Source organism: Metopolophium dirhodum, chromosome 7 (genome assembly GCF_019925205.1).
Source record: "Metopolophium dirhodum isolate CAU chromosome 7, ASM1992520v1, whole genome shotgun sequence".
NCBI classification, from domain to species: Eukaryota; Metazoa; Arthropoda; class Insecta; order Hemiptera; family Aphididae; genus Metopolophium; species Metopolophium dirhodum.
Window position 1 is genome coordinate 11,473,643 of NC_083566.1, and position 264,750 is coordinate 11,738,392.

General features: G+C 27.7%; 25 protein-coding genes, 1 long non-coding RNA gene and 1 pseudogene across 44 annotated transcripts; 14 read left to right on the forward strand and 13 right to left on the reverse strand.

The window, feature by feature from the left end:
- The first annotated feature begins 677 nt into the window (after positions 1–677).
- On the forward strand, positions 678–5,851 carry LOC132948755 (UDP-glucosyltransferase 2-like). The gene is made up of 4 exons (XM_061019394.1): positions 678–1,769; positions 2,866–3,085; positions 3,209–3,428; positions 4,972–5,851. The coding sequence occupies exons 1-4, from the start codon at positions 897–899 to the stop codon at positions 5,261–5,263; spliced, it is 1,605 nt and encodes a 534-aa protein (XP_060875377.1). The 5' UTR covers positions 678–896; the 3' UTR covers positions 5,264–5,851.
- An 8,534-nt stretch (positions 5,852–14,385) lies between these two features.
- LOC132949284 (uncharacterized) lies at positions 14,386–20,946 on the forward strand. The gene is given in 11 exon segments (XM_061020094.1): positions 14,386–14,616; positions 15,966–16,806; positions 16,809–16,966; positions 17,074–17,268; positions 17,521–17,685; positions 17,741–17,883; positions 17,885–17,915; positions 17,917–18,093; positions 19,644–19,745; positions 19,747–20,011; positions 20,131–20,946. Coding segments are annotated over 10 exon segments (2,517 nt in total). The 5' UTR covers positions 14,386–14,616; positions 15,966–16,007; the 3' UTR covers positions 20,613–20,946.
- Positions 20,947–26,704: 5,758 nt separating this feature from the next.
- On the forward strand, positions 26,705–58,905 carry LOC132948973 (uncharacterized protein ZK1073.1). The gene is made up of 9 exons (XM_061019704.1): positions 26,705–27,040; positions 53,555–53,605; positions 55,228–55,291; positions 55,374–55,491; positions 55,601–55,811; positions 55,908–55,982; positions 56,049–56,164; positions 56,250–56,412; positions 56,975–58,905. Exons 1-9 carry the CDS (start codon positions 26,972–26,974, stop codon positions 57,200–57,202), a joined length of 1,095 nt encoding a protein of 364 aa, XP_060875687.1. The 5' UTR covers positions 26,705–26,971; the 3' UTR covers positions 57,203–58,905.
- Positions 58,906–63,432: 4,527 nt separating this feature from the next.
- On the reverse strand, positions 63,433–66,510 carry LOC132948040 (26S proteasome non-ATPase regulatory subunit 6). Its single transcript, XM_061018297.1, has 2 exons — positions 66,371–66,510; positions 63,433–64,853 (listed from the first exon to the last, which is right to left on the reverse strand). The coding sequence occupies exon 2, from the start codon at positions 64,844–64,846 to the stop codon at positions 63,641–63,643; it is 1,206 nt and encodes a 401-aa protein (XP_060874280.1). The 5' UTR covers positions 64,847–64,853; positions 66,371–66,510; the 3' UTR covers positions 63,433–63,640.
- On the reverse strand, positions 65,015–66,510 carry LOC132948042 (EKC/KEOPS complex subunit bud32). The gene is made up of 2 exons (XM_061018302.1): positions 66,371–66,510; positions 65,015–65,748 (listed from the first exon to the last, which is right to left on the reverse strand). The coding sequence occupies exon 2, from the start codon at positions 65,714–65,716 to the stop codon at positions 65,069–65,071; it is 648 nt and encodes a 215-aa protein (XP_060874285.1). The 5' UTR covers positions 65,717–65,748; positions 66,371–66,510; the 3' UTR covers positions 65,015–65,068.
- Positions 66,511–66,903: 393 nt separating this feature from the next.
- Positions 66,904–74,805, forward strand: LOC132948039 (U3 small nucleolar RNA-associated protein 14 homolog A). The gene is made up of 8 exons (XM_061018296.1): positions 66,904–67,060; positions 67,134–67,251; positions 67,328–67,526; positions 69,166–69,405; positions 69,479–69,829; positions 71,192–72,321; positions 72,385–72,604; positions 74,548–74,805. The coding sequence occupies exons 2-8, from the start codon at positions 67,142–67,144 to the stop codon at positions 74,737–74,739; spliced, it is 2,442 nt and encodes an 813-aa protein (XP_060874279.1). The 5' UTR covers positions 66,904–67,060; positions 67,134–67,141; the 3' UTR covers positions 74,740–74,805.
- Positions 74,736–79,631, reverse strand: LOC132948041 (protein phosphatase 1 regulatory subunit 7-like). Of its 3 annotated transcripts, none has more exons than XM_061018301.1 (7): positions 79,397–79,631; positions 78,712–78,842; positions 78,509–78,633; positions 76,515–76,711; positions 76,285–76,447; positions 75,205–75,513; positions 74,736–75,136 (listed from the first exon to the last, which is right to left on the reverse strand). In XM_061018301.1, the coding sequence occupies exons 2-7, from the start codon at positions 78,731–78,733 to the stop codon at positions 74,963–74,965; spliced, it is 990 nt and encodes a 329-aa protein (XP_060874284.1). In that variant the 5' UTR covers positions 78,734–78,842; positions 79,397–79,631; the 3' UTR covers positions 74,736–74,962. The 3 variants fall into 3 exon arrangements, with proteins under 3 accessions (XP_060874284.1, XP_060874281.1, XP_060874283.1); XM_061018298.1 differs by having other exon boundaries at positions 79,241–79,630; XM_061018300.1 differs by lacking the exon at positions 79,397–79,631 and adding an exon at positions 79,029–79,209.
- Positions 79,632–80,543: 912 nt separating this feature from the next.
- On the forward strand, positions 80,544–120,677 carry LOC132948296 (serine-protein kinase ATM). 2 transcript variants are annotated; one of them, XM_061018714.1, is made up of 52 exons: positions 80,544–80,834; positions 83,343–83,498; positions 83,577–83,688; positions 88,652–88,813; positions 88,866–88,998; positions 89,763–89,868; positions 90,535–90,627; positions 90,688–90,915; positions 90,975–91,111; positions 91,184–91,321; positions 91,412–91,501; positions 91,575–91,779; positions 91,850–92,111; positions 92,170–92,350; positions 92,436–92,650; positions 92,731–92,833; positions 93,408–93,504; positions 97,005–97,149; positions 97,223–97,377; positions 97,444–97,551; positions 97,624–97,758; positions 97,830–97,986; positions 98,043–98,167; positions 98,230–98,370; positions 98,896–99,147; positions 99,218–99,342; positions 99,405–99,858; positions 99,933–100,073; positions 100,912–101,155; positions 101,235–101,473; positions 101,536–101,689; positions 102,924–103,026; positions 103,155–103,262; positions 103,686–103,788; positions 105,379–105,538; positions 105,641–105,945; positions 106,023–106,351; positions 106,419–106,563; positions 108,488–108,819; positions 113,985–114,211; positions 114,288–114,394; positions 114,454–114,595; positions 114,985–115,098; positions 115,819–115,925; positions 116,000–116,116; positions 116,172–116,327; positions 117,907–118,058; positions 118,297–118,403; positions 118,499–118,613; positions 118,698–118,855; positions 118,917–119,107; positions 120,443–120,677. In XM_061018714.1, the coding sequence occupies exons 1-51, from the start codon at positions 80,748–80,750 to the stop codon at positions 119,096–119,098; spliced, it is 8,349 nt and encodes a 2,782-aa protein (XP_060874697.1). In that variant the 5' UTR covers positions 80,544–80,747; the 3' UTR covers positions 119,099–119,107; positions 120,443–120,677. The 2 variants fall into 2 exon arrangements, with proteins under 2 accessions (XP_060874697.1, XP_060874698.1); XM_061018715.1 differs by lacking the exons at positions 115,819–115,925; positions 116,172–116,327; positions 117,907–118,058; ... (3 more) ...; positions 118,917–119,107; positions 120,443–120,677 and having other exon boundaries at positions 116,000–116,118.
- Positions 83,635–84,786, reverse strand: LOC132948297 (large ribosomal subunit protein mL46). The gene has a single exon (XM_061018716.1). It carries the CDS (start codon positions 84,508–84,510, stop codon positions 83,707–83,709), a length of 804 nt encoding a protein of 267 aa, XP_060874699.1. The 5' UTR covers positions 84,511–84,786; the 3' UTR covers positions 83,635–83,706.
- On the reverse strand, positions 120,527–122,891 carry LOC132948298 (uncharacterized). Its single transcript, XM_061018717.1, has 6 exons — positions 122,666–122,891; positions 122,337–122,431; positions 122,157–122,268; positions 121,198–121,270; positions 120,978–121,121; positions 120,527–120,908 (listed from the first exon to the last, which is right to left on the reverse strand). Exons 2-6 carry the CDS (start codon positions 122,411–122,413, stop codon positions 120,808–120,810), a joined length of 507 nt encoding a protein of 168 aa, XP_060874700.1. The 5' UTR covers positions 122,414–122,431; positions 122,666–122,891; the 3' UTR covers positions 120,527–120,807.
- Positions 122,778–123,299, forward strand: LOC132948299 (uncharacterized). The gene is made up of 2 exons (XR_009665017.1): positions 122,778–122,877; positions 123,007–123,299. It is a non-coding gene; the product is annotated as an uncharacterized LOC132948299 (long non-coding RNA).
- An 8,527-nt stretch (positions 123,300–131,826) lies between these two features.
- LOC132949052 (protein smoothened) lies at positions 131,827–138,442 on the reverse strand. Of its 2 annotated transcripts, none has more exons than XM_061019809.1 (11): positions 137,589–138,442; positions 137,158–137,280; positions 136,898–137,008; positions 135,898–136,113; positions 135,665–135,837; positions 135,481–135,596; positions 134,983–135,409; positions 134,736–134,891; positions 134,516–134,661; positions 133,594–133,949; positions 131,827–132,532 (listed from the first exon to the last, which is right to left on the reverse strand). In XM_061019809.1, exons 1-11 carry the CDS (start codon positions 137,826–137,828, stop codon positions 132,170–132,172), a joined length of 2,427 nt encoding a protein of 808 aa, XP_060875792.1. In that variant the 5' UTR covers positions 137,829–138,442; the 3' UTR covers positions 131,827–132,169. The 2 variants fall into 2 exon arrangements, with proteins under 2 accessions (XP_060875792.1, XP_060875791.1); XM_061019808.1 differs by having other exon boundaries at positions 134,715–134,891; positions 137,589–138,430.
- A 5,151-nt stretch (positions 138,443–143,593) lies between these two features.
- LOC132949453 (enoyl-CoA hydratase domain-containing protein 3, mitochondrial) lies at positions 143,594–148,418 on the forward strand. 4 transcript variants are annotated; one of them, XM_061020349.1, is made up of 7 exons: positions 143,594–144,011; positions 144,178–144,350; positions 145,649–145,784; positions 147,271–147,452; positions 147,551–147,711; positions 147,771–147,885; positions 147,995–148,418. In XM_061020349.1, the coding sequence occupies exons 2-7, from the start codon at positions 144,229–144,231 to the stop codon at positions 148,092–148,094; spliced, it is 816 nt and encodes a 271-aa protein (XP_060876332.1). In that variant the 5' UTR covers positions 143,594–144,011; positions 144,178–144,228; the 3' UTR covers positions 148,095–148,418. The 4 variants fall into 4 exon arrangements, with proteins under 4 accessions (XP_060876332.1, XP_060876331.1, XP_060876333.1 ...); XM_061020348.1 differs by having other exon boundaries at positions 143,594–144,007; XM_061020350.1 differs by lacking the exons at positions 143,594–144,011; positions 144,178–144,350 and adding an exon at positions 144,377–144,898.
- A 3,169-nt stretch (positions 148,419–151,587) lies between these two features.
- LOC132949000 (transmembrane protein 186) lies at positions 151,588–152,882 on the forward strand. The gene is made up of 3 exons (XM_061019736.1): positions 151,588–152,048; positions 152,326–152,471; positions 152,542–152,882. Exons 1-3 carry the CDS (start codon positions 151,900–151,902, stop codon positions 152,844–152,846), a joined length of 600 nt encoding a protein of 199 aa, XP_060875719.1. The 5' UTR covers positions 151,588–151,899; the 3' UTR covers positions 152,847–152,882.
- Positions 152,883–153,762: 880 nt separating this feature from the next.
- Positions 153,763–157,118, reverse strand: LOC132948999 (E3 ubiquitin-protein ligase RING1). The gene is made up of 3 exons (XM_061019735.1): positions 156,564–157,118; positions 155,896–156,500; positions 153,763–155,411 (listed from the first exon to the last, which is right to left on the reverse strand). The coding sequence occupies exons 1-3, from the start codon at positions 156,758–156,760 to the stop codon at positions 155,206–155,208; spliced, it is 1,008 nt and encodes a 335-aa protein (XP_060875718.1). The 5' UTR covers positions 156,761–157,118; the 3' UTR covers positions 153,763–155,205.
- A 10,180-nt stretch (positions 157,119–167,298) lies between these two features.
- LOC132949391 (PI-PLC X domain-containing protein 3) lies at positions 167,299–170,912 on the forward strand. 7 transcript variants are annotated; one of them, XM_061020257.1, is made up of 5 exons: positions 167,299–167,594; positions 168,666–168,749; positions 168,904–169,078; positions 169,872–170,160; positions 170,400–170,912. In XM_061020257.1, exons 2-5 carry the CDS (start codon positions 168,668–168,670, stop codon positions 170,793–170,795), a joined length of 942 nt encoding a protein of 313 aa, XP_060876240.1. In that variant the 5' UTR covers positions 167,299–167,594; positions 168,666–168,667; the 3' UTR covers positions 170,796–170,912. The 7 variants fall into 7 exon arrangements, with proteins under 7 accessions (XP_060876240.1, XP_060876243.1, XP_060876241.1 ...); XM_061020260.1 differs by lacking the exon at positions 167,299–167,594 and adding an exon at positions 167,618–167,920; XM_061020258.1 differs by lacking the exon at positions 167,299–167,594 and adding an exon at positions 167,618–167,838.
- On the forward strand, positions 170,796–171,536 carry LOC132949393 (zinc finger SWIM domain-containing protein 7-like). The gene has a single exon (XM_061020263.1). The coding sequence runs from the start codon at positions 170,943–170,945 to the stop codon at positions 171,363–171,365; it is 423 nt and encodes a 140-aa protein (XP_060876246.1). The 5' UTR covers positions 170,796–170,942; the 3' UTR covers positions 171,366–171,536.
- Positions 171,537–172,417: 881 nt separating this feature from the next.
- LOC132948394 (uncharacterized) lies at positions 172,418–174,250 on the reverse strand (annotated as a pseudogene).
- Positions 174,251–174,274: 24 nt separating this feature from the next.
- LOC132949438 (RCC1-like G exchanging factor-like protein) lies at positions 174,275–177,385 on the reverse strand. The gene is made up of 8 exons (XM_061020324.1): positions 176,892–177,385; positions 176,665–176,822; positions 176,116–176,215; positions 175,442–175,727; positions 175,195–175,367; positions 174,835–174,996; positions 174,509–174,768; positions 174,275–174,430 (listed from the first exon to the last, which is right to left on the reverse strand). Exons 1-8 carry the CDS (start codon positions 177,004–177,006, stop codon positions 174,353–174,355), a joined length of 1,332 nt encoding a protein of 443 aa, XP_060876307.1. The 5' UTR covers positions 177,007–177,385; the 3' UTR covers positions 174,275–174,352.
- A 2,708-nt stretch (positions 177,386–180,093) lies between these two features.
- LOC132948294 (oligosaccharyltransferase complex subunit ostc-A) lies at positions 180,094–183,655 on the forward strand. 2 transcript variants are annotated; one of them, XM_061018711.1, is made up of 5 exons: positions 180,094–180,387; positions 180,462–180,660; positions 180,743–180,816; positions 180,889–181,106; positions 183,485–183,655. In XM_061018711.1, the coding sequence occupies exons 2-5, from the start codon at positions 180,522–180,524 to the stop codon at positions 183,501–183,503; spliced, it is 450 nt and encodes a 149-aa protein (XP_060874694.1). In that variant the 5' UTR covers positions 180,094–180,387; positions 180,462–180,521; the 3' UTR covers positions 183,504–183,655. The 2 variants fall into 2 exon arrangements, with proteins under 2 accessions (XP_060874694.1, XP_060874693.1); XM_061018710.1 differs by having other exon boundaries at positions 180,096–180,336.
- A 1,313-nt stretch (positions 183,656–184,968) lies between these two features.
- Positions 184,969–185,884, reverse strand: LOC132948396 (calcium and integrin-binding protein 1-like). Its single transcript, XM_061018832.1, has 2 exons — positions 185,629–185,884; positions 184,969–185,231 (listed from the first exon to the last, which is right to left on the reverse strand). The coding sequence occupies exons 1-2, from the start codon at positions 185,882–185,884 to the stop codon at positions 184,969–184,971; spliced, it is 519 nt and encodes a 172-aa protein (XP_060874815.1).
- On the reverse strand, positions 185,763–189,019 carry LOC132948292 (uncharacterized). The gene is made up of 2 exons (XM_061018709.1): positions 185,991–189,019; positions 185,763–185,876 (listed from the first exon to the last, which is right to left on the reverse strand). The coding sequence occupies exon 1, from the start codon at positions 188,220–188,222 to the stop codon at positions 186,306–186,308; it is 1,917 nt and encodes a 638-aa protein (XP_060874692.1). The 5' UTR covers positions 188,223–189,019; the 3' UTR covers positions 185,763–185,876; positions 185,991–186,305.
- Positions 189,020–197,448: 8,429 nt separating this feature from the next.
- On the reverse strand, positions 197,449–208,830 carry LOC132948126 (U2 snRNP-associated SURP motif-containing protein-like). Of its 2 annotated transcripts, none has more exons than XM_061018450.1 (19): positions 208,235–208,830; positions 207,856–207,972; positions 207,674–207,767; positions 207,428–207,614; positions 207,249–207,328; positions 207,095–207,189; positions 206,861–207,026; positions 206,632–206,798; positions 205,634–205,693; positions 205,314–205,357; positions 205,018–205,122; positions 204,535–204,925; positions 204,365–204,444; positions 204,105–204,297; positions 203,831–204,047; positions 200,734–200,959; positions 198,944–199,112; positions 198,373–198,530; positions 197,449–198,307 (listed from the first exon to the last, which is right to left on the reverse strand). In XM_061018450.1, the coding sequence occupies exons 1-19, from the start codon at positions 208,259–208,261 to the stop codon at positions 198,064–198,066; spliced, it is 2,820 nt and encodes a 939-aa protein (XP_060874433.1). In that variant the 5' UTR covers positions 208,262–208,830; the 3' UTR covers positions 197,449–198,063. The 2 variants fall into 2 exon arrangements, with proteins under 2 accessions (XP_060874433.1, XP_060874434.1); XM_061018451.1 differs by having other exon boundaries at positions 207,252–207,328; positions 208,235–208,827.
- Positions 208,831–211,228: 2,398 nt separating this feature from the next.
- LOC132948127 (mitotic checkpoint protein BUB3) lies at positions 211,229–215,312 on the forward strand. Of its 3 annotated transcripts, none has more exons than XM_061018452.1 (7): positions 211,229–211,498; positions 211,584–211,822; positions 212,010–212,079; positions 212,160–212,311; positions 212,395–212,699; positions 213,247–213,386; positions 213,652–215,312. In XM_061018452.1, exons 2-7 carry the CDS (start codon positions 211,622–211,624, stop codon positions 213,768–213,770), a joined length of 987 nt encoding a protein of 328 aa, XP_060874435.1. In that variant the 5' UTR covers positions 211,229–211,498; positions 211,584–211,621; the 3' UTR covers positions 213,771–215,312. The 3 variants fall into 3 exon arrangements, with proteins under 3 accessions (XP_060874435.1, XP_060874436.1, XP_060874437.1); XM_061018453.1 differs by having other exon boundaries at positions 211,229–211,464; XM_061018454.1 differs by having other exon boundaries at positions 211,232–211,379.
- Positions 215,313–216,138: 826 nt separating this feature from the next.
- Positions 216,139–217,545, reverse strand: LOC132948129 (polycomb group RING finger protein 3). The gene is made up of 5 exons (XM_061018455.1): positions 217,316–217,545; positions 217,093–217,245; positions 216,870–217,015; positions 216,640–216,783; positions 216,139–216,487 (listed from the first exon to the last, which is right to left on the reverse strand). The coding sequence occupies exons 1-5, from the start codon at positions 217,419–217,421 to the stop codon at positions 216,362–216,364; spliced, it is 675 nt and encodes a 224-aa protein (XP_060874438.1). The 5' UTR covers positions 217,422–217,545; the 3' UTR covers positions 216,139–216,361.
- A 212-nt stretch (positions 217,546–217,757) lies between these two features.
- LOC132948046 (probable E3 ubiquitin-protein ligase HERC1) lies at positions 217,758–256,606 on the forward strand. 2 transcript variants are annotated; one of them, XM_061018311.1, is made up of 63 exons: positions 217,758–217,973; positions 219,441–219,800; positions 219,869–220,040; positions 220,113–220,286; positions 220,360–220,607; positions 220,669–221,077; positions 221,141–221,317; positions 221,381–221,658; positions 221,969–222,121; positions 222,327–222,490; positions 223,922–224,044; positions 224,479–224,610; positions 224,679–224,829; positions 224,897–225,049; positions 225,270–225,404; positions 227,207–227,327; positions 227,404–227,556; positions 228,660–228,851; positions 229,836–230,112; positions 230,192–230,301; positions 230,367–230,493; positions 232,111–232,234; positions 233,396–233,494; positions 233,590–233,987; positions 234,059–234,199; positions 234,265–234,511; positions 235,102–235,228; positions 235,290–235,451; positions 235,791–235,926; positions 236,022–236,229; positions 236,292–236,441; positions 237,007–237,326; positions 237,506–237,626; positions 237,688–237,872; positions 237,954–238,205; positions 238,300–238,501; positions 238,565–238,811; positions 238,882–239,003; positions 239,057–239,314; positions 240,327–240,522; positions 240,585–240,686; positions 241,265–241,851; positions 242,840–242,951; positions 243,024–243,157; positions 243,875–244,041; positions 244,111–244,304; positions 244,360–244,575; positions 244,784–244,908; positions 244,970–245,138; positions 245,230–245,552; positions 245,640–245,943; positions 246,002–246,118; positions 246,204–246,380; positions 246,814–247,472; positions 247,550–247,708; positions 247,770–247,958; positions 248,462–248,680; positions 248,753–249,013; positions 252,292–252,499; positions 252,564–252,757; positions 252,818–253,104; positions 254,413–254,566; positions 256,088–256,606. In XM_061018311.1, the coding sequence occupies exons 2-63, from the start codon at positions 219,447–219,449 to the stop codon at positions 256,304–256,306; spliced, it is 12,774 nt and encodes a 4,257-aa protein (XP_060874294.1). In that variant the 5' UTR covers positions 217,758–217,973; positions 219,441–219,446; the 3' UTR covers positions 256,307–256,606. The 2 variants fall into 2 exon arrangements, with proteins under 2 accessions (XP_060874294.1, XP_060874293.1); XM_061018310.1 differs by having other exon boundaries at positions 217,759–217,973; positions 246,204–246,389.
- Positions 256,607–257,483: 877 nt separating this feature from the next.
- On the forward strand, positions 257,484–258,648 carry LOC132948849 (small ribosomal subunit protein uS3m). Its single transcript, XM_061019509.1, has 4 exons — positions 257,484–257,742; positions 257,804–257,904; positions 257,987–258,192; positions 258,281–258,648. The coding sequence occupies exons 3-4, from the start codon at positions 258,003–258,005 to the stop codon at positions 258,568–258,570; spliced, it is 480 nt and encodes a 159-aa protein (XP_060875492.1). The 5' UTR covers positions 257,484–257,742; positions 257,804–257,904; positions 257,987–258,002; the 3' UTR covers positions 258,571–258,648.
- The last annotated feature ends 6,102 nt before the right edge of the window (positions 258,649–264,750 follow it).

The window sequence follows — 264,750 nt, forward strand, 5'->3', positions numbered from 1 at the left end:
TAACGAAGTGGCCTATAACATATGTATGTGATTGATTAGTGTGTCTATCAGCATGCAATCTCTACAGACAACTCATACCAAAATAGTCATTTAACAAAAACTGTATAAAAAAAATTGTGTTTTTTAAAATAAAACTTCAAATTTGAATACCTACACTATGAATGTACTATGTATTATTATTATTTAACTGTGTTAGAATGTAATCCAACGTTTTCAGCGATTCAGCCTGTTCTAAATATATTTCAAACATTTCGAAAGACGAAAATCATTAGTTTCCGTTCCTTTTGATAACCACTCTAACTATCTATAAAGACAACAACAAGTATCACTCTTTATCACTTAAAATATTTGAATTGAATGCAGTCTGAGACGCACGAAAAACAAAACGAACACTATATCAAAACACTTATATCTACCGCGTTATTTTCTACGATCTGTTATCCATGTTAAAGAGTTCAATGACCGCAATTTTAGCATAAAAAGATAAGCCTATATTATAATACCAGCAATTCATAAATTCGTAATATATAAGTGTAAGAAAAACTCAAACTTTGAGTGTTCGAAAATTGCAACAATATTTCATGCTCTTATCTCCGCCTAAAGTGTTATAAAAGTGCGTATACACTATACATATTTCAGCTACAACATATGATTCATATAGATTAACAGCGCCACGCCGATGATGGCAATTTATAATATTAAATAAACGTTCGACCGGTTTAAAAACGGCGCCCTCGTACGATTCGCACACCACAAAACCGATCGCACTGTGCCGCTAACCATATACGCATTATCGATCGCAACAGGAAAATACAATTGTGCTTACCTCGCCGACTATTGTGATTTTCTTTTTAATTTCTCGCCGGAAATCGCCATCGTGAGCCCACGTAATATATATGGGACGTACTACTGCAGCTATGATGCGCACCGGAATGCCTTTGGTATCGAGCGCTGCTGCGGTGATGATGTTAGCGTTTGCCGTGTGGCCGGGGCCCGTCCCCGCGGGATGCGCGAGGATATTGGCCGTGGAGACGGTGGGCGGCAGGAGCCACTGGAACTTCATGAGTGGCATTATCAGGGCACTGGTGGACAACGGGCACACGGTCACCGCGTTCACGCCGTTCTTGGACGGTGACCGGGACAATTACACGGAGGTGGACATATCCAGAGGGTTTCCGGTGGGCCTGAACCTGGACCTGGTTGGCCTCTTGAACTACTACCGCAACCCTTTCTGGACGTATGGCGCTTTCGTGGAAATGGGCCGGTCGCAGTGCGACGTGATATACGGCAGCGACGAGATGAGAAAACTGCTGCAGGACCGACAACAGTCGTCGGCCGCGGGCTTCGACGCCGTGCTCATCGAATCGTTTTGGTCCGAGTGCATGTCGTACGCGGCCGCTCGGCTCGGTTTGCCGCTCATCTACGTCACGCCGCTGCCGCTGATCGCGTTCATGGAGCACGCCATCACCGGTCACGTGTCCAACCCCGCCGCCGTATCCAACCTGATGACCGTTCACGCCGTCCCCGAGACGTTCATGGAAAGGCTGAGCAACGTAGCGTTACTCGTCTGCGGTTCGGCCTTGCAACGGTACAAGGAGCTCGTGCTCAAGTACACCGAACCGCCCAAGGAGTACGATCTACTCGATCCAGTGCCACCGTCTTTGGTGTTCGTCAACAGGCATTTCATAAGCGACGCCCCGAGTCCGGTGCCCAGGAACGTAGTTGACGTGGGCGGTATACATCTGAAAGAGGCCAAGAGTTTGCAAAAAGTGAGTAAAGACTTATTATAAAAATATGTGATCAATGATAATGTTATTATATTTATTATCAGTAGAGTACGTGACTTGTACATTAATATGTTTTAAGAGCAATATATTTTTAACGATTTACTTAACCCCATATTTTAGCATACCTATTATAATATTATATCCTGATCAATAATATTAAAATAACTTTCAGATTCGTAAGTATTTTTTTTTTAACTTTTGGATCCACTAAACTGCGTTTCTGCAACTTAATAAATAAAATACGTCAACAACAATGTCGCTATGTCTTAAAGTGTGGTATTCTTATTTCTTTCGTCTAAAAATCGTTACATGTACCTAATTAAATACTACCATCAAATCCTGGTTGCATAATCGTTTACAGCATAAACAAAATATACAAAGTAAAAAATAGTGTTTTGTGATTACAATCCGGTATAGATACTACATTATTATATCATAATCATGATGTAGAGTTGATATAAATATTAAATATAATTTGTTTATTTATTTTATTCTGAAGATTATTTTTTCTATAAAATATAAACACTACACTATTATAACGTCTATACTGACTATAATATAAAGTTTTTTAAATTATCTATATAAAATTTAACCAATTTATATTGTAACCTCAAATTTTTAATATCCAACTTTATTTACAATGTGTATATAGTAAGATTAAAAATTAAAATAATTTGGAGAACATAGAGAGGAACTCCAGTTTTCAAATATCTGTGTTATTTATACGTACTTTTACCATAGAATATAATAATTGCTTCTACATATATACAAACATAGGTACAATAGTTTAATATTACATTTTTATAGATTGAAATAACTAAACGAATTGTTATAGCTATTAGTTATATGCACGTTATAGCTATAGTTGTTAATTGTATAATAATGTAAGTACATTTTATTTAAAATATTATTTAAACAAGATATTAACAGAGGGGTAACATCGTCTTCACGTCACCCCACGCCTCCTACAATTATGTGATATCATCATAATTCATAATTATCCTAGACAGCAATATGTTGATTGACAGTTTGTTTTATTTTACATTTTTAATAAACAAATATAATTTTTTGATTTCAGGATGTATTAGAATTCATCGAACAATCGCCTCATGGAGTAATTTATTTCAGTTTTGGTTCAACAGTAAAAATGTCTACAATACCGGAAAGCGTAAAAAAAGCGTTGACAAAGGCGCTCGCACGCGTCCCACAAAGAGTGTTGCTAAAATACGAAGATAAAATGGAAGACAAACCAAAAAATATGATGACGAAACAATGGCTTCCCCAACGCGATATACTTTGTAAATATTAAAATATATAATATAATTTTCATAATATCATTATCACATAAACTCAAATAACCAAGATCACAAATAATAAAACCTTTTACACTTTAAACACTATTTTCATAATCGCCGTTGCAGTGCACCCCAATGTGAAACTGTTCATCAGTCACGGAGGTATTTCTGGGCTATACGAAGCCGTGGACGCCGGTGTCCCAGTCCTAGGATTTCCTTTGGTCGGCGACCAACCGAGAAATATTGACAACCTGGTGAACGCCGGCATGGCTATTTCAATGGACCTACTGTCCGTCACCGAAGACTCGTTCTTAAACAACGTAATAGAACTCCTCAACAACAAAAAGTAATTATAGAAATGTACCAGGTAGTGGAAAAAATATTGAAAAAACGTCCACGATAAATTAAACTTATGAACCACTGCATGTTTCTGTAATAAAAATAAGGTATGAATTTAAAAGCTAAAAAGGCGATAAGTAGCCTCGGCACTGCTTTGCTGAGTAAGTCCTATGATAGGATTTAATTGTTGTTCGTAGAAACTTGATATAAACACAGGGGAGGCGGAGATTTATTTGGAAAAACCTTGCTTTTTTCAAAGTAAATTATGTTGCCTATTCTATGATAGGCTCACCTAAAAATGTGTACGTACATTTAGTAAAATGTTAGTAAACAACATGACAAAAATATCGTTTACCTGTCGCCAAAGCGTAAAAAAATTTCTACCGGAAATCCAAAATAAATTTTTATGAACGTTTTAAGTTTGAATTTTTACAACATTGGACAATGCACACTATATGTCTACTTTATCATTTACTATACTTGATAAAATTACCTAAATATTTTGTTTGAACATTTAATACAAGGCTTTTCACACATTTTTACAATATCAGTTAATAAATATTTTTAAAAAATAGGCAATTTTTTTTTATAAGCATTTCAAGTTAAAAATTTGACAACATTTATTAAATTGAATATTAACAAATTATTTTGCAGTTAAAATTTTATAAAATGTTTGATTTTTAAATTTTAAGTATAGCTAAGGTTTAAAAATTTGAAACAAGTTTTAATTAGTTCAAACTGTAACTAAAAAATCTAAAAAATATATATAAACACAGTTCTTTAATAGTTTTTTGAAGTTCAAGCTTAGATGAAATCAGATATTTAAACTAAGATGATCGATTTTCTGTCGAAATTTCAATATATTATTCGTAGGTGCTTGAAACTTCGGAAGTATATGATAATATACAAATAATATTAATTCAACTAACTAGCTACCAATAGTAATAATACTTAATTTAAAAAATATATAAAATATCCTAGGCTTAATATTAATTCAACTTTCCGGCTACCGTACTAATAATAAGTAATAACAATATAAATATAATTCAAAATATCCAAACTGACAAACCGTCTTCGCTCAGATTCATTTTTCGTATACAACGATATTATATCATTGAATTCAAATTTAACACCATGCATTACAGTGACCCATCTTTAATCAGACACTTTATACACAATATTAATAAAATGTTGGTTTATTTATTTAAAGTTTTAAAACATCATTGGCTTTTAGGAATCTAATGGTGTGCTTGTGATGTGTTATTTGTATTTTTAAAAACTATTTACCAAACCGTTTTCTCAAATGATAATGATTATAGTACATGCGACTTTCCATGTTATTTGCAAAAATATGCAATTAATGTTCTTCCCAGTCAGATAAATTCAAAATTATTGTATGAGTAATTTTAGCATTTTTGAATATTTTACAAATTATCAAACGTATTAATTCTTATTCAGAATCGGTAGAAGTCAAATATAATATAATAATAAGCAGTTGCATGAATCCTAATTATTGTAATTTGTATAATTATAATATTATGTACCTGTAGATACTCGGAGAGCGCTAAAAACGCTATGAAAATATTCAAAGATCGACCCATGTCGCCGGAATCGTTGGTTGTTTACTGGACAGAGTACGTCCTACGCCACCGTGGAGCTCCGCACTTGCAGTCTCGCGCCTTAAATCTGCCGTGGTATCAATATTACCTGTTGGACGTGATAGGTTTCGCGATTGCTTTCATATCTCTCATCGTTTTCGTAATCTACAATATTTTTAAATATTATGCTGTATATACAAAACTTTTAGATCGCTCGCGAAACGTCAAAGCCCATAGTGAATAATTTTAATAATTTTAATCCATATAATATTGTTATCATTGTTTCAATTACCCCGATCTCTCTTAGGTATTGTAGTTCCCTTATTCTTACAATGTATATATTTAATTAATAATTATTATTGATTCCAAGTAACATTATTCTTCGAAGTTCAGACTACGCGGTGTACTCCTGCAAGCTTTCGAACGTTATTATGTAGGTTAGCGTATTGACTTATTTTTTAAAAAACACTTTCTAGCCCGGTGCAAAGCTAGGGATTTTACAATTTATATTGTATTGCATTTTTTCTATTGCATTATTAATCCTAAGTAATGATATGTTTAACTTGAACTCTGTATATCGGTTAGTTTATTGTGTAGTGTAAGTACTAAGTCGACATTGAATTAAACACATTTTAATTATTATATTATGTATAAAGATTAATCAAATATTTTGTTTATACATTTCTAAAAATAAATTAAATATTATATTTATAGCTATAAATCACGCATATAATATATATTTATTGTGTACAATATTTATGTATAAGTGTTTCCTAAGTATTTTAACATGTCACTAATATAGTATTCACTTTGAACCTTACATTAAAGTTATTATAATATTGTATGTACCTATTGAAATATATTTTAACTTATTAAATTAATCATATTATTTGGTTCACTAATCTTATCACCATATAATATTTCAATTTAAAACCTATTATATAATAAAATAAAATTGATACTTACTTAATTGTTTTTCAACTTATGCACCTTTTTGTTTTTAAAAATATTACTATTGCAGGAATTAAAAGTTTGAGATAAATTATATTAATATATATTTTTTTGACGGTTGCAGGAAAATAAAAATGACAAGTAAATCAAAATGCAATTAATTATTATCTGATTATCCCAAAAAATGACATAGCATTTACATGTGGTAATTTACAACGTAAAAAGAGAGGGGGTTAGATACTTGATCAAGTGTCCACGGTCGTTTGATATTCTACAGGGGAGTTACTTAATTCTAGATATAGCTATACTTATGTATATAAATTAATGTATGTTTGTATGAGGCGTATGGACTTGGAAACTTCTGAACCAATTAGCACTAAATGTTTGTTTCGTTTTCAACCCCTATAGGTTGCTATAGGGTGGCTAAAACATGAATTTCGTTTTAGCTCACAAAAATTAAATATATTTTCGTTTATATTATAATTATATATAGTGATGCCAGGTATAAAATTATAAAACAAAAATCGATACAGACTAGCAATCATCCATGCGTTTATATGGGTTATTTTTAAATAATAATATTTAAATGTATTATTATTTATTTGTTATTGAAATTTACAACAAAAGGCCATGTCTATACGTTTTAAGATTATGGACTCAAAAACTACTTGACCATTTTTGATGAATGTTTCAGAAATTGTTTTTCGAAATATCAGAAAAGTTATCATAAAATTAAGTTTTGAGAATAGTTTTGACCACGCTAAAGAATATACCAAGTGGTATATCCAAACCACCCCAGGAGGATCACCCAATGCTCATTCACATAGAATTAGTTCACAAAGCGAAATACCTACACCGCGGATACCGATTTACCTTCGAACTGATGTAAATACACAAAAACTTAGGTGTATCTCGGTAAAGTGCAAAAAAAATAAAAAAAATATACAATGTGCAAGAGTAGGACGTTATTCAAATGAAATTTTATTTAGATGATTACTATTTATATAACATCTTATTCGAAATAATTATTATTCAGATGATTTTTTCACAATTATTCGAATAAGAATATATTATTCAAATAGTTTTCAAACATTTTGATTTGAGTAAAAAATTATTCGAATAATTTTCAACTATGATTATTTGAATAAAAAATTATTTGACTAAATTTCAAACATAGTTATTCAAATAATTTTCGTTTATTTTATTTGGGTCAATATTTGGTTGGGAATTTATAACAGGCACATATTATAAACAATAGTTGGCATTGTATTTTAAGTTACATGATTGTAAATTTTATTTTATTCGAAAAAATGCAAAAATATTATAAATAAAACAAATATAGATCTATAGAAGAAAGTAAAGAATTATAAATAATATATATAATTTTTTTTAATCATATTTTAATAATAATTGTATAATATTATAATATGAATAATATTTAATGCTAATGTTTCGTAATAATTACAATAATCATAAAAAGTAGTAAATAAAACTGAAACTGGACTATTTAATAGGTACGTCTTCAATATTGAAAAATAGTTATTACTGAGGTACATACTATATGCATTATACATGTAGATTGTAAACGTACTAGAATCATTCTAGCTATAATACATATTTTGTACTAGTATATAATAATGTTGTGAAATCATTCAAATAATAATATTTTCAAACTATTTGAATACATATTTATTCGAATAGTTATCTAGATAAAATTTTTCCCAATTCTGCACTGTTCGGGTTCACCAACCTCTGGAATTTTTAAAATAGTTTTATGCTAAACTTGTAAATTGAAATAGATTAGGTATGTTTGTTCTCTAACGAACATACAAATTTCACGGAGCATACTAAAGTTGTCTCCGAAAATATACGAACTGCTTCCGTCCCTATATAGTAGATGTATACACTAGTTTGCTACAGTGATCAGGTAGCTCATAATTATATATACGAACTGCCTTCCAAAAATGTCCACACTAATTGCTTCTAATATAGAATTAAGTAGTGACTCATAGACTTCACTAAAATATACGATATACCACAAAAATATATGAATAATTTATGTATACCAAAGTACATAATATATTGTGTTATAATAAAGTATAAAAATGTGGATAAGTGGATGTCACTCTGCTGTACAGTAGGTTACAAGTGAGTCGCTGTAATGAATGGTGTTGAATTTGAATTCAATGATATAATAATATAATATCATTGTATAAGAAAAACGATTCTGAGCGAAAACGGTCAGTCAGCCTATGATATACTAAGTATATTTGATGATATTATTGTGAATAAAGTAATTTATATATTTACTTATTTACGTGGAATCTTGTTTTAAATTGTCAATCCTTAGCTACAAAATTTGAACTTTTTATAAATTTGTAACTACAAAATAATTATTACATTTTAAATTTGATAAATTTTGTCAAAATTTGAACTTTAAATGCTTATAAAAAAAAAATGTGCCTATGTATTTTCAATATTTTTCAACTGCTATTGTAACAATATATCAGGAGCCTTGCATAAAATTTTCACGCTTTTCTACCCAAAAAATAAAATTTTATTGATATTTATAGAAAAATAAACTAAAAAAATTGAAAATTGACCATGTCCGTAAACAGCTCAAAATAAGTCAAAATATTTGGAAAATGTTAGGGTGTATAGGAAATGCAATTATAAACATTCAGACAAAATTTCATGTATTTACAGTCATACGTTTTTTAATTACAACAAAATAAGAAAATCGTTACACAAGAAATCGAGTGAATATCAAATGTTGTATAAATATGAATTTCAAACGTTAATAAAAATTTAATTTGACTTTCTTGTAGACATTTTATTTTTGATAAAGGTAGACAAACTTATGGATAATTTTGTATTACATTTTCAAATATTAGATTTAAAAAGAAAAATTGTTATGAATTCTCAACTCAAAATAATTTGCTAATTCTCGTGATTTTTCCGTATTTTGTCAATATTTGAACTTTAAATGCATATAAATTAAAATTGTGACTAAGGATTTTTAATTTTTTTATCTGCCTTTGAAACAATAACCTATGGTGTATATAAAATGCTAATATAAACATTCAGTCAAAATTTCATGTACCTACGGTCATTTGTTTTAGAGTTACACCAAAAACCAAAATCGATTTTTTCAAAAACAGATTTTGCGTGAAAATTCCCGTTTTTCCTTAATTTTTCTTTTGATTTTCACGTCGCGTTTGAAAATTACTGAGAAATGTTTACTTTTGACCCCCCAAAGTACCAACTAGATTCACTTCCCTATCAGAAAAGTTACTGTTGAAGAAAATCCAAGCACTTTTACTGTCCTAAAATGTGATGACAGACACAAAAAAAAAAAACAAAAAAAAAACACACACACATCATTGTAAAATCAATACATTCATCGGTTCGCTCAGAATCTAAAATTAAGTTTATCCTAACGTACCTATAATATTTAATATAATATGAGGAAATATTGCTATATTAATATGCCTATATTACTATTTACTATGCCTTCGAAATGATGAGGGACTTTAAATATTTTTACACCGGCTCTTCAACTATAATTTTGGATCTAGGCTTCCACGTCATCTAATTTGAATTGAATATTGAACCTAACTAGCCGACGATAATAATTTATTACACGCACACCATATAGTTGTCTCCATGGATACGAACGTAACGTTGAAAGACCATCACTTTATGTTGGGGTCCTGACGACGGGTATTAACGTCGCGTGTTAGTCGTTACGTCACCATGTCGTCGTCGGGATCTACAGTCAGCGATACAGTGGAATATCCAGACTACGTGCGAGAGTGTCTTAAGTATGTGTCAATCTACAGTAAAGGAGCATTTTCGTGTTCTTCGTCTGATGACGAAAATGACCGCAGTTACGACGAGGACGTGAAACGAATTTTGGCGGAACACAATGAAGCCGAGTTGAGAGATTGTGAAGCAACGGGATTTTCATCGTCCTACGAAGCGGCGACGGCGGCGATGGAAACCAACTTATCACCCACCACCTCTGACCGGTATGAGCACTGGGACGAAGCACTCGGAGACGCGGCCGTGGTGTACCCGCCTCTTGGCGTCGGCCGGTTTGCCTCTGAGACGTCGAAAAACCGAAAACTACTTATCCTCGGTGACGATACGGATGTCCAATTGGATCAGAGTGGAAGTTCATCTGCCCAGTTGCTCAGGAAGTGCCTGGAAGGTGCGCTATATGGACAGGACACTGAGGAGTTCACGGTAGCGCAGCCCTACTGCGCTGCCAACAAAAACCTGGACTTTGGCAAGTCCAAAATGTCACCTGAGGCTGTGCATGACTCTAGGAAGAGAGTGGAGAACTGGATGAGCAAATACTACGTCGTCGACGTTGACCCGCGTATAGGGAAGGGACATTAAGCTTAAACGTATTGAATATCATGTGTGTATGTGTGTGTGTGTGTAAAACTGTTAACACACTACACAGTAACACACATGTTTACATTTTTCTAATCTTTGAAAATGATCAACTAAATAAATTATATTATGATACAAATTTAAAAATTTTAATTTTAATTAATATCCTTAAATTTAGATGGATTACAATTTATACAACTTTATTTATTTAACTGTAGTTATTTTTTTTTATAAATATTGTTTGAAATACTTTGAATTGTAATGTAGATAACACCATAATATAGCTATATAGAAGGTGAATTGGCCGCCAAGTCTCACACCCAAAAACATTTATTTAAGTTTCCTAAAAAATATTTCAGAAAGAAATTAAAATTTGTAAAAATGTAAGTAATAAAATGCATTTTTATGAAGCAGATAGTATGAATAACTGGGTTAATACTTAATTATAATACATAATTGTATTTTCATAAATCATAATCATTGAAATTACTATCGTGTCTCGATAAAAAAAACAGCTGCAAGTGATAACGATGCTTCTAAAATTATTTATGATACGCACCGGCACATCTATCAAGAAAATTAACAACAAAATCGTCAGCCATATGAACAAACGTAATAATAATAAACTATTAAACAACAATCACAATCAGTCATCAGAGAACAATATTAATCCTATCTATAACTACTAATAATTAATACCAACTTCTTTAACATACCATATTAATTATTATTACAAAAAATATATAATTGCATATTCTGTTGTTCCTTGCTAGTTATTTTGGGAACTAATTCGACTGAAATAGGTAATTCGCCTGTGCAGTTTTGTTTACAGCACTTGGTATATTTTTTTAGCTTAGTCATAACTATTCTCAAAACTTTCCTGATATCTCTAAGAACACTCTCTGAAACTTGGGTCGAAATTGGTCAATTAGTTTTTGAGTCTATAATCTACAAACGTACAGACAATTATAAACATTACCTTTTGTTGTACATTTGAATAACAAACAATAAATAAGATATTATTTTATCTTATTTAAAAGAAATCCCATAGCGACGCATGGCAGGTCGGCTAGTGATATACCAATTTTTGTTTTTAATTTTATTTCAGTAACCAATAACAACCCAAACACAAATAACTATTCGCTTGTTGTAAGCAAAAACAAAATGTATGCGTAAGTTGCTCCTATACCATCCAAATACAGACGCAGCTCATCCTGCTGATGGCAGCTCGTGGCAAGAGCACGTGCCCCACCAAAAAATTAGATAATAAGAATATTAGTTATGATGAACTCAAATTATATTTTAAAATAATATTCTGTCAGTCGATATAACTGACAAATGACAATTATCAAAAAGAATCTAAGAATTATTGTTCTGGGTTGCAAACGATTGATAAATCGTATAATACAAATATTTATTCGTTTAGGTATACATATTAGACTACCAGCACGGCGCAGTGAGCACAACGATTGCCCCAGTAAAAAAAGGTAGTAACCCAATTTCACGTTTATTTTTTCAAATTGGTACTTGTCAAGTCAATTGTACGATGTGTCCGATCAACAATGCTGCATGTATTGTATACAATTATTATTGTGTGCACTTGTCGGTATGAATTACATGGTGAGATATGATCATATGGGACTCAGTCCCAGAGAACTCTAGCCCGGATTTTTATTTTTTTTACACATTCTTATCATCGCCGTTTTCCGTAATAATGCTGAATGCTCATTACATAACAAACATTATTTTATCATTAAAGTTATGATAGTGGGTTATAACTTATAAATATATAATATTTATGCCTCACCCGGGTGACTGAACCACACAGAATGTTTGATTTTACTATGATATTTGTGTTTTTTTTTGTCTGTCATCCCCTTTTGGGGCAGTAAAAATGCTTCAATTTTCTTCACCAGATTCTTTTTTGGTAGGAAAGTGGATCCACAAATTTGTACTTTGGGGGTCAAAAATAAAAAAATTCCCACTAGTTTCAGAAAAAACAAACAAAAATGAAGGAAAAACTGAGATTTTTACGCAAAACAGTTTTTGATTTTGTCGAAATATTTCGATTCTTGTTAGTTTCATTTACCAGTAATTGCGCAACTGTGGGGGGTCGGCAATTAAATTCTATGGTGGTCCAGATAATTTGAAAAATAATGTTAGAGGGCAAGAAAAAACTAAAGTATTAGTTAATAATTAATGTATTTATTTTTGTGTTAAAAAAATTAAAATACAGTTTAAGCTATCTAAGACAAATAATTTAACATCATTTAATATTATCCAGTTTTTTAAAGTTTGGTATTCTTGGAGAATTAACAACTAATTTGTCAAGTAACAATCAATGAGCAGTGTTTTCAAGTTATATACTCTATTACTCTATAAGAAGTAGTTAAATTAGAGCCCTAATCGAGGCTGATGTTATAATGTTATGACTTTATGGTGAGACACTCATAAAATTGAATAGGTATGTTATAGTTTCAGTCACATATTTAGACGTATGTTGAGTGTCGACTGCCTTTGGACTTTGTGACCTGACTCAGGCCAGACCGCGTCTGCGTCATAATAATAATAAACATTAAATGCAATATAAATGAATAAACGATAAATAGAGTGCCTAAACGTAATTAAGATTAGGTACTTTAGGTTATTAAGTGCTTACCTATATTATGACTTCATCTAATCACAATTTAATCTCACATTAATTATTACCAGCTACAGTTATTTTAGGAGGTATCTAGGTAGGGACACAATTTACAGTCGACATTGTATTGATGATTAATTTAAAAATGACTAAGTGAAACCATCTTTTGAAGACCCCTTGTTTAGAATGGTACCTACCTAGGTATTTAATTTTAAATATAGAATATTACACAAAGTACATACGTCTTCTTATTTCTTTTAGATTACGGGTATAATCAACAAAATCAATTTATCATAAAGTCAAGCCACAATTATTACGTCATCAAACCTCAATCGTATACATGTCTGCAGTCATACTTTTATTATAGGTACTACTATAAAGATAAATCTATACGTACCTACCAATTGGCCATTATGTACCATAGACTTGCCACTTACTTATAGTTACCTACCCACAATCATAAACTTAGTCCATGCTACAATTTACAAACAGACAAGAGTGTCCACTAAATATCATTACAATTTACAAGTAATTGGTAATTATGATTAGAGCATTTTTTCTACTTGAAAAGTTGAGAAGTTGTACAAACATTTTCAAACACCTCACCTAAACGTCTAAAATTATTAGACTGGACAAAATAAAAATAAAATTGAAATTAATTGTCAACCCCCTCCCCCCACCCATTGGAAAATCCTGCGTACGTCACTGTACTTTACTACTATTATAATCAACAGACATTTAATTCTCATTCAAAATTAATAATTATTATCTATTTATTGAGGTAAGAACCTAGGCATTTCGAATGATACTGTTATACTGTTACCTGCATCCATCAACGGGTTCTTAACAGTAAACACTTCACGTTTTGTAATTTACTTAAATAACGATTTGGCCGGGCACAAACTCCTAAATGTAATTCAAATGTGATCATAATTTAAACATAAACTATTCGTGAATAATTCTATTTTCGAAAAAAATATTTTGATATACTCACGAAAAATAAAAATACGAGAAGAAAATATAAAAAGTTATTATAATATTTATATTATATTAGGTATAATATTTAATATTAGAATTACAGAACAATAATAATTTATTATGAAAGATGAAAAATTAAAAACACTCGAACCAGTCGTGGCCCAAAACTTCGTACGGTGGATTCAGTTATAAGACGTGGTCACCCTGCGAGTTGTAGTATCAGCTATGACGATTATCAAAATAATAAATAATAATATTATTATTATTATTATTATTTATTATTATTCAACTAAATTTATTGCCGAATGCCGCCGATTAGTCATTCTCATTTTACGGTGTTCCGTGTTTGCGAAAAACAAAAACAACCTAACCGGTTGTATTGTTTCAGGTGGGTGAGTCATGCCACAAGTCCATCTCCACATTCTATAATTCTGTGTTATGCTTAAATAGATAATGATAACATAACATTTAACTTTTATAAAATCTTAAAACGATTCATGTCAATTGTGTCGCAGTACGACTAAGTTGAAGGTTGTTTCTAGGTTTCGTTCTCATGTGTATTCTGTGCTGACCCTGAAAATTTCAAACTTGTAGTTTACATCACGAGCAAATTACAAAACATTTCAGTAAGTATGTATTGTCTGGTCTTTGATTTTGTTCAGAAAAGAAATTTCAGATTTTCTTCTAAAAACCATTATTGATATCTAGGTACCTGTCGTAATGCGTAAATGTTGTCGTTTTAATATTAATTAACTTCAATTTAACTTTTATTGAAATCCACTAAATCAGTGGTGGATCCAGGGTTTAATTTTTTGGGGGGGCATAGAGGGGGTTAAAGTACAAAAAGTACATACATTTACTAAAAAATTGGCTAAACACAGTGTAAAACAAAGGGAAGCTACGGCGATTGGGGGAGGGGGCAAATGCCCCATTTGCCCTCCCCCTGGATCCGCCACTAGACTAAATAAAGAAATAGTCAAAATCAATACCTAAATCACAAATTTTATGAAATCTAAAATGTTGTCTTATTATACAAGTATTATTATTATTTTAAACCTTTTGTTTGAAAAAGAAAAATCTAATAAAATATTAAGTTATAAATTCTTATGATAAGTACCTAAAGTATAAAAAAAACTTTTTTTAAATATTCTCATTTATAGTTACACTTATCTATAATTTTTTGTAACTTATAAAGTAATAAAGATCAATTATAGGTACACAATTATTTAGCATTAAGGCAAGTAATGTTTATTAAGGGTACCCATTGGACGGTTTTTGTATTATTTTTATTTGGTTTTATAATTCAATCAATGTTGCAGTTATTATTATTATAAGCACTATATTTGATTTATCAAATATCATATGCAGTTTCTGTTTATTATTTTAGGTTAATAATTGTTAATAACTACATTAAATATACATCAGTGTTGTAGTCCTTTGCAGCATTTTGAATGTTAAACTAATCAAAATTTAAAATATTGATTTTTTTCTGCTTTTTTTTTTTTAAATAAAAGTTTGATATAGTTGAAAGTTGTAAATTTAGTCTGGTCATTTCTATTTTCTATAGTAACAGTTGAGTAATATTTTTTCCGACTGGATACTACAATTGGTTTTTGATTTATGCACTATAATAAATAAATAATTTTTTTTTATATATTTTATATTAATAAATATAAAAGATTTGTCGTTCATGGAACCTCCTTTCCCCTGATTTATACAACAGTGTTTTATGTAGATTTAAGAAGACGCTACAAAAATGTATGGTTTAAAAATTGCCATAACTTGCCTCTTAATAAAAAATAATTAAATCAATAAAAACCTCCAAGATGCCCTAGAATTTTTAAAATTAACAGAGTAAAATGGATTAGGTATTGTGAATGTAAAATTTGCCATGTTGTACATTTGTTGATTTGTGGCATCCTCTTAACAAAACAAATTGTATTTTTCTAATGCATGATTTTATTATTATTTCTAGGAATTTTGAATATTGTAAGTATTGAGAATTTAAACAGTGCCTATGATGGAGTCAGAATTAAAAAATCAGAATGACTTAATGCAGCAATTAAAATCTTTACGTGCCGAAAAAGAATTATTAGAAAAACATGTATTTGTACTCAATGAGTGTTTATCCGTGGAGGAATTGAAAACTAAAATATCTAATCTAGAAAAAAAGAAAGAGATGTTAGTATCATTAGAAAATGTAATTGGAAGATTACGTTCTGAGATTGAGCCGCTAAAGTATTTGAAATCCATTTTAAAAACTAAATTAGGTGATGAGAATAAAATTCAATCAAATAATATTGGGTCTGAGTTAGTTGAAGGACTTTTGGAAACACGTGCTGAGATTGAGCCTCTAAAATATTTGAATACTATATTGAAAACCAAGTCAGATGTTGAAAATAATATTCAATCAAATAATATTGGTTCAGAATCTTGTATTGATATGGGATTTTATGTTCCTAAACTTGATTTCAAATTATGTAATGATTCATCTGTTGATGTTCAACTAGTACAACAAGAGTCTACAACTTTTATCCCTCAAATTGCACAAAACACTCCTACTCATTCGGGCAAATATAAATTGGATTTGTACCCAAAGTTAAATAATGTTAATCTCATTGATACATTCCAAACACCAATACCATCTAAATCTAATTCAGTTTCAACTGTAAATGATGGTAGTCTTGATGAATGTATGCAACTGTTGGATCAATATGATGTAGTTACTGATCAAGAAATATTAAATTTCCCTACAGAAGAAGTAAGTATAGTTATATATTTTCTTAACAGTTTGAAAATTTAAAGTTTAACATTTTATTTTTACAGAATGATTTGAAAAGTCAAAGTGTTGACCAAGAGCCTACTAATAATATTAGTATTGAAAATAAAATACAAGATGCACAAATAGACACAACAGCAACTTATCATTTTGATGCTGAGGATAAAATAAAATCCAAAAGCCAAGTACCTATAAAAGTAAAGTTTTTTTTTGTCCATCACTATTAAAAGAAATGTTTGTTATCGCAATGCTTTTTTATTTTTTAACATTATATTTATCAAAATATTATTTGTATTTTTTATAGAAAGATATAGAATTGAGCTCTGTTAATCCTGCCTCTGTAATATTTGAAAATGCTAGTAGTACACTTCACGAGGCTAGTACATCTCAACCAACTCAAAACAAAGAGACTTTATGTTCAGATTCCAATGTTAGTATTGGTGATTTGTTACTAAAAATACCACATTTGTTATTGCAACAAGGAATCGATTATATTCAAGTTAGTCCATTTTATTAAGTATTTAATATTAATTTATCATTTTACATTTACCCAGATCTTTTATTTTTGAAAATAGTAGTCAATAAATAAACAATTTACCTTTTACATTTCCTTAATTAAGTAAATTCTCATGTAAAAAAACAGCTTTTCTAAAATAAACCAATCAAACAAATAGAATATAAATATTATTTTTTGTCAGTATAATTTCAATTTTATTCTATAATAATTTATATTTGTTATCAAATTTTACAGGATGAAGAAAACGTGAATCACTCTTTGAAAAATGTAAATGTTAGTACAGACGTATCATCAAAAGAGCATAATAAATGCAACAAGAAAAAGGAATTGAAAACATTTAAAAAAGAAGTGAATAAATTCTTAAATGACTATACAAATTTATTGCAAAACAGTTCACAAGTATGGTGTTTATTTTTAAATTTTTCTTATTTTTAAAATATGTTTTTTTTAACAGGCAACAGAAAAGAATAATGTATCCACTGAACAAACAGAATCAGGTCAATATGATGAATTGCCGCGTAATGTCGATAACTCTGAATGCAGCATTAATAGCTTCAATGATATGAATTTAAAAATTGATATCTTGCGCGGCATATACTCTTGGTTTTGTCAATCCAACTGCTTTACAAAAAACGCATTGTTGTGCACTGCATAAACGGGCGAGACATAATAGTTTTTGCTGGACCGGGTAATGGTAGAACCATGATGTTTACCATACCATTACTGCAACGTATTAAAACCAATTTAAACGAGTGTCAAGCATTAGTATTAGTACCAACCAGAGACCTTGCTGTACATATTCAAAAGGTATGCTAAGCATGGATTTTCATAGCTATTTTTGTGTTTTTTACTAAACTTATCTAAAATTTAAATTAAATAGCAAAGTCAAATTAATTTAAATAAAATACCATTAGTACCATCAGAACTTAATGCACTTAAAAAGTACTAGATATGCATGCATGTGTGCACTTAGAAATTACAAATATGCTTTAATAATATGTACTTATTTTTATTTTTTTTACTAAAAATTATAAATACGAATATATTTATATCTTATCATTTTTAATGAAAACTCAAAATGTTATGCCAACTAGGGATTTGAAAAACACGTTACCTTAATACATTTTGAAAACTGTCAAAATAAATTTACATTATAATGTATTTATTTTTTCATTGCTAAATTTTCTAATAACTGTATTATTCACTTATCTTTAACTATCAAAAATATCTAATGGTAAAATTAAGAAATATGCTTTTAAAGCCACATAATAAATAACTATGAAAAAATAAGTACTATATACTTTTAATTTTTTTTTCTTAGTGTCGTGAAATTAATTTCAAGCTTACTTAACAATAAATTTAATAGCTCCAAAAAAAAACATGCAAAAGCAACACATTCAGAGCCATAGACCTATGTATGCTATTTTTACATCAATATTACCAAAAATATATTCTGCATAACATCATGAATGATAAAAATATTGGTTATCATTTATTGAATTCAAATTACAAATTAGTCAATTTTTTAATATTCATATACAGAGTGATTCGATAAGCATGCTCACCCCCATATTTTCCTTTAATAATGAAATTATTCAAATTCTGATTTGGCTTTTTTTGAAATTCTTGATTTTTTTTGTTGTACTAATTAAGGAGTGTTCTGACCTAAACAAACATCAGTTTTCAAATAGATGTCTCTTTTTTTTACTATAAATTATTTAGTGTATATTTTTTTTGAAAATGTTGATGTTTAAATTTAAACTCTATTTAAATTTCAAACAAGTAGTTTCTTAGTTATTAAAATAATTATTCTAAGGATAATAGTCCTTAAGAGTGGTTTTCAAAAATAGAAAACAGATGCAGTATTGGATCTAGTATTTATTATGCTGGGACCACTTTTACAAATTATAATGCTAATAAATTAATATTAATCATCAATATTTTTAAATCATCGTAGTCAAATTATCATGGACCTATTATCCTTAGACAAAGTTAAATAACTCAAAAACTATTTGTTTGAACTTTGATTCTGATGTAAAAACTTTCAGAAAAATTATCTACTAAATAAATTTTAGTCAAAAAAGAGGGTTCTCATTTGAAAAACAGAAGTTTGTGTCACCACTGGACACTTCAATACTACAAAAAAATTCAAGAATTAGAATAATTTTATTATTAAATAAAAAAAAACAGGGATAAGTATGATTAGTGAATCACCTCTTATTTATAGAAATTGAATGTAGGTGTTTTAAGAACTATTATAATTACATAAAAGTCAACAATAATAAACACAGTATAGTTTTACTTGTTATTACTTATTATTTCAAGGTAATTATTTGATGATTTATTTCTTAATTTAGATCATTATGAGTGTTGGAGACTTTTTGGGTGTTAATGTGTGTATTGGTGGTGACAATGTTCCAAGAAAACTATCTGTTGTTCCACATGTAGTCGTTGGTACCCCCGGCTGGAGTATCCAATATGATTTCATGTAAATCTCTACGTACTGGAAGCATTCAAACAGTTGTAATCAACAGAGCTGAGAAGATGTTAACTAATAATTATACCATATTAATTGAAGAAATAATGAAAAAACTAACAAGGACCAGACAAGTCACTTTACTGACGTCCGATAAACTTGATCATGTATTAGACATTTACATGGAATCCTTACGTGATCCACTGGTTATTATTAATGACCAAGAAAAAGAATACGATCTGCTAAAAAGTATGTCACCATAAATAATTGTGTATTAATATTTATAAATTTAAAATGTTGTAAGCCTATCTTATTTCTTAATAATATATTTCATTAATACTTTTCAATTTGTTTTGTTTTAATCTTAGATCTTCCAAAACAGTTTTATTTAAACATTCAAAAGGAATGGAAAATGAATGCACTTTGTGAAATTAATGAAACATTGAAAATACAGAGATCTATCATCTTCTGCAACACCTTGGATAGAGCTCAAAAACTATGTGAGTCATTACAAAGATTGGAATATGCAGTATCACTTTTTCATTTAGAAATGAATGCACATGACCGCGAGCAAAAACTTGATATGTTTTCTTCTAACAATTTAAAAATGCTCATCACTACAGATCCAATCAAAGGCAGCCAGTTTCAGCAAGCCGCTTGGATAATAAATTATGATTTACCTATAAATCCTATTTGTTATCTAGATAGAGTGGCCAAATGTGCCGAAAATATAAAAGTGATAAATCTCATTGATGAGAATGACGACCAAACAAAATTGGCAATTGAAACACACAACAAATCTTATATGATTCAGATGCCTCTGAATATGATTGATTTGTTACAATATTAGACTCGTTTAATGATTATATTATTTTTGGAATTGAGTAGTATAATATTCATGACTATGATAAATAATATAATATACATATTATTATTATTATATTCTACTATTAAACTATTCACAATATAACTTTTCTAGGAAATGGGTTTCATTATTGTTATTTTCCATTATTTTATTGTTACTTAAATTGAATTTTTATGGCACTTAAGGGATGTTTTTAAAGTTGTTTTTATTTTTATTTTTTATATAATTTTACTATTTGTGATTGATTTATGAGTGATAGAATAATATTAGAATGTTATTCAAGAAATTATTTTGAAAATTAAAATTTATATTATCTTAATATTTATCTTGATAATTATTTATAATATTTTATTAAGTTATCAAAAATGTTCTGTTACTGCTGTATTACTAATGTAATAGGCTTTTAAACTAATATTTAAATGTATTAAAGTTAGCGACACAGATTCAAATTCTAAAAACAGCCACTGAGAGCAACTGCAGGTGCAATTTGTACAATCTACCGTGTGGTTATCACACCATGTTCTAGGTTTTATCTGTTTTCAGAAGATTTATATGTTTCACGAAATTCAGTAATGACAACAAAAAATCATTAGCAATTGTTATTGTATCAAATATTTGTATCATTGATATCATTTTAACTATTTGGTCAAAATGAATATACTTAAATGAATATGTAGGTACTATCACAGAATAGATTAAACTATGTACTTGAACTATGAGTATAAATATACTATAAAAAGTAAAAATAATAATTAGCTGGTGTATGTCAATAATATTGTTATTATTGCTACATATCATCTGAAAACAAAATGCAACCTAGTAGTAAAAGATGGGGTGCCGTGCTAACTTTCATTGGCGTCCCTATTAAATATATATATTTAAACGTTTGCCACAGTTAAAAATTTTACAACTTTTGCTTGCCTGAAGGCACTTGCTCGATTAGCATGGCTCTTAAGATACCATCGATTATAATTAGAACAAATCTATCCACAAGTTACAACCGTGCAGCAAACTGATTGTGTTGTTAAAGTCTGTAGTAGTGTTGTAGTGGAATACACATTAGTTATTGCTTTTAAGTTATAAGTTTATAACTTATAAACTATAAAAACAGCAACGGGTGGTATTTTTCTTTGGGCAGTCACAGTGTCCGGAGAGAGAGGCCCGCCATCCCCCACACGAGCATGGCAGACACCTACGGTCGCCCACTTAAAAATTGTGCCAAGAAAAACACACACACGTGTTCAAAACCTACAGTACCCTCCACCCCACAGTTTCACAGGCTAATGTCCTCAGTTTCAAAGCCTAAACCAAAACAAGAATTATGGATTATAGTAGGTACTAGGTAAGCATGTAATATTATTTATAAACCTACAGATAATTATTGATGTTCACAATTATCATTAACTATTCAACTATTAAACTTACATAGGTAACTAATATACCTAACTTGCCAATGAAAAATGCAGGTCAATTATTATTGTGATTATTATAATATCCAAGAATAACGATTTTAGTTAGGTTATAATATTAATTAAACTTACCGGCTACTGTATTAATAATAAGTAATAACAATATAAATATAATATAAAATATCCACACTGACAAACCGTCACTACTCAGAATCGTTTTTCGTATACAATGATATTATATTATATTTCTATCATTGAATTAAAATTTAATACCATCAATTATACAGTGACCCACTTGTATCCTACTGTACAGCAGAGTGACATCAATTTACCCGCCTTTTTATACCTTACGCCCTTACTTAAAATAAGTTATTTTAAATAACTACATAAATACGTAAAATATACATTGACTCGTTTTAAAAAAAAAAAAGTATAAGGACTTATTATATTTTTAATGCAAGTTTCTAGAAACTACAGCTGTAGTAGGTAGGTGACATTAAATTCAAATATTTATTTATTTAACTATTTAACGATCATAATTATTATAAAGCTCAACATAATCACAAGCACAGTAAAACCAAACAATAAATTGCATTAAATAATACAACACAGTTAAAGAAAAACTATGTTATATTTTAAATGTATATTCGGTTTGCCGTTTGCCGTTTGCCGTTTCCAAAAATTACAAAGGAGGGGGAAACCTTTGGGATTTCAGGGTGGTCGGTGTGCGTGTCGATGCGGGATCTTTCTTAAATACCCAGGGATTGGTGACCGGTGAGCCCTTTAATATCAATATAAAATACTCAAATACGCAAATTATAATCATATAGAAAGTAATAATAATAATAATAATAATAGTAATAATAATAATTGAGGAATACCACGTTAACTGAAAAACTGCTGATCAACGGATAATTCCTGAATCCTAATACAAAACTACAGTAAGCATACAATTATTCAGATGCAGTTTTAAATTTAAATTCTATGTTTTATCTTATTAATAACTATGTACATGGATAAATACTAAATGGGTAATATACCTATATATTACCATCATCCCCATTCAATCCACTCTCGTTTTAATTCTTCTTTCTTTATCAGTGCTCGAATTGGGAAAAATCAAGTAGAGGAGCTCAAATTTCGATTTTAAAACTGCGTTCCAATGGCGCAATTACTTAACACAGACCCGTGAGGGGCATTGACCCCCACACCTCCCACGCTCCTGCCTTACATACATTTTGAATTCCAAATAGGTATAATATATTTTGATAGCAATATATACATCTTACATTGTTACAGTAGAAAAAAAATTAATAATAATCTACCTGTTTATTCAATATACTAAAAAGATAACAAAATTAATAATTATTGTTTTTGATTCAAAAGAGTACACTTCAGTATCTGTGCCTTTCATAATTTTTTTTTTCAATCCTTACATTGGTTAAATGACTTCGATGAATCTCCACTGGTCTCTATCCATTACTGCTACTTTTAATGCTTTGTAATTTGTTTTTCCTATATCCTCTATGATTTGTTTCATAAATGGTATTCTTGCGGTCTACCTCTTCCGGATTTTCCGTCTTTCTTTCCTTCTATTATTGTTGTTATCCATGCATTGTTTCTTATTATATGTCCATTCATATTAGTTTTCATCATATCATATTAGTTTTCGTTCGTTCATTTTTTGGAATACTTCTTCATTTTTTACTCTATCTGTCCAGGGAATTTTCAGTGTTCTTCTCCAGCACCATGTTTCAAACGCTTCGATCCTTCTTCTTTCTGCTTTGAGTATCGTCCATGTTTCTGCTCCATATAGTGCTATACTCCATACAAAACTCTTTATCAGAGTTTTTCTTGTCCTAAGGATGACAGTGTTTGTTGTGAAAAGGTGTTTTTTTTTTGTGTGCGCACCCCCCCCCCCCCCCTTCTCCCACTGACCTTTATAGCATAATTGCAAAAAGTCATGTTCACGAATTTGATTTTGATATTTGGCGGCACATGTGGACGGGTACCTACCCTACCTACCCAATGTATTTTTAAAGTTTTTATTATTAAAGTAAAAATAATAATATATGATATCAAATGTTTTATTATTATCGTAGTATAATATCAACAGTAGGTACTCAGTATAGGTAGGTATATTATAATCCACACACTATGCACAATGTACATTTTATAATACTTATTTCTAATATTATCATACGGAACGTCGGAACATGAAATTGGAATTGCACGAGTCGAGGATAATCCTTCCAAATTAATCAAATTTTGCCGCAAGGTACTTATGTACAACTACCATTATCAAACCATACAATCAAACATTTGAAATGTAAACAATAATATCTCTGTTTATTAGAGTTGACAACATCAGTATAAAAGATACATCTGTGAACAATATATTTCAAGCTTTACTATGACATAAATGTGCGATGGTTTATATTATTATTTGAATAAAACCATTCTAACCAGTGTATAAAAACGTTCTGTTCCAATTATTTAGGTTTATCATTTAAATTATTTATTTCCTTCTAAAAATATTAATATTATTAGAGCCACGTAATATTATCTCCAGAACCTCTATGTTTCTTGAATTTTTAATGTTTTAAATATGTGCTACAATATTTTAAGATGGATGATTTTCGAACGCGTGCATGTTAGTTATGATATGATAGTTTTTTAAACTCGATAATAACTTAATCTCAGTAAACAACAACTAATAAGCAATAATGTTTCTTCTATAAGAGTATTATTTTATGTAATTATAATAAATAATAATATTATATTTAAAAAAATACTTCTCAGTAGACAGAGGCACATAATAATATTATCACCACATCAATAATAATATCATTTATTCATATGATGTTACATATATAAATATATTAATACGTATAGCCTATAAGTAATAATCATATTAGCCATAATAATAAGCCTTTCGTTTAATGCTTTGACTTAATATTTATTCAAAGATAATATAAATATCCAAGTTGATGTTGTGTATTTAGCGTTCATTATTTTACTTTTACATATTATTACATTATATACATAAAATAGGATTTTATAAATAGACTATATTCTATAAATATGATTTTAATTGTAAGTAGGTACCTATATATATGGCTACATAGTATATGTCGGATATATTAATTATTAATTATTAAATAACTAGGTACCTACCTATACTTTGTATAGTCGCAGCGACCAATTAATAGTAGGTACCTATACTATTATACTAGGTAGGTACCTAATTGTTTTAAATACTTCAAGTTTAAGTATTTCGCTCTGGAGTTACACATCACTTACACGGCATATAATATATTATCTTTAATAAAGGAATAAATTAATAATTTAATAATGGATTTTCGCTTAATGCATTACTATGGTATAATACGTTTTTATTAAATTATATTTGTATGAACACATCTTATATCAATAATATATAATATATAGGTATCATCGATTTAAGAATATGTAATCCATAAAGACGATAGACCATGGTATGTCTTTATACTTTAAATATATATAAATAAAAAAACTAGCTCAATACATTTAATAATAGTTACCTATTCTTTAAAAAAAGTAGTTTCATTTTTTTTTCAAACGATTATTCAAAAGAAACAATGTTTTATATATTTACCAAGCTTTATGGTTTTGTTTTATTGTTACAAAGGTTGATTAAATTCGTGACGATTGTACAATGCGGTTTTACTACTTCTTTGACTACCATTAAATGCGCATGTATTAAAAAAACAGTTTCCTAAATAAGTGCATATTATATTATGTAGGTACCTATATAATAATATAATACTGTATTTTTTCTTCGTCGTTAAATTATTATTATAGTCTCTTGTAACAAACCATAATTTAATGTTAAACGGTATGTTACCAGGTTATTACCTCTATACCAATGTTTTATAATATTATAATGCTATTATAAATGGTAATAATTATCATTGATATTTAAATCTACACATCATTTACAGTGTAAAACATTGTTAAACATTTATACGAAAAATCGTTACAGTGGACGCACTTTTCTGCTTGCAATATACAATACATGTTATATTATTTAGGCGAACCATAATATATACATTTACATATTGTTATATTATAGTACAACATAGTACACGAGCTTGGCGTTAAAATACGAATATAATAAACCAGGGTTACTATGCGTTGGAATAATATAATTGAAAATCGTTTCTTATAATATGTCCAATCCACATTGCAGTAGGTACCTATCGTGATTTATAACAATACATTTTGTTCTCGTATTATTATTATAATTTTTTTTTTTATATCGCCATCCGCTTTTTTTCTCGGTTAATTAATACACCGTCTCGAAATCAAAAATGTCAACAGAATAATATTATAATATACAGTTTTTCTTCGGTCGCACATAGGTACAGTAAAATATACATAATGCGGGCGTGGCGACAGTCATAATCGTAAGTGAAATCAACGATTAGTCGACCGGTGGGAAAACAGTGGACCATATAGAGTCGCAGTTGCTGCAGCAGTCGTACATAATATATATATAATGTATCGTATCTAACCGAAGCAGCAGTGGCGGCGGTATAAAAGCTCGGAAGGCCGAGTGACGTCTATTTTGGTCCGCATCGCCGGGACGGTGCCAAAAAAATGTTTTCCTAACACTCGCGGTCCGCTTGCGTCAGTACGATTCGCACGCCCCTCGCTAAACTATTTTCGTATTTATCATAAGTACGGTGTTTGTAAATGTAATTAATTTTTTCACCAATATTTAAATTTACACGCATAAGTTTATACGTATAGTTTGTGATTTGTATACGTACTATAATATTGATATAGTAACACATTTGTTTGGTTTGCGCGTTTATACGACGTATTTACATTCAAATTATATTAATTTTATATATTTTTCGTCTAAAACGGTTTCCAATTAGTTTTTTTTGGATGTCTTTTGACGACCGCCGGCTGTCCGAGGCCAGAAGGGGCAGCATTAGTGCCTATATCAACAAAAAGGTACAATATTGTTATTATTATTATTGTTATTATTAATATTATTAATATTATTAATGTTATAAAGAATTTTTTTACTTTCGGTCAATAAGAAATTATTTTCAGTACCTTTTTCTGTTACATCGAAATAATGTTTGAATAAATGTAACGATATAATTTATTATGCAATTATAAAATGAAATACGAATACAATTTAGTATGTGTATATACTATATAATACCTATATAACTCCTTGTATAAAAAAAATACTCCATTCAAATTATTTTTAATGACGTTTTGCAAACTAAGTATACGTTTCTAGAAAACATTGTAGACGCCCAAAATGGAAATTAAAACTGAAATATGAGTTACGACCAATATAATATAAATGTCACTGAAGTAATATTATATTATACCTTTGACAATATTGAATATTCAGTTACAAATTAGTGTTTTATGACAATGAATCTGTCATTAGTGGATTTCGTCCGACTGTGTTTACAGTTTATAGTTTCCGCCGCGTCGACCTTGTTTGGTCCATTAATCTTGTGGCTAATATTTTCACCCATTGAAATAGTATATAGTTGCACACTTGTACATTTATTTCGGTGTGGACGTTAAAAACACAATCCCCCACCAATCACTATGAACATGAGTATTTTTAAAATTACTAAAACCTATTAGAAAGTTACTGTTGTTGTTTAGAATTACAAGTAAATGATATTTCAGTATTCTATAGAATATATCAAATTAAAAAAAAAAATGTTCTAAAATATCTTTATTTTCAGCCTCTGTTTCTAAGGATATTTTTTTAATGTATTCAACTAATTGTAATTTATTTTTCTATTTAGTAAAATTGGTGGAAATTAATTTTAAGTTTAAAATGATATGTTAAACAGCGTAAAGAATGTCATTCACTAGTTTTTTTCTAGGGGGGTGGTATTAATTCGTGATTTTATTACTACTAATAATATGGTAGTATATAATGGTACATCACAGCGATGTCTACTAAATGTAATAATCTATACTTTATAGCGTTCTGCGTATACATAATAATTAATAATATTATACTACTAATTTCTAATTATAATAATATGGCCAAAAGGGTGTATTTATGAAGTGCCGAAGGTATTCTGCACCACTCCCATTGAAATTCTATGATAATATAAACTAATTATAAAGTACATTATATTTCTGTTCAATATGTTTTTGGGGTGATTGAAATAGTCTACGTATAGTCTCGTATATGAAAATAATTGTTCGATAAAAATCCTACTTATTTTAACAAAATAAATTAAAATTTTTGATAACGTTAAAAAGTTTATAGGCATGCTTAATAGTTAATAGAATACCTGAATACCTACCTAATCCTATAGATTTAAAATTTTCACCGACCATCTTTGTATTAAATAATGTACAGAAAAATATCCTACTTATTTTAATAAAATAAATTAAAATTTTTGATAACGTTAAAAAGTTTATAGGCATACTTAATAGTTAATAGAATACCTGAATACCTACCTAATCCTATAGATTTAAAATTTTCACCGACCATCTTTGTATTTAATAATGTACAGAAAAAAAATAATTGTTGAGCATTTTTACTATAAAGTTACTACCACCTCGATTTAGTATATTTTGAACATTCAATTTTTCCATATAATTTGCAATTTTTAAATTTTTAAATTTTTAATTAATAATTATTTATAATTTAAACTAGTATGTTTACAAATAAGTAATAATTTAACATATTAAACAACTAATAATAATTAAAAAAAAAAAAAAAAAAATGAACGGTTAAAAAAGTAGTTAGTCAAGTCAATACAAAGTGTCACTATAATTGGGTGGCTTCTTTCAACAATCTCCTTCATGTTCACGTAATTTTAGCCCATATTCTTATTGTGCCTCCAGGGTACAGATTGTATATTTCATATAAAAAAAAAAAAAACTTAACATACAATAAATTAATATTGTCATAAAGGTTTAAAATTTTAATTACCTACAGTGCATTATTATATGTTATTTTTAGACTCATTTTTCTAATATTTGTTGTTTTGTATATTGAAACATCAATATGACATTTAATACAAGATTAATCTTTATTTGTACTATACACTATATAGGTACATAAAATCTTCAAATATCTCACTTTACAATTTTAATTTTCCCTTTGATAACTTAAAATTTAAAATTGTTTTAATAAATCGATGATAAATTCTGATATGTTTATGGAATATAATTTAATAATAATAACAATTAATAATTATGATTAAATAAATTTAATAAAAAAAAAAAACTAAACAATAATTTATTGATTTTTTGTTACTTTTATACATTTAAAATAATAATACGTAACTATTTTGCGCCACGGTAAATGAAAACCTAAACATTATATTATTTTGTCCGTAGTTTGTATTTTTGATTCAATGCCTTTAAAATGTTATGTACCTCTAGTTATTTAATATCAATTGCATCAACTAAAAATAATTATACAGTACATATATACGGCTTTGTGTCCCCATATATTATGAAATAAATTTGAACAGTGTAATGTGTAAAATACTAAAACATTATGCATTGAAATAGTGAAATACGCAACGGAAACTGTCTGTTTTGTGCCTTATAATGGTAATTTATGACGAAATTTTATCTCATTCATTATTTTTTTTTACCAGCGTGCTCTATTCTAGTAAGGCTTTGCAGAATATGCGCCTGCTATGTATTTTTATAGTCTTACAAATATTGAATTTTTAAATCTTCTAATTTATTCTTTTAAAATCTATTAAATAATAATAATAAATAGACAATTTTCAATTTTCACTTTACTGCCCAAAGTAAAATAAAATTGTATTGTTCTGTCTTTAGAATACTTATAGTGTGTATAATGTTAATTACTTGTCAATATTCAAAATGTATGAGAGTTGAGAATATGAGAAAATTATTTTCATGCTTATAATATGTAGATTTAGCTTAAAATATTATACCTATATTTTCCTGTTTAGGGTTTGTTTAAATATTGAAACATTTTGAAATATTTACTAAGTGTTCTTGAAAACTATTAAAGGTAATTTCAAAAAGGATTTCCACAATGCATGTTTTATGCCGATTTAAATACGCTTATTTACAAATACTTCATCGTTCTCAGAAAAAAAACTGCAGAGATAATAAGTTTGACTAATATTTTTCAAAAATATGAAAGTTCAAAAATGTGACAAAGATTATAATATATAATTACTTCTTTTCTTCTTATATTGCACATCAATAATATTACAGGTTAATAATTTACCAACCTGTAGTAAACCCATTGTAGTTTAATATTTCTCTGATATTCAATCAAATTTTCAGACAAATTTCTGAGAATAATAATAAATTGATGGGTTGTTTGATTGTAATAAGTAATCCAATTTAATGTTTAATATTCAACAATTATTATACAAGGGTTCTTAATAATACAATTAAAACCTATAAAACAGTGCAAGCAATAACCAGTAACCACGGTTTTAATAACAGAACGAACGACTTACAAATAAATAACGGACGAATAACATATTGCTATGTAGAGTGGTACATTTCACCATTAGCCATAAAATATTTTGATATTTAAGTTGTTTTTGGTGGGGGGGGGGGGGGTAGTTTAGTCATCATGATGGTTAAATATATTTTTTATTTTATATCTGTGAGTAGAGTAGTTCCTAGAAGATTTTGATGTATTTTATGAATATTGAATCACTAAAATTTTATCTTATAAGTTACAAGTTATAACTTTATAGGCAATTTATTAAAGTTACGATATAAATATATAGATAATACATTTAGAGTAATTTATAATTTATTATAATATTTATATAATATAGCTATGTAAGTAAAATAAAACTATAATTTTTGTTTGGAATGATTATTTTTACTCTGGCGGAATCGATAGGTTGCTTTTAGACTACCTGTACTGGTGGAATCGATATATAACTTATCCCATAGTATTTAACGTTTAATGTCGATTAATGTTTTAAAAATATATATATATATAATACAGATATACAATACAGTTTTTAGAAAAGCTTGTTTAAGAGAAGTGTAAACAAACTCAATTATTGTAATGTATTATAATTTTATTATTATAGTATCAAATGTTTTAATGAATCCGGAATGTACATTTTTAATAGATAACTTCATTAAAACCATCGTTCATTATTATTTAATATGAATATTAAGAAATAAAATGTATAATTACAATTTAGGTTAATTATAAGAATTTAATTCAGGTTAATTAATTAATTTTTTTTTATTATTTTTAATATTTTAACTCTAACATCAAAAACATAAATAATTTATGAAACAAATAGTTACATAATAATAAAAACAAGTTTAATTTAATCAACTTTTACGTTAATTAATGTAAAATTATTAGATACCCTTTTAATGGTGCTTTTTTATTGTTGTACGTTGTAGCTTAGTTTCGTTGTATCATTCAGTAATACGTTTTATAACAAAAATTGTAGGTACATACAAAATATTAAACATTGCCGTATTGTCGTATTGAAAAACTTTTAGCAACAATATTATACACCCGTAAGTTGTACACATTAGGTAGGTACACAAGTACAAAATCGTATCCAAATATGGCTGATGACTGATTGTCAGAATTTAAAAAGATACAATAATTATAATATTATGTAGCCCGGTGTAGGCATTTGTGAATGTATGCTCAAACCAGGAGTGAATGATCGTCGTACGTAGCTGATCCAATAGTGTTTACAATAAATAACTTGAAACATATTTATATAGGTAGGTGCATATAATATTCTCGTGACGTTAATGATTAATTTTTCATTTGTATACATGCAATATGCAAATGAGGACATAAAAAAAAAATGTTACTGTGCAGGCACTATTGCACTAGTGATTAATAGTTGACAATAGTAGTATTAAATTTAATACTGTTAATATATTATTTAAAAGTAACTTTATTTCAAGTTAAAAATTGTTTTGTTCTAATTACATTAATGGTGTTTGAAAAATAAAAATTATCAATAATGTTGTTAACAATTAATAACGGTTTTAACTTTTAATTAAACATTGCATGTTTGCAGTGAATATTAAATAACAACAAAATATGTATAATAAATTATGAATAAAAATTCTTACATTTATATTTTATAACACCACCTATTTCAGAATCTCTAATGTTAAGTACCTACCTATCTAACAACTGGCAATTGTTAGAAAATATATATTTTAATATTTCACAGTTTTAATTTAAGATACCTATACAGGAAATGTTATTTAGCTCCAAAATATTGAAATGATTATTAATTATACATAAACATTATAAGTAATAAATAACTATTTAAATAAAATAGTTATAAACCTTTGAAATAAGTAATCATTTCATACACTTGATCAAAAAATAAATGCTTTCAATTTATTATCTATGTATCATGGTACCATATGTCAATACTGTTGAAATTTAGTACCTATATATTTTACCATGAATACCTAATAATATTATGTACTAAAGTAAAATATTAATAACAGTTGAACCAAGTATCTTCATAGTTCTTGGTAATATTATTTTTTGTTTACTACTATTATTTTATAATGTATAATTAGTATTGAGTGTACATGCCCCCTCCCGCATCAACATGTTCGGTTGAACCCATTATATTCTGGAAGAATAAAATATAAATATTTTAATGAATTAAATCAATTATATAGGTACAAATCTATAACGCATAATTAACCTTTTGACTATTTCTACTTTCATTGGAAATTATGATGTAATTTTTCGTGGTCTATTAATATTAAATTGTGCACATTATTAGTAACTACACTCTACAGGTATACAAAGTACAAGCACATTATACAAGCCAGGCTAAATGCTATATATTATCTTCAGTAAGTTGTATTTCAAAGTCTAATTATATTATTTAAAATGTAAACGTTTAATACAACTTACTGTTGATATTCATTGCATTTTTGTTCTTCAAATAACCTTAAACCACTTTCTTGAAAGTGGTTAGTAGGTATAATAATAGAATCGCTATAATTCAGAATTTCAGACGTTCCTTCGCGTCCACTGTCCAACACATTCGGTAGTCCGATATTATTTATTACTAGTAAATAATACTCATAAATCATAATGAACAATACATATATTTTCAATAGAAAAACTGAAAAATTGTTAACAATCGTGTCATGAGACAAAAAATGTAAGTACTTAACACACATTTATGGTGAGAAACCAGTTTTGTTGAAAAATGGAAACAATATATTATTAAATTAATACGTAGGTATTCATATAACATAATTATAGTGTATTTTGAATGAACCATTTTTATTTTGGAAGATATTCATATTTTTAAGTTTTTTTTTGCTTTTGAATGTAGTATACGTTTAAATATAAAGTAGAAGTTCTTGGTTGCGGATTTGGTAAATTGAGTCCTATATTATTATTTTAATTTAAATAACTTTATTTTTAACATTATTCTTTTCGGGTGGTGCTGCTGAGTGCCTGCCCACAAATGTTAAATTCTGTTACTTTATATTATATTAAATATCCTATTTGCTCATTGTACATAATGTTGTATAGATTAAAAATTACTTAAATGAATAAAAAAAAAAAGAAAACATTATTCTTTAAAGTTCTTATTGTGTAATTAGAGTCACGTATGGTAATTATTATAATAATAATATTATTGCAATTTTCATTTTTAAATTATGTCTATTCAGTATTCTGTACGACTCTTTTGAAAATATTTTGTATCATGTCCTATATGTGAGTACCTATTGGTACTCATTGATTATACTATGATTCTTCCGCTCAACTATGTATTACATATTTTATCGTGTGCGGTGAATGTCCAGTTAATAATTTTTTTTTTAATTTAGGTATTTCAATTCAAAATGCTTGAAATAATTCCAAATAGTTTTTTTGTAACATAATATTATGTTTAGAATCAATACTCATCTGTATCGACAAATATATACGGATGTTCAAAACATTAAGAATATACTAATGTTTTCCTAATAGCTTATTACTTAATAGTGAATGTATCTTTAAATATATTTAATATACATGACACTATAGATGACACTATAGATGACACTATAGAAGACACTATAGATGCGGTGTATATTAAAACCATACGAAGATGGATACAGCCATTCAGACTCTTATTCTTGACGTGGAGTACCTCTACATAATTATTTTTGGAGTATCAGAATATTATGGTTTGATGACAACTAAAGCATTATTAAATTCACGAACGATAATAGGATATTTGTTTTATGGTTCTTGAATAACCATTTTATGCTACCTATTCGAATCGTTATATTTGTTATCGTTATAGCTAGCTACTAGATATTGTAATATGTACTTTATGTAGGTTACATTATAATATTATATACTTGACACCAAAAATCGGCGTCTAATATTTTTCATTTACTATATTATATCGTCTATCTAGCCTACATCTGTTTTTATCAAAAGATTATAAACGCCCACATTTAAGTTTTTTTGTTGAATAGGAGCCGTAATAATAAACTTGTAGGAAATCTCTAAATAAACCTAAGGGTGCGTATTATTATAAATTCAAAAAGGTCGTTCAGATTCTAACTGTCTCGCAATTTTATTTTCTTACCATTATTTTATTTTATAGCTTATCTATTATTATATTATAATGTAGGAAAAATGTAAGTTTTTGGTTTTTAAATTATTAAGTACCTACGAAATAAATAATGGTATTTTGTTTTGACTTATCTATACGTATAAGAGAAGAAAATGTACAACCGTGGTGCACTATCAAGAATTATTTTAGTCTGAGACAATACAAAAAAATATGTATAGGTATATTAACCAAGAAAAGCTACCCATATCTATACGCACGACCTTCAGATTGGCTTCAAATTTATATTCCAAGGATTCGGATTTTATCATAAACATTTTTTTTAAATATAATAATTTTTCTTTATTTATTTTATGAGTGTTATGACATTTTAGAAAAATTTCGTGCCTAAATCGTTCTCAAAAATTCCTGTAACATTGATATTGATTATTATAAGTATAAGTAGATAGGTACGATTATATAGAAGTTCGATAAAATAAATTTGTTATGGCCCTTCTCAGTTCCACACTTCGACAGTCACTTAATACCTATACTCTTTAGATAATAAAGAATATGATAATTCTTTATAATCTATGTTAATACCACGACACCACGTCTTGGTTAAACATAAATATACAAAAATGTTTTGACACAATTACTTATGTCTATACGTCATAATACAATATAGTTTTAACAATAACCAACATTTTGGTTGAATCCCTCGTAATGCCACCACCACCTGGGAGGTATCATGGAATTCGAAATTGTATAAAAACGTAATTTCAAACGATGCGTCCATGTTGCCGTAAGCGTTTGTAGCTCTTGAGTATAATGGATAGCATAAAATACCTTTGGTATTATGTCAATTTCAAGATTGAAAAACTATCGTGGTTACCCGTTTCCAAGTATACCGTAGGTACCTATATAATATAATATTTGCCATTGGTTATTCTTAAAGGAATTGAGAATCGGATGTGGAAATGAACGGTCGGTGGCCACCCTATTTTCCTTTAAAAACACGTTTTCTATACCGTATATTTTTCTGATCAACGAACCTGATAATATAGTTGCGAAACACGCAGATGATTAAGGGAGTAATGTATTCCTCTCACATAGATTCTCTAATAGCATATTTATCCGCACAAAATCATCCAAACCTCCTTTCCCCTTTGGACTCCCACTGATGGGTAAAAATGAACGAATCCAAATTTATCCACACAGTATATATTTACTGTAATACAAAGACAATCTCTCCAAACAATAAATAGATCCCTTCCTGAAATGCAAAATAATACTTAGGTTTAACGAAAAACTAAACTGCAGGGCCAAACACATTCATAAAACAAAAATAAACTTCAACCATAGATTTTCCTTACTTAAATACATCTTCCATTTTTTAAATATACAATATAGATAAATATAACTAGGAAGTAATATCCGGGTACATATACAGCAGTGTGTAAAGCCATCACAAACTCAAAAATTGAATCTGAAAATGGGAAACTTGGAACAGGTATCGTACTATCGTGTTACTGGGACGCCGATGTAATTGTTCAGTTGTGAGTTTTAATGCGCAAATATTAGTTTTTATATCTAACCCAGTATACTGCAGCACATGCAACAACTACCCTTAGCGATGTCGTGGTTTCGCATAAAATCGATCAAACAATATGGCTCGTGGCAGCGGTAGACCACCCACTGAATATCGATGTATATATTCCACGTCCTTTATACTTGAAAGTACATACATTTAACTTTTAAGTATGTATTGTATACAATTTGTATAATGTCAATCTGTAATTATTATGAATAGACCGACGATTAGGCACTTGCTAGTTGCTAAAAACAAATAACTGTCGATCGATATAATGTGACGACAACTACAGCGAATTTCAGACCGAAAGATTGCCTTATCTTTATTGTTTGTTCCTCCTCGTGTGTTCCCTGCAGCAGTTGCTAAAAAAAAAATATAGGTACGCCCATAATATTATGAAGTGACACAATTATGTAAAAATTCGATCTTTATATACTTAGGAACCTACCAATATCGCACAAACGCGTGAATTATTGTATGGGTGCGTGTTATTGTCGCGTGCCGTGTGTTGTGTAAAATGACTGCAGTTTATATCAATATTGTTGATCGCAACAGCTCGACGGTGCGAAAGGTTTAGTAAATAATAATAATAATTATGGCCAACTTGTTAAGTACTATAATTAGGAATTTCATCCCTGACACAACGCACCCAATATAAATAAAACTATAATACGGGGTTATAGATCTACCTATATGTTCGAAATTCGCGTTGCTATCAATTATTAGTAGGTATTATACTACTATTAGGTTTTTAAGAAAAGTTGGGTGACAATGAAGGTCGTTGACCGCGTGGATGCATCAGAGTCAAGACTGTTTTACATCCTTTGCAAATACAATGAAAATAAACCTATAATCAATTCAGAGGTTCCAAAACCAATCTGCACTTTGTTCCCACGATGATGATATGTATTTTTATTTGTATACAGTTGTTATTGGTTATGGCCTATGAGTATTACGAAGAAAGTGTCGTGGCAAGAAAACGCACACCCTTATTGCGTCCCACAAATGGTCCCGCCAATGATTTAAATCACGACGATACCAATAACAACGCCCCCGTAAAACGGAATTCGACTATTTCGTCGTATCTGATTTTAGTTCATTCGTCCTTCTGCCATCTTAAAACGAAAAAATGTAGTAAAACCACGTCACAAAGAGCGCGTGAAGGACGAACTGTGGGCCGGGGCGAGTGGCAGACGTTATACAGAGTGATTCGCCAAGCAATCTCATCCTCTATTTTGTGCATTTATTTAAATTCTTTTTTTTTATGGATTTCTGAGTACACTATTAGAAGTTTTCAAATACTTGTTTTATAGCATATAATGAGTAATAATTCACTTTTTTTTTTATTTAAGTACAGGTACTAAAACTTTAATTTTTACAGCAAAGCATCAATATTTAATAAAAATCATTCAACTAACAATTTTTAGCTTTATAAATGATCACATAAAAAAACCTACTTGTTAGTCGAGTCGCAACTCGGCAGGACAATTCTTGATTTCTTGAAAAGCATAAAAAAATCTCTGTATGTTTTGAAATATGGTCTTATACAGTTATACGCATACTAGGGAGTAGCAGTGAAACCTGGGTTGTTGATGATAATATGATGGAGATCGAAAATCATAATATTTATTATTTTGTTACTTTATGATATTATTAATATTTATTATAGAATAAAATTACAATTGAACACGGGAATAGTTGAAAAGAATAACTCTATATAAACATGCGGCAGCAGCCTTCATCCGCCAAGTCGACTGGACTTTTGTTATTTCCCGATGCAGCTCGATTTTGCCGGTTTAACTGCCCATCGGGACCCGATAAATCGCCCTGTATGCACAGCATTATTAAAAAAAAAAAGGGGGGGTTGGCGGCGGTGAATAGGAAACGCTCGCGAGTGGGACGAATGAAGAGGGATCGAGCGGCAGCGGCGGCAATAATGCGTCGTTGGTAAATAAGCGAGAGGGCCGCCCGCCGCCGCCGCCGACGACGACGACGACGACGACGACGACGTATTTGGGTCAACGACAACGGCCGTCGGCGCTCGGCGTTTGTTGTTGTTGTCTGCGGCGGCGAGCGCGTCGACCCCCGGGCTTTTTGCAACGGTTTGGCCGCCGCCGCCGCCGATTCAGTGTTGCCGACCGTCGCGCGCACGTGCTCAGGAGCTCACCGTTTCGGCGGCGCACGTGCCGTTTATTTCTGCCGTCGTCGCAGATATACATATTAAAATATAATAATATCGTATTGTGTGCGGCCGTGAAGGGTGTGCAGGAAGTACGACCACACAGGGCCTCACGCCTAGTGCGGCTTCGCGCTTTTCCAGTGCTATCATAATATTGTATAATATTTGCATATTATATTCTTGATATCTATGAACTCAGTTTATTGGTGTACTCTTAAACTGGAAAGAATTATATGGAATTAAGCACTAATACAGTAATTACGATTTTTTAGCTGTCCGGGTCTGAGCCAACTTGAGAGTATATCGCATTCATAAATTACTCAGACCTCACAAATCATAGCATCTGCTCTTATAGTATATATTAATATATCAGGGGTAGCCAAATTTTTTTATTAAGATCCACTGAGTAATATAAGTGTTTTTTCGAGTTGTTAGTTTAAGTCTTCATAACTAATAAGTATTATTAATAAACGTAGGTACTTGTATAATTAATAATAAAATTAAAATATAAACTTTATTGGTATATAAAAATGAGTGTTTCACATTAAATTTAAAAATAAATTAACATTATATATTATAGTGTTAGCTTAGCACAGAGGCGTGCGTCATTGCATAATATCGTCGACCAGTCGATTATTAATCTGGGGAATGTGCTGGACAAAGACGCTGCTCTAAATTATCATCAGCAAATCAGAAAGTGTAGCTCGGTTTTCAGCTTTTGTAATTTGAATGTGAGAAAAATAATCTATTTGAAATTTCAGTACTTTGCACAAACCGGTTAATCCGAAATATATGTATGTAACTGTGCAGTCTACTAAATGCAAAAGTTCTAACAGAGTAAATTGAATTTGGAATCGTCCGAGATCGACCGTTTGGCCGCCCTTGGTATATATTATTATTATGCACCCATAATGGTCGTACGTGTTTTGTGCGCCGCGGCGTGCACGGTGTATATCAATCGCGGCTGCGGCGGCGGTGGGTGGTGGCGTCAAATAGCGCGACGGACGGACGTGTCGGACGTCACGTAGACCGCTCCGTATTATCGGCTAAAATACTGCTAAACTTGATACGCACGGTCTCGGTGGCGGTGTTGTCGGGTGTACATATCCCGCGGGAGATCGGGGGGGGGGACTCGTCGTTATAATATTATAGTTATTACCCGCACTTATTATAACATTATAATTCGTATTAAAACACTCATATAACTTGTGGCCATGTCATTATATTTATAATAAACCTCCCAGCCTGGACCACATATGTCCCGGGTGGCACGAGTGCCGGTTGATTACTATTCACGAGCGTAACTTAGAGTAGAACATTATAATATACCGTGTTCATGCGGACGAGGGCGATGGATTTACAGCGATTCCCACTGCAGCGTGCTGCCTCGCGGGTGCGTCCATTCCACGGACTATAATACCTATTATTATTTCATAACCTTTTAGATCCTGCAAGGCGGATAATCTGAAGTGACCTTTCCTCCGAAAATCATTACCTGCTTAAGCGTTGGCTTTTAACAAAAAAAATATTATTGATTAGTAATTTATTACTAACTATTGTAAACGTTATCGTACACGTAAACGAACACTGTACTATGCACTTTAAACTTGGTTTAATAAACCCGTCAATTTGCATATTAATTATATATTTTCTAGGAGTTATTATTCCACTCGGCCTATACTCTCTAGAAGCAGTAATTCCCTACAGCTGTGCTGCGAAATTCTTCAAGAGGTGCCGTGTAATCTTTATTTTATTCTATGTGTTAAAATATATTATATTTCATGATATAGTTTTACAATAACTTTAGTCGTTACTTTTTGGTTATTCGTGTGTATTGAAATTATTTTATAAATCCTTGTAAATAAATCTCAAAATAAATCACATAAAGTCCTGAAGTCTTAAACATATTAAAACTATTAAAAAATATATTGTATTCCTTTTTATCTCGTATTTGGATTATTTACGTTTATTGAAATTGTTTATATACACGTTACTTTATAAGACATCTGTAATAAAAATAAAAAATATATAATAAATAATTTTTTTCCAATGTGTGTGCCAAAAATATATAAAAAAATACGAAGTGTGCCATCAAATAAAAAAGTTTGGGAATCCCTGAGTCTGGAGTCTAGATATCACCGATAGTCAAGATGCCCCATGTGGTAATACGATATTTCTGTTATACGCATATAGATCCACCGCCGGAGTAAAAATACTTCCTTTGTTTCGCAAGCGATATTCGATTCAAGACGAAAACATTAATATCAGAAAAACAGTAAAAGATTAAAACCACTTATCGGGTGGAGTATAACACACCGGAATCGGCAACTTTACTTATACCATATCAATTGACACGTTCAAGTCTTCGTCCTTAAATTCCAATAAATCACGATTGTGCACAACACAACTACTGCAGTGACACATGTTATTATAGACATATTAACTATATAATTTATAATAATATTCTGTACATAACTGAGCCTGAGAACTGAGGTACAACTGTACAAGACGTAGTAAGCCCATCGAGTGATTTTACATCGAGGCCGCTGGCACTTGAGTGCGGAAAACGCTCCGTCGCTCCGTTTGAGACAGCCGCCGCAGTGGTTCGCGGCGGAGAATGAAAACAACAAAATAAAAATAATATTATCCGACATTTCGACGGACGACGGCTTACTGTATTATTAGTATAATTGTTATTATTATTATAATTAATTCTTGTTTTGACGGAGAAACTGATAAACCGAACCGACGTGTCGGTGCCATTGTTATCCGGCCGCATGATAATATTTTAATATTTTTTTGATATTGCCATTTTTGTTCGCGGAACTGTTCAACATAATATTTCCAACTTCAATATTATGCACCCATTGCCTTCGTTAATATCCGACCACGGTACCTGACGCACATCACCATCCCGTCGAGACTGACATCAATTTATTTATTCATCAATTTCCCAAGAATGTGTATTATGTATATTACGAACAGCGTTTGACGGCTGGTGTGAGAACTAATTCACACATTGTTTCGTATATTATATTCTGCTATTGTCCATCATCACCGCCCAAACCAGCTATAAAACCGTTCTATACCGTAGTAGAAAGCCTTTTATGATCAGATTAAACTGTGAATGGTATTTTATTCAAATTGCAAACGTCTTAGCTAGAACTATAACCAAACACGATTGTGTAAATATTTTTTTATATAAAAGTTAAAGACCACAACATACAGTATACTTGAAATATCATCGCGGAGGCGGTTTCTGAGTTTTATTGCGACTATATAGGCGGAAACATTTGGTTTTAAGGGTAAATCAATATGAAATGGCTGTTAGTCGGAACTCGGATAATATTCCATTCTTGGAATCTCATATTCTCATCTAAACTCATATTACTTAATAGCTGTAACCATTTGTGCAGTAAAAAATAAAAAACATGTTGTTGTTGTGATCTTTTGTCTATAAATAAGATAATTAAAAACAATATTTATTTCTGGGTTCTATGGTAAACTGCCAAATTAATTATTCACAGTTTATATCATTTGCTCTAAAATGTTCTAAATAAGATGCATTTTGTACTGATTGAGACTTACGTTTTTTAATGTTCTCATAATAATGCATTATTAAACTTATTATTTTTTTTCTTAAAGAATCGATGCTAACGTTAATTATAAATTACAATACCTACTATACATACTATTCAACACAGTCTAAAAATAATATTTATTGCTAATTTACAAAAAAATCTTTATGTGATTTATAATTATATAAAATATTATTTAGTTAATGATTTTTCGTGATTAAACTTAATTAGTTTTATGATATATTTGTTGTAACTATGTAGTAATATGTATAATTAATGAAACGTGTAGATGAGTGCACTTAATAATTTCAGAATGACAGAGTTATTATATTTATTCGATATATTTAAATGTTTAAGATAACTTGATGACATTTATATTGTAAATTGCAATAACTATATTAATTATAGCTATATAAATTCTAAATACTTACAGTATATTCATCACAAAATGTGTTGTTATAACAATTTTGAAGTCTTATTTATTGCTTTTATCCATTCTCACTACTTAAATTTGTTTAATAAATGCCTTAAACCATTAAAATAATTAATTTTCGTTAGTTTTATAAATGTCAAGTGACATGATACAATATGAAGTATTTTGAGTATACCTACTTATTTTTATCAGAATTCAACTTAAATATTTAGTTCATCAATAGTATTTTTATAGCTACACGAGTAATTTCAATTTATTAGAAACTCTTTAATATAATACTGAGAACATAGTAATATGATTTTTTTGCATTTATAATAAATGTATATTGTACATCATAAATTATAAATTATAATATGATACTTATTGTATAATGTATATAGCACATTGTATTCAGCGTATACTCAGTTATGACTTATGGCACAATAAAATCATAATGCCTTATAAAACTTATCAAATAATAATCGTTAGTGATATTCATTTATATAAGCAGAAAAATAACAATATTCATTAATGAATAAATTATATTTTCTAATTTAAATATTAAATGTTCTCATTACATAAATCATAGTATTACGTTTACATATAACTCATAAGTCATATATTTATATGCAATATACTAATATACTATGATGTATTATGAAATTTAAAAAAAAAACCATTATTTAGCCAAATTTTTAAATCAACTTTTCATAATACCGAGCTCTTTACGAATTTGCATAATGTACATTTAAAGATAGGGGTGTTCGTCTTTAGAATGATGTTTTTTTTTTCAGTAATCGTGTGCGAATAATATATTAAATTGAATTTCAATCGCATATATAGGTGCAATAAAAATGATTGTTCGAGCATAAAAAACTGTTGTTCGACTATTGCACTTAAACATACTATTATATTAAAAATGTCTATAATTCATGACCGTGCGAATCTATATATCTACATTTTACACACACATATATTATATATACTGCGTGTACGGTCTATTTGATTGGCAAATTCACGCTCCGTATTGGCAAAGTGTCTCCAAGGAAACCGATAATTATATAGTTATTGTCATAAGAAATTCTCAACACACAGTATATATTTATAGATTATATATATAATTTATATGTTGACGCTAATGGTCGACATATGAAAGTCGAGTTTTTTTTTTACTTTTCATTATATATTATACACAACCTGTGGCCATTTACACGGTATCGAATCGCTGTTATTATTACTATTATTAATTATTATATACATAGTCACTGACATAATACACCATTTTGAACTTCAAAAACCTTTACAGCGCAGCAAGTATCGAATATCGATAGGATTCGGTTTCTCGGTATAAATGAACACGCATCACAATACATATAGGTGTACGTGGAAACATTTTAAAATCATAAATTTGAAATATTTCGCACACACAGATACTTATTTACGAATATTAGATACCTTGGAGGTTTGTCTAGGTTCAGATACAGCAAACGCTTTGCCGAGCCTTTTCACCCCTTGTTTTAGTGATTTATATAAAATAATTTAGCTATAAAACATTTTATAGAAATTGAATCATGTATTTATAATTACAAATAATTATGTATACATAAGTATACAACAAAAAACCTTTGAAACATTTATTATATAAAACTAACAAATAATATAAATTATAATTTTAATAAAACTATAAGAATGTTAAATTTGGCGGAATGGTTTAAAATGTCTGGTGGGATAGTCTAAATTTCTCCCCGTGCATAAATACGTCTCCATGGAATGAACACAGCTGGTATAAATAATAATATAATTTATATAGATATATAGATATATGTATAATATTCATATAAATATTTATATATATATATATATTTCTAACGAGTTATTTACAAATTGTATTATCTTATAGTGATCTACCGTGCAACGAATAAGATATTACACACCCATTACCCATAGTAATTTTAATCATGCCTTGCCGGAAATAAATCTATATAATATGTAGACCTATAGACGATAAATTTTTCAAAGCAAAAAAACCACCAGCAAGTAAAAGGTACTTATAGTACATATTAAGTATAACTCGACGTGTATAGTATGTTTTTATATACTATACACACGATGTATACCTACCCAATTTACAGGGCGCATAAGCGCTAAGTGCCGTACAATAATAATAATACAGTATAATATAATATCATATGATGTTTGTTGAATTCCGATGGAGTGGGATGTCTGCACCCCACGGGTCGGTTGTGTATGTTTTACGGGGAGGGTAACTCGTCCTACATCACCCCGCGCCAATCCCAAAAGCTCGCGTATTATACAACACAGTCGTTGGCGGGTTGGCAACACTGTTCGCCACGTTCGAATTGTCGTGTATCTCCGTCCGTGTTCGCGTACACCACTACACCGTCTACCCCTTCAGCATTAACACAGTAACGCACCCATCATCCGAACGTCTGCCGTCGCCGTCGCTATACTACCACCGTCGCCGCCGCCGCCGTCATCGGGGAAAAAAATATCAAAACAAAACGACCGGAAAACCCAACGATCGTACCGAGCCTTTCCGCCGTGGGCACCGTTTGCGTAAAATACGTAAACACGGATTTTTACCGACTTGGCAATCGCTCACGCAATACTAACGTCGACTTAACATGAGCGACTCACAAGTAAGATATACGTCATAGCATGATGATAATAATAATAATAAAAATAGTGGTGGGATGTACAAAATTATATACCTGTACGACGATTGTCATTGTTATTATTTTTGTTGTTATTTTTATGACATTCGACGCTCGTGCCATTTTTCTGCAGGTGTTTGCACCACGCAGCATATGGACGAATGTAACACAGCGTCCTCCAGTTCAAACGACCCCAACACCCCCACTCGTGACAAAGTGTCCTTGGTCTCGGCAACGTCACTATATAACATTATTATATCGTACTATTCGTACTAATAATTAGAACAGTCTTATGCTTCTTTAAAATGTTTGTTTACACAGTACCGCTACTTCCCTCTCCCCTATTGCTATAAAATTCGTTGCGTGGCAAGTAGATACCTACATTTGTTATTGTGCGTTATCAGCTAGAAAAAAGGCCCGAAATTATTACAATGGTCGCATGAATGGGATGACGTGTCTTCAATTGACAAGATATTATACGTTTCTGTGCGATATGGCATGATGACTGATCTTTCTGCGATAATACAACGTAATGAAAATAAAAATAATAATAATAATAATAATAAAGTGGCCAAACGTGTTGATGAATGGTATTACTTGTGATGATATGGTGAGTGCGCGGAAGAGGTGGTCGCGGTACGTAGTGTAGGCGTTTCTAGAGAGAGGTGGTAGTGTTTGAGCGGGCGGTCCCCGGGGGTCGTTATTGCTAAGGCGCACATTCGGGGTATTGATTATTTGTCCAGAAGAATGCGATGGCGGGAAACACGTATATATATATAATATATGTGTGTGTGTGATTGTATACGTTTATAAATATTTTCCGTCTTCCAGATGGTACACGTAATATTATGTTATACTATATAAAATGATGTATATTATATTGTATGTGTAATAATTATTGTTTTTATATAACAAGTTTCCATCATTTGTACAAATGGTATACCTATTGCAGTATTCCTCATGATTTCATCATATATAATTGTAAAAATATAATAAATTAACGTCGTAGTCGTGTTATTAGTCATTACTCATTACTTTCGATATTATTAAGACCCACTCTGTCATAGAAACAAGACTGTTGAACGGCGCAAACTATAGGCAATTTAGGGGCATCGGTGTTTACAATACACACTTCACGTATACTCGCGCGTACACACTACAATATTACACAGTATACACACCATATTGTTATAAAATAATATTTTATTTTTACAATTTATTTAGGTGTACTTATTTATATTTCATAATATTATAAACGGTTATACTATGATCCCGTAAAACACTAAGCGATCCAACAATATTATCGTTTTCAACATATTTTATAAATACTCAAGTTTTATGATAATCAAGATAATATTGTCAAATCGTTTTTCTTTAATTTCTCAATCACGAGTCATTCAGGCACATACACAAATAAAATCGGGCGGGAGGTCATAATCTGTATATATCAATAAATTACACAACTATTAATTATCGGGGGGGGGGGGGGCGTAATAGTCACGTGCTTATGACTATTACTATTTAAACTTTAAACACTGCCTACCTATTTGTCAAAATATTCATGATTAATCAGTGATACACTGCACATCACAATGTAATAATAAACTTTCATGAAAGTTGTAGAAACTCAAAAGACCAAATTATAATTTATTACAATCATTATACAATCTTGTTTTTTATTATTATAAAGTGAACGAAGTGATAAGAAGTCTTACTACCTATTACAATAATATTTTTCTTTTGTTTAGTGGGGTGTTATACTGTTATGTAAAAATGATAATTGTATAGAAGTGATTAAAAAAAAACCTGAATAATCTACCGTAAAGCTATTTAGACCATAAACTATTTTCATTTTTTAATTGTAATTAAAGAGTTAGTAGTTATTGAATAAGAAACATTTTGATCAGTTATTTCATATATTTTTTAATATTTTTAGACTGAATAAGATGGTTAATATATTTAATAAAATTGTAACAACTTTTGTTACTCACCAGAATTTAATTTTCTAAGAAAAATTTGATCACACAGCTAATGGTAATACTGTGTTTCAAATATAATAATAGTTTATACCTTTAAATTATTTGTTAAGAACATATTTTATAGTTTAAATCACAATAATTGATTAGAATTTTTGATAACATTTTTATTCTTCGGTAGATATACTTATCAACACTTGACATTTAAATATAAAGTTCATTCTATATTATTTTCTTCCTACATCTAACATGAATAATAATAATTATACAGAACTTGTGTATGATTAAATAAATTCAAAACGTAATAACTTTCTTCAAATTATTCTTTTTGGGAATTTTTAGACATACCTACTGAAATCTTAAATTATTTATTATCCATATAATTTTCATAGTTTTTTTCACACGTTTACTTGTATACATTTTAATTTCTCAGGTATTTCTGTTAAACCTTAGGGTCATCTCGATTTTCTAAAAAATAATTACTGGTAATTCAAAAAGAAATATAATATATTGATTGAACATTGAATGACAGTATATATCGAACCTTTTTATCAAATTTCGTTTAGGAATTCCCATAACTATTTGAGATGACTGTCCATCAAACAGCTATACAATTTTTATTATTTTATAGTTATATGGTCAAACTACTAATTAGTTTTATGTTATATAATTTTCAAAATATTCGTGTTGATTTTTATGTTACTTATACAATTTTTAAAATGTATTTTTGGGTTTTAGTTATTAGTGTATACGATTTGTTAATTCAATTTTGAAAATTTGAATGGGTTCAACTATTATAGGTATGCAGTTATTAATTTAAAAATTGAATAATTGCTAAACATTTTTTTATGAAAATGTTCAAGTTGTAAATAAATGAACATCAAAAGGTTTCAAAAACATGGTTTACTATTATGATGTGATATTATACATATAACACAATTAACGTCTTAAAAAATATGTGGAAAAATGTTCGATAATATTAAGATTAAGTTTATTAAAATATTCCAATTATATTATAAAATATAAAAAGGTGAGTAAAAGGATGTCGCTCTTCTGTACAGTAGGTTACAGGTGGGTCTCAGTAATGGATGGTGTTAAATTTGAATTCAATGATATAATATTATTGTATAAGAAAAACGATTCTGAGCGAAAACGGTTAGTCAGCCTATGATATTACCAAGTATATTTGATGATATTATTGTGAATAAAGTAATTTATAAATAAACTATTTACGTGGAGCCTTGTTTTCAATTTTCAATCCTTAGCTATAAAAGTTGAACATTTTATAAATTTTTTAACTACAAAATAATTATTAAATTATAAATTTAAAACATTTTGTCAAAATTTGAACTTTAAATGCTTTAAAAACAAAATTGTACCTATGTATTTTTAATAATTTTTAACTGCTCTTGTAACATAATACCAGGAGCTTTGCATTAAATTTTCACGCTTTTTTACCCAACAAAAACCATTTTATTGATATTTATAGAAAAAAAAACTAAAAAAATTGAAAACTGACTGCAATGTCCGTAAACGGCTCAAAAAGAGTCATATTATTTTCAAAATTTTATCGTGTATAGAAAATGCTAATATAAACATTCAGTGAAATTTTCAAGTATTTACAGTCATACGTTTTTTTAATTACAACAAAATAAGAAAATCGTTACACAAGAAATCGAGTGAATATCAAATGTTATAAAAATATGAATTTCAAACGCTCATAAACATTTAATTTTACTTTCTTGTAGACATTTTTTTTTTGATTAAGGTAGACAAACTTATGAGGAATCTTGTATTACATTTTCAAATCTTAGATTTAAAAAAAAAATTCTTTATGAATTTCTAACTCAAAATAATCATTTTTACGTATTTTGTCAATATTTGAGCTTTAAATGCTTATAAAAAAAAATTGTGGCTATGGATTTTTAATTTTTTTCATCTGCCTTTGAAACAATAACCTAGGAGCCTTCTATTCAAGCTTTTTTAACCAACAAATACAATTTTATTGATATTTATAGAATATATAAAAAAAAATAAAAACTGAAAATGTCCGTAAACAGTTCAAAATAAGACATACTATTCGGAAAATGGTATGGTGTATAGAAAATGATAATACAAACATTCAGTCAAAATGTCATGTACTTACGGTCATTTGTTTTAGAGTTGCGCCAAAAACTAAAATTGATTTTCTCGAAAACAGATTTTGCGTAAAAATTCCCGTTTTCCTTAATTTTTCTTTTGTTTTTCACGTCGCTTTTGAAAACTACTGGGAAATGTTTACTTTTGACCCCCCAAATTACCAACTAAATTCATTTTCCTATCAGAAAAGTTACTGTTGAAGAAAATCCAAGCACTTTTACTGTCCTAAAAGGTAATGACAGACACAAAAAAAATAAAAAATAAAATAAAAAAAAACCACATATATCATTGAAAAATCAATACATCGCTTCGCTCAGAATCTAAAATATTAACCACTATTGTTTGGTGTTAAGATTTTTAAAAAAAAAATTATAAAAATTAAAACTATTAAATAAAAAAACATTTAAAGGTTTTTAATATTTAGTGTGTACAATTCCTTGGCTTTTAAATTCTTATTAATTATTATATATAATTAAATTGGATAAATAATTCTAAAACTTTTTTCTTTGTCCGTGGCTTTAATTTAGCATCGGTGTTATGATCATACATTTTATATGTTTTGATGTTCACGTGTAGAATATTGATACAGTCATACAGATCGATAAAAACTCTTCCCTATAAATAATTTAATCAAGTGACATGATAGCATAGGTGTAACAAGGAGGTACTTTGGGGGGGGGGGGGGGCTAAGCCCCACTAACTTAAATACAAGTGTGTGGTGTAAATAGTAAATATCCTGGAAGAAAATTATAATATTATGACAACTCTTTTTTTATTTAATTTAAATTGGTTTTATATAGGTATAATTTAATATTGTAATCCCTTGTATCCCTTGTATCCCTTGTACATCTTTTCAAATCTTTAAATTTTTGGATACAGCTTTATTTTTTGACTGATTTTGCGTGATTTAGTTTATTTTTATCCATGTAAAATCATACATACACCATAACAATACCCAAACATATATTATATATATTTAATATATATACAGCGAGTAGCATAATACAATTTTTTAAACATCATTCATCATAAAATAATCACATAAACTTAATACCAACAAGTGTCATTTAATTTTTTTTTTTTTAAATAGTTTTATTAGGATAATTTATTATAATTTTAGAAACATTAATAATAAAAAGGTGGGCAAGTGGATGTCGCTCTGCTGTACTGTAGGTTACAAGTGGGTCACTGTATAATGGATGGTATTAAATTTGAATTCAATGATATATCATTGTATAAGAAAAACGATTCTGAGTGGAGACGATATGTCAGTCTAGGTATAAGACATATTATACACTTATCTATGGTATTAAAAAAAAAATTGACCTATAATAAATTCCAAATTAATCATATCACAATATCCATTAGGTACATATAACGCGTTATACATCAACAACAAACCGTGATACTATCATCATAATATATCGATGAAAATATTACAAATTAGAAATTTCAAGTGCCCACGAATAATATTATACAATCACAACAAAATAACTAAAATAGTTATTCTAGGTTTTTATGTAATTTCGTCCAAATTTGAACTTAAAATGACTATACAAATAAACTGTGCTTGTGTATTTTTTAGATTTTTTGGTAACCGAATTATCTATTTACATGGAATCTTGTTTTAAATTTTCAATCCTTAGCTATAAAAACTGAACATTTTATAATTTATTAATTACAATGGTTGATAATTTTCGAGATTTTGATAAATTCTGTCCAAATTTGATCTTTAAATGCTTATAAAAAAAAACTGTGCCTATGTATTTTCAATATTTTTCAACTGCTATTGTAAAAATATATCAGGAGTCTTGTATTAAATTTTTACACTTTTTGGCCCAACAGATAAAACTTTATTGATATTTATAGAAAAAAAAACTAAAAAAATTGAAAACTGAAAATGCCCGTAAACAGCTCAAAAAGTGTCAAAATATTTTCAAAATTGTATGGTGTATAGGAAATGCTAATATAAACATTCAGTGAAATTTTCATGTATCTACAGTTATTCGTTTTTGAATTACAAGAAAATAAGGAAATCGGTACATGAGAAATCGAGTGAATATCTAATGTTGTAAAAATATGAATTTAAAACGCTCATAAAAATTTAATTTGACTTTCTTGTAGAAATTTTTTTTTTGATAAAGTTAGACAAACTTATGAGGAATCTTGTATTAGATTTTAAAATCTTAGATTTAAAAAGGAAATTTTTTATGAATTTCTAACTCAAAATAATTTGCAAATTTTCGTGATTTTTCCGTATTTTTTCAAGATTTGAACTTTAAACGTGTATAAAAAAAAACTGTGACTAAGGATTTTTAATTTTTTTCATCTGCCTTTGAAACAATAACCTAGGAGCCTTCTATTAAATTTTCAAGCTTTTTTACCCAACAAATAAAATTTTATTGATATTTATAGAAAAAAAATTTAAAAAAACTGAAAACTGACAATGTCCGTAAACAGTTCAAAAAAAGTCAAATTATTTTCAAAATTGTATTGTGTATAGAAAATGCAAATATAAACAACCAGTGAAAATTTCATGCATCTACGGTCATTTGTTTTAGAGTTACACCAATAACCAAAATCGATTTTGTTAAAAATCGATTTTGCGTAAAAATTCCCGTTTTTCCTTAATTTTTCTTTTGTTTTTCACATCGCTTTTGAAAACTACTGGGAAATTAAAATTTTGACCTCCCCAATGCACCAACGATATTCACTTTCCCATCGAACAAGATACTGAAGTCGAAAATCGAAGCATTATTTCGACTACTTATCGTGTACACAGACACAAAAATAAAAAAATAAAAAAAAAACACACATCATTGTAAAATCAATACATTCATCTTTTCACTCAGAATCTAAAACAATTAATATTTTTACTATTGCTTGTTGACGTACAGTTTTTCAAAGTGTGTGGTTATTACATTATAATTATAATAGATAAAATCAATCTGTCCAGCTCGATTGAACCTTTTGCAGAATATCACGATTTGTGTGCGGCCTCTTATCTACAATTTTTCATTTAATATGTTAAGTGGTGGACCTAGGTTTTTTTTATGAAGCTATATTGATAATGATGCTCCCTAGCCCCTAGGTACTTATCATGAACAATGCAACTTCCGCGGGGTAACACAAATTTAACCTATTTTTTGTTATTAGTTTACAATTAATAGGTACGATTAGTTCTACGTAATACCTGAAATCCAAGTAATTTATAATAAAATAAAAAGTTCAATATGCGGAACGGTGGGTGTGCTGTTTCTAATAACAGCAAGTATTTATCATTTGTTTTACTAAAGTATGAGCTATATTAATATATAATATGTGAATTTATTATTATTATATTGAATTTAATTAGGTAATAAGCATATACTAATATATCATGTTACATTTTTAGACTCATTAATTTAGAACATATTTCTCCTTACTTATTAGTTATTTGTATCAACAATTTAAGTCAATAACACGACAAATATACACGATACACCAACAAAGTATAATTAATATATGTAAATAATATAATATAATTTACCATAGATTTTATTAGTTAAAAAATACCATATTCACATTGATAAAAATGTCTAAAGAAATTATTATACCTATAAATAATAATATTATTATTGTATAGGTATTGAATCTCTATAAGTATAATAGAAATAACTATATAGGTAGTTATTTAATTAAAATAATCTGCATAATTAAGTTAACTAGTAAGTAGTATTAAGACTAGTTACTAGATACCTATTATTATAACGACTTTATTTATAAATCATTAATGTAACATTAGTTCACTATATTCATATTCCATATTGGCATTGACAAAACGCAATACAAATAAATAAGGTTAGATAGGTAAAATGTTACCTAAAAGGTACATAGTATGTAAAATAACTTGTGTAATTCTTGATTCAGATTTACAATTACGATAAAATCTCTTAAATAAACACCTATATAAAATCTAAGTTTCCTCGGGGTATTTTAGAGGAGGTTTCCCTATCATTGGATATAAAAACATGTATCTATATAAGTAACACATTATGTGGTGTAATCGTGTGTATACTATGTAGAGTTATTTTTTCATCATTTTCGTATTAGGTATACTAATAACTGATTAATAATAGGTACCTATTAATATATAATATAAAATATACCTTACAAGTACCTGCCTTATTTAATTGTAGAACATTTTAACTATTTTCAAACATATAATATAATATAATATTTCGAAAATTAAATTAATATTTTATAACGACTGTAGTATTTAATATTAATTAATTTATGAAAACAATTAGCTTTATCAATATTCTATATTATTTTCACAAAAGAATTTTTTAATAGGTACTGCAAAATATTCATATTAATTAACATATTATTTTATCTTTTTCAGAAATTCCTCGTCAAGACAGAGAGAAGTGGCAATGTCTACGTTCACGTCCAGGTAAAAATCAATAATTTGAATATAATAATAATTTGAATTTTCTGTTTTAATTTAAACAGACGACTATCATAAAATGTTAGACGATTGTTTTAATTTAGCTAATATATTTTTCATTTTACTTTTTCATAGGAAAGTGTAAATAAATTTCAGTGAAAATAAAATAATTTATAAAACGCCTAATAATATTATTTTCTATATGATTACTATAGGGTATTACCACTGGTTATCCTCCCCAATCTTTAGATTCATGTTAACCTATTTTTACTGGCAATTATCAAACTTATTTATTGTACATAAAAATTTTGTAGATTGTAGATATACTTCAATAAAAAAATCAAAAATATGATTACGTGTATATATTAAGTTAATAATAACAAATTAACAATCAACTGATACTTATATATTACTTACAAAAAATATAATAGTTATGCTTATATAAAATAATGATGGTAAAATAGTCTGAAAACGAGCCAGAAAAAGTTTTAATATTAAAGTTGTTTTATAATTTAAAGGTTGAAGTACCTATTCATTGTGTTTGTTTTTATATTTTTTTATGTTTAGATTATATATCAAAAAAAATTATAAGTATAAATAAAATATTTTATGATGACCCTCATTGCTATGCTTTTTAAGTCACGCGATTTCGATCGCGCAATGTATTATATTTGTTTAATAAATTAAAGATCATAAGATCATAATATGTTAATATGTTTTTTTAAATTTTATTGATAAATATAAATATTATTTAAGAATTTTTTTGTTGAATTCTAAAATTTTACACAGTATATTCAAATTTTAAGTAATTTCACAAACCCAGGTGCATTTAAATTGTATTAAAAAAATCATTCACATTAATTTATTTTATAGGTATAGGTACATTTTATTTTTTAAAGTTATATTTTACAACATAACTACAATAATAAAAACTTCAACTTCAATTCTGATTTACAAGTGGATTATATATGTAATCGGAAAATCGATTTTTTAACATAAATTATATTTTAATATTTAGCTAAGTAATAGTTAGACCATATTGTATCGATGGATATAAAATATTATGTGTATAGGTATAACCTGTAGGCTGTAGCAACTATTTGGTATCACTATATCAGCGACTTACTTATGTTGACTTTATTAAATTATATTTGTAAAATATTAAATTGTTTTTAAACACTCGTAAATTTCAAAATGTACGTAATTCGTGTGACCAAAAAACATATGTGGATAGTATGAATAAAATATAAATATTTTTTAATTTATTTAAAAAAATATATAAATAGGTATGTTAGACATGAAATTAAAAACCTAAAACGTTAATAAATATTAATAATTTAATATATACAATATATTAGTTTTTTTAGTGATGAAAGTAATGTACCTATGTATAGGCGTAATATATGTTTTGTAAATAAATATTATTTTCTATTAACCTGTGTATATTTAAATTAAGATAATTTATAGAATATTTCAAAGTAACAATTATCTTAATAATTAAATCAAACCCTATTTATAATGTAGGTAATATATTAAGAGCTGCTTTAATTTGATTTTATAAAATAAAAACCCATCATTATTTCGCATTTAGAATATTTTTATCTAACGATAATCTTCATTTTATTTAGGGAGATCTTACCCAGCAGGACAAGAGAGCAATATTTCTCACTGTTCATGACCTGGGATGCAATCGTAAGTTTAATCGAATAGTTTAAATGTTTGGATATCAATTCATTAAATAAAATAATTGTTTCTAATTAATGTTGTAATATAGACATATCGTTTGAGAACTTCGTCAACCAGCCATGTATGAGTGAAATTAAAGACCGATCAATATTTATTCATATTGACGTGCCTGGCCACGAGGATAACGCCGATACTCTACCCGACTCGTAAGTATTACTAATCCTTTGTCAGTTTATTAGTTGCATAATACTTAAGATCTGTTAGTAGGAATATTTTTATACCTAACTTTTATTCCTACTTTTGTTTGATATAAAGTTTTCAGTTTCCATCATTGCAAGTGCTAGGAGAAGATTTAGTGGCTGTTTTGGATACTTTGCACATTCGTTATGTTATTGGATTAGGAGAAGGAGCTGGTGCCAATGCAGTAGCAAGGTTTGGTTTGGCACATCCTTCACGAGTTTTGGGATTGATACTCATTAATTGTACTGGATCGGCTACATCGGTGAAGGAAAATTTCAAATCAAAAGTGAGTGTGCACAATAGTATAATGTAGCTATATCTAGATCAGTCATGATACGCAAGTCTAATATATTTATACATGTTACTTATGGTATTATTTTAGTTTGTAAATTGGAAAGGAAAATCAACTGTGAGTCAATCAGCGATGGATTATTTAATTTTCCACAAATTTGGACATGTAAGTCAATAAAATTACCTATAACATAATTATCAGTTCTTGACCCAGTATTTGCTTTACTTATAGCAACTTATGAATGAAACGAACCCGGACAAAGAGTTGGTCATCAATGAGTTTGTAAAACGTCTTCAAGGCACTATAAACTCAAAAAATCTCAAACAATACGTAAACGCATTTCTCACGTACGTATTATAAATTATATGCAATTTTTTATTGTGTCAATAAAAATAAATAATTTAATTATGCTGCTTTAAAAAAATATTATAGCCGAAAGGATCTTATGCTTAAAGACTACAAACAAGACATATTATTGGTAACTGGCGTTTTGGGCTCTTACGCTAATGTTGTCGAGAAGTTACATCGCGATTTGAACAAACACAAGGCTACATTATTGAAAATTGAAAGAGCTGGAGATGTTTTAGCAGAAGCAGTAAGATAACTCTAAATTTAGTTCATAATATTAATATTCCGAAATCAAAAGATTACCTACCTAACACAGCGCATTTATAGCAACCACATGTGTGTCCTCGTCTTACAAACGTAGGTACAGCACTACAGCATACAACATGGCACATTTGTGTTCAGAAGTTCCAATGTTGTGTAATAAGCTTGAATTGACCTTCTATCAAACTTAAAAATAAGAACATTATCTGCAGTTTCTCATAATTTTTTCACGATTTTTTAATTTTGATTGAATGGAGGTACGTTTATCAGATTTTATCGATGCAAATTATTTAAAAATTTACTTTAACAACCAAAATGGCGTAATGTTTAAGTTTATATAAAAATAAAGCTAATTCATAACCAAAAGTATACCTATATAGGGTACTCTATATAGTTGCATAGTAAATTCATATCATGAACTGCATTGAAATATCATTATTACTGCAATAATACTAACAATATGATATGATCGTCGTCGCCCACCCGTTTATCTAACATATTACATTATAGGTACCTACTTAATATCATGTTCAATTTGTTTTCCGTAGCCGGCAAAAATGGCACAAAGCATCCTGCTATTCTGCAAGGGGCAAGGCCTACTTACATCGGTCACGTTGCCAGGTATTGAGAGACAGCGCACATTCTCAGGCAGTTCATCGGATGGCGAGCGTCCTAGGCGCAGTTTGTCACGCGGTATGAGTATGGAAGACTACGATCGACCAAACATTCGGCGACTATCTATATCCGTCAACGAAAACCTCCCGTCTCCCAAATAAAGACTAAACGAATGAACGAATGAACCACCCACGCATAAACGATTGGCTAAATTGATCTACATGAGTACGCTGTTTGAAAACATACATTTAAAAAAAAAAAAAAATCTAGTCATTAACTTCTATTATTACTTCTATTTATACGTGTAATACATTAATCTTGCATGAATTGTCGTTAGTTCCTCTATAGTCGCCCGAAAGAGCCCATAATATCCTTGTACTGTATAATATATATATATATATGTAATATTATATAATATCTTGCCCCTCGATTCCGCCCACATATCAGTATTACAAAATTACACTTTACAAAAAAAAGGCTCTTAATTGTTCTTACTTTATGGAACGCGTTCCTACAATGACAATATAAGCGAGGGCCAAGAATAATATGTTTTGTTCGTTTTTACAATATTTTTTTATTTTCACCTAAAGTGAGGTCGGACTGGAGATGGCATTGGTACATTTTGTCAACGGCTATATAGCGAAACCGTTGACAGATTTTTTTTGTTTTTTTTTTTTTTACTAAATGATTGTGATTACACCTCATTTTATGCCAAAGTATTTATTAATATTTTTTTTCAATTGTTGACGAAATTTTTTTGTGCGAAACACATTTAAATGATTCAAATGTTTATTTTAGCCACGGGTGAGAAGCCATCTTTTTCACGTTTTTTTTTTTTTTTTATATTCTATGATTTTGTTGAAACGAAATAATATAGTGGGGAACATGTTATTCAAGAGACTGAAATTCAGTTTTTGCTTGATTAATTTGATTTAATCTAGAACACTTTATACGTAGAAGCTTTTTAAACGACAACGCTCAGTGGCTAAGCACTAATAAGGTGCAAATTATACATAAAATATAAATACACAAAGATTTATACATGGATATTTTTAAATATTTATAAATACGGTTTATATAATAATGTAGATCTTTCGTTATATGTTTATTATAAATATAATTTTTTTTTTCGTAGTTTTTAAGCTTTTTACACCGGTAGTTGTTATTGTTGCTAAGCTTTATAATAACATTATTATCATTATGAAATATATGTAGGCATACATAATATACATACTATACATATACATAAATAAAATAATTATAACTGTGTTGAAATACATTTATTATGCAATGTTAGTTGTATTATTATTTATTTATTATGATTATATAATTAATTGTTATTACATAATGATAATCAAGTCTTTGGTTTGCTATTTTGTTGTTTATGAACACCCCCGTGTGTAAATAACACTTATATCCATACAATTGAACGAAACCTGAGAAAATCAATACCTATACCATATTTCACTAATGTAATTACCTACAAATGTCACACCAATTGTCTATCATTAAAATCACGAAAAAAACATTTTACACTATCAGTGTTTAGTGGTATTGTCTAATTATATAATTGTTAATATTATTTCGAATATTTTATTACACCGAGTCCGAGTGATAGCAGATAGGTGTACTATGTATGTATAGGTACTCGACGTGCGTCAACAATCAAATAACAACTGTCGTCCAATAAAATCTAAATGAATGAGGAACTCAAACACTTTGTTTCATTTCGTTTGTAACTTTGTTAGCGCTTATTCTCCGGAGATAAAAGTAGTGTTTTATTGCTTTTAAAATGTCAAATACAACTAATTAACATTTTTAAATAATTATATTTGGAATTTGTTCCAGTTTTTGTTTTGTACAATTTGGTACCTACCTTTTTTAATATTTCAAATAATTGAAAATGTAAAAAGTTAATTACTATATTATGTTCTAGGTATAATATAATGACGTTTAATTTATCGGTGTGTCATTGAATCCACCAGTAGGCAGGTATATAGTTTTAAAACAATCTATTTATTCGGACTGCGGGCGATGGAATTTGTAAATTGCACTCAACTGCCCATGGTAAACAAAACCCATAGACCTATGAAGAAATGGACGGTTAACAGAGAAATAGTGATGTGTCCAAGGGCCAAATATTGTTAGAAAAAGATAATAAATATCAATTTATCATGCGTCATCTTGAGCACGTCGCCCCAGCATGTATTGTCTCCGTCTTACACACGCACGACATAGCAAATTTTCGTTCGCTAGTTTCAATAGGGTGCTGTCAGTTTTGAGATTGAAGTGAAATGACCTATTATCAAATTTTTATGTAACAACATTATCTGTGTTCTCTCGTTGGTTTTTTACGAAATTTTAATTGTTAAGTGAATTATGAGCATTTTTAAGTAGTAATGTTTTACACACTCATAACTCGCTTAGAAATTAAAATATCGTAAAAAATCAACGATAGAACACAGATATTGTTGTTAATTAAAAATTTGACCTTTTATAATCTATAATACACATTGACATTAATAGCGAGAGAGAGAAAGAATAGTTCAACAACATATTTAGAAAAATATAGCATACACTTTAGGTAAAATCATATGCACGGATATTGACTATCTCTTTCTAACAAGGGGCGTATTTAGAAGTGAGGGTCAGGGAGGCATTTACTCCGTTCGATAAATTCTGATAGTTACATATTGGCGTTATATGGGCGCCGGTGATTGAGGTACAATGTATAGGTGTGTAAATGTACACATTAATTAATGTGCAATACAAATTATGATGATTTTTAAATCTTCCTGTACATAGATGAATGTGCATTTTTTTATGTGTTTATTACTTAACTATTGTAATTTTTTATACAGATTGAAAATATTCGTTTTCAAAAGTAGGTACGATACATTATTAATCATATTACAATACATTTAACAATTTTAAATGTATAAATTAAATGTTCATGAAAATAAAATATATAAAGTGAGTGTTTAAAGTAAAATGTCGACTGCATGCCTACTAATTACGTCCCAACGATAACTACGAAAAAAATTCTAATCGAAAATATTGTAGCCCGTGTTTTTGTTCGTTCATCGTTGTATCAGTTTGTTGCGTGATAGCTGCAGAGTTGTGGCCAGATTAATATTTACTTACCATTTTAAGATGTGTCTATAAAACATTCATACCTATATTGGTTCTATTCATTATTACTATAGTAAGGTATATCTACGTGTTATATATAAATTATTTTGCAATTAGGTAACTGCTCTGCTGTATAGTAGGTTTCAAGGGTAACCACTACTAACTCGCCAGTGGAGTTAGTCACTGTAAATTGTAATAGAGTAGGTAAATTAAGGTAATCATAGGTAATATATGTCTCTATAATTTAAATTTAATGATAAATCATTGCATAGGTATATGAAAAACTCAAAAACGTTTATAAGCGAAGACGATATGTGTATGAACGATCCTAAATGACTAAGTTGTATGATATATTTGTATTGCTATTAAAGTTATAATTTATTTTACTATTAGTAATGCAGAACGTTGAATTAATTTTTTCCGAAAACATTGCATTTGAAATGTCAATGTGTATTTGTGTGTAGGTGCCTATTAGATATATTATGTATTTTTATATAATGATATGTAACAACTATCACAGGCAGAAATCCATTAAAATTTCAAGGGGGGGGGGGGGCTAACATTATTAACATCAATGTGAGCGGGGGAGGGATTGGCAGACTTTTGGGCAGCCCCCTCAAGCCAACCCTATTTCCACCAATGCGTACTATTCTCAAATAATCTCAATTGGAGACAGGTAGGTACACCCCCAAATCAATGCCAGTTCTCTCAATCGCAGCCAATTCACTTTCTAATTTTCATCTGCAATACATTATTAACTCTAAGTATCAAACAAACTTCGATCAACTCCACGCGAGCAATCATTCGACTCTCTCCTTAATGCCCCCCTCCCTCATTCTTATGAAGGCCAATTTATATAGACCTCTTACCTACCAGCTTAACACAATGTCTGAACCTATGGTCAATAAACATTTTTTTTTAACTATCGCTTAAGGCTTAACCTTAATTTTCCTAATTTCATGGTTATCTATACAGACGGCTCAGTTTCTCCCTCATCAGCCGGAAAACCTTCTATATAGGTACCTACCTGAACTAAGGCTCTTCTAATAAATATAGCATACCTAGCATGAAATCCAGATTTGGTCCAAGTCCGCGCAATACTTACCCGTATTATCATATTGTCATTAAATTATTATTACTATACACTACTCTACGTCACGTGCTTACCGAATGATCTGATAAAAACGAGATGTTTACTTACATATTCAGTTTCCATTTTTTTTTAGTTTTTTTTTTCTATAAATATCAATAAAATTTTATTTGTTGATTAAAAAAGCTTGACAATTTAATAGAAGGCTCCTAGTATATTGTTTCAAAGGCAGACGAATAAAATTAAAAATCCATAGCCATAATTTTTTATTATAAGCATTTAAAGTTCAAATATTGATAAAATACGTAAAAATGACGAAAATTTGCAAATAATTTTGAGTTGGAATTTCATAAGAAATTTTCTTTTTAAATCTAAAATTTGAAAATGTAATACAAGATTTCTCATAAATTGGTCTACCTTCATCAAAAAAAAAATGTGTACAAGAAAATCAAATTAAATTTTACTGAATGTTAATATTACATAGCATTTTCAATACCTACACCATACAAATTTGAAAATAATTTGACTCTTTTTGAGATTTTTACGGATCATTACAAATTTTAATTTTTTTAGTTTTTTTTTCTATGAATATTAATAAAATTGTATTTGTTAGGAAAAAAAGCGTGAAAATTTAATGCAAGGCTCCTGATATATTGTTACAATAGCAGTTGAAAAATATTAAAAATACATAGTCACAATTTTTTTTATAAGCTTTTAAAGTTCAAATTTTGACAAAAATTTATAATTATGTTGTAGTTAAAAGTTTATAAAATTTTCAACTTTTATAGCTAAGGATTGAAAATTTAAAACAAGATTCCACGTAAATAGGTTATATATAAATTACTTTATTCACAATAATATCATCAAATATACTTGTAATATCATAGGCTGACTGACCGTTTACGCTCAGAATCGTTTTTCTTATACAATAATATTATATCATTGAATTCAAATTTAACACCATCCATTACAGTGACCCACTTGCAACGTACTGTACAGCAGAGCGACATCCACTTACCCACTTTTTTTTATTAAATCATGTATACATTATCTCAACCAGTCAAATCGCTTAATTTAACTTACTTATGTGGATCCCCAGCTACATTGATAAGCATACCCACGAATCCACAGTAATGAAGTGACTGATAGGCTAACCAAATCCACAACCAACACAATTTTACCTTCACTTAATTACCTTGGATAGATTTTACCATATCTTACGTATCTCATCACACTTTCAACCTTTAGTCCAACTACTGGATACTGGAATAATCAGCTGCCTGATATATACAAATTTAAAATACTGTCCCCAATATACCTAAAAATCACGCCTTTAAATTTGGTTTAAATGCCTCTCTTCTTTGCACATTACATATTTACATCTCACTGAAATTGCTTGCGATTGTAGGAATATTGGTACGGTCCATAGAATTTATAATAAACGAAATTAAAAACTCGGAACACTGGTAGGTACTCTACAAAATTTAAGACTAGACGGACAAATTCAAATGTTTTCAGAATTCTTATCGCTTCAATAGATCAATAGGAATGTTTGACAAAAAAACATGTCTAAAATACTAAAACAGAAAATCACGGTAAGGAATCCCCTTAACTCTAGCAATGTATTTTTAAACTTTTAGCCATTCAAGTATCGTGTACCTACCTATATATTTTGATCTATACAATTTTTTAACTACACCTAACTTACATATTATGGGTATATTTTATTATACTAAGAGAAGCCTTGAGTATTGAGGATGAGGATCGTACTATAGTATTCCATGCGTATAACGACCGTACCAGTATAGGTACCCTTTACCAGTGTTTGCGACCTTTAGCACATAGATACTTTTTGATTGTCCGTCCTTAGACTCAAAACGTTTAATTTTGCTCAGTTCCCTTAGAGCCTTCAATATCCCTCTCAACCTCTTCTTCATCCTCAACTCTAATTCTGAAATTTTCATCAAAAAAATGTTAGGTCTAAAAATTGAATATTTTATAAATTTTAAACTATAAAATAATTTTCAAATTTTTATAACATTGTAAAATGTCAACATTTGAACTTCAATGATGTATAAAAAAAATGTTGCCTAAACTAGTATTTAAACCAAATTTACAATAGAAGCATGATGTATGAATATATTAAAAAAAAGTTTTAATAATCAAAAATAAATTTCAATAGATATATTGTTTAATATATTATAATTTATAAGGATAAAGGTAAACTATTAATATTTTTAGATGATGCGAAAGTACAAATAATAATAGTATTGGATAAATTAGAATTGATGAATTATACATACAAATGCATAATGCATTAACTCAAAATTTATTTATTTTTAAACACAAACTAAAAAAAAAATCACAAAATTTTTCTTTAGAAATCCATAACTCTAGCCAACTTCTTTAACCTGTTCAACAATATATCGCCTTTTTTCACAGTTGTCTGATATAATATACCGCGTTCTAGTCTAGATTCTGGCGCTCCCAGTTGTAAACTATTCTTGGAAGTACTACTGGTCACCACAGCTCCAGCAACATGATCGATCTTGCAAGTTAAACGTCCAGCAGCTGCAAATCTAGCAACTTCTTTTTCCACAAATCCTTTAGTCACACCAAACGATTCAGCCATGTAATCCAAACTCAATGATCTATATGCTTGTAATATTTGCTTATACGCTAATAACCTCATCTCTTGAACATAATATTTATAGTGAGGGTGTAACAATGGGTCTTGTTTCATGTTCTTTTCAATGCGTGCTAAATAAACAAGGAATTTAGAGTATTGACCTTCATATAATGAGACAAAGTAATCTTTAAGTTCCTTAGAATTTGAGTTTAAAGCCTGAGCCATAACACCATGATGCATGAGCGTTTTTTTCAACTCATATCTAGGGAAAGCTATCATTGACGAATATACAGTGTATTTGATGATAGTGCTGAAATCTGCAAGTTCATACGATTCAAATGTGGGTACAACGTCTACAAACAGCTTGGCCGCTCGGTTGAAATCTCGTATTGCCAAACTCCAAATACCATCATATGCTTTAAGTTTATTTCTGGCACTCCAATCTCCACCAGATCCTCCTTCAATTAACTCCGTGGCTTTGTCTATTGCTTTTTTCATTGCCGGAATATCGCATCCGTGAAAGTATGCAACTCTAAATAGAGCAAACACAGTATCGATTTGCTGTGACTTAGGTACATTTTTCTCTTCTAGTTTAGACTCTGCCAGTTTTGTTGCTTCTTCGCGGTCACCGATGGAACATAAATAAAGCAACTTTGCTTGCCATATACCAGATACTGGGTCATCATCATCTACCATGGTGGGATTTTTTTCTTGTTCAAGTTCTGCCATGCGCTTAGCATTATTAGCAGCCATTTTATCATAAAGAGTTTGGTCAAATATCCATGACAAATCTGTGCATACTTCTTTGTAGTAGGGGGCCATATTATTTTGGACTATACCGGCTAATAAAGATGAAATTAAATCTGGATCTTCTTTAAACTGTGGGAGAGTTAAGCAAAATTTTATCTGAGCCAATTTCAGATACGCTGGCGTAACACCTTCAGCTATGTCCATATTGGATCTGTAAAAAAATAATACAATCTTTATAGCTATAATGAATTACTAAAATAATAAAACAGTTGTACACTCATACTATCAAATATTTACTACAAATTATTATTATATTTAATTACATTAAATTAGGACAGGATAGTATAAACATACTAAAATCAGAACAATAAGTACAATAAAATCATTTTTATTTTAAACATAAAATACACAAAAGAATGAAATAAGCTAGCCAATCATTAGTCGTTTACGACCTCTACTTCGAACATTTTGAAATTGATTAAGAACAGCTTGAACATCTAACTCGTAAGCATTTTTATAACCATCTAAAATTACTGGAAATAACTGTGAAAAATAAGAATGTGTACTGACAAATGCTCTTTCTAAAACATATAAATCTACAGCCTTGTCTTCAACACTTGGATTAAAATGGCTGAGGCCAAAATCAATTAACACCAATGTATCATCCTCTTTTTGTATGATGTTAGAAGTTGTTAGATCACCATGAAATACTCCAAGAGAATGCATTTTTCCTATGATAGCTCCAATATTTGTGAGTAATTTTGTCAACTTGCCATTTTCATCTAGTTTATCTTTAATATTAGTTAGATAGTCATTGACTGTTTGACCATTTATATGTTCCATTATTATTTTATAGTTATTTAAATCCAAAGAATATATAACAGGAGTCGCAATTCCACCCTGTTTACATTTTAAAATAGCTTTCGCTTCAGCTTTAGTACGTTCTTTTCGTATATTTAAATCCAACAATTCATTTCTATATTGTCTTGAAAATCGTTCTTTAACAATGGCTTTTCGATCTGCGAATGTTGTAGTAAATATTTTTGATTCTGCTCCTTGTTTATATAATTCCATGATTGGGATGAAATAGGTATGTGAATTACAATCTGTCATTAAATATAAATTACAGTAAATAATAAATACAATTTTCAAATAAGAGTTAGGTATACCTAACTAAAAAATTAACTTTTCATTTTAATAAATTATTGAAATTAAGTTAATAAAGGTATATAATATATATACCTTTATAGTATATATATATATATGTGTAGCATTAAATAATCAACAAAATCAAAAAATAATAACACTATTTTAAAGAAAATAACAAATTCCTAATTTTTAAGGTGTTCACAGAATATGTTCACTATGCTTAGGTATAACATATAAAACTTTTGGTTATTTTTTCATAATATATTTTAATATGTACATGCTAAATATCTAAATTATAATTTATAGTAAAAATTGATAAGATTAATCTTTTTTAAGTGTGAATTCAAAATGAAATATACTTTAAAACAATAAAATAAATACACTATTCAGAAAAAAAGATTTTTAGAGTTCATAATAATATACATTATATGAAATAAAAAGGCAAACCAAAAGTACCTATTACATATTTTTAATATTCTTTATAATATTATATTTGCTAATATTTGCTATATATATTTTACTAATTTATATAAACCTAAATTAAAACTACAAATTATTATATAGTAAAATAACACTTACCAATTATCAATAAAATCAATTAATGAGAAATTAATGACAACGTGAGTATAGTAAGAGAGTAAACGAGTATAATGAGAACGATTTGATTTAAAACTTATTTCTTTTAGGACAAAAATGAGTGAATTCAATAACAATAGTATTAAATGCTAAATGGATTTGATTTTGTTTACTTTTTGCATTGTCATTTATCAAAACAATCTTAAACTAACCTCAAATGATTTTATTAGTTAAACAACCGTGGTATCTACTTAAACCTTGGTTATTTAAACAGTTGGTATAAATATGAAATAAATATTGAATAAAAAGTCCTTTAAAAAAATATAATATTAATATATTGAATAGTAAATTCAAAATTGTAATAAATAAACAATAGTTTCAAAGATGCAATAATTTTAAACGCTATTGTCTATAAATTATAATTCATAATTTACATAACATTAATATTACATATTATTTCCTATAATCTCTAAAAATATGTATTATCAATTTATTTTCTAATGTAAATATTGATAAAGTGGATATTAGTGGTTAGTTGATATTACTCTATGGCCCATCCATCCACAATTCCACTATCACGGAATAACTCAATGGCTGAATGATCATCACGTGTCTCTTATTCTCTTGCGTAGAGTAGAATACTTACTACCTTTAGTAATAGAAGAATACAGATTGTCCTGTGAAGAAAAAAAGGTATTAAAGGTGCCATAGAAAAAAAATTGCGGACTTCATGGTTTAATACATTTAATTTTTAAATTTTTATTAGATTTCAATATGGTTAGCTCACTAGCCAAAAATGAAGATGCAGATGAAGACATGGATGATGTTTCATATGAGAAGCATAGAAAATTGTTACAGACAATTACATCAAAGACTAAACGAAAGTATGTAATTTATAAAATCTATAAAAATTAATAAATTTAAATTAAGTACGGAAATCTATTTTTAATTTTATTTAAGAATCCAGCCAACTACTCGAAATGAACCAAGTTTACAAGTTTCTGAATTTCATTTGTCAAGTGGACAACAAACAACAAATGTTGATGATTTAACAAATGCATTAAAAAAAAAAGCACCACAAATAAGACAAAAAATTCAAGTTGCTAAATCAACAAAAAAACTATTGCAGAAACCATTGGATAAAGTTCACGCTGATAAAGTAATCATTTCATATCCTAATATTAATATTTATCAATATACCTATGTTAAACTATCCAATACTATTAAACTGAATACCTACCCTTTTTAATAATATTTGAATTGTATCTAGTGTTAATGGACGATTACAAAGTACAAACGTGAAAACCAGAAATTAACAGTTTAACCTAGCTTAAAGATTGTAATAATTTTACATACATTTTGCAGATTTATCAGGGTTTTATCTCTAACTTGGCCTCTGTGTCGTGTATGTAAAACATACACATGCACTTAGACCTCTAAGCTAATGGAAATTGAATTCCACTCCGCCCTGCCATCAATGCTAGGTGATCATATAACCATATTGAGAGACAGAACAAAAAGTAGTGAAGGAGCCCGCATAAGGAACTGTATAAATTTTACTACTTTGTTTCTTTTCTTGATCACTCTTTATCGTACCTCTGACTTCTCTCTCTAAGCGCTATCCATTAGTCTATAGGTCTATGCCCCTTAAACTAAGAACAAATAATTAAAATTTTGTACTGCAATGTTCTGATGCAGTGTTCAAATATGTTATGAATACACATGTATGCAGTGGTGGTATATGGGTAGAAGACACGCAGCGTACAGTGATGAGATGACTATGAATTAATAGACCCTGTTTCAATACTTTCTATAGTCCATTCAAAATGAGATGATAACTCGGTGGCCAAGTTGTGCGTATGGGCGTGGCTTTTGTTCCGTGATAACGCTTGAGGTGCTGCTGCGGACGGGAGCTTTAATTAGTCTAGTATAAACTGCCGATGTGTGTGGATAATTTAAAATGCATTGTGCGTATTTTTTGTATGTCTGTCGGTTCTCAATTCAATAAAAATATTCCTATGAATTGTTTTTTTAATAGTTTATTATTTATTAGTAAGTAGGTAGTAGGTATTTCTTAAGGGGATTCCATACCGTGATTTTCTGTTTTTGTCTAACACACGCACGACATAGGATTTTAGACGGATTCTTGGCCAAACATATCAATTGATATAATGAAGTGATAAGAATTCTGAAAACAGATTTGAATTTGTCGTCAAGTCCACTTGAAATTGACTTTCCCACAATTTTTATTTTTTGATTTTAGCTTCTCCAAAAATTGAAATACAAAAATGTTTAAATACTCTTTTTTAATATGACGTTTTCTGGAATTTAAGGGGATAATATCAATAATGTGGGCAAGTCGATTAAAAGTAGACTTGACGACAAATTCAAATCTGTTTTCAGAATTCTTATCGCTTCAATAGATCAATTGGAATGTTTGGCAAAAACACGTCTAAAATACTATGTCGCAAGTGTGTTAGACAAAAACAGAAAATCACGGGTATCGAATTCCCTTAATAGGTAGTGTTTATTTATCTTATGGGGAGACACAGTTTAAAAGTGTCCCCAGATGGGCCACTGCACGCATGAATCATTTAATTGAAAATATCTATGTCCTCTCTTACATGCCATAAACAGAATAAAAACTAATAAAATACTTAATGGTTTTTAAATGTTATTTTAATGAAAAAAAATATTGGCGTTACAGTAAACCTGCCAAATTCAAATCTTTAATATTTTTAAACTTATTAAGTAATTGAAAGAATAAATAAATATATTAATTATTGTTTTTATTACAGATAAAAAGAGCAGTTGCTTATGATAATTTCAAAAAACACATAAGCAGATGGTCTGCTGTTGTTGAAAAAAATAAGTCTGCAGATCAGTTAAGATTTCCTTTAAGAAGTAGCGAAGTTGAAGTTTTTGATAATCGTATGGTTGATTTTACCCATGGTTTTTCTCACCCTACAGAATTACAAAAAAAAATCTCCGCTGTATTACAATCTAGTAAAATTGTTCAACAAAAACAAAAAGATTTAGTAATTATTTCATTTAATTTCCAATACAGTAATTAATTATTAATCATCTAAATTTATTTATTTTAATTTTTAGAAAATGTCTTGGATAGAAAAAGAAAAAGAAAAGTATCCATTGACACTAAAAGAGTTATTAGAAAAACGTAAAAGTATGGCTAATTTTCGGGCTAAAGAATCATATAGACATGCTAAAGCTCATAGACAAAATAAAATTAAAAGCAAAAAATATCATAGATTATTAAGAAAGGAAAAGACAAAAGAGCAAATCAAAGAATTTGAAAAATTACAAGATACAGATCCGGTTGCTGCATTAGAAAAACTAAATGTTATTGAAAAGACAAGAGCTGAAGAACGTGCTAGCTTAAGACATAAATCTACTGGACAGTGGGCACGGAACCATGTTGTACGGGCCAAATATGATAAAGATGTAAGTAATGAACATTTACAATTTTAATCTAATTGAGATTAGAAGTAGTATTTCCTAATAATTAATAGTATGACGTTTAGTATTATTATTATTATTTTTTTAGTAAATGATTTTTCTATATATTATACTTTGTCTCATATAAAAGTAATCTTAGGAGGTGGCATAATTTTATCCAAATCCCTCAATAAATAAGTTCTATAATCAGCTTTTGTTTCCAACAATATGCCACTGCCAAAAAATCTCTATTAATATACAGCATAGAGTTGTTAAAATATTAAAGTATAGAAGACTGGTATATTTAACATATTATAAAATATAATCATTCCACACAAATGTTAGGTTTGTTTCCAAGCTATGTACGACTGTAGTATAAGCTACTACATTTTTAATATATCCTAGAATATAAATATAAGAATTTTCAAAACTGATATCTATTCATTCTCTTTTGCAGGGTTTTATTTTAATTTCGGAACTACTGTTTGTTTAATTAACTGCAATCCTACTACCTAACCTAATACCATAATATTAATACAATTATAGTTTGTACAAATTTAACTACATACAAATATTGAATATATATAAAAATATTGTTATGGTTTTAAAAATTAAAAACAAAAATATTTACATTTTTATTTAGTTATCATTTATAAATAATCACTAGAGCGCAGATTTTTATGCAATTGTATATTTTTTCCTTTTCAAATTTTCTGGATTTTTGTCAGTAATCTTTACGAATTCTAATGGTTTGAAGCCAATAGCATTTTTTTTTATATTAGTGTTTATTTATGTAAAGAGTACCTTATTTTACCTATTTAAGTACCTTACCATATTTTATTTTATTTTTATTTTTTGGTTGCATATTTTGATAATCATCCATATTATATGACATATTTATATTTTGACACTTAGTGCTTAAAAATCCGTGCTATAATAATAACTTTAGATTCTTCATTCAAAAATATGATATAAAATTCTTTTACAAGCATTTAAAATATCAATTATAAAATACTATTATACTTGTAGGAGTAACTCACTATAATATAATAAAACTAAAATAACTTACTAGTGTTACCTATAATACCATTGAATTTACAACATTAACACATTTTATATATATATATAAAATGTGTTTCAACTATAAAAAATCATAAAAAATATGTAAACCGCATTCTATCCTTATATTTACACGAAATAGAGGTAGACAGCCATAAATATTCTACATACCTATACATACCAGTAAAGTGAATAATAAATTTTCAGATAACTTAAGTTGATTGGTACATTTTATATTATTACGATAAAATATATACTCTAAAGCCCTAAATACTTATTAACCATCATTATTATACGTTTTTTTTATAGAGCCGGATAGCTTTGGCAGAACAGTTACGAAAAAGTAAAGAGTTAACTCAAAAAGTACAACCATCATTGAACGAAACAAATGATTCTGATAGTTCTGATGAAGAACAAATTGAAATTTCTGAACAAGTGGTTGATCCTGATAATCCTTGGCTTGCCGAACGAAAGGAATTCAAAGATTTTATGGTTGGTTATAACAATTTTGTTCAAAATAATTGTGAAACAAAAGACATCCATGATCAATATATAAACAATAAATTAAATTACAAAAATAACAAAAATGAAGAAACTAAATCTGAATCTGAATCTAAAGAAAGTAATGTAAATGAGGTAAAACATGATAAAATAGCAATACCTATAGATAAAACTAAAAAGAAGAAGAAAAATAAGGTTAAAAATATTACAGTTCAAGATCTTTCTATATTCGACGAGGAGGAGAGTTTTGTTGAAGTTCTAAAAATTGTTTCTCCTAAAAAAAAGAAAGTTCATTTTTCCAATGATACTATTAAGTCAGAAACTAAAATTAATGAAATTGATACAAATATTAAAATTAACTCTACGGCTTTGTGCAATAAGAAAAATAATAATATTAATGTAATCAATACAGTTGCTGGAACTTGGTATGTATCGTCAGATAATATTAATGATAATATTTTAAACAAAAAAAAAGTACACAAAGATGTTGAAAACGCATTTAAAACTGTTGAAACTGAATTAAAAAATAAAATTAATGAGAAATTGTTTAATCTCAACAAAACTAAAGTTAAACAACCTTTCAAAACAGATATTGCTAAACGTAGAAATGAAGAATTAAAGAGTGATTATTTAAAAATGAATAATAAACGTATTAAAGCTGAATTTAATGAACCTTTATATGAAAATAATAGAACATTAGATACAAATAATACAAGCAATATTGAAAACAACCTAGGATCTGCTATTAAAATCGTTGAAAAACCTACAAAACAAGTACAAAATATAGATCCTACAGAGTTTTTACAAGTGACTCAAATAAGTTTGGAAACCGAAGAAATGGCTCAGGTAGAAGATCGTTTAGATGATAAAGAAGAAAATGAACAAGAAAAGTTGATTGCAGAAGCTTTTGCTGATGATGATATCATTAATGAGTTCAAGTAATAACTATTTAATCTATTTATGTTCATTAATATATCTTTTATATAATGGTTTATATTTAGGGAGGAAAAGAAAAAGCTGGAAGAGCAATCAAAGCCAAAAATAGAATCAGCACTTCCCGGTTGGGGCAGTTGGGCTGGCCCTAACATCAGGAAACGAACATTTAAGAAAAGAACTAACATGGGGATGTTCAGAACTCCAGCTAAACCACCACGAAAAGACTTCAACCGAGAAAAAGTTATTATTCACGAGAGTGCCGATGATTCTATTAAATCACATTTAGTAAGATTTATTTTTTCTTATTTTGTATTGTATAACTAGTTAGTTGAGGGCATATTATTAATAATATCAAAAAAAAAAAATCATAAAGTAGTGAAGGAGCACCGCATAAGGAACTGTATAAATTTTACTATAATTTGTTTCTTTTTTCAATCACTATATCGTACTCCCGACTTCTCTCTCTAAGCGCTGTCCAATAGCTTATAGGTTAACACTGTATCTAGTTATTTTATACCTATATATTTTTGTTCACAGCAAGTCTGATTCCAACACTATTCGATACAAAACACACGTGTGTTTTCTTGAACGATTGTTTTATATCGGTATATGTAACGTTACACTCAAATTTGTTTCTTAAGAATAACATGTTTATTAGATAAAAACTTATGCACATGTAAAAATGCATAATCGTTCAAACTTAAAATCTAAAGAGGGTCAAAATAATGCATATATTTTCCAAAAATAGCCAAAAAATGAATTATCCCTATACTACGCGGGTTAATGTAGCAACCCTAGCGTACGCAGCATAGCATATGGCCGTTTGATTGTGCGACTCATTTTGGGACGTTATCAGAAGCGAAGTTTGGTCTCCTTATTCTAGTCTTCATGGCTTCAGTCATTGAGAATGGATGTGTTAAATTTGAATTCAGTAATAAATGTTGAATACGTAAAACATTTTTGTACGAAGATGGTCTGGCAGCATATATTTCTAAAAATATTTGATCATAGATTTAATGTTTATATTGGTATTACTAATTTTTTTATTGTAATAAGGAAAGATTGGATACATTTTTGTTAAAATTAAATCACAATTATTAGAATATTACCAGCTGTTATTGACTTAAGTCAATACCAATGTAGATAGGCGTTTATCAACCATGAGGTTACTAATAATTTTGAATGGGTCACCATAAATAAAAATGTCGTTAGACCATTATGAATAGTTTCTTGGTATAAATAGCTTGACATTTTTCTAAATATCTTGAAAATTGCATTGTGTACATTAAATAATTAATATACATAGTGGAAAATAGTTTGAAGTCAACAAATAATATTTTAGTATTACAACAGAATAACTAAATCATTATTTTCCATTTAAATATCCAATTTAGTTTAAATTTGAACTTCAAATGCATATGATCATGGTGAAGTTGTATTTATGAGATTTTTAGGTTTCTGTAAGAACAACTTATGTGGGACTTTCAATTATATTTTGAAGGTTTTTAACTAAACCTAAAATGTGTTATCAACATTTTAAAAAAGATCTAAAATAATTTGAAATCTTAGAATCCTTATAGTAGCTTGAAATTAATCTAAATATTTTAAAAATTACATTCTGTATAAAAAATTATAATTTTAGAAATAGGAATGTTTCAAGGTTCTATAGAACTCAATACTTTTGAAAAATAAACAAAAGCAATTTCAAAAAAATCATAATTTCATATGCTATTAATGTCATCAAAATTTGAACTACAATCATTCATAAAAAAAAATGTGGCTGTATGCTTAATTTTTTTTAATTTCCAGTAATAAAAACTATTGAATAATCTTCTTTTTTACAATTTCAAATTAAAGCTACATATTTTAGTGATGTTGAATAACTTTGTTAAAAACACAACTTGTAACGTTTATAAAAAAAAAGTTGTGACTGTATTTTTGGGATTTTTCTCAATCCCCCTATTATTTTGAAAAATACAAGGAATGTTTTACTTTTAACCTTCCAAAGTACCAACTAGACTCAAATTATTACCAGAACAACATTTTTACCGCTCCAGAAGGTACCGACATACACTAAAAAAAACACATTGTAAATCAATACATTAATTGCTCCTCTCAGAATCTAAAATAGAACTTTAAATTTAAAAATAGAGATATGAAACATTTAATCATCAATTTGAAAAATAATTGTAAATTCTAATTGTATTATAATTGTTATTTTTTTATAGGTTTCTGAATTGCCATATCCATTTAAAGGTATTGAAGAATATGAAGATACAATCAAAGCACCTGTAGGACGAACATGGGTACCCGAGACAGTTTTTCAAAAACTTACTGCTCCCCCAGTTGTTACTCAAATGGGTCAAATTATTGATCCAATTGATGAAAATTCTGTTGTCAAAATTAAATTAAATGATTAATATTTATTTTGAAAATCTTATTTTTATTTAATATAATATAATATACTTATATATAATTTAATATAATCTTACATAATACTTCAATCACAATCATATATGCTCTTTATTACACTATACAAATTAATTATTAACACTAAGAAAAAACTATAATATTAATAACATTGTATAATGCTATGAGTGAGTTTCATTAATTTAAATAAGCCTTTTCAACAACTTGGATAATTTATCGAGCCAATGTAGCATCAATTTGAGCAATCCACGGCATAATTAATTTAATTTTCCTTCTATAAGCACTGTCTTTGATTAATGGATTATGTTCCAAGTATATTGTTTCAAGTTTCTTCAAATGTTCCAAAATTTGAACACTATTCCAATCATTTATTTGGTTGTCATTGATCTAAATAAATAATCATAAATACATTTCATTAATAAATGTTAAATTTTTGAAGATTTTTTTATACTTACCCAAAGTTCTGTTAACTTTTGTAAATGAGTTATATTTTCGATTTTAGAAATTTTATTCATAGACAAATCTAGAGTTCCAAGATTAATATTATCTTCAAGATTCTCAATTACTGTGATTCCATTTTCAGATAGATACAATTCATCCAGTGATATCAACTTGTTAAGATTTTCAATTTTAGTCAAACTATTATTTTGTAAGCTTAATATTTTTAAGTTAATCAATGTGTCTAAATTTTGTATTTTATCAACTTTATTTTTTCCAAAGTATAATTCTGTAAGACCAGTGAGACATTCGATATTTTCAATTGTCTGTAAATTATATAAATTTAAATTAAAACATAAAAATGGGAGAAATTAATTTTAAATTTTGAAAATCAAATTTGAAAATGGTTTAGTATAAAATATGACTAATAACTAAGACTCACAACTTAAAGCACCTAAAATTATCGCTCAAAGAAGTATTTAAAAATATTAAGATAAAAAACGGAAATTTTAAAAATTATAACCTTGAACCAAAAAAAAATTCTTCTCAAAAACATCTATTTTATTTCCTCTAATATTATAATATAACACTAGGTATTTGTGTACTGTGCCGAGTATATTTTTCTTAGTCTACAAGACTAAATTATCTTTAATTTATCAGTAATTACCATTGCATAGCATTGCATCAAAGTAGAAAAACTAGTAAAATTCACCGAAATAATAAAAACAGCACTCAAATTTTATAATTGAAATCCTAGCAATGTAACATAAATTTTGGATTTCCATAATATTGCTAGATTTTATACCAAGTCAAAACAATCTTCAAAAGCATTAAATATCAAACCCTGCTTATAACATAATATAAGGCATGTAAATATATATTTTGAAAATGTTAGTTACCTAGTATGTTGAAATTACTTTTCATAGTTTAGAGATAATGTTAACTCATAATTTACAAAATGTTAATATGATTTAAATATAGCACAAAGGTAAATAAATAGAAACTACAAAGTATACCAAAAAAAATTAGATTAAATGAATGATAGCTATAAGCAATATTTATAACAGAATTTATTTTTTTGAAAATTATAGACGTACCTTAATTTTGTTATCTCCCAATTCCAACATTTGTAGATTTAACAAATGATTAACATTAGTAATTTTAGTTATTCGATTACTGGATAAATACAATTTTTCTAAATTGATCAAATGTTCAAGACCTTCAATTTCTTTTATACGGTTAAACGATAAATCAAGCACTCTAAAATTACAATATATAGATTTATATTATAATTTGGTTTATACAATGCACAATTAAAATACTTTACTTTAAGTTTATAAGACTGGACAGATTTTCAATTTTAGTTATTTGATTATCATACAAATCAAGTTCATTAAGCGAAACAAGCATTTGAATGTTTTCAATTGTCTTTATATGGTTCCAACGAAGACATAAAGAACGAAGGCTGAGCATGTGTTCAAAGTTTTCAAGTTTATCCAGTCTTTGATGATTTAAATCTAACTCCTGAAAAAGAACACATAAGTTAAACAATGAGTTGAGAATTTTAGAAAATTAGTTGCAGGAATATTAAATATAGTATTAAAAAAATTAAAATTGTATTTTCAAGACATATTCATACTCTATTCAGACTAAGACTACTCTGTTTGCTTACACATCAATTATGTGAAGAATAGTGTCAAATGGTTGAATGTGCGTGTATTTCCACAACCAGTCTGTGTCATTGTAAACTTCTTCTGAATAGAGTATAATAGGTTCATACAGATCACAAAACTGTAAAAGGTTAGTTTACAAAAAATGAATATTAGCTGATTGCCCTAGTATTCTTATCATCTATTGAACAGTGATATTTTTAACATCAAGCACTTATTAATTTACTAAAATATTTGAAGAAATTTTTTTTTTACATAACTCCATACAGGTAAATAATTATAATTTTTACGGTTAACATTTTTAAGTTTGTTACTTTTTTAAATAACAACACATTTATTATTTCATATTCCATAATAGAATATTTTTTGGTGTACCTACTATTTTTATATAAAAATTTTTTTTTTTTTGGGGTGTTTTCCGGCCTTTGAGACCAGCCTGTACATATATTCCTCCACCTCTCTCTGTCTTCTGCTACTTCCTTCCAGTTTGCTCTAGGATCTACTGTTTTTACGTCTCTCTTCACACAATTTTCCCATCTAAGGCGTGGTCTGTCTACCGGTCTTTTTCCTATCGGCTCCTCTTCAATTACTACTTTTATCATTGTGTCCTTTTTCCACCAGGCATGTCCAGCCCACATTAACCTTCTTTTTGCAACTTCCCTTGATATGCATGGTTTTTGGAACATGTTTTGAAGCTACTCGTTGATACATATTTTCCATTCTCCAGTTCGAGGGTCAAGATATGGTCCATATTTTCGTCTTAGAACTTTTCTTTCAAAAGAACCTAATCTTACTTCCTCTATCTTTCTTAGTGCCCATGTTTCTGAGCCATACAGGATGATAGGGCGTATTAATGTCATGTACATTTTAATTTTTAAAATTATAAAATTTTCAATCAGTAGCAATAAAAATTGAACTTTAAATGCGTATAAAAAAAGCGTGCCTATGTATAATTAATATTTTTTAACTGATTTTATAAAATATCATGAGGAATCTTGTATAAAATTTTAAAATCTTAAATATTGTATATAGAACATTTTTTATAAATTCTAATTTCAGATGCTCATAAAAAAATATTATGGATTGCTCAACTTTTTTATTAATTTCCACTTTAATTCTATATTATCTATCAATCCATTTTTACTTGGTTAAAAACTTGAAAATGTATTACAAAGTTTTTTTCATCAATTGCTATTAGTTTAATTCAAATAAAAATTGAGTGTAAATAATAATAATTTTTATAAGTGTCTGAAGTTAGAACTATTGCAAAATGTAGCACCATGTACATAATTCAAAACATCAACATTATTGCAACATGTAGATGTTTTCTTAAATCTAATAAATTAATAATCATTTCCCTATATGATACAAAATGCGGGTGTAGAATCCTCTAAAGATTTATATGAATATTTTCAATGTTATTTGAATGTAAAATTAAAGATGAGATTATTATTGTTATGAATAATAGCTCATTCAAATTCTGACAAAAAAATATTTACAAATCATAGCTACATAACATAATGTTTATAGGTAGTGAATTCTACCAATCTACCTTCCTAATAACCATCGTTTGGTTTATCATAAAACTTTAAATACCTATTGTATCTATTAAGTTTTTTAATCTGAATCAATTAATAAAAATAATATTTACTTCAGCATTTTCATCAATTTCCACACTATTTTCTTCATATATTATATATTTTACTCCATTTTCGTCCATACCTTCATTACCTTCTTCTTTTTTAACCTCTGAAGTCCCTGCATTTCCATTAGCTCCTAGTTTGATACATAATAGTTAGACAAATCAACTTCATCAATATTTTAACATAAATACATTTATTAAATAAATCTTACCTTTATTTTCAATTGAGTCCATTTTATTTAATCGTTAATAGGTAACAAATAATATTCTTTTTCTTCAACAGGATTTTTTTTACATCAAAATTAAGATTGTTAAAACTGAATGTTCAAGGTCCAATAATCAACTAAAAACAACAGAACTATATACTAGACTATAAATTACCTATACCTAGGTCTATAATCTATGCTAAACACATTTATTAAATTTTATGGATTATTGGATTCTAATCAGTAAAACTTAATAGTTAATAATCACGATCTTCAGAAAAGTAAATAAACGGTCTACGGATAAGCAAAAATTATATGATTACCTATGTTTTGAATTTTGATGCTAACATTTATGACAAACTAAATACTAATTATAATTGTATGTAAAAAAGATACAGTATAGACCGTTAGATACTCAGCAGATATTGGAATTTAGAATATCGGATCAATCATGATTATGTTTTAAGATAGTTCTATCCAAATCTCTTTTCTGTGGTCGTATCTATGTGTTTTAATGTTCATGTGTGGTACCTACCTATAATGAAAAATTAGGACCACGGCTAAAATCGTCTGAAATGAGTGAAATGAGGTTTGAACACAATATGTTCGGTTTTTTTATGTGCTCCCTCGATAATCGATTCTATCACGGTCTTTTTTATTTATTAATATTTATTTTTATTATTTATTTTACGTTGTTTCAAAGTTTGAGCACATGAATTCTGGTCAAGGATAGCGGATCCTGCTAATCAGTAATATTCTGTTCCGGCCTCCGATATTTAATATTTATCATATTTATTAAAATTTTTCTTGATATTGATAATTGATATATTTTATCCCATGAAGACTAGAATCATGATAAAGTATTTTATAGTTAATTTATCATGGAACATAGAGTAACTCTAATAGACAATTATAGTAACTACTCTACACGAGAACTACAGGCTGATCGAGTTTCTATGACGAGACCAAAGCACAGATAATAAGTTTATTATCTATATCCACGAAGACTAGAGATAAGGTCAGAGGCCAAACCATACTAGAACAAACTCTACCACAAAAAACGTCCCGTTAAACATTCTTATATTATCTATGGGTAAAACATAGCACACCAATTTCTCCACCAGTCTGCGTGGCGGTTAAATCCGAGGCTGGCGTATAATTAACCCGTATTAGATAGGGACATAATTGACTTTATTAACTTTAAAAAATTATAATTCTAAAAATGGTATTTAAATTAAAATTACACCATCGTATTCAGCGCAAATTTATCTTTAAGAATAAATTACAAAAAAAATATTAATGTTCTATATTTACGTAATAAATGTACATATAAACAGTAATAATAGGTAAACTGTTTCGTTTGCATAATTATTATTATTATTTACTACATTTTGGATACTTTCCTGTTTTTTCCTAACTAGTCATAGTGTATCTTTATAATTAGCTCTTTTTACAATAAAACACATGCGCATTGTTAAAAAAAAACGGACAATATGGGTTTAGAAAAATCTTAGTTCTAATCAACACAACTGACCAATTGGATTGAATGATCAATCATTAACAAAGATATCTTAGTCCGTGGGTGAAGCCAACTAAAACCACCGGTAGCGCTGAAAACATTGGATCAGTTCGAAGAACCTTTTGGTGGCTGTACCCTGACCCCCGCCGACCATGTCATGATTTGCAACCATAGACCTTATGCGGTATAAGGTTTATGTTTAAAACCACGACGGTGTTTGAAACTATAGAAAAAGAAAATGCCGCCAGAATTAAATTTTGATAAACGGTTAGCTGATATCTTATTAGTTATTACTATATTATTATATTTATTTCTCAGTTCTCTTACTTCATAGAAATACTCGAAAGTTCTTAGTCGTTTATTACTTTTAATATATTTTATAGAATCCGTATTCCGTATATTATGAACATCAGACTATGTACCGATTATGAATTATAATGTCATTTAATATTCGTATTTTGTTTGGATTATATTTTAGTTGTGTTTAATTCATTATCATAATTTGACGAATATTTTCTATGACATGGATAATAATAAAAAACGTAATTTGAACAGCGATTTAAATAATTGTTTGCAAAGTTTAGACTCACAAAAAATCACAGAAAGAAAGGTAATGCCATAACATATATAATTATAATTTATAAAATATATGTACTATACATATTTGTTCTACCATTTAATTTAATGCATGGCTAAACAATCCATATATAATATAATAATTTTTAAAGATTGTTGAAGATGTTAACAAATGTATTATAATTGTTCATAATAACAGTTTAGAGTTTAATATTTATCAATGAGTAGGGTAACCTTCTAGTTTCTACATTTTGTTTCTAATTATGGAGCTAATTGTAGAAGCTAAAACAGACAGAATATCCAAAAACAGAAGATCAACCTCCATATATATTATTAACTGTTTCATACTTTGATTATATATGGATATTATTTATCTAATGTCTGTTATAGGTATAAAGACCAAATAAAAACTAAAAAGTTTATTAGTTATCTTGATTTTTAAACATTATAAAGCTGTTTATGTGAAAGAAACTAATTTTTAAAAATAAATAAATAATTTAAATAGATACAATTTTATTATTTTATTTTAAATTTAACAATTCACTGTACCATTTGAATCTAGGATGTTTCCATCCCATTAAGGGCCATTCTCCTCGCCCTGGGCTAAAAATTAAGTTTTTTTTTTTATTTAATGTTTATTAAAATCGCTCATTAAAATTAAAAGTAAATATATTAATCGATAATGTACAATGAAAATCAATAAATGTACAAATGGTCAAAGCGCCCGGTGCCGATGCCATTTTGTCCTCAAAAATATACGGGAATAACGATACCGCCTTGTAGAATCAACCAAATTTCATAATTTTTTTTTTAATTGCTAAAGGGAAATATTCTACAGCCCGCATCGATCTCTGTGTTTTAATATTTTATTCTCAAACTTTATAATATGTCTAAAAAAATACAAAATAAAAAGCATTTTTTACAAATTTTTTAATACAATTTTATGAGGAAGCTCTTCCTAGCTGTAGGAAGTCGTCTTTCAGATAAAAAAATAGTCATCAAAATCCGACAATTCTACAAAGCCTGAGAGTTCTGCCCGTGAATTCATTTTTTTTCTATAAAATACACCCTATCAACCCCCCCTCCCTAAATAGCTATCGGGTAGTAGATTAGTGGAAAAATATTATAATTGAAATGGCAACTACAATTTAAAATTTTATTTTCAAATTTAATTGAATTTCGGAAAATTTGAAAAACTGGCACCGGGCCCATTAAATTTATATATAAATATAATTCTAACTCAACTGCCATACTTAATAATACTTATACTAATATTAATTTTAAAAATACAAAATTAAATAATAATAAAAACCTAACTGATATCTTTTATTTTTGGAGTACATGTAAAGGGTATGCTTTTTATTAGTTTTATTAGTAGAAAGTATCTTTGCCCCAACCCACTAATTAAAGCTCTTTTTCTAAACATAATAATCTTAACAATATTTTTTTTTGTGTATAGTGATTTATAATATAGTACTTGTAGCAACTGTACTTTATAGGACTTTATTGGTACAATTAGGTTTAGTGTACAAAATATAATATACATTACTGATGTCCTTATGCAGTCAATTTAATATTTATGTGTTACATAAGGCATAGTTTAACAATTAACATGACTTATGGGACACATACTTGACTATGCATATGGGCATGAATTATATTGAAATATTTTTTATACCAGTCTTAGGGACAGTTGTACCGTTTACGGTACAACTTCGATTACACTTAATCAGCTTATAACAGATATTTAACCAGGCACATTCGGTCAATTCAAGTCCGGTTAACTTTAATCGAAGATACAACTGGCCCTTAATATAATGTATGTCAAGTGTGTATTTTAGGGATAATAAAATGTAAATTTATTAAATGTATAAGTTACTATCTCATAGGTGTGCGCACGGGGCGACCCGGTCAAGCCCAGGATCGACCTGAAACTTATTAGGGACATGGTAAAATATGCATGTATATTTTCGTAAAGACCATGGACATTTTATTTGTCGTGAAAGTATAATAAAATCAAAAATATCAAAACCATTGTACCTTTATACAAATACAATAACTATAGTATTATATAGACAATAATAGGTTAATACATTTCAACATGCATGCTAATATGTTAAAAAAAAAAAGATTAGGGGTGCTGTCAAAATATTAGGGCACTATAATTTCCCATTCTCAACCAGAAATTGAAGTCTTCATTACAGAAATATAATATTTACAACTTGCTATTAATTAATGTACAACCACATAGTATTACTCATAGACCTATAAACTATTTGACAGCGCTTAGAGAGAGAGGTCAGGGGTACGAAAAGAGAACGTGGGGGAAATACAGTATACGTCTATGATTACCCCCTTTCTCTCTTTTCTCTCTTCGTTCTTAGTTTATAGGTCTATGGTTCTTTCTCACACACTCTATATTGGCGCCACTCTGTGATGGCTGGGTGGTGAGGGAGGCGCAGTCCATTAGTTTATAGGTCTATGGTATTACTAGTATTTTCTTAATACTGTTTAACATCTTATAAAAACAATATATTTATAGATAAAACGACAAGAAATTCAACACCTATTGGAGAATGATGAAGTCGTTGAAGTTTTGAATAATAACAGTAGTCTGCAACAGTTAAATCAATCTCAAAGTAATGGTCATGTAACGTGGATTAGTCTTCTTAAATATTATCACAGAAGTTTAATACTGGTTAGTAAATAGTAAAATGGTAATTTAAACTACTATAAAAACAATTAAATTCATTAGTTATAATGTTTTCTTTGCCAGGATGTTGATTATGAAGACAAAAAGAAGCAAAGATTAGGTAACAGTTACAAACAACCAAATTTTGAAAACTGTTCTATTTTGCTGAGAAATATTATCAATAAAGCTAACAAAGGTAAAAGTAATTTATTATTTAAGTGTTTACATTATAATTTGACAAGAATAATTTAACATTTTTCATGTATGGTTGAATAAGTCTCTTGTTGAGTTCCTGAACAGTTGACCATTCATAATCTGTCCATATGCCCTTTTCTTCTACGTTTCCATCCAAAAGTTTTGCTTTGAAAAAAAATATTTTTGCCCCTTCTACATTAGATTGTTCTCGTTTTTGTTTTGGATACTTATACTTATAAAACCCACATGGAGCGTTGCCATAAAATCTAACATTAATATTATTTCCACATGATTCTTTTAATATTCTTTCGGATGTTTCTCTTAATGTTTCTCCATCTTTCCACAAAGCTTGTGGTAAGACCCAATAGTCTTCATGGCCCAATTTTTGTTTAACAATTAAAACCAAATTGTCGTCCAATTTTCTTTTTAATGATTTAGTATCATTTATTGTGTCTGCCTCAGTTGAATGATTAGCAAATTTAAAATTTAAAAGTTCTTCTTTGTTCTTATCTACATAGTCTTGCGCCGATTGATTTGATGCTTGATCCATATCATCAAAATCAATAACCTTGCCATTTTTTAATTTTTCCATTCTTTTAACATCTTTTTCATGTCTAAGCTCGTGATCTGATTTCAGACTCTTTTCAAATTCAATTTCTTGTAAAATATTTTGAAAATTTACCTCTGTATCAGTTAATGCTTTAGTTATAATTGGTTTACGTTGTAGGCATAAACCAGCCATGATATCCCATTTCACTTGCGTTGTTGAATGCATTCTGCTATAGAAGTTTGTGAACTTAATCATATTATGAATTGTCTTCATTTTTTTAATTTTTGTTAAAATAGACACTAAGTAGATAATAAATTGTCGTATTAAAAATATATATGCATATAATTAAATAATGAATATTGCCATTTATAATTGAATTACAAAGTTAAACTGTTATGAGCTGAATAAGCCGTAGTTGTGTTATTAGTTAGTTCTTCACGGACTAAAATAGTAAAATCTTATAGTCTGCCCGTCTGGACTCTGGACGGTGTTTGAGTGTTTCTATAAAAAATCAGTGATAACTCATAACACATAACCACGATTTAAGATATATATCTTAAATCGTGCTCATAACTGATAAGTTGAAAGTTGATAAATGATAATATTAAATTGACCGTGTGAGGACTGGTCACATGGTTGGAGGGTGTGGGGGGTTGACCGCGAAAAAATGTAGTACAACAGGCGGTGTTCGGGGGGATATTTTCCTTTTGCATTACTAGTGCAGGCTGCTGTCCTAGTGGATACTTATAGAACTAGATACTTTCTATGATATGTGCTAGTAATGCTAAAAGGAAAATATCCCCCCCGAACTCTGCCAGTTGAACTACATTTAGTAACCACAATATTCATCTCGTGTCCAGTCCTGTAGTCTGTCCAGCACGGCTATAGATAGTATGGTTGCCCATCGACCCATGATTCCCATACTTGAAAAGTGTCTACCAAAATGAATCTCGGGTGCCCTTGAGTGATAAGAAAAAATGGTAAGAATGGTTATACCATAGAACAATACGACTGGTTATATGACGGTTACGACGGTTACCAACTTGTGGTGGTGTTGCACAAGAAGTCGGGGGATATTTTCGATTTTTTTCACGTTGGCCGCCCTGTAGGGCCTTTTCCGGGAATTAAATTTTAAACACGATTTATTTAAATGTATAATATGATGTATATCTTAAATCGTGATTTAACGCTAATTAACTAATAACAGATTTTATTACCGGCAGAATTCGGCCGGTTAAGTGTCTGTTAATTTTTACCGGACATCGTAAAAAAAGGCCCTTTTAAGTCATGGATAAGTAGATAACATGTAAAATAGATGACCCACAAATATAAAAAAAATTTTATATTTCTTTAAAATGACCACAGACTATATTAAAATCTTATATAAAAAAATATATATATAATACAGAAGTCAAATAATTTATATATTCCGGTCGAAATATTATTTTGTACTTAGTATTCGTTTTTATAACTATATTTAATGTATTTTACATAAATTTGTCATACTTACAGTATAATTATAATTTTTTCCCCACTTATTTTAAGTATGAATTACTGGAAATATCCCAAAATATAAACATAAAAATTCTAGTTTCTGGCATCTTTAATTTATTACAATATGGTTAATACAACTTTTGGTCTCTTCTCTTACCAAATAAAGTGAATTATATACATGATGTAACACGAAGGCCTGACAAATGAAATAACGATTGTTCTAATCAATATTTCAGATTTATGTATTGATTTTACAATGATATGTGTTTTTTTTTTTCTTTAGTTTCTGTCATCACCTTTAGGATAGTAAAAGTGCTTGGATTTTTCTTCAACAGTAACTTTTCTGATAGGAAAGTGAATCTAGTTGGTACTTTGGGGGGTCAAAAGTAAAAATTTCTCAGTAGTTTTCAAAAGCGACATGAAAAACAAAACAAAAATTAAGGGAAAACAAGAATTTTTACGCAAAATCTGTTTTCGAAAAAATTGATTTTGGTTTTTGGTGTAACTCTAAAACAAATGACCGTAGGTACATGACATTTTGACTGAATATTTTCTATTAGCATTTTCTATACACCATTTTGACATATTTTGAGCTGTTTACGGACATTTTCAGTTTCTATTTTTTTTAGTTTTTTTCTATAAATATCAATAAAATCTTATCAGTTGGGTAAAAAAATCTTGAAAATTTAAAAAAAGGCTCCTAGGTTATTGTTTCAGAGGCAGTGAAAAAAATTAAAAATCCTTAGTCACAGTTTTTATTTATAAGCATTTAGTTATAAATTATAAGTTCAAATTTTGACAAAATACGGAGAATCATGAAAATTAGCAAATTATTTTGAGTTAGGATTCATATAAAATTTTCTTTTTAAATCTAAGATTTGAAAATGTCATACAAGATTACTCATAAGTTTGTCTACTTTTATCAAAAAAAAATGTTTACAAAAACGTCAATTGAATTTTTATGAGCGTTTCAAATTCATATTTTTACAACTTTTGATATTCACCCGATATCTCATATAACGATTTTCTTATTTTGTTGTAATTAAAAAACATATGACTGTAGATACTTGAAAATTTCACTGAATGTTTGAATTAGCATTTTCAATACACAATAAAATTTTGATAATAATTTGACTCTTTTTAAGCTGTTTACAGACATTGTCAGTTTTCAATTTTTTTAGTTTTTTTTTCTATAAATATCAATAAAATTTAATACAAGGCTCCTGATATATTGTTACAATAGCAGTTGAAAAATATTAAAAATACATAGGCACAATTTTTTTTTATAGGCATTTAAAGTTCAAATTTTGACAACATTTATCAAATTTATAATTTATTAATTATTTTGTGGTTAAAAATGCATAAAATGTTTAACTTTTATGGCTAAAGATTGAAAATTTAAAACAAGGCTCCACGTAAATAGGTTATATATAAATTACTTTATTCACAATAATATCATCAAATATACTTGGTAAAATCATAGGCTGACTGACCGTTTTCGCTCAGAATCGTTTTTCTTATACAATGATATTATATCATTGAATTCAAATTTAACACCATCGATTAGTGACCCACCTGTAACCTACTGTACAGCAGAGCGACATCCACTTATCCACCTTTTTAATATTGAAAATAAAAATTTTACATTTTTCATATTCTACAAAATAATTATTAAATTTTAAAGTTGATATATTTTGATACAATTCGAACTTTAAATCCTTATAAAAAAAAACTGTGCCTATGTATTTTTAATATTTTTCAACTGCTATTAGAACGATATATCAGGAGCCTTATATTAAATTTTCACGCTTTTTTACCCAACAAATAAAAATTTATTGATATTTATAGAAAAAAAAACTAAAAAAATTGAAAACTGACAATGTCCGTAAACAGCTCAAAAAGAGTCAAAATATTTTCAACATTTTATGGTGTATAGAAAATGCTAATATAAACATTCAGTGAAATTTTCAAGTATCTACAGTCATTCGTTTTTTAATTACAATAAAATAAGAAAATTGTTACATGAGAAATCGAGTAAATATCATATGTTGTAAAAATATAAATTTCAGACGCTCATAAAAATTTAATTTAAGTTTCTTCTAGACATTTTTTTTTTGATAAAGGTAGACAAACTTATGTGTAATCTTATATTACATTTCCAAATCTTAGATTTAAAAAGAAAAATTAATTAAAAATAATTTGCTATTTTTCGTGATTTTTCCGTATTTTGTCAAAATTTGAACTTTAAATACTTATAAATAAAAACTGTGACTAAGGATTTTTAATTTTTTTCATCTGCCTTTGAAACAATAACCTAGGAGCCTTCTATTAAATTTTCAAGCTTTTTTACTCAACAGATAAAATTTTATTGATATTTATAGAAAAAAAAACTAAAAAAATTGAAAACTGACAATGGCCGTAAACAGCTCAAAAAGAGTCTAAATATTTTGTAAATTTTATTTAAGAGTTACACAAAAAACCAAAATTGATTTTCTCAAAAACAGATTTTGCGTAAAAATTCCCGTTTTTCCTTAATTTTTCTTTTGTTTTTCATGTCGCTTGTGAAAATTACTGGGAAATTTTTAGTTTTGACCCCCCAAAGTACCAACTAGATTCACTTTCCTATCAGAAAAGTTACTATTGAAGAAAATCCAAGCACTTTTACTGTCCTAAAAGATGATGACAGACACAAAAATAAAAAAAAAACACACATCATTGTAAAATCAATACATTCATCGCTTCGCTCAGAATCTAAAATGTGATATCCATGTAGCGCACGAATCAATAAATTATATGAAAAATTTTTTTTAATACATTACATTCTGCTGTATAGCAAGTACAAAAATAAATTGTAAATCTAATAAAATCCTCTATACTCAGAATCTATAACTTGTCTAATAAATAATTTCTATTTTTTTAGATCAACCTTATCTACCTATCAATGATTTTTTAAAATGTATTCTTGATGTTTCACAAAATAAAACTTTCCAATTGTACATGGGAGAAGTATACTATAAAATATTAGAACAAAGTATTTTATCTCAGAGTTATTATTGGCATTCATTAAGCAGTTATTGGAATGGCAAGTATATATTTTTTATAAATACAACCAATCATTAATGTATGTATTTTAGATTTGTTTTCATTGGCTTACAATTTATACAATGAAAATCTTGCAAATATGAGACACGTTTCAATAAAAATCATGAAACACGTAGTTGTCAGAGGTGATGCCCATTCTAGAGTGTCATTAGCGGTTAAAAAAAAGTAAATATCTAGAATAATTATGTTGTGTTATTTACAATAACACACTTTGCTATAGATATTCATAAAAATTGTATATATCAAAAATGGAGAACACTTAAAAAAAATATTATCCATGTGTTTAATAGTTTTAAAGTTTCGGTTGAAATCAAACATAATGTTTGAAAATTACTTTTATGTATTTACGTTTTTGTAAACTTACTGTTTAGCAATATTATACTTTAAAGTTTAAAGAAGTATCCTGTAAACTTAAATTAGCAATGTTATTTTATTTATAAGACATTTTTTTTTTGTAAATGTCTCAATAAATTTATAGTTATTCATTATGTAAACATATTACATGTTATGCTATTCATTATTATGAATAGTATTAACTTTTTTTCTAAATGTTCGGTGTAAAAAATTTAAGTTATGTGTGTGCAATTTTCTATTTTCTATTTATTATGTTTCTTGAAACCTATTTTTCACTTGATTTTTGCATAGCCTACTCAAATTGTTATTAATGCAAAAAGAAACTATTCTTTCAATGCTTGATATATTTAATATTCTTCAACGATTTTAGGAAAGTATTTCAATTAGTTCATGAAACCAAAATTTTAACTTGTCGTTTATAAATTAAAAGTCAATAGTGGATTCACCATAGAACACTTTTCGTAATGAGTACAAGTTTAGGTTAATGACAATATTTACTAAATTATAAATATCATAAACTTGTATTTAACTTATAAAACATGAAATTATAATGTGTATGTATAATTGTATTATAGAATATTTTCATACTTAAATAACGCAATAATGGATACACTGAAAAAGAACAATGACTTTTTTTTAAGAGAAGATTTAATTGTACTTGTATTTGGGGTTTGTAATACGGTAAGTTTATATTTTGAATGTTCATAGTATTTAACAAAGAATAACTAAATACTTAAATATTATTTAATCTTGTATTTCTAACAAATACATTTATAATATTTATATACTAGATATGCAATAATATAATACTATTATGACTATTTTTCCTTAATGTTTAATACTAAACATAGGTTTATTCCTAACATACTATTTTGAATTAACTATTAAAAGTATGTTGAAGATTTAAATATATAAATTGAAAAAGCAAAAAATATATAGAAACATAATATATAGTTTTTTACAATTTGTAGAATTGCAAAAATACTGTAGAGTAAACTACTACTGTAAAATAGTTTTATCACATATAATTTTAAAAACTATAAGACGCAAATTGCATTTTTTTCATAATATTTTTTAAATTCCATTAACTGGATAATTATAAATTTACCTATTCCCATGGCTATAAGCCTATAACCTTGGTTGTGTTTAATTGACAAATAGAGGCATTTAAAATATTTGGAACTTTGTTGTACTTGTGAAAATAAGTTTATATTAAATAATTTTACCTCTATATAACTAACATTATGTAAATAAAAATAAATATATTCTACATTTTAACACCAGAAATAGAAAATCCTGTATTTAAAAATATATAAAAATAATTATTTATTTGTCAAATTTAATTAGCTATGGATAGAATGTCGTAAATCACTTTGCCGGTTTATCGAAGAAAACTGTACACATTTGATAAATTTTTATGAAAACGATAGGCTAAAAAAGGTTAGTATCTTCTCAATTACGTACCAACATATTTAATTTTTAGAAAACTAAAATATTTAGGTTCAAGATACGCTGTATAATCTGCTAACTTTGTTCATAAAAATACATCATCCAAAATGCCTTGACTTCAACCATGAAGATTCATATGCTTATAACAAAAACATGTGGATTGTTCAATTATATCAAATGTATGAATTTGTACGTCGTGAAATACAACAAATCAAAAATAATTCCAATCCCAATTTTGTCAGTTACATTTCAGAGTTGGCTGTAACAATTTTTAATATAGTAAGTTATTTTTTATTACTCAAATAATGAATTTGTTTAATACAAAAATTGTTATTTAGGTATATTTTAATAAATTAGATTCATCGAGCCTAGTTTTAGATGAATGCTCTACACCAAAACGAAAAAAATATGATATTAATGTATTATCCTTTGTAGATGATCTTACCAACTTAAAAATATCTGAAATATGCACCAGGTAAGATTATAACTTATTTTCAATATAAAGTAAGACATATCTAATATCATACCATGACTAATAATTTTTTAGACTTAATATAATTACAAAACTACTAGAAAATAATCTATCATTACCATTTCATGAAAATGATTACCTACATTTGTTAGAAAGTTTAACCAAATGTTTAAACTCTTATAAGGATACAAAATCAACAAAGTACTTGATCATGTATGTTCATTGATAATTAGTTATTTCAGACAAATGCCTCTATATTTATTTTCTAATTAATTTTCCCTTTTATATTAATTTATAATTTAGTTGTTGCAATAAGTTAATTAAATCAGAGAATATTTGCAAATTGAATCAAATTGGACCTTTCTTCAAAACTGTTTGGACATATGCATTAAAGTAATTATTTTTTTATAGTTTTAAAAACTCAAAAAAACTATCTATTATCCCTTATTTATTATTATTATTTTAGAACTGTATCATCAAACGAGAATTCAGACTTATCTCATAATCTCTTGCACTCATTAATTGTTCTAATAAATTGGCAAGATGAAATGTATTCTGATGTACTAAGATTATATTTTAATAAAACAGTAAAGATTGATGATTCTAGTTTGAAAACTTTAGTAATTTTATTTAAAACGAGAGGATTTTGCAGTGTTACTTTAAATAAAACAGTAAGTATAAAATGTTATCATCAATAACAAGTATATGTTTATATTTATCTAATAATGATGTGATTTATAGAACATGATTTTATTGCTCGATTGGCTGTTACCACTAATGATGCCAGATAGCTTAATAGTTGAATCTTTCTCTAAACTGAATCCCTATATTTTATCAGAAGTAATTGACTTAATATTGACAAAACCTAGTATCAAAAAATCATTTGTCAATCACAATAATTTTAAAACAATAAATTCTAATGATTTGATATATACACATAATTTGGCGCATCAAGATTGTCCAAATCTGCAACTACAATTCACTGAGCCTGCACAAAATAAAAGTATAAAATATTTAACATAATAATTTTATTAAGTTAAATTAATTGTTTTTGTTAACAGGCTCAAGACAATCAATCGATGAAAATATTTTCAAGAGATTAATTAATTTCATAGAAAAAAGTATAGCATTAAAGGAAAAGCCAAGTATTGAAACACTTCAATGGTTTTTTTCCATGGCAAATTTACTATGTTTTCTTGAAAATCAATTTCCTCAATTTAATAACGATTTTAATGAATTTGGGTGATTAATAATTATAAATATTTTTATAATATCTTGTGAATATATTACATTTACTAAGCATTGTTGATTTGATTGTTCTTCACAGATTATATAAATTTAAATACATGGAGAAAGTGAATAATATAGTTTTAGAACTCAAAACTAATGTAAATCAACTAAATAATGAAGCATTTGTTAATGTGTGTTCATTATTTCATAAACAATTACAATTTGTTGATGGTAAAATAGTAAATGAACTAATGAATCATGAAACAAATAAAGTTATTGCGAGTGAACTTTATAACTTAAGTAAATTGAATGGTAATAATATATATTATTCGATACATTTTATTATACAATGAGTTAAGTGCAACTTAGTGTAATATGTTATAATGTTTTAGATTCTAATACTATGTATCAAGTGTTCGATTATGAAGGTCTCACAAAAACTCAAAAATTAAGTATACAAGCAAATGAGGCTTTATTACGGACTTGCTTGTATAAAGTTAAGTATTTCATTAGTATAGTTACTTTTTTTATTAAGACATTTTAGATTTGTATAATTAGTTATTTTACTAACACTTTTAATAATAAGATTACAAAATTACTTTTTTTTATCCCACCATATTAAGGTTATTGGTTTTAATTTGGTGTATCTTTTTTAAAAATAAAGTAAAGTAAAACTTATCATAAAAATACCTATTATAAAAAAATGTTTTGTTAATATACTAAGCATTATTTAATTTTTCAAATAGATGCCAAAAATGTATATGATTATTAATATTTAATGTCCTTATTATTAATTATTAGTAATTAGTTATATATATTTTGCAATATAATCAATTTTATTTAATGTGACAATATGTTACTGGTAATTTCAATTTTATTTCAATTGATTCCATAAACCTTTTTTTACGTTTTTTAATAGACATTATTTGGTTCAGGCTTTAAAATATATGATTCTAATAAGAGGTAGATTCTATTAACCAGTTATAACATTTAAGAAATCACTGTGACTGTATTATTATTTATTTTGAATTTAGTTTAACATATTAATTAATAACATAACTATTTGTACAGGTGTATTTGGTTATCAAACATCTTTATTAGAAACCTTAGTACAAGACTTAACTGCATTTGAAGGTTCAATTGGTCAATCATACACCTACTTCAAAGTACTATAGATTTATACTAATTGTAGAATAATATATAATTATTTGATTCAAATTATTTGTTCTATATGACACATATGACATTTGCACTCTGTTTCTCAAGTATAATTATTGCATAAGCAGATACCTATTTGGTAACATATGTAAGATGTGAGGGAGGGGTGGTGTGGAAAGAAAAAAAAATATACTACATAATACTTCAAGCATGGGCGATTTTTCAGGGGGAGGGGGGATGACACCCCGAATGTCGGCATCTGTTAGTAATAGTCGGCAATTTTCAGAAATAGATAATTTAAAATATATTATGCCATTATGGGATTATTAAATTATTGAAACTTTCATATTATTTACAAGTAAGATTAATACACATTAAGCATAACATGTAGTTTACTCGTAATAAATATTACGTTTTTTATAAAAAAAAATTTGTTTATTTTGAAAGTCAAATAACAATAAAATATATAATTGATATGTCATTCCCTCAAAAATGTTATTCTCTATCTTTTTTATAATGAGTAATTTTACTCTAAGATTACATAAAAACATAGAAAAATGATTCTGCGTTAATGCGTTTTCTCTATGTTGCACGCAGGCCAGAGAGAGAAAATAAAAGATTAGATACCCAGAAGAGGTTTGTGAAATAAAATTGTTTTCACTAATATTAATGTCTACAAAAAAAAATCGAAAATACTGATATTGCAGTATTAGAAATCTTGACCAAAGCTTCAAATCCAACTCTTATAGATTCTGAGCGGAGCAATGAATGTATTAATTTTACAATGTGTGTGTTTTTTTTTGTGTGTGTGTCATCACCTTTTAGGACAGTAAAAATGCTTAGATTTTCATAAACAGTACAATCTTTTGTGGCAAGAAAGTGAATCTAGTTGGTAATTTAAGGGATCAAAAGTAAAAAATTCCAAATAATTTTCAAAAGCGCTTTTTTTAGTTTTTTTTCTATGAATATCAATAAAGTTTTATTTGTTGGGCCAAAAAGCATGAAAATTTAATACAAGGCTTACAAGGTTCAAATTTGAAAAAAATTATCAAATCTGAAATGTAATAATTATTTTGTAGTTAAAAATTTTTTAACATACCCACCTTTTTTAAATTACAAATTTACAACATTCAGTTTTAATTTCATCTTTGAAAACAGAATATTTAGATAGAGTACTTCGATACATTAAAGTCGAATTTAGGAGTTGGATTAGGTTAGGTTAGTTGCCTAGTTACTAACCTAACCTAATCTTATTAATTAAAAATGTTTGTCGTTATAGCTTAGGTTAGTAACCTAGGTTTCTAACATAACCTATTTTAATCATGTTCTTAAATTTGCTGTATATTTATTAAGAAAGTATACATTTATGTTCTTAAAATATCATTATATGCATTTAAAATAAAAATCCTAAAATATGATAAATAAAAATAGTATTTTTTGATTCAGTAGAATATGAATCAAATTTGTTTCTAGGTCAGCATTAAAATGAACAAATAGAAAAAAAATTACACAATTTAATAACAATTTGATCCCTAATTAGTAAATATTACTATAGAAAATGTAACTATTATAATATCAAGTATACAGTCGGCAGAATTATCCTTGAAAGTTGGCAATATTCACTCCAAACCCCCCTAAAAATAAACTCTAGGATCATACCTGACTACAATTATTATATGTTATAAACTTATTAGTGTCATGTGTGAATTTGAAAATAATTTTGAGGAAGGCCTACAACCCTTCAAGTTTCCTCAATATATGCCATGCCCTCATTGTATTGTGCAAATACATTTCCAACCATCAATTTTCCATTACCCTGTGAAATCATTATTGCCATTAGGTACTAACTACTAATTCTATCTTCTAATACTATCTATATATTTTTAATTTCACTATAATATTATATTTTTTTATAAATAAATTTAATATTTATGAATGAAAAAAACTGTTTATAGTAAACTAGAAAGTGTTAAGAAAACATTTTAGATTCTGAGCAGAGCGATGAATGTATTGATTTTACAATGATGTGTGTTTATTTTTTAATTTTTATGTTCGTCACCACTGTTTGGAACAGTAAAATTGCTTTGATTTTCTTCAACAGTATCTTGTTAGATGGGAAAGTGAATCTAGTTGGTGCATTCAGGAGGTCAAAATTTAAAATTCCCAATTGTTTTATAAAACGCCGTGAAAAACAACATAAAAATTAAGAAAAACAGGAATTTTTAGGCAAAATTGGTTTTTGACAAGATCTATGAAACAAATTTTCTTAACAAAAAATATGAATGTCAATAAAATTTTATTTGTTAGGTAAAAAAGCTTGAAAATTGAATACAAAGCTCTTAATATATTGTTACAATGACATTTGAAAAATATTAAAAATCCAGTCACAATTTTTTTTATATGCATTTATAGTTTGAACAAAAGGCGTAAAAATCACAAAAATGTGCAAATTATTTTGTATTAGATATCCATAAAAAATGTTCTTTTTAATTCTTTAAATTTTAATGACCGTTTGAAGTTTAAATTTTTACAACATTGGATATTCACTCGACTTCTCATGTAGCGATTATCTTATTTTGTTGTAGTAATTCAAAAATGAATAACCACTTAAGATTTATATCATATGTTTAATTTATCAATTCCTATACTTAAATAAAATTATATTTGTTGGGCCAAAAATGTTCAACATGTAATAAAAGACTCTTGACATATTGCTTAAATAGCAGTTGAAAAATATCAAAAATACATTGGCACAGTATTTTTTTATAGGCATTTAAAGTTTGATTTTTGAAAACATCATATTTAAAATTTAAAAATGATTTTATAATTAAAAATTTATAAAATGTTCAACTTGTATAGCTAAGGATTGAAAACTTACAACAAGGTTCCATGTAAGTAGGTTATTCTGTAACCAAAAAATCTCAAAATATAAAAACAGTTTTTTTTATAGTTATTTTATATTCAATTTTGAAGGAGAATAACGATTTTAGTTATTTTGTAGTAATTTAAATATATTTTAAAATATCCACACTGACAAAACGTCACCGCTCAGAATCATTTTTTGTGTACAATGATATATCATTGAATTCAAATTTAATACCATCAATTATACAGTGACCCACTTGTAACCTACTGTACAGCAGAATGACATCCACTTACCCTCCTTTTTTTTTTCATTTATTAAAGCCTCGGCGTCTAAGGCCATTGGCTGCATTAACTATATAAGGGTTCACATTTTTTCTTAAATAACATTAATATTATATACAGGTAATAAGTCACTAAAGATTAATTAACTTGGTCTTAATAATGAATGTAACTATGTTTTTTTATGTTGTCCGGATGGAGGGCTTCTGAAAGAATGCTCGGTACTCCTGCTTTTTTTGACAATATAATTTATTCAAAACCTTTTTCTTAAACACTACTGATTCCAAACCACTTATTTTTATATTTTTCAATGTTGTTTTAATTAAATATAATTAATTATTAAACATGAATATTTAATTTTCAGATCACCTATTTTCTTCGTATAGCTTTTAGTTTGGACAATTTAACAATAGATGTGATAGTTAAAATGAATAAGTTAATCAAACTACTAGCCAAAGCTTGGTGTTCTCGTCAAGAAGGTTTTATCCAAATAACTCGACTTTTGAGTGGTAAACTCAAATAGAATATTTTGTTCCAAGTATTATATATGTTTATATTACCTTAGTTTTATAATTATTTTAGATGCACTTCGAATAACTACTAAAAATAAATTACATAAAGTTTGCACTACTAATCTACTTATGATAATTCAGTCATTACAAAAAATATCTACTACCGAAAATTGTGGACCAAAAATGGTTTGTGCTTTTGTTGACTTACTTGGACATTTTGCTTCTGTAAGTTAATTCATTTAATTATATAATCTTCATTTTCTTCTAATATTGTATTTTATGTAACATTAGACAACTAATGGAAGTTTTGGATCAACGTGGAATATTGATACTAATGTGGTACAACCCATGAGTCCGAAAAATATAATATTATTTTATCTAGACAGTCCATTTCTTCAGGTTTGTATAAGTTGTGTATACATATAAAGTTAATATTTAGTTCTTTGATTTACTTTTAACATAATATTACAGGTTAGAATTGCTGCTATTAGATGTATAAAAGTGATGTGTGATGTTTACGAAAATAATCCAAATACATATATAATAAGCTACGAAGAAATGTTTGACATTATATTATATAAAATTCATGAAGTATTTACAGTTGATGTGAGTTTCCCACTATTAGATTATATTATTGTATTATACTATTTGATGAACTATTTAAAAAATATTTCTAGCACGATATTAGTAACGAAGAACATGAAGATGAGTATACCAATAGAATTTCCACATATTTATTATGCATGCAATCATTAATAACATCAAGTGTTAAATTTCGAAAAAAATGTTTATTCGAAGTTCTTCAAACAGTTTATATTAAACAAATTAACCTAGGTTAGCATTTGTTTTGATAATGTTTAATTTTTAAATTAAATATTATTTTATTTTAGATTTGGTGATTAATCTGTTAGAATGTGTAAAAATTGAATTAAAAATGAAATCGTGTATAGAGTTATTAGAAAATAATTTAAGATTTTTACTATGGAAATGGCATTTGAAGTATTCCTCATTCCAAGTAATATTTTTTTTATATACTATTATTTTTATTACTTATTTATTTGTTAATTATTTATTTAGGGATTTCCAATTAAATTGTTTACTTGCACAACAATAGAACAATTCTTTAAAAAATACCCATTTGAAACCATCCCTATTTTAGTTATCAAAAATGACTTGGATTTTTTCAATTCCAAGGGTATTCTTAGTGATGTAATTGAAGTAAGTAACATTTTTATTATAGTGTGTATTTTTTTTTTTGAATAAAACATTAAATTAACTGGTACATTTTTCGCCTTAAAAACTCAATCTGTTGAATTCATTTTTTTTTTTTATTATTATTCTTAATTATATATTATTTAGTTGACAGTTGTATTGAACCATAATATATAAAAGTAAAAAAAAAAAATGATATTGACTTTAATTTGAATATTTAAAAGGGTTACTATGGTTACCAGGTGTTCATTTTCTAAACAATGGCATATCATAGTCTGTATATATGAACATTGGTGCATCTAGGGTAGGGGTTTTCTAAGGGGTTTCTCCTCACTTTAATGTGAGATTTTCTACGAATCTTATATAAGATGAAGTTGCTTAATTTGTATTTGAATTGCAATTTTGGATTTGGGTATTTTTTTTAAAATGTATAACCCCTCTTCCCCTCCTTTCACAGTATTTATTTATTTATTAGTATAATTTAAACTATAGTTTATGTCTTAAATATTTATCAAAAATGTCAATTTCCAGGAAAACTTTCCTGTTATATTTTCATATTTGTTGGCTATTAAGATTGTAGAGGTGCCATTTCTCAATCATGATGAAATTAAAAACCTCATTGAAAGTCAATTAGGTGAAGAAAATTTGAATGATCTAATAAGGTCCCAGTACTCAAATATAATATTACAATTTATCCAAATGGTTGTCATAAATACTGAGGAGCCAATTGCTCCAATACAAATTAGCAGCGATCAGTTTCTGATTTTAATTAAGATTTTTCAAGTAATTAATTTATCTACTTATTCTATATTTTATTATTATTGTTAATTTATTTGTGTTCTGTTAACTATAGGAAACATATTTCAAAAATAAAAGTCCATTTTTAACTTATATAGCAACACAAAGACCCGATTATATTCAAACGATTGTTCACATTCTGTATGTGAATATTTTCAAAACATTAAAATCAGATTTATGGTACATGTATTATTTTGTTTTTAAATATTATTTTATTTATTATTTTATTATTAAATTTATAGGTATCAGTCATTTTTCCAGTATACAGTTTTTATCAAGGCTCTTATCGGTCAATTATTAGATTCTAACCAATTAGATGCATTTTCTCATTTCCTAATTAATCAATCTGTACAGTCGACTATCACTTTATTAAACCAAAATAATTTTGAAATGCACATTTATGCTATTGAATATTTAAAATGGTTATTAATAAATCCAAGATGCATTTTAAAGTTAAATATTAGTCAAATTGGACCTCTAACATCAACTCTACGGATGTTGGCTAAGACACAACCTTCCTTGAATGAAAAATTATTACATTTATTAAATATTCTTAAAAACTTCAGTGATCAAAATATTGATTGTGAAACAAACAACAAAAATAAAACATCACTACACAAGGACATAAAATCTTTTCTTTCTCAACAAAATGAAAACACTGATATAATTCAATCTTTAAAATGTTTAAGACTAAAGGTTAGTCAGTACTCAAATAATATTTACTTTAAAAAATATTTTAAATAATAAATATAGACATTTTTTTCTTTTAGTTACAAGCAAATGAAAAAGAACTTCAATGCATTTACCAAGAACTGTTAAAAATGCGGGGATTTTCAGAAGATTGCGTCAAAAGTATTTTACATTGTTTAATTTGTACACTAATGAAGCTTACAAAAAGTGATGAGTTTGAAGTATGTATTCAAGTTATATGTATGTAATTACTTTCTCTGATAGTGTTATTGGTTTCTAAATATATTTTTAGAACATCTTATATCCCCGTTGAGCCCGTCCATTAGTTACCAGTACAGTTATGATTGTTGATATTAATAGGTATTTATTTACTGTACGAAAATTGTATATGGAATTATAAATTATTGTATTGTATTAAAATACTGTAGATACCGGGAACTTACCACGCTCGCTGAGTGAGCTTTCTTAACTTGTTTTATTTTAATATCTTTGTTTATCATAATATATATTTAAAAAGAAAACATTCTTCAAATGTTAGTTATCTGCGGTTAGAACTGACTTTAAGATATTATGTTTGTTATTAATTATAAATTTAAAAAAAAAATTAAAATATTTTTAAAAAAGTAACACTTCTTCCCATTTTAAATTATCAATACATTTTAAAAATTTTAAATAATTATTTATTTTTATAAATTTATAAAAAACTATAAGACAAGTTTTGTTCAAATCATTCTTTCAAATGCACAATTTTATCATTAATTTAAAGTTTTTATCTCGAATTCAGATTTTTTAATTCCACTATATACCTATCCTTTTTTTCTATATGTGTATTTATGATTATATCATATACAATCTATCGTAAATTATTTACAATTATTGTCTGTTTAATAAGTATTCTCAAATTAAAACATTTACATATTCCAGTAAACTAAGTGCTATCATTTTCCAATAATAACTTTAACTATAGGCACCCTTTGTCCCTTCATGAAACTTTTTGAATATTTTTAAAATTGTATTAAGTAATTTCCATTCTATATTATTTATATATTTGTATTATAGATTCAAATCTTAGCTGCCAGTTGTTTGGGGATATTGGGTCCAGCTGATTTAACTACTCTAATATTGCAACCAGAACCTGAAGTATTGAAATTAGAATCTAATATATCCCTAGAATACTCATTTATAAAGCATGTAGTTGAATTGGTTTTAAACTACTTATGTGACGAAAATATTTCCGTTTTGGAATCAAGTAATATAACCTTATTCAAAGTTATGGCGACTGATGAAGGACAAAGTTTATATGGTAACATAACTAGTAACTTTCATTAAAACATTGTTTAATTGTATTAACATTACTATTTTAAATTAAATTAAACATTTAGAAGAATTAGGTGCAAAGGTTTTATACCCGTTTAAACATGGACAATCTTCAATGGCAAAATTGGATGTTGAATTATCATTTGATATTGAACAATTTAATTTACTAATTGATAAAAACGATATCTGGTGCCCATTAGATGAATCTATTTCTTACAATAATTGGATTACAATCATTACAAAACATTTATTGGAAACACTTCAAGGCTTTTACAAAAGTTTATTGCCTATTGCAGAAAATAAAGTAAACCCTTTAAATAGATATATTAACATCTATAATACCAATTAATGTAAATATAATTTTAGCCTGTGTTTTGTGAAAACATTTTACCACATCTAGTTTATTTTCTTCTTGAATACAAACCATTGACAAGGCCTGTATTAAATAAACATTTGAACAAATTTTTTCTTAAACATTATACAATGAGAAGTGAAAAGATAAATAGAAATATTCATCAAGGTAATGTTACAAATAATTATTCATTAATAGTATAGACTTAAGTAATGAATTCACTAACTATATCACAATTTATTGTACATGAAATTAATTCGATTGTATATTTAAATATTTCGTTCTCAAGGTCTTAATAATATAGATTTTCTTTTTGTTATACATATATATGATACATATATAACTGAGGTAGGCGTTTGATATCTTTCATTATTTAGACCTGGTCATATTTTGCATTCAATTATAGATAGACAGTTAATGTTTTAGTACAATAATGTAATAGTAACATTGCCATAAAATTACATAGTACATTATTTATACAATATAATATATTATATTCCACTCTAAGTATTTTATCTTAAAAATAACTTTGTTTTGATTTTAGTTTCTCAGATATATATTTCCAACTATTTACTTCCTTAAATAGTAAATATAAAAAAATATATATTTATTCAATAGCTTATTGTTTACGATTGATATAAAAATTTTTTTAATAAGGAGGGAGTAGGACCTTTTGACTATAGGGCTCATTTTCAACTTTGATTCCATAGGATTTTCTGTGACAACTAAATACTGGTCTGTAGCAGTCTCTCTCAAAAAGGATGGTGTGGGAAAGACGAGTGTGGGTTATTTTGAATTAAGACTAACCCTCTGTAACTATTGAATCCTAGTTACACTCATGCTACGAGATAGCCTAGATAAGATTCTTAGCTATAAGAACCATTCACAATAATAATAATACTACAACCAAAAATTGAAACTTCTAAACTCAAATTTGGTATGTTGATTGTTTCTAAAATGGAAGCAATACATATTTTGGCATAATTTTAATACAAAAGTTATTTATAATATAATATATATATAATATATATAATATTAATAATAATTGTAATTGTTGTCCTCAATTAATTCATGTTGAGAACTGCTGATCTAAGTTATATATTATCATTGAGTATATATTGTTTACAATATATGCTACCTGCTTACCTACACATATTCATTACAAGTTATAAAAAAATTGTACTTTATTTTATTATCAACAAATAATTTAAGTGAATAATGTTCTCGGATAATCTGAAGAAAAGCTTTAAATTGGTTATTTGAGTTTACTGATCTCCTCCATTCTTCTTTTGACTGTTGACCTAATAAAGGTTTTGCTCCATGACTTGATATCATACTTGCATGGTCTTAAAATATGTACCTTTATAGTTATACCTACTATATTACCTATTGACTGTTATAGTTTATGATGCCATTGAAAATAACATTTATTGTAATAAATCGGCTGTACAATGTCTTCTAAGCATCATTAATTTTATCAGACTTCAACAAAACAATCCTTTACAGTAATTATCATTTAAATATTACTTTATAGTCTTAAAAATATTATTCTTTTACTTAACAAAAAACTAATTTAAAGATTTTATATATTTTATAATATCAATATTAGTTAAAGGCAACTTTGTATTTTTAGAACAATTTTGGATATAAATTACTTATATGTATCCCAAGCAGCTCAATTTTGCTCTGCACATTTTACTTCTATCCAATATTTAGAGCTTTGGTGTGAAACTGCATTGAAGTAAGTTATTGGTTTTATTGTAATATTTATTAATTTACTATTTATACTTCCAATAGTACTCAGACCTAGTTGATTGTAAACATAACTTTGAGTAGTTATATTTAAAAAAAAAACTATAGATTTTTATATTTTAATTTATTTATTTTATGATTATTTAAAAAATTAAATTTCAATTATATATATATACCAACTTAATTAATTAAAAAAAACTCATATTTTTTAGTAGAACTCACCAAGATTATTTTGAAGAAGTGAACAACTAGGTCCGACATACTATGGATGCACGAAAGCATATTTTTGCAGTCAAATTTTTTAATGGTTTCTTAATAGTAGTTACTAACTATTATTTATACAATATCTTTACATAAAAGTGTCATATTCTATAACGATTGATTAACATTATTATTATGTTTTCACATTTAGAACAATGAACAAAGATAAAGAGTCGATGATATTTAATCCTGTGGATATGATCACAGAAGTATTACCCAAAGAAGGACTTTTATTGCAATCAATTCTTAATGAAGTTTGTTATTAATCTATTAATATTATTCTAAATATAAAATTCCAATTATAAATATTAACTTATCATAATTTTAAAATGATCATGTTTTAAATAATGCATAACTTTATTTTGGTCTTCACAATTCCGAAAAAGTACAAAATTCATCCAAAAACATCTGGTTAAAATCCACCAAACATTTATATTAGCATTTTCTATACACCATTTTGACTTATTTTGAGCTGTTTACGGACATTTTCAGTTTTCATTTTTTTTAGTTTTTTTTTCTATAAATATCAATAAAATTTTATCTATTGGGTAAAAAAATCTTGAAAATTTAATAGAAGGCTCCTAAGTTATTGTTTCAAAGGCAGTGAAAAAAATTAAAAATCTTTAGTCACAGTTTTTATTTACATGCATTTAAAGTTCAAATATTGACAAAATACGGAAAAATCACAAAAATTAGCAAATTATTCTGAGTTGAGAATTCATAAAAATTTTTCTTTTTATATCTAAGATTTGAAAATGTAATATAAGATTACTCATAAGTTTGTCTACCATTATCAAAAAAAAAATGTCTACAAGAAACTTAAATTAAATTTTTATGAGCGTCTGAAATTTATATTTTTACAACATTTGATATTTACTCGATTTCTCATGTATCAATTTTCTTATTTTATTGTAATTAAAAAATGAATGACTGTAGATACTTGAAAATTTCACTGAATGTTTGAATTAGCATTTTCTATACACCATAAAATTTTGACTCTTTTTGAGCTGTTTACGGACATTGTCAGTTTTCAATTTTTTTTTAATTTTTTTCTATAAATATCAATAAAATTTTATTTGTTGGGTAAAAAAGCGTGAAAATTTAATATAAGGCTCCTGATATATCGTTCTAATAGCAGTTGAAAAATATTAAAAATACATAGGCACAATTTTTTTTTATAGGCATTTAAAGTTCAAATTTTGACAACATTTATCAAATTTATAATTTATTAATTATTTTGTAGTTAAAAATGTTTAACTTTTATGGCTAAGAATTGAAAATTTAAAACAAGGCTCTACGTAAATAGGTTATATATAAATTACTTTATTCACAATAATAATAATAATATCATCAAATATACTTGGTAATATCATAAGCTGACTGACCGTTTTTGCTCAGAATCGTTTTCTTATACAATGATATTATATCATTGAATTCAAATTTAACACCATCCATTACAGTGACCCACTTGTAACCTACCGTACAGCAGATCAACATCCACTTACCCACCTTTTTTTGTTTAAATATCTGATTTTAAGATAATGTGAACCTGATAAGTCTTTAACCAATACATCCACTCAGAATATATACAGTATTGTAAACATTTGGTGTCTAAATATATAATGTGTGTTTATTTTTAATATAAAATAATAATTATTAGATATCTAACTTTATAAAAGTTAACAATATTTTACCAATTTTATGCAACTTTATTTAGATAAAAGTTGTATTGTACAATTTAGATCCTATATAAATAAACATATCATTTGCATCTTAATAATTTTTTCTTTATTTAAATAAATCTTAACTTCAAAATAAATAATTCAATAAATAAATACATTTAGTCTTATAAAAGAATTGGTGATTCTGATGCAATTGAAGGCTGTGGTTCAAATTATTTACTAAATATTTCTTCTCGTACACAATACTATCAACAACTTAGAAAATGGGATCGTGTTATGGAGAATTGTGATTTACAGCAGACTACAGAAGTCATTTCCAAAGGTGATTTACGATTGTAGTATAAACTTAGTTTTCAACAAAATATCAAAAAATTTTAGTAAAAATATACTCATACGACTGTTTAATAAATGTCTTGTAATTTAGATTATTTAGATGCATTTTCAAACTCTGGATTACAAAATGTTGCTCATATCATGGCTTCCAGCAATGATAGTTTAAAATATGACTATTGTTGGCAATTAAATAAATGGGATTTACCAGATTGTGGTGACAAGTCTTTTGAATCATTGCATTATCATGCTTTACGACATGTGCATCTGAAAAATTTAGATAGGGCAATTCCTATGATAAATGAAGCTAGATTAGTAGTTATTGAATCTCTATATTGTGCAAGTCTAGAATCAACAGCAACAATTTATACTCCATTAGCCAAACTTAAAATAATTGAAGTAAGTAAATGACGTAATACACTTAGATTTAATAAATAATACCTAATTACATTATTTTTTAACAATTATACATAAAGGACCTTGATGATTTTATCTTTACATCAGATAAAAAAAAATTATTTTACAACTGGTTAGATCAAAAAACTTTAAGAACTAATGATTTTGTAAATATCAATAAAATACTTTCTCAACGTTGTAAGTTATTGGATTTTGATGGTGATAAAAGATCAGGCATACTAAGAATAAGAATAGCAGAACTAGCTCAACAAAACGATTGGTTACAAGAATCTGGAAGACATTTAGCCACAGTTGTTAATTTAGATATTTATCAGAAACATACCATCTTATGGGCAAAAGTGGAGGAGACTAGGCTTTTATGGAAAAGAAATGACTGTCATATGGCAAGGTAAAATATTACTATCTCGATTATACATTTTAATATAATAATAACATTTAAATGGTTAATTTTTCAGAGTTTTATTAAAAAATGTTGTTGAAGAACTTGAAAATTGTGAATATCCTTTCTTACATTCATTAGCATTACAACTTTATGGTTCTTGGATGGAAGAAACAAAATCAGAAACATCAAATGATATTATCAGAAAATATTTTCAAAAGGTACAATATTATGTTCTTTACATTTAAAAAGTTAAATTAATAGAAATAATTGTTCAGGTAAAAAAAAATACTTAATTACTGTAACAAAAATCCTACCAGAACAATATGTCTATAAAACAAAATACGAGTATGTTTAATACAGAATTTGTATGTGTTAACAATCTTCAATATGTTATATTTTCATGTAAAACAGCATTTCCTCATTAAACCCCACAAATATTATACACCAATATAAACCAGTTATTGAAAACATGAAATAATTTCACTTATACCAATCAAACTAAAAATATTATTCTTACATATCAAATAACTATTTTTTATCAAGCTCACGACACTCAGTATTTTAACCCTTTGAGGAGCAGCCGGGGAATACGTAAATGCAATTCAGAGAGCAACTTAGGAATGAAAAATTAGAAAAAAAATATTATGAGCGAAGACGTGTATGTACGTCCTATTTTAATATGATTGATAAGTGAAAATAAATCAATTGATTGAAATTAAACTTCATAGATGGCAGCTATAAGGTATTTTACGGTAATGTAACATAAATAAAGAAATTAAAAGGAATTCGCTGTAAAAACGTATAGATACATCCATAATCTTTTTGACTGTACATTTTAAAAACGTATATATACATCCATGCTCCTCAAAGGGTTAACAAAGTTTATTAGTAAAAAAAAAAATAACTGCAACTTGATACTTGATGGTCAGGGCTCAATTTTGTATTTGTGACTATAGAGCATTGATTAAAATATATACATGATATATATTTAATCAATGATAGTAGTTAATAATTATATTTAAATGTGTATTTGTGTATATTAACACGTTGAATGCGTACTGATGGCATTTGGTGTCATGAGGATCCATCAACAACGCGTTTGACAATTTGGCGTCCAATATACTACTAAAATAAATGGCTTGATATTCCCTATGCATGGCTGAATGTTATTTTATTATTATTTAGCATGGAATAAACGCATGTTTTTAAATATGTATACATACATCGTTAAGAGCAGTTTTAGTTGTTTTTACTTTTAGCAACATACTGGGTGAAAACTGCAAAAAGAAATATGCTGTTAACGTGTTAATAGGACATTGTACCCATATGTGTTGTAATATTAACACAATATAGCATACCAACATTTATGTTCAGTAGTTCTTATTTTGTATTATTTTTTGTTTAAGTATTGGAGTGAATTGACCTAAAGGTAAACATCATCTGTGTTTTCTTATTGATTTTTTACGATATTTAAATTTTTAAGTGAGATGAATATTATGTTAAATATTACTATTTAAAAATGATCATAATTTGCTTAAAAATTAAAATATTAAACAACCCACTATTTAACATAAATAATGTTCTTTCTTTTAAGTTGTATAATAGGTTAATTCACTATAATATTAAAGCTAACAATACAAAATTGTAACTACTGAATTCAAATTTGATAAGTTTTCCATTTTTAAGTCAATGTTAACATGATGTCCTCCTAACATTTATTTATGTTATTTTAATCCAATTTTATCTAACTGTATACAAATTACAAGGCATTTTTTTATATTTATCACAATGAATGTTAAAATAGTTAAATACATTATTTTAATTAATTTCAAATAACTATGCCATTAATGATATAATTCAAACTCTGGGATTTTTTTAATTAAATGGGCAACTTTATACATCAATTAAAATGTATCCTTTTGTTTATACCTTTGATGCATCACTAATTATAGTATAATTAGTCCTTATTAAGAACAACTTGGATCGCCAATGCATTTCTTCTGCTATTCCTTATACTGTTTCTACGTATTTAATTATCTTACTTTAATTTAAGATTTATTTTTTAATAATATTGTAATTATTTACCACAATATGGTTATCTGTCCATACTTTTAATAATACATAAATAATGTATACTTATAGTCTATCAGAAGATTAAAATTGGAATCAGCTCAGACAGAAGAGTTTGGATTAGATTGTAAAAAAGTACTGTCAGATGCTCATAAACATTTATCTCAATTTACGGATACATTATATCAACAATTATATAAATATGTAAAAACAGAAGACTTTCGCATACTTGAAGTTGAAGACAGTACAATTAAAGGAAAAGCATTGGTTGAATTAGGAAAATTGACCAATAACATGGAAAAATATAAGGCTGGTATATATTTGAGCAAACAAAGTGAAATTGATAAGAAAGATATAAGTAACAAACGCGAGGAGAAAAATAAATATTTGAAACTAACACTTCAGTAAGTAATATAAATATTGCACTTCATAATAAGAAAAATATTTGCTATACAATATAGTCAATTAGCTGATTTGAATAATAAAATATTTATTGAATGCACGAATATTTTATATAAACATAAATTGATTTATCATCATAAAAAGGGGATATTCCCTGTAAATAGGAGTATATGATTAGGATAGGTATTTATTATTTGTATTTATTTTTTTTATAAAAACCAAATACGTAAAAAAAAAGTAAAATTTGCACATTGCTCCAAAAATATTTAAAACATTAAAATGTAATTGTTAACAAGTATATACAGTGTGATCCATTGTAATGTAAGACGTTCTTTATTTCAGAAAACACTAACATTTTTGAAATTATTTCTTTAACATAATTTCAAGTTACTTACTACCAAAAAACATTTTTGGGGAATAAATATTTTTTTACATTATTATTTTTAAGTTTTTACTCATTTGAATAACAACATACATTTTTAATTCATATTCCAAAGCAGAATATTAGTCGAAAGTAGTTTATTAGTTATAACTTAAAGCAGGGCTTTTCAGTTCTAGCAAATGCCTATTTTTTTTAGTACATCCAAAGTGAGTTACAAATTTGTATTACATTTCCCTGATATTGTTATTGTATACAACATTTTAATTTGCTAGTTTGTTTAATTCAAAGTTTTAGCTATATTCTCATATATGAAGGAAATAATACACATTTTGTTGAATTTTTTTATTATATTTGCTCATTGATAATGTCTAAAATTAGAATTAGATTATTTAGAAATTACAAAAACCCTCATATATTGAGGTGAATTATTTTTTTAGTAAAGGAACATACCTTATTCTGAGCAGTGATCACTTTGTATTTTAAAGAATGAAAAAAATTTAATGTTTCTTTAATATTTTATTTTGCATATTTCCCAATTTTTAGTGCTTATATATTTAAGTGCATTTCAAAGCATTAAAAAGTATCTTTTTTAGCGCTATAACTTTCAGGCCACATAGAAGTATTTAAAATGTATATAAATGAAGTAGTAAACCAACATTTTGTAATACTTATAACCTATGTTGGAATTTTATAACACTTAAGATTGGATAAATGTGTGCTATAATATTACCTTAAATATCGCTAAATATACTCTAAAATATGCAATAAAAACAACAAAATAATATGCAAAAATTATAAAAATTATAATTTTAAAATAAAGTTATAATTAAGAAGCTACAAAGAATAACCACAACATATTCAACCGAAAACACAACTGGTATATTAGTACTAGAATACTCTAGTCGACTGTGTTCACACAGTATACAATGCTTTCAACATTCGTTTGATAATAATTGCTGTCATAAATTACAAAATGATGAATTGTATGTCACTTTAGTGTAGTTAGTATATTTTACTTAATCTATAATTACTTTTAAAATTAGGGAATAATCATAAACATGATTATTAAAATGTTATTTCATGAAATATGACAAATTTCGATTACAAAACGGATCATAATGCAGAATTATCTCAAAAAGTCAAAAAGTAGCACTAAAATCTCAAAATTAAATTTTTAATTTCAGTTCTCTGGAACATGAAACAAATTCTAAATTTACTCTGCTATCTCTTAAGCATTTTATAAGAAATATGCAAATGCTATAAAATCCCGACTCTGCTTATAACTCATAAACTATTTTGGAATAAGAATATAAAAATGTGGGTCAGTGGATGTCACTCTGCTATACAGTAAGTTACAAGTGGGTCACTGTATAATGGATGGTATTAAATTTAAATTCAATGATATAATATCATTATATATGAAAAAAGATTCTGAGCGGTGATGGTTTGTCAGTGTGGATATTTTATATTATATTTATATTGTTATTACTTATTATTAATACAGTAGCCGGTAAGTTGAATTAATATTATAAAATTACAACAAAATAACTATTTTAACTAATTCTTGGTTATTTAATATGTAATTTTGTGCAAATTTGAACATAAAATGACTATAAAAAAACTGTGTTTAAGTATTTTTTAGATTTTTTGGTACAGAATTAACTACTTAATAACTTTGTTCTACATTTTTAATCCTTTGCTATAAAAGTTTGAACATTTTGTAAATTTCTAACTACTAAATAATTTGTAAATTTTTAATTTGATAAATTTTACCAAATTTGAACTTTAATTGATTATAAAAAAAAAAAACGTGCATATGTATTTATAATATATCTGCTATTGTAACAATATATCAGGAGACATGTATAATTTTTAACGCTTTTTAACCCAACAAATTTCATTTTATTAAAATGTATAGAAAAAAAAAACTAAAATAACGAAAGTTGAAATAGTCCATGAACAGCTCAAACCGAGTCAAAATATTTTTTATTCAATTTTATGGTGTATAGGAAATAAAAATATAAACATTCAGTGAAATTTTCATGCATCTACGGTTATTCGTTTTTGAGTTATAACTAGAGCACAGATTTCTATGGAATTGCATATTTTTTTCCTTTTAATATTTTTGGATGTTTGTCAGTTATCTCCATGAATCATCATAATTTGAAATAATGGTGAAATTTTTTTTTGCATATTTCTGCATATTTAAATGTTATTGCATATTTTAGCATATTTTGGCAAAATTCTAAATTTATTGCATATTGAAGTAAAAATTTAAAAAAATGTATGAAATAATATTTTATCAAGTAGATAAATTAAAAATAAATTTTATAGTCATAAAAACACTGGAAACTCAAAATATGATTTTACATAAAAGCTTTTCAATAATTGAAAAAAAGAAAGAAAAAAATCATTCTATTCCTGGATCGAAAGGTGCAACACTTACAGCAAAAATAAACGAGAAGGTCTGGACATTCTATGAAAATTAATGCAGTACTATTAGGTGAAAACATTCAGCTCGAATAAGATCTTTATCAAGACTCGATAATACTAAGTTCCCTCAAATATGCCCCAACAACTTCAGTTGACGTAGAACGTTGATACGTTCGTTCTCAGTCTTTAATAATATGTTAACCGATAAACATCACAGCTTCACAGAAGAAAAACTCGAAATGCATATGATTACCTATTCATTTTAATGAAATACAATTTAAAATAAACATTAAGTTGTTCAGAAGATTCCCTACATTTTTTTTATTAAGTATTTAAATAATTATTTATTATAAGTTGTTTAATTTGTAAATTTTGAATAAAAAAAAAAATTGCATATTTTTATGTATTTTACTGCATATTTTTTGCATATTTTCATTATTTTTACTGCATATTATATGGGATATTTCAATACTTTTTGGTGCATAAAAATCCGCGCTCTAGTCATAACAAAATAGTTACATTACAAATTGAGTGAATATCCAATTTTGTAAAAACATGAACTTCAAACGCTCATAAAATATAATCTGATTTGCTTGTAGACATTTTTTTTTATAAAGGTGGACAAGCTTATAAGAAACTTGTCTTACATTTTAAAATCTTAGTTTAAAAAAAAATTTTTAGGAATTTCTAACTCAAAATAATTTGCAAATTTTCATGATTTTTACGCTTTCTTCAAAATTTGAAATTTAAATTCTTATAAAAAAATTGTGACTGGATTATTAATATTTTTCAAATGCCATTGTAACAATATATTAAGAACCTTGTATTAAATTTTCAAGTTTTTTTTATTCAACACATAAAATTGTATTGACATTCATAAAAAAAAAAACTAAAAAAATTGAAAATTGATAATGTCTGTAAACAGCTCAAAACAAGTCAAAATATTTTTAATATTTTATCGTGTATAGAAAATGCTAATATAAACAACCAGTGAAAATGTCATGTATTAAGGTTATTATTTTTAGAGTTACAGCAAAAACTAAAATCGATTTTGTGTAAAAATTCTTGTTTTTCCCGACGCTTTTGAAAATTACTGGGAATTTTGACCTACCCAAACATCAACTAGATTCATTTTCCCACCAAACAAGATACTGATGTTGAAAATCGAAGCAGTTTTACAAATAGTGATGACAGACAAAAAATAAAACACGCTCAGAATCTAAAATGTATGCTGTCATTAAAAAATCTTGAAAAATTTAAAAATGATACCAATAAAAAATTTTAAAAGATTTGTTTGGAACAACTATATTTTTGAAAATGTTAATAGTTTTTAAAATAATGAGTGTCTTACTTTACAAGAATGACCCCAGGTATATGGTATTTTAAACTTCTGTTTGTAATAGAGATTGATCTGGACCTGTTTTTCTATTTTCTGTCTTGTTTTTTCACAGTTAAATTTTAAAGCACTAAGCTACACTTAGGCACACACTATAACAGGGGTTGTCATCCTTTTCCAACAAGTGAGCCACATTAAGCATTTTAAGTATCTGGTGATCTACCACTAATTGTTTAGGACTTTAGGTACCTATACTATTTATATTATTACATGCAGCATAACAATAGATTTTATAATAATAATCTTTCATTATTTCTCCATTAGATATGTTTTACTTCGCTAATAAATTCTTTATTTTGTATATAAAGCGTAAAGGTGTGTTTAAATCTTAATGATTTAAGGACTACACATGTAATCAACAGATATTGGTATAATTCATTTTTAATAAGATCAACCAATTTTCTTCTATAAATCGATGGCGACCCCTCCCCTGTAAAAATAACATACATATTAAAAGTAAACTATAAATAATTTTGACATACTCAAAATATATTGATTTAATAGTTAATACCTTCTAAATGTGATTAAAACATATACCTTATTCTTTGTGAATTTTAAGTTTATATCTAGTTTTTTTTTCAAATTAGCTGTTAATACTTAATACATATTATATCATAAAATAATTAAAATAAATATTACAATAATATTTTTTTTTAAGTAATACATTTTATCACAATTTTAATTTTTAATTTTATTAATAAAAAAGCTAGTCAAGCTATTAGTTTATTTAATAGATGTCTTTAGATATACCAAGAATATAATTAAATTAACCTTATAAGTTATATTAAAGTTATTGAGTTATTGACAGTTATTAGTAACTTAAACTTTTTATATTTATTACATTATTCATTAATTAAAAATCAAAAATTATATAAGAATTTTTAATTGCACTTTGTTGTTAATAAATAGTTATCAGAATATTTTATAATATTAATATTTGTATTGTTTAAATTTAGAAACTATTTGCAATTGATGACATTGGATGATGAAAGCAAACTTCCTATTTATAGAATTGTATCTTTATGGTTAGAAAATAAAGAAAACAACGAAATAAATGATATTGTTGACCAAGAGTTTAAAAAAAATCCTTCATATAAATTTATCTTGGTTCTTCCTCAATTGGTTGCTCATTTAAGTTCCACATATGAATACTCTTTTCATAAAGCTTTGGAATCAATCATAAGTATACAATTTATATAACTTATTTCATATTTGTAATTTAGTTTGGCTTCAAGGACAATTTTTTTATTTTCTTATAGTTCGTTGTGCAATGGATCACCCTTATCAAACCATCCCAATTGTTTATGCTGTTGCAAATACAAATATAGATCATAAATTTAATCAATGTGAACCGCCTGAAGAAGAAGTATTTTATACTCAGTAGTCTCACAAACTATAATTTTGATTATCTGTTTTAATTTTTAGTCTAGAGTATTAGCTGCTAAACGTTTAATGTCAAATTGGAAAAAAAATACAAATATTAGTTCAATTGTGATGAATACTGAAAAATTATATGAAGCGTTTATACAATTAGCTTATACAAAAATTTCTTGTACACGTGGCCAGCGTAAGATTTAACTATTTCTAATAATATTAAACTTAAGAGGATTTGTTGGCACCCTCATGTGTTATCTCCATTTAGCTCAGTTAGCTTAAAAATTAGATTGAGTTGACCTCTTATAACATTTCAAGGCAAGATTTTTATTATCTAGACAATGTCATAGGCTTTTTATTTTATTTTAATTTTAAAACAAATTATGAGTATTTTAAGCTGTACAAACAATTTACAATACATAAGAGATCAATTACTCTAATCTTTAAACTAACGGAGCTAAATGTGATCTGCTGAGCGTAAAAATTCCCATGTTACGCACTTATAAGACAGTCACAACACATGCGGGTAACGTGTCATCTTAAAGGTATGTACTAATGTTATAAATTTGACTATGATTGTAGGAACTTCAATTCCCAATGAACAACCTTTAATGAAAATACTAAACTCAGAGTTGTATATGTATCCTGCAGCAACATTGCCACTAAACAAACTTGGTGACTATCCAAATATTATAAGTAAGTAAATATTTATTTAAATAATAAAATAAAACAGTTATAAGAAATGCAAAAATAATATATATTTGTGACACTTTGAAGCTGACAAATAGTAATTCCTAGTGGTTCTCTGGATGCTCCAGATCTTCTTGAAAGAATCTCTTTTCACTCTATGGCATTACAAATCTTATTACCAAGTATTAGTAGAAAAATACTTGGGTTTGGTTTTCATGATGTTGAAGAATCCTATGGAGCATAGAGCAGACTTAGGAAAGACATTCTGTGAATTTAAACGTTCATGATGCATACGTTTTATGATAACTGCATTGATTTATTGTTTTGGGCTTATAAAAAAGCTCATCCATTTTAATTTTGATGTGGAGGAGGGACAAAAGTTTGAAATCATCATTGAAGTGTTTGATTTGTTCAAAGTCTACATGAAACGATGGTAGCTGGTATTCTTTTGTTATGAAAGCACATATTCCTAAAAACTAACATGATTAATGAATTGCATCTCAGGGTTATTACCAAAAATAAAACAATATATTGTTGAAGAGCTATTGACACTTGTCCGACCTTAAATAGGCACGATTCAAGTTTAGGTTATAGATTATTATTTTGATATTAGTTATATTCTTATACTTAGTATACTTACCATCACAATTGTATAGTTAAATAGTTAAGTTAATGCAGGGTAATCTATTAGAATTTGTCTCGAAACATATTACTTTATACTTACAGGTATTGTTAGATTTAAAAATTCATTCTTAAATTGTGGTGGATTACATGAACCAAAAAAAATTGATTGTTTGTGTTCTGATGGTATTATAAGATCACTTTTATTAAAGGTGAAGTAAATACTTATTTATATATTTCAATAAGTATACTTTTGAAACAAAAATAATGTATAATAATGTTTCAGGGTAACGAAGACATGCATCAAGATGCGACTATGCAACAAGTATTTGTATTAATGAATGAATTACTAAATTCTAATAAATCTACAGCTAAGAGGAAATTGACCATAAGAACTTATAAAGTATTATATAATATTGCTTTGATTAAGACTTTTTCCAAGCATTTTTAATTTATAGGTGATCCCATTTTCACAACAGAGTGGAATTGCTGAATGGTGTGTAAATACTATGTCTGTTGGTGACTACTTAATAGGAACAGATTCAATTATAGGTGCCCATAAAAAATATAGGCCACAAGACGTGACACCAGCAGAGGCTAGAAATGAACTTAGAGTATGTATGAATTATAAATAATTGTATTATTGTTTATATTTTATATAAGTATTTATTTATTAATAGTTAACATGTTATAATTGTTGTATGTGTTTGTAAAACAAAAGATTGATAAGGTAATGACTAGGGCACGGATGTTCAAGTATTAAAAAACTAGTACCATTTATTACAGTATTGTACTAAAAAATAACAAAAATTGCACTTAAAAATAACAATGTTTTAAGATATTTTTTTTTACATTACAGTTTACAGTACACAATATACATGCTATAAATAAATATTTAATAAAAAATCATTTACTTATTTCCATCTTCCTTTATCTTAATATTATTTCAATTCTACAAAAGAATGGAAAATATTTTATTTTAACAATTTAAACTTCTACCTGAAGCATAATTTATTGAATTAGTGTATAACTGTTTATTTTAAATTTTCTTATTTCAACGCTCTTCAATTTGTCAATAAAAAAACCTAAGTAAAATTACGTGAACTAAAATTTTAGATTTTAATTTGTACTTACATAAATTATTTAAAACTTTTTTTTTTTTTTAATTTATTTAAGTAATTTACAATTTATACAACATTATGTACAATGAGCAAATAGGATATTTAATATAATATAAAGTAACAGAATTTAACATTTGTGGGCAGGCACTCAGCAGCACCACCCAACCAAGAACATTTTAGATGTTGTGGTTTTTTTTTTTAATTTAGTAGGTCTCTAGGCCACTGTCTTTTGAGTCTTCTAATTATATTGCCAGGAAGTGAGGTGGAAGAAAGTTTCTTTATTAATGGATTACTGTGAGAGTTTAAGTTGAAGTGAAATTTAGAGTAATGGGCTTTTGCTAATTGATTGAGTGTAGGAATTTTTAGGTATTTAAAACTTACTTAGCAATAATTTGAACTAATAGAAGAAAAGTTACAAATGCAACAACATTTGTGTCCTGCTAATGACATTGACAGTACAATTAGCTAATTTCTTTGATCCCTTGAGTTCTACCTATGATATAATTCATTGCTAGAAGTTAAAGAGAACATTGTACTCTCATGTGTTGTCTCTATTTCACTATACTTCATTCTAAAAGTGAATACACCAGGTAGTGACAGGTTTCTGTCTGGCGACATGCATCTCCCACATAACAGCATAGGTAGTTAACGGTTAAAGGGGGAAAAAGTGCACAGAACAGATGTATTCTTTCTTTATTGGAACGGAGTATAGCGTATAACATAGCAAATTTTATCTAAACTTGGGATGGTATTTTAATTTTAAAGCTAATTATGAGCATTTGAATTAAATTATCATAAATAATCTATGTAACTACATAATATGATGTAGTTTTTTTTTTATTATTGTTTTTAAAAGATACTAAATAGATTATGGGTATAATTATTAATTTTTTCATATGCTTTTCCTCCGATTGAATGATTGAATGTTAATGGCTGAAAGAAATACTACACTTATATTTTGTTCAAAATTAGTTCACAAATTGTTTACTGCACTTTTCCTTTTTTCTGTAATTATATTATTTTTATTACTTTAACATGTATTTATATGCAAACATTTTATTGTCTAATACAGTCATCTCAAGAACAAAGATATAGTGAATTAACTAAACAAAAAACATATTTGGAAATTTGTAAGAAAATAAAACCAGTCTTTCGATATTACTTTTTTGAGAAATTCTTATCACCTTCCATTTGGTTTGAAAGAAGGCAAGCCTATATACATAGGTAAGAAACATTGCTTAAATTGTTGTATAATAGTAATACTGTAGTAAGTAGACCATTTAGTCAGATAAGAATACTGGAAGGCATATTTTAGCCATCTGGTAGTTTTTTGGTGTCTAATACGCGCTCTAATATTCTTATCTATCTTGATGCTAATAGCACAGTAATACTTTATTTTAAAACTTCTATTTGACCATCTGATATCCAATAAGTAATAACACAATTTATTATATTTGTGAAGTGTTGCTACTACTTCTATGGTAGGATACATATTAGGCCTAGGTGACCGTCATTTTCAAAACATATTGATTGACAACATTACTGCGGAACTCATTCATATTGATTTCGGTATGCATAAAAACTTTAAATATTTTTCTATGAAATGATATAGTTTAAGTTAGAATAATAATGACTAATAGTTAGAATATTATTATGTAATTTAGGGATTGCATTTGAACAAGGAACTGTAATGTCTACACCAGAAACTGTTCCATTTAGACTGACAAGAGATATTGTTGATGGTATGGGCATCTGTGGCATAGAAGGAACTTTTCGAAAGTATGAATAGTGAATACATTTTAGAATTCTTTTTATTATTTAATAAGTATCTAATATATATATATATACATGTTTATAAAATAGGTGTTGTGAAAAGACTATGTCTGTTTTACGTCAAAACCAAGATGTAATTGTCACAGTTATCGAAGTCTTATTATATGACCCATGTCATCAATGGGCATTAACAGAAAAAAAAGCTACTAGACATCAAAATCAAAAAAAAAATTCCATCATTAACGATAGTGAGTTAAAATATAAAAAAGTATTAACCAGTTACTGATTTTTATAAATCATTTATTTCAGCAACTGAAGTAAATAAATTAGCCGAAAGATCACTAAACAGAGTACGTATTAAATTATGTGGAATGGAACAAGCTGAAACCGCTGCAGCCAGTATTAATGGGCAGGTTAATTTACTAATACAAAAAGCCAGAGACCCAAATAACTTAGCACTATTATATCATGGATGGCAAGCATACTTATAGTTTTTTAATGTAAGTATTCTAAGACAGAAAATAGGAATTATACAAATAACAATAGTATAATTATTAATTTATACATTTGGTATATTATAACTTACTTGTACTCTTTATAACTTACAAAAGACTAATGTGTTTTTCATCTTTATTATTAAACTAAACTGGACTTAACTTAAATTTAAAACAAATACTTAAAAGACATCACAATACTAAATTTTTTTTTTAATTTTAAGTGTATTGGTGAAGTATTGTAATCCAAATAATGAAAAAATTTTTGGTAAAAATTATAATTTAACAAGATAATGAAAGTTGATGAATAGCGGTGTGACGTCATAGAGCCGACGAGTGATCAGCCGCCCATGTTTTACGTGTAAGAGTAGTTTGATTTACACAATGATTTTTATAACTTACGATAGTTTTTCAGAATTTTTTATGCTTAAGACGATGCTATGATTTAAAATTTAATATATCTTGTTATTGTATACATATCATAAGTTTTAATTAAGTAAAATTATTGAATTCGCAATTTGCGTTGTGTTGTCATGTAAACCAATTTTTACGTAATTTACTATAATAGTTTTATCTACTATAAAAAAAACTAGGAAGTATATCAAAATTATAACCACACCAGTGTCATAAAGACAAAAAAACACTTATGGTTACAAAAAAAAAATTTAAAAACGTCATCTTTATCGATTGAAATTGTTGTTCATCTGGACACTTTTACATGTAAGACATCGCTGTTCAGACTTCGGCTCTATGATGTCACACGTATATTTTCAAACGCCTATATCTCATTGAATAATTAGTGTTTAAGTGTGAGACCCACACCATATTTCTTAAATCTAAGCTAACTTGTTTTTAGTGTTGTAATGTCCTTTAATATTCATTTTCTGAATGGTTTTTGAAAATGTCATAAGTAATAAATTACATATTTCAAGGGTTCATAACACATCTAAAGTTATATTGTTTATATATTTAAATTAATGTATGTTGGCTTGTAGCTATTCTCAACAAATGAAACATTTCTTCAAGACAGAAAACATTTGTTTTTACTTTTTTAGTATAACATATCTAAATTTATTTATTTTGAATTTGTAATGTCGTTGGCTACTAAGACTACAAATCATAACACTGAATGCTCTAAACTAACCTTACTACATTTAATAGAAATACTGATTGGAAGCACTTAAAAAATGTAAATTTATGTCAGTACCACTTTTTTCATCCATTTCAAACTTATTTTAATAATGCAATACTATGTCTTCATGTGCACTTATCTCAGAATCAGATTTTATTTCTTTTTAAATAATAATATTAATGTTTTAATTTTTAATTTTTTGTTTAAAGGTAATGCTCAAAAGAATAAATTTAGAATCTACAGGACATTTTAAGGACCAGAGTATTGATGTTGATTCATATTACAAGCAAATCTTAAAAATTATGCAATTTAGCATAGTATCATATATATATTACTTAATTAAGAATAATTTGATTACTTTTTATACTTAAAATATACATTTTTATATCATAAAATATTTTTTATAAATTTATAAATTACAATAAATAAAAATAATTTATCGTTTTTTTAGTAAAATAACAATATAATTTATGACACAATAATGAGACTTTTTCCCGTATTGTACAACGGTTTTCAAACATCAAGTTAAAACAATTAACGTATTATAAATTGTATTAGAATAATTTTGTAGTCTTTAACGGTATGGTGTAAAAAAAGGAGCATTGCTTGGAGCTTGTTGCTGTTGTGGGGTCTGATCAATATCTTCATATGATTGTGGAATAGCAGTTCCTCTACCTTAAAAATACATAGTTTTTTATTAATAACATAGAAAATACTGAACAATACTGTAAGAACATTTCTTACTTATATAATTTTGTAGGGGAGGTGGTATGCCATCAGAGACTCCATTACTGCTGTCTATACACATTCGACTAAGAACTGATAGTGTTACAAAACGCAGTACCAAATTTGCCATGGCACAAATAACACTGAATATTTCCGACAACCCTGTGACGAAAGAAATAAAATAAACTAATTATTAGTACTTTAACTTACTAATCATAATCATTAATCATTTACTTACAAAATGAGGAGGGAAAATAACAGTAAATAGTGACAATATCTAAACATACTGTTGCAAGGTTTACAGAAATAGCCTGAAAATATAAACACACATAATAGATAAGGTAAATTAAAAATATATATAATATAGAGGTAATAAGGTGTAGAGTTATGACGCAACAGTAAAGTAAATTAACTTAAATATAAACTGACCTAGACAATTGGTATACAACACAGGATATAGATACCAGGTTCTAAGTACTTGTATTGCTTCACTCACAATGTAAAGTAGGTGGTATGTTTTGAATTATAATATTTTATTTAATAATAATTAATTATAAATCAGCATATTAGAAAAACAATTAAAATCAGAACTCAGTGAAAACAAAGCTTGTTGATATATCAAAAAATATTGATAGTTTTCAGGAGTACTTTCAAATACATAAGTTAACAATTAAGTAAATCATGTAAATCTTCAAACTATCAACTAGATAAATTATTCTTTCAATAAAAATACTACATGAAAGTTATGGAGCATTCGTTCTATACTGAATACGAGTATTGTTCGTACTCATTGCTGTAAACGTTTAACAAAAAATATGTGAAACCAATGCATTCCTTGTTTCACCCGGAATCTAATTATCTAAAATAAATAGGTATATAAAGATATAGTAGAGTATATTAAAAGATTAATTTCGAGATTTAAAATGATCTTGGAATACAAAAAATAGTTTTTTTATATAACAATTTATACTATGGGCGAATAAATTAAATTTAAATACAGTTTATACTTTAATTTGGTAAAATATCATATTTAATAATAATATAACTAACGTTTTATAGGTACATCAAACATTCAAATAATATTTTTATTTTAATTATTAGCATCAGTCACTAGTTGTAACATAATACAGTGATTTATTTTCCATGAAAAATGTAATTGCATAATTTGTTTCTATAAAATTAATCAAATAGACTTACTAGCTGTGCGGGTTTTTCATTTTCTGTTTGATGCATTGCCCACAACACGCAGCCCAAGAACATTATATTGTAAAAAAGATAAGAGTCTGGACTCCATCTTCCTTGAACACCCCTACAACATAAGTATAACATGTTAGGTTAAGTTAAAAAATTATATTTTTATATTAAATTCATACTTACCAAGTAATTAATATGAGATGTAAAACGAATGTAGTTTTTGCTGGCAAGGCTGGTAGTTGATTCAAATCTAATGCCATTACTAAACAACTGGTGTACTAAAAAGAAAAAATTTATATTTATTTGCCTTTTATAAAATTATTATGGTTTATAAGAAAAGAATAAAAAATGTAAATTTGAACAAATATTAACTCAGTGGAATAGTTTACACTGGTCCACCATTATTGATCGGTATTGGGCTGTTATATAATAGAAGAGGTGTGATCAATAAGATAAGAATATTTTTGTAGCTCATTTATCATTTTCTGTGTGGGAATAAACATTTGACTTACCTCGAACAATGGTAGGTTGAAACAAGTAAGAGTAACAATCTCATTTAATAAACAAATACGAGTGGATTATTTGATTCTAAAATATAACAAAAAACTTTTATTATTAGGTACCTACATAAATTCAAAAAACGTTCAGTCTTCTACCACAGCGTAATAGCATAATATTATTTTTATTGCGGCGTCAAGATGTTCTTCAAGATCGTGGTTCAGAGGTTCTTATCATTTATTTTCATTTAATTTGTTATCAACGCATGTCAGTCGTGTATTCGTGATGTACAACGAATAAATTGTATTTGAATATTTCATCTGTTGACTGTTTTAAGTTCTATAATGTTCCGTAGGCCGTGCGATGTTATACGGATTATGGATAATGGATATCAATAGAGTGAATAATGATGAACGTAAGGAACTAAGGTTTTAATTATAGTAAATGTTAATTATTAATTGTTAATTGGTTATAACTTGTACAGTCGTATTATAATTATTGGTATAAACGTAGGTATAATATTCCCATATAGTATACGTGCTACCTACTGCTAACTGCAATATTATACCCTATGTGTGTATACGTATAACTTATAACTTAGTATTTATAATTACATTTTGTAGAAACGAATATACGATGTGAACAATACTTGTATTTGTAAATTGTTATGCGATTAATAGATTTGATTTATACTTTATAATTATCCACAATCTAGATAAATAATATTTATTCACTATTGATAGCAAAGGTCCTCTCGAAGTTGAAATAGTGTTATCTTTATGATTCATGAAACGGTCGAAGTTCAACAAAATTATTATAGTATATTATGATAATCAAGTTACAAATATGATCTTCAACTTTTACCGTTAATTGGTGTTTGATAAATAGTTTAAATTATATTTTAAGTTCTGAGCCAAGCGATGAATGTATTGGTTAATGGTTTTATATTGATGTTTTTTTGTTGTGATTGTCCTCACCTCTGGGCTTTGAGAGCAGTAAAAAACAATTAAAGGTTTTTGATTTTTTTGTTGTAATTCAAACAATAATTATAATCGTAGACTTAAAACATTTCGCTATTACATAATATATTGTTAATTTTCAAAAAAAATCATACTAACTTTTAGCTATTAAACTACACCAACTTAGGAATAAATGCATTTTACCAACCTCTAGCAATTCTCAATTTTTTTCTAAACGACTTGTTTTATATTCTGAGCGGTGCGATAAATGTATTGGTTTTACCTACAATGATGTTTTTTTATTTTTGTGTGATGTACACGATTAATAATCGAAATATTGCTTTGATTTTCAACTTCAGTTTCTTGTTTGATGGGAAAATGAATATTGTTGGTGCATTGGGGAGGTCAAAATTTAAAATCCCCAGTCATTTTCAAAAAAGCCGTGAAAAACAAAAAAAAAATTCAAGAAAAACGAAAATTTTTACGCAAACTCGATTTTTGATAAAAAAAAAAAAATGTGTGTGTACGACACTGCACTGCTGTGAACTTAGTGTGGTGGGTGCTTGAAATGTTGACATAACCTATAGGGGGAAAGTTAAAGTATAACAAGTAATCAGTCCTTACGCCTACCAGCTCCGGTCGCAACACTCGAAGCCTGCGAACCTCTCGGTGGAGTGCTCGGCCCGCAAACCCCACGGGGAGTAGAAATAGTGAACCCATGAGCGGGAGCGACAACTTCGGGTTCGAAGAGGGAGGTTTGAATAAGTTTAAACCTAAGCTTATAAACGGGTGACAACCTAAATGGGCAAGGTTAAAGAATAACTAGTAATCGCGCACTACGCCAACCAATAACTGTCTAAATTTGAACTTAAAATGTCGATAAAAATAACTGTATATGATAAAGTATAACGAAATAACTAATAATAATACTTTGTTTCGTTGAGATATCTAATTTCGTCCAAATTTGAGCTGAAAATGTGTATTTTTTTTTATTGAGTTAATAAGGCTTCAACTTCCGAGGTCATTAGCTTGTAATAATTACAAAGTATTAGTCTTAAAACTATGGGAATACATTATGCTTAACATTAGGGAAAAAATGTTAAATATATTATGTACATATATTTTTTTTTTACAGTAATTTTGCTAAGCCTATATGTTTGAGTAAAAATTTTATATATATTTTGGAGTTCTCTTCGCCAAGTGCTTGTTGGGTTTCCGAGCATTTCTCTGGAGCTGTTGAACTTGGGGCATTCTAGTGTGATGTATTTGATCGTCAGTTCTTTGTCACAGAATTCACAGGTAGGGCAGTCTTCTTTAGTTATGCGGTGCAAGTGTATTAGACGGTAGTGTTCAATCCAAGCATAGGCGTTCGCAGACTTTTGGTTCCAGGGGTGCACACTAAAAATTAGGACCCACAATAATTTTGAAAACAATTATAGATACAGACAAATGTATCAATTGTATGTATCAAATGTACTAAAAATATTTATTTTATTTTATTATTCATTCTAATAAATATTACATAACAATATATAGATTTACAATCTTATAATGATAATCGACGTTTAAAAGGAACATCATTTTTGAATTTGTCAATAATTTCATTCATTTAATTTACACTTAATTGATAATTAGGGCCCTTGTCGTTTTTGGTGAAGGGTCCGGGGGTGCCCAGGCACCCACTGTGCGCACGCCTATGAATCCAAGTCCTTGTAATAACTACTTCTCCGTGCCTGTATGAGAGTGAGGGGGTTTTCCATACTACCGCAGTGCAGGCCCAATGGATTTCGTAGCCCGGTGCAGAATTTTTCGGGGCCCAATGTTTATTTTATTTTCTAACAGACTTACTTTATTTTTATATATAAATTATATATAATTTTATAAACTTTAATGTCTTGTTAGAAATCTAAATGTGTATGTATATAAACGAAAAAAATCCCATTTGTATTTTTGTATTATAGACAAATGCACGTACATGTCCCCAACCCCACCTAATAAAAATATAGACATTTTTTTCAACTCAACATTTAGCAGCCAATTAGCAACGATTTAAATTGAATTTTAGAAGAGTAGTTCATTACTGATAAGTATTTAAAGTTTAGATGAAAGGAGTTGTGATGGCTTTTTCCGCTTTTTCACTTCAAACCGGCACCAACAGAATTTTTTGAACAAATCTGAGCGCACGGCAGTTCCAGCAATGCCAGTGTATCTTTACACGAACCAATTCGCCCAGTTTTTCTAACCCATATATCTCTGTTTCCTCTTAAGATAAACTTTTGAAATTTAAAACACAGATTAATCTCGAGTAGCTTGGACGCTGTAAGAAAATGAGCCCTTAATATTGTGCCATTTCAAAATTGGAGGATTTCAAAATTTGCAATATTGTTACTAACTTCCTCACTCATTGATCATCAAAATTATAACACTTCCAGTATAAGTAGAAACGTGAAATTTGGCACAAAGGTAGGTTTTACAGTGTAACTATAGGGAAAAATCTAAAAATTGATGCCGCTTTAGAGTGTATTTCTAAACGTATAAAGTGGCGCGCTCAGCACACATTTTTTTTTTTTAAACAGCGTTACAATACGGTAATAATAAATTGTTTGTAGTTGATTTATATATATATTTATAAGACATAATAATGTTTTCTTAAATTTATTTTATTCAAATACAAAATATAATATAATTTTTCAAATACAGAATATTTTAATAATATTCGTCGGTCTACGGACGATAATTTTACGTGATAACGTCATAAAAAAACATTGATGAAAAATTGCATGCTCTTATGAATTGAATGGAATTATTATCACTGAAATATCAATATTTTGTATAATACAAAGAAGGAGTTAGGGAGTTACCGAAATAGCCATTGTTGAATATAACCGTCTAAGAACTTTGTATAGGCCAGACTTAACAACTATTCTATCTGAAAAGTCTCAACGATGAAAAATAAAAGATCGTACTTGGCTATCTTTGCCTTGTATTGACAACGCTTAAGAGTCCAATCTCTCAGCTCCTCAACAGAGACCAAAATCAAGAGAAAATCTACGACATATAAAAAAAAATTAAAAATTAAAATAAAATAACACATCGTCCACGATGCTAAAGCCCGCAAAAATAAATGATATCCCAACAAAAACCTAACGGTGAAAAAAGGCCAAGTTCCAAACTCCCTCCCAAAAAAGTCGGCCTATCAAAGTAGTGAAATCTACATTGTGGCCAAGTCTGCTATTTTTTAATTCATAACCTCACTGCACTCCTACATTAAAAAGTAACACACCTCTTTTATTTGTATTGTTTAACACTTGGCCAGCATAAAACATCATCACCGAATGTTCTCACTTATGAGTTATGACTTACGTGGGTGATGGGAAGAAGAGAACTCAGAAAAAAAGAAAAAGGTTTAGATTTCTTCTCAAAAAAAAACAGCGAATCATAGAAGTGGTATCTACATTGTGGCCAAGTCTAGTTTATGCCTCATTCAAAAACTGGCCAAGTGTTAAACAAAATACAAATAAAAGAGAAGCGTTACTTTTTAATGTAGGAGTGCAGTGAGTGAGGTTCTTCCGAGGCAGGACCAGTTCAAGACAACCAGGGCGGCGGACTCCGGTCGGCCCGCCAAAAGGACTGCCGGAACTCAAGAAACCAACGGACCAAAAGATAAAATTTAAAATGTAGTTTGTTATTGACCATTGTGAGGTGGTAAGTCGGGGGATTGTCATGACTCATGACAACCCTCATTTTGGCCATCGGCCGTTTGTGTTGTTTTTATTATCAATAAACGATGACAGCGTCGCGTAAATAGTACAAAAGTAATTCTCGCGACATCGTCGGTTCAAAACTTAAAAAAAAAAAAGTACAGTGAGGTTATGAATTAAGAAATTGCAGACTTGGCCACAATGTAGATTTCATTACTTTGATAGGCCGACTTTTTTGGGAGTGAGTTTGGAACTTGGCCTTTTTTCACCGTTAGGTTTTTGTTGGTTGTTTTATCAAGTATAGGTACATTTTTTATTTAAAGCAGATTTGTTATTGATTTTTTATATTAAACATCTATTTGATATTTATTTTTTATCAAAAATAGATTTCTTAAACATTATATTTGTATCAAATATAAACATGCAGTCATTTTATTTATCATTTATATCAGTTTGTTTTATTAATTATATTCAAATTATTTACTTATTTACTATTTTTTATAAATAATCTAAATTTTTATATTTAAATTAATTCATTAATTGTTTTTAATTTAAGTTATTCAACATTAATTATTATATTATTTCAATTGCAATTAATTTGCTAAATATTGGCGTCGGTTTGAAGTGGATCGGAAAAACTGGGGGGAGCTAACTTCATGACCATCGATGAAATTCCCTTTTTTCATTTTATATACCATATTTGAAGTATTTTAATGTATAAAAATTAAATTTCAGATCAGTAGGTTAAGCATTTAAAGCTTAGTTGCTGCGAATGGAGTGGCACAGGGGTACCCCACAAAATGTCGAGCCATCATAACTCCGCTCACGTTAACTTTAAATAGTTATCTTACTGATAAAATCTGTTGGCGCCGGTTTGAAGTGAAAAAGCCATCACAACTCCGCTCAACTAAACTTTAAATACTTATAAGTAATGTACTACTCTTCTAAAATCATAGATAATAAAGATATAGATAGACCACGGCTATGTTAAATATATTTGAGGCCGCGTTCCCGGAGGGGAAGGCAATTGAGGCTCCTTTAATGGATAAAGGCTATGGAAGCCGTGATTGATAGTCGATACTCGATATAGGTATACATTATTTCGCCTCAATTGTTCCCCTCGAAGACCGCTGATAAGATCATTATGTCCTATACATGTCTAAAATCGTTGCTAATTGGCTGCTAAATGTTGACATGAATCTAAAATCGAAATAATGCAAATTTCGGAAACGTATTTTACGGACGAAATATTGGTTTGCAAAATTCGATTGCAACGTTGCTAATTGGCTGCTAAATGATGCTAGGAGAAAAATTTTAAAATGTGTATTTAATTATAAGGGTGGGGCAGGGGACATGTGTCTCCAGCCCACCCATAGTTTTTTTTGTTTTATGATTCAACTAAAGGCTTGCAAATTATGAGAATAGTCTTGCAAATGGTTGAAAATTGACTGCTAAATGTTGAGTTGAAAAAAATGTCTGTATTTTTATTGGGTGGGGTTGGGGACAAGTACGTCACAAAATGAGTAGGTACAAACAATATACGACATGATTCATTCTAATTTTTAAACTAACGGAGCTAAACGTGATCTGCTCAATTCTGCTGCGCTTAAAATTTCCGTAAAATATTACGCACCTGTAAGACGGATACAACACATGCGGGTGCAGGGGTGCCACGTCCTCTTAAGTATACTTAAAATTATAGCTTAAAGAATTAGAGCTTTTTAAAATATACAAAAAAATAATGATTGGTTCTTCGTCGTACCTTTGATTGTTCATAATTATAATATAGTAGTTACCAAAGTGTTGAGCCACAAAATCATACTGCAATCGCCCACCTAAATTTCCTCACTTCAGATTACTGATAACTAGAGTCCGGATTTGTATGCATTTACATATTTGTAATGAGTGTATGCATTTCGATGGGAGTAAGAAATGTGGACGATTTGTGTAACAGATAATGCATAGAAAAAATTTTATTTTGCATATAAATGCATATTTTAGAAATGACTGCATATTTGAAAATTTTTGCATGTTCAAGCATATTTTGTATAAAAGCTTATTAAGCCAATTATTTTGTTTCAATTTCCTCGTAGAAATTATTATTAGTTCATTACGCATTGTCGGGAAATAAATGTTATTCTCCGTTTGTTATATTTTTGGACAGTTTATGTTAAAATTATATCTCGTTTATCACAAGTCACAACATGGTCAACGGCAACAATGCTGACTGGTTTTATTATTAGACTTATATTTTTTAAACACGCCGCGTAGTGTTGTCGCGTTGCCGTTGTCGGGCATAATCGTCATTCGTCAGTCAATTGTGCACTAGTGCCCATATATCATTCGTGATCCGCGTTCCGTGAATTTATATATTAAAATTTTTATTTCATAACAATTTATACATTTTAAAATGCCGAAAAGTCGAAGCACTGTTCCAACTTTAATAAAAACATGGATTGCTCTTTATAATACAACAGACGAAACCATTTTTACCACGGATGGCGCTGTAGTATTTTGTCAATTGTGTGACAAAAAAATTGTGTGCTCAAAAAAATTTCAATTACAACAACACGTTGATACCGCTTTACATAATAGTGCTCTAAAACGTAGAGGAGTAAAAAAAAAAAAACAATTATTTGTATTGGATGCAAAACCGAAATCCGGTAACGTTTTTAATGAGGATCTTTGTGCAGCTTTGGTAGTATCTAATATACCTTGGAATAAACTTCAAATTCCCGAATTCAAGAATTTTTTGGAGAAGTATACAGGTAAGCATATTCCTGACGAGAGTACATTAAGGAAAAATTATCTTGGTCAATGTTATGATAATGTTATTATTGCAATCAGAGAAGTTATTGGCAACTCAGATATTTGGATTGCTGTTGACGAAACAACTGATACAAACGGCCGCTACATAGCAAATTTAATAGTTGGCGTTTTAAAACATGATACACCAAGTCAACCCTATCTTTTAGCATGTAAAGAACTGCCTAAAACCAATCATTCTACAATATCTCGGTTCATTAATGACAACTTAAAAATATTATGGCCTGCAGGGGGAAACGATGAAAACCTACGGTTGTTTTTATCAGATGCAGCACCATATATGGTCAAAACAGGAGATTCATTAAAGGTCTTTTACCCAAATATCGTTCACGTAACATGTGTAGCACATATGTTAAACAGAGTAGCAGAAAAAGTTAGAGAATTGTTCCCTAATGTAAACAAATTGATTAACAATGTAAAAAAATGTTTTTTAAAGTCACCTTCCCGTATTCAACTTTATAAAGAAATACTACCCGGTTTGCCATTGCCACCTGAACCAGTTATTACAAGATGGGGTACATGGATAGAAGCAGTTATATTTAATGCAAATAACTATGAAGGTATTAAAACTGTAGTAGAAAAACTAGACAATGATTTTTCGGCAAGTGTAGAGAGTTGTAAGAAAATGTTCAATTTGCCTACAGTAAAAAATGATTTAGCATTTATAAAAATTAACTTTTCTGGACTCATTCAGGCAATTACAAATTTAGAAGATACTAAATTAACTTTAGTACAATCATTAGAGATTATGAAAAATATCATTTCAGAACTATCAAATATACAGGGTGACAAAGGTTCTATTATAAAAACTAAAATAACTCAATTGCATCAAAAAAATAAAGGGTTTCAAGTAATGGAACGAATTGGACAAATTATATCAGGTAACAATGAAATACAACTTCCAGAAAACTTCAACCCTTGCTCCGTAGCCAACATGAAATATGCACCACTGACATCAGTAGATGTGGAAAGATCGTTTAGTCTGTATAAACATATATTGAGTGATAGAAGAACAAATATGACACCTGAGCACATGTAAAAATATATTATTGTCAACTCTTTTTACAAAAATTAAAAATCATACATTGTATCTATTTATCAAAATATTTTTTATTAATAACAAAATTATGTTTTTATTGGTTTAAATTGTTTTTTTTTTATAAAATGTCTTTATATTGTATTTTTTTCATAAATATGTACCAAAGATATGGTATTAGAGGATTTAATACATTTTTTATTTTTTATTATTCTTAATAATTAAAGTATTTGTTTTATTTGTTGAATATATTTTTAAATATTTACTGTTCTTTAATAAGTCTTTAAAGTTGATGTCTATAATTAAAAAATTAAGTTCATATAATTTTGTTAAATTATTATTTATGGAAGAAATTAAAAAAAATATATTAAAATGCATATTTTGGGTATAAGAGCATATTTTTGCATATTATTAAAAAAAAATAAGAGCATATCAAGTGCATATTTTGAAGTTTTGCTATTTTGGCCTTTTTTAGTGCATACAAATCCGGACTATACTGATAACCTACCGATTCAATTGCCAAATTTGCTATTTGTAATGGAAACTACTCTGCAAATTTTCTATGTTGCGTGTGGGTCAGAGAAAAAAAACAAATTTAGATGTATTCAATCATATCATTGATCCAAAATTATAATCAATCAATAAAAAAAAGCTTAATAATAAAACTAAATATATTCATTTCAGTATTATTGTTGCAGTACACTTAAAAGTTAAAATACACTTTTAAATTTACTCAATTTTGAAATCTTAAAGATAAAAAATATAAATATGTAAAAATATAAATCAATTTTTAAATCACACAGGTCTAGGAGACCACAAAAATAGTAAGTAATATTATTATACAAAAATTATTATCTTTATAAATCCTAAAGTTTAACCCAGTTGAAATATAAAATTTTTGTAAAAGCATTTGGTTTTTGAACATTGAGCAAGTCTTCCTGAATTTTAGGAACTTTTGTTATTCCTAACTTAAGTAAGAAAGTAATATCTGTAACCTTAATCTGTATCAGAGTTATTGGATGATTTTTTTTCTTCTTCCGTATCAGTATTTGTGTCTGTGTCCACGATAGCAACTGATTTATAAATCCCTCTTCTGTCATATTTAGTGAAATCTTCTAGTATAAACTGTTCCGATTGATTACTACTGGTTAAACCCTTAAGACTCATCTGTAACAGTTTTGTATTGACCATACTTAAGGATGATATTGAAAGGGTCTTCAGTGTTTTCATCTGATCTTTAAGACTCTCATCAATGCCAGCTGAAGCTGTTCTTCTTTCTAAATTAGGAATAGTATTTAGTTGTAATTCTGTGTCAGGCTGTGAATACACATTTTGAAATTCGGGAAATGTCAACGTCAACTGAAAATACAAACAGGTGATTAAATGTTGTTTTAAAAAAGGTACTTCAGCCGTAACTAGTAATAAAAAAATAACTAATTAAGTAGGTGCTACATAGATATTTTTTGTTTCCGTCTTACAAATGCATAACATGGCAAATTTACGCTCAGCAGATCACATTTAATTCAATTAGTTTAAAAATTAGAGTGATATGACGTATTATGAAACATGATGGTAAGAAAATTATCTGTGTTTGTATGTGGGATTTTTACAATAATTCAGTTTTTAAGTGAATTATGAGCATTTTTAATTTACGCTATATTATACACGCAAAACTTACTAAAAAATTGAACTATCGTAAAAAACCCACATAAAAACAAAGATTATGTACTTACCATCAAGTTTCATATTAGGTTGACTCTAATTTTTAAACTAATGAATCTAAACAGGTTTCCCTAAGTGTAAACTTGCTATGTTGTGCACTTGTTAGACAATGACAACAAATGGCTGTATAACATCCTCTTAAGTAGATAACCAAAATCAAAATATATAAATTATAAAATAATTAAAAATTTAGTAGGGATTTTGTGATGGCCAGTCATTTGGTATATTATTGTGAATCCTAGAAAAAAATGTTTGTAAGAAGTAATAGTATGGAACAGCGGTGGCCCAGAAGAAAATATTGTATTTTAATTGAAATTTGAAATTGTATTTTATTGATTATTAGTTATTTAATTTATGGTGCTGTAAGTAAGAATAAACACGTAATAATGCAATTAACACTGTCCCATGTTATAAAATAAATACAGATCTAATATTCAGATATTACATAATATTATCCACGTGATAATATATAATTTATTATTATTTTATAGTTAATGAATTTTTTTTTTATTTTTATATATGATTTATAATTTTAACAGTATATATGAAAAAAAAAAAGTTGTAGGTTCAAAATCTCTGAATTAGGACCTAGGACTTGTTGTAGAAGCACTATGCAGTTTATGGTGGTCCGTAGAATTTAGAGTTATGGATATTGGATTTAGTGGTCCAAAAGTATAAAAATGTGTTTAATATCTTACTTGTCGATTTATATCTTGAGAAGTTACACTTCCCTTCTGAGATGATGGTAATTTGCACAGCAATTTATTACTTCTTTTATGTTTTTTTTTAACATGTTTAGAAAATCGACGGACTTTACGAGTCATTTCAAATGCTTTTACTGATATGGTAGAATCTAATGAATGACTACGAGATTCCACAGAAACTCTACACATACTATAACTAATTTCTGAGTCTGACTGCAAACATGAAGATGATACTGATAGGTGTTCTTCACCAGTTAATGCTCCACGTCTTCGTATAAATTTGGGTAAGGCAGCAGCCCAAGTAGAACTTATGTTATCTGTTAGGTTACTATTTAAACCAAATACCAAACCTGAAAAGTACAAACATTTTGAACTTTAAATTCCATTGAATTCAAAAGTATCAATAATTGTACGTATACATTTATATTATTATACATCAATGTTTATATATTATTATAGAATTCTGAAGTTTTTTCATATACATTTTCTCACAATAAATGGTTGTATGAATCCTATTTTTAAATTTTATATCTGTTGCATGGTATATCTTGTGTAGTTTAAACTAACGATTTATTGGTTTATTTTATGCTGGTTTAAAATATTTTGCTCATTAAGTCTCAATTATCTCAACATGTTTGTTTATTCTATTAACAAAGATAGTTAAATAGTCACTTTTAAAAATAATTAAATGAAGTTAAAATATATTATGTTACTCAATACATACTATACATTAGTATACCCAATACTTATTAAGTATACATTTAATGAAATGAAGACTTTAAAATCATCAATTTTTATATTTTAATAACAAGTACTAGATATTAAAATTTGATTATATTAAAAAAATACTTTAAAATAGTTATTTATTTTATAGATTAAATTGAAATTATTTAAACCATTTATGAATAAAATTTACCAAACGGGTCTTCTTTTGAAAATGTAACAGTAAAATCATTGCTATTAAGTTGATGTCTTTTAGCAAAAGCGCTAGCAATCAACTTATGTTTATTATACTTAGAAGAGTCTTGGTTTTTCTGTTCATGACCTCGCAATTTCTTTAACCTAAAAATCAAATTAATTAAAATTGAATAATTAATAACAATACAAGTACACACCAACGAATTAAACACTCGCACCAAGCATTGCCAATTTGATTAGTCCACACCCAAAATGACATTAGTACTGCATTTCCAAATAACACTAATATATATAGTTGTTTTTTAGATACACTTGGTTTAAACTCAATACGACAATTTCCTATATCCGTATCTGGTATAATACCAAGTTTGCACCTGCAAAATTATAGATACTATAAACACACTGACTAGTATAACAATTATATGTATGATTATTAGTTAAGAACTTCATCATAATAATACTTACACAATATATTTTCTTAGACTATCTTTCCATAAATGATCATTATTGTATTCGTAAATATAACACATAAACATTGATGAAACAAATACAACAATTAATATCATGAACATTATCACTTTAATTGCTGCTGAATGAATCTTTGACTTTGCTTGTTTGGAAATTACTTGTGTGCTCTCTTTTTTTAAAGCTAAGAGTCCAAATAATACTCTGACCAAATAAAATAATCCAATCAGGACAGATATTAAAATTGGTATTAGTACAAATATAATACTATATATTTTATTATTGACGCCTACAAAACATGTGCCAGTTACACTATCACCATCAATCTCTCCAAGTACCATCACGACAACACAAAACACTAATGGTATAGACCATGCTAATAAATGAAAATATCCACCTTTTTTATCAACCTTTTCTTGGATTTTTCCTTAAAATAAAAAAAAAAAAATTATTAAACAAAGTATTTATGAAAAATATATATATTTTATTTTAACTCACCAAAGGATTGAAATGTTGTGTGAAGAGAGTATGTAAAAATAACAAACCAAATAAATGCAGCAATTAAGAAGTAGTACGAGAAAACAAAATTTATAACACACGAAAGATCTTCATCACTAATGAAAGAAAGTAATAATTTTTAAATACAAAGTATAAATGGTGAATTTAAAGTTTAAGAGCCTACCTAGGTTCTGATGTTTTTCTAGCACCATTTTTCCTACAAACAATATCATCTCTTGTGCCAGACCAAAATTGTGATAACCACCCAAAACATATGAATAAAAAACATACATTTATGTAGAGTATTACAATGTTAGGATATCGATTTAATGATTGCCATTCAATCATGAACGTGAGCTGAAAATAAAATTAAACTGCTAAAAATATTTATAAAATATCAATGAACTATTTACTTACAATAGCAAATATATTGCAAAGTCCAGCTATAGTAGCAGTCCACGCAATAAGATTATGTATTTGTCGGTGTTCATCCATAGAAAACAAAGGGTCATAACATTGAAGATCGCAACCTTCAAAATTAGGATAATGATAAGCTTCAGGTCTATAAGTTTGTACAAGTGGAGATTCACAACGACCAGCCGTTGAGTTGAACTTTAACTCTCGCAAATCATTCTGAAAATTTTAATTAGAGTAATTAATATTATTTAAGTAGTTATTAGAAACTGATAAAAAAATTCCATGCTATGTTTAATATATCCAGCTTACTGAATTACATATTTACAGTCGTAAGAACAATGCTCTAATTAATGGCATTCTTGGCTGTTCTCTCTGTATTAGTTTACTAGGTTTTTTAGTACTTGCTTTCCTTTGCTTTTTTTTTTAAGAGAATGTGTCAAATAATTTATTAAATAGTAATACATTTGTTATTTATTAATTGATAGGAAATTAGTAATTTCAAAAGTAATAAAAATTAATATTTAAAATACATAGATTAAAAAACTAATTTAAATACAGATATAATGGATTTACAGTAGTTTTTTATGTATACAAAACAAAGGGTTATTTTTATAGTTTTGAAAAAATAGCTCAGCTCAAGTTATTAATTACAATAACAATTTATTAGGTATTTATATCTCTAAAGTTCAGAGTATTATTTTGAGCAATGTCGCACACTGAGGAAGGGGTCACAACTCTATGCACAAAAAAAATGTATTTCTACAAAATGCTACTCTTCTCTAGTATCAGTAGTATGAAATTTAATTTAGGCAAAATTATTATTGGCACAACTCTCTTCAATAAAAATTATGTGAGTTACAGATGTTGAAAAAAGAAGGGATAAAATATTAGAGTGGATATTAGGGTGTATTTAGGAAGAACACCACACTAGTACTTATGTCTAGTTATAATAAAGTTGTCTACTTGAATGAATATTAATAATGAAAATCAAGTAGTTTACCTTGCATAATTTTGCAGGATAGATGGTTTCATTTTCACAATTAAATTCTGCAGGCCATGAATTTTCAATTTTGAGAATTTGACAATGGTTTTCAATAAGTTTACACATTTCCTGTATCAAATAACATTAGCAATTTATCATGTGAGGCGTGAAATATATCTGTCATATGAGTAAATGATATGTATCAACAACAACAAATAGTATATGGTTAACACAAAATACTATAAACATTAAATGGTAATGAATAATTAATATTTTACCTGCGGAGGTAAATGTAAGCTGCTATTCTCGCAATTGGGAATGTATAATGCACACAACAGTGGTTGGATAGCCGCCCAACATTTTGGAACTTTTTTGAGCCCTTGCCAATCGTGCAATCGCTCCTAAAAATAATAATTAAATAGTGGTGAAAAAACCACATAGACAGCAATAGTATATAATATATAGTGCGCGGTCAAAAATTAAAATTGTTCAGTAGGTACCTGGGATTTTTCTATTGTTAGGACAACAATACTTAATACTTTTAGTTTTAAAAATGAATACCATATAGCTATGACTTGTTTGTAATGATTTAAGTTTTTCTACCAAATCCAATCCAATTGTAATTTTAATAAATTCGACTCCTCCTTATGGTTGACTGCACACTATAGAGATATCTCATAACATGATTATGGTATAAAAAAATATGCACCTGAGCTTCTTCTGGGGTTTCGGCATCCGGAACGAGATCCGTAGAGGTGGACGTGTAAGGCAGTTTCACGCCCAAACATGACAACGAGTGGTTCATGTCCAAGCATCGTGAGTGCGGCCTCTCGCAGTACTGCAGCTTACTTTTCGATTTCGACAAGCCTAACAACACCTGTGGCGTACTAAACAGCAGCAACAGTTGGAGGACGACGGTGGCGGCACTCCGCGCGCGGTCGCGTTTCATCGCGTCTCGATGTGATTGTCATCCAAGTACAACAATAATGACACGTGAAAACGGTACGCGAACATTTGGGATGAGATCGGACAACGGTTTGTGGTTTGTACGAAACGCGTTTTCTGCCGCTACAACACGACGTCCCGATGCCTAGACAAGAGGAACAATAGGCACGACGTCTGCCGTCAAAATCTTACCGTAATTAAACGACAGTAACAATGACGTGCAGCGAATTCTATCAAGATCACGACTATTAGTTATTTGTCGATACTAGATAGCCGCGGTCGCGATCAAACGCCGTTCGCAAGGAATGCCAGAATGAATACTCTTTCGGGTATCCGGCCGGCGACGCGTCCGACCGACAGACTGACGGCGACGAACGCGTAAAATATTATTAAAATTATAACTATGTTACGGTGCGCGCCAAGTGTGAATATAGAATAATAATATTACAAGGAGTACTCGGCAGACGATACACGAATACACGTTATTGGCGGGCCGGCAACTGGCAAGTGGCAACCGGCAAGCGATTGCATATTTTGATGGTGTGGTATTGCGGCGATGCTGTGGTAGTCGTCGGTCGGTGGCGGTGGTGATGATGGTGGGACGGGTGGAGAGGTGACCACGTGTGTGGTCTCGTTGCTGCCGCAGACCCGTACGAGGTTTTATTATTATATTCCATACTATATTACGCCTCTATGGACATTGGACACCCCGGTTCGGTTCCACGATAGTGGGAGGGTGACAAGCCGATGCGACGCGCATGCAAAAAATATCGTGTATGGTACTATGGCCACAGAATGTCAGAATATAACAGTGGCGTACTTATAGGTACTGTATAGTGTATACCCATTGCCCGCATTATTATTTGTTAACTTGTTAATGTTATTGTTATTATAATGCATAACATTATATAGGTAACCTATAACTATATAACAATATTTTGTGTGTGATTTATGTAGAGTATACAGTATAGGTACTGACGTAGGTACTTTATACTATAATAGTATAGACATTAGACATATATAATAGTTACGGATATAATGTAATTTGTATGTATGTAACAGAACGCTGAACGAGTACAGTGCAGTATTGTGTAAGACGCGTGAGTGGGGTGGGAAATAATGATGCGGTCCAGAGGGCCGACGCGATTACGCAAAGGAGATCGTCAAATATTATACAAGGTGAGCATCGAGCATGCTCATCCCAATTTTTTCCTTTAAGGGGACGTTACAGTGGCATTTGTTGTCTCCGTCTTACAAGTGCGTAACATAGCAAATTTTACGCTCAGCAGAACACGTTTATCTCCGTTAGTTTAAAAATTAGAGCGAATTGACATCTTACACAATTTAAAGGTAAGATTATTATCTAGACAATGACATAGGCTTTTTATTAAATTTTAATTTAAAGCAAGTTATGTGTATTTTAAAATTATAAACTGTTAATACATCTTAAAATACTCATAACTCACTTTAAAATTAAAATATAATAAAAAGCCTATGTCATTGTCTAGATAATAATTTTACCTTTAAATTTTATAAGAGCTCAATTCGCTCTAATTTTTAAACTAACGGAGATAAATGTTTTCTGCTGAGCGTAAAAGTACTAATTGGTATATCCGACGTTACCAAGGCAGAGGCCTTATTTGGTTTTGGGAAAAGGATGATTTTGGAGAACTTCCATATAAGTGAGAAGTACGACAATCTGAGTATGGCGTTAAATATATGAGTAAGAACGATTGCGCGTTTAGGAAGGCAGCTACTTCAGCCGTTATTAGATCAAAGTCCGGAGACTTCCTAAGAGTGTACTTTTGAATTGTAAATTTAATATCGCTCGGCGAAAAATGTTTAACTGGGAGAGAATGTGGTAAAGGCAAATCAGGATACTTAAGAACCGTATTTGAGTTGACAGGTGGAATATCTTGGTGAGGTTGGAAAACATTAAAGAGGGGGTTTTTAAAAAGTTCAGCTTTCTCGGTGTCAGGCAAGACAAAACTTCCATCAGATTTTTTAATAGGTGGAGTAGTTACTTTAAAATGAAATGCTTGCTTGGACGCTTTCCAAAGACTGTTATTATTTGTAGATATAATTAGTCAGGAAGTTGTCATAGGAAAGGTTTTTGATTTTTGCTAAGAATTTTTTAAGATAGTTGCCTAATTTATTATATATTTTTTTGTGGGAGGGTAAACGGGTGCGTTGATAGAGGGCTCTATCTCTTCTCTTTTATGCTACGAGGATACGGATATTAGTCGGAAGCGAATTAGTGTTAGTTATACGTACATTTTTAGTTGTGTTGGCCGCCCAACCTGCTGATTGAATAACATTCGTTAGGTTATTTACAGCTGCATCTATAATATCATCATTATAGTACCTTGGGTTTATGAAACGTTTTTCTGTTGTTGAACGTCGAGATAGAGCTACACTTATTCCAATAACTGAAAAAGAAATACTTCCAGGAACAACAATCATGTCAAATGAATGGAAACCATATAACATTTTACAAAATACAAGTTATAGTCACTTGACTAACAGGAGCCAACACCCAGACAATAGAATGCATATTTTGGTCACATCTTAAAATGAAAATACTTCGAAAAATGCATGGCACTACATCAGAACTTTTACCTCGTCATCTGATTGAAGCATGGCGGAGATCAGTTAATCCTCAAAATACTTTTTTACAATTTATAAATGATACTAATAATGTTTACTGTAATTGAAATTATTATTATATTTTTTATTTTTATATTTGACGAATATTTGTATGATATGACGTACTCGTAATAAAAATATAATGTGTTTTTATACAATTAAAACGTAGATCACTCGTCCTGAATTCGCAGATCACCTCCCCCCCCTGCGTTAGATCACTTCCAACACGAATGCCTTAATTGTGTTGTCTCCGTCTTACAAGCGCGTAACATAGCAACTTTTACGCTCAGCAGAACATATAAATGCATTTATCTCCGTTAGTTTAAAAATTAGAGCGAATTGAGCTCTTATAAAATTTAAAGGTAAAATTATTATCTAGACAATGACATAGGCTTTTTATTATATTTTAATTTTAAAGTGAGTTATGAGTATTTTAAGATGTATTAACAGTTTATAATTTTAAAATACACATAACTTGCTTTAAATTAAAATTTACCTTAGATACAATTTTATCATATATAATTTATATTATATTATAGCCTATATATATAAATGTTAAATAATACGGTATGCATTGATCATTTACAATATAATTTCAAATAACATTAGATACGCTTAAAATAATAATACTAATAATAGACAAACAAAATAATAGGTAAAAAGATTTAGTCTACAAAAAAAATTACGGACACAATAAGAAAACGTTATAAAAAAAATTAATATATTTATAAATTAGCAATGTTTACTTATTATTTATTAAATGTTTAAATGTAGGTGATTTATATAAATATTTAATTATATTATTTATATCCCATGTTTTGAAATAAATTCCTGGTTACCTTTTAAAAGTATCATCTGACATACTAGATCTACATGGAGAATGAATAAGCCCAGCAAAAGAAAATAGTCGTTCAACAGCTGCTAAAGAGGTTAGGCTTGTATTATATTTTATAAATAATTTTTTTATTTTTGGATAATTATCTAAACAACTAAGTGATTTATTTTTATCATTTAAAAAACTTATGAATTCAAGCTCGTTACTTGACTGTTGTCTGAACTTGTCTGGTTCAGAAGAAAAAATAATAAAAGATTCTGACTGACTCTGCACCTGAATGAGATTTAATTTCTGAACTACTTTGTTTTGCACTACAATCAATTTAATTGATACATACATTTTGAATTCTTTTTTTCTCTCGATCAGTTGTTATTTCTGGGAGCCAACGTAATTTAAACGTAGGACGAAAACATGTAGCTAAAATAGCATGATTAGCTTTAGGTGTTAAATTTAATACATCATATCATATGATGTATTACAAAATATAATGTATCTACTATTTTTATATATATAAATAGTGTACTATTAAAAAAAATGTATAATTTTAATTTGTACGTAGATAACTCGTTTAGTCAATTCACAGATCACCTGCTACACGAATGCCGAAAATCACTCCAGATATATCTATAGAGAATATCCAATGTTATGTTGTAGAAATTTGAACTTCAAACGCTCATAAAAATGTAATTTGACTCTCCGGTAGACATTTTTTTTTTATAAAAGTAGACAAACTTATAATGAATCAATCTTGTATTGCATTTTAAAATCCTTAATCTAAAAAGAAAATTTTTATGAATTATCTACTAACACTAATAATTTGCAAATTTTCGTGATTTTTACGAATTTTGTTAATAGGACGTCACACCCGCATGTGTTGTCTCCGTCTTACTTGAAGGGCAAGACGTTGAATTTTTTTTTAAATGTATTTAAAAGGTATTTTAAAAATGTTAAATTTTTTTCTATTTTTAAGTGATATAATGAACGTTATACTGGATATAATGAAAAAAACCCTACAAATTGCCCTCATAAATATTGTCACAATTTTATTTTATAATAGGTATTTTTACTCTAAAACCAAAATTGAGCGATTTATACTCAGACTGCGTAAACGCGTTTTGTCTGCATAGTGACGTATGTAAGACGGAGACAACTCATGAGGGTGTGACTATTCCTCTTAAAATTCGAATTTCAGACGCTTATTAAATATTATTGTGGATTTACGATGAACTTTTTTTTTAGTTTCCAATAGGTAACAACAACTTACCAGGCCTATTACATTTTCAAATTTTTTCACGGAGCAAAATTTTTTTATCGACATTAATTTTATAAAAACTAATAATAATCGAAAATTTCATATGTCTATGAATAACTCAACATGAATCAAAACAATTTTGAAAATCTTATGGTGTATAGAAAATGCTAATATAAATATTCAGTGAAAAAATCATGTATTTACGGTAGTTTTATTAAGATTTTTTATGAGTTACACCAAAATTCAAAATTAATTTTGCTTAAAATTCCCGTTTTTCCTTAATTTTTATTTCACAACGGAAATATACTGAAGTTGAAAATGAGAGTATTATTTCAATTACTTATCGTGTGCACACATCATTGTAAAATCAATACAAAATATAAAAACATTATATAGATTGCTGCTCTTCAACTCGTAATTTTGAGTTGCGTTATGTGATAATTACGAGTTAACCAACGTGTAATTACGAGCTGTTCAACGCATAATTACGAGTTTTAATTCAAAATAAAGACTAGTGATATTTAAGCCATGTGATAACCCATAGTTAAATATAAATACAAATACCTTTTAAAAGTTTTCAAAATAGGTACTTACACAAATACTTTTTTAAAAGTTCAATAAATTAATAATCAATTCAATGACTAACCGACTAACCACGGCATGAAGTACCATTATTTAATAGTTTCTTTAATCAAGGCAACCAAACCCTCTTATGTATCCCTCCATCTATTGTGCTCATGCCTTCGTGGTAAAAATTTAAAGATTCAAGATAAATGCCAATCCAACCAGTGGTGGTCAATGTTCTGTAATATGGCCCGATATGATGGTTTCAGCGTTCAGTATACTGTATTTAGTATTTAGTATTTAGTATTCTAGAATAAAAGTACAAATAACAAGTATTTTGTAAGTATTTGAAATTCGAATACTTAACAAATGCCAAAAATAAATCGCCGCGCATTTAATTACCATACCATTTGATAAGAACAATATTGATAACACTAACTAATGACGTCTGGATCCGGAGTTTTTTCCTGCGAAGATCCATTTGTTATTGTACACCTTGAATATAGTGTTATACTTTTATACATGACAAATTAATTTGTCATGCTTTTATATAAGAATTTTTTAATTTAATCAGTGATCAGTGTATAATAACATTGATTATATTATTATAAATACTATAAGTATAGCACAGAATAATATAGTTAGGTCACGGATTAAGGTCATTGCTCATTTTACATAATATATCACAGATCCGATGCGTACCCAGTATTCGTGATGTAGGTTATTATCTTAAACCGTGTATTATGATAATACGTTTGGAAAAAAAATAACTATGAGTTTTATTATATTATAATATTTTGACATCAAATTCAAGCTTATAGCAAATAAATTATTGACTACGACTACCTCAAATTGAGACCACTAAGTTTTATTTTTTGGAATATAAGTAGGTACCTACAATTATTACTATTTTCATTTTTAGCTAATTAATTTGTTTATGTTTATTATTATATTATTATATTTAACAATTAACAGACTAGATATATAATACAAAAATTAAATATTGGTTACTTAATATATGATTATAATATTATATGTATGAATAATTTATTTCAGAAACATTATTAAGATAATTTACAAATAATTACAGTACAGTTCACAAAAAAAATGTTGAAATCAGTTTTGAGACAACTATATAGACATAAGTCTTCATCATCTTCTGAAAATATTATAACAACTATCAAGTCAGTTAATTCATATCGTATAACTCTTTCAGATCCTAAAACTAGGTATGTATACCTATTGTATTAATTATAAATTTAATTAATTATCACTATTTATGTATACATATTACATATAATTATGTTTATAGCGATTATATAAAAAATATTATGTGGTTATACATCAATAAACATTTACAATAAAATATCATTTAATATTTCCATTTTTGTGTGGCTTAACATTATAAAAATAAAATATGTTTCATATTAAACAAACGTATTAAAGTTTTTAAAGAACAAAAATCAATGTACACACAATTACATACAACAATTGGTAAGGGGCATTTACACAATGTTAGTCTATGATAGCCGCTGTCATGCAATCGCGGTAGTACCGCAGAATATATGACCGTCAAGGCGTCAACTATGTAGTGTCATGACAGCTATACTGCCAAATGATTTACACCAAGCCAGTTTCTTGACTGCGACTGTCAATGTTAATTGTCACCGTATAAATGCTCATTTAGTTGAACTTCCGTACTTGTTTTTTCTATAATTTAAATTATATCACTAATTATGCAATTTTCAATTCCTGTGGTACATCGTACAAATATAAAGTATTACATTTTATTTCATCAACACTGTTATACTATGCAACATGCATAGGTCTATTTTCAGTTAACACATTCTTGTAGAGTTAACAAATGTTAGTTACTACAGTTACATGCACAGCTAAAACTAATCTAACTCAATTCAAATTAGTTAATTTCTGGAGTTAAATGCATGTAAATGGCTGTTAATTTATTTTAATATCAATTCGTCTTACTTAAAATGGTTTAGTTAACTCACATTGGAAATAACTATGGGACTACGGGAGTACAAAATGCATGTAAACAGATCACCACATCAAATCAGGATTGCGGTAGATACTTGTAAATTAGTTTGAACTGTGCATGTTACGTTGCAACATAAACTGGTTTGGTGGAAGTTTATAATACTAATAGGGTCCATTAATTACAAATTACTCTAACAAAATTACTTTTGTAGTAATGATGTAATAATTTCATTATATTTTATTTAAATTAACTTTTTAAAAGTAATTTCTATGGAGTATCGTGTTATTTGCAGTGGTTATTAACTAGTTTTCTGTGGACATGGAATAAGCATTTCGCCAAAATTTTAAAATTGGTGGGAAAATTATAAAATGTTATTAATATTTTTATCCTTAACATTTAAAAAAAAAAGCATTTCTTACAAAAAAAAGTTGTCTTTGTAAAAGTATCAGAAATCAAATAGTTTTATTAAACCTTAATTATATTTTGTTCATAACTACTTACAAAAATGTATTTATTATCATATGTTTATAGAAATACACTATCTATTGTTGCACTCCAACATTTAATTAAAGAAATAAAAAATGCAGGGGATGATTTATCTTTAAAAAGTATAGTATTATGTGGAAATGGACCTGTTTTTTCTGCCGGACACAACCTCAACGAACTTGTAAGTTATAATTATTATATATGTTTGCTTTTACTATGGTATCAACTTTTTTTTTGCTCATTCAGTCTCCTCACTCGGCCAAGCAAACATTGTCACGGCTGTCTTGGTGTTTTCTATAATAAGGGCTGTTGACAAATGCTTACATATGTGAGTATGTGACTTACCTATTCTAGTAGTTTTGGATGTTTGAAGCATTTATATATAACCTGCCTCGATATCTGCAATTAGTTCTCTGTTTATATTGTTGTGTGTTTGTATTAAACATAATTTCATACATTTTCTAAGAACCTATCTTTCAAATGTTAGTTTTATCACCGTGTTTCTTAGCAATATTCGTTTGTATTCTGGTGTATAGTTTCTTAAAATTTCTTAATTATTTTTAGTTTGCTTTGACAAAACTTTAGAATTAAACATTTGCTCATTGCAATTGTAACAATTAATCTCTATCTTATTTCATTGTGGATGTCATATTGTCATTCTTGTGGTTCAAGTTAAGGTTAACTTCCAAGTATTTAAAATGGAAGTATTTCCAACCTGCTTGCAAGTTGCATGTAGGTATCCCTATATCCCCTTGACCTATTCCTCCAGATGTATTATATAAGCTGTAATAAATTTATTAATGTTTTGGACAATGTGATGCGAATTCTCTACATACAAGTCTGCAAGATTGTTACACACATTACCAAATCTGTCTACAGTATACAAATCGGTCATTTGTTTTAGAGTTACACCAAAAATCAAAATCCATTTTGACAAAAACCTATTTTGCGTAAAAATTCCTGGTTTTTCTTATTTTGACCTTCCCAATGCACCAATTAGATTCACTTCCAAATCTTCTATGAAGATACTGAAGTTGAAAATCGAAGCATTATTTCAACTACTTATCGTGTAAACAGACAAATTAAAAATTTTTTAAAAAACACACATCATTGTAAAATCAATACATGCATCACTCCGCTCAGAATCTAATTGTATAGGAGTGTAGACAATTTTGAAAATATTATTTTATAAAATAAGTTTCTTATAAGTTTTTGACATAATTAGCCTTTTTTTCCAATTTTTGTTGATGTTGATCATAGATAATTGTTTTGTCCCTGTCAAGTTTATGAGTACCACATAATGCATGTTAAGTGTTTAATTTAAATACTTAGATACATAGACACAAATCGCAGGAGGGCTAAGTGGACTTAGGGGACTTAATATCACTGTGAGTAGGGGACTCACATTGATGTTAAAACTTTAAAATGTTAGCCACCCAGACATTTTAATGGATTTGTGCCTACCCAGTTAGATAAAAAGTAAAATTTATGTTATTTGTTTAAATTGTTTACCAGTAACTTTCTAATGTAATAAAATGAAAAAGCATTTGCGGATTTTATTTTGTCAGAAATACATATAAGTTCCTAAATATAGTCCAACGGTTGGTTTATAATAGTACGTAATATTTTATCATTAATAAATAATAAACATTTGTATAATATTATAGAGCATACCAGAAAACCAGAAAATGATATTCTCATTAGCTACAAAACTTATGAATACAATGATAGATTGTCCTATACCTATTATAGCATGTGTTGATGGTATAGCTGCAGCATCGGGTTGTCAATTAGTAGCAGCTTCAGATATGGCTATTTGTTCAAACCGCAGTTCTTTTTCAACACCTGGGTATGGAATTTATTGAATTTTATACTTTGATCTACTGTAGACTAAAATACTATGTAAAAAAAAAACTTACATAATAACATATAATATTTTACTTTTAGTGTAAACCTTGGTTTGTTTTGTTCTACTCCAGGAATTCCACTGACTAGAGTTATGTCAAAAAAAACTGCGGCTTATATGTTATTTACTGGTACACCAATCAATGCCGAAGAAGCTCTTAGAACTGGTCTTGTTAGTAAGGTTGTTCAACCTGAAGAATTAGGTTAATTATTTTAAAAAATTTTAGATGTGATTGGTTCTACTCATTAATATTACTTTTAGATGATGAAATTACCAAGTTGACAATATTAATTGGTCAAAAAAGCCGTTCTGTTATTACTTTGGGGAAGAAATTTTTCTACCGACAAATCGATGAAAATATTAAAATGGCATACAGGTAATTATGTATTTTTTAAAAAAAAATGTTTGTTTTAATTTTAAACATTTAAAACATTATTACAGAATTGTATATTTATCTAACAATTATACCTAATATATATTTACAGGAATGGAGAACAAATTATGCTAGATAATTTAGAACTCAATGATTGCAAAGAAGGTTTACAATCATTTGTTGAAAAAAGAAAACCCAATTGGTCAATTTAAAAAATTTTTTTTAAAATTTTTTTATTGGCTTTAAATATTTTTTAGTAATCTTCATAATTTATATAAATATAATATATGTTATGGGAATAGAACAAAATCCGGTCCCAATTTATTGTATTCTTATTATTTGTATTCATTGCAGAATTGTTAAGGATACTTTTCAAATTTATTCAGACTACGTATTTGAATAATTGGTGTAATTTGTATTTAAAATACATTGGTCAAAAAGTATTTGAAAAGTATTTGAATACTTAACAAGCCTGATTCATTGCAAAATACATATTATTTTGTGTACCAATTTTAATATACATAAATATGTTATTATTTCTTATTGGTTATTGTTGTATTAGGCATTACCTTATGAATAGTATTTCAACCACACCAGAGGAAAATTACTTATTATATTATATAGAAACCTTAACATAATTTATTATATAAGTAAAAGATTACTCGTACTTCTATTATACATACATTTAAAGTATGGGTTTTTTTTAGATAATAATTACCTACAATACGTCAATACCTATGTCACTAGAAATAACATTACCTAATTTTACCTAGGTATACTTGAAAAAAATTAACAGGACAGAAATTCAGAAATAGCTTCGAATCTTGTAACATCATTTTTATAGTGCTTAACCACAGTTATTCTCTTATCTCAACAAATTACTCCAGGGCTATATAGTTATTTGTTATATTTTTATAGATTTATATATTCATCCAAGTTAAACAATCAGTTGTGTTAAATTTATTATTATCTAAAATCTGCCCATTTTTATTATATATGTATAATATGGTTATCCCACATTTGTAATTATTTACATATTCCATTAAAAGCCATTATTATTTTAATAGTAGAATAATATTATTTCCAAGTACTTACATAGGTACTCGATTAACAAAATTTGTCGACCAATATTATTTAATTATTAAGACCAAGTACCGTAGAAGTACTATAGGTACTTGAAGCAGAATTAATTTTTTTTTAAATCTAAGTGTTAACCGTTAGCAAGGTAGTATTAATGAATTGTTTAATGTTGACAAATGTTTATTTTAAAAGAACATGACAATATATTATTCATGTCTAGTTTCGATTTATAAGATAAATTATAAAAAGGTGGATAAGTGGATGTCGCTCTGCTGTACTGTAGGTTACAAGTGGGTCACTGTAATGGATGGTGTTAAATTTGAATTCAATGATAAAATATCATTGTATAAGAAAAACGATTCTGAGCGAATACGGTCAGTCAGCCTATGATTTTACCAAGTATATTTGATGATATTATTGTGAATAAAGTAATTTATATATAACCTATTTACGTGGAGCCTTGTTTTAAATTTTCAATCCTTACCCATAAAAGTTAAAAATTTTATAAATTTTATAAATTTTTAACCACAAAATAATTAATAAACTATAAATTTGATAAATGTTGTCAAAATTTGAACTTTAAATGCTTATAAAAAAAAATTTTGCCTATGTATTTTTAATATTTTTCAACTGCTATTAGAACGATATATCGATATAACGATATACTAAATTTTCACGCTTTTTTACCCAACAAATAAAAATTTATTGATATTTATAGAAAAAAAAACTAAAAAAATTGAAAACTGACAATGTCCGTAAACAGCTCAAAAAGAGTCAAAATATTTTCAACATTTTATGGTGTATAGAAAATGCTAATATGAACATTCAGTGAAATTTTCAAGTATCTACAGTCATTCATTTTTTAATTACAATAAAATAAGAAAATTGTTATATGAGAAATCGAGTAAATATCAAATGTTGTAAAAATATAAATTTCAGATGCTCATAAAAATTTAATTTAAGTTTCTTGTAGACATTTTTTTTTGATAAAGGTAGACAAACTTATGAGTAATATTATATTACATTTTCAAATCTTAGATTTAAAAAGAAAAATTTTTATGAATTCTCAACAAAATAATTTGCTATTTTTCGTGATTTTTCCGTATTTTGTCAAAATTTGAACTTTAAATGCTTATAAATAAAAACTGTGACTAAGGATTTTTAATTTTTTTCATCTGCCTTTGAAACAATAACCTAGGAGCCTTCTATTAAATTTTCAATCATTTTTACTCAACAGATAAAATTTTATTGATATTTATAGAAAAAAAAACTAAAAAAATTGAAAACTGACAATGGCCGTAAACAGCTCAAAAAGAGTCAAAATATTTTGTAAATTTTATGGTGTATAGAAAATGTTAATATAAACATTCAGTCAAAATTTCATGTCCCTACGGTCATTTGTTTTAGAGTTACACCAAAAACCAAAATCGATTTTCTCGAAAACAGATTTTGCGTAAAAATTCCCGTTTTTCCTTAATATTTCTTTTGTTTTTCACGTCGCTTGTGAAAACTACTGGGAAATTTTTACTTTTGACCCCCCAAAGTACCAACTAGATTCACTTTCCTATCAGAAAAGTTACTATTGAAGAAAATCCAAGCACTTTTACTGTCCTAAAAGGTGATGACAGACACAAAAATAAAAAAAATAAAAAATAAAAAAAAAAACACACATCATTGTAAAATCAATACATTCATCGCTTCGCTCAGAATCTAAAATTATTAAAACGGTAAAAGTTATAGTAAACATTTGGAATAAAGTGTAACCACGGTCACACAATTAATGTCACAGATTATTTGTTAATGGTATTTTTTATGGGGTGGTACATCTAACAAGACATTCATTATTTCAATTTTTATATTTTGAAGCATAATATTTTTGAAGTATTTAAATCATAGACATATTAATATGTCTATGAATTTATATAAATTAAATTTCCGACTTGAGGTTTTTTGTTATAAATATTTAGAGTTCATATAAGCGGTGTAGTGGAACAACATTGCAGGGTACACTACACTCGGCTCATTAAATTATAGAATGTATTAGAAACTCTGCTCGATGGCAGGGCGGTAGTGCCGTCAACGGCGGCGTCCCCTACTGCACGAACCATCAACCAAGGTCCAAGAACACAGAATTCATTTCTGTTATTTATTCTGTGCATGAAGATTAGGGATCTAATTATTCTGTGCTAAGAAATCTTAGTTCGTGCCTACTGACATCATACTGACCATAGACCTATAAACTAATGGACAGCGCTTAGAGAAAGAGGTCAGGGGAACGATATAGAGTAAAAGAGAACGTAGGGGAAATATAGTATTTTAGTTTCATTAGGGCACTATAATCCATGTAGAGCCTTAGTTTCATATGTCAATGATTACCCCCCTTATGTTCCTTCTCTCTTTTCTCTCTTCTTTCTTTCTCTTATATGACGCCCGTGCATGGTGCATTCGTGGCAGGGCGGAGCAGAATGCGCTGTCCATTATATAGTTTATAGGTCTATGATACTGACGTCCATAGACATATATATATATATTATGTTTATGCTCACTGCTGACGTCTGACCGTTTGACCGGGGCGGAGTTGTGGTGACTGTGATAGGTGATAGTGTGATCCATGAAGACTAGTGATAAGAAAGCCGAACTGTACCCCAAAAAACGTCCCGTTATATATTCTTACTTTCTTAGTCCGTGGATAATATCATTTGTTTATAAGCAAATTATTCATCTATCTCGATGTATTGTTTTATGTCATTATGATAAAATATTAAAAACAAATGTTATTAATTGTTACAACTGCTGTTTACAATAAGATATAAGAAGTTACGGTATTCTGTTTTTAAATTTATTTATACTCATATTTAATTATTTCTGCTTAGAAATATTTTAATATTTAAGTATTATACAAGATTTAAAACTGAGGCCACTGGGCTAATAGATAAAATGCTACTGTTACCAATACGTATAAATACAATTGTACTAAACAATATTAAACGAAGTTTCATGACGAAGTCTTATGGTTTAATGTATTCTAATGTGAATCAAGTTACTATTAAGCATGCTAAAGATGATCAATTTATTCCTATTTATAAGTAAGAATGGTAATCTTTTACTATGGTTTCTTATTAAATTGTATAATTTGTAAGTCTTAGATAGATATGTACTTTACATCTAACGTCTTACGTCTTCACACATTGTATTATAATTATTACAATAACAGTTATATTTGTTTGTAACATTTTGGTTATTCATTTTTAATTTATTTGTATTGTAGCTTTTTATTTTATTTTAACAAAAATGAAAAAAAAAATCATTAACATTAACATTTTAAATTTTAATATAGTTTTTATGATTTAACCATTATTTCAGAATACCACACATGAAATTTTTCATCAGTTTAAATAGAATGAAAAGATATCAACTATTAGGACTATTTTGTTGGATTCCTATGTGTTTTAGTTTAAATATGCTTAGTTATTTAAATTCTGAAGAAGTAATTTGTGCATCATTAATAGGTAAGTAATATAAAAATTTTTTTTATTTCATTTATAAAAATGTTTAGTTTAATATCTTGTTAATTTTCAGGTTTAGGTTTAACAGCTGGCTTACATATTGCCTCTTGGATAATATCAAATAATCTTGTTGTTTTTGTATACATAAGTGAAGACGATCAAAGATGTCGGATGTCATATATATCTTATTGGGGGAATCGAGAGGAATTATATTGCCACATTGAAGACATAAGACCAATTGAGTTTTCTAAATTAAGTCTTTTAAATCACAAAATTAAATTGGAAGAAAGTCCAATCACACTTAAAATAATTACACGCAACTCGACCATTTTAAATAATGCTAAATTTAGAAAAGTGTTCGGTAGTGATATTATTTGAAAAATAAATTAAAATTGAGTCATGTACCTAAATAAATTTTAATTTTTTTTCAATACTCACTACTAATGGTGCATTGTCATTACATTTTAGGTGCATACAACCAATGAAAACTATTAACTAGTTTTTATTAAATGGTTTATATTTTTTATGATTTGTTATTAAATATTAATTAATGAGCCTCATCTAATGTCTTTAAAAGTTTAAATATTATGATATTTTTAGACATTTGAAGTTTAAATTTGGATGAAATTATATATTTTACGCAGAATAAGAATGCAAGTTATTTTGTTGTAATTCAAAAACATTATTTGTGGAACCTTGAAACTTTTATCTATATTGCATATTTTACTATACACAATTTATAAATATATGTATGGATTAATTTTGAGCTATTACCTATCCATACCATTAACCCCTATCCACACTAGTGGTGAAAATATCCGCAGGTTTCGAAAATCTGAATTATTCGGATATGGCAAATCCAGATTTAAAGGATTATACGAATATGCTGATCAATGATTCATTTTTATATTCTAATAAACTTAAGTCATTATAGTAAAACAATTTATTTTACCATGTATTAAAATAATTATAATTCACATAAAAATCAAATCCATGAATCCTGATAAGAATTTGATTCAAATCCGGATAATTATTCAGATATACGGATCTCATGCCCATCCCTAACTCACAGTTTTATGGTAAGTCTGTATTGACTCAAAAGTTATTAATAAACCTACCAATAGTGGGTGTTTTCTTGGGAACGAACTACAAACTTTGTACAATCTGAACATAACATAATATACATTTTAGCGACCAAGATGTCCGCTATTTAGAGAACCACTATGTTATAGTAATATAATACTTTAATGTTGATAATATAAATGTATTCTTTTCGGCAAAAATTAATTCATCCTACCCACCTCATTACTAATAGTAATATAAATTATTATAATTGCAATATAAATATATTATAAAATATACTTTAAATATACAGCAGTATCTAGTTATATACATTAAATTTTGAATTTTCCATGGTCTCTGATAAGTTATAACTACTTATATGTTCATTATAATAAAGAACATAGACTCATTAATAAGACCCGATATTTATAATTTAATAAGATGAAAAATTTCAAAACACAACAAATTAAAATATTATTTCTCAAAACTATACGTTTATCTGATTATTGTGGAATAATATAAATGATAAAGTAAATATAATAATTAAATAATATAAATTTCAATTTTTTAAGTGAATAATTTACAGTTTATCTTTAACACCTATAAGTATTACATTTTAAAAAGTTAAAAATTAAAATTTCTTATTTTTAATCTAATGATAGCATAACCAATCATTTATAGGCTACTACAGTACTACTATATAATATTGATGGTGCAATGAATTTGGTCCAAGGAATATCCACTATCCATCATATTGTCCCTTCATCAAATCGACGGCTCAGTTCATAACTGTAACAACTGAAAAAATTGGTTTATTGGGTATAATATGTTTTCTATATTGTTTCTCTATATAATGTAATGTAAATTATAATATTGAAAATGCTCTCTCGTGGTCAATAATTTAACTATATTTTATTGGGTTCTTGAACTGAAATAGTTATAAGATGGTCTATAAGTCTATAACTCAGATTTGTTATATCTGAAGTTGTTGCAGTTTTGAACTGAGGCGTCGAAATACGCACTTGCGCTTCAATACCTACATTGATGAAATGTGTGACATACAATTAATTTGAATACATTAAATTTAAAAAAGTGTCGACCACAAAATTTAAAATGCATCAACAATGTTTTTACTAAATCTATAGCTTATTAATTTAATGAAATATACATTTACATGACACGTATTTATGTAAAATCAGTTTGATTTTAAAACAATTAAAAATAAAATATTACTATATAAGTTATACAATATTGTCGATTACTGTACTGATGATTGTACTTTTTTCTTAATAATTAATTAAACACATCTTTTACTATTTCTCAATTATTAGTTATACTTTAATACAAATAAAGTAAGTAATAATAATACAAATAATTTCTATAAATTAAAATTAAATGTTAATATGTATTTGAAAAAAAAAAAAATTATAATTACCAAGGTATACAAACAATAAAAAAACAATCAAAGTATACATTTATGATATAAAATTATATAATAAATTATTATTTTTTAAAACTACATCACTAAAATTATCGAAAATATTGAAAAGAGTGAGGTAAATACAAAGTAAATTCCATAATGTAAGATATTATAAACTTTTATTTTTATTGATATTTGTAAACAAATAAAAATATATTATAATATAATTATAGCTGATTGTAAGAAATAAATAATTTATGTAAAAGAATAAAACATTTCCAGTGGCTTGTTAACTTTCCAAAACTTATCGTGTACATTTCGAAGTGTTTGATTGCCACTGAGAGGAACAAATTGATCTGCAGTGGGTGCAACATAGATCAAAAAATTAAGAGCTCGTTCTGGAAGCTCTGAACCAAGGTCTAACGTCAATCGCATAGCTAAATATTTACTCAAATGATCAACTAGAAAAAAAATTCATGTACATATTATAATATGTTTTAAAAAATTGATTTGTGCTACTTTATTACACTAATGCTGGGTTGCACAACCCATTTAATGAATCAACAGTGAGCTAATGGGTCCCTTAAACAAGATTTAATGGCCCACAATTGGACCATTAAATTTAATAAATTGTTCATACAACTCAGCATAAGAATTATTGGTGATATTTCACGAGTTTAATTTTACACATATAAAATGTAAAGCTATTAAACAACAACTTTTAGTAACCAACCTGTATAATTTAAAATGTCGTTAATATACTTTATATTTATATTTTTTATTTTCTGGGGTTGTCCTGTACCATACATAAAAAGTGAAGATATTCTTCAATTATAATAATTTAGTTATTTATTGCAGTGATACTTTCCAATGTTTGGGTTGTGCGTAAAAAATATCTGAACAATAACAAAAGAATCTTAAATCTATAGAATTTTAAAGACTTACCAGTTGCATTAGCTGTTGTTTTTATATAACGTACAGAGTTTTCTTTCAAAACTCTGATCAATTGATTGTCACTGGCCATTTCTGTAGGATGAGGTTTAAACACTAGTTCTATTTCATCTACTGACACACCTTTTGATGTACCATCGCATTCTGTTATATCTGAAGTGTCAACAGTTGATGCAGGTCCTTCTTTTTCTGAGATCATAACAGACTTCATCTTCTTTGCCACTTTTGTTTGTACCATTGTTCTAGTTACATTATCTCGACTTGAACTATTTGAAGGTTTTGAAGTAGTTGATGAGCTGCTTTCATTTAGTTCTTCATGTTGGTTTTTTTTGGTTCGTTGTAGTCGATTTTGAGTTTGTAATTTGATACCTTCATTTATTGACTGAACTAAATTGGCCTGACTATGGCTCTTATTTAACTTTTCCAATACTCTAGTTTGATGTGCTTCGTATTCATCACGGCTAGGATAAATCTTAGATATGAGAAGATCAAAATTTGGATCAGGACGTAGGGACCGTTTAGATACTAGTTTCTTACGACAAGTAGGACATTCTTTATTACCTGAACGAAGAGCAGTCACAATACAGTCTGAACAGAATCTAAAAAAAAATATATAATTTTATTAGTTATATTATTAATATATAATTATATTTTATAATTACCTATGTAGACATTCTTTGGTAGTCATAGTTTTTTTCAACATATCCAAACATATTGGACACATTAGTTCACTATGTAGACTACGAGGGGATACAGCAATTTCGGTGTTGTCTGTAATAGCTTCTTGAGGAGATCTATGCAATTCGTATAGTGAAAGTTCCCAAGTTTTGGTAAGACCCATTGGATCTGCTGAAGCCATGTTAAAAACAATTTTTCTTTTACAATCAGAATAAAATAATTTAATAAAATATTCAATTAAGTATGAGTAATACTGTATTTCAACAAATTTATAATTTATTTAATAAAATACTCAATAAGAAATAAGAAAAATAATAATAATAATAATAATAATAATAATAATAATATATACTAATTAATTGAACTATATAAATAAAATATAATAGGTATAATTTATAACTCTAAGTTTAATATAATAAATTAAAATTATCAAAAGAATAAATCGAATATATTTAGCGTATAATCTACAAGTATAATGAGTTAAGCCTAGGTTTACTGTTTATAAAAAATAGTAAATTTAATACTGTATTGTTGTCATAAATGACAATATTACATAAACTCAAATCAGAATTCAGAACTGATTCAATTAATTCGATATTAAAAAACAAACCAAAACATCGATTTTTAACCATAAAACAATTTAATTTATAACTAAACGTTTGATTTGTAAATTTGTAATGTATAATTCTACTGAAGAAGTGAGTAAATAAAGAATTTAATAAAAATTAATCTGTTATAATAAAACTATTGAAGATACATTTTTAAATTTAAATTAATGTAAAATGTATATAATATGTATTATAAGACAATAACTATTAAACTATAGTGTGTATTAGTATATAATATTATTCCATTTCCACGCGATTGTTGGTGTAAACAAAAGCTGTATATTATCTAATATCGATTTTTGTTATCAGTAAAAAATTCAAAATTATTTTTATCATTAAATAAGAATTATGAAAATATTTAAACAAAATTTTAATCGTTAATTATTAGTTTTAAACCATATCAATTACAACTGTTGTAGCGACTATTCACTAGAGAGGGTGCTACAAAATATTATACCCAAATTACAATCAACAATATATTAAGGAAAATGGTATCATAATGACATAATTCATAGTTCATACTTCATACTCTCTGACTCATTCAGTGAAGTTTTAAGTTGATTGTATTTTACAAGACCAAATAATACAGACAATACATTACATTAATATATTTAATATTATAGTCCTTGATTATAGAACTATAGTACTGGTGATTTGCTTAATTACTTAATGCTTTAGATATACATAATTATTAGGGCCCGGAATTAAATGCTCTGAAAAAACGTATGTTTATACTATTTTTAATATAATTTTAGATTCTGAGTGCTCCAATGAAGCTATTTTTTCATTCAAATTTGAGATTATGAAGAAACATACCTAAGTCTTTCGCTTTTAAGTATAATATTATAGTAACAAAATTTCAATAGGTATTAAGTATCATTATTGTTATAGTTGATTATACATTAGGAAATCGGTGATTGTATTTATATTTATGGAAAATAAATAAGTACCTAGAACACTGTCTGTTACTACGTATATAATACGCATAATTATCGTGGGGACGCGGTACACTGGCACCAAGCTAACCATCGCTAACCACCACGAAAGATGGTCCATCTCATGACAAAATAAATTTATTTAGTAATGGTCCATCTAATCGTACTAACCGGTGTTGGGAAAAGATAACCAAAAAATCATCTGGATAAGTTAACGGATAATTCATTCAAAATTTATCTAGATAAGATAAAATATAACATCATTTTTTTTTATCTAGATAAAGATAAAAATACACATACACATAACATTTATCTAGATAAAAAAATAGATAATGTTTTTAAAATTATATTATAAATAATGTAATTTATTAGTAATTACTAATTGGATAATATTTATTAATTAATAAATCCTTAATGTCATTACTCAACTAAAATAATATACAATTTAAATTTTTAATACAACTTGAAAAAAAATAAAATAACAAAATAAAACTGACAATATTTCAGTAAACATTTCTTTTTAGATTCTGAGTGAAACGATGAATGTATTGATTTTACAATGATGTGTGTTTTTTTTTTTATTTTTTTTTTTATTTTTTTATTTTTGTGTCTGTGTACACGATAAGTAGTCGAAATAATGCTTCGATTTTCGACTTCAGTATCTTGTTCGATGGGAAAGTGAATATCGTTGGTGCATTGGGGAGGTCAAAATTTTAATTTCTCAGTAGTTTTTAAAAGCGATGTGAAAAACAAAAGAAAAATTAAGGAAAAACGGGAATTTTTACGCAAAATCGATTTTTAACAAAATCGATTTTGGTTATTGGTGTAACTCTAAAACAAATGACCGTAGATGCATGAAATTTTCACTGGTTGTTTATATTTGCATTTTCTATACACAATACAATTTTGAAAATATTTTGACTCTTTTTGAGCTGTTTACGGCCATTGTCAGTTTTCAATTTTTTTAGTTTTTTTTTCTATAAATATCAATAAAATTTTATCTGTTGAGTAAAAAAGCTTGAAAATTTAATAGAAGGCTCCTAGGTTATTGTTTCAAATGCAGATGAAAAAAATTAAAAATCCTTAGTCACAGTTTTTAATTATAAGCATTTAAAGTTCAAATTTTGACAAAATACGGAAAAATCACGAAAAATAGCAAATTATTTTGATGAGAATTCATAAAAATTTTTCTTTTTAAATCTAAGATTTTAAAATCTAATACAAGATTCCTCATAAGTTTGTCTAACTTTATCAAAAAAAAAATTTCTACAAGAAAGTCAAATTAAATTTTTATGAGCGTTTTAAATTCATATTTTTACAACATTAGATATTCACTCGATTTCTCATGTACCGATTTCCTTATTTTCTTGTAATTCAAAAACGAATAACTGTAGATACATGAAAATTTCACTGAATGTTTATATTAGCATTTCCTATACACCATACAATTTTGAAAATATTTTGACACTTTTTGAGCTGTTTACGGGCATTTTCAGTTTTCAATTTTTTTAGTTTTTTTTTCTATAAATATCAATAAAGTTTTATCTGTTGGGCCAAAAAGTGTAAAAATTTAATACAAGACTCCTGATATATTTTTACAATAGCAGTTGAAAAATATTGAAAATACATAGGCACAGTTTTTTTTTATAAGCATTTAAAGTTCAAATTTTGACAACATTTATCGAATTTATAATTTATTAATTATTTTGTAGTTAAAAATTAATACATTTTTAACTTTTATGGCTAAGGATTGAAAATTTAAAACAAGGCTCCACGTAAATAGGTTATATATAAATTACTTTATTCACAATAATATCATTAAATATACTTGGTAAAATCATAGGCTGACTGACCGTTTTCGCTCAGAATCGTTTTTCTTATACAATGATATTATATCATTGAATTCAAATTTAACACCATCCATTACAGTGACCCACTTGTAACCTACCGTACAGCAGAGCGACATCCACTTATCCACCTTTTTAAAAATGTCATTACCTACTCATTAAGCATGATTTTTATATACAATGTGTATCCACTGTCCAACACTATTACGTCTTATTAGAGTGTCAGACGTCAGTGTCCTATCCTTCAAAATTACAAACTTGAAACTAGTAATTATGTTTTAAAATCTTAATGTATTTCAATAGAATAATATATTAGCTATTTCACCGCGTTCACACCGCGTCTTATATACCTACTATGTTTAAAATTTTAACTATAGGTACCCACTGACATTTAAAATACCTATTGCAACTGTGTCATAGTATATATTGGCTTTTCGTTTTTTAACTATAATAATATTGGAATTTGGAATCACTACTCGGTTCTCGTAAATTATTGGCTATTTCAGTATTTAAAAATATTCTTATTATTATATTATTTATCTAGATAAATTACCACAGATGACCATTACATTTATCTAGATGAGATAATTAAATGATTCAATTATTTTTATCTAGATAAGATAATTAAAGAAATAATTGTATCTAGATAATTTATCTAGATAAAATTATCTAGATGATTCCCAACACTAGACTACCAACCAATCAGCTGATGCCGTAAATCTTGATTGAAAATGCCGAATGCCATCACTACTATAATACTTATCTATAACCGAATGAATGAAATAGGAATGCGGGTTCTGTACTTCTGTGTTCATATTTTCATAATGCTGTTCGAAAATCGTATTGCAACAGATTACAGATGCGATAAATTACAAGCTATTATATTCATATTTGTAATCGTCGTGAAAACTACGATTTAAGATAATTATCTAATAATAACAAATATCATAATAGAAGTTGTTGAATAAGGTAACTTTTTTTAGTCTAAAATAATAAAATGTACTACAATAGTCAATAATAAATACAATTATAGTAGGTACCTATATAATTATAATAATAATGCTATACAAATGTTATATTATAATTAGGTACACCTCTTTCTTATGTTATGACCTATGCCTGTTAAAAAGGCCTGTTTATAGGTATACATATAGATATAACCAATTATTATACCAAAAAACGTTTGTTTTTATGTAATGTTCCTAATCAAAGTTCAAATTATAAGTATCTATAGTAATTTCGTATATATTAATTAGTCTACTAAATTTGAAAAACCATCCAGAATGAATTCCTATTATAACAAACTATTTTTTTTTAAATTACCTCTGCTAATTACCTTTCAATTTATGATGAATAATTTATAATATGAAACTTTTTATATTTATCCATTTATGTATTTTTTTTATATACAATTTGATATATAGCATAATATTATCATTACACTAAAACTAAATAGTAAATTACTACATTATAGCAAAAGCGAAAAATATGATCTTCATTAAGGAACTTGAAAATTAAATATATATATTATAGGGATGTAAGCTCCCTTCTATTTTTTATAATTTTATATGATTTTTTATGTAATCTTAATGTATTTTTCAATACAATTTTGATACTTTTTCGGGATTTTTTTTCCGATTACCGACGTCGTATTGTCCCCGTCTTACAAATGTATAACATAAAAAAAACGGTATTTCGCGGGTAAGAATTACTCAGGCCAAAATCCAAGCAACCAAATGTTCACACTATATAAAGAGGAGAATATGAACTCTGCAATTTTTTTTTAATTTTTCAATACCTTTCACAAATACGAAAAAAGTTCTCGTTGTTTAAAAATGTATTAATTTTAGAGTTTTTCAAACTTGAATAACTATTTTTTTAATTTTGGTATCGAAAAAATAAAATAACGTTGCACAGTAAATGTTCTCCTCTTTATAGTGTAGATTTTTGGATGCTTAGCTTGGACTATAGCCTGAGCAGTTCTTACCCCTAGCAAAACAGTTTTGCTATGTTTTACACTGAGACAACACGTTACACGTGGACGTGCGTCCTCTTAACAATTATTATACCTACACCATTTGATTCATTGCTATTTACATGTATAAAAATTTAAAATTATTGCAATGGAGTTTATTATAGTATTAGCCCGCATTAGGGCGGTGTGGCCGTGCTTTGCCCCAATGGATCTGTGTACCATAAATCATTCCAGCACCCCCTAAATTCACACTCAATGTGTGCCTATGATCTGCTCTAACTTTACAAATTTACACAGTTATAATAGTTCTTTGATTGAAATCAAAAAATTGAAAAAAAAACTATTTGAATAAATTTCACAAATAATTTGTTATATTTACATTATCAAATAAGAATATAATTTATTGTTGTAGTTAGACTGTAGAAAAACTGCATTAAAATCAAAAATATAGGTACCTATAATACCTATTGATTTCGCTCAGTCGCATGGGGGTAACTGTAATAACTGTATAATGGCATAATGCAGATTGTAGCTATATATACTTTTATTTCATAATAATAAAATAGGTAGGTAGTAGCTTCATTCACATAATAATTATTTACTAATAACCTACTATAATAGGCCTATTATTCAGGGGATTTTTTTTCCTAGATTCATGAATATAAATATATATATATCATACCTACTGCAGGGTTATTCTTTTAACTGTAAACTAATTATTTCGAAAAGTATAAACGTTTTACTTTTCGGATTACAAGATATATATTGATTGTTTCATATTATGAGTATTTTTTTGGGAATTTTGGAGTGTAAAAATCGAATTTTCAACTAGTTAATATGATTGCTTATAGATTTATTGGCCTACAAGTATTTAAAATTTAAATGAGCGGATAATTCTGGATATCGAGATCCGATGTCCTCGCAAAAACGTTCTATTAATACTTTAAAACTAATTAGGTACTTACCTAAGTATTACTCATTCAAAGTTTGATTTGTATACATAAAAATGAGCAAAATGAGCGAGAAAAATATTCTGTTTATAAAGCAATACTAAATTATAATGTTTATGTTCATTGTTCATTCAAAAAAGTAACAATATACGTTTTTTTAATGTCTTCAAAATGTTTTAAAAATTAAAATCATAAATACAATATTTTTAAAAACAATGATGACAACTTTTCGAGATAAATTTACAATTTATTAAAAGAATTGCCTATAATATTTAAATGGTATAATAGCAATAGGCTAATTCGTTTCGTGGTTTCGTCACTTATAAATTAAGCGTGAGGAAGCAACCTGAAGCAATTTCGAGCGAGTGGGGGACGAGCAATCAAGATTCCATCGATTCCGTAATCGGATAAACGAGACAAATATGCGAGTTACACCTATATTGTTATACCAAGGAATATCGTTATTATAGTACAAGCTTACCGGTCAACAGCAATCGTATACTACTTACTACTATATAATATATGGGCAAAAGATTAATATAAATATATAAATATAATAATCAAAAATAATACTTATCATCGTCGCGTCTAGGACACGAGACAATGTTTTCAAGTCTACCATTATATTTTGTGATTTTTTTCCAATATCGCGACATGCTGACGTCTTCCTATTGAAAATTTTTTGTTGACGTCCCGCGCGTGTGAATATCCTGGTCGAACTTTTTTCCAACTCAATTTAAAAACAGACGAACGACTGAACGAGTCTGAAATTTATCAATGGATACTATACTATTTTTAATATTAAGCAATATTAATTAGCATATGACAGAGAGACGGTATAATATGCTGTTGCCAATCATAGAGATTATAAAACATAGATGGTCAGTTCACAGTTGGAATAAATTCTATACTTCCACATGAGTGACGTGTTTGTAAAATTGTTACCTATTTGAATTTGTTTGTATACAGTGTAATGATATGCTCACACACCCTTATAATAAACTTAAAATTTTACAGAATAATAAACAACGGCCAGACTGTCGCTTGTAGAAATCGGTCGCATCAAATAAAACCATTGACAACGACAACTAATAATTCGACACGCACTCATAACAATATTACGTAGGATGTGTGTGACCTTATTTTATGCTGACGCCAAAGAATAATCTAGTTCCCAGGCCCACAATAAGTTAGTGACAAAGCCACCCTCCAATCTCTGGTCAGCATCCTCGCGTCCGTCCCTTAAACCAGTGCATGAGCACCAGCCACCAAGTAACAACCTCTCAAGTATCAAACCGATTTCAACGAGCGACAACTGGACTTCTTATGCAAGCAATAATCAGTGCGTTCGTTAATTCAATTTGTGTATTTGAAGTAGTACTTTATCTTATCTAAAACCTAAAACTCTCACAATATTGTCTACGAACAACTGCGAATCAGGTAAGGCATATGATATAATATTTTATGTGGATTGCAGTCAATACGTTCTATGTGTTTTTTTTTCATAAAATCATATTGTACGGTGTATTTGATATAATTCTCGAATACACGATCTCGAGAGCCCTCCGAACACCTGGAGGAAGGTAATAGCGTAATTTTACAATTCTAACTTTTACTATTTTAATATAACTATCGGCAGGAGCCGTATTTATATATTTATATTTATACTTAGATTTTATTTTATCTTATTTTACGTTATTACAACAGTATAAACTATAGTCCGCGACATGAAAAGTGGCCCCTGTGTACCGCGACCCGTTGCTGCTTCCCTACCCGTTAGCCATTGGTTCTCAACCTATACCGCATACTGCGTGGCTGCCGCCACTCGTAAATCGTAATACACATTTTAGTTGACTTTTTTTTTGTGCATCCTTACCGGCTACCAACGTTTTACAGCTGTCCAGACTAAAAAACCAGTTTTTACTGGAGTGTCTGGAAGACAGCTGTAAAACGTACTGTGGAAGGGATACAGTGATGCACATAATACATACAGGTCCTATGGCTCACGTGTTTTATCGCATTGTCAGTTGTTTACCGTCCGTTCGTTAACAACTATTTTTTACACCATTTTTTCTCCTCTGTCACCATTTAACGTTACCGTGTAAATTATTTAAAAATGTCGTTTGTTGATAAAGATACTCACAGCCAGAGTAAAAAAATTATTTATAGTGTGTATACATTTTTAAAACAAATGTCAGAGAAGCCAGATTTAACGGCTGATTTTTTTAAAAGTGCTCAAGTTATTACAGCCCAAGCTTGTGGAATATCTCATCGTACTGTAAAACGGATTTGTGCTGAAGCAAGAAGCAATGTTAATCCAGAATTACCAGATGCGAGTCCTACGTTTATTTCTCCGACGATCAAGATGATGACGAAGGAAACAGAGAATAAAATATTTAATTTTTTTTTTTTGTATTTGTATTATTTGTTTTAAGTTTTTAATGTTATTTATTTGGTTTGAATAAACAAATTATTGGTTTATAAAATATTTAAAGTATTTTCAGTAAATTAATTTTTAATTCAAAAAAACGCGGCAATTAGTTTAATTACGTTATGGACCACTGAGGCGAAACGGCCGCTAGGTTCGTGACGGGCAGGGGCCACTTTTCATGTCGCGGACTATAGAGAGTCTATATAAAGTTTAGTATAAACTAAACAGTTTAATAATAATAACAATGATAAATAATAATATTTATTGACTGATGACCGAAGTGGATTGAAATCAAATTGGTGGTGATAACAATACTATAAGAATTAAGAAAGTGAGAAAAAAATATGTCCAACCGTCAGGGTTGTTATTTTTAGAACACAATGTTGCTAACAACTTGTTTTAAATATGTTTAAAACATGAAATCAAACCATTTGTTTTAAACGTTTTATTCATTGTTTAAAACACTACTAAAACATATGTTTAAAACAGTGAAAAACCAAGTGAATATTGTGTTTTTTTTTTTTTGGTTAATTATTAATAATAATCTAGCTGATCTCGTGGACTTCGTTGCCCGTTAAATGTATACCAACTCCATATGACTCAAACTTTGTTTTAAATCAAAATGTGATTCAGAATAATTTTCTGAAAACTTTGACGTATCGTAATCGAAATTTGAACGAAAACTTCCGGAGTTATTCTATTGGAAATATTAAGGAATAAGGAAAAATTGTAAATGGATACGAGCTCGATAATTTATTATGATTCGGTATGCAGTATTAAATATTTGTTAATAAGTTAATAATGGTTAAAAATTAATATTGGCCTAATTAATATTAGTATTTAATAGACTATTATCCTTATTCCTTAATATTTCAAATAGAATAACTCCGGAAGTTTTCGTTCAAATTTCGATTACGGTACGTCAAAGTTTTCAGAAAATTATTCTGAATCACATTTTGATTTAAAACATATAGGTTGTCATTTTAAAAACAAAAGTTGGTATCGCCACAGGATACTCCTTAAATGTTGTGAAAAATCTAAGTAATCGAAATTATCGTCTTCAGTGACACTTAAAAATTCTAAAAATCAAAATTTGAATATATGCATAATTTAAGCATAAAAATGGGGTGAGCATGCTTAAAAAATCACCCTGTATATGGATTAAATCTTAAGTCTTAATCTAAGACCGTGTCTTAAAATGTATTAAATATATATCCACCTTGAGTCTGTGATAGTTTTCACGGCTTCACGCATTTCCACCGATTAAACTGCTTAATTTTTTTTGTGTTTTGTAGGTATACCTACATATAGTTACCTATAACCTTTTAAAGCAATTTTTTCATTATTTTAATTGGATTTTATTATTGCCATTATCGATCACAGTGATACTATTACAGCTTGTATGTATTCTCCCGACATTTCATCGTTTTGCTTTGAGTGAAATGTATAAGAGTATATTTTATAATGAGTAGAATTGTACTTACCAGTGTAAAGTTTCAATAACAAAATTAATTTTTTAGAAACAGTAAAATAACCAATAGGTATCTATTTCTATAAATACCGAATCGGAAGGTACAAATTGTCTCTATCAGAGCGCGTTTTGTTATTCTATGCCATAGATAATAAAGATATCTTTATCATCGCTAAATATATTTAGCCATGATCTTTATTATCTATGTTCTATGCCATGATAGCATATTGTTCTATGATGATAGTGTTGAGTTAGGGGCACGGCCACGAAAAGGTGTCACTTAGCTGATAAGAACACTGTTCTTGAAGTTTTCAGCGCTACCGGTGGTTTGATTTGGCTACACAATTTGTATCTTAGTCCGTGTTAAATGCAGAGGGCGCTGTAAACTCCAGGAACACACAGCGACCCCCTACTTTGCTTCTCATACATTCGTGGCTGTGATCATGATAAAGAAAAGGCTGTGATAAGCTGCTCGTTTCCACACAGAATAACGTTTCCACTCCATTATATCTATTAGTCCGTGATTAGGGGATTTTAATTTTTAATTAATTCATCTAAACTTGTTACTTGTTTATCAGTATTTGAGTATTCAGTTATATCAGTAATCAGTAGTCACTGCTCATTCCTCAATACCACGGCTTAATATATATTACTATACTAATATATATTAATCCGTGGTCACTACTCAGTAGTCACCTTATTAAATTATTATTATATTAATATATAATACTTATCTATGGTAGTCACCCAAGTCGGTAGTCAGTACATAGTATCTAGCTGTTTTGTTAGTACTTAGTCGTAAGTACTCATTAGTATTTACTATTTAGCATAGATTAAAGAATACCTGAATACAGCAGCTGCTGAATAATATCATACTACCATAGCCTGATTGCCATTTAGTACGCTATCTGTCTTTCCTCTCGATATGTGTCACGTGTGTCCCCTGTTTCCAATATCATTATTTATTTTCGTAAATTAAAATTTAAAATCTCAGTGTTCAGCAGGCGACGTCTTGATCACGGGAATTGTAAATCATAACAATGTATTTAAATATATGAAAATTAAATCTGAATAATGAATTAATTTATTTTTATGATTGTTCTATTGCATATTGTGTAGTTATAGTAAGAACTAAAAAACCTTAAATTTTTTACCATTAAACCTTGTAGACCGTAGACTGTAGTTAATAGTTATTAGTTTGTAAATATAGTACAGCATATTGATAATTTATAATGTATAATCATGACACTTGACATTTTCCCCTTCTACGTTTAATACCCCATATGCCCTTATATAGTAATATAGTATTATAGACTTAAGAGTACAATACTTATCAATTTTTATGTTATATCCTGGTCTTATTATTATTCACTGAGAAACTAATATTTTTTGTCGTATTCCATTGTCAATTATTCATGAGCTTATTTTCATTTTCATAATATTTGTACGAATTGCGCCACTGTACAATGTACAATAATGTCCCAGATACAGTCCGGTTAGATTAAATATTAATTACAAATTATATATGTAGGTATTAAATAATAAGTTTAATCAAAGATAGGCTGAATATTTTTTTAATATATTTTAGTAATTTTTCTGTCAATTTGATAACAATTTGTAAGTATTAAAATTATTTTCTATAGTATTTCATCTAAGGCACATAATATTTAAATTGTTTACTCAATAGATGTGCCTATAGGTCCATGTATGATCATTGATCTGTATACTTCTCAATAAGTGTTTTGATTTGTTTTTACTTTCTCAACAAATAAATATTATACAATTTGTATATCATAACTATTGTTTCAGCTAAAATATACCTATTTCTTAGATTATTTAAAGTTTAATGTATTTTCTATTTTGTTTTAGAAATGAAGTTAAATCAAGAGTATTGGGTATCAGAACTACCTAAACCACTTACATTTATTCCTATTACACAATTAGCAATTCCAGGTATTATTAAATTAATAACTTTTTGTTGTAATTAATGTGTGTAAAGTTAAGAGACTGAGAAAGCCATAATAGTATACCTTAATATAAGTTATTACTATGTATTTGTTAAGACATTTTTTTATATACCTATATAAACTGATAAACTACGTCTTAGGATCTCACGATTCATTTTCGTACACCATCACACCACATAGCAAATTAGGGCCAGATGCTTCAAGACTTGTAAAATATTTAAACTGCCTGTTAGGACCTGCCATGCGCCGATTTGTCTACAAATGGTCTATTACTCAGACATGTAATATTCAAACTCAACTGAATCTTGGAATAAGGTAATTTAGATATTTATTTTATTTGTATTTTTAACTTAAATCAGTTGGTTAGTCGTTCCATTTTAGACTCACAACAATAATTATGGTTGGTTTCTGAATTGACCAATGATTGTTCTAGTTTGTGTGTAAATATTTAAAGTTTTTTTTACATATATTTAGTGGCGGATCTAAGGTTTTCATATGGTGGGTGCATAGACCTTTTACCTACTACTTAGTATAAGGTCTATGGGTGGGTGCTATAGGTTAGCTAACCAACTTATCATGAAGAACGGAGTAAGAACCAAATTAACCTATTTTTTGGTAGTATGTAGCTTTTTAGTTAATAGGTCCAAGGTATGTAGCATAAATTAAAATATAGGTAGTCTACACCAGCTGTGGTCTACAATTAATAATATGTTAAGTTCTAAGTGATAATTGATATCTAAGTAATTTATATAAAAAAAAAGTTTTATATGTGGAACAGTGGGTGCCTCAGCTCCCAAACAACCCCCCCCCCCCCTAAATCTGCCACTGCATAATATGTTAATCATATATTTCTTGGTTAATATGGTCACTGCATAATATATTAGCCATGTATTTCTTGTTGAATTTAATATGAAATAAGAAATAAATATACGCACGTGTCCCCCCCCCCCCCCTTACCGACATTAAAACATACAAAAACCTATACAGCTAATGGCCATAGATGCCTGGCTTAAGATCAAAAACGAGAAAGAAATACTCACAGAAATACAATTTTTTTCAAAATTGTATTCTAAAATTGTTCATGAAAATATTTTTATTTCTTCTTCAGGTATTTTGATTTAAGGATGGCTACTAAACCAAATGATACCAATTTTTACACAGTTCATGCACTTTATGGTGATCCAGTTACAAAGGAATTGGTGAATATGAAGGAATTTTTGGTGACACATACCAAAGAGATTCTCATATTGGATTTTCAACATTTTTATAATTTCTCAGAAGCTGATCACAATCGATTATCCACAGTTTTGAAATTACTATTTCATAATATGATTTGTCCCTATGTATATTCAATTGAAATGCTTGACTTAAATACAATGAGAGCAAATAATTGGCAGGTAATAAAATAGATATTAGTATATTTATATTACCAAAAAAAATTCATACATATTATAGAGCGTTTAAAATATAATAAAATCTTTAAATGTATATTCATATCTGTACATCACTTATATTTTTTTCTTTTCACTTAGGTAATTTAAATTAATTTTGTTTGTAAAGTTTCTATTTTTAAGTTTTCTTGAGTAATTAATACAATTTATAGTATCTAATTGAAAATTTTTATTATTATTTGTAGGTAATTATTGTTTATAGACATTCTCAAGATGACATATTTTGGCCATCTTCACTTTGGCCAACACCATGGCCACAAACCACATCTTATAAAAAATTAATAACATTTTTAGAATGTGGTCTCAAACAAAGAAAAAAAAATGCAGGATATGTAACTCAGTGTCTATTTACTCCAGATGTAAAGTTTATAATGAGATATTTTTATTTAAATCTTCAAAATTGTTGTCGTTCATTAAATATTGCAATACCTAAATGGATAAATAATCAAAAAATAGGTAACGAGCATGGTGTAAACGTCATAATTGCAGACTTTATTAACAACAATGGATTTAATTTTTGTGATATTGTTGTCCACCTGAATTATAAATGTTTAAAAACTTTAAATAATACACATGTTTAGTTTAGAATAATTTTTAATGTTTACTATATACATATGAAAATATTTTTATTTATTTTGCTATAATATGTGCTAACTCAGTCTCATAAAAATTTTTTTAATGAACTAATTACAAACAAATTGGTAAATATTATTACAGAATACATTTAAATGACTAGTAGGCTACTACCTGCAATAGTCCACGAAGTATTGGATAATTTGAGAAAAAATTATGAAGAACGATCTTGTGTTGAAGAATTATTATTAAGCTTGAACTCGGTTTTTGGTTCTACATTGACTGAACATGCTCTTGAACTAATTGATGATGGTAGTGTGTTTTTAATTGTAAGTCATTTACGAAGCATACTTCAAATAGTTGGCTCAAGAGGTGATATTTATACAATAATGGAAACAGCTAACTTTTGCACATGCAATTTTTTCAAGCATCAAGTATTAAAAGATAAAGCATTGTGCTGCAAACATTTTTTAGCTGCTAAAGTAGCATTAATTTTAAGAAGTTTTAAAACCAAAAATGAAACACCTGAAGGTATAACTTCAATTATGATTTCTGCATATAGTAATCAAGAATTTTAATGAACAAGTATTATTTATAATGAATAGTTTTAAATGCAATGATATATTTTATATATATTATAATTAAATTGTACAAACATAATACACATTGTATTATATAGTATTGATATAAAATGGAAAAACAAATGTAAAAATACTTTTCATTGAATAAATGTTGAGATAATTTTGTAATTAACTCTTTTATTATTCTATTTGTAAATAATATATTAATCTAAATAAACTTAAGATAAGTACCTACTAAATTGTATATTTTCTTATTGAATTCATATTACAACAATCATTGGGCACTCTAATAATGGCCAGATCCAGGAAATTTAAATTAACTGAAAACTAAATTTGGCGTCAGATTTTATGTCCAGGGATATCTTATAATTTATTTTTCAATTAGTTATTTTATTATTTATTATTAAAGTTATTTCACTATTATATATTACTATATTAGTAATATACTAGCTGTGGGTTGAATTCTTTTTTGGCCGAAAAAACTGCATTTGAAAATTTTATTGTGATGTATAATGTCATTATACAAAATATAATAATATATTAATATATTTTAAAAGTTTTAACTGTCTAGTGCCTAACCACAAAAAATATTGAGATGTATTTTGTCGAAATTTGAACTTTAAAAATAAGTAATAACTAAAAAAAAACTGTGTTTATGTATATTTTATTTTATTTGGTTACAGTATGAATGTATACATTTTATAAGAGGTCAATTCACTCTAATTTTTAAACTAACTAAGCTAAACGTGATCTGTTGATCATAAAACTTGCTATGTGCTATATGTTACACACTTGTAAGACGGAGACACATGTGGGTACCACGTTCCCTTAATTACTGTCATAAAATATAACAAAATAAAAAATAGATTTTATAGAGTGAAGTTAATTACAATTAGTTATGAACAGAATTAAGATCGTTGCTTATATAGATTTATGGCATGTAGTGGTGGGCCAAGAGCAGTGTCAACAAATTTTGATTTAATAATTAAATGTTAAGAGATTATATACAATAGTTTAATATTTATGAAACAGAATTGGTGACATTTTACTCAATATTCTGTGTCCGTGGTAGAAATAAGCTAGAAACAAATTTTATTTTTATAAATAATCTAAAATTATTAAGTCCACATTTCATTTATTGAACAAAAAAATGCATATTTTGTTAATTTAAAATAACATCAATTAATTGAAATTAATATGCTGTAAGACTGAGGTTAATCTAATTATCTACATATAAAGCTGGGTCCACACTTGAGCAAAATTTCATTGTTTAAAAATTTGCAGCGCAAGCGATCCATAGGCCAATGTATAGCTGCATGCCGTACACCAAATCTTATGTGACGCACAAATAGTGTGGATGCGGCTTTATATTTCAATAAAATATTTACATTCCCTACCCATAAGAAAAAAACATGTCACAAACTTTGATTACTATAATTGCACTTAAGCTGCCACGCACATTTTTTGAAACATATATTTCAACAAGTTAAGAAATATGGTACAAACATTTTTTTAGGGTATATCCTGAAGTTTACGTTTTTATGTTATAGGACACTGTTTGTTCTCCCGATTATTTTAAAAAGCTATAAAATAGGAGTTGATTTTCAGACCATTTTTTCTATAATAAAATGTATTTCACACTCAAAAAAAACACATTGTAAGATTAATACATTTATTACTACGCTCAAAATCCAAAATTCATAAGTGTAAATAGATCAAAAAGCCAAAACAATTATACAATGTCTAGAAAATAGCGATATAAAAATTTAGTAACAATTTGAGCTTTTACAGAGAATAATTTTTTATCTATATAAAAAAAAAATAATTTTGTCAAAAGCTAGTGGTGTTCCATACTTTGGAAATTATATATCCAAATTATAAACTAGATTCTACTTTTAAAGTTGAATTAAAACTTTTTTTCTGTTTTAAAGGTGATAAGTGATAACAAAGAAAAAGAAAAATATACTTGTCGATATATAAAAATAATATTTAATTGTAAAATCAATACATTTATCCATCCGCTCAGAATCTAAAATCTTTAAACTATAGGTTATCAACTTTCCTCCAAATAAAATCCATTCTTTTATTTAAGGAATTAAACATTATGTATTTTGTTCTTTTTAAATTGTTTTAAAAACATTTTGTATTTAACAAATTAGTTATCTTGTTTTTTTTTAACAGAATAATTTTCTTTTTATTCCTTATGGGTTGTTACTATGCTTTTTGTTGATGTTTGTTTCATCTGTTCAATCTTTTCAATGTTGATAGAATATACTCTAAACATTATAATTATTACAATATACTTACATATCAAAAATATCAAACCTATAGATTTTATATTTCGATTAGTTTTAGGTGATACCTTGAACTGTAATTTTTTCCTTGCCTCCTAGGATGTTTAAAATTCTTTAGCTGTATTTTAATAATAAAATATATTTAATAAATAGGTACATCAATATTTATTATAAGTTACACATGATTTTTTTTATTATTATTCAAATTCAAAGTAAATTTAATTATTCATTTTATAGATACCATTATATAACATTTTCATTATTATACATACCTATTTTAGTACCCATATTATTATAATAATTGTTTGTATTTACCCTAAATTTATCTGTAGTATTTGATAAATGTTTCATCTTATTTAAATTTGAAAATTCTTTAGTTTCTTTTTCTAATATTTTATCACCATTTACTTCTATTCTTTTAAGTTCTTGTAAAGAAACCGGTCCAGAATACAAAGGAACAGACATTAAGTCAAACAATCGCCACTCAGTATTCGATGTTGTGTTTTGTTTAACATAATTAACCTTATCATTAGAATTTATAAATTCTGAGCTTTCTAAGGAATCAATGGAAAAATCACTGCAACTCATATTATCAAGAAATGAAAAGATAAATAGAATAAACAATAAATTTATTAACAACTAGTTGGTATAGAAATTAATGTTTGTAAATAACTATTATTTTGTTTTGTTTTATTGGTATGGTATACATAGCGCAACCATATGATCAACTCCACAACTTACACGTTTAACAGCAGCACCGACTGAAACCTTAAAAACAATATATAAAAATTCAATATTATCCCAACTTTGCTGTTTGTTATATTATTGAACATAAAAACTATTTACTTGTAAAGGAAAATATTGGTCTTTTGTATGGCCAAGACCTAATTGGCCCCATTTATTTTTACCCCATGTGTATAGATTTCCTTCAGATGTAATCGCGGCCATGTGAAATACACTACTATACACAGATTTCACTCGGGTTTCAGGATTATATTGATTTCTACCAAATAAAATTGATGGTATTGGAGTAGGTTCACGGCTTTGGTTCATTTCAGGGCCCTTTCCCAGAATACCAAAACCCCAAACAAAGACCACACCTTCATCTGTACAGGAAAATTGATCAGATGTAAGTAATTTTTAACATGATTAAATTACCTATCTATGTTTACCATTCAATGCTATACAAGCTGATCCAGTAGCACCAATATCAGTGATTTTACCCATACCTTTACTCAAAGGTAATTTCCTTGGTATATTTACTTGATATTTATCACTATCTAACAGTAATTGACCATACTCTGAATTACCCCAACCAAAAACCTCACCTTGATCTGAAAAAAAAAAACAATCATTCAAATCAATCAAAAAGTATAACATTTTATTAAAGGGACAATGTAAATTATTGCAAAATAACCTGTTTATAATTTTTTTCTTTTCTTTTTTAATCTATATAATCAAATATTTTTTTCTTATTTAAACACATTCTTTAAGTATTTAAAAATGCAAAACATATTTGATTAATAACTTACCATTTAAGGCCAAGACACAATCAGCCGAAGATACTACTTTTACAATTTTTTCGCCTTTAATGTCTCCTCCAACAATAGTAGGCTGTGATTCATTATTATAATGGCCTAATCCAGTTTGACCATCAGCACCCCATCCACATGAATATACTTTACCAGTTTTAGTTATGAATAAACTAAACCAGTAAATACATTTAAACTATCTGTATGATATATAACACGAGACAATACAGTACAAAAAATGATTTACCTATGATCTTGGCCACAAATTATCTTTGAAATACTATCATCTAATGTAATATTATTCACATTTCGTAGCTTACTGAAGTCTTCATTTTCAATAATTTTTCGTCCACATTGTCCATAACAATTACTACCTAAAGCATATACACCGTCTGTGTTTGTTAATACAAGTGTATGAGCACGACCAGCAGCCACTGCTTTTATTTTAGTATTTGGTTCTTTCAAAGGAAGTTGAATTGGTACAGTGGCTAATATCAATCCTAAAGGATACCCTTTTCGGGGATCATGATACCCTATATAAAAGTAACGGTAGAAATAAATATTAACATAATTAAAAAACATTTATTATTAAGTCCATAAGAAATATTACTGTTAATTTTAAAAATATTCAACCTAAAAAACTTTTACAATTTACCAAAATGTGCAGTTCTTTATAGTCTATAACAGTACTTACAAATTACAATTCTTCATACATTTATAGTTAATCACATTTTTTCTCAGGGCATGGGTCTAGCCCACCCATTTCTAGATCTGCCTATACCTTATGTGGTATACAAGATGATTTATGTTTCAATATAATAAAAATTGTGATAATTGATTTTCAATCCCCACCAATTAAAAATTAGGTTTGAAAAGAATTCAAATATTAAGTTATTAATTTTGCATATCAAAAATGATTACCTATCTGTGAATCTGTATTTAAACCGCAGCCAAAGAGTTTATATTGATTACTTTCAACAGCATAAACTGTAAATCCATAACCGCATGCTAAATCCTTGATCTGGAAAGGTGTGTTTGTAAGTAATAAGTATATAGTGTGTTTAACAATAAAGGTCATTATTGGGGCCTATTATGGCTCAGTGGTTTTACATAACAGATCTTAATGATATTTCTATCTTAAAAATTTACTTATTGAGAGCAATTTAAAGTTTTGATGTAGTTATCATAATTTTTTAATAGTGTATTTACAATTTTACAAAATTCTATGTGAAGTAGGATAAAAGATGGAATTTTGTACAATTATTGTAGATAGACAGTTAAAAAATATGATAAAAACAACATCAATAGGTAATTTTTCAAAAATAAGTGTAATATAATGTTCTTTGTATGATAAAAATGTCTGAATGAAATTCAGGGTCATGTGTTTGAAATATTTTGTTTTACCTTGATTGTTAAACATACTCTCCTATACCTATACTTTTTATAATACAAATATAATTTAGTTCATACTTTATGAGAATATGAAAACCTTAGTCTCACAGGTCTGTATATGAACTGTATCTGACGCTCTCTGGATCTGATTTTTAAATCACCTAGAGCACCATGTTCGGCCATACCCCACACATATAACCGCTGCTGATCTTTAGGTGACTCACTATAAGGTGTCACTGTAGGAAAAAATAAGTATTTAAAAAAATAACTCAAACATAGATTAATGAACTTCATATGCATCTTACTAAAAGGATCAATATTTTCAGGTTTAACATTGACACCAACATATCGTTTTGAACATAATGCACAACTCGTCTTCTTTAATAAATTAAATAATTTTGACGACAATTTACTAGACATCACTTATGAATTACTCAAAAAATAATTTACACAAATTATAAATTGATACAGAACTTTATTCCTGTAATGACTACTGTTTTCGAGCACCGACGCATCATATTTAAACATAAACTTTTAAGTTATAGTAATTGAAAATATTATAATAGTATAGCAATTACCTAACTTTCAAATACTATTGAACATTTATAAATTCAGAAGGGTAATAATTGATTAAGACTTAAAACTAATATAATAATTTATAACTATTAATTAAAATTTGGATTTGGAATTTCGAAAATTCAAAATTCGTAAATGGACGTATTATAAATTATTTTCGATTCGGACGACCGGACCGGACCACGATTTAAGATAGTACGATTGCCCAACGAGTTATGATAACACGGTATAAGCAGTATAAAGTCTAATATCTTAGTCCGTGGTCCGTGCGGTGGCTGGCAGTTGTCCGAATAATGATAAAGACCGATAAGAGTGGTTGTACGGTGGTTAATCTGTGGTTACCCTGTGACCAACTTGAGGTGGTGTTGCACAGCAAGTCGGGGGATATTTTCGATTTGCGGAGCGGAGCGACGGCGCCGAGGAGCGTAGCGACGAGTGCCGCTAGCATGGCATCACTGTACGATGTTTTTTCAAATTGGTGTCACTGTAAAATGCTGGTATATGCTGGTATGGTATTGTGGTATAAGCTGCCTTATCATTTTTCGGACAACTGCCCCCTACCCGGTCCGTGGTATAAGATTTAAAAGCCTAATCCGGATCTAGTACTAGCGCTTCTGGCGGACTATGTTTTTTTACGTGTCATTCATAGATTTATATCATATTATATTATACTAGCTCTAAGTGAAACTCAGGGCCCGTTAGACTCGCTGAGAGTGGGTACCGATTTTGGAGAAAATGTAGTTAGAATTATAAAAGTCGCAAAGGTTGGATGATGAAAGTTTAGGATTTGTGATAAGGATTAATGATATGGATTAGAGATAAGGCTTGCCGCTTTGGCGGGAATGTTTAAGAGTTTGAGCGTCAATAACGTTGTAAATGGATAGGCTGGATACGATCGCCAGGATTACCTCCCGTTTGTCCACTGCTTTTGGTTGTTAAAAAGTGTAGAGTGGATAGGTTTATTTGTTTGTATAGTTATCGGTCATAAAATCACATAGGTAGGGGATCCGACTGTGTCGGATCGCGGACAATATGCAAAGCGTATATCACCGGGTATGAAATCCACCTGCGGTGGATTTTGGACCCCGTTAGTTACGTAGATAGATGAATAATCGAAAATATAGTTAGACCCCGGACCCCATATTAGTTGTAAGTGAGTGCCAATTTTGGAGACACATTCGAATTATAAATGTCGCACTTATATAGGTGATTTTGTAATAAGAATTTCTGATAAGGCCTTGCTCTTTAGCGGTCTCATTTCGAAGGCGGAAACGTTTGAAATTTGACTTCAAGTGTCTAGAAATCTCCCATGGCCCACGAAAATCGGCAGTTCAATAATGATACTATCCCTCAGCGGCTCAGCGTATGTCCGGTGCTTTTTTGTATGTGTAAGAAAATGTAAATTCAAAAACTTACATGTTAGAGTGTCCAGCTAGTCAGTCATTACCGGTATGTGCCGTCGCATGTCCGGTGCTTTTACTTATGTAAAAAGTGTAAAGTCGAAAACCGTGTTGAAGTGTCTTGCAAGTCAGTCATCTCAAGTCAAAATCGATTAATTTCCAATTAGCCACCTAGGTAGGTAATCCGATCTCGTCGGATCGCGGACAATGTGCTACAGCATATCAGGTAGGCAATCCACCTGAGGTGTATTGCAGACCCGAAGTCGAGCGGCTATAAGTGAAAACCCTATCACACAACATACGAAAAATATAAACTATATACAATATACATACAATCAAATATAACATGTATTTATATATAACAATGCAAATTTTGAGAAATGCGCAATTATAAAATAAATAACATATAGATACATTATATATTAACCAACACAATACATATAAACATGTACCTGTAGTGTATATTATAAATTATTTATATGAAAAAAGCGTGAAAAAAATGGAAAAAAAAATGCAGTTGTCAGGCGTATTCCATATGGCACAAATATGGTCGCTGCCCGGAGAGCGTACGACGGATTCGAACACGAACCTACCTAACAACCCTACGTCTATAGGGAACCTACGCCTAACATACCGAGCCACAGTTTGTGTTGACATCAACCGTCAAAACTTCAACACTTAAGCTGTGTATCTACCGAGTGACGTTAACCGATATATTCGATATACATCGATGTAATCGTATAATAAAATACGATGTACCTACACACTGTTTAAACTTTAATTGTAATTTATTCAATGATCTGACAGTTATTATTATTATTACATTATTATAATGTATGTTTGAATAATACATTTATTTAAATCAAACCACAAAATTGTGTTTACGTTGAGCAATATACCTACGTAATTAAGGACCAAACAATATATGTCTACAATAATATAATGCAATATTTATTGAATCAAAAATAAAACAACAAAAAACAGTATCCATCAGTTGTGCATTGGAACAAAGACCGGCTGACATGTTAATGTGTACAAACCGCATATACATGGGTTTCAAAAGAAATAAACTAAACGAATAGAGCACAAACAGCGATTGAAAAGACGAAAAAAGCAATAATAACGACCGACGCTGGCGTCGATTACGATGGCTATGGACCGATATCGCGTACAAATCGCACATCGGAAGCATTTAAAACAAACGAAGTGTGCGAAAATGGGGATGAGAAAATGTCGAAAATGCGAAAAACCGCGGAGTAAATAGCGTAACATTTATCGAAAAACGTTTTATTTTCGAAAAATTTGAAAACCAACCGACCGCCGCCGCGGCGAAGGTACACGATTGGACGCGCTAAGGAATCGACGGTAACGGGATTGGCGGACGGTGTTGACGGAGCAGTGTTTAATTTTTTACGCCACGGGTTCGCTGTAGCCGGCGTTTTTCGTTCCATGGATGGCTTTTACCTGGGGGGGCGCCACGAGTTCTCTAAGCTCTTTAACTCCAGGAACACATAGCGACCCCCCGCACTTTGTCACTTATACATAGTATAGTATAATATCATGTTCCACATACATTCGTGGCCGTGATAAGCTGCTCGTTTCCAGTCCATTTTATTATCTTAGACCTTACTCCGTGGTCAGATTGTCAGAATAGATTCACTATTCTATCACCACAGAGGCTTGTTGTAACGTGTATAAATTATTTATTATTTTTGTTTACCAAATAGTACCAATTGGCAATTACCGCCTACCGGAAGGAGAAGTACCTAACTAAGTAAGAGTAGAGTTGTGACCACGGACTGTGGGTTATGAATTATAAATAATTGTAATCACTAGCGAAGGAACTTATTACTTATGAATTATGGCTATAATAAATAAAAATAAAAATTTTATATTTAGAATCGCTGTACACAGTTCACGCACAGCTGACATAAACACACGAAAGTTAATGTTTTGAAAATGGAATCATTATACAGTTTACCTTTTAAAGTTCTCGAAGTCCCAAATCTGCGGTTAAAGCGACCGTCATGGTTAAAGAAACCATCTGCTATGTTCATGTATGTGATTGTAACAATCTCATACTTTTTGGTGACTGGAGGTAAAACATAATAGTGAATAATTAATACAATTATTGATAATTTGGTTTCAATTTCTTTAATCATATTATGATTATTCTTTAGGGATCATATATGACGTCATCATAGAACCACCTAGTGTAGGTTCGACTACAGATGAAAAAGGACATTCAAAACCAGTAAATTTTGACTATAATTTTTGAATTATTTTATAAGTAATTATTTTTTAAATAATGCATTGTATTAAATAGGTGGCATTTATGCCTTACAGAGTTAATGGACAATACATTATGGAAGGTTTAGCATCAAGTTTTCTATTCAACATTGGGGGTTTGGGATTTGTTATATTGGATTTAACCAATAATAAATCGACTCCAAAATTGAATCGTACACTTCTGACCGGTGTTGGATTTGCATGCATCATAGTATCATATTTTACTTGTTGGACATTTATGAGAATGAAGCTTCCGTATGTATAGATTATTGTTTCAACTTTTATGAAAAGTTATTATGTTGGTTATATATATTGTAAATAGTATTTGAGTAGTTTTTCATAATTTTGAAAATAAAGATTATAGGAACTTGTTTGTTATCACTCCACCACTGGTTGACTAATCTACTTGGACATTTTATATAAAATAATATTATAATATCATGTAAATAAATAACAAAATTCTACAATTTCTTAATTTTAAAGATCGCTGAAAAAGACGTGGCATCATATAGTCTCCATCTTACTAACATACAAAATAGCAAATTTGTGTTCAGCAATTCCAATTTTGTGCAGTAACCTTTAATAGTAGTACATTATCTGTGTTTTCACTTGATTTATTTTAAATATTTTAATTTGTAAATATAGTTTTTCAATTTTTTGGTTACAGTATGAACTACTTATGAGAAACCTTGTTTTAAGTTTTCAATCCTTAGCTGTAAATGCTTAAGTGAAAATGTTGAGTATCTACGGATGTGGGTTATTAATTTTTGATAAGAAAATTGTTCGATTAGAATTTGTAATTTTTGGATGACTATCCAATGTAGATAAATATTTTTAATTTAAATAATCATGAAAAAATATATATGAAAAACCCACAAAACTAAAATTTGAGAAAACTGCCCCACATTGTACATAAAGTGACATATAGGTAACATGAAAAATATTTAAAAAAAAAAAAAAAATAAAAGCATTTGTAAAAATGACTAGAAATGCAAAAAAAAGTATTAGATCAAATTAACATATTTTGAATCAAGTAAGCATGAAACATATTGTAAGTTTTTTTTTTAAAAATTTATATATGAAATAATTTACAACCCATACAACGTTAAGTACAATAAACAAATTTGATATTTAATGGTAAGTCACAAGAGAATTTAACATTTGTGAGCAGGCACTCAGCAGCACCACCCGGCTGGGTACATATTAAGTATCAAGGGTTTTTTTTTTTTATTTTAGTAGGTCTCTAGGTCACTGTCTTTTGAGTCTTCTACATACATTATCAGGAAGTGAGGTGGAAGAAAGTTGTTTTTAAAGTTTTTGGTTACTGTGAGAGGTTAAGTTGGTGTGAAATTTAAAATAATATAATTTTGCTAATTGATTGAGTGTAGGAATTTTCAGGTCTTTGTGAAGATTATTGTTTGTGAAATACCAAGGAGAAGATGTTATCACTCAGGGAGATGGATTGAAAAGTCTGAAGCGTATTGGTATTCGATGACTTTGCAGTGCCCCATAACTGGATACTGTATGTCCAAACTGGTCGAATTATTGATTTGTATATTATAAGTTTGTTGGATAGGGAAAGTTTGGATTTTAAGAATTTGAAAATGTAATACAAAATTCCACAGAAGGTTGTCTACCTTTATCAAAAAAAAGTCTACAAGAAAGTCAAATTAAATTTTTATGTGCATTTGAAGTTCATATTTTTACAACATTGGATATTCACTGAATCTCATGTAGCGATTTTCTTATTTTATAAAATTTTAAAACAAATAACTGTAAATACATAAAAATTTCACTAAATGTTTATATTATCATTTTTCTATACACCATACAATTTTGAAAATATTTCGAGCTGTTTGAGCTGACAATATCAAATTTTAATTGTATATCTCTAAATATCAATACAATTGTATTTGTTTGGCCAGAAAGTATTTAAATGTAATATAAGGCCCCTGATATTTTGCTATAATAACAGTTTAAATATATTAAAATTACATAGGCGCAATTTTTTTTTATACAAATTTAAAGTTTGATTTTTGATAAAATATAATTATTATTTTGTAGTTAAAAATGTATAAAATGTTATAGCTAAGGATTCAACATTTAAAACAAGGTTCCACGTAAATAAGTAATATATAAATTACTTTATTCACAGTAATATCATCAAATATACTTAGTAATATCACATAGGCTGTCTGACCGTCTTTGCTCAAAATTGTACAATGATGTAAAATCATATACAATGATATTATATAATTGAATTCAAATAATTCAAATTTAATACCATCCATTACAGTGGCCCACTTGTAACCTACTATACAGCAGAGCAACATCCACTTACCTACCTTTTTCTTATTGATGCATATTAACAACTTAACTGAGTTAAAAAATACCATTAACTTCCCCAGGCTTGGATACAATATAATATTATTTGACATTTTGTACATTTGTATGATGGTGTTAAAAAGATTGTTTTATAACCACAATACACCCTTTCTTACCAATATTTTATTTACCAGTAAAAATGCATGCATCTGTGGATCTAAACGCGTATAATGCAATAATACAAACTTATTAATGTATATATATTATGTTATTATTATCTTAATAAATACTTATTTACATTTTTGCAGGGGATACTTGAAGTCATAAGAAACAGATATTATTGAACAAATCACATTTTTTTTTTTATTTTACATATTTTCATAAGCCAATCAATATTCTCATCTTATATGTATCAAGTTTTAATAATTAAATAATAATTTAAAAAATAATAATAAAAAGTATGATGAAATTATTTTTAATATGTGTACACTATTTTTTAACATATATTTTTCTCTTTAAGCTTTTATTTTCAAAGTTTAATATTGAACATCCTGTAAAAATATAATATATTATTTATTAACACTTATAAACTTAAAATACAAATAATACGTAATTTCAGAGTATATCAAATCAGAGTCACTACTTGTATACAATTATACAATTCATTTTGCAAAATATCAGAAATTACTAAAGGAGAACCATTTTTTTATAAAAGTAAAATTAATGGTATGAAACTATCTACCATACTGCTGCCACCGAGAGACCGCTACTTGGCGGCGACCAAAACTTGTCCAATCTCACGCATTCCCACCACTAAATTTGCCCGTACGCTGGCTGCCGCCACAACTATTTGGTAGGGTGGGAGAAATTTGGGTACGAGAACGCGGAGCTCGGTCATTTGGATGCGCCAACGAGTAGCGCTCTCTCGATGGCGGCTGTATACAGTCTACTATATTCAGCTGATTCATATTGAAGTGGTGCTTAATTTATCTATGACTTATGACATAGTACATTTTTTAGATTGGGAGGGGAGGAGTATGCATTATTCTTTAAAAGGAATGTGGTGGAAAAATCAACTTTTTTTTTTTAAATGAGAACAACTTTTTTTTACAGTTAACGTTAAATACTTATTATTTTACTAAATCTTAATTTTTTAAAACATTTCCCTTCAGTATATTTAAAAATTCAATAGTTAGAATTTCAATAAATACATTATTAAAGGAAAAAATTGAGATTTTAAATGCTTGGTGAATCATGCTGGATAAATATTATATATATAAATATTGATGTAAATGTATGTTAATTATAACCCATTGCAAACATACCAACTTAGTAGATGGATGTGGGGGAAATGTCCACACATATTAATAAGGAGAAACTATAAGGGCTATTTCTCTTCCCCCCCTCCCCAACAACACCAAACAAGAAATTAATTATATGGTCTTAGTTATACACTTATACCTAGGTATGTATAAATCATAAATGAAGTGTTACACATTTCACTTTGACATAACACAGAGAAGAAATATAAAGGAATACATACAAGGAATTATACAAAATATACAGAAACTCTAGTACAAAATATAACAAAAAGTCACCAACTTGTATTGGAGTTTGGTATTAAAGCTCTAAATTTTTAACATTTAAAAAAAAAAAAACAATGTAACTTAAACTCGGCGTAATTATCTAACAATTAACAATCATGCAATTCATGCAAGTATATAAAATTTAAAAAAAATTTACACAAATTATGACAATTACTGAATAAAATCTACTTAAAAAAATTTTAATACTAATTAAAACCAATGAAGAACAAACAAGCAATGATAATACAATAACAAATATATACTGACTTAACAAAATCTGGACACATGTCAGTTACGTGTTCAAATTCAGAAAATGAAAGAGCGCCGTCGTCATCAAAATCTACTTCTTCAAATATTTTATGTACCAAACGTTTAAGATCATTATCATTAAAGACATTTTGTTCTCCGATTAAACATTGAATTACTTTTTTTATATCTCCAACACCCAACATGTCATCACCATCAAAATCTAAAAATTTTGTTTAAGATTATTAAATAACTCATTAAAATTTTTGATGATTTTACTATTTTTTACTAACAGAAAATAATTGGCACATTTTGGATGCCAATAAATTTCAAAATCTATTCAATAGTTATTAATTAAAATTCTAAAATAGAATTAAAATATGGTTTGTACTTTAGAAAGCTAGCTTTTTATTGATTACCTAAAACCTCTAACATAATTTAGTTGTATAAAAACCTGTATAGTTTACTGTACCAGAAAACCTGTAATGCATTTTAATGAAATGTATTTATTACTTTAGAATAATTATCAATTAATTCTAAACTTATATTTTAGAATTTTATAAACCCAACACATTGTATAAATCACATATTTTTTGTTTAATAATCATACTACATCTTACCAAAAATTCTAAAGACATGTTCAGCCTTTACATCTGCAGGTGCCATAGTACTAAATACTGACATCATATCTAAAAAATCTTCAAATGTACAATCCCCATCTTGACTAGAACTGAATACTTGACACATACGTTCACCAAAAGGATTAGCTGCTAATTCAGGTAGCTTAAGGACCTTGTTTAATGCTAATTTTGCATTTTTATTATGTCCCACTTTTTCAGGAGCTAAAGACTTAAACTTTTCATGTGCACTAAACATTGTATTATACACATTCTTATTTTTAGATTTATGATAAATTTCACAAAATTTGTAATATATTTGTATTTTATTTATTGTTTATATAATTTATAATATCGGTACTTACATCAAAACTTCTTTTTTTGTAAAATAAGTGAGATCCTAAAAATAAAATAAATGAGAAAATATGATTTGTCTTAATGAAATATAGTTTTAAACTTTAAAAATAAAAGTAAATGTTTATCAGGCTATATTTTACTATACAACTTGTATAATACAACAAGTAAAGAAAATATATTTTACAATTAGTTCTAATTTATAAAAAAAAAAATATACCTAAATATGACAATTAGTTTTATGTGAAACTAACCTAAAGTATTAACTTTGGTTTTTACAGTTTATAATATACAATATTTATTCATTAATAATTAATAAAAATATTTTATTGGTTCCAATCTTGATTACTAGGTCCTGCGTCTGGTTCCTCTTCCACAGTAGGCATTGGGGACCGACTTTCAAATAGTGGTGACATTGCTTCAGATGTATTTTCCCCACTACTACAATGCCCACTATTCTTATGTGTACGCTCTGTTTGTTTCTTTGTAGTCCTGAATCTCATTCGTTCTTCAATTTCACACGCTTCATGATGAGCACTGCGTCTTCCATCATCAAGATCTTCAACAACTTCTGGTTCTGGAACTGTTGCAGCAAATTCAACTGGATCTACATCTAATTCTTTAACAATGCGCCACTTTGGTGTTACTATTTCTTTATATTTGACCATTTCGACTCTCGACGCAGCAGCAATACTATATGGTATAACAATATTGTCAATATCATACTCACGCTTAGCATTGTATGTTTTATCTCCTGTTCTTGGAAACCAAGGACTATAATCTGGATCAGAGTCATAATTGTCTTCTTCATACACCTCATCAAGATCATCATCGTCACAAATACTTTCACTACTTCTTCGACTGTTATATTTATAATCTTCATCCATCCTACTTCTTTTATGTTTGCTATAACGTATACGTCTCCTTTTTCTTGCTTGTCTTTGATTTCGATTGAATTTAGTAATTGGATCATTGCGGGTAGGCCAAGCATTTTGTAGTTTAACAGGTGGAACTTGCCTAATAGCAGGACTTTGTTCAGGTGTCCGGTCCACAAAATATTTATTAAAATCTGTATCAGATGAAGACTTATTTTTTTGTTTTAGATGAAAAGATGATTTTCCTAACTCATTAGATAGCGCAACATTTAAAGAAATATCTTTAGAATATGATAGGACTGGATGAAAAGTATCACTCAAAAAATGACCAGAATCATTTGAATGGCGCTGAAGACTTACACAAGTAGGACAAGAATCAATCCCATAGCAATCACAGGGATTAATACGATTTAATTTTGCCTTGTCTCCTTTTTTTAAAGCTGCAGCCAAGTTTATGAGTGGAGGTTGCATTAACATTCTATGTTGAGTTTTTGGTTCATACGGAAAACATCTTCTACCAGATTCTTCTTCCTGGTCTTGTACATATGGATGAGAAGAATATCGATTTAATGCTTCATTATAAAAATTGATTTTGAACTCTATATCAGACATAACATTAACCAGCCAAGTTAATCGGTACGCAATACTTACGCGTTCATGAAGCCATTTCCAAGAATTTCTTTTATCTATAGGACAATTGGATGATTGTAATTCTTCTTCGCTAGTTTCTCCTAACGTATCACATTCTGAATCACTAGCTGTTGCTTCCGAGTCGTATTCTTCATTTACTGTTTTAATTTGCGACTCTAGCATTCCAAAGACCTTTTCACCATCTTTAATTTCATCACAAAGTAAACTTTTCAAAAATGGATTAGATTGCCTTTTTTGAACTTTGAGCAATGTTGATTTGATATTTTTAATAGCGTTACTTTTTTGTGATTGTAACACATTATAGATTTCTTGAGTGGAACACTTACTCATAGTTTTTAGTTGTATATTCTGTAGCTTTGATATTATTTTTTGAAGTCGCTCACTCAACATTTTACCTTTGTTCATGTATTTGCTGAAATTTTCTTTCACGGTAGGTGTTTCATCGTATTGAGTAACTACTTCTTCTTCTGCCATTCCAATTACATTGTCTAATAGATCTCTTTCAAAAGAACTTAAATCATTATCGCCAATTGTAAACATTGCATCTGCATCACTATTACCAATTTCAACTTGATCAGTATCATTTTCATAAGACATTAAGCCATTTTTGACCATTGAAATATTTTTCATTACACCAAGTATATCATCGGAGGAAAGTTCCATGGGATCGACATTCTTTAGAGGTGGATTCTCATCCATGGCTGATTCCTTGTACATACAAACGCTTTTTTACAACAACCGCCAATAAAGATCGCGATGGATATTTACACGTCCGACGTGAAACTATATAATATCAAATACTTAAAAATGAGAATACGGGAAGCTTAATGATAATAAGCGGGCAACAAACTTTATCCAAGTATCAGTGTAGACACATTGAAAATTATTTATACTCCCTTTTGGAATATTATAGTTACACTGATAAACCAAGTAAAACCATTGATTATACATATAATAGTACTGTTTATAAATTAATTTAAATTGGAATACACAATAAATAATTTATGAAGTATGGCTACACTGATTGTGGCTTACATGGTTTATATTTTACTCTGTGGTTGAATTACAACTACTCACGATTTAAGATAGTCGTGATTTACTACAGTCGTTGCCAGATAAATTGAGACGGCGGCGGCGGTGGCGGCGCGATAACGGAAAACCAGTGATTCTCAGTATTGAATATTATTACCGAAAATACATCAATAAACCAACAATTGTCACAAAAATTATTTTACGATAATAATTTAAAATTCTGATAATAATCTTTTATTTAAGAAAAAAAAGTAGAAATTGTAAAATAATATAAATAAATTAGTAATAATAATAATAAATAAAATTTTTTGCACTGAGCCGGGTTCGAACTGTGTGACCTTTGCACCACACTGCCAGCGACTAGTTTGGGCTACACTTACTGAAAAGCGCCGCCGCTGCCGTCTTAATTTATCTGGCAACGACTGTACAATAGCGTCCACGATTTAAGAGGACGCTATACCCGCATAGTGCATACGTTGTCGCCGTCTCACAAATGTACAACATACCAAAAAACTGTTTTGTGCGGGATAGAACCACTCCCTCGGTATTTGTAGTAAAATTACCAACATTTCACAACGCATAGGAAACACAACTTTATCTGTCGTAGCAATTTAATTTTTTTGATAGCATTTACCAATAATTTTTAATAATTATATGAAAAAAAATCATAATGTTTTTAAACTGATAACTTTAATTTTATTTACGTTATCTGAATAATAAAAACGCTACGAACAGATAAAGTTGTTCCCTATGCGTTGTGGAATTTTGGTAATTCTACTATAAATACTGAGGGAGTGGTTCTATCCCGCGCAAAACAGTTTTTGCTATGTTGTACATTTGTAAGACGGAGACAACGCATGCAGGTATAGCGTCCTCTTAAAGCGGCCCCTACACAATCAATAATATTGCTCAATAATTGGATATTGTGCAATATTATTGATAGTCTTGTATAGATATTCAAGGATTGTACAATATATTATGTATAGAAGAAATCAAACAGTGTTACAAATTTATTGTGCAATAGTATTGATCGTGTTGGAACCGCTGCTTAAGAAGATGCTACCCATGCGGCCATGCATCTATTGTATTCGTCTTACACCCGTACGACATAGCAAATTGAAATTTTCATTCACTAGTTTCAATAGTGTATTAGTGTGCTGCAAGTTTTGATATTAGAGCGATTTGACCTATTTAACATTTTTTGATAATAACATTATCTGTGCTTAAGCGTTGGCTTTTATTAGATATTTTAATTTTCAAGCGAGATATGAGCATTTTTTATTTTTGATATTTCACATACCCATATCTTGTTTGAAAATGAAAATTTCATAAAATCGACAACGCTTAAACACGGATAATGTTCTTGCCTAAAAGTTTTATAACATATTCCCCCTAGTATCAAAACTAACGGCACACTATTGAAACTAGTGAACAACAATTTGCTATGTCGCGCGTGTGTAAGATTGAGACAGCAGAATATGTAAGGCCGTATGAGTAGCGTCCTCATAAGATATATTATCTTAAATCAGTAAAATCGTGTTGAACATCGTGCAGCAGCACATTCGAATAAAATACATAGGGAAATACGACCTTCTCATTGGTCTTCCATATTTAGCGCCAAATTCAAATTATGTTATATCATTATTATTTATTACATTATCGATTAGTATTGAAAAAAATATATTGATTGTTTATATATTTATTCAAATTATTAATTTTATGAATTTGTATGATCTAAAGCATGGCTAATCGCCCTCTTAATAATGTGCAGCTTAAGTTATGCCGCCCTAGGCATGGACCTATCGCCTATGTCACCTACTTCTTGAGCCGGGCCTGAATCGTAATCGTCACTTAAAATAAAAAGTAAAAACCCAGGTGGTCGCCAATCCGTTGTCTGGGAGCAGACTGCTAGCGACGAACGATTTATATTTTATCTAAGCTTGACTGCAGCCACATTAACGACTGCCACGGGATAGAGATGTACAAAAATGAAAATTCTTCGATATTATATTATTTTATATATATAATTATGTATCGTGTACGTAAGTAAAAATATCCATTTGTTATTAAAAGAAATAATTAACAAATCACTATACCTACTTCAAAATAATATATTGAATATCCAATTTTTTTTTAATTTATCGACGAAAAAATAATATTATTCAAAATACAAGTATATAAATAAAATAATATATAATGAATGCGCAAAAGTTAAAATATGTAGATATTCGATATATCGCTGTATAAAATATCGATGAAATGATATTATCGAAATAATGTATGCAACCACCGAACTATTTTTTTTATAACAAGAAAAATGAATAACTGTGATCAATGATCATAAAGTATAAACTAATATAATAGGAACGCGGGTAACTCCGATCGTGATGGACTGGAGAGTGGTGACCCGCACTTCTGCCCATGACATTGTGTATACTATGAACTCACTGTATAAGGCACGAATTAATAAATAAACATGACGCCAAATAAAACGGTCCCCACGGCCCCGCCTAACATAGAAACATGTAATTTCCAGTAAATTATATCTTAGTCCGTGACAGGCGACAGCGTTGTATGTCACTGACCACAACTGTAGTCTGTGACTGTGTATAGTAACTATCGCGTAATTGTGTAATGTTTAGATTTTACATTTACACCAATGAACGATCGCGATGGTAAGAAAGCTTAGTTGGCCTTTGCCCTTAGGAGCAATTACAATTAAACTTAAGGGTTCGACTAAAAACAGTTCCCAAATATTTTGGGGAGATAAGCGCTGGCCCGATTTAAACTTTCGGATGCTGAGCATGCTAGGGGCAAACCTTTTTATGAGGCTCCTCCTAGCAGTAAAAATATACCCAATATCCAATATAAAAAAAATATATAATTAAGAGGATGTCAGCGCACTAGGTATTACCAATTAGCATTGCAAATTTACGTTTATAGCAGAACTACCCTGTATTATTACTTTAAATATTAGAGCGAATTCACCTATTTCACCTGTTATAAAACTCTATGTTAAGAACATTACCTGTATAGTGTATCCCTACGTTGGCTTTTTTACGATATTTAAATGTGTATGAAAAATTATGAGTGTAAATTATTACATTTTAAAAATGCTTACAAATAGTATAACAATTAAAATAGCGTAAAAATGCCGAGGTAGGAACATAGGTAATGTTCATAGGAGGACGCTAATACGCTATACCTGCATGCGTCGTCTCCGTCTTACAAATGTACAACATAGCAAAAACTGTTTTGCGCGGGATAGAACCACTCCCTCGGTATTTATAGCAGAATTACCAAAATTCCACAACGCATAGGGAACAACTTTATCTGTGTCGTAGAGTTTTCATTATTTGGATAACATAAATAAAATTAAAGTTATCGATCTTCTATAAATACCGAGGGAGTGATTCTCTCCCGCGCAAAACAGTTTTTTGCTATGTTGTACATTTGTCAGACGGACAACGCATGCGGGTATAGCGTCCTCTTAACTTAAAGTTTGATAATAGGCGAATTCGCTCTAATATTAAAAATAACAACACAGGGTTGGTTCTACTATATAAACATAATTTGTCATTTTACGTGTGGGCCATGGAAAGAAAACTATTAATAGTGCACTGTGTTCAGCAGCCGACATAGACCTCTTGAAGTCTATTGGATTAAAAGGGTCCTGGACCCCTTGAAGTTACATTTTTATCTACAATCCACATTGACCCACGGTATTTTATATTTTGAAGACCGTAGTTTTATCACATAATTACACAAGTATTAATCAGTAATATTGATTATAAATATTCATGGGATAAAAAATTAAAATATCGATTGGTTTCGTATCAGTAAAACAAATGTATTTAAAAATTGTATACTATACAAATATGAATTATACCTAATATACGAATAATTTAAATATTCATTAAATATAAATGTAGAAGTTAGTTTAACATAAACATATTTTATATTTAAGCTTTAAACTAATATCTAACTTCTAAGATTTTAAATAAAAATATAACTTAGGTAACTATATCAAATAATTCAAAACTTTAATGTTTATTTAAATTAAAAACAATAGAATTCATATATATATAACTATGTATTATATAAGTATATTGCATTATTTATTTTTATATTATTTACATTAAACTATGCATTCATGTAATATAATATCTTAAAAATAAACTACAAATGTAATGAAAAAAAAGTTAATCATTCAGAGCTTCAATTTATTAAAGTTATATCTCTTTAACGTGTTATTACAAATTTACATCACATAAAGGCATATTACATAAATCCATAGCGCAAGTCGTATAATATGTTTAATAGCCTGAATTATATTATATATAAAACAAATTGGTGTTTGAAAATTACCTGATAGTCATTTAACTCTTCGGCAGAGAATTGGCTAGATTTTTGGCCCATTTGTTTTTAAAGTTAAAAACCTCTCTTAATAGTTCAATGAACTAATTATATACTAATAAGACTAGTACATTTTATCATTTGTTACTTCAAAAATTAATATTATATAAAGACCAAAAATTATTTTAAACTTTCGTATATTACTACAATTTAATATTTATCACAGTCTTCTATAATAGTATTATACATAGATATTATATTAAACCTTAGTCCCTGTTATTTATTTATTATTTTGATAAGTCAAGGGTGTTGCCATGGAAGAAATAGAAACAAAGTATACCAACATCAACAAATAATTCTATGACACTGTTCCGTGCTAATGTACAAAATCCTCGTCTTTCTCCTTCACAGCTGAATGTTACGTCGCATTGCAAATTTTGCCAATTGCCATCATTGTCCATTGATTTTATTGACATTTATCATAGAGCTTATACTTAGGTACTTAAGTATAAGGTCTATGACATTTATAGAAAAAACACTAAAAAAATTGAAAATTGAAAATGTCCTTAACATCTCAAAACGATTCAAAATATTTTCAAAGTTTTATCAGGGATAGGAATTGATAAAATAAATATGTGATGTAAATTTAAAGTATCTACAGATTTAGGTTCTGGCGGAGCGACGAATGTATTGATTTTACAATGATTTTTTGTGTCGGTCTTCACGGTTAGGGGCAGTAAAACTGATTCGATTTTCTTCAACAGTATCTTGTTTAATGGGAATGTGAATCTAGTTGGTGCATTCGGGAGATCTTAAATTCTCAACAGTTTTCAAAAGCACCGGGAAAAACAACATAAAAATTAAGGAAAAACAGGAATTTTTACGCAAAATTGATTTTAGTTTTTGGTGTAACTTTAAATCAAATTAACGTATATACATGAAATTTTCCACTGGTTGTTTATATTTGCATTTTCTATACACGATAAAATTTAAAAAAATATTTTGATTTGTATTGAACTGTTAAGGAACATTTTCATTTTCCAATCTTGTTAGTCTTTTTCTATGAATGTCAATAAAACATTATTTGTAGGGTAAAAAGGCTTGAAAATTTAATACAAGGCTCCTAATAAATTGTTACAATGCAATTTGAAAAATATTAAAAATCCTTGGTCACAATTTTTTTTTATAAGTATTTAAAGTTCAAATCATGACAAAATACGGTAAAATCACGAAAATTAGCGTATTATTTTGAGTTGAGAATTCATAAAAATTTTTCTTTTTGAATCTAAGATTTGAGTTTTTCCATCTTTATCAAAAATAAAATGTCTTCTAGCAAATTAAATTAAATTTTTATGAGCATTTGAAGTTCATATTTTTACAATATTGGATATTTATTCGATTTCTCATGTAGCGACTTTGTTATTTTGTTGTTATTTAAAAACGAAGAACTGTAAATACATGAAAATTTTACTCAATTTTTATATTTTCATTTTCTGTACACCATACTATTTCGAAAATATTTTGACTCTTTTTGAGCTGTTTACGGATATTGTCAGTTTACAATTTTTTTAGTTTTTTTTTCTATAAATATCAATAAAATTGTATTTCTTGAGTAAAAAAGCGTGAACATTTAATGCAAGGCTTCTAATATGCATATTCATATTAGCCACCCATGATAGCAACATCGAATTTTTATCGACTATAATATTATGCCACAATGTATTTAGATACATTTATTTCGAAGGCCTTCTCATTTTCATAATAATACATAGATACCTATCAGCATAATAATATAGATTAAAGTGAATTATGTTATAGGACTATAGGTAATTATTTATATTATGATTAATGAGAAGGTTACCTGTGTATGTAACCTATAACTCTAGTCCAGTGTTTCTAAACCTTTTTTACTGTGGCGACCCCCTTTTTGAATTTTAATTTTTTAGCGACCCCCCTACATATTTTTTTTATATACACGCATAGCATATAGATTTTTATTAATAATCAATAGTAAAAGTACTGTACATTGTACACAACATAAAATACATATAATATAATATTTATTTTTAATTAATAAAACGAATTAAACGTTAATTTTAATTCATACGCGACCCTAAATAATATAAGTTGGCGACTCCCAGGTTGAGAAACACTGCTCTAGTCGACATAAATATAACACTCCCATAATTAATTTAACCCAAATTGCGCCTATGCAGCAGAGCGACATCCACCTACCCACTTTTTTTGTTTTTGAATTACAGCAAAATAAGAAAAACGCTACATGAGAAACCGAGTGAGAAACCTATCCAATGTTTTAAAAATTTGAACTTCAAATGCTCATAACAGTTTATTTTGACTTTCCGGTAGACTTTTTTTTTGATAAAGGTAGACAAACTTATTAGGAATCATGTATTAAATTTACATAATCTAAAAAATTTTTATTGATTATAGATCTGTTATACATCTATTATTTACTTAAATCGTATTAAAGGAAACTCATTGTGAGTCAATATCCAATGTTGAACAAATATGACAAACGCTCATAACATCTTTATTTGATTTTCTGGTAGATAAACTTATGAGAAATTTGTATTACATTTTCAAATCTTGGATTTAAAAAGAACATTTTTTATGAATTTCTAACTAAAAATAATTTGTACATTTTCGTGAATTTGACGTATTTTGACAAAATTTGAACTTTAAATGCTTACCTATGAAAAAACTGTGACTAAGGATTTTTAATATTTTTCAAACGTCATTGTAATAACAATATATTAAGAGCCTTGTATTAAATTGTCAAGCTTTTTTTGCCAACAAATAAAATTTTATTGACACTGTCTTACAGAAAAAAGTACCCTAGATGGCAGGTGATTTTACAATTGAGGAATATTATCGATTTAAATTTTCCAAGGCAGCAAATATCTCCGCGACTCCGCCGGTTCTATACTTACTATATATATGGTTGCCGGTTCGTATTCCGAAAAGGAACCATTAATCCTGGGAGAAAAATTCAGGCCGGGAAAATGTATTACCCAGGTCAGAAAATTCAATCATTTAAAACTTTGTTAACACTAAATTTGTTATTATTTTATCATTTTTATTAGTTGACAATGTAAAATAATGCGTTTATTAATCATGTATTTTAAATAATAACAAATAACTATCACCACTGTTTATATTGTAGTGTTCTCATACAAATCGATGTGCCACACCATTTTTTTTTTTAGTCAGCGATTCGAGCGTGAAAAACGCGTGACAAGCGCAAAAATGATGTGACACCTCGATTTGTATGAGAATTTTGCAAAAAAATACAACTTGACTATTTGTTTTTACATTTAAGATAATGTTCTAAAAATAATATGTATAAACCCAGATTTTGAAGATAGAAACAACATTTCAAAAAAATCTGCATTGGGCCATCACATTGATTACGCATATATACTAATTACCTCATCCATTTCAGAAACACCCTGTAGAAGTTAAAATATGCAATTGAATACTGAATAATATTTGATATTTTTCAAACGTATCTTTCTAACAATATTTAAAGTAAAATGAAAATTTGGGCTATAATCTGACCGGAAAAATGTTTTCATTATTCAGATCAAAATTCGACTTATCATTACATCAATAGAGGCGTTTTCGGTAATATAATACACCGTATCGAAGCCTTTATAAATAGATGTCGGGCAGTTGATTAGTGAAAAAGTACCTATTATAATATTAAGGTATCTACCTTCTTCTTCTATGGATTTTTACAGGCCTTTTAGGCCCATTGGCCATTGCCGCAACAACAAGTCATATCCCCTTTATCTTCTGCCGTTTCCTATGCGTTCCTTTCTTTCAATAACTTTAGGTCTTCCTTTATTCTCTCTATCCATCTTTGTCTAGGCCGTCCACTGGATTTCTTTGTAATTGGTATCCACGTGGTTATTTCACCAAGTAGTCCTATTGATTCCCATACATGGCTTGCTCAACTTATTCGCGCACTTTTCAAGGTTTCAACAATGTTGGGTTCGTTATATAATTCTTCCAGATTATTATTACTTCGTATTTCGTAATCTCCTTTATTGTTTCTTTTAGGGCCGAATATTGGAAAAACCAACACCGACACGGCGACACCCTTATCTATGCCATATCCGCATTTGTCGTCACAAGTGCACAACTTGAAAATATTATGGTGAACAGTCACGTTTAGCTTAGTTAGTTTAAAAATTAGAGTGAATCAACCAATTACGAAACTTAATGGTAGAAACATTATCTGAATTCGTATGTAGGTTTTTTTACTGTAAACATAAACATGTTTTTTGTGGGTACTTAAGGCTCTGTCAAACAGAACGCATTTAAGTGGTAAATGGCTCGTCGGTGTGGTGCTTTCACGTGCGTGAATAACGTGACGTTGTAACAAATTACAACATCACGCCACGCCAAAATAACGCTTTCTGTTTGACAGAGGCTTTAGTATCTATAAAGTATATTATTATATTTTGTACACACAATGACATTTTCAAATTCAGTTTTTTCGGCAAAATAAAAATTCAACCTACAGTATTACTTATAGTAAAATAATTTACTTTAATAGCAATCATATATCATAAAATATATACTTAGTAAAATATGCTAAGACAATATTATTTATAAACTATGAATATAGGCTGACATAACCGTCTTCGTTATTTGTATTTTCAATGATTTGATGTCATTGAATTTAAATTTAACATATACATTATAGTGATCCACACAACACTTATGTACATCAGAGCGGTACCCACTTGCCCATCTTTTTAGTATGGTTTTAAACATGTATACACAGATATAATACTACATTTAAGCTAAACACATTTAATAAAATAAAACTGAGTCTTAAATTAAACATTTTACATTTTTAAAGTTGGAAAAAATAAAAATGAAGCCTTCACTATTCACAATTATAGAAATATTTTAGTAAAAATCATTATAATATTAAGTTACAAATTGACAGTTAAAAGTCAAAGTTGTAACATTTACAAGGAATTAAATTTGATTATTAAAATCTATTTTATTTTTAAAATTGAATAATAATTTTATAAATTGACAAAATCATTAGTACAATTATTTATAAGAATTGTAAATATAAATATAGGAAAAACATGACAACAAATATTATTCAGTACACAATAAGTATTCTTAATCAATATTTGTGTTTGTGCTTTCGTGTTGTATGTGACAATGGTGTTGGAGGTGTCCGTACATGATGCCGATGAGGTGATCGTGAATGCGATCTTTTGTGTCGATAGTTATGCCTTTCATCACGTTCACGGTCCCTTCTTCTGGATAATGAACGAGGAGAATCAATTGGTGATATTCTTGTTTTTTTATTATTGCGTTGTGGTGAATTTGGTCTTTTTCTTGAAGGAGGACTTAAACTATCACTTCTGGAATAATACAAGGTATACTTTAAGTATACAAAATAGAACAAAAAATTCATTAAAAAATGTACCTTATGCTATGAGATGACCATTTACTATACGCGGGACTATTTGAAGGACTTCTAGATCGTTTCTTTTTTTTACCATCACGATAGTCCTCATCAGGACTTAATCTTTTATTGATTTTGTCTTTATCTTTTTTTTCTTTTTCTAATTTCAACTCCTTTTCCTAAAAAAAAAAATAATATACCATTCCATCATCCTAACTACATTAAAATCATATATATATTGGGATTTATTCCATTCAACATTTTTAAAGTAAAATATGATATAAACAGTATATTTTTTTGAGTTTTTGCAAAAATACATCACAATTCTCAAGCAAAATAATTGTGGCAGATTTTACCACGTAGCTTTAGTACAGCGTTTCATGCGGGTCAAACAGTACACTGCCTAAAATAAGCACATACTATTGTATGACTTAATTACCACAAATATAAATTAGTAGTAGAAGTAAATTATAAAAATATATTAACTAAAACGGTTAATCAATTATTGAATTATCCTATCAGACCAGAAAACATCCACTTATATTAATATTCTATTAAAATAAAAAAAACTACCAGAAATTGATAAACTTACCGGAGACTTTTGTACTTTTTTAAGTAGCTTACGTCTATAGTGTTCCACTTGTTGATATATATTCCATCCACCTTTTAATGCTCTTTTGCCAGATTCTAATTCATCTTGATATTGCATAACTTTTACTTCTACTTCCCTTAATTTAGCTCTTCGATCATCAGCATTTTCTCTAAAAGTAAAATATAAATAATACATACAATTCTTTTATATTTATAAGGCATTTTAAAGGGGTTAAGATTTGACGAGCACCAAAAAGTTAAAAACCAAAATATATATACGATAATATTTGGACTAAATGTTTCCACATTTTTCATAGATACAACCTTTTTTGAAAAATATGAGATTTTTGGCAACCCACATTATTAAAGTTGAGCTGATTTTTTTTTGCTTGCTTTTCAATCAGGTATCAAGTTGGGTTAAATTAAATTAAATAGTCCATGTTTTAGTATACAAGACAGTTAATTGTATATTATTTATAAATACATACAGCTCAGTGGTGTATTAAGGAATTTGTCATGGGGAGGATCCAGATAATTTTCAGAAAAATGAGCTACGCGAGGCAAAGCCCCCCACACCACCAAATTACTTTTTATTAAATAAATATACCAAATTTATAAGACTATATAAAATTTAAGAGTTTTTAATTATTAAATAATAATATGTACAAAACAAATTTCAAAAAAGCGGATGAGTGGAAGTCGCTCTGCTGTACAGTAGGTTACAAGTGGATCAATGTAAAATGGATTGTATTAAACTTGAATTCAATGAAAGAATATATAATTGTATAAGAAAAACGATTCTGAGCGGAGACGATTTGTCAGTCTTGATATTTTATATTGTTATTATTTATTATAGCCTGTAGGTTGAATTAATATTGAAATTTTTATAATTTTTAATTCGTTTCTATGGTGATAAACAAAGCGTTAGAAATTAAAATTCCATTTATAGAGGTTTTTCGTAATTTGTCGATTGTTTTTCCCGTTTTTCCCCAAAATAACAATTGAGAAAATCAAAAAATAACCTCCTTAAAGTACCATCATGATCCAATTTTCAGAAAGATAAGGTACTATATATTTAAATCAAAGCACTTCTTCTGGTAGACATTTTGTATACAGGATAAAAAAAAACAACAAATAACACCATTGTAAAACCACTAGCTTCATCACTCCGCTCAGAATCTAATATAGTTATAATATAACATAACTTTTCAACCTTTTTAAGGTTGAAAAAGATCTCTCTCTCTGGGGTGGCTGAAGATACTGGAAATGTACAAAACTACAAAATATTTGATTTAAAAAATGAAATAGGTAGTTTTCAACCATTTTCAGTACCAAACTGAAAAAAAAAAATCACTATATTAACTGAAAATGTTCATAACTGAAGCTTCAAAATTTTTTTACAAAACCCTTCGTATCGTATGATAAAATTTGTTTTTTTTTTTTATGTAAAAACAGAACATTTAACATGTACGAGACACAAGTCAAGGAGGGGAGGTACTGGTACAGCTGTATGTTAGTAAAAAAATTACTAATTTTAATAAGAAGGTGGGCTAATTTTTGATAATTTGTATTACTTTATTATAAAAGTATAATATACACCACACATAAAAATATATGTGACTTCTTACTGTTATGATTATTGTAACTATATTAATTTGTTTTTAAAAAAATGTTATAAGTGTTTGTAATCCACCAAAAATATAATGGACCTATGTTTTATAAGTGTATAGTGTGCAGTTTATGAACCTCTGATCACAATAATCTATAATAGGTACTAGAGATTTAGTATACCTTGTTTCATTAAAGTCATCATCTGGCGAATCTTGATCGACGGACTCACTATTATAACTTTTATTTTCCCTTTCTAACATCTCCCATTTGCTAGTAGTCATTGCTTGTTCTTCAGCTTCATGAGGGTCTACAGTTTCCCATCTAGATGGAACAAATGCAGCGGCTTTGATATTTTTTCCTACTGCCTCTCCCGTAAATGGCACACCTCCAATATCATCATCTAATACTATAAAAAATTGATATTTTTATATGTTTATGTTGTAAAAAATATTTTGTAATTAACCAAATATAATAATAAAAAACTTAATAGTTGCTATGTTAAATATATATATTAGAAATATACAATCTGTGCCCTAGGACACAATAAGAATATATGCCACAAGAATAATAACATGAATAACATTTAACAAATGTGAGGGAAGAAGCCATACAGTATCGGCCTGGACACTAAAGGGCCCAGGCAGGATTTTTTTTAGGGGCCCAACCCAACCTACCTAATGTAGTTATAATATTATATGCATGATTTCAAGTAATAACATAATTTCATACTTAATATATTTAAACTAAATTCAAATATTTATTTAATTTAAAATGATAAAAAAGCAGGTGAGTGGATTGCGCTCTGCTGTACAGTAGGTTGGCAGGTAAGTGGATCACTATATTATGGATGGTATTAAATTTGAATTCAATGATATAATATTATTGTAAACTTAAAACAATTCTGAGTGGAGACGGTTTGTCAGTGTTGATATTTTAAAATTTATATTTATAATGTTGTTACTTATTTTTAGTACGGTAGCCAGTAAGTTGAATTAATATTATATAATGAATAATATTAAAATTATAACAAAATAACTAAAATTGTTATTCTTGGTTATCCAATAAGTAATTTTGTCCAAATTTGAACATAAAGTAACGAAAAAAACTGTGTTTTTATATTTTATATCACCTACTTACCCACCTTTTTATATTCTGAGTTTAACGATGAATGTATTGATTTTACAATGATGTGTGATTTTTTTTTTGTGTGTCTGTACACAATAAGTAGTTGAAATAATGCTTCGATTTTCAACTTCAGTATTTTGTTCGATTAGAAAGTGAATATTGTTGGTGCATTAAGTAGGTCAAAATTTGAAATTCCCAGTAATTTACAAAAACGCCAAGAAAAATTAAGGACAAAACAGGAATTTTTACGCAAAATCGATTTTTAACTTTGGTTTTTGATGTAACTTTAAAACAAATGACAGTAATTTTCACTGGTAGTTTATATTTTGCATTTTATATACACGATAAAATTTTCAAAATATTTTGATTTGTTTTGAACTGTTTAGGAACACTTTCAGTTTACAATTTTATTAGTATTTTTTCTATGAATGTCAATAAATACTTGAAAATGTAATACAAGATTGCTACTATATTGTTACAAGAATATTTGAAAAATATTAAAAATCCTTAGTCACAGTTTTTAATTATATGCATTTTAAGTTCAAATCTTGACAAAATACGGAAAAATCCCGAAAATGAGCAAATTATTTTGAGTTGAGAATTCGTAAAATTTTTTCTTTTTAAATCTAAGATTTGAAAATGTAATACAAGATTCCTCATAAGTTTGTCGTCTACCTTTATCAAAAAAAAAAAATATCTACAAGCTAATCAAATTAAATTTTTATGAGCGTTTGAAATTCATATTTTTACAATATTGGAAATTAACTCGATTTCTCATGTAGCATTGTTGTTATTTTATTGTTATTCAAAAACAAATAACTGTAGATACATGACAATTTTACTGATGTTTATATTAGCATTTTCTATACACCATAAAATTATGAAAATATTTTGACTCGATTCGGGCTGTTTACGAACATTATTTGTTTTAAATTTATTAATTTTTTTTTCCATAACTATCAATAAAATTTTATTTTTTGGGTAAAAAAGCGTTAAAATTTGATGCAAGGCTCCTAATATAATATTACAATAGCAGTTGAAAAATATTAAAATACATAGGCATAATTTTTTTTATAAGCATTTAAAGTTCAAATTTTATCAAAATTTAATAATTTCTTTGTAGTTAAAAATTTATAAAATGTTCAACTTTTATAGTTAAGGATTTAAAATTTAAAACAAGGTTCCACGTAAATAGGTAAATATATAAATTATTTTATTCACAATAATATCATCAAATTTACTTGGTAATATCATAGGCTGACTGACCGTTTTCAGAATCGTTTTTCTTATACAATGATATTATATCATTGAATTCAAATTTAACACCATCCATTACAGTAAGCCACATGCAACATACTGAACAGCAGAGCGACATCCACTTACCCACTTTTTTTTTTTTAGTTAGACCCTTGCATTTTTTTTACAAAAATTAAATTTCCTTATCGTTTTGTTTATTTAAAATTTGATTATTTAATGCTGTAAATTGTAATCATCATTGACCAAGTTTGAATAAAGTTAAGTGACTTCTTAGATACAGAAAATATATCTAAAATGAGTGAAGCCATAAAAATAGTTTCAATATTTGACCATTTATCAAATAAAATGTTAGCGGTGCTCATAAACTTGGTGGAGTTGTTAAATGTTCCTTGTATAATCTCAAATAGAAGGATTGAAACAAATTTATTGGCCAATTTATTATAAAGTACTTAATGGTATTATTTTTGAAAATTGAAAATGTGTGACTAGTAAATTATAGTAGTACGGGTCAACTCGCGTGTCGTGTGGGAATACTATATAGTAACCTATTTTTTTCCAAGCTGCGGATATTTCTGTTATGGTACTATCGTATGCTTGTAAAAATACATGGATTCTTTGTTGGTCTGTAGGCTATCTGTTACTAATAATTTATCGATTTTAATTAATTTGCATTTTCGTGCTCATAATATTTTGTATTGTCAAATTATTTATTGAGGTTTAATGTATTTTGGTTAGGGGCCCGGGCAGCGATCGCTGCCTAGCTACCTTGACCAGGCGATACTAATAGCATCATCTTTGTCATGTTAAATATAGTACAACAAACCTGCATATTATTTATAACTTTATGTCTATTGTATTACAGCTATATATATTTTAAATCTAATAGACAACTTACATGGTGTACCATCAATGTCTGTATCCCCCGGAGGTGTGTCATCATATGCGTGTTTTAACAATGTAGCACCGTCTAAAGGTATACCATCTAAATCCTCATTATCTAGATTTTCAGGATCAGATAAAGGTGCTCCATCTATATTTTCAGACTCGTCAATAGATTTTGAATTTGTATTATATTGCAATTCTTCACGAGAATTGATTAGTTCTTGAGGTATCTAGAAATTTAAAATAATAATATTTTATGGTCACAACCAACGTATATAAAGACTTACATCATTTATTGAAAGTCCAAGAAAAGTATTTTGGCATCTAAATAAGAATTCTTTTGGATAAATATCCCAGTCTTCCCAAGCACGAAAAATCTGCATTATACGATGTTTAAAACCATCGGCTTGACTTTGAGAATCTAAACTCTTATAAGTTTTAAGGGCTTCTTCCATTATGGGAATCAACCTTGTTTCAAATCTATTGTAAAAGTAATGCAATTTAAATACTTTGAAAAATAAACAATTAAAAAAAAAAAAAACTATACCCTCTTCTAAATTGTGTTGCATTTATAACCTTTAAACTACAATTATGTAGAACATCTGATATCAAATAAAGCCGTGCAATCTAAATTGAGAAGGAAATTAATTTAAATATACTTGATATAACATAAGTAGTACAATATGATAAAATAACTTAATAATTCAATATTTTTACTTTTTTATGTAATGCAGTTGTAGCATTAGATAATGATTCTTGAATGCAATCACATATTTCTTCTACAGCATCACTATGTTCTACACAAAATACCATGACTTCAGCTACTTTTAATCGCTCGGGTGTCATATTTCTAATGAGATCTTCAAAGCGCTCCCTTTGAGATATGCTTAGAGTTCCCTTAGTTCTCGTTACCAAATCTTCTTCAGGAACAAGTTCTTCCGGCATGCCAACAGTATATGGATTCATTGGTGGTGGTCTCCAAATTGATCCATTCTTAAACATGCGAAATTCATCAATGCGCCAATCTTTAGTAGAATCACCTTGTAACATAGAAAATAGCTTCCATCTGTAGTATATATGAGTTGGTGAACAATTGTCAAACAAAAATCTGATAACGATAAAACCAAGTAGTATTAAGTAGTATTATTATAACGTATAAAATTATATTCATAATGTAAAGAATCTAAATAAAATACTCACTGAAACATTGGGTTATTCAACTCTTTATTCATTATCATAGCTTCAAATAATGGTCCTTCCCGTATTACAAATTCAATCATGTGATGAATGAGCATCAGCAAATTTCTAAAAAAAAATTTTTAAGTATTAATAAAATAAATAATTGTTTAGTTTATGTATTTTTTTCTTTTATAGTTTTTCACTTTGCTTCAGCAGGCTGACATTGATAACATAAGGACCATCTTCTGATAATTTGTAAATCTTTCTTATACCTTAAGATTATTAATTAATTTATATCAGAGTAATGAAAATGTTACCTTTCTGTGGGTATAACCACTTTAATGATAGTCTGCGGTAAAATCTGTCACAAAAAAGCAAACTGGTTTAAAACAAAGTTGTTGATTTATCATTTAGGTAAATTAAAATACATGTTTTATTTATAAATTTTGTATATATTGATTATTATCAACTTTCAATAATTGTACATCTTAATCACAATATCTCAATCCGACAACATTACATATAATTAATTTTTGGCTGCCAGCTGCAATGCTGCATATTTAGATAGTATTTAAGAAAGTCGGATTGAGTAAATTACATAATAAAAATAACAAAATCTTTTAAAAAAGTAAAATACCTTTTCAACTGGTTGGCCTCTATCAAAATATCCTCCATCTTGTCGTGCACGCCCATGATTCTACAATAAAAATCATCAAGTTGTGCAAAAATACTTTTTAATTTTTAGTATTTAATTTTAATTATTACTTTATTATATATATACAAATTGATTCACCAAGCATGCTTACCCAATGTTTTTTTTTAAATAACAGTTATTCCAAATATGGTTTTTGAAAATTTTAAATATACTTAGGCTATATTTTAAAACATTCATTTCATAACATTTTTTGTACAACTTAAGGTGTGTCCTATGGTGATACAAACTTTTGTCTTGTATATGAGAACCCGTCTTCTTTTTTCTATAAGTTATTTATTTTTATTAAATATACAAAATTTTCTTCTGAAAATGTTGACTTATCAAAATCAAAACTCAAACAAATAGTTTTTTAGTTATTTACTTTGGGTCGTAATTTAATTCGTAAATGGTCCAAGTATAATTAATTCTAGATCCAATATTAAATCTATTTTTATAATATGTAAAACCACTTTTAAGGACTATTATCCTTAGTTATTTTAATAACTGAGAAACTATACTCATTTGAATTTTAAATTAGGTACATTAACATTTTCAAAAATATTATTTCCTAAATAATCTTCAATAAAAAAGCGGTCTTCTCATTTGAAAAATAGAAATGTGTATCGTCAGGACACACCTTAAGTATTAAAAATATTTAGAATTTGAAAATTAGAATTAATTAATTATTAAAGAAAAAATGGGAACGAGCATACTTGGAGATTCACCCAGTATAAGGATATTTTTTCAAAAAAAATTTATCAATACTTAATAAATAATAAGTACCTGATGCAAAAAAAAAATAAAAGTTTTTAGTTTAAAAAGCAGTTTTGTTTTTTGTATCCAGTGCTATAAATTATTTTTTTTTAAATTTTGAAACAAATATTCATCTAGTTTTTAGTTCACTTAGTACATATATTTAACTTGCAAAACGGTAATTTTACCTTTTTTTCTTTTGGAGGCAAAATCGGCTGAGCATTGAAAGGTAACCCAGAAAGAGGAGGAGGCAATGTTATAGCTAATAAAGCAGGTGGAATAAAAATTGGATGAGGTGGTATGGGTACACTTTTACCCCAACCCATTTTCATCTCATATGACATAACATCTTTCCCTAAAAATTGTAAAATGTTGTAATTTATCATTTATGTTTAATAGTTAAAAATAACCACATACCATTTAAATTCTTTAATGCTCTTTCCCCATCTTTACGACTCATATAAGCTACAAAGCCACAGTTACGCCCTCTTGCCTTTTCTTCATCAGACCTAGGCCACATTATTTTAATACTTGCCAAAGGACCATATTTTCCAAAAACTTCCATTAACTGAGCTTCAGTAATCTATAAATAATAAATATACAATAATAACATTTATCCAGACTTATAATCAAATATATTTTATATATTACTTTAGGGTTAAGGTTTCCTAAGTATAGATTTGTAGTATTTGGATCGCCTGAATCAAATGAACCTTTAATTTCATCAGGTTCAACCATTATTAAATCTAAACATAAATTTTAAAATATTATTTAATTCCTTAAAATTTTTAAATATATTATGTACTACTCTTAATTTCAGGATCTTCAATTGTTTTTTGTAAAACTCCTTTGAATTTATGTCTTTCTTCTCTTTCTTCTTGAATCCTAATAATTCCAAAAATAAATAATTAATTGTTTCTTAAAAATGTATGATTATTCAGAAAATGAATACAAAAATGTAATAATGATGTGTTTTATAGTTACATTTTTAGTTCTTCTTTGAATAATTCTAGATTACTTTTTTTCTTTTCACCTTCTTTTTTTTTCTTTGTAAGCATTCTTTCACTTTTACGTTCACCCATAAAACGAGAAAGGTCATCCGCTTTATCTGAGTCTGTATTTCCCCTGGCTTGAGGCTTGTATAATTTACCTTTTTCTCGAGTATCCTCCTCTATGTGATCAAAGTAATTAGCATCTATCAGCTAAAGTTTAATATGTATTAAAACTTACGTCTTTTTCCAGCATCATATGTACCAGCTTTAACCCAAACTTTACTATTTTTTTTCCCTTCATTTTGAAAAGTTGCTACAAACTCTTCAAAGGCCTACAAAATTAAATGATATTAGAATTATCACTTTTTTTGACAGAAAATGTATCATCTAAATATTATCATTAGATAAGTTATTAATTACTTGAGCAGCAGCATGTTCTTCTTCTTTTTTTTTTTGTTCATTTAATTCTTTTTTTGATGGTTGAGTTTTTCCCATTGCTCCAATAGAAAATGCTTTGAGCTTTTGTTCTGCTATGTACTATACAAAAATAGATATTAGTCTATATTTTTTTAAAAGTTTACTGGGAAGCAGAATATGAATGTATTTATTGGATATTTTTTATAATTGTTATGACTTATGAATTTGTATCAAGCGGTTTGTTAAGCGTGATATATTATTTTTATTGAATGGTCCAATTGATATTTTTAATTAAATGTTCTTTTTTTATTATTTTAAACAGGTATATACATTAAACAAAATTAGTATCACTATTCATTATAGAATATAGATTTTATCTTACCTTTTTAAATTGTCCCGAATCAGCCATGATTAAATTATTTAAATAATTAAATACACCTTACGTAAATAAAGCTTAACTACCTAGGTAAATAATTTAAAACGTAAACTAGTAATAAAATAAAAACATTAGAATCTATAAACAGTTTAGATCATAACTCATAAATTATTATTATTATCTACACAATATGAATTTTGTAAATATGTGTTCTAGAAACTACAGTAACACTAATGGACATCATCAGCTCTAAATTATGTATCTTTTAGAATTATGTATCTTTAAACAACTGTAGTTACTATTTACTACATCGTAGCCACTGGACTGTGAATTGTAAAGCGAAGTTTTTTTGTTTAAATCAATTAAAACTTATAAATTTAATTAATAAAAGTCAAATTAACATGCCGAAATTAACATAATACACAAAACATCTTAAGCAATAAGCATAATGTACATTTTATTATTATTATTATTATTATACAACATACATAGAATATCTCATATTCTCATAGTATCACACTATCACAGTTAATAGATGTGATAATATTGTTATTCTTTAATCCGTGTCCGTCTAAAATCTGAATTATGATAACACAATTTGTTTGCACTTTGCTATGAATCGAACCGATGAGTGATGAGTGATGACCCTGTGAGTGACGTGTCGAAGGTAATATTTTGGAGCAATTGCTTCTTCAAAATTGTTGGTTGGTGGGTGGTGGTGGTCCCTAACCTACCACAAAATACCTTACCACCGGTGGCCTAACCTAACCTAGGCCTAGGTGACTAGGTATATCGTAGAAATATCATATCCGATTATACAAATCGTTACAAATGTACGCATATTTGGAAATTTTTAATTTAAACTTTTTTGATGAGTTGTAAATGCTGTTATAAACATCATGGTGGAGCGGTGGTATCTTGTATAAATTTTTACTCCTCACCAAAAATGAGTTCAACACGCCACTGGTGACTGTGTGAGTCGTAAACTGCGTGACCACTGCGCTACTCCGGCCCCAATAATGCATTTTATTATAATTTATTAATTATTACGATTTATAGCATATTACTAAAGTAAAATTTAAAATACCTATTGGAAAATGTTGTGGGTAATCTTGTTTGCTCTATAATCATTGATGAAAGTATGTCAGTACCTATGGAAATGAATTTCTCAACATCCATTTTTAAAATTACAAGACTTATAATAGTACCTATGTTATTTGTTAAGCTTTAACAAAAAGTATAATTATTCATATTATAAAAAAAAAGAAACATTTTTTTAACTATTTAAAAATTATACAATCATAAATGTTTAATATTTATACCTAAGATTTAATAATTCAATAAAAGGTTCTATATTATACATTTTACAATTTATTTGTAGTTCAATAATAGTTTGCCATAGTAACTTGAAATTTGCATCAAATAGAAATTTACTATTCACTATACAATTTTCAAAATAATTGTCTAATTTTAAGATATTTATAGGTATTTTAAATATTATATTTTTTTTTCGTACTTGTATGTATCTATTACCTTATGTGTTTATGCTCAGTCAAAAAGTATGACAATTTAATACAAGATTTTACATAAGTGCAAAACGTAGGTACCTACTCGATAATGTATTTAAAAAATATACAAAATACATGGACACATTTTTTTTATATAAATTTTGAAATTGTAGTTTTGAGTTTTTGACCAGATTGTAGATTGATTTGTAGAAATAAATTATAACATATCTTAAGAAATTTAATTCTGATCTGGTAGGTAAATATATCCTAGTATACTTAACTGGTTATAGTAATTATAATTTATAAGTTAGGATATTTGTACCCACTAACCCCCTAAAATACATTTTTAATGTGGGAGTAAATTAATAAATATATTTATATATCCTAGCATATAATTAACGATCTGTTTAAAATATATTAGGATATATTTACCTCCCAAGTGAATTTATTTAGTAGGATATTTTTACCCCCCTCTTATATTATTGTGAATAAAGTAATTTATGTTTAACCTATTTACGTGGAACCTTATTTTAAATTTTAAAGCTTAAGCTTTAAATCTTAGCTATAAAAGTTAAACATTTTATAAATTTTTAACTACAAAATAGTTATTAAATTTTAATTTTGATAAATTTTGTCGAAATTCGATCTTTAAATGCTTATCAAAAAAAATTGTGCCTATGTATTTTTAATATTTTTCAACTGCTATTGTATGGTGTATAGAAAATGCTAATATAAACATTCAGTCAACATTTCATGTGCCTAGTCTATGGTCATTTATTTTAGAGTTGCACTAAAAACCAAAATAAATTTTCTCAAAAACAGATTTTGCTTAATTTTTCTTTTGTTTATCACGGCGCTTTTGAAAACTACTAGGACATTTTTACTTTTGACCTCCCAAAGTACCAACTAGATTCACTTTTCTATCAGAAAAGATACTGTTGAAGAAAATCGAAGCATTTTTACTGTCCTGAAAGGTGATGACAGACACAAAAATAAAAAAAAACACACATCATTGTAAAATGAATACATTCATCGCTCCGCTCAGAATCTAAAAAAACACACATCATTGTAAAACAGTACATTCATTGCTCCGATAAGAATCGAATAGTACTGTATGAATACTATATAGAAATCTGTCTATAATACACGGTCCATTATTATAGTAACGCATAGATTAGTAAAAAATAAAGTCTATAGAAGTATAGACTATAAGCACAGAAAATATCTCGGATATTTATATATTATATTTATGATGTAGGTATATGAAGGAAAAGAAAATATGGTAAAAGTCTGGATTCCTATAGGTTTCATGGTTCTTTTGAACAGATGTCGTTTGGAGCTTATGCATAGAACTCCATGTCGTAAATTGGTATTCGGCTATAACCATGGAAAAGAGATAACCTCAAAAACTTGTAATTTAAATTTAAATGATAGTTATGAGTAGTCCGTGTTCTATTGGTATATATACTATAACTATATTATTATTTGTTTATTTAATCTGAATTCTGAAGAATCGTTGAATTCTGAATTCTGAGTTTTTTACAGTTAGCTTTATATTAATATATTATAATTTATAGCTAGAATGTTTACCACTAATAATTAACTATTTATTTATTTTTAAATTTAAGTATAAAATATATTACGTATGTAATTGTTGTATGTATAACGTTTACATTCATTACTAATAACTTGATTATTTTATTAACGACAAGTACAAAAATCATTTTAGTTAGTGAACATTTTTAAATAACAAAAACGATTTGTAACCATTTTTAATAATTATTATTTTTATAATTCAATAAGTAATAAGTTAATATTATAAATACAGAGGGGATTTTTGATTTAAGTGAATTTCAAACAATAGTATATACCAACCAAGTTAAATATGATTGGCGAGTCAAGATCAGAGTTTAGACTTAAGAACCCACCAGAAGATGGAATATCCTCTGTAAAATTTGGACCTAGTTCATCTCAGTTTTTATTAGTATCATCTTGGGATTGTTCAGTTCGGCTTTATGATGTCCAGGCGAATAGCATGCGCACAAAGTATACACATGATCGGCCAGTATTGGATGTTAGCTTTCAGGTATAATAACTAAATTAAATACTATTCATTTTTAAATTGATCACCTAGAAATTATTAATTTTAATGGTAAAAATTATGTTATGCATTTACAACAAATTTTTATGTAATATAAAAATGTAATAACTGATTATATTATTTTTTAAGTATATTAAATGCTTAAATATTATGTATATTTGATTTATAATAGGATGCAGTTCATTCATTTAGTGGTGGTCTGGATAACAAGTTGAAAATGTATGATTTGAATAGTAATTCTGGTAAATATTTATTTTTAATTTAGTAACATAAACTAAATTGAAATATTTCATTCATCAATTTAACTAATATTAAATTTCAGAAAGTGTCCTAGGCTCACATGATAATGCGGTACGCTGTGTTGAGTATTCGAATGAAGTGAATGTAGTTTTATCCGGTGGTTGGGACGGTAACGTTAAAATGTGGGACACACGATCATCTCAATGTGTTGGAACCCTCCCCCAACCTGACAAAGTATTTGTTACATATTTTCATTTCAATTAGTAATTATTATTTTAACATTTTATTTATAGTTACCAATAATTTTTTTTATTTAGGTTTTCACTATGAGTAATGTAGGTGAAAAGCTGGTAGTTGGCACTGCTGGGCGTAAAGTATTTGTTTGGGATTTAAGAAACACGGCATATATAATGCAAAGGAGAGAATCAAATTTAAAGTTTCAAACAAGATGTATTCGTTGCTCACCAAATAAACAAGGTTATGTGTTAAGTAGTATTGAGGGACGTGTAGCTGTTGAATATTTTGATACAGCTCCAGAAATTCAGAAGAAAAAATATGCTTTTAAGTGTCACAGAATAAAAGATAATGATATTGAATGTATTTACCCGGTCAATGCTATAAGGTAATAAGTTTGCATACTTACCAATTTATAATTCTTTTAAATATTAACTTTTTATTAAATCCGTAATTATACAGTGTTATAAAATTAATTACATAGTAACTTACCTAAGTACAACATTTTATCTATTTAAAAGTTTGTATAAACTTTAATTTAGAACATGTCAGAATGATATAGTTTTTATCAGAAAAATGATAATATTTTTATTTTAAGTCAAATAATTATATCTAGTTACAAATGAATCTATAAAATAAAGTTAGTAGAAAATATTTATGTATATTCCAGCAATTTCAATTAACTTTTTTAGCTTTTTCAGTAAATTAAAGCATTTATTAATAGATACATTAAATAGCATTTGATAATATACTCTAAAACCAGCATATATGAACATTTAATTTATTGAACATTTATGTACAAAAAAATAAAATCATGTAATTTGATTTTACAATAAATAGTACAAAAGTGTCAAAATGAGTAATGATGGATAATTCTATTTTGTTTCTTTTATGTTTTTCCCTCTCTAATATTTAAGAATTTGATTTTTTATTAGTTTTCATCAAGTATTTAATACATTTGCCACGGGTGGTTCTGATGGATATGTAAATATTTGGGATGGTTTTAATAAAAAAAGATTGTGCCAATTTCATCGTTACAATACAGGAATTACGTCTCTATGCTTTAGTCATGACGGTGAGTAAATGTTTATTTATATTATTTTATTTTAATTTATATTTTTATTTTGTGACTAATATTCCAACTCTTATATAGTAGGTTTAATCTTTGTAATAACTTTTTTATTCTTTCAATTATTTTGTTTGATGAATCAGTAATATATTTTATATTTAATTTCTATTTAATTTCTTATGTATTAGTGACACTAGTGTTCAGTAATAACTTATAACTAAATAGAAAATTTAAAACAGTTTTGAAAATAAATTGAAAACTTTTATTTAAGGTTCATCTTTGGCTATTGGCAGTTCCTACATGTATGAACAAGACGTACATCCAGATCCAATACCTGAAAATAATGTTTATATTAGGTATGTTACTGATCAAGAAACTAAACCAAAATAAACATATTTCATAAATACCTAATTATTATACGCATTAGTATTGTGAGTTTGTTAATATTTTTAAATTAATTTACCACTTTTTCATTAAATGTTTGGTATAAATATGATATCTTTGTGTATTCAAAATTAATTTTAGTTTGTCATAAAATAATGAATAGGAGATATTAAAATTTTTTTTTTAAGAGAACTGAAATTTTTAATTTGTAATCAAACTTCATTGTGTATAAACATGTTTAAATGAATAAAATAATGAATATTTTCAGTAGAATAATTAATTCTAGAAAATGTAAGTTTAAAAATATTTAATGTACTTATCTATATATTATATATATGTATGTAATATGTATAAATGTATGTTCGCCTCTGTCTGTAATTAATTGACTCAAAAACTACTGGATCGTTTTCATTAAAAGTTATGTCAAGAAATTCCATGAGACTTGGATGGTGTTGATAGTTTCATAGTATCATGAAAAATTAATATGGTCGGTGTAATCTATAATGATGCAGATGATTACAACGTTAATTTCAAGGTACCAGCAAAATGCCTCATTTTGTATGTACATTAATATAATTACATCTGGTTATAACAACATATTTTTTATAGTTTCTTGGCTGTTGCTATAGATGATACTGACTGTATTTGTTTTGTTTAAATATAAATGATTGCCACTGGTTACATATTATATTACTACCTATTATAAATAGGTGTTATTTAAAATGGCAAATTCATTTTTTAGAAAACAATTCTTTGACAGGCCACACTGTACAGTTAGTAATGTTTAATAATATTATGTATAATTAGTCCTTATTAACTGTTTGAAACACATTAATACATAACATTTTCAATTACTTTATGACTGGGGTTATATTATATTGTATTAAATATATGTAATTCTTAAGTTTTTATTTAATTTATACTGGGGTTTGCTAAAAAACTACACATTTCTCTGTATTATTTATATTTAAGTTTTTAACTAATATTAAGCTAAATACATTATAGCAAACAATTCTGATATTGGTTAAATAGTGTTGAAAACATATTATCTGTAGAGGAAGTCACCAAAGGGTGGTTGGGGGAAGAATTTTCAAAAATTAAATTACCTTTTTGTTTAGCTAAATATAATAAGTTTGATAGCTTATACTCAAAAGTGTATTTTATACGAATAAAAAAATATTTAAATATATTATATAAGCTTAAAAATCAGTTAAAAGATGTACTGTCTTTAAATTATAAAACTAAATACAAAGGTCAACTGTTTATGTGGCGCCAAGTTCTTCAAACGGGTGATCCTTTCGTCAAAATACTTACCAACATTTTCCACCTCGTATAAATTATTAATTATAACAAATTTTATTTTATTTTTAATTCAATTATATCAAATGTTTTATATTATTTTAATCAATGTTATACAATATTTTAACTATCGATAATAGTCATGATAACCAATAAGTACCATATTTTTAAATGTCCAATTACCTTTGACCCAACTGTTTAGTAAAATTAAATATTTTTTTTTAAGAATATACATAAATTTGAAATATATACTGCATACATTTTATTTGTGTTGTACCATTAAATTGTTTTGAACATACAATTTACAGAAACCACATGCTGGTATGACATCCTCTTAGTATACTTATAACATGGATGTGGGTGTTATCCACTATACATTATTTATTACTCTTAGGTTTTATCATACACCATGAAGGGTGGGGTGAATTGATATTCAGTTTTACAAGGTTATTAATAGAACATACTTTATAGTCACTCATAAATAATTCCATTTTTATTTATGTGCAAATTAAAGATACTTATAAAATTAACTACAAAATGTTTGTATCAAGTAAAATTATTTGATAAACATTAAATAAACATTGGTTGTAAAATTACTCATCTGTCTAAAATAATGAAATATTTTTTTTTTAAAATATTTATTTATTATTTGTATTTATTTCTTTTACCCTTGAAAATGTTGCTAATTAGTGACTTTTTCTGATGTAATTTGCAATTAACGTATTTTTTATTAAATATACTTGTACGTTTTATGTTGTTTAACTTATTAATAATAATAATACAAAAATAAATAAATACAAGATATATAAACACATAGGTACAATTATTTAAAATAATTGTTATCATAATTTACATTCTAAATCAATACAATTAATACAATAATACTAATTAAATGCAAAATATGTATTAATAAAAAATATTTATAAAAAATTAGTAACTGAATAATGCTGATATGATCTTTTGTAATAATTTTCCTAATTTATAATCATAAACCATACATTTTATAAAAATAAAACCCATTCAATTTATTTTATAATATATTTAGACAAATATATTAATTCAAAATTGGAATAAATAATATGTATATTACATACAATCTATATTTTTAAGACTGTAAAAGTTAAATAAACATATTAAAATTTTTTATGTATTTAATTAAACCTTAGTAATTTCAACTTTAAAATTTACATTAAATAAATTATTATTTTTAACTTAAATGAACAGATACATTATAAAAAAAAGTTGTACATGCGATAAGTAAAAGATACAATACTGAATAAGACAGATCAAAAAATAATTTACAAATCTAATTTTGGCCTATACTGAAGTTTTAAAGGAGGTTCTCTGAATCGCCATCTTGTTACATATACAAATTTAAGAGTGTGGTCTTTCCCCAACAATTCATCATTACACAAGATGTCAATCTGAAAAAACAAATTAAATATGCAAATATTATTTTATTTTTTTTTATTAGCTTTTAGAAAAAACCATTACAGCTCAACAATTATGCAAAAATAGCAATACAAGTATACAAATATGAACAATATTGTTTGAAATATAGTTAAATGTTACTAACGTCTCTGTATTTATCTGATCCATCAAGTACTTTCACAGCGATGAACTTTTTAAGATGTGTAATAGTGGCCTGAGATGACACTCTTAGGAACTTTTTCTTTAATGACTTCAAGTGTGATGCAACACATTCCAAACCGATATTTACCTTCATAAAGTAATTATAGTTAAAAAAAATAATAAGAAGGAGTTTTAATAATAAGTTTGATATTAAACATAACAAAAGGGTGTTACTTGTTCATCTGTTCTATGGTAGTCAGAATCTGCTGCTGCTTGATCTTGTGCTGTTTTATCATCATCAATTTCAGTACCAGCCGGGACTTCTTTAGGATATGGTAAGCCTCTGATTCTATAAAATTCTCTTTCACGCTTTGTTTCATCTAATTCAAAATTAAAATGTTTTATACTTTTATTTATTATTTATAATTTTCTAGGTTATTTCTTTAGATTTATATACCCAACTGAAGCCCAGGTACTAATTTAAATACAATATCCTGCATCGTACGATCAAAACTTATATACTGCAATGGATGCGATTGATGTATAACAATTTGACAAGTAGGACAACTGTTGTTCTCTTCTAAATGTTTCACAAGACAGCTTTTGCAAACTAAAAAAAAAAAATAAATAATTATAATGTTAAAAATATAAATATTTTAATATAAAATGTAGGTACAAACATGTATGTAAACATTCTGTTACAGTCGTAGCATCCACTAAATACCCTCTACATATTTTACATGTAATATGACAATTCAGAGTTTTTAATTTAATCAGTTTTTCCATTATTTTCCACAAAATCACAAGTTAAAAAATCGTTTAATAAAAAATGTCAAGTAGGATAAAATGACCATTAACCATAAATAATAAATATTATATTATAATTACTAATGTTATCGAATTTAGAATTATTCACAGTTCTCACTTTTTAGAGATAAAGATATTCTCGTTATCATTTATCCCTGTGAGGGAACGGAACTAAAAATAGTGTTGCCAACTATCATTATTAAAAAGAAACGATTTTACTGATAATGAGTGTTCTAAAAAGTTGTAGTGATCCTATTATTTATTCTATGGATGATTATATAATATTTTATTCTGTGATTTTACTGTCGATATTTGATAATAGAATTCATGGTTGTTTTTGCCTGTTGGCTGTATTATATTGTTTTGAAAGATAATTGAAAATTGAAACTTCAAAATTTTTTTTTATTAAATTTGTGGAATTATGTAAAAAAATGTAATGTATAAAACAATAAGATTATGTGACTATTTTGAAGTATGTCAAATGAGGGAATACATTATTAAGAAATACTATTGATCGGGATCAATTTAAAGGTAAATGTACTAATATTTTAAAATAATGTTCATACTTGCCTTTATTCTATAGGTAATTTTTACTATTACTATTCATTAAAAATCCATTTACATCATGTTTATAATAAACAATAACAATTCAATTTTAACTAATTAATTTTCTAGTTTTGATTTTACCTAATACATTAAATTGTTTTACTTTTTTGTACTTATTTTTATTGTATTTCTAATAATTAAATACAAAATCTGAATTCAAAGTGAATTTCACATTTCTTCTATATAGGTAGTGATTTAAATTAAAATATTCATTAATAGGTTCATTAAATGGTGGTATGTTATTAAAAATTAATTTAAATAATATTATACTTATGAATTGTTTATGCTGTGTTGCATAAAAAATAAATTTATAAACATTAAATTACTTTTTTGGACCTATGCAATTCAAATTTGGGGATGTCCTAAGCCATCCCAAAATTTGTACTATACAAGACTTCCAATCCATCACTCTCTGTATTATCTCTTTTGGATCTTTTAATATGTATCTAATTGCACACTTCAAAATTACTTTACAATAGAATTAGTAAATCAATTAGCTACAAAACATTATAAAAAATGTGTTTCAAATTTCAGACTTGTAACTCTTTAATCGATTAACTTGCATCCAATACACTCCCTGGAAATCCCCCTAGTTGATTTCAAAGAAAATGGTGTTAGGATGTGTTGGATGATTAAATCGGTATATTTACCAATTATAATTAACCAGAAAATAAAATAATAATGCTGGGTTCAATAACTTGATGTATTGTTTTATATGTATATAATATCAGTAGCATAGCTATGGGTGGTTTTAGGTGTTTAACCTCCCTCCCCACATTGACATTTTCCCCCCTAAAAATGTATTATTTATTATTTATTATTTATTAACGGTAAAAAATTTGGATTAGACACCCCCCCCTCCCCCCCTTCTCATTTCATAATCCTGGCTATGCCACTTTATAATGTTGTCTAATTTGCTCAATATGTCTCAAAGCATAGGTAGATAGTGAATATTTTTTTATAATATAAAAAAACATTTTAATGAATCAATCACTATTTAACTAATGGTCACTTAATCATGATTTATGGCTATGAGTTAAATACATGGTGAACCATTGAATTACTAAATAATTGCACGTTAAACTCGTCATTAATGCATTTAATACATTTTAGTTCTTACCAATTAACTAGTCATTAATATAAAAAAAACAATCACTCTAGGCACCTATGTTTCATTTCTGAATTTCACATAAATATATTTATTATTATGTTGGTATATATAATATTTAAATTACTATGTAGAATATTAAATATAGTTTTATAAGTATAACAAATAATATTAATTAACAATTTGCACCTATATTTGATTTTATAAGCTAAGTAATTCCATCAATTTAAATTTGATTGCTAGTTATTTCGGTAAATAAAAAATATAATTTAATTTTTGTTTAGTGTGTAATGGAAGAAATTGACATAAACATACCAAAGATCCTTTCATCACTCAACATGGATGCAGACACAGAAATTGTCTCAAAGTTGGCCAACTTTGATTGCAATAGTACAGATGATAATGTAATGGAAATATTACATAGTATAAATGGAATTGGATATGAAATTGATGAAAATGTTTATTCTTTACCGAGCATGTCTGTGAATAGATTGAATGAGCGAAAAAAACAAATAATTACAAGTCATCATGAACTTGCTCGTAGATATTATGATAGTCTGACATTTTCTAAAAGACTGCAAAAAAAATTATCATTATTAAATAATTTATATGATATACTTCATACGAAATACTACTTATCTAAGGTGATATTAAAACTAATTTTTTCTAAAAATACTTTTTTTTAACAGATGCATCATTTTTTTTTCTATAGGAAGATAAAAGTGTTCAAATATCAATGATACCTCAGAATACTGTTGAAGAGACCATTAAGCCAGTAGTAAAATTAACTGGACAACAAGTACTTATACAATTAACAGTGAAAACAGGACTTACAATGTTTTTCACATTGTTAAGACAAAGTTGGGAAAATAAAAATTGCAATGGTTAATTATAATATTCTTGATTATTATTGTTTTATTGATATAATGTTAATCAAACTTAATTTATTTTTATAGACATAAATATTGGTTTAGAAGTACTTAATACAGCACTAACACTGATGAGAGAATTAAGTCCACTTTCGTTAGGTAGTAAAGCTGAACTACCTCAACTTGGTTTAGATTGTTTAGATAATGTAACGCATTTTGTAAAAGAATGTCTAAATGCTGATTTCATACAAAATATGAATGGTGAAATTATATTTTATTAAACTATCATAGTTTTTAACTTTTAAATTACATTTATAACTTTTAATTTGTGCAGTTAAAGAACAACTTGCAGAATTATCATTATTATTAGCTTATCAGCGAGAATCTCTTATTTATTTATTGGAATGGATTGATATGGCTTTAAATATTGATGATATTTGTTTGCCATTTGAAAAACTTTATCGAGTTTTGGAAGAAATGTCATCCATATTAACTTTTGCCTTCGGATCGGAAGAATTTGAAAATTATAAATCTAGAAATCGTATACCATTACAAGATGTTGCGTTATTGTTAATGAAAAAAGTAACTTTTAGGCCTTTTAATAATATATTGTTTATTAAAAGTTATTTAAAAATAATTTTAGCTTGTTAGTTTTGGAGAAACTTCTGTCGTCCGTACTCCATTAAATCAGAATTCTGCTGAATTACCACAACCTCTAAGTGAAGTATTTATGTGGGGGAGTAATTCTTCAAATCAACATGCGGAAGGAGCAACAGAAGTAACTGATATACCACGACTCGTTAGATCTCTATCAGATGTACAACAAGTAGAGGCAGGACAATATTGTACATTTATTATAGATACAAAAGGTTGTGTAAGTGCTTGTGGAAAAAATAGTTATGGTCGCTTGGGATTAGGTAACTCATCTAATCAACCAGTCCCTAAACGTATTAACATAAATTGCAAAATTAAACAAGTATCTTCATCAAAAGGCTGTGATGGTCATTCATTAGCCTTAAGTGATACAGGAGAAGTATATAGTTGGGGAGATGGTAAGTTTGATACATTTATTGTTACATGTATTGAATTGTTATTTAAGTAGATATTTGATGTAGGTGATTATGGAAAATTAGGACATGGAGATGTTGCTACACACAAAGAACCAAAACTAATCCAAGGACCATTTATTGGTAAAGTAATAGAATTCGTTAGTGCTGGTTATAGACATAGTGCTGCAGTTACTAGTGATGGACAACTATACACTTGGGGTGAAGGAGATCATGGTCGATTAGGTATTTTATAAATAATATGCATTGTATGATGTTTTAAACATAAAATAACATACATTTTTTTAGGACATGGTGATTGTAATCCTAGATTTATACCTACACTTGTTAAAAGTTTAAGTGACATGCCAGTGGGTTATGTAGCTTGTGGTTCAACTCATACATTGGCTTGTTCACGTGATGGAAATACCGTTTGGTCTTTTGGTTCTGGAGATAATGGAAAACTTGGTCATGGTAATACAATAAGATTGTATAAGCCACAAAAAATTGAAGGATTGCGACATTATAAAATTAAAAAAGTTGCCGCTGGAATACATTTTTCTGTTGCATTAACTTGTACTGGTGAAGTATGTACTAAAATTTAAGTTTTCAGAAGTTTGTAATAATTAATTAATACAATTTCCCGAAAAATAAATACTACAATAACTTTAAATTATATTGGTGCCACCAGACATGAATAATAAAAAAAAAAAAAAATCCTTAATAAATAAAATGTTTAATGTTATATTAATATTTCATTTGTTCATAGAATATTAATTAATAAGTAAACTTTTACATCATTAATTATAATTATATGTTTGAAAAAATATGAAAATATGTTTATAAAACTGTAGGGTTATGGGTGAAATTGTATTGTTTATTTATTGTATTGATTAGGTATTTACTTGGGGCCAAGGATCAAATCTTGGATGTGGCTCCTCAGAAATAACTCTGTTCTCACCAGCTGTGGTTGAAGATCTTATGCAACAGATGATTATCGATATATCTGTTGGCGATTCTCATTGTTTGGCATTAACAAGGAATTGCGCAGTGAGTAAAATATACATATAATTTTTAATTATATATTTTGAGAGCATAGTTTTTAGTATGTTTTTTTTTATTAGAAGATTTAGTCTTTTTATGTATACATAATAAGGAAGAAAAATATCATAATAAATGAATGAAGTATGAATGATAGAATGGAATAATTTTGTTGATTTCAACCGAATACATGTAATAAAGTTTTTTTGATTAGGTGTATGCATGGGGTTCTAATGGGAAAGGCCAGTGTGGACAAGGTCATTCAACAAGTCCTGTAAGTCGTCCTAGCAAAGTAATTAATTTGGAAGGTAAACAAATAAATCAAATTTCTGCTGGAACTTCACATAGTGTTGCTTGGACAACGTTACCACCAGACAGGTATCTATATACATAATACAAACAATAAATACTTATTGATTAATGATTATATAATAACAACAGTTAGATGCAGGTGGATGATTTTGAGTAGATAAGTCATAAGTGTCTTTGAATTTGAAAGTATCTCAGAATAGTAGGGTTGGGTGATTATTATTTTTTGGAAGTTCTAGCATTAATCTAGTATAGTTCAAAATTTAAGTACTCAAAATTGCTCGAGTTTTTGAAAATTTCCTGCTTGCTCAAAAATTGACGAGTTTCAACCTTCTTTTAATTGGTATTTATATCGGAAATACTGAGGTTTCAAGATATTTATAGACTTAACATTTATTTACCAAGGAATTAGTTGAGTATAGTATATTCGTCGTGATTAAAGGTACATAAAAAAAAAAAATTGTGGATTAAAGAATTTTTTCAAAGTTGAATATTCGCTTTACTATAAAGTAGGAGTCGGCAACCTTTTTGTTGTCATGGGCCAAAATCTAAATATAAATTTTTAACGGGTCACAATTTCAATACATCTTATTTTATTTTAACAAAAATTTAATTCATTTCAAATTTAGTTTATTTAAGTTCATAACTGTTAGGTTTATTAATTTAACAAGGTATCTACAAAACAAACAACGTTTTAACCTTCAAATTCAAGTCCATATTATCTTAGTGATTTTTTTATGTGACAAATTATACATTTCACTCCAGGGCCACATAAAATTATTATGAGGGCCACATGCGGCAGGTTGCAGACCCCTGCTCTAAAGAATAATCATTGTTACTTAAACAAACAATTGGATCTTGTTTATATTCATTAACCAATATGCTTTAAACATTTTGTTAAAAACTAGTCTAGTAGAGAAATGCAGTTTAAAACAAATTTTTATAAGTTAGTTAGATACAGAATGGGATATTAATTGTGTCTGCAAATATTAACTTTGAGGGAGCTATTCTTTTTAGTTTTCAAAGGTTATAATAACATACTTACCAACACCAATATAATTTTTAAATAAATATCTTGATATCCCCACTATTATAATATTATATTTTCTTTATAATTGAGTAGTAAACAGTAGGTACATTAAACATAATCAATACAAGTTAGTAACATTTAATTCTAAATATTTCTGTCGGTTCTATAACTTAAAAAAAAACATAGTACATAACTATGTTATTATTGTAGAAATATGAAGCTCTTATTCGGAGTTTGTGTATTATTGCCACATAAATATATACACAATTTGTGTACAAACAAAATAAAAGAATTGAGTCCCCCTGTATTCTATTCTAAGGTTAGATTAGGTTGCTTAATTGCTGGAATGGTATTGGTATTGAGTATACTTTCTTGATTAAGCGATTAAACGTTTTGATCAAACTGTTTTTGGTAAAAAAAGTTAAGTTTTAATTAGTTTAATTGATTAACATTTGTATTTTTATAACTAGGCAAACAAATGTATGGCATAGTCCTTTCTGTATTGATTTACACGAAAGTACATTTAAGTGGTTAAGACAGTTTATTGAAAAATATTGCGAACAAATTGAATCTCATGAATCTACACCAAATGAGTATGTATTTATTTATTTTTTTTAATGTTACCTTCACATATAGTAAATAATTTTTGTTTTTCATGTTTTTTCATCAAACACATGTTTTTATGCTATTTTGATGTTAATTTGTTGACATTATATTACCTTCTGTAAAGTTTAAAAAAAAAATTAAAATAAAACTATAAATCATTTGTTTTATTTTGATAAAAATAAAATAAAACAATTTAAAAATTATTAAAATTTAAATTTCTAAACTATACTAAATTTTTCGTGTGATAATAAATAATTGTCATCTATCAATTAAATATATTTTTGGAAAATATTTACCTTGTTTGATGAAATAGATATTCTGAACATGTGCAAACTGCTGAAGTTTAATATTGTATATTAACTATGTAACTATGTATTATTATATTCCAATGTAATGAGTAAATCAATTTTTTTTTTTTTAGTATAAATGAAGAAATGTTAATTTTGAGTCTAAATATGCTTAATAATCATTTGTTTTTTGCCCGTGTATCTGGTCATAATTTTTCTAAACTGCTCGGGAATGAAACTAGTCAGCTTCGTACACTTCTTTTAAAGTAAATATTACTATTTAATTTGTAACAATAAATGAATATCAGTAAAATATAACCAATATTACATTTAGACTCGTAGATTTGCAAGTAAAAGAAGTAGTAGAAAGAAGTTTAATGGATTGCTTATCTACTGGTGCATCACTTCTTTTACCTCCATTATCTGGGCGTCTAAATATTCTCAAATCTCTTCTTGCACAAGATACAAATTTAACTATAGGACAAGTAATATTAATTATATATATAATAAGTATACAACAATTTTTATTAGTATTAATTTTTTATTTTTCAGAAACTGCTTTTAGATGTCACAGTTTCTAGTCTAAATGATAATAGTCATATTAGTTCATTGTTTCGAGTTAACTCTATGGACCTTTATGAAAATCGATATTCATCAATTGAAGAAGTTATGAAGCTGCTATTAAAACATTTAACAAATAGTACTGTAAGTAAAATGTTTTAATAATTTTAATTTTAACAGATATACAATAAATAGCTGCAAATATACCATAAACAATTAACAATAAATACTACTCTGTTAAAATAAATATAAATTAACGTGGCATTATATATTTTATAAGAATAAATAAACTGTTCTTTTTTAATTTTAGTGTTTAATAATTTAACAACGGTTTGTAAATTGAAATATACATTTTATTTTTAAGGTAACTTTGTTGGAGTCAAATAATTCCCCTACATTTAAAAAAGTGGACAAATTGGATATGATACTTACTTCCCTTCATAAGTTATTGTTATCACATTTATTGGCATATAATATAAAGTCATACCATTTTAGTAATGTAAGTATTAAATTTTTTTTTCAACTATTAGAGTATTTGCATAAATAAAAAATATAATGCCTATTGCATAATATATATATTAAGGCAATTTTTTTTTTTATAGAAGTAAATTTAGGTTTTGTTTTAGTTATTAAATAATTTTACGAAAATTTGGATTAAAAATATCTCAATAGGTATAAGCATTTATATTAAATTTTAAAAAAAAAACCAATCGTGTTTTGTATTTTAATTATTGTATTTACTAAGTATCTTTTTTGGTTTACATTGTAGTGCTGATTTCATCAATAAATCATTTTTATTTTTCATGTCGGATTTTTGTTAGTTATATTAGTGTAATGTTTTAGTCAGTGGTGTAATTTCAGTTTTTGTGATGGTGGGGAGGGGGTATACATTTTGACCGGCTAACCGGCCCATAATAAAACTGGATAAGAAAACCCTTGCCTAACAATTATATTTTCATCTCAATAAAAAAACTTCTTACAACATTTTATACTTAGTATCATTGGCATAAATAACCCATTTTTTTTGAGAGATAGCAATGACTAAATAATACATATATAAGTAGAGGGATACTTAAATTATTACCTATTTGCAACTATACTATACTCCACCTCACAAGAGAAGGATCTCTTTTAACAATGTTGTTACTGACAGCGTTCAACGGGTCGGGTCACTATTTACCATAATTAAACATAGTTTGTAGTTGTAGTGCTATACAACGCTGCTGCCCGGAATGTTTGAGTGAAGGAAATAGTGCCCTAGGTCGTTAAATGCCGTCAGGTACATTGCGAAACAAGTTCCTTCTCTCGGGGAACGGAGTATATATGAAGACTTAGTTTGAAGGGAATTTTACCACAATTTATGTCCTATTAATATAATATGTACAGAGAGTAAAAACGTATTTGCAAAAAATTAAACAAAACCAGTGTTCGGAACGTTCACTAAAAAAATGAATTCGTACACGTTCACGTTCAGTGCTTAAAAAAGGAACTCGTTCATGTTAAAATTCATATTTTTTCCAAATTTTTCTATGATAATATGAATGTATTTATTTTGTTGTTCATTTAGTTCATTTTATTTTATTTTTATATATCGTTTAAATACGAATACAAAATCGTGGAAATCATAATATTATTGTTGTATTATGTCCAGGCGTGCCCACTGGAATTTCATGTATTTTATTTTTATAATTCGTAAAATATTATATATCATAATAGTATTATCAATCAATATTTATTAAATACATTTGAACGTATTAAAAATTGTTCAAATTCATTAAGTATATAAATGTCATTTACGTTCACAATCTATTTGAAAAAATCGAGTGACGTTTACATATTGTTCACTAAATATGAACGTGAACGCGTTAATGGACGTGTTCATGAACGACGTTCTTTTCAAACACTGAACAAAACATACAGTAAATTTTTAAATATTTATTAATATACGTGTTACAAGAGTAATTTTTCTATTATCTAATATACATAAATTAGAAACTGTAGGATACAGATACTCTATAAATATTTACGTATTAGCAGGTGCTACGACTCATGGTTAAATTTTATTTAGCAATGATATTAATCATGTTTGAGGGCCTGCGATCCAAAACTAGCCCGACACCAGCCCATACCCAGTCTGATAGTGACCCGCTAATTACAAGGAGGTGGGCAAATGCCTACTTCCCCTACCACAAATTATGTCACTGGTTTTAGTGCCAGATGAGCACTCAATATATTAATACATCAAAAAATAACTGTTGAAATATTGTTGAAATATTGATGAATATTGTATTATTTTTTTAGTCTTGTCTTAGTATGAATCGCCTTTTTGTTAATCATTTAGAAGCATACTTATTGTTTGCCAACAAAATATTTACTATGGCCATTGATTCTTATAAAGATGAACATCATCTTTTCTACAACGGTATGAAGTTTAATAAATATATGTACGTTTAATACATTAAAAAATTATATTTATTAACTATTAACTTGTATTTCAGCTGTTTTATCTTCATCAATAGTTGGAGAAACAATGATTAATACATTGAATTCATTAACATTTTTACAAAGTGAACACATTCAGCCTCTTATAACATCTTTAATAAATACAGTTCAATCACTTCATACATTAAACCAAAAAATGTGTTCAAATGGTATTAGTATGGTTATATAATATGCTATACTGAGTGTAATAGGAATTAAATAATTTTTGTTCTAAGCAATATACTTCTTTTTTTACATAATTTACATACAAAACAATTTTTAATTTTATATTGATAGAAATTTTTTTGAAAAATTCAAAATAGCCATTTGTGAATCTAGTTTTTAGAAAAATGTTGATTGAAAAAACTTATTTAATTCATAAAGGTATTTTTTTTAGAATTTTTTTTAAATAACTATTTTTGTTAAGTAAAGTAAAAATATTTAAATTCAAAAATTATAAACTTTTAAAAATATTTATTGAGAATTTTTGAATAGATACTTGTTCAAATCTAAATATTTTTTAAAATATTATTATTCAAATTAATGAGTTACTTTTTAATTTGAAGTCTTAAAAAATCACCAAAAATAAACCACTTGACTAGGATAAATGTTTATACAATTAAAAGTTTTCTTTTTTTTTTAATTTACATTACAATCAACTTATGAGGAACATTGTATTACATTTTCAAGTTTTTGACCAATTAAAAAATTTTGTATCAACTAATTTAAAAAAAAATAATAAAACTCGAAATTTTCTCATGCCTATAAGTAACTCAGAAAAAGTCAACATTTTGAAAATGTTATCTTGTTTGAAATTTCTATTATAAACATTAAGTGAAAATTTCTTCTATATTCAGTTGTTTTTTTAATGTTACACTAAGTGTTAAAATCTCAGTTTTTCCTTAATTTTTTGTTTGTTGTTCCTGATACTTTTGAAATCTATTGGGAATTTTTTTATTTTCGACCCCCCAAAGTACCAATTACATTCACTTAGATACTAGAAAAGATCCTGTTGAAGAAAATTGAAGCATGTTCACTGTCCCAAAGGTGATGACGGACACAAAAAAAATTAAATATTTTAAGATCAATACATTCATTGCTCTGCTCAGAATCTAAAATGGTATTCTATATGTGAAGCGCGAGTGTTTGTAAATTACATAGAAAAAAACATTTAAAAATATTGATTTGAACAAAAGTTATTTCATTTGTCTGGTTTTCTGCTACACTCTGTATATAAGTCTAATATTAATTGGTATTGATTATTGGTATTTAGATCCTGAAAAGATGAATGAATCTGTATGGTTTATTGAACTAGAATCAGCATTTTGTTTATTAATTGGCCAGTTAATAAGCTATGGAGTGATAAGTTCACCATTGTGCCCATCAGAAATATACAATGAACGTTGGTTAAAAAGCAAATTGTTTTCTTCAGGAATTGAAAAATTAGAAGATAAAAATATATTTGGTAAGAGTACAAAAAATGTATTTGCATTAAAAATATCCATATTGAGCTTTTTCTTGTACTTATCTACCGGGTACTGAACATAAAAGAACATCACTGTAAAATCAGTGCATTCATTGCTCCCCTCAGAATTTAAAATGTTATCAAACATGAACAAATTTAAAAATTTAAATTGCCTATTAATAATTAAGTATTATATTCTGTTCAAGTTAAGAAACATAGTTGGTGGCCTACTTGTGCACAGTGGTGTAGCAATACTACACGGCAGGTGTACAGATAATTGACTGGATGGGGGTGACAAATAGGTATGCGTGACTGTGGCTCAACGAAAACTGGTCATTGACGACTACGTTTCTTAATTTGAACAGAATATAGTTTGAAAATTTTTAACATTCCAGTGTATGGAATATAATGATGTAAACAATGGTTGAAAGTTTCTACATTTACTATATTTTGAATTATAAAAACTTACTTAAATCATTTAACGGCAAATAATTATTTTTCATTTTAATATCCTATTTTGTCATAATTTTTATTTCAAATGGTCCACAAAAAAATGTGTGACTTGTATTTTTGATGGTTTTAAATTGCTGAATGATCAACATATGAGATAATAATATTCCTATTTCAATCCTTTCTGAATTACAAAAATAAAATAAAATTGATATTGTCAAAAACTAATGTTGTGTTAATGATCCTGTTTCCCTCTATTTTCTGTTAGTTTTTCCCAATTATTATGAAAAGTACTGGGATTTTCTATTTTTGACATTGTAACTACCTCCACCACTATTAACTAAGTGACATTTTATACCAGAAACACTTTCAATAGTCCAATTTTGAAGTTGGAGCCAATTTACTGATAAAGAAAAAAACTCTTACTTCCCTCGCTCTGCTATCGATAATTATATTACTCTATAATTGCATATATTTAAGAAATCTGTAATTACAGAAAGTATATAATCCTTTTCTTGATTTTTTGTATTTCAGATGATATAGAAGATCGATTGAAATGTATTATTATTCAAGGGTTCACTGTATTGGAACATGAACTACATTTTATACCTTTACCATATTTAAGTTTATTAAAATATATACTATGTGATTATGAACAAAATGAAGATAATTCCATATTAGCTATCTGCAAGAATTTTAAGGATAAATATGAAAGTTTCTTAAAAGACAATAAATATAATATGATAGCACGTTTAACATTACCATTGTTTTATATTACATTGATAAAAATTGATGGTAGACCTCTTAAAGAGTTAGTATATAATATTTATATATATATATATATTTGTGTTCAAACTATACTCTAAATAAAAAATTATTTTTATTTGCAGCTTAGTGTTAAATAAAAAACTTGTTTCTATAATAAATGAAATTTGCATGAAGATGTTTTTTGCTATTGTTAATAATAATACTGAAAAATCTGCCACATTTTCTGAAAATAGTGAGTATTTATGAATATCTAAGAAATTTATTTATTTATAATGTTGTGTTTATTATACTTTCAAGGTTCCCCGAATTCTGTAATGGATGAGTACCTGTGCTTAAATATTTCTAGTAAATGCTGTTTTTTGTTGACTGCAGTTCGTGGAATGCATAGCGATCCATCATTACCTAATAAACATCTTTTAAAAGAGTATGAATTTTAATATTTAAATAATCTTAAAAAATGTAAAACATAAAAAGGTGGGTAAGTAGATGTCGCTCTACTGTACAGTAGGTTTAGGTTACAAGTGGGTCACTGTAATGGATGGTGTTAAATTTGAATTCAATGATATAATATCATTGTATAAGAAAAACGATTCTGAGCGAAAACGGTCAGTCAGCCTATGATATTACCAAGTATATTTGATGATATTAATGTGAATAAAGTAATTTATATATAACATATTTATGTAGAGCCTAAGAGCCTTGTTTAAAATTTTCAATCCTTAGCTATAAAAGTTAAACTTAAATTTTGTAGTTAATTAACTACAAAATAATTATTAAATTATAAATTTTGTCAAAATTTGAAATTTGAATGCTTATAAAAAAAAATTGTGCCTATGTATTTTTAATATTTTTCAACTGCTATTAGAACGATATATCAGGAGCCTTATATTAAATTTTCACGCTTTTTTATCCTACAAATAAAATTTTATTGATATTTATAGATAAAAAAACTAAAAAAATTTTAAACTGACAATGTCCGTAAACAGCTCTAAAAGAGTCAAAATATTTTCTAAATTTTATCGTGTATAGAAAATGATAATATAAACGTTCAGTAAAATATTCAAGTATCTACAGTCGTTCGTTTTTTAATTAAAATAAAATAAGAAAGTGAGTAAAAGTGAATATCAAATGTTGTAAAAATATGAATTTCAAACGCTCATAAAAATTTAATTTGACTTTCTTGTAGACATTTTTTTTTTGATAAAGGTAGACAAACATATGGATAATCTTGTATTACATTTTAAAATCTTAGATTTAAAAAGAAAAATTTTTATGAATTCTCAACTCAATATAATTTGCTAATTTTCGTGATTTTTCCGTATTTTGTCAAGATTTGAACTTTAAATGCTTATAAATAAAAACTGTGACTAAGGATTTTTAATTTTTTTCATTTGCCTTTGAAACAATAACCTAGGAGCCTTCTATTAAATTTTCAATCTGTTTTACCCAACACATAAAATTTTATTGATATTTATAGAAAAAAAAAACTAAAAAAAATAGAAATTGAAAATGTCCGTAAACAACTCAAAATAAGTCAAAATATTTGGAAAATGTTATGGTGTATAGAAAATGCTAATATAAACATTCAGTCAAAATTGCATGTACCTACTATCATTTGTTTTAGAGTTACACCAAAAACCAAAATCGATTTTCTCAAAAACAGATTTTGCGTAAAAAAATTCCCGTTTTCCCTTAATTTTTCTTTTGTTCTCCATGTCGCGTTTGAAAACTACTGAGAAATTTTTTGACCCCCCAAAGTACCAACTAGATTCACTTTCCTATCAGAAAAGTTACTGTTGAAGAAAACCCAAGTGCTTTTACTGTCCTAAAAGGTGATGACAGAAAACAAAAAAAAAAACACATCATTGTAAAATCAATACATTCATCGCTTTGCTCAGAATCTAAAAACAACTTCCATAATATTTATAATTGATTTACAATTCTGGGTCAAAATTATCATTAACTTAAAAATATAAAGACATCAAAATATATTTATGCATGTCATTAAAATGTTTTAAAATGTATTAATTGTTTTTTCTAGTGATTTGACTGCTGCTAATAAATCTGTATTAGAATCAGTTTTAGAGTTTGTTTTTGATTCTAAACAAGCTACCAATCCGTATGCATTAATACAAGCATCAGAAGTAGAAGAAATCAGAGCACATGTATGTACAATTAATTATATGCAATATAATAATTTTAAAAAAAAATTACAATTTAACCTTAGTATAATAAAAGGTGTTTTCTTTTCATCCAGTAAAATGTATAGATTATCAAATATTATAATATATTAATATATTATCAAACTCATACGTCACTGTATGAAATTATTTTGTCAATTGATTAACTACTTCATGATGAATCTAGATAAATAACTTTTGAACCCTTAATCATTTTATGAAATTATTACAACATTTTATATTGTATATTTATATTTTTACTATCTATCTATCTATATTTATATATATAATGACTTGTTCTGAGTGATTCATCATCGCTTAGCCGAAACCACTGGACGGATCTGGCTGAAATTTGGCATATAGATAGCTATTATGACGTTTTTGGAAATTCAATCCCTAAAGGGGAAAATAAGGGATTGTAAGAATATAACAGTGGTGCCATCTATCAAGCAATATCTTAATTAAATGTATAATATTGGTTTTAAAATACAAAACGTACGAACTTGATATTTGGAATACTTAGTTCCTCTATTGATCTAGATATGCAATCAGAGAGGATTTTCTGACATTCACTTTTTAAAGAGGTGATAAAACAGGGATCTTAAGATTCACGGTGGAAATTGAAACTTTTTTTTGTTTATTAATAGTTGCCTTTGGTTGCAGGTTATATATGCAAATTATTTCACAAAGCTAGGTACAATTACGCCGGGTTGTCTGTAAAAATAAAATAAAATAACCCCCTAAATTATATTAATATATAAATATTAAATACTCCCAAAAATTTGGGATGATCCAACTATGACTTCAATACTATTTTAGGTACACTGTTACAATTTTTTTTTCAACTACAAAGCTGTAGTAATATAGGCTATATTTTATCTCCTATCTCGCTGTGTCCGCAATCTACCGCAGGTGGATTGCTTACCTGATAATATACTGTTCGCATAACTAATAACCATGAGTGAAATTCACGGGTAACGCCACACGGGATCGCTGAAAATTAAAATATAATATGATTTTGCTTCCATACCTATGCATAGCGAATTACACCCAAAAGGAGTTAATTAATTACAATTTTTTTTCCCGGGTAAAGCCGGGTTTTTCAGCTAGTTTTACATTAACTTTTTTTTTCAATGTACATAATAGGATCGATTGGCAGCCTTTAATCGCATTACAAAAATGTTGAAAATTATTGATTTTGTACAAGACTCATCCAATCATATCTCATTGAGTCATATGTGTAAGGTAAATATATGAACTATCTTTTATTTTTAATATTAATTAATGTTTTGTATTAAGTATTAAGTCATAATGATATTTTTTATATTAATCAATAATAGGTATTTGAGGCATTTATTTGTGGTCTTTTGGAGTTGTACCAGTCACAATTAATCGGACATCATATTATTGATCATTATTATTCAGCTATTAATACAGTTCCAAGATCAATTAAAAGACAGATTCAAAATGCTGTTCTTAACATTTACAAACATTTTGAAATATATTTAAGAATGAATGTTGCGACATCAGAATTATTTTCTATTCAAATATGTATTCTTTCATTACTCAACATGCATTTTACATCGTCAGATTTTGAGTATTTACTGTCAAATAATTTACCTGAAATGTTGGTTAGTACTTGTAAACTTCATGTTCCATTTATGTCTACTGATCGATACTCATTAGTAATAGTAAAAATGACAAGTAATATTTTATACATTTTGGCAGTATCTGGATGGTATGTTATTTTCATAAAATATTGTTTTTACTTAAATTTATTTATTTAGTTAATATCATTTTTTTTTTTAGCAATGCAAATTCTAGTTTTGAAAGTATTAGAGCTGTTTTTGTGAATGTACATAATCTTTTAGATATACTAATAAATTCAAGACAATGTTCTATTATGGAACAAACTTTTTCTGAAAATCCAAATAATATGCTAATTGAAGGGTAAGTAAAGCAGTACTTTTATCATATAAATTTTATTTTTAATTAATAAACCATGTTATTTTAAGGATAAACTCACCAGATTCATATCCAGTGCAAAGTTATATTTGTGATTTATTATCGTTTGTTTTACAATGCACATCATTTTCTCCTTTATGTATAAGTTCTCATCAATGGACCGAAACTCTTCTACGCCTAGCTCAATGTTCTAGTACTATGTTTTTAGCAGAACATTTTCGCTGCAAACTTTTAATTTTGAGATTATTACGTCAAATATTGCCCTATTTAAAATCATCCAATAGTGGTCGTAAAAAAGTATGTATTGAAATATATTTATTTTAATTAATGTAGTTTTTAATTTATAGTTTTCATAACATTATAATATCTTCATCTGTTTTCTTTTTCTGCATGATTTTCTATGAAAAAAAGTTATTGAAAATAATGTAGTCTATTTGAGTTTAAATTATAATCATTTTCTCCTTTATCTTTATATTATTTATCCGGTCAGGATTTCTGACTTTTAATTTCAGGAATTAATTATTTGAGTCTGTTAGTAATCATTTAATTAACAGATGTAGGGATTAATGATAAGTATATCCACTGTGCAATTATGTTGTAAAACTTACTATTAGTATCCCAGAGACTTAATAAACTGAGTTTAATTCTTGTGGTCCGAAAATGTATCAAGATTTTTCTCCTGAAGCTACATAAATTAATAAACATTCTATACCTAACCTTCTATAATGAAACATATATTGGGAGATAGCCTTAACTTATATTATTGTGCATAATTATGTCATTTTTAAAAGTAATTTTCTTGGCAAAACTTTTTGCGGATATACAAGAAGTACAGATGATTGTATGATTTGTTGAATCACTGATGTTTTGAATATATTTAACTTTAGATTGTGAAGACACTTTTTGAACAATTGGGTACTAATATGTGGTTAATTCCACAAAAAGTTGAAAATATAACTGCATACTTGAAACAAGAAGACTTAGATAAACAAATGGGTAACATATGTTTAAATGGTAAGAAATTATTTAATTAATTTTAATTCTTACAATTTGGTAAATTTATACGTTTTTTTAGATTCAAATGATAGTATGAGTAATCATAATATTGATATTGGTGAGTTACCATTTTCATTTCACGAAGAAAAGAGTTTCAATTGTATCATTGAAAATAGTCATACAGTTATCCATGCTCATGGTGGAAGAGCTTATGCTCTTGGATCTACTCCTTTTGAAAGTGGTAATTTTAAATATGTTAAAATGTAATTAAAATGTACACTTTTTATTTGGTATTTAATTATACAATACTTTATAATTTACTTTAAATGATTTCTTTGTATTTAAAAAGTGTGCTTTTTTATAAGTAGAAATATTTTTTTGATACTAATAAATGTATTACTATACATCTGTAAAAGCAATTTTTGTGCATATATTTTAAATGTATAGATCATGAGATCATAGATGGAAAAAAAAACATTTTGAATCGCACATTGATATATCATAATATTCACATTTGTGTTTTAAACTATTTTGTTTGTAATTAGACCTACAGGCTAAAATTATTTTATTTTTATTTTAGGTGTTTATCAATGGAAATTTTTTATTTTGAAAGAACATAAAGGCAACGAAGGTTCGTGTATTGGTATATCAAGATATCCCATTAAAGATCAAAATTATAGAACCACTTCTGATATGTGGCTATACAGAGCTTATAAGTATTTATTCAAGTTTCATTTAACTACATTTATTTGTATACTTGTAATTTGTTAGTTGATTTCATTATAATCAATATGTTTCAATTTGTTTGTAGTGGTATTTTATATCATGGTGGTCAGATATCTCTTGTACTTAAAACATTTACTCAAGGTGATTACATTACAGCAATTTTTGATACTGAATCAAGAACTCTTAGTTTTGCTAAAAATAATGATTATCCAGTCGTAGCATTCCAAAACATAGATACAAAAACAAAGCTTTATCCTTGTGTATTATGTTACAGTACTGCCGCTGGACAAAAAGTATAACACAACTTTTATATATTTGTTTAAAAGTATTAATATGAATTCATATATTATTTTAGATTAAAATAAGTGATTATAGAGCCGAGCGAAATAAAAACACTGAACTTTTTGCTGGAGAACCTTATTTAGCACCCATGTTTACATGTATTACTGAAAATTATATTACAATAATACGAATATTGCATAACACTGATCAGTGGTTAATTGAGGTAATTATTTGTTATTAATCACACAAATAATATTTGTATTAACTGATATAATTTATTAAATTTCCAAACTTAGTGACTTTTATGATTACCATCATTATTTGTTTTGATCTTTATTTTATTGGTATGAAAAAATTATTATTTTTTTATATTATTAGATTTGTTATAATAATCCTCTTTCAGACTAAAACCATGTTATAAAGTTAACACGTTGACTGCGCACTGACGCCCATTGGCATCATGAGGATCAATCAGCCACGCGTTTGACGCCATTTGGCGTTCAATATATATTTAAAGTAAATGTTTATTATTCCCTATGCGTGACCAAATGTTACTTTATTATTATTTAGCGTGGATTAAACACATGTTTTAAAATAATAATAAATTAAGTATGACCATATAGGAGCAGTTTCTTTATGTTATTTTTAGAAGGCTGTTGTTTTTCCTTTTATCATACGCACTAGGCAAGAACTGTAAAAAGACGTACGCAATCAACGTGTTAATTTCAAAAATATATTTCAAATTTTATTGTTTTAAAATTATTATCTAATTTATAATAATTTAATAGGTGAATGAGTGTATCTTAGAACAACTTTCATTTTTAAAAGGAGTTTTACCTGAAGTACGTTTCAAAGATAGAATATTAGATATATCTGGATCTATTCAAAAAGAACCAATTTGTGAACATATTGAAGAGGTTGATATAAATGTTTTATGTGAAAAAGTATGGCCTGCATTAGCAGTAATCGGAGGCCTTGATCGTGGTCTAAGAGTAGATGGAAGATGTTATGATTTGGATCAAAAATCATTTGGTACCATAATGGGAACTTTAAAAAAAGGTTTCACTACAGCAAAAGTAATGCGGGAAGACAAAAATGATACTGTCAGGTTGTGCAAACATTTTAATTCATATTTTAAGATATACATAATTATGCCTACTTAATATAAAGTACACATAGCTATCATAAAATATTAAATACTGTACCTTACTATATCCTGAGAATATTTATTGATAAGTGTGTTGTTGATACAGACAATACAGTAATGTATATATTTTTGTTTTATAGTGATGTATTATTTCAATCATTATTACCATGTAATAATATTAAATTTAATCCTACACGATTGGAACATATTCCAGCATTATTATTGTATTCTATTGGGCGATTGAGTGGCATCACAAATGAAGTATACCTATTTTACAAAGTTCAATAATATTTCAGACTAAATAACTAAAATGTAATTTTAGTTGGTGCCTCCAAATAATTCTCAAGTTAATAAAACATCTGATAAATGTCACGAAGAAAATGCTGTTGATTCATTGGATTTGTTCTCTAATCTAATGGTTATGAATATCTTAGATCAATTATCAGAAATAAATACTAACCCATCTTCAAGTAGTACAAAAGATTTAGGAGTAAACACTTCAACCAAGTATGTATTAATTGATTTCTCTAATACTTAATAATAATTAATAATAATTATTTCATTTTATTTTATTAATGCAATTTGCAGGGACTCTTATAATGTTTCTTTAGCTGATGAAACTAAACTATTTAAACTGTGTGCATTACAGACTAATGCATTAAAGAGTCTTGAAGTTATTATGACTAGTTCTATGTGTGTTGATATATTAGTCAATCCTATTTCTTCAAAGTCGAAACAATCAATAGATGCTAATAAAAATGCAATCTGTGATAATAAAAAGAAACGTGATAATATTAAGGAAAATGATGCTATGAATAACATTCTAATGTTTCTTTTCAGGTAAATAGTAAATACTAAATACTATACTGTAAAAAGACTTAGTTTGTCTATTATTATTTTCAAAATGTATAACATATTATAATTCATGTTATAGATGTGCTTTTGAAAAAAGTTTATGTTCAAAGTATTTAGTTATTGAAACAGATATGATTGAATCTGAAAGAATATTAAACATACTTTACAATAATTATCTCAAAGAATGTGCTGAAAATAAATATAAAATACCAGATTTACAAAATCGTTTAAAAACTTTAATAAGTTTTCAAGAAAGTACTAATGTGAAACGAAGAGAATCTGTAAATAACTATAAAAAAAATTACTTATAGAATTTTAAATTTTCCTAATTCTTAATTTTTAAGATTTCTGGGGAGACATCTAGAACTACTGATGACACTCCAAGAAGAATTGGAAGATCTCGGCGTAATATGTTACATCGATCAAACACCATATACATATGTCCCAATAGTACGAATAATACAAGTAATACAAATAATACAAATAATATTGTTCCTAGTGAAAATAGGGAACGAATTCCGTCCATAGCAATTCCTCTTATCGAAATGGGATTTTCTACTAGGCTAGTTCAAAGAGCTATTGCTGCCTTAGGTATTTATTTAAGTTTTCCTGATATTTTTTTAATATTCTTTAGTTTTAAAATTATTGTTATTTTTTTTAGGTAACATTTGGGAAACAATGCCACGTAATGTAGCTATAAATAGTTTAGCAACTTGGATGATAGAACACCCATGCATACAAGAAACTAATTTTGCAGGCTCAGATAGTAATACAGAAACTAGAGTAAGTTAAATCAATAACATATTTTAACTAATATTAACCAAGTATATTTTTAGCTACTGCATCCTCCAGCTGTTAGAATGCCATATTATGGCTCTCGTTCAGAACATCCTCTTGATGATAGTCCTTTAGATTTAGCTCCACGAAGACTGATAGCTCCTAGAAGACGTCTTAGAGAACTATCTACAGACCACACAATCTATAGAACTCCTAACTTACTGGTAGATGATGATATGACTGATGATCCTATGAACAGAGCTATTGCAAGCATGGTTTCAATTGCTTCAGATGTGGAGCAACCTGAATCTCCGTCGGTAATTAAATATATCTAAAAATTATGTTTTAAAAAGGGCAGATGCAAGGGAGGGTATGTGGGCCGGAGTCCTTACCACCATTTGGTACTATTTCAAAAATTCTTTCTTTTTGATGTTTATGGTTTAGCAGTTTTTAAAGGTATGACTTATGAGTATTTAATTTATATTTATTTGTAGGGCCAGATTTAGTTTTGTTTAGTTTTATCTAATTTTATGATATTGCAATAGCGAAACCTTTTTCTATTGCTCTGCAACTGTCATATTTTTATTAAATACTAGCCGACCCGTCACAGCTTCGCCCGTGATTGGTTGTTTATTTTGTTTTCGGACAATGATAAGTATAATTTTGTATTCAAATTTTTTTGTTTAATGTGATCGGCAAGTAATTATAAGAAACGGTTAATGAAAACGTATTGAAATGTTTCTAGCAGTATTAATGGTAAATATATTTTTATAGCAGAACCCATGTATTTCATTACCCGTAAAAAATCGCAAATCTTAAAAAAATTATGATTGCTCAACTAATTTTGGGTGTAATTTACAGCAGCCTGTAGTAAGTGCCACTCAGCCACCCTGGTAGGTAATCCGACTACGTCGGATCGCGGACAAAATGCAACTCTTTCACCAATCACCTTGGTAGGCAATGTTCAATAATTCAAATTTGATGCAAGCTTGTACCTGATTTGCCCAAATAACCAATGGCGACCAATAATAAATAAATACAAATTTGTACTGTTGACTGTAACCAATGGGAACTATTAATAAATAAAAATTAAATTTTCTATATGAACTTCAATGTCCCTGTTTGAGCACCTAATTTAAATTCGAATTTTTTTTGAATAAATATATGGCCTGTAGATAATTTGAATTTGAGATCACTGATATATAACATAAAATATGTAGATACATATTTATTTAAACATCTTATATTGTTAAAAATGTAGTTTGCATTTAAATAAATGTAAGATTACTGTATAATATTATATGTATTTAATATTTATTATTTATTTAGGAAACTCCTCCACGTATAAATACTCCAAATTTAGAAAATATAGAAAATGTAGAGATATACAATCCTTTTCCACCTCGTGTTGATGGCGGGGTTTTGCCTTCAATGAACCGAAACTCAGGATTCAATGTTACAGAGCTTCGAGTACCGACCGAGATAATTGATTCTGAACCAGAAAGTTCACAAATACTTAGATCTAGTAAAGACTTAAATTATGAGATAATATATAAATTATACTTAAATTGTATTTATGTATTGCAGCTGTTAATGCCTCTTGTGTAAATTGCCAAGAAAAAATTGAAAAATTAAAATCTTCTGATTTTGTCAAACTCAAAAAATCTCTAACATCTGATTTTACTCAAGGTATTTTCATTTTGTTATATTTTATAGATTAAATACAAACTTTGAAGGGGAAAAAGGGGGGCTTCGATCCTACAAAACTTAAAATGGAGAGTTTAAGTATTTTGTTACATAAAAATTGAATTAAGGACAAGTAGTTTATGAGTTATAAGTTTAGACAAGCGGAGTAGTGGATAAACATTTTGCAGGGTAACCTCGTACCACTTCACTCTGCCTATCTTAACTTTAAATACTTTAACTTTAATATTAATTGTTTATATAACTCATAAACAACTCGTCCTAAATTTGATTTTTATGAATCAAAATACTTAGAAAAATATTCTGCTGTGGAATATGAAATTAAAACTCTGTTATTTTTTAAAAAAGTAAATAACTTAAAAAATTATAAGGGTTAAAAACTAAAAACTATTTAAAAATATAATTTTTTAATAAAAACGTTTTTTCAACAACTTGAAACTATGTAAAAAATATTTTCAAAAACAATAATACTTTTTGAAATAACGAGTGTTTCATGATAAAAGAATTACCCTGTATAATATTTATATTTATAATTTTATAATTAATGAATTTTTTCATTTTAGTTTCTAAATTAATGGATCATTATAATTATCTTGATAAGCCATTTGATATGGATATGATCTTTGAACAATTGAATTCCTGTAAATTTAAGCCTGAGAGTGTAGAAGATAATAGCATGGACAAACTTGGAATGGAGGTTGTTCCATCCCTCACAAGCATTGAGGGCAGTTCTCAAAAAATATCTCAACATTCTTCTATATTTAAATCTTTGGCCTTAGAGGCGGCATTAATGACATCAGCAGAAGAACGTACAAAAGCTATTAATCGAGTATTTCATACTATGTCACACTTAGTATCTAGAAATATTGTCATGAATATTTTAATGTCACTTATTCACTGGACATTTGAAAGTGAAGATATAGTTGCATGGAAACTAGATAAACTTGGTTTTACAAATGTGCCCAAAATAGTGCAATTTATAAGACTTCTACTTATTATGAATGTTTGGACTGATAGAGAATACAACGAAAATGAAATGTTGCCAAATAAATTAGAAAAAAATGTTCTAGGACTATTATCAAACATAATAATAGCATTAGCTGAACATTATCGACCAGCTTATAATTATGCAATATCCATACCGGTTCAAGTAAGTTTATTTTGTAAATTATATACAATATACATACATTTAAAAGATTTATTTAGCAAAAGACTGGAATGTGGTAGTTTGATGTATATACTTTTACAAAATAAAATATATTATAATATTAAACATAAAACATTGATAAACCATCAAAATCAAAAAAATTATCTTGGAATGAAGGTTGGAGCTATCATATATAATTTCAAAGTCGACTCCATAAATTGTATGTTTATGCCTTTTATAAATGGTCCTCAAACTTTTTTTCATCTATGTAAAATTACTAGTTATGAAATTATTTAATTCGACCATATAAAGGGAACTATATCACATTTTTCTTGTATCTTAAGTATACATAATTTGCCTACATTTTGAATGTCAATAATTTATTAATAAAAAAATGATACACTTGGACGGCATTAAGTTATATAGGTATGTAAAGGGGTCAGTCATGGACAACTTAAATTCAACAAACTCCAACTAAATACATTTTTCTAACTACACACCAAATGTATAACTCTTATCACTAAAATTCCATGATAAATTAATTTTTAAATCTAAATAGACACCAACATTCAATGTGTTACAGTAAGTTATAGTAAGATAAAAATATGTATTAAATCGTTAGTTTATTCAACCAAGCCTAACCTTAATTGATTTAATTAAACAATAATATACCTTATTGAAGTATTTTTTTTTAAATAATAATTAAATTTAAAGAGTTTATTTAGTCAAGTATTAGTATCTAATAAGGTTAGTAATGAGTTTATATAGGGTTTTATTTTTAAATTTGTATTATTTTACAGTGATTCAAGTTAAATTGAAAATTACATTCATGTTTTTTAAGACATTGATTTTTCTAAATACTATGTTTTACAATGTTCACTAATTACTATGTTTCAAACACCTAATGTATCTATTTGTAATGTATATATTAACTCTAGCATTATATTATATTATAATATGTATAAGAATAACAATTTTATTTTATTCTAAGGATATTTTTACCATGGCAAGTGAAGGAAATTTAAAAATGCAACATAATTTAAAAGTTACCAAATTAGTTGTAAATGAATTTGTAAAAAAACTTAATATATTTTCAAAGCATGGTAAGTTACAAATTTATTATTTTTTCATTTACTACAAATAAATATTTTGAATAAAATATAAAAAAATTTCAGATGAAACGGAAGCATTAAGTCCAATTGAAAACGATAATAAACCATCAGTTAAAATGCTTATTAATGCATTATCTGCATGTTTATTGTCTCATGTTGTTAGTAATGATATTAAACATTGGGCGTGTAAGCAATTAGTAAGTTAATTGTATATATTTTTTACTAGTGTTATTTGGTTTATTCTCTGAGATCATTATTTTGTGTGGTAGGGGAAATGATCTACTAAGCAATTAAAAGTTAGGTAGGTTTTAATTGTTTTTTTTTTTTAAAGAATACAATTATTATAAATAGTTTTTGATTAAGTACATTTTTAGACATCATTTTTTAATACATGAACTTCTGTTTACGTATTTTATATATAAGGACTTTAAATTACATTAAACTCTTGATTATTCATGGTCTGCCACCTGAACTATCTACAGTACTATATATAATGTTTATGTTTATTTAAATACTATTTAATATTACATAATATAATATAACAATAGCATTTTTGTTTCAATTTGTATTTGGCAAATTAACCACGGAATTTACTAAACCGTGGTTGCCGTGGAACCCTATTCCGCGGATAATCAAGTGTTTACTATACACAACTTTTGAACTTATAACATTTAGACAGTTGACCCAGTATATATAGTTGATTTATAATGTATAAATAAAGTTTGACCGGATCCCTGGTCTAAATTGATATTGTTTTAAACAATATATTAAGTAAAAAAGATTTGTTATTTAAATATTTCCGTTATAATGTTTGTACTAATTAAGAATAAATTTCTTGGACTGAAGATAAAATTATAAATTATACTATTACCATTGATTATAAATACTATAATGAAATAAATGATTTATTTTAGGTAAATATATTAGTTAATAAATCTTTACATAGAAAACAATTAGTTTTACCAAATGAATCTGATTTTCCGGGTGCATTAAAACGACGTCCAATAGTGAAACTGGAAGGGCACCAGAACCGTATAAATCATGTAATATGGCAACCGAAAGTAAAATCACTTGCATCTTCGTGCGTAATCATTTTTCTTCAGAACATACACATTTATTTCAATATTTAAAATGAGTTTTATTTTAATAGTGGATTTGATGGAACTATGAGGTTATGGAATACTGAATTAAGCTTAGAGACGACACTTATGTTTTTTAAATCCACACAAATCTATGGTAATGATTTAAATGGAGAATTGATATCAAAACTTGCATGGTCACCTTCTGGATTATGTATTGCCGCATCAATGGAAGGAACCCTTAATATTTATACAGTTCAAAGACGTCAGTACTTTTATTTTTTAAAAATTATTTTGTTTATTATATTATTTATGTACAGATGTTCTTCAAGAAGATGAAACTTGCTTATCAACATATACTCAAGATGCTTGGATAACAGCTATAGCATGGTCTGGAATTTCAATAAAAAATTCTTATAGTTTCTATCCTCAGTATTTGTTAGTTGGAGGCGTTGATGGTTCTGTGAATATAGCTATTGTTGATTCACTTAATAAAATCATGTATGAGAAACTTGATAATTTTTGCCGACCTGGAGGTTTGTGCACAAATAATATACCTAATGTTTTATGCTTAGTATTACTAGCAATATATACACAAAATAGATAAACTTGTGCTTGGATATGTTATACAATTTAGGAATCATTGTGTAAACTTTTATACATTTCCGAATGTAATGTTAAAGTTCAAAATATATTGTATACATTTTTCAATAAAAACTTTCTTATACCTATTTATATTTATAGTTCCAGTTTCTCATATAGCATGGCATGATGATTCGGTTCCATTTGCTATAGCATTTTCTTCTGGTGTCATTACAGTGGGTAATATTCAACCAATAACTGAACCTGAAACATTAACAATTTGTGAAGTAAATAAATGAAAATACTAGAAATAAAAAAACTTGTTAATAATATAAAAATATGTTTTAGAGTCCTATATCTACACTGCAATGGTCTAAAATGTTTGACATACTGTCTGTAAGCAATGTAGAAGACACAACCATTAGACTTTGGATTAAAAAACAAAATTGTTGGGAAATATTTCATAAACTGAATCATTCAAATGAGCCTACTTGTGTGGTTTGGTCCCCTGTTGTGGGTAAGGAATATAATAGTCAATATTAAATGATTATTATTATGTTTGTTATATATAATAATATTTTATCTACAATTTGTATTTGTATTTATAGGTAATAAAGGACTGTTACTTTGTGTTGGTACTGCTGTTGGATCCATTAATGTTTGGTTAATACCTACTCCATTTTCTAAATTAAAACCCAGAGTACTATACTCATTCCAAGGACACATGTTTAATTCTGTTACTTCAATGAGTATCCATGATAGTGGCTTAGTATTGGCAACGGGTTGTAGCAAAGGAAGTAGTGGTGTAGTAAATATTTGGTCGCTCTTTGATGGCAGTTTGTTGAACACGCATACTGGATCTGGTGGTGTAGATGATTTATGCTGGATGGAGGACCAACTCGGACTTGCTGTTTGTTTTGCTCGATCAAAGGTAATTAGAATTATTTCTTATTTTTAAGTCTATAATTAATTAACATTATTATTATTAATTTACATGTATGTTTCATATGAATTTAAGGATGTAACGGTCATAAAATTTAGTGCTGATAATCTTACACATAATCGATTCAAATCAAATGCTCGAAGTGCTTTGTATCGTCGTGGACTCCATAATGTTAAATACTTTCGTAAATTTGTTAACTCATTACCTGACTTACTTCAGTTGCAAATGAACCATGAGAAACACAAAGTGCTAATGGGAGATCGCCTTATATATAGTGATTATTTAAAAGGACTCATTGGGATTGCACTGGAAATTTGGCCTGATCAAACATTTAGTTTTACATTTGTACCACCAAATACAAGTCATAGCATTGAATTTTGTATGTTAATTATTATTATTTTAAAATTAAAAGCTAATTGTAATTATTCTTAAAACAGACGAAGAATGGCAATGGCTACAAAGATTAATCACAGTTTTGAATACTGCTAAAGCCTTACTAACAAGAAAGAATTTCCCTGAGACGTTTATAAGCTACTTTTCATCTGGTTTGAATGGTATGATACATTGTATTTATAAATATTTTAAAATCTTATACTTACATTCATATAAATATGTATTTTTATTTTGAAAATTATTTAGAAGAAAGTGATGATCATAATTTATGGTCTGAAGCTATTAGCAACAATAAGTGGACTATAGAAGCTGATCAGCAAATTATTCAATGGTTTAATACAACTCCTCATGATTGGCAACCATATACCAAATGTGATGCATACCTTTGGGGTAATGGTCGAAATGGACAATTGGGTGATACTGGTATATTATGTAATAATTATTACCTAATTAATAACTAAGGGTCTGGATCTTGATGCTCTGAATACAACTTAGAAAATTCACTTAAAAGATTTCTTAGCTTTAAAGTTTTTAAAAGATACTTGTATTTTTAAATCAAAATCAGCAAAATTACAAAATTTGTTATGTTTGATAGAATAGAAGTCTATGGTTACACAAAAAAAATCAATCTATATATTTTCGTTCCTTCAGATTAATGACTCAGTTTCAAAATGTAAATTATAATTATGTCAATAAAATAAAAATAAAAACAAATTGTTAATATATCATAGAAACATATTTTATGTAATTGTCTGATATTATAAAATAGCAAGTCATCAAGATCCAACAAGACCTTGATCCTGATTAGTTGAAAATAATAAAAAAAAATTGTATTTATTTTTATTGTGTTTTGTAGCTGTTGGTCAATGTATTAATATATGGTCACCTATTAAAATTCAGAATTTTAAAATTGCTCAACGTATTGTTTGTGGGCAAAACTGCACTTTTGTTCTGACTAGCCAAGGAACAGTGTTATCATGTGGCGAAGGCAATTATGGTCGTCTAGGTCATGGACATTCCGATAGCCTTCCCAATCTAACCATGATATCAGCTTTACAAGGATTTGTAATAACTCAAGTATCCACATCTATTGGTTCGGATGGACATAGCTTAGCTTTAACAGAGACTGGAGAAGTCTTTTCTTGGGGAGATGGTGATTTTGGAAAACTTGGACATGGTAACAATGAGAGACAGAGAAAGCCAAAACTTATTGAATCTCTATACGATGTAGTAGTTATTCAAGTAGCCTGTGGACATAAACATAGTGCTGTATTATCCCAAGATGGTGAAGTTTATGTTTTTGGAAGTGCTGAACATGGTAAATTAGGTTTAGGCGGACATATAAACAAAAAACGTCCGACAAAAATTGTTCATAAAGGTTTCTTGAATATAAAACACATTGCATGTGGACAAAATCATACTGTTTGTATTGGAGAAAATGTTGTTTGGGCATTTGGGGAAGGTGAAGGTGGTAAATTAGGAATTGGAAGCAAAAAAGATATCTATGTTCCACAAGTAAGCATTTGTCATAACCATGGTACTCCTACATTAGTAAAGAATTATCTTAAATTTAAGTTAAAATTTTTTTCTAGGAAATCATTACACTAAATGGAAAAAATATTAAGAAAGCATACTGTGGAAATGGCTTTACAATGTTCCTTTCAGAAGATGGTGAACTCTATTCATGTGGATCGGATAATTTACAAGATACAACAGATGTTTTATATACTGAAAAATTGAACCCGGAAAAAGTAAATATAACCTATTGTACTAAAGTAATTTTTATTATTCAAATTTATTTTTGCTTTATAGATATTTGAATTCCAAGATCAAATTGTAACTGATGTTGCTACAGGTCCAGATCATGTATTAGTATTGACTGCTCGTGGTGATGTATGGGCTTGGGGTAATAACTGTGAAGGTATTCTTGGATTTGGTCATGATTTACCTGTCCAAAAGCCTATGATTATTCCAATTTTATCCGACAAAAATATCAAACAAGTAAAATAAATATTAATTATAGTGAAGAAGATGTCAGCGCACTATTTGTTTTCTCACTCTGACCCACGCGCAATATACCAAATTTTAAGTTCACAATAATGGTTATAATCATAATAACTTTCAAAATTAGAGTGGCCTAAAATGGCCTCTTATAAAATAAGGTAAAGGTAAGATTATTATCTAAGGTATCCTGTAGGCGTTTTATTACATTTTAATTTTAAAACGAGTTATGAGTATTTTAAAATTGTAAATTGTTTGTAAATCTCAAAATATTCATAACTTGCTTTAAAATTAAAAGATAATAAAATGCCTATGAGATGCCCTAGATAATAATCTAACCTTTAAATTTTATAAGAGGTAGTTTCGCTCTAATTTTAGAATAATTTCATTATTGTGAACTTAAAAATTGCTATGTTGTTCTTGGGTCAAGGAGAGTAAATAAATAGTGTGCTGACATCCTCTTAATAAATAATTATTAATTAATATTTAATATTCTATTTAAGATTGCAACTAGTCGTACTCATTGCGCTGCATGGACAGCAGAACCATTTTCAAGGGACTCTACAAATATTTCCCATAATGATTTACCAACATCAATTCCTTACCAATATGGATATTTACAAGAATATAAAATGGCATCAATTGCTGCTAGAATGAAGTGCTTACAACAGTTTTCAAATATTTTGTATACATGTTGGCAAATGATTCCATTTAATACCACTGTGAGTAATTAAACTTATTGTACTTATCTAGCTCTAATCAAGTTAACTAATTGTTTGATCCACTTTATGTAGGAATTTGATTGGAGTAACATCAAACGTTGGCATTGGTTGGCAGATAAAAGGCTTAAATGTTTATATACAAATAAAATCATAAAATTACCATTAATGAAAGTTATTAGTCGTACAATGAATCAAGCTCAAAATTATGGTCCTCAAATAATTGTCAAACGTTTGAGTAGTAATGGTACTAGTATGTGTATTTTTGAACAAGTTGCCAAACAAATTGTCAACATTAATGCAGAATTACTCAGACTCCCATCTAGAGCTTGGAAGGTAGTAACATTTAAAGCTACTTTTTTTTTACTAATAAACTTCTAATATTTCATCATAAACTGAAGAAATATTTCATTTTTGTTTTATAAGTAATAAATAATAATTAATATGATATAATTTATATCTATCATAAAATATTATAAATATTGTGGTAAATTGTTATAAATCTTGTATAATAATATTCATTATTTATTATATAAATCTTATAAGATTATGCTGATTATTAAGGCTTTGAAGTTGTAGGAGGTGCATATTTTTCTATATGCTTTCTGTTTATAGCAGACCTAGGTAGAAATTAATTTTATACAATAACAAGTTCAAAAATAGAAAATTTTAAATGCATATTTTTTATCAAATTTAGATTCGGCAGGCAAAAGGAGCCACTATATACTTATGTAACTTTAACTGGCCATCAAGTCTGGCGAAGGGAGGTCCCTTGAGTTTGGCAACCAGAGCCGGTCGTTGTAGGGAGCAACTTCTTGTCAATTATTTATTTGATAGGAAAGTGAATCTAGTTGGCACATTGTGGGGTCAAAAGTAAAATTAAAATGACCGTAAATACATGACATTTTGATTGAATGTTTATATTAGCATTTTCTATACACGATAAAATTTTCCAAATATTTTGACTTATTTTGAGATGTTTATGAACATTGTCAATTTCCATTTTTTTTAGTTCTTTTTTCTATAAATATCAATACAATTTTATCTGTTGAGTAAAAAAGCTTGAAAATTTAATAGAAGGCAACAATCAAAGGCAGATGAAAAAAATTAAAAATCCTTAGTCACAGTTTTAATTTATAAGCATTTAAAGTTCAAATTTTGACAAAATACAGAAAAATCACGAAAATTAGCAAATTATATTGAGTTGAGAATTCATAAAAATTTTTCTTTTTTAATTTAAGATTTGAAAATGCAATATAAGATTACTCATAAGTTTGTTTACCTTTATCAAAAAAAAAAATGTCTACAAGAAACTTAAATTAAATTTTTATGTGCGTCTGAAATTTATATTTTTACAACATTTGATATTTACTTGATTTCTCATGTAACTTATTTTATTGTAATTAAAAAACGAATGACTGTAGATACTTGAATATTTTACTGAACGTTTATATTATCATTTTCTATACACGATAAAATTTATAAAATATTTTGACTTTTTGAGCTGTTTACGGACATTGTCAGTTTTAAATTTTTTTAGTTTTTTTTTCTATGAATATCAATAAAATTTTATTTGTTGGGTAAAAAAGCGTGAAAATATAATATAAGGCTCGTAGGTTATTGTTTCAAAGGTAGATGAAAAAAATTAAAAATACAGGCACAATTTTTTTTAATAAGCATTTAAAGTTCAAATTTTGACAAAATTTATCAAATTATGATTTATTAATTATTTTGTAATTAAAAATGTATAAAATGTTTAACTTTTATGGCTAAGGATTGAAAATTTAAAACAAGGCTCCGCGTAAATAGGTTATATATAAATTACTTTATTCACAATAATATCATCAAATATACTTGGTAATATCATAGGCTGACTGACCGTTTTCGCTCAGAATCGTTTTTCCTATGCAATGATATTATATCATTGAATTCAAATTTAATACCATCCATTACAGTGACCCACTTGTAACCTACTGCACAGCAGAGCGACATCCACTTACCCACCTTTCTTTCTATGAATGTCAACAAAATTTTATTTGTTGGTTAAAAAAGCTTGAAAATTTAATAAAAGGCTTCTGGTTATTGTTTCAAAAGTAGATGAAAAAAATTAAAAATCCATAGTCGCAATTTTTTTTTATAAGCATTAAAGATCACATATTGATATAATACGTAAAAATGACGAAAATTTGCAAATTATTTTGAGTTAGAAATTTATAAAAGTGTTTTTTAAATCTAAAATTTGAAAATGTAATACAAGATTCCTAATAAGTTTGTCTACCTTTATCAAAAAAAAAAATGTCTACAAGAAAATAAAATAAAATTTTTTTGAGCGTTAGAAATTCATATTTTTACAACGTTCAACCGATTTCTCATGTAACGATTTTCTTATTTTGTTGTAATTAAAAAACTAATGACTGTAGATACTTGAAAATTTCACTGAACGTTTATGTTAGCATTTTCTATCTATACACGATAAAATTTATAAAATAATTTGACTCTTTTTGAGCTGTTTACAGATATTGTCAGTTTACAATTTTTTTAGTTTTTTTTTCTATAAATATCAATAAAATTTTATCTGTTGAATAAAAAAGATTGAAAATTTAATAGAAGGCTCCTAGGTTATTGTTTCAAAGGCAGATGAAAAAAATTAAAAATCATTAGTCACAGTTTTTATTTATAAGTATTTAAAGTTCAAATTTTGACAAAATACGGAAAAATCATGAAAATTTGCAAATTATATTGATTTGAGAATTCATAAAAATTTTTCTTTTTAAATCTAAGATTTGTAAATGTAATATAAGATTACTCATAAGTTTGTCTACCTTTATCAAAAAATAAAATGTCTACAAGAAACTTAAATTAAATTTTTATGAGCGTCTGAAATTTATATTTTTACAACATTTGATATTCACTCGATTTCTCATTTAACAATTTTTTTATTTTATTGTAATTAAAAAACTCTTTTTGAGCTGTTTACGTATATTGTCAGTTTACAATTTTTTAGTTTTTTTTCTATAAATCTCAATAAAATTGTATTTTTTGAATAAAAAAGCCTGAACATATTTTAATGCAAGGCTCCTAATATATTGTTACAATAGAAGTTGAAAAATATTAAAAATACATATGCACAATTTTTTTTTATAAGCATTTAAAGTTCAAATTTTGACAACATTTATTAAATTTATGATTTATTAATTATTTTGTAATTAAAAATGTATAAAATGTTTAACTTTTATAGCTAAGGATTGAAAATTTAAAACAAGGCTCCACGTAAATAGGTTATATATAAATTACTTTATTCACAATGATATCATCAAATATACTTGGTAATATCATAGGCTGACTGACCGTTTTCGCTCAGAATCGTTTTTCTTATACAATGATATAATATCATTGAATTCAAATTTAACACCATCCATTACAGTGACCCACTTGTCACCTACTGTACAGCAGAGCGACATCTACTTACCCACCTTTTTAAGTTTGGCAATACTATTATGGTATTGAACAATCAAAATTTTTAATTTTAATATATTATTTTATATAATTTGGTGGTTGATAGTTATTAATTTATTAGTTATTACAAATTAATATAATCTCTGAATAAACTATAGGTGAAATTAGTGGGTGAAGGAGCAGATGATGCAGGAGGTGTATTTGATGATACTATTGCCCAGATGATGGAAGAACTTCAAACACTGACTGTAAAATTACTTATTTTGACACCAAATGGCAGAAATGAAACAGGTTATAATCAAGATCGATTTATATTTAATTCAAAAATGAACCATTTTAAACAGCTACAACAATTTCAATTCCTTGGTATGTGATTTTTATTTATTAATTTAATTTATGTTTATTTATTTTACATAATTTTATTTATCAGGAATGCTTTTTGGCGTTGCTATTAGAACTAAGAAACCCTTAGCTCTTCCTTTATCACCATTGATTTGGAAAATGATTATTGGAGAATCATTAAATATATCAGATTTAGAAGAAAATGATACTTACTATGCACAAAATTTGACAAGTATACAAAATATACATCAAACTGGAGTTACTGAAGAGAATTTTGAAGAGGTGAAAATAGTAGTTGCATATTTGACTTCTACAATAATTAATTATTTTTGATTTTTTCAGGCAATACCTTTTTTAAATATGACTGGTACTGATTGGATGGATAACACTGTGCCATTAATTCCAAATGGTCATTATGTATCAGTTACATATTCCAATAGATTAACATTTTGTGAATTAGCACTGAAACAAAGGTTTCATGAAATGGACGAACAAATATTAGCAGTGCGAAGAGGTCTTTCTGCATTAGTACCTCTGCCATTACTTACGTTTCAAACTGCCGAACATTTAGAACGTATGATATGTGGACTACCCAATATATCTATACCAATTTTGAAAACTATTGTTAGGTAATTTTACATATTTTTTATAAATCTATTACAGTATAATGGTAAAAAAGTCTAGGTTTTCTAAAAAAAATAAAATTTCATAGATAGTAAAAATGTTTAGTAGTACGGTTATTGGTTATCGCATAATAAATATTTTATTTAGCTATAATTAAATTATTGTTAATAATAGCTAATAATTATAAAATGATGATCTCTGTGACTTAATATTTTTAGCTATAGCATTTAAAACTTCTTCTAGTTGTATTGTTTTTCCAAAATAATTTAAAAATCTAATCTAATTTTTATTGATTGCTTACCAGTTTATTTTATGTTAATTTTGCGTTGTCTGCAGCTATTTCATACCTTATTTTAGTTATAAGTTTCTAATTAGTTGTCCAACCATATATGAAATTCTTTAATACCAACTTTCATATACATTGTTTGTTTTATTACTATCTGAGACAGCTTAGTGAATATCAGAGCTATTTGTGAAATGTTTTTGCGGGGCTTAATTGCGAGGGTTAGATATTTGGGGCCTTAGAGATGATCCAATTTTTTAGCCTATCGCTAGATCTGAATCATTAGATTGATGAACTATGGATCTAATAATTTATTTTTGCAACAGGCCGTGGGGAGCCTTATCACCTTTAAGCCGTCCCTGATAACCGTAGACGATTTTCCCCTTCTTGATTTCTTAAAATTTGTTTTGTTGAATTTTTATGTGATAATTTATTTATTTTTAAATTCATATGGACTCATGCCTAAGTACCTCTGTTGGCTGATTTATAACAGTTTTGGTAACATTTGTTGATGTTTTTGCTTCTTTTTTTATATAAAATATTATTTTTTCGAAAAAAATCAAGTGTGAGCTTTTGATACCTATAGGGGTTGAAATAAGCTTACAACCTTCTCCACAATATACTCTATAATTATAAAAAAAAAACTGCATGACTATCGGATAAGTGGTTCCTGAGATCATTGGCATCAAAGATTCTTATTTATAGATTAAAATTTCCATTTTTTAATAAATGAAAAGCCTTAACCTTTCAAAAGAATCTATAATCTAATACTATAATTTATAACATAAAAATAACTATGTACTATATACTTCACTCTTTAACATCTGTCACACTGTGTGCACTACTATATAGGAATTTGTTAAGTAGAATTTATCATTTGTTTTATATGATTTCCACACAAAATGCACTTATTAAACTGATTATTTAAGATTTATTTAAAATGTTCAGAATTTTAAGTTTTATAGCCTTCTCCTTCCACCCAACAAGACTTTTTCCTTTCCACATTATAGAACATAATTTTTTTTTACAGGTATAGAGAAATGGATGAAAACTCTCAAGTTGTCCAATGGTTATGGGACATTTTAAATAGTTTTTTGGATTCTGAAAAAGTGTTATTTTTACGATTTGTTTGTGGAAGATCACGTCTTCCATCTAATTTATCAGATTTTTCTCAACATTTCCAGGTAAATTTTTTGAATATATCTAATTTATAAGATCATATTATGTAGATTATGTAGATAACCTTTAAAATTTGTTCAAAATACTTTTACCAATCATAGGACAACAACCCATTAATATTTTTGTGAATCTTGTTATTAAAATATACCTTCTTCCCAGTGGCGGCTCGTGGGTTTTTAATGAAGTAGTGCACATCCAAAAAAAATATAACCAATATAATATATATATATTATAAATTGTATTAAATAATTGTTTTCAAATTTTAGTTATTTACCAATTACTTTTTCTTTTGCTTATACCTATTTTTACAAGTATAATAATAATAAATACATAATAATAATAATAATAATACATTTTCAAGTAAAAATACTATGACAAAGTAGATACGATATGATCGACTAACTAATATGATCAGTTGATAATCGGAATATAATAAATGAATGAACTATAACATAATAATACTGATGCCGACGCGCAACGATATCAAAAATAGTTCGCTGAAAACAATTTAATTGGTTATGTGCACACCAATTCCATTACAACGCGGGCTGCGTGTATCGACTTGCTTTAATTTTTACACTGTACAAATGTGCACAACTGCACTACTATAATAATACACGCCGATACCGTTCCGTCGCGGACAGCCAGGCGGCCGTTTAGCAGTCGAAATAACCCAATCAATATATTAAATATAATATTATAATATTATTATTTCCATAATATTCTGAATTTATATTTTTATATTTCCCCTCAAGCCATAAGTACTACTGCTGGGTAGTTCCTTAAAACGATGTTAACTCACGTTAAAATCACATAAACACCGCATATATGCCTATTGTAAAAAACCTTACAGATTGTATATTTTCTAAATAAATGTTAAAAAAAAAAAAAATATTTTTATATTTTGAAAATAATCCTTATTACATTACAGGTACTTAGTTGTGTTATTATGATGTATGTTTTAAATTTTTCTTGAGTTTGAGTAGGTAGTGCACGTGCACATACACACGAGCCGCCACTGAACCTTCCACTGTATATATATATATATATATATATATATATATATTTGTAGATATATAAGTTTAAGCTTGAGACAATAAGTGTGAGTTTCAGAATAAAAGTGTAATAATTTAGTTTTGTTATAAATTAATTAATCCTTAATCCTAGGTATGACTATATGAATTTATTTATCAATACGCTATTGCTGTTTATCTAGATATTATTTTCCATTCAAAATATTGAATTATTAGTATTGTTATATACTTGAGTAAAATTAATATAAAACTATTTATTAGCAAGATCAATATAAGGTGGTGTCGGTAATAAAAACAGAAGTGAATTTTATAATGTATAAATATTTAATTTAAGTTAATAGTTTAGATATTAAATTATGTATAAAAGTAGTGTATGATATGTTTCCATTATTAATATTATTATAAGTGATAACTAGTATATAATTTCACTGAACCAATGATATGCATTCATAAATAATAAATATAATTGTAATAAATATTTTAAATTATTAGATCATAAAAGTTGAAGACAAAAAAGATGGTTTACCCACAGCTCAGACATGCTTCTTTCAACTGCGATTAACTGATTACAGTAGCCGTGCTGTTTTTGAAGAAAAGCTCAAGTATGCTATTAACAACTGCCGGACAATAGATATGGATAATTATATGTTATTTAGGAATGCAGATGTTGACTCTGACGATGATTTAGATATGATGATTGAAACCTATTAGATAAACTGTGTTAAAACATTTTAACTATTGTATAACCTTAGAAATGTAATCCTTATAAATATATTATGTTTTCTTTTGAATATTTTATTCTTTTGAATGAAATAAAAATATGTTTGGGGGTTTCTACACATTAGATATAAAAAGAAAAATATTTATGTTCGTAAATTAGTGTATTATGTTTGTGTAACTTCTATAATAAAAGTTTACTATTGTATAAAATGCTAAAAAACCAAGTGAAATATTTTAAAATAATTGTATTAATATATCGACTAATTAAAATACTTTAAACTAACAAAAAGATATTATGCATTCCAATATTGTGTGTGTACTTAATCATTTAAATTGCAGTGTTTCGTTCTTGGCCTGCTCAAATATTATGCTGATTATTATTAAAAAAAACGAATAAGTACAGCATATTGTTACATTACAGTATGCTATGAACTGTGTAATATTGTTACACTAAAATAATTATCTGTATATGGTATTCCTTTATTTTGTTTCAATCATGGTTTAAGATATGTTAAAAAAAAGTATACAATATACAGGTCTAACAGGAAGACCTGACACGAAAAAGAAAAAATATATACTAGTTAAAAGTATAAAATTATATGGATAATAAATAATTTAAGATTTTTCTTATGTCTGAAAATTCCCAAAAAGTATAATTTGAAAAAAGTTATTGTTTCAAATTAATATTTACTCCAAAAAAATATTAATATTTAGATCTATTTCATATAAATTTTCTTCAATATTCATAAATAATGAAATAATGAAAATTTTTCTCTTCTGCATTTTTTTATTATATTCATGAACATTATAGTTGTACAATTTTCGTTTAAGTACCAGCGACGTCATCATGGCATACACTGAAACTGAAGTTAAGAATATACGTAGACTTCTAAATAATATAATATATAATAACCGTGACTTAAACGTGAAGTAAATAGTGAAAACTAATATAGTGAATAATATTCAATATAATATGGATGTGATAATTATTTTGAATTTATCTATATTTATCTACATTTAAAATGTTATCACTGGAATTGATAAAAATTTTGGTATCGTTGGTATTGTATTTTGGTATAAAACCCACGAAACGATCATGATCGTGATAATTAATGTGATCACACGATCATAAAAACTATTTTTTTTTTATAGATACAAGTATACAACACAACACGGTGTAAGCACAGAATATATTTCATATATTCTGTGGTGTAAGTGTGAACCCCCCTTAATCGTAATTATGTTCTATGGTCTTGTCACAGCTGATATGTACAATAATTGTTTATTGTATAATTTAGCCACAGAATAGATTTAATCTATTCTGTGATTTAGCTGTATAATATTATTGTTCTGTGTATATAGATATACAGATTCTGTGAGTGTTGTTGAAAATGTTGTTATCAGTTTATCACGGATTAAGATAAAATGTAAATAGATAAAATTATAATATTAATTTCATGATTCTTAAACCAAAATTTAAATGAACAGAGCAAAGATTGAAAGATTTCGGTTCGTCAGACTCAGATCAGCATCAGTTAGTCCATCGAAATTTCACCTAACTGAACCATTTAGTGATTACAAAATTCTGAGTAAGTACTTTGTAATGAATAAAATAAAATGTTTAATAATATGATTCATGGTTATTGACTTTATATTATAATATGGTTGCAGAGGAATTGAGGCATTAATGATGTTCCTTGATACATTGTCCCGGTTTCTTCCTGCGAGGAGTAATTACTTGATTCTTTCTCGATGTAAGCATGTACAAGCGGCTCGTTATAAACGATCTATCAAGGGTAATAAACCATTAACATATGAGATGGCTGGGCCACCACACACTATTGCTCACATCAAGGGTTGGAATTCATGGAACACGTGTATGATAAAATATTAATACTTACGTCTAAAAATTTTGGTTAACAATGTTGTTAAGCATTAGGGTAAATTAAATTTTGCTTTTTATAGGTAACATGTTAGATGGTTTAAGACCGGCTGAAACTGCAATAGATGACGAGTTCATTCGTCGTTTCATGACAGGCACTTGGCATGATTTAATTGCTAGTGAAATAATCATAAAAAGACAACACAACATAATAAGAATAGCTGCCATAACGGTACAGAAAATTAGTGTGACCAAAGTATATTTCTTAATTGGTTATACGGAAGAACTTTTAAGCTATTGGCTGCAATGTCCGATCAAGTTAGAATTACAGACTGTTGAAGACCGAACTGCAGTGGTGTTCAAATACATTTAGCCATTTGGAAATTAATTATTGTTGTCTATTAGAATTTTGTATGAAAGTAAAGTATTACATTAAAAGTTTGTATCATAATGCATTTTTATTTACTTCCTTTCCTTTAATTATTTATTATAAAATTGTATGATGAAACAATTATTATTTTCATATAATTTTGTCATTATTTTTGTTTAAAAATGTGTAAGTAAAAATGCTATTTTATATATTTATAGTTATTAGTATACAGTTTTTAGGAAGCTAATTATTATCACTAAACGAGTGTTGGAAAGTAATGAGTCATGAGTGCGTTTCTATTTTCATTATTTAGGGTAAAACATTTTAGATTCTGAGCGAAGCAATGAATGTATTGATTTTACAATGATGTGTGTTTTTTTTAATTTTTTTAATTTTTTTTTTATTTTTGTGTCTGTCATCACCTTTTAGGACCGTAAAAGTGCTTGGATTTTCTTCAACAGTAACTTTTCTGATTGGAAAGTGAATCTAGTTAGTACTTTGGGGGGTCAAAAGTAAAAAGGTGGATAAGTGGATGTCGCTCTGCTGTACAGTAGGTTACAAGTGGGTCACTGTAATGGATGGTGTTAAATTTGAATTCAATGATATAATATCATTGTATAAGAAAAACGATTCTGAGCGAAATCGATCAGTCAGCCTATGATATCACCAAGTAAATTTGACGATATTATTGTGAATAAAGTAATTTATATATAACCTATTTACGTGGAGCCTTGTTTTAAATTTTCAATCCTTAGCCATAAAAGTTAAACATTTTGTACATTTTTAACTACAAAATAATTAATAAATTATAAATTTGATAAATGTTGTCAAAATTTGAACTTTAAATGCTTATTAAAAAAAATCGTGCCTATGTATTTTTAATATTTTTCAACTGTTATTAGAACGATATATCAGGAGCCTTATATTAAATTTTCACGCTTTTTTATCCAACAAATAAAATTTTATTGATATTTATAGAAAAAAAAACTAAAAAAATTGAAAACTGACAATGTCCGTAAACAGCTTAAAAAGAGTCAAAATATTTTCAAAATTGTGTGGTGTATAGAAAATGCTAATATAAACATTCAGTGAAATTTTCAAGTATCTACAGTCTTTCGTTTTTGAATTACAATAAAATAAGAAAATTGTTACATGAGAAATCGAGTGAATATCAAATGTTGTAAAAATATAAATTTCAGACGCTCATGACTGTAGCTTAAGAAGTTAAGAATGATCTAGCCCCCATATTGTGATAAAACTTTGGCCATGCACTTCCCTAAACGAAATAGTTTATTCAAAATTAAAGACATATACTTACAATTACATATTAATTGACTTACCGTGGAGTGTAAAAAACAAAAACTTATGTAAAGAATAGTGTAAGTACTAATTATTTTAGTAAAACTTAACGAATGTAAGGTAACTATTGCATTTGTTTTGAAAATAATAATCAGTAGAATATTTTATAAATAATAATAAAAAGATTCTAGCACAAATGCATAATGTTTCAAATCATAAGTGTTAACTAGGCGTAGGTACAGTTAATCAAAGCTGTGCAAGTTAACCAATTTTTTTAACTAGTTAAAGTTAAGTTATCCTAAAATAAAAAATAACTAAGCTAAGTTAAAGTTAGTTTTAAAAAGTTACTGAATTTGAGTAAACAAGGTAAGTTACACATTTTCTTGAAAATAATAACTAAGTTAATTTAAAAGTTAAGTTACTTTTTTTTAAATACCTTTAACTTACTTATAAACGTTTTTTTTATCTCATCGTAGGAAAATAACTAGTTTTGGTATAAATTAAAACAAATTAATATCAAATGCACATTGCACAGACTATATTATTTTATAAATTATACAACTGTTTTAGATTATTGTTATAGTTGTACCTTACATACAGATCAAAATTATATATTTTCAGTATAATTTAAATAATAGTATTTATTTATTAAAAACAATTAAATAGTAGTTGAATCTTGAAATATGATTTTTTTCCACTTGTTTCCATAAAAATACAATAGAAATATAGAATAGAATATAGTATAATATAGTACCTATTTAATCATATTCTACTCAAAAAATATAAATTAATCTACTGCTGCTAGTTCTGCTATAAAGCAAACTTGTGAAATTAATAATTATTTTCAGTTTTAAATGTTGTCTAATCTAAATGTTTCTTTTTTGAATTTGAAGGAAAATGTTTAAAACATTGATATAAAAAACAAAATATTTACAGTTCACATTAAAATATAAAATATTAAAATGTTACTTCAAAAATATTTTTACAGTCCTAATGTCAACAGTTTATTAAAAGTAGCAATCAAACTATTAGAACTAATAGAAGTGTTCAAAATGACAAAATGACTTAATTAATCCTGGCGGTTCTCACAAATATCAATACAAATAATATTCAGTTCATAAATCATAATAAGACAATTTTTGTAAATAACTTTATATAAATAACTTTAATTTTAACAAAATAACTAAGTTAAGTTACAATTATTTATAAAAAGAAATAACTTAGTTACTAACTAAGTTATTTTATACATTCTATTTTTTTTAACTAGTTAAGTTAAAAGTTATCAAAAAAGTAACTATTAACTTAACTTTTAACTTTTTAACTAGTTACTGCCCAGCTTTGCAGTTAATTGTACAAATCACTTACTGGGTACAGTTTTTGAGGTTCGGCATTGATCGAACATGATTTTAATTGATTAGATTATTTATCCATGACACATAGGATACATCAAATTCAAAATATTGTAATATTACCTGCTGTAATGTCATATCTGGATGAAGAAACTTCCTCTGGGTCCGAGATAGTCAATTTTTTTAAATCACACTTTTCAAACGTATATAAGCCAAATACATTAAATAGTTATAATATTTCCAATATCAGTAAATTAGATAACTCTTTATTCTGTGTTAACTCTATAAATATTTCAATAATGGATGTTTTTAATGAATTTTGGTGTACTAACCAAAATCAATCACTTGGTCCTAATGGTATCTCTGCAAAATTTTTAAAGGAATCGTCATTTATATTAACACCTATTAAACTTACTTATTTAACAAATCTCTAACGACTAGTATCTTTCCTGACAAATGGAAATTTTCATTTATTACACCAATTTTTAAAAAAAGGTAATAAATCATTAGTTATTAATTATCGACCTATCTCTAAAATTTCAATCTTACCAAAAATATTTTCTAAATTAGTAAATAATAAAATTTTTCCATTATGTGAAAACATTCTTTCAAATGAACAACATGGTTTTCGCCCAGGGCGTTCAACAATAACTAATCTTAGTATATTTAAATAATTAATTCTGGAATCTTTCAATAACAAATCTCAATTTGACGTTATTTATACGGACTTTGAAAAAGCCTTCGATAGAGTTAATAATTCTCTTCTAATAACAAAACTTAAAGCTTAAGGTTTTTATGACCCACTTCTTTCATGGATTCATTCCTTCTTAACCAATCGCACTCAAGCCGTAAAATATGAAAATTATATTTCAGATCGAATTAATATTTTATCCGGCGTTCCTCAGGGTGATCACTTATCACCCTTACTATTCTCGATATTCATAAACGACATTAATACAATTTTAAAACATTCAAGTTGTCTTTTACTTGCGGATGACATAAAAATATATAAGCATATTAAATGCACTAATGATGCATTAGAACTACAATGTGACCTAAACAGCCTTTATCAATGGTGTATTGAAAATGATATGTCTTTGAATATTGATAAATGTGCTATAGTCTCATTTTCTTTAAAAAAGAATACTTTACTTTTTGATTACACATTAAATAATTCAATCTTAACACGTAATTATGTAATTAAAGATTTAGGTGTTTTTTTCGATACAAAACTTTCATTCAATTTTCATGTTAATTATATAAGAAACAAATCCTACAAGAAACTTGGCTTAGTAAAACGTATGTGTAAAGATTTTTACGATGAATCAGCCCTAAAAATCTTGTACTTTACGCTAGTTCGTTCTAACTTTGACTATGTCTCTATAATTTGGCGTACTAATAATATTATCCAAAACCATAGTCTATCTACTGTACAGAATAACTTTTTAAGATACCTATCATATAAATATCATTATATAAGAACTCCTCATTCTGTATATGAAACCGTTTGTAATCTCTTTAAAATAATGCCCCTAAATAAAAGATTTATTATCTTAAACTGTAAATTTTTATATAAATTATTACATAATATTATAGATTGTCCCGAAATAATCGAACGTTTAAATTTTAGAGTAAACCAATCTAATTCCAGAAATAATTCCACTTTTTATCTTTCCTCTTTCTCTTCAAACTATATGCTATATACCCCTGCAAATATACTTATGTCAGCAGCTAATTCAACTAAAGACTTAGATTTATTTAACACTACCTTATTTAATTTGTCTAATATTTGATCTAATCATCTCTTATCCTCTTCTATTTCTCTGCTTTCTATATCATATTTTCCCCCTTTTTATTTCTTCTACCTACATTTATAACCACTATACTCTCAATATAATTATTTATTCATATTATGCTGCTTTTATATAATATCTTTAAGTTTAAATCGTTATTTAATATTTAAGATGTGTATACATATACTTTTTTTTTCTTTTTTTTTTTGTTCTTTTCTCTATTTTGTTCTGTTTTATGTTATTTGTATTCACATTACTTTTAAGTTGTAACCCATATTATGTGCACTTAACACAAACTGTCACTACAATATTTTTGTAATTGGAATTTATTTCCGTAAATAAATTATTATTATTATTATTATAACAAGTTTTGTGATGCGATGAGATTATGCTTTTACATTGATAAATTCTATTACCAGAGGTTTTCAAACTGTGCATCGCGGTACCCAGGGGCGTCGCGAGAGTTGGCGAAGGCCACGTCAAAGCACCGGAAACAAAAATTAATGTAGGTCATGTATAATATTAATATAAGTATTATTTATAGATTTATAACCATTCAAGTGATTATGGAAACGATAACGAAACACATCACGCGACCGTTTGAAGTTTTATTTTTTGTACTATAGTCGCAGTTATCGTCACTCATATGGGCCATGATCCATATTGGCCATATTGTATCCATATTGTTTCAATTTTATCATAATAATTTGGGAGCCGTCAAAGTATTGTGAACACACAAAGGAACCGCGGGATGAAAAAAGTTTGTATACCGTTTCCTCGATACAATTAATTAACCCATGACAGTGGTGTACTTGATTTGCCTATCCATATCGCCGGGTGATTAAAATTGAGACGATAATAGTAACAATAATATTGCATTATTGAAACACATTAACATTGGCGTTAATAATATTTTATTATTCAGTAATAAAACTCAAAATAGTTATTGTATAAATTAGTGAAACGTATAAGTATTGGCTTTGATTTTATGGGATATAGCATACACTGATGTTATGTTCAAAAAAATTTTGTAACTGGTTTATTTCACTTAAGAATTGGACGTATTTTAAAACAATCAACAAATTAATATTCTTTTAATTCATTAGACATAAATCTCATAATTTCTATCAGTTCCTATAATGTATAAAACTGATGACTAGGGTTCTGATTTCAATGCATTTGAATTTTTTTTTTGGAATGTCTTACACGATTCTTTCCAAGTTACAAATAAGTACAAGTACTCCGCGCCGTGTTCTAACCACAACATTTTTTGACATTTTTTAAATTTTTAGGATAAAGTTGACCTATTTCTCGTATTATGACTAAAAAACTTGACTTTATTGAGATATAAGTACTACATAGTACTACGTAATATAAATTATTTTCATTTCGTACTTAACACCAGGTAATCCGGTTTTAAATTAGACAAGGCTAAAATTTATCTTTATGTCACACAATCCAATTAGCTGATTTTAATGCGTACAAGTATACAACGCTAAACAAATTTTATCGGAGTATTTTCTTATCGAGTGATAATATTATATCATTTTTTTATATTTATAATTAAAAACGTAGGTACCTATACAATTTTATATAATAATTGGAATTTATTTAATAAATAATGCATTTTTTGAAAAGGTATTTTTCGGTATTGTAAAGGAAATGATATCCGAACCCTACTGATGACGAGTCAGTTTGGATAGCAATGCTGTAAAATGGTGATACAAGCGTTCTGTAGACTG

Bases quoted from the DNA above. Each gene is read 5' to 3' on its own strand.
- LOC132948755 (XM_061019394.1), top strand. From the start codon at position 897: ATGGGACGTACTACTGCAGCTATGATGCGCACCGGAATGCCTTTGGTA. The intron at 3,086-3,208 runs GTAAATATTAAA...TCGCCGTTGCAG, and splicing joins TCCCCAACGCGATATACTTT to TGCACCCCAATGTGAAACTG. The intron at 3,429-4,971 runs GTAATTATAGAA...ATGTACCTGTAG, and splicing joins GAACTCCTCAACAACAAAAA to ATACTCGGAGAGCGCTAAAA.
- LOC132948973 (XM_061019704.1), top strand. From the start codon at position 26,972: ATGTCTTTTGACGACCGCCGGCTGTCCGAGGCCAGAAGGGGCAGCATT. The intron at 55,292-55,373 runs GTAAGTTTAATC...GTTGTAATATAG, and splicing joins TCATGACCTGGGATGCAATC to ACATATCGTTTGAGAACTTC. The intron at 55,812-55,907 runs GTGAGTGTGCAC...GTATTATTTTAG, and splicing joins AGGAAAATTTCAAATCAAAA to TTTGTAAATTGGAAAGGAAA.
- LOC132948040 (XM_061018297.1), bottom strand. From the start codon at position 64,846: ATGGACATAGCTGAAGGTGTTACGCCAGCGTATCTGAAATTGGCTCAG.
- LOC132948042 (XM_061018302.1), bottom strand. From the start codon at position 65,716: ATGGAATTATATAAACAAGGAGCAGAATCAAAAATATTTACTACAACA.
- LOC132948039 (XM_061018296.1), top strand. From the start codon at position 67,142: ATGGTTAGCTCACTAGCCAAAAATGAAGATGCAGATGAAGACATGGAT. The intron at 67,527-69,165 runs GTAATCATTTCA...TTTTTATTACAG, and splicing joins ATAAAGTTCACGCTGATAAA to ATAAAAAGAGCAGTTGCTTA. The intron at 69,406-69,478 runs GTAATTATTTCA...TTTAATTTTTAG, and splicing joins AACAAAAACAAAAAGATTTA to AAAATGTCTTGGATAGAAAA.
- LOC132948041 (XM_061018301.1), bottom strand. From the start codon at position 78,733: ATGGACTCAATTGAAAATAAAG. The intron at 76,712-78,508 runs GTAAATATTATT...GTTCTTTTTCAG, and splicing joins AAATTGATGAAAATGCTGAA to GAGTTAGATTTAAATCATCA. The intron at 75,137-75,204 runs GTAAGTATAAAA...TTATTTATTTAG, and splicing joins AAAAGTTAACAGAACTTTGG to ATCAATGACAACCAAATAAA.
- LOC132948296 (XM_061018714.1), top strand. From the start codon at position 80,748: ATGGATAATAATAAAAAACGTAATTTGAACAGCGATTTAAATAATTGT. The intron at 99,859-99,932 runs GTTAGTCAGTAC...TTTTTCTTTTAG, and splicing joins TAAAATGTTTAAGACTAAAG to TTACAAGCAAATGAAAAAGA. The intron at 103,263-103,685 runs GTAAGTTATTGG...TTTCACATTTAG, and splicing joins TGGTGTGAAACTGCATTGAA to AACAATGAACAAAGATAAAG.
- LOC132948297 (XM_061018716.1), bottom strand. From the start codon at position 84,510: ATGAAGACAATTCATAATATGATTAAGTTCACAAACTTCTATAGCAGA.
- LOC132948298 (XM_061018717.1), bottom strand. From the start codon at position 122,413: ATGGCATTAGATTTGAATCAACTACCAGCCTTGCCAGCAAAAACTACA. The intron at 121,271-122,156 runs GTAAGTCTATTT...TTATATTTTCAG, and splicing joins ATGAAAAACCCGCACAGCTA to GCTATTTCTGTAAACCTTGC. The intron at 120,909-120,977 runs GTAAGAAATGTT...TGTATTTTTAAG, and splicing joins TCCCCTACAAAATTATATAA to GTAGAGGAACTGCTATTCCA.
- LOC132949052 (XM_061019808.1), bottom strand. From the start codon at position 137,828: ATGAAACGCGACCGCGCGCGGAGTGCCGCCACCGTCGTCCTCCAACTG. The intron at 135,838-135,897 runs GTAAGTAAATAG...TTTTATTTTCAG, and splicing joins TTTGCAATATATTTGCTATT to CTCACGTTCATGATTGAATG. The intron at 135,410-135,480 runs GTGAGTTAAAAT...TTTTATTTTAAG, and splicing joins CACAACATTTCAATCCTTTG to GAAAAATCCAAGAAAAGGTT.
- LOC132949453 (XM_061020349.1), top strand. From the start codon at position 144,229: ATGTTGAAATCAGTTTTGAGACAACTATATAGACATAAGTCTTCATCA. The intron at 144,351-145,648 runs GTATGTATACCT...ATATGTTTATAG, and splicing joins CTTTCAGATCCTAAAACTAG to AAATACACTATCTATTGTTG. The intron at 145,785-147,270 runs GTAAGTTATAAT...ATAATATTATAG, and splicing joins GACACAACCTCAACGAACTT to AGCATACCAGAAAACCAGAA.
- LOC132949000 (XM_061019736.1), top strand. From the start codon at position 151,900: ATGCTACTGTTACCAATACGTATAAATACAATTGTACTAAACAATATT. The intron at 152,049-152,325 runs GTAAGAATGGTA...CCATTATTTCAG, and splicing joins CAATTTATTCCTATTTATAA to AATACCACACATGAAATTTT. The intron at 152,472-152,541 runs GTAAGTAATATA...GTTAATTTTCAG, and splicing joins AATTTGTGCATCATTAATAG to GTTTAGGTTTAACAGCTGGC.
- LOC132948999 (XM_061019735.1), bottom strand. From the start codon at position 156,760: ATGGCTTCAGCAGATCCAATGGGTCTTACCAAAACTTGGGAACTTTCA. The intron at 156,501-156,563 runs GTAATTATAAAA...ATTTTTTTTTAG, and splicing joins ACCAAAGAATGTCTACATAG to ATTCTGTTCAGACTGTATTG. The intron at 155,412-155,895 runs GTAAGTCTTTAA...TTTTTTTTCTAG, and splicing joins AACAACAGCTAATGCAACTG to TTGATCATTTGAGTAAATAT.
- LOC132949391 (XM_061020256.1), top strand. The intron at 168,750-168,903 runs GTATTATTAAAT...ACTACGTCTTAG, and splicing joins TACACAATTAGCAATTCCAG to GATCTCACGATTCATTTTCG. The intron at 169,079-169,871 runs GTAATTTAGATA...TTTCTTCTTCAG, and splicing joins CAACTGAATCTTGGAATAAG to GTATTTTGATTTAAGGATGG.
- LOC132949393 (XM_061020263.1), top strand. From the start codon at position 170,943: ATGACTAGTAGGCTACTACCTGCAATAGTCCACGAAGTATTGGATAAT.
- LOC132949438 (XM_061020324.1), bottom strand. From the start codon at position 177,006: ATGTCTAGTAAATTGTCGTCAAAATTATTTAATTTATTAAAGAAGACG. The intron at 176,823-176,891 runs GTAAGATGCATA...TTTTTCCTACAG, and splicing joins TGAAAATATTGATCCTTTTA to TGACACCTTATAGTGAGTCA. The intron at 174,769-174,834 runs GTAAACATAGAT...TTTCCTGTACAG, and splicing joins AGCTTGTATAGCATTGAATG to ATGAAGGTGTGGTCTTTGTT.
- LOC132948294 (XM_061018711.1), top strand. From the start codon at position 180,522: ATGGAATCATTATACAGTTTACCTTTTAAAGTTCTCGAAGTCCCAAAT. The intron at 180,661-180,742 runs GTAAAACATAAT...ATTATTCTTTAG, and splicing joins ATACTTTTTGGTGACTGGAG to GGATCATATATGACGTCATC. The intron at 180,817-180,888 runs GTAAATTTTGAC...TGTATTAAATAG, and splicing joins AAAAAGGACATTCAAAACCA to GTGGCATTTATGCCTTACAG.
- LOC132948396 (XM_061018832.1), bottom strand. From the start codon at position 185,884: ATGTTTAGTGCACATGAAAAGTTTAAGTCTTTAGCTCCTGAAAAAGTG. The intron at 185,232-185,628 runs GTAAGATGTAGT...CAAAATTTTTAG, and splicing joins ACATGTCTTTAGAATTTTTG to ATTTTGATGGTGATGACATG.
- LOC132948292 (XM_061018709.1), bottom strand. From the start codon at position 188,222: ATGTACAAGGAATCAGCCATGGATGAGAATCCACCTCTAAAGAATGTC.
- LOC132948126 (XM_061018450.1), bottom strand. From the start codon at position 208,261: ATGGCTGATTCGGGACAATTTAAAAAG. The intron at 207,768-207,855 runs GTAATTAATAAC...TTAATTTTGTAG, and splicing joins AAGAACATGCTGCTGCTCAA to GCCTTTGAAGAGTTTGTAGC. The intron at 204,048-204,104 runs GTAAGTCTTTAT...TTAAATTTCTAG, and splicing joins TTGGACTTTCAATAAATGAT to ATACCTCAAGAACTAATCAA.
- LOC132948127 (XM_061018452.1), top strand. From the start codon at position 211,622: ATGATTGGCGAGTCAAGATCAGAGTTTAGACTTAAGAACCCACCAGAA. The intron at 212,312-212,394 runs GTATTTGTTACA...TTTTTTATTTAG, and splicing joins CCCTCCCCCAACCTGACAAA to GTTTTCACTATGAGTAATGT. The intron at 213,387-213,651 runs GTGAGTAAATGT...CTTTTATTTAAG, and splicing joins TCTATGCTTTAGTCATGACG to GTTCATCTTTGGCTATTGGC.
- LOC132948129 (XM_061018455.1), bottom strand. From the start codon at position 217,421: ATGGAAAAACTGATTAAATTAAAAACTCTGAATTGTCATATTACATGT. The intron at 217,246-217,315 runs GTTTGTACCTAC...TTTTTTTTTTAG, and splicing joins AACAGAATGTTTACATACAT to TTTGCAAAAGCTGTCTTGTG. The intron at 216,784-216,869 runs GTAACACCCTTT...TACTTTATGAAG, and splicing joins ACCATAGAACAGATGAACAA to GTAAATATCGGTTTGGAATG.
- LOC132948046 (XM_061018310.1), top strand. From the start codon at position 219,447: ATGGAAGAAATTGACATAAACATACCAAAGATCCTTTCATCACTCAAC. The intron at 246,390-246,813 runs GTAATAATTATT...TGTGTTTTGTAG, and splicing joins GGGTGATACTGGTATATTAT to CTGTTGGTCAATGTATTAAT. The intron at 253,105-254,412 runs GTAATTTTACAT...TTTTTTTTACAG, and splicing joins ATTTTGAAAACTATTGTTAG to GTATAGAGAAATGGATGAAA.
- LOC132948849 (XM_061019509.1), top strand. From the start codon at position 258,003: ATGATGTTCCTTGATACATTGTCCCGGTTTCTTCCTGCGAGGAGTAAT. The intron at 258,193-258,280 runs GTATGATAAAAT...TGCTTTTTATAG, and splicing joins TTGGAATTCATGGAACACGT to GTAACATGTTAGATGGTTTA.